This window comes from Urocitellus parryii, chromosome X, assembly GCF_045843805.1.
Source record: "Urocitellus parryii isolate mUroPar1 chromosome X, mUroPar1.hap1, whole genome shotgun sequence".
NCBI lineage: Eukaryota > Metazoa > Chordata > Mammalia > Rodentia > Sciuridae > Urocitellus > Urocitellus parryii.
Genome location: NC_135547.1, coordinates 42129015 through 42417372, shown reverse-complemented (window position 1 = coordinate 42417372; position 288358 = coordinate 42129015). Strand labels below are relative to the sequence as shown.

Genomic DNA, 288358 nt, shown 5'->3' with positions numbered 1-288358 from the left:
ATACCAAGGCACATTATAATGAAAATGCCAAGCAAACAGAATAAGGATAGAATCTTAAAGGCTGCAAGAGAAGGAATCAGATTACATATAGGGGTGAGACCAATTCAAACCTCAGCAACTTTTTAACTGAGACCCTCAAAGCCTGGAGATCCTAGTACAACATATATCAAGCTCTGCAAAAAATAATGCCAATCAAGAATCTTATATTCAGCAAAATTAAGCTTCAGGTTTGATGATGAAATAAAAACCTTTCATGATAAACAAGTTTAAAAAATTTTACTGCAAGAACGCCTGCACTACAGAGCATTTTTAGCAAAATATTCCAGGATGAAGAAATGAAAAAAAATGAAAATCAGCAGAAGGAGGTATTATACTAAAGGAAAAACTAATCAAAGAAGAAACCAAGTTAAAAACCAAAAATAAACCAAAATGTCTGGGAATACAAATCATGTCTCAAAAATAACCCTGAATGTGAATAACCTAAACTCATCAATCAAAAGACATAGACTGGCAGATTGTATTTTAAAAAGGGCGAACAATATGCTGCCTTGAAGAGACTCATCTCATAGAAAAAGACATACACAGACTGAAGGTGAAAGGTTGGGAAAAATCATACCCACTGACGTGGACTATGGAAGCAAGCAGAGGTTTCCATCCCCATATCAAATAAAGTAGACTTCAAGCTAAAGTTAATCAAAAGGGATAAACAAGGACATTTCATACTACGGAAATGAATCATTCACCAACAAGATATAACAATTATAAATATATATGCCACAAACAATGGAGCATCTATGTTCATCAAACAAACTCTTCTCAAGTTCAAGAGTCAAAATGACCACAACACAGTAATTTTGGGTGGTTTTAACACACCTCTTTCACCACTGGATAGATCTTCCAAACAAAAGCTGAACAAAGAAACTATAGACCTCAATAATACAATCAATAACTTAGACTTAACCGACATATAGTATATCACATCCTTAAATGAGTAAGTATACTTTCTTCTCAGCAGCACATGGGTTCTTCTCTAAAATAGACCATATATTATGCCACAAAGCAACTCTTAGCAAATACAAAAATGTCCTGCATTCTATCAGATCATAATGGAATGAAATTAGAAATTAATAATAAAGTAAAAAATAGAAGCTACTCTGACTCCTGGAGACTAAATAATATGCTATTGAATAAACAATGGATTACAGAAAACATTAAAGAAGAGATTAAAAATTCATAGAGATAAATGAGAACACTGATACAACATATCAAAATCTCTGGGACACTATAAAGGCAGTACTAAGAAGAAAGTTCACTGCATGGGCTTCAGTCCTTAAAAGAATAAGAAGTAAACAAATAAATGACCTAACATTACATCTCAATGTCCTAGAGAAAGATGGATAGACCAACACCAAAAGCAGTAGAAGACAGGAAATAATCAAAATTAGAGCTGAAATCAATCAAAATGAAACAAAAGAAACAATTGAAAAAATTCACAAAGCAAAAAGTTGATTCTTTAAAAAACATAAATAAAATTGATGAACCCTTAACTATGCTAATGAACAGAAAGAGAGAGAAAACTCAAATTACTAATATCCATAATGAAAAAGGAAATATCACAATGGACACTATAGAAATACCAAAGATAATTAGAAATTATTTTGAAAACTTGTTCTCCAATAAAATAGAAAATATCAAGGGCATTGACAAATTTCTAGAGTCACATGATTTTACCAAATTGAATCAGGATAATATACACATGTTAAACAGATCAATTTGAAGTAATGAAATAGAAGACATCATCAGAAGCCTACCAACCAAGAAAAGCCCAGGACCAGATTGATACACAGCTGAGTTCTACAAGACCTTCAAAGAAGAACTAATACCAATATTCCTCAAATTATTCCATGAAACAGAAAAAAAGAGTGACCACTTCCAAACTCATTCTATGAGGCCACTATCACCCTGATCCAAAACCAGACAAACAGACATCAAAGAAAGAAAACTTCATACCAATATTTCTAATGAACATAGATGCAAAAATTCTCAATAAAATTATGGAAAATCAAATACAAAAACATAACAAAAAGATAGTGCACCATGATCAAGTGCATTCATCCCAGGGATGCAAGGATGGTTCAACATAAGAAAATCAATAAATGTAATTCATCAAATCAATAGACTTAAAGATAAGAATCATATGATCATCTCAATAGATGCAGAAAATGCATTTGACAAAATACAGCACCCTTTTTCTAGTGTTCAAAACACTAGAAAAACTAGGGATAACAGGAACATATCTTAACATTGTTAAAGTTATCTATGCTAAACTCCAGGCTAACATCATTCTAAATGGAGAAAAATTGAAAGCATTCCCTCTAAAAACTGGAACAAGACAGGGATGCTCTCTTTCACCACTTCTATTTAACAGTTCTTGAAACTCTAGCCAGAGAAATCAGACAGATGAAAGAAATTAAAGGGATATGGATAGGAAAAGAAGAACTGAAACTATCACTATTGGCCAACATGATTCTATACCTAGAGGATCCAAAAAGTCTCATCAAAAAGTCCCAAATAACCCAATCAATAAATGGGCCAAGGAACTAACAGACACTTCTCAGAAGATGATATACAATCAATCAACAAACATATGAAAAAATGTTCAACATCTCTAGCAAACAGAGAAATACAAATCAAAACTAAGATTTTGGGCTGGGGATGTGGCTCAAGCGGTAGCATGCTCGCCTGGCATGCATGCAGCCCGGGTTCGATCCTCAGCCCCACATACAAACAAAGATGTTGTGTCTGCTGAAAACTAAAAAATAAATATTAAAAAATTCTTTCTTTCTCTCTCTCTCTCTCTCTCTCTCTCTCTCCCTCTTTAAAAAAAACTAAGATTTTATCTCACTGCAGTCAGAATGGCAGCTGTTAAGAATACAAACAACAATAAATGTTGGCGAGGATGTGGTGTGGGGGGGACAATTTGCTGTGGAACTTCAAATTGGTGCAACCAACCTGGAAAGTAGTATGGATATTCCTTAGAAAACTGGGAATGGAACTACCATTTGACCTAGCTATCACACTCCTTGATCTATTCCCATAGGAATTAAAAATAGCGTAGTATAGTGACACAGCCACATCAATGTTTATAGCAGCAGAATTCACAATAGCTAAATTGTGGAACCAACCAAGATTCCCTTCAATAGATGAATGGATTAAAAAAACGGTGGTATATATACACAATGGAATATTACTCAGTATTAAAATAGAATAAAATCATGGCATTTGCAGGTAAATGGGTGGAGTTGGAGAATATCATGCTAAGTGAAGTGAGATAATCCCCAAAAAACCAAAGATCAAATTTTTTTCTCTGATATGTGGATGCTGATCCATAATAGGGGTTGGGAGGAGCAAGGGAGGAATGGAGAAAGTTTAGATAGGGCAAAGGGAGGAAGGGGATGGGAGGGAGGATGAGGGTAGGAAAAATGGTGGAGTGAGATAAACATCATTACCCCAAGTACATGTATGAAGACATGAAAAGTGTGACTCTACTTTGTGTACAACCAGAGACATGAAAAATTGTGCTTTATATGTGTACTATGAATTGAAATGCATTCTACTGTCATGTATAACAAATTAGAGTAAATAAAATTTAAGGAAAGAAGAGAATCTTTAAGAAAGAAAATACCAAATGAGAAATTAATAATACTTTGAGATAATATCCCAATACAATTTTATTGTATCATTCCCAAAATACTTTGTAATACCACCTCTCCCTTATGCTGTCCATTTCCTCAGCAAAACTTAAATCTAACTCAGGTCAATGTTTTATCACAGGAATAAATCCAATTTGATTATGGTGTATCTTTTTGGCATGCCACTGAATTTTGTTTGCTAGTATTTTTTTTTCTTTTTAAAATTATCTTGCTTTTATATTTTTATTTTTATTTGTTTTAATTAGTTACACATGACAATACAGTGGTCTTGACATATCATACATTTGAATCAAATGGGGTATATTTTCTCATTTTTTTGATTGTACTGGTGGCAGAATCACATTGGTCGTACAGTCACATATACACATACAGCAATAGTAGTGTCTATTTTATTCTGCTGCCCTTCCTATACCCCCTCCCCTCCCCTCCCCTCAATTCTCTCTACCCAATCTAATGTGTCACACTTCTTTTTTTTCCCCCTTACATCGTCATACATGTAATCTGTATAACGATGAGGGTCTCCTTCCGTCTTCCGTGCAATTCCCATTCTCCCCCCTTTCCTCCTACCTCTCTTTCCTATCTAGAGGTAATCTTCTTCTTGTGCTCTTCCTCCCTACCTCATTTTAAGTCACCCCCTTATATCAGAGAAGACATTCAGCATTTGTTTTTTGGGGATTGGCTAACTTCACTTAGCATAATCTGCTCTAATGCCATCCATTTCCCTGCAAATGCCATGATCTTGTTATTTTTTAGTGCTGAGTAATATTCCATTGTGTATAAATGTCACATTTTTTTATCCATTCATCCATTGAAGGTCATCTAGGTTGGCTCCACAGTCTAGGTATTGTGAATTGTGCTGCTATAAACATTGATGTGGCTGTGTCCCTGTAGTATGCCGTTTTTAGGTCTTTTGAGTATAGTCTGAGAAGAGGAATAGCTGGGTCAAATGGTGGTTCCATTCCCAGTTTTCCAAGGAATCTTCATACTGCTTTCCAAATTGGCTGCACCAATTTGCAGTCCCACCAGCAATGAACAAGAGTGTACCTTTTTTCCCCCCGCATCCTTGCCAGCACTTGTTGTTTGACTTCATAATGGCTGCCATTCTTACTGGAGTGAGATGGTATCTTAGAGTAGTTTTAATTTGCATTTCTCTGATTACTAGAGATGGTGAGCATTTTTTCATGTATTTGTTGATTGATTGTATATCCTCTTCTGAAAAGTGTCTGTTCAGGTCCTTGGCCCATTTGTTGATTGGGTTATTTGTGGGGTTTTTTTTTTGTTTAACTTTTTAGGTTCTTTGTATATCCTAGAGATTAGAGCTCTATCTGATATGTGAGGGGTAAAAATTTGTTCCCAGGATGTAGGCTCCCTATTTACTTCACATATGATTTCTCTTTCTGAGAAAAAACTTTTTAGTTTGAATTCGTCCCATTTGTTGATTCTTGGTTTTAATTCTTGTGCTATAGGCATCTTATTAAGGAACTTGTGATATTGCCTTTTTCATCCCATATGCTAGTAATTTGGGTTCTCTCTTCTTCTCTTCACTAGCATAGCTAAGGGTCTGTTGATCTTATTTATTTTTTCAAAGAACCAACTTTTAGTTTTGTCAATTTTTTCAATTGTTTCTTTTATTTTGATTTCATTGATTTCAGCTCTGATATTAATTATTTCTTGCCTTCTTCTGCATTTGCTGTTGATTTGCTCTTCTTTTTCTAGGGCTTTGAGATGTAGTGTGAGGTCATTTATTTCTTGCCTTTTTTTTTTCTTTTTTTGGAGGAATGAACTCCATGCAATGAATTTTCCTCTTAGTACTGCTTTCATAGTGTCCCATAGATTTCGATGTGTTGTGACTGCATTTTCATTTATCTCTAAGAATTTATAAATTTCCTCTTTGATGTCTTCTGTAACCCATTGTTCACTCAGTAGCATATTATTCATTCTCCAAGTGATGTAGGAATTTTTCTTCCTTATTTTATTGTTGATTTCTGATTTCATTCCATTATCATCATGGTATTATTTCTACTCCTTTATATTTGCTAAGAGTTGCCCTATGGCATAATATATGGTCTATGTTTGAGAAGGATCCATGTGCTGCTGAGAAAAAAGTGTATCCGCTTGATAATGGTTGATATATTCTGTATATGTCAAGTAAGTCTAGGTTATTAATTGTGTTATTGAGTTCTATAGTTTTTTTTATTTAACTTTTGTTTGGAAGATCTGTTCAGTGGTTAGAGAGGTGTGTTAAAGTCACCCATGATTATTGTGTTGTGGTCTATCTGTCTCTTGAACTTGAGAAGAGTTTGTTTGATGAACATAGCTGCACCATTGTTTGGGGCATATATATTGCTGATAGTTATGTCTTGTTGGTGAATGGTTCCCTTTAGCAGTATACAGTCTTTATCCCTTTTGATTAACTTTGGCTTGAAGTCAATTTTATTTGATATGAGTATGGACACCCCTGCTTGCTTCCGAGGTCCATGTGAGTGGTATGATTTTTCCCAACCTTTTACCTTCAGCTTGTGTATGTCTTTTCCTATCAGTTGAGTCTCCTATAGGCAGCATATTGTTGGATCTGTGTTCTTAATCCAGTCTACTAGCCTATGTCTTTTGATTGGTGAGTTTAAGCCATTAACATTTAGGGTTACTATTGAGATATGGTTTGTGCTTCCAGCCATGTTTGTTTATTTTTTTTAATTTAACTTAATTTGTTTTTTTTCTTTGATTAGTTTTTCCCCTTTACTGTGCTACCTCCCATTGTTGATTTTCATTGTTTTTTTCATTTCCTCTTCGTGTAGTGTTTTGCCCAAAATGCTTTGCAGTGCTGGTTTTCTAGCTGCGAGTTCTTTTAACTTTTGTTTATCATGGAAGGTTTTTATTTCATTGTCAAACGTGAAGCTTAATTTTTCTGGATACAAAATTCTTGGTTGGAACCCATTATGTTTTAGCATTTAAAATATGTTGTTCCAGGATCTTCTAGCTTTCAGCGTCTGTGTTGAAAAATCAGCCATTAACATAATTGGTTTACCCCTAAATGTAATCTGCCTCCTTTCTCTTTTTTTTTTAGACAGAGAGAGAGAGAGAGAGAGAGAGAGAGAGAGAGAGAGAATTTTAATATTTATTCTTTAGGTCTTGGGTGACACAACATCGTTGTTTGTATGTGGTGCTGAGGATCAAATCTGGGCCGCACACATGCCAGGTGAATGCGCTACTGCTTGAGCCACATCCCCAGCCCATGCTCCTCCTTTCTCTTGTGGCCTTTAAAATTCTCTCCTTGTTCTGTATAATGGACATTTTCATTATAATGTGTCTTGGTGTGGGTCCCTTGTGGTTTTGTACATTTGGCGTCCTGTAGGCTTCTAGGATTTGGATTTCTGTTTCATTCTTCACGTCTGGAAAGTTTTCTAAAATTATTTCATTGAACAGATTGCTCATTCCTTTGGTTTGGACCTCTATACCTTCCTCTATCCCAATGACTCTTAAGTTTGTTTTTTTTATGTTATCCCAAATCTCTTGGATGTTCTGCTCATGGTTTCTTACCAGTCTTTCTGAGTTGACTAGACTCTTTTCGAGATGATATATTTTGTCTTCATTGTCTGATGTTCTGACTTCTAATTGGTCTACTCTACTGGTGATACTCTCATTTGAATTTTTAATTAGGTTTATAGTTTCTTTCATTTCCAGGATTTCTGTTTGATTTTTCTTTTTTTTTTTTTGTATAACCTCTATCTCCCTGTAGAGTTGCTCTTTTGCTTCTTGGTTTTGTTTATGTAATTCATTGTCAAAGTGATCTTTCATTGTCTGCATTTGCTGTATAAGGTCTTCTTTGAGACTCCATAACATCTGAAGCATGAATATCTTGAGATCTTTATCTGACATTTTCTCTGCTGTGCCTACCAACTCCTCTATTGTTGAGTTGTCCTGCATTGTTTGTGTTCCTTTTTTTCCTTGTTTTTTCATGATGCTCATGTTTCTTTCCAGCTCTGTGTGACTGCTCTGTTGTTATTTTCTCCTATAAATTTGTTTTTGCTTTTGTATACCTCAGAGATCTCTCCTTTGTGATGGGAGACAATGTCCAGAGATGTTGGGTTCAATTGTGATTTAAAGTAAATTCATTAGTTTCATAAAAGGCATACAGATTCTGGTGGCGTACAGAGAACTGAAGGTTGGTCATAGGACTTTATGTTTAGGGGGAAAGATGTGAGGATATGGGGTTTAATATATCTTAGCTACCTAGGAGGGGAGCTCTAATGAAGGAGATTATTAACAGGAGAATAGACAGGAGTATTTGGGGGTAGCTAATTACTTGGAAGGAATATAAAAAGCATAGAAACATTCACCTATTTGCATTTAGTAAATTACATGAAGTAGAAGTAGTAATGCTTGGGAGGTTGGGAGGGGAGGTGAAGGAGGAAAAAAGTACAAAGAAAGAAGAATAAAGAGTGAAAGAAAAAAGAAAAAAAGGAAAAGAAAAAAAATGCACTCTTAGAATTCTGTTTTCTTCTCTTCCTGAAGGTGGCGCTGTGCATTCTAGGTTGAGTCCCTGCCCTTAGGATGTAGGAAGCAATCTGTGTGGGTCTGCTCTCCCTCCCCTGCCAGGTGCCTCTCCAATCCCGGTCACTCTGGGTTGCTCCCAGTCTCTGTCCCCTACACTTCTCCTGCCTGCCAGGCCCCAATTACTGGGACTCTTTTCCCCAGCTCTGGGTTCAGTCTGGGCGTCCCTGCACTCATGATCAACTGAGCACTCTCTTTGTTGAGTAGTCACCCAGTCATCACAGCTTGGGGGTGGAGGAATTGGAAATCAGGCACCTTTTCAGTTTCACCGCACTCTGCTGCTCCACCGCTTGGCCTCTTGCTAGTATTTTATTGAGCATTTTTGCATCTGTGTTCACCAGTGATATTGGCTAGCATTTTACTTTTTATTTGGTATCTTTTTCTCAGTTTTATATTGGAGGGATTCTGGCCTCAAAAATGAGTTTAGAAGACGTTCTTCTATTTTTTTGAAATGTGTGAGGATCAGTATTAATTCTTCTTTAAATGTTTGGTAGAATTTAGCTGTGAAGTCATCTGCTCCTAAACTTTTCTTTATTGGGAGATTTCAAATTGCTATTTCAATCTTTCTATCTATAATATTAATAAATGAAAAGAATAAATAAAACAAAATAAAAATGCTGTTTTCCTTTGTGTATATACCAAAAGGAAATGAAGTCAACATTCTGTTAATATCTTTATTTCTTCTTGATCCAGTCTTGATAGGTTGTATGTTTCCAGGAATTCACTCATTTCCACTAGGTTTTCCAATTTGTTGGCATATGATTGATTTTTTAAAAATTTCTGAGTATTGGGATATTATCTCAAATTATTATTAATTTCTCATTGTAATGTCTCCTCTTTCATTTCTAACTTTGAGTCTTCATTTTTACTTAGTCTATATAAGTGTTTGTTGGTTATATTTTTTCAAAAACATAATTCTATTTTTGTCAATTTTTCCAATTCGCCAAATTTTTCTATTTGATATATATCTGCTTTTTAATTTTTTAGAGCATTATAATTATACATAGAATTTCTGTTCCTTTTGACAAAATAATATCCATTTTGTTGCAAATTATAGGATATCATTCTTTTTGTGGCTGAACAATACTCCATTATTTATATATATATCTCATATTTTATTTATCTATTCACTTATTGATGGCCATCTAGGTTGATTCCACATCTTAGCTCTTTTGAGTAGTGCAGCAACAAACATGGGTATATAGATATCTCTTTGATATTATATCATTTCCTTTGGATGTACATACACAGAGGTGGGATAGCAAAAACAAATGGGATAGCAAAATCATATGGTATTTTTAATTTTCTTGAAGAAACTTCTTACTGTTCTACATAGTGGCTTTACAAATATACATTCATATCAAGAGTACATGACTTTCCTTTTCTTCTTTTTACACTTCCTTTCCAGTATTAACTTTTACCTATTTAAAGTAGACATACTAATAGATGAGATGGTATCTAATTGTAGTTTTGATTTGCCTTTCCCTGGCAACTAATGATGTTATGCATTTTTTATAAATATATTAGCCATTTGAACATCTTTTGAGAATTGTTATATTATCTTGGTGAGTTTACCCTTTTTCATAATGTAATGGCCTTCATTGTCTCTAGAGACTATTTTTTTACTTTAAGACTTCTTTGAATAATATACATATAGCCACTCCTGCTTTCTTTTGTTAATCATGTGAATGTATTCACTTTCAGCCTTTCCTTAAATATAAATTGAGTTAATTATAAACAGCATACATTTGGATCTTTTTAAAATCCATTTGACTTTTCTTTTTTATTGGGGAGTTTAATCCATTTACATTTAAAGTAATTTTTGATAAGGAGGAATTTTTTCTTCCCATTTTGTTAACTCTCTTCTGTTTGTCTTTTAGTTGGCTTTTCTCCTTCTATCCTTCTTTTGTATTTCATATATTTTGTTTTTATTTTTATTATTTGGATGTGTATGTTTTGATTTCTTTCTCTTCTTTTGTGGATCATCTCCTCCTCCTCCTCCTCCTTCTCCTCCTCCTTCATTGAACCCAAGGACACTTTTATTGAGCTACATTCCTAGACCTTTAGACCTTCTAATTTTTTATTTTGAGACAGGGTGTCACTAAGTTGCTTAGGTCTTGCTAAATTGCTGACAATGGCCTCAAATGTGTGATCCTCCTGCTTCAGTCTCCCAAGTTGCTGGAATTGTAGGCATGTGCCACCATACCCAGCTTTTGTATAACTTTATAGGTTTTAAATTATTATTGTTAACAAGGGGCATTGCTATAATTTGGATCTGGAATGTATTCCAAAGTCCTATGTGCAAAAAGCTTGATCCCCAGCTTGATTACTATTGGGAGGTAGTGGAAACTTCAAGAGATGGGGCCTATTGAAAGGATTTTATGTCATTGGGGGTATACCCTTGAAAGGAATAGTGAGACCCCAGTCATACATCTCCCTCTTTTTTATTCTTGACCATAGTTGAGTGGCTTTGCTCCGCCACGCCACATAATCCTGCCATGATGTGCCACCACAAGCCCAAAGCAATGGAGTCAACTGATCATTGGCTGAAACCTCTGAACTATTACCTTATTAAATTCATTATCTCAGGCATTTTGTTATAGTAACAGAAAGCTAACAAAGGCATGCATAAAATATAACAAGCTACTCTAAGCTGATCACTTCCCTAAATGTAAAAACTCTCCCTTTTCCTCTCCTCCCTTCACCTTATATGCTACTGATATTCCAGTTTACATCTATTTACATGTTTTTACATAATTGACTTTTATAGTAGAATTAGAATTGATTTACCTACCATGGTTATACTAATACTGGTTTTGTCTATCTCTTTACTCTGCCAACAAGTTTCAAATTTATTATGTTCTCATGTTGTGTCTAGTGTCTTTTTGTTCTCTGTTTTTTTGTTATGTTCTTGGATAAGTATTGAACACACGGCCTTGCATTTGCTAGCAAGCACTCTACCACCGGGCTATATTCCCAGCCCTGTTCTTTTGTTTTGACTCAAGGAACTCCCTTTATTGTTTCTTAGACTACAGATCTAGAGGTGATAAAGTCCCTCAGCTTTTGTTTGTCAGAGAAAGTCTTTATTTCCCCTTCATTTATGTAAGGAGAGTTTTCTGAGTATAGATTTCTTGGATGGTAGTTTTTAATCTTTTTTAAAAATTTCAACTCTTTGTATATATCAGTTCTCTTCTGCTAACCTGCAAAGCTTCTACTGAAAAATCTGCTAATACTCTTATGGAGGGTTTCTTGAATGCAACAGCTTGCTTTTCTCTTGAGGCTTCCAAAATTATATTTTGTCTTTAACTTTTTAAAAAATATATTTTTTTAGTTTTCAATGGATCTCTTTATTTTATTTATTTACTTGATGCTGAGGATCAAGCCCAGGGCCTCATGCATGCCAGGCAAGCACTCTACCACTGAGCCACAACTCCAGCCCTTGTTTATAATATGTCCTGGAATGTTCAGTTAAGATTAATCTTATTTGGTGTCATTTAGGTTTCCTTATGCATATTTCTATTTCTTTTCATGGGTTTGCAATGTTTTCAGCCACAATTTCTTTGAGTAACTTTTCTGTTTCCCATAGACTCTAATAAGGAATATATTGGTCCAATAGAGGTTTCCAGTAAGTTACTTAAGCTATCTTAACTCTTTCACTATGTTCCCCCCCCCTCTGATTTGATGAATTCTGGTAATCCATTAAAATTTGCTTATACTTCATTCACTTGATCTAGTCTGCCCTCTCTGTTGGATTTTTTTCAGCTCACTTATTTTATTCTTCATTTCTATGATTTCTGTTTGATACTTTTTAATATTTACTAAATAATTTTTGAAATTCTCATTTTGTTTTTATATTGCTCTCCTGACCCCACTGACCATCTTTGATTGTTATTATATATTCTCTATTGTATAAATCACTTGTGCCTATGTCACTAGGGACAGTTTATGGAGATTTAACTTGTTATTTTTGTTTGGAACACATTTCCCTATTGCTTCATTTTCCATGACTCTCTCTGTTGGTTTCTGAATTAGATATGACAATCCTCATCCCAGACTTGACAGGTTAACCTCATGTAAGAGATAAATCTCATCAATCTGCCTTGCCAGAGATTCTAGATGCCTCTAAAATCTTTTGCTTTCTGAGTTGTTATCTTTGTTCTTATTGGCTTCTATTGCAAAGTCCTGTTAGTGCCCTAGGACAGGCAAGATAGAAGCCACGTCCTGGAGAGCAGCTGGAAAAGTTACAAGCCACACCTGGAGAGCAGTTGGAAAACTTAAGGTGTAGGTTTGTGTTCCAGTTTCTTCTGTTCTCAGGAAAAGCTGGGATCTGGAGTCTCTCCCGTTTGTTCCTCATTAAGCCAGGCAAAGCATTTGTGGCAAACTCCCGAACTCACATTCAGACCCTACACTCTTTCAACCCTTTGCATTACCCTCTCATCCCTAGGAATCTAGCAAGTGCTGATATCCATCTGCTCTGAGAAGTTATCTGGGGCAAGTTAGCTGAAAGCTTGGCTTTATTTCTGGAGTGATGCAGCAGATATATGGGAAATAGCACACACTCATTCAGTTTCCCAGAGGACTAAATTGCCCTAGCCTGACAGCAGCCAGATACAGGCTAATTGAAGACCTAACCTATAAGCAGCAGCTCAGAAAGTCAGGATGTTAGGTTTAAAGTCAAGTCCCCTCCAGGGAAAAACCTGTGGTTTTGCCTGTTTTTTTTTTTTTTTTCTGTGCTGAACCATAGAAGTCTCATATGCCTATTTAAAACCACCTCTCTGTTCTTTGTGGTGCAGGGAAACTCAGGAATACAGAGTCCCATCAACTCCCAGAGCTGGGTGATTTAGATGACAGCCCCATAAGTGGGAGCTATAAAGTTACAGCTCTCAGTGTATGGACAAACTCCTTCCAGGAAGAAACTTTGCAAGTAAGTTGGGATGGGAAGACTGTGTGGGAAAATGCCCATGGTGCCCATTCAGGCTCCTGAAAGTCTATTGGTTTTCCTGTCCCATTGAGTTCCCAATGCAGAAGACTGAGAAACTCAATCCTCAGGTACCAATTGAGAAAAATGTTTAATCACACCCATCCTAGGGAGTAACTTGGAGCTGGGTGTGTTTGCTTGCTTGCTTTGCACTGAAATTGGGAACTTTTATTCCTTTATTATTTGCTTCCTTTATCATTTATTTTCCATTTGTCCCTGCTACAGTACTAAAACGTGACACTAAACTCTTTTGTGTCTTCTTAGAAGAGAGAGAAGATATTGAATGCATTTTTATATAACAGGTGTTTGAATGTTACATGGCATGGTATAAATAAAAATTATTAGGTGAAATTGTGATGCTATTAAAACAAGTAAGTTGAATTCCATATATGAATACACACATATAAAAAACACTATGGAATTAGCAATGGATGTGTCAGTGAATAGGGTTATGGATATTTTCACTATTAATTTGTTATTATTTTATGATTTATCTTTAATGATTATGCATTGTGTTGATATTATAAAATAACTTAATATTAAAGTAATAATTTTAAAACCAAGTAGGTTAAACTTTATTTAACGACATGACATGATATCATCTTTTATAATTTTTTAAATTGCAAAAATGCACATATGTAATGAATCTTTTTTTTTTTTAAAGAGAGAGTGAGAGAGGGGAGAGAGACAGAGAGAATTTTTTTTAATATTTATTTTTTAGTTCTCGGCGGACACAACATCTTTGTTGGTATGTGGTGCTGAGGATCGAACCCGGGCCGCACGCATGCCAGGCGAGCGCGCTACCGCTTGAGCCACATCCCCAGCCCCCATGTAATGAATCTTTTGAACAAAAGTCACTACTTTAAAATAACATTATGCCCTAATTAAAGTACATACCCCTTCTTCTCTTGACCTAAGAATAATGAAATTTACTGTACATGCAAGAAGTTTTGCATACAGGCATGGTAGCTGTAGCTGAGTAATGATACAGAATTTAAATTCTTACAAACTAGGAATGCAGGCTAAAGTTATTTATTTCCCTACATGATTGTATATGTATTTTACAGAGAAATTAAGAAGTGGGGCAGGCTTCTTATTGGACACTATGGAGCATGATTATGACTTCCCACCTCTTTTTAAAGAGAGTCAAGATTCCAACTCCATGAGGCAGTGATGACTGGTAGAGAGAGTATAGTTACTTTCTATGGAGGCAGACAAACCCGGGTTTATATTTTGCCTTCACATCTCCCTAGTCATGTATCCCATTTCCTTACACTCCTGCCAATGTTGTGTTCTTTTATTTTTCTTTAAGTCTGCAACTTTGAGCTGGTGAAAAAGATAGAATTTCATCATTGTTTATATTTATTCTTTTTAAAAATATTTTTTTGCTATTGATTGGCCTTTATTTTATTTATTTATATGTTGTGCTGAGAATCAAACCCAGTGCCTCACACATGCTAGACAAGCAGATGCTCTACCACTGAGCCAAAACCCCAGCCCTGTATTTGTCCTTTTATTATTTGTATTATTGTACATTTTATCAGCCACTCTACTAGTCTGGTATGTTGGAGATATGAGTAGGCCCAATAAATACCATCGTACCTCCACAATAGTCATAAAAAAATTTAGATATACCATAATGTATGGCCATTAGCTGCCATATTATTTAGTCCAAATAATAATGCACCAATAGACCATATGAAATTTTGGATCCTCTGAGGTAAGCTTTGATTTCTTTGATTCCATCTCCCATCCTTCCAATGTTTCCATGTTTCTCTTGCTATAAACTTAAAATGATGCCAAACTGACATACCTATAATATTTTTATTTGTTCTAATTAGTTATACATGACAGTAGAATTCACTTTGATGTATCATACATAAATGGAATATAACTTCTCATTCTTCTGGTTGTACAAGATGTAAAACCACACCAGTCATGTATCATATATGCACATAGGGTAATAATGTCTGGCTCATTCTACTATCACTACTAACCCCATAGCCCTCTCCTCCATTCACTTCCCTCTGTCCAATCCAAAGAACATCTGTTCTTCCCTAGCCCCCCTTATTGTGAATTGGCATCTTCATATCAGAGTTAACATTCAGCCTTTATTTTTTTGGGGGGTATTGCATTATTTTGCTTAGAATTATATTCTCCAGTTCCATCCATTTACCTGCAAATGCCATAATTTCATTCTTCTTTAAGGCTGAGTAATATTCCATTGTGTATACATGCCACATTTTCTTTATCCATTCATCAGTTGAAGGGTACCTATATACCTATAATATTTTGATGTATTATAGTGCCTATCTTCTCACTTTAAATTGAGTGCAGTGTGGTCTATTTTCATGTGTTTATTTTTCCACATGAACTACTGTGTGATGTGTGTTTGTTCCTTTTATAACTTATGTGGAAGGCTTTACTACGGTCCCTATTTGCCATGTGAAATTATAACACAGACTACTTAGAAAAGTTCTTATATTTGTACAGTAAGGAAATGGCAGGACTTGGATTCAAAACCAGACATATCTTTCTGAATGTGATCTGACAGAAAGCACAAATAAAAGGATATTCCGTTTTATTTTCTGCATGACATACAAAGGCTAGAAACTTAGGTCTGGAGATATGATACCATAGTCACCACTCCCTAGTAGGAAAAGGATGGAAGTCTTTATTTAGAATGATGACAAGAATGATTTATAGCCACTGGATCCTATGATAATTTTAGGTGGCTTTATTTTCCTTTAGAGTGGTCCAATCAGACCACAGAGTGACTTACTCTGCTTTTTAAACCCTGGATAAACTGTTTCATATTGCATCTGTATTCTCAGACAAATCTTAGTGTACAATGTGGTGATGCTCTTGGGAGGTTCTCCTTATCCTTATTTAAAAATCACTTTCTTAACCTTAACTTTATACTTTCCTAAAAGAGATAATTTCTACCATCCTTTTTGAAGATGTATCAATTTATAATTGTATTTCATATCATTTATATATTTGCCATAAAATGATGCACGAAAATCTCAAAGACCTCAATGTCATTGATTGAGAACCACCTAGAACATGATTTTGCAGGTGAGTGTTTAAGTCTAGTTTAATTGGGCTAATTTCCTGGACGTGGCTGGGTTTATTTGGTTGTATGTGTGCCGTTTGGCTGTTGGCTGATCTGGATATTCCTCCTCCCAGATGCCTCGGGTGACTTTATTATGATCCATTTGTCTTTTGTTCTCCATTGTATTAGTCATGGAATATTCCAATAGTGATATAGTGTGGAAATTGAAGCTGAAAAGCCAAAAGTTCTTCTTCATGCCTCTGATTTTACTACAATCACTAATATTCCTTTATCCAATGAAATTATGTGGACAGACTCAAAATCAGTGGGTAAGAAAAATACAGTCCATCTTCTGATAAGAACTTCTAAGTCAAGAGGCAAAGAGTATATGTAAAATATCTATAGGAGCTGGGGTTGTGGCTCAATAGAGCACTTGCCTAACATGTGTGAGGCACTGGGTTCTCGTGAGATTCAAATGGGATTTGGAAAAAAGCCTCGTGGAGTAGGTGAATGGCGGCAGCAGAACGGGATTTCCCCTGAACGTGTGTGGAGGCCGGTGTGAGTTCGGGAATAAAGAATTGCTGTTTGAATCTACAAAGGTGTGAGTGGCTCGTGGGCTTGTGCCAAGCCCAGACATTGGCACTATGCAACAATATCTCAAAACATTATGCTGAGTGAAAGAAAGCAAACAGAAAGAGTATATACTATAATCAATTCATTTTAATGAAATTTTGGAAAACATAAACTAATCTGTAGTAACAGAAAGCATAATGTTGATTACCTGGGATGAGTGGGGTGGGGTAGAGACTGATTAGGGGAAAAAAGGAACTTTAAGATTGATGGAAATATTCTCTATTTTAAATAGAGATTCAGTGGTAGTTACATGAGATTATATGTTTTCCAGATTCATTGATAATTACATGAGAGTACTTTTCCCATACTCAAAAAGCACTATGCTTTAAATTATGTTTATTTCATATAAATTAAACCTGAAAAACTGAAAAAGATATACCTCTTCCCCCATTTCTATTTTTTTCATTATATCTCCTGAGAAAACAAAAGATATACTGATGAGCATTACCTAATGACTGAAGTTAGATTTGTGACATGAACTACCAGGTGTCAAGGGAAACACAACCTATTCAGTAAGAAAACTAGTCACAATAGGAACATAGGCATCACTCTCCAACTCTTGGAAATTTTCAACCTCATTGAAATATATGACTATGTGAGTTTGATATCATCAAGATGGAGACTAGTATGTCCCTGTTTTGGTACAAACTCACTTCAAACAAGAATGCCTTTATGAAAATCCAGGACTGAAGAGTAAGTTGAAGCCTTCCCTTTGACCACAAAATACAGCAGAAGGGTAAAAGAAACAATTTCTCATTGAACCTGTCACCTCTATCACAAGCCAGCATACCACCACACATCTTGGTAGTAGCACCACTTTCTGACTGGCAAAGAGCTCACTCAGAAGCTATGCTTACCTATACAACTGAGCCACTGGCCCGATCACCTCAGGAAACATAGTCAGCAGTGCTTCCTACCTTAGGTCTCTAACCTAAGTCTGGCCTGGTTGCAAAACCCATCATATGGCCCTGTTTGGGAAGGGAGGCAAGCCAGGCAAACTGCCTAGTTAGGAAGCATCTTCATCCTACCTGACCAAAGATCATGAACAATAACTGTATAGCCTCAAAGCCCAGTGTACAGCCCTACCTGAGCAGACACTCACATTATAGTCAGAACCTAACGAGGGAATGCAGTCTGGAGCCTCTCCTGATCAGAGAGCCTAAACAGTTACTCTAGCTAGCAGTCAAGCCCAGCCTATAGCCCCACACTGGCAGGGAGTGAAGCCAGAAGCCCCAAATAAATGAAGCATAGCTGGCCAGCAGCACCATCCAGCTTCAGAGCCAAGCATACATCACAGCCTGATCAGAGAGCTATAGTCTTATCTCACCATATTGCCCAATCTACAGCCTCCTCTGATTGCTAAATACAGTCTATAGCCATGTCCAAGCAAGAAGCCTAGCCAGTGACCCCACACAATTACAGAGCAAATTTGCATTCATGAACAATAAGGGAGCCCAGACAGCAACCCTGATTTATGATAGAGCCCAGCTTGTAGCCTGGTCTGATTAAAGATCTCAGTCTTCAGTCCCATCCAACTGAAGGGTGCATCTGATAGACTCAAATGACCATGGAACCTGGCTAGCACCCCTAGTGCATCACAGCCACTAAGCCTGTCTGATCACAGAGCCCAGCTTGCAGCCCTTCCCAGCTATGAAGCACAGCCTATCTCCTTATCCATCCTGAATATCTGGTATTAAACCTAAGCAACTGTGGAGTACTGTCAAAAGCTCTACCCAGGTAGGAAACCCAGGAAGGGACTTCACCTGTTAGGAACAGCCTGTAGACCCACCCAATTACAGAGCCCAGCCTGTGGCTCTGCCCAACTGCCAAGCACAGCTTGAGGTTCAACTGATTGATGAGCCTAGCCAGTTGCACCACTGGTCTAAGGAGCAAAGATAGAGCCCCTCCTAAACACCAAAGTTTGTGGATCTCCATCTGTAGCCCTACCTAGTCATGGAGTTCAACTAGCAGTACTACATAAGCCAGACTATGACCCTGACATAGCAGAAACTATTGTAGAGCCCAGCCAATGGTCCTGCCTGATTACAAAGCCTAGCTAAAAGCCCTACCTAGTCTCAGAGATTGGGCAGAAGCTCCACCCAAGTGAGGACCTTCATAGCAAGACCTGCCTACCCACAGACTCTACCAGTAGCCTGTCTGTAACCCTAGACTATACTGATTGGTTGATGTCTTTTCCTGACAAAGAAAACCTTAAAAGACTGGAAGAGGTCACTGCTTCCAATAATGCACAGACACCAACATAAGTATACAAAGATCATGAAGAAGCAGGGAATCATAACCTCATCAAGGGAAACAAATAAAGCTCCAATAACTGCCCTTAAAAATGGAGATCCATGACCTTAATGACAAATAATTTAAAATAATCATTTAAAGAAACTCAATAAACTGCAAGAAAATGCAAGTGGACAATAGGACAAAATTAGGAAAAAAGTACATTTTAAAAAGTTCAAATAAGAAAGACAAATCATTTTTTATAAAAAGACACCCTAGAGCCAAAGAATACAATGACTGAACTGAAATTTTCCTTTTAGAGGTTCAATAGCAGATTAGATCAAGCAAAAGAACCAGTGAACTCTAAGACCGGTCATTTGAATTATTTAATCACAAAAGAAAAATAAAAGAATTTAGAAAGCCTACAGGACTTTTGGGACACCATCAAGTAAGAAAATGCACCTACTATTATAACAAAATGAGAATAGGGGCCTAAAGGAACACAAAGCCTAATGAAATGATTGTTGAAATTTTTCCAAAATGGGGAGATAAATGGACATCCAGACTCACAAGATCTAAAGTTTCCACAATAGGTTGAACCTAGAAAGTTCTATACTAAGACACATTGTAGTCAAAGGTCAAAGATACAGAATTTTGAAGATGGCAAAACAAAAGCAGTTTATCATATACATAAAATAAAAAAATTTCTCTTCAGAAACCTTGCAGGCTAAGACAGAGTGGGATAATATGTTAAGAATGTTGAAAGAATGTGAACTGTTAATGAAGAACACCATACCTGGCAAAGATATCCCTAAGAAATCATGGAGAAAAAGCGAACAAAAAGCAACAAAAGATGAAAGAATTTATTACCATTAACGTTGCCTAATAATAAGTGCTAAATGAAATTCTTCAAGTTTAATTTAAAGGATGTTAATAAATAACATAAAAATATGCATGTATAAAATATGTTAGTAAAGTAAATATAAAGTAAAAATTCTCTAACATGGACTGTGGTACACATATCATTTTCAACTCTGGTATAAAAGTGTATTAAAATAACTAACTATAATAATTTATTATTGTATATGCAATAAAAAAGTAAATTGCCACAGCAATGACCTAAAACATGGGTCAGAGAAAACTAAAAGTATAGAGGTTTTGGATGTGTTATCAGCTTTAAATAGGATAACTATGAAATATTTTTGTAAGCCTCATGATAACCACAAAGTCAAAACCTATAGTGATATGCAAATACTAACAAAAGAAGTCAATGCATACTACCAAAAATTAAGCAAATTACAAAGGAAGATAGCAAGAGTGAAAGAAAGGAACAGGGAATACAAAACAGAAAAAAGTTAACAAAATGGCAATAAATCCATACCTATCAATAATTACCATAAACAAAAATAGATTATGGATGGGTTTATAGCTCAGTAGTAGACTAGCATGCATAAAACCCTGGGTTTAATTCCTAGCACCACAAAAATTGGATTAAATTACATCATCAAAAGAACCTAAGTGTCCACCAACTGATGAATGAATAAAGAAAATGTGGTATATATACACAATGGAATATTCTTCAACTATAAAACAGTAAAATCTTGTCATAACTGACAACATGCATGGAACTGGAAATAATTATATTAAGTGAAATAACTCAGGCTCTGAAATAAGAATATTGCTCATAATAAAATCTACAAAATTGATTTCATTAACATTAAGAGTGAAATGGTGGTTACCAGAGGCCAAGGAAAGTAGGTGGAAGTGAAGGGGTGGGAAAAGATTGATCAATGGATACTAAGTTACAATTAAAGCAAGAAGTTTTGGTGTGCTATTACACAAGAGGGTGACTATAAATAGCAATAATGTATTGTGTATTTTAAAAAGCTGGGAAAGAATTTTGAAAGTTTCACCATAAAGAAATGATAAATATTTGAGTAGATATATATGTATAATATGACTTCTATATGACACAATGTATGCAGGTATTGAAGTATTACATTGTGTCCCATTAATATGTACAGTTTATTTTTTCATGTATCAGTTTTAAAAAGGCAGAGAGGCTGAATGGATAAAATTTAAGATCCAACTATTGGCTATGTACAAGAGACTCACTTTAGCTTAAGGATGCACATGGGCTGAAAATGAGGGGTGAAAAAGTGTCACACCAATGGTAACCAAAAGAGAGCACGTGTGTCACAGAGAGAGAAATAATTGATATAATGATAATGATAAAGAGATCAATTCATCAAGAATATATAACAACTGTAAATATTTGTGCACCCAAATTGGAGTACCCAAATATATAAAACAAAGACTAACATAACTTAAAGAAGAAATAAACATTAATAAGGCAACATTAGAGGGATTTAGTACTCTTCTGTCAATAAGAACAGAATATTCATGCAGGGAATAAACAAACAGCTAATTTGGACAACACTATAGACCAAATGGACTTATCAAATATAAACAGAACATTCCATATAACAATAGCAGAATACACATTCTTCTCATATGTATACTAACATTTGTCAATAGATTACAAATTAGGGCATAAAACTAATCTCATTCAAGAATATTGAAATCATATCACATGTATTCTGAATGAAATGGTATAAAATTATAAATGAGCAACAAAAGGAAAATTCACAAATATATGAAAATTAAACAACACACTTACACTTAAGTGAATTTCAGTAGGTCAATGAATAACTGAAAAGAAAAAAATTTAAAATCTTGGGACAAAAATGGAAACACAACCTAACAAAATACTAAAATGCAGCAAAAGCAGTTCTAGTAGGAAATTTTATAGCTATAAAAGCCTATATTTTAAAAATATAAAGATAGCAAATACATAACTTTATACCTTAAGGAACTAGAAAAAGAACAAACTAAGATCCAAGTTAGAAGAAGGAAGGAAATAATAAAGATTAGAGCAAAAATAAATGAAAAACAATAGAAAGAGCAACAAAAGTAAGATATGGTTCTTTGAAAATATGAATGAATTTGACAAACCTTTAGACTAAGAAAAAGAGGAAAGGCTTAAATGAATTAAATAAGAGATGAAAAATGAAGCATTAGAACTGACAACATAGAAATACAAAGGATCACAGGAGAATATTCTGAATAAGTATATGCCAACAAATTGGATAACCAGAATAAATGTACAAATTCTTTGACACATGCAATCTACCAAATCTGAATTATGGGGAAACAGAAAATCTGAACAGACCAATCACAAGTAAGTGGGCTGAGTCAGCAATATAAAGTTTCCCCTCAAAAAAACACAGGGATAGATGGCTTGTCTGCTGAATTCTGTGAAACATTTAAGGAAGAACTAATATCAATTCGCAAACTCTTCCCAAAAGTTGAAAAGAAATAAGTACTTTTAAACTCATTTTACAAAGCCAGTACTACCCTAATACCAAAATCAGATACGGACACAATGAAAAAAGTAAACAACAGGTCAATATTCCAGATGAACATTGATATAAAAATACTCAACAGAATAATAGCATGTGGAGTTTAAGAGCACATTGAAAAAGATCATTTCCCATGACCAAATGGTATCCATCTTAGGTATACAAAGATGGCTCAACATATGCAAATCTGAAAATGTGATACAACAACACTAAGAGAATGAAGGACTAAAAACATAGGATCATTTAAACGGATGCAGGGAAAGCATTTGACAAAGTTAAACATCCTTTTGTGATAGAAACCCTCAATAAATTATGTATAAAGGAAAGTACCTCAACACAATAAAGGCCATGTTTGACAAGGGCAGAGTTAATATCATACTCAATGGGGAAAATTGAAAGATTTTCCTCTATGATTAGGAACAAAAACAGAGGATACCCATTCTCATCACTTCTAGTCAGAGAAGCTAAGCAAGAAAAACAAATAAAAATCAACTAAATAGGATAGGAAGAAAATGCAGAGATAATAAACAAATTCAGCAAAGATGCAGGACACAAAATCAAAATAAAAAATAAGTAGCCTTTCTACACACTAATAGCAAACTTTTGGAGAGGGAAATCAAGATTTTAAAAATCTCATTTATAGGGGCTGGGGATGTGGCTCAAGCAGTAGCGCACTTGCCTGGCATGCGTGCGGTCCGGGTTCCATCCTCAGCACCACATAAAAACAAAGATGTTGTGTCCGCCAGTAACTAAAAAAATAAAAGAAATATTTTTTTAAAAAATCTCATTTATAGTAACTACAAAAATAAAATATTTAGGAATAAATATAGCCAAGGAGGTGCAATATCTCCACACTGAAAACTATGAAACATTGATGAAAGAATTTGAAAAAGACACAAATAAATGGAAATATAGCCTGTGTAAATGGACTGAAAGAATTAATATTGTAAAAATATCCATATTACCCAAGGTCATCTACAGATTAAATGCAATCTCTATCAAAATTTCAATGACTTCTTATCACAAATAGAAAAAAAAACAATATTTACACAGAACTACAAAAGACTCCAAATTGTTCTAGCAGACATCACAAAGCTGGAGGTAGTACAACACCTTACTTCAAAATATGCTACAAAGCTATAGTAACCAAATCAGTATGGTATTAACATAAATACAGACACATAGACCAGTGGTAGAGAATACAGAAATAAACTCATGATTTTGCAGCCAACAAATGGATGGCAAAGGCACCAAGAACACACAGTAGGGAAACAACATTCTTTTCAATAAATGGTTTTCACTGAATAGCCACCTGCAAAAGAATGAAATTAGACACTTATTTCTCACCACACACACAAAAAATCAACTCAAAGGGAATAAAATACTTAAATGTTTGATCCCAAAGTGAATATACTAAGAGAATACATAAGGAAAAAAGCTCCATGATATTGGTCTGGGGATTTTTAAAAAAATTTTTGAATATGACCTCAAAAAGTGCAGGCAACAAAGGCAAAAACAGACAAATGAAAAAAGAAATGCTCAATAAATTAAATAGACAAGCTTCAGAATAAGAGAATATTTGTGAGCTATGCATCTGATAAGGAGAAAATATATAAACTATATAAGGAAATATAACAACAGCAAGAACACAAACAACCTTGTTTTAAAATGAAGGACCTAAATAGACAGCACTCAAAATAAAGCATAAAAATAGTCAACAGGTATATGGAAAAAAAATACATCACCAATAATTAGGGAAATGCAAATTAAAGCCACACTCATGTTAGAATGATTATTATCATAAAGCAAAATTTATGAAATACTGGTGAAGATGTGGAGAAAAGGGAACACTTGCATGTATACAGTTGATGGTAATATAAAATTGTACAGCCATTATGGAAAACAATTCCTTAAAAAATATAACAATAGAAATGCCATATGATCCAGCATTCCCAATACAGGTTATATATCCAAAGGAATCAATATTAGTGAGTCAAAGAGATATCTGCACTCCCATGTTTTTTGGAGCACTATTTGTTGGGAAAAGTATAAACGGCAGCCACACCCCACAGAAAAACCCCACAGGTGTGAACTCTCCCGCTGGCACCAATTTCAAATCTCACTGGTGGGGAACCTTAGCCCCAATAAGAACTAATTCCTGGGCTCCGGAGCTGATATCTGGAAGAACTTGCCAATAAACGGGTGGCCTGCCATTTATCTAAGCCTTGCCATCTCCCCTTAGATCTATATAAGTACACAGCCTTTTGCAATAAAATTGGAATTCTCCCCTCAAAGTGTCTTTGCCTGGGGAATTCTTTCATTTTTGGTACTGTGACTCAGATACAGGTGAGCTCTTTCTAACAAGAGCCCCATCCCCAGCTCCACTGAGACACTCCGCCCTGGTCCGCTCTTTCAGACGCTGGCTGCCTGCACTCACCACTGATCTGGTCTAGGTAAGTTTCCCCTTCCCGGCTCGCCAACTCCCCTTCAGGCTTATGCAGGGACTGTGACCGTGATCATCTGGCACACTCCTGACACCCGGTAGGGAGAAGGGAACCCACCCCACTAAGACCTTCACTGATTGCAGTGGACCCTCTGGCAATCTGCTTCCCTTTGGGGCATGAGGCTTCAGGGTTTACACGAGAGGCTGTCTTTTTTTTTTTTCCTCCTCCAAGGGAGCTGTGTCCTGCCACAGCTTCTGCATCCTGTGGGAGCCGCGTCCTACCAGAGCCGTGTCCCCTGGAACTGCTTTTCTGCTTGGAGCTGAACTTCCGGCCCAGAGCTGTGTTCTGCCGGAGCTGGAGCTCTGTTTCTTCTTTCGTTGCTGACTCTTTTCACTGCAGTCAAAAACTTTCCTGACCTCAGGTTGCCCGTGGCTCCGACCCTATTGTGTCTCACAGATGGCACTTCACTGGTGACAACCGGGTAGTGCCGTCTGTATTTCCTTGCGATGGCTGGTGATTTTGGGGACACCCACTTTACCCCCGTTCACCCTGAGCTTCCAGGAAGCCATTCCAGCCCGGGTTTTTCCTTTGTCTCTCTTACTCTTATTCTCTCTCTCTCTCTCTCTCTCTCTCTCTCTCTCTCTCTCTTTCTCTCCCCCTCTTTTCCATCTCTTCCTGTGACCATGGGTGCCTCCTCGTCTATACCTGAAACCTTGGCCCTCAAATGTCTAATAAAAAATCTGACCACACTATCTCTCATACCAGATATTAAACCCAAACTTCTGATCAAACTCTGTACCCAAGATTGGCCTACATACCCACTGGATAATGGCAATCATTGGTCTCCAGAAGGCTCATTAGACCAAATCTCCTCTGGGACCTTTTTAACTATTGCCAGCATCTGAAAAAAGTGGAGGGAGATTCACTGTGTTGAAGGCTTTAGCCTTCTCTCACAATACCCTGCTCTGTGTTCCCCCTGTTCTCCCTCTCAAGTCCTCCTTGCTTGCAAACCCCTCCCTTCCCCTACTTCTACTCCTGACTTCGCAGATTCTTCCTCATTTGACCCGGCAGATGAAGCCCCACCTTATCCCCCAGCCCCATCTGCTCCTTGGGTCCCGCTATACCCTCCTCTTCCTCTGCCTGATTCCATGGATCCTCAGCCTTCCATTTCATCCCCCTCCCCTCCACCCTCTTCCGCCCGCTCCACCTCCCCTTCCCCTCCCTCTTCTTCCTGTCCATTGCTGACTGCCTCTTTCAGTCCTCCTGTTACCAGGTCTAAGGGACTCCTTCCCACCCCCATGACAATCGCACCCCTTCGTGAGGTAGCTGGTCCTGAGAGTGTCATCAGAGTCCACGTGCCCTTCTCCATGTCAGACATTACTCAGCTAGAGAGGAAGATAGGCTCATTCACCACTGACAGACCACTTACATTCGGGAGTTTCAATGGGTCCTGCAAGCATATAGCCTCACTCATCATGACATTTACATGCTCCTAGTCAATACACTTCTCCATGAGGAAAGGTGATGGGTCTGGGAACTAGCCCAAGCACATGCTGATGAAAATCATAGAACCAATCCCAACCACCCCACAGGCCCACACACTGCCCCGGAGCAGGATCCTCTATGGGATTACAATACCCCTGGAGGCTTACAGTCTCGTGACCTTTTTGTATCCTGCCTCTTGGCGGGCCTGAAGAAGGCTGCCCGCAAGACCATTAATTTTCAAAAGGTGCAGGAGGTCATTCAGAAGAAGGAGGAAACACCTTCAGAATTCCTGGATAGACTAACCAAGGCCCTCCAACAGTACACAAACCTCAACCCAGAAACCCCTGACGACTGTCCTCCTGCAGGGATTCAGGGATAGCCCCCATCTCTTTGGTCAAGTTCTTGCCCAGGACCTCACATCCTTCCACCCCACCTGTCCTGACTCTACCCTCCTTCAATATGTCGATGACCTTCTTCTATGTAGTCCCTCCTGGAAACACTCTGAATCCCACACCGCCCAGCTTCTCAATTTCCTAGCGGATAAGGGATATAGGGTGTCTCCCCACAAGGCCCAGGTTTCCCAGTCTACTGTTACCTACCTTGGTTTTTGCCTTGCACCGGGAAAAAAGGAAATAACACTGGATAGGAGTCAACTCCTCTCTAATCTTCCGGTGCCTCATATGAAAGCCGAAATACTATCATTCCTAGGACTAGCAGGTTATTTTAGGGCCTGGATCCCAAATTACTCTCTTCTAGCCAAACCCCTGTATGACCTAGCACAGGGACCCCCTGGTGAATCTCTTGCCTCCTCCCCCTGCTACCACTTCCGCAGGCTTCAGCAACTCCTCTTAAAGGCACCCGCCCTTCACCTTCCCGATCTTTCAAGACCATTTCATATATATGTCCATGAAAAAGGGGGGCAAGCACTTGGGGTTTTAGGTCAAAATTATGGGCCTACATTTGCACCTGTGGCATATTTGTCCAAGCAATTAGACCCTACCATCCGTGGGTGGGCCCCTTGCTTAAGAGCTCTGGTTGCTGGACAAATTTTACACAAAGAAGCCTCTAAGCTGACTTTTGGGGCCCCTTTAACTATCCACTCCCCACATCATTTGAAGGATCTTTTAGCTTATAAGGGCCTTCAAACCCTTCCTCCATCCAGAGTCCTGTCGCTCCTCACTTCCTTTCTGGAAAACCCTAAAATAAGTTTCCTCCCCTGCCCTGCAGTGAACTCTGCCTCACTGCTCCCAACGACCCCCACATCTGACACACCAGCTCATAATTGCTTGGAAACCTTGGATGATTTCCTCCCCTGTCGTTCTTCCATTTCTGAGGGACCACTCACCAACCCTGACCTTATCTGGTTCACTGAAGGCAGTTCCTTTAGGCAGAACGGCACTCATTACTGTGGATACGCTGTAGTTTCGGCCACTGAGATTATAGAGGCCAAAGCTCTGCCTTCAGGAACTACCAACCAGCAGGCCAACCTTGTAGCGGCCACTCGTTCCTGTCTTCTAGCACAAGGCAAATCCCTCACCCTTTATACTGACTCAAAATATGTCTTCCATATTCTATTATCCTGTTGAGAGCCACAGCCAAAGGGGCCCCAGCAAACTTCCAGCTGCCAGCAAACTTCCAGCTGCCGGCTGATGATTGGCTCACAGTGGCCCCAGCAACATCTAGCTGATTGGCTCCTCTGCGGTGATGTTCATTGGGCTGTTTCCCTGCCCTTCAAGCTGCCAGCTGGTGATTGGCTCACAGTGGCCCCAGCAACATCTAGCTGATTGGCTCCTCTGCGGTGATGTTCATTGGGCTGTTTCCCTGCCCTTCAAGCTGCCAGCTGATGATTGGCTCACAGTGGCCCCAGCAACATCTAGCTGATTGGCTCCTCTGCGGTCATGTTCATTGTTCTGTTTCCCTGCCCTTCAGACTACGGAACTGCTCATTGGGGGACTTCTTTGGCTCCGCCCACGCGACCTAGCCAATCGGCCTCAAGAGCAGGAGGATGGTGGGAGGTGGTGGTTGGTGTGTGGGAGAGGCTTGTGGAAGCCGGTGGTGGCAGTTGGGCTCTGAGGGTTTTTCCTGAGGAGCTGTTTTGTTTGGCGTTTGTAGTTTTAAAAATAAAGTTTGTTTCTTTTGACGAGTGGCTCCTGAATTGTGCCCAGCCAATTGTGCCCAGCAAATCCCTCACCCTTTATACTGACTCAAAATATGTCTTCCATATTCTATTATCCCATGCTGCAATATGGAAGGAGCGAGGCCTACTTACCACCAAAGGTAATGCAATCACTAATTCGGCTCTTATAACCAATTTGATAGAGGCCTCCCACTTACCCACCCAGTTGGGAGTTGTCCATTGTAGGTCCCATCAGAAGGACGGCTCTCTTATCACTGGGGGCAACGCCAAAGCTGACCAGGCGGCACGGATGGCTGCTACCACTTCCAATTATGACCCCCCTGAGGGACATATAATGGCCACTTTAGACTGCCCATCTGAAGCCCTTACTTCTTCCAGTAAGAACAAGGATCTTTTTGAGTTCCTCCATACTCTATTCCATTTCAATTCTCAGTCTTTGACCCTCTTATTACAGAGCTTCTTCTCCCTCACCCACTCTGACAAAGCCATGCTACAGAATATAGCCTCTAATTGTCAGATCTGTCAGCGGACCAACCCTCATACTCCTTTAAGGCCTAAACCGTTTCCCTCCCACCAAGCCCAAGGACATATTCCTGCTGCTGACTGGCAGGTAGATTTCACTAACATGCCCACAGTATGGCATACTAAATATCTCCTTGTCTTTGTAGACACTTTCTCTGGTTGGGTTGAGGCATTTCACCCTTCCAATAAAAAGGCTTCCACTGTAGCTTCAATCCTACTGACAGACATCATCCCCAGGTTTGGTATGCCCACTTCCCTACAATCTGACAATGGCCCTGAGTTTATTTCTAGGATCACACAAAAGGTCTCTCAAGCCCTCTCCTTCAAGTGGCATTTCCACTGTCCATATCGCCCCCAGGCTTCAGGGAAAGTGGAAAGGGTAAATCGGACTCTGAAGCAAGTCCTTACCAAATTGACAATGGAATTAAACTTAGACTGGGTCAAACTCCTTCCCTTGGCTTTGCTTCGGATCAGATCTCTCCCTAAGAAACCATCTTTACTGTCTCCCTTTGAGATAATGTATGGAAGACCTCTTATACCACCTGGGTTGGTCGTTTCACAAGGACCTCTCACACGAGATTTGTCTTTACCTCTCTTGTTTCATCTCCGCTTGGAACTCTGGAAATATCAGGACTGGCTTCTTCCAGACCCCAGTCTCCTCTCCAAACACTCCTCCCTTAACACCTGGGAGTTTAGTCTATTATAATACCCCAGAGGAGAAAGGGCCTCTTGCCCCCAAATGGGAAGGCCCCTATCCTGTCATTCTCTGTACCCCCACTGCCGCCAAACTCTCCTTACCAGACAACCGTCTCACCCCCTGGATTCACATTTCTAGGTTGAAGCCATATCACCAAGAGGCCTCACCTGCTGACGACAGGACCACCCCAGAGGAACTCCAAGAATCACCTCCTGAACCTCCCCTTTACTCCTGCTCTCCACACCCATCTCACCCCTTTAAGTTGCGGCTCACATGCTGTTCCCCGCAGCCCAATTCCTCTTAAAGAAGGCACAATGAGCTGTCCCAACACCCTAGTCCTCTCACTCTGCTTGTTTTTTGTGCTCTGCTTGTTTTCTGTGCTCTGTAGGGACTGGTCTTTACCCTCCTCTCCTACCATGTACCAATTCACTCTTTGAGAACGATACTCGGAACATGGCATGCAGAACATCCGCATAGTGGATGCAACTACTTGCTGCATCCACAACTGCACCTCTGTTTCCTTAAAATTGTCACCTTCCAGGACCTTCGTTCCCAGTAGCTGGAACTGGCCTTTCATTTGCTTCCTTTTTGATCAAACCAAAGACTATTGCCATTGGTGGCCTGAGATATATAATGGGTGCCCCTATTGGTCATGCAGGCTCCATGATGAATGCGGTAGCTATTCTTACCACTCACTTGGCTATCCTGAAGGGTGGACTTCTAGTTACCTCAAATGGCATAAGGGCTCTTCATCCAATAACAATGGATGGTATACTTTAGATATACCTGACCCCAAGGCCAAACGTTGGGACTATGTTGAGTTTGCTGTCTATGCTCGGACAACCTCAGCCAAACCCAAAGGATGGATGACTGTTGGCCGCTCCCTGATAACGCCACCTAAGGCAACCATCCAGGTAGTCGAACACATCCAGGAGTCAGAATCAAAACTTCGAGATCTTATCCATAGCCCATCCAAAGAGGATTCAGAGTCTTCAACACCCTCAGGTCCCCCCTCCCACATGGCTCAAATTGCTACACCAAACTCTCTGATTATTAAACTCCACCCTTCTTTCTGTGCCTACTTCTCAGTGCTTCCTCTGTGCTTCACTTAGTCGTCCACTTCTAGCAGCAGTCCCATTAGCGGCAGGAAATATTTCAGCAAAAACCTACAATTTCTCTAAGAAAGGACAACCCCTACATGTGGCATGTATCCCACTATGGGAAAGTTATTCCACCAATACTTCATTTCCTTTCATCTGTTTCCACCTGCCAACAAGGAATCCTTTACCCATTTGTTCCTTGAGCTATAGCACCCCATCAAGCCCTGCATTTATGCAACCTGGACATTTCCTCTGGTGTAACGGGTCTTTAAGTACCTCAACGACCAATGTCTCTGGCACCTGTTTCTTGGTTACTGTAGTTCCTCAGCTGTCTTTGTATACTCCCACCGAATTCCGACAGCTGGCCCTACCTTCCCACACCCGAAGGGCAGTCTTTCTGCCGGTTCTGGCAGGCCTCACTTTAACAACCTCAGTGGCGAGTCTCAGACTCTCTGGTGGAGCTCTAGGTCATGCTCTATGGGCATCCAGTGACCTTCAACAAAAACTGCAAGAAGCGCTCGATAGCACTGCTGAGTCTCTGGGCTCCTTGCAGCGGCAGGTTACTTCATTGGCACAAGTGGCTTTACAGAACCGAAGGGCGATTGATCTCCTCACTGCAGAAAAAGGGGGATCATGCCTGTTCCTCAGAGAGGAATGATGCTACTATGTTAATGAGTCTGGGCTAATAGAAAAGAATGTTGTTAAATTGCAGGAATTATCGACCCAATTGCTCAAACCCACCTCCTCTAATCCCATGACAGGGTTCTTCCAATCCTCTCTCACCACGTACTTGCTACCTCTCTTGGGGACCCTTATTGGGATGCTCCTTTTTTGCGCTCTCTTGCCCTGCATAATGAAGTTCCTTCAAACCCAATTGCATAAAATTTCTAATCAAACTTTCAGCCAGCTTCTGCTTAGGCACTACCAGCCTCTGATGACTGATGAACCCCCAACATCTTCAAGAGAACAGCTCACTCAGTGCTGAAGCTCACTACCAGGCACGATGGAATGCAAGGGACATCGGACAGTGGGAGACAACAAGCCCAGAGAACCTCTTAATCTGCCACTCTGGATTCTTGAGCCTTTATGTCCTTTTAAGCCTCCTCATGGCCCTTGGCCTCTTCTCTGTCAGTCCCCCAACATGGAACTTCTGCCAAAAACTGACCTTTGCTTTAATTTTTATCTTCATCCTGTTTTTGTTCGCTCTGATCTTCTTCAGGTGCTGGTGATGCCATGTCGAGGCAACGCTTCCAGTATTTCCTAGAGTCTCTGTTACAGGACCAGTGGCTGATACCAACAATCTCCTCCATCCAGGACTGGTTCGATGCCATGATGACTTGTGGCTTCAGGGAACTTTCATAGACTTCACTCCTACCGAAGTAGCTGTCTATAGCCACTGGGTTTTATTTCTGGCTACCATGATATCCCCAGACCTGCCCCAGGAACATTCCTCCACTTCCCCTTCTAGACCCCACGCCGCCCCCACACAGCAGGAAGCAGTCGGATCTGACCAAGGATGCCCCAATTCCTAAGAAAACAAAAAGGGAGGAATGTTGGGAAAAGTATAATGGCAGCTGCACCCTAGAGTAAAAAAACCCCAACATGGCACCTAAGGACCTTCTCTTCCTACTTTTCCCTTTTCTGCAGTGGTGCGAAAAGTTCCTGCGGGTGTGAACTCTCCCTCCGGCACCAATTTCAAATCTCACTGGCAGGGAACCTTAGCCTCAATAAGAACTAATTCCTGGGTTCCAGAGCTAATATCTGGAAGAACTTGCCAAAAAATGGGTGGCCTGCCATTTATCTAAGCCCTGCCATCTCTCCTTAGATCTATATAAGCACACAGCCTTTTGCAATAAAATTGGAATTCTCCCCGGCGAGTTGTCTTGCGTGGGGAATTTTTTCACTATTCACATTAGCCAATGTATGGAATCAATGCAAGCGTCTATTACAGTTTAAATATGAGGTGTACCCTAAAAGTTCATGTGTGAGACAATGAAAGAAAATTTAGAGGTGAAATTATTGGATTATAAGAGCTTTAACACGATCAGTGCATTAATCCCCTAATGCGGATTAACTGGGTGGTAACCATAGGCAGTTAGGGTATGGCTGGAGGCGTCAGGTCATTGGGAGGGGTGCCTTTGGGGTATGCATTTTGTTTTTGGTGAGTGGCATTCTCTCTCTCAACTTCCTGGGATACTGTGCTGAACTATTTTTCTCTGCCACACACTTCTGCCATTGTGTTCTGCTTCACTTTGGGCCCAGAGCAATGAATGCAAAATAAATTTTCCTTCTCTAAAATTGTTCTTATCAAATCTTTTGGTTGCAGCAGTAAAAAAGCTGACTAAAATAGTGTCTATCAATGGATGCATGGATAAATAAAATGTGGTATATATAGTTATGTGGAGGATATTATGCTAAGTGAAATAAACCAGAAGCAGACAGACACATGCTACATGATCTCACTCATGTGCAATTTAAAAGTGTTGATCTTATAGAATTCAAGTAAAATGGTGGTCATCAGAAGCTAGGAAGGGGCAAGGAAGGGATTGCAGAGATGTTGGTGAATAGATAAAATATTTCACTTAGAAGAAATAAGCAAAAATAAATATTTATTATCAAATATATTTGTACCTAAACTTAAAATCTATAAAGTAAATCTGAGAGAACTATAAAAAATTTCAAATTCAAATTGAGTTCTAGAAATAAAAAGAGGAGTTAATGAAATTAAGAATGTTTTGGAAAAAAATAGTTGCAGATGGACACACTACCTTTATTTATTTATTTATTTTATATGATGCTGAAGATTGAGCCAAGTGCTTTACCCATGCTAGGCAAGTGCTCTACCATTGTGCTACTACCACAACCCCTTAAGAAGTTTTTAATTGAATAATAGTGAATTAAACATAGGAAATATAAAATAACTGAACTGGCAGTTAAGTCAAAGTAGAAGATGTACAGCTAAAGCAAGAAGAGAAAATATGGAAGCAGCAGCATAAATAAATAAATAAATATTCTATGAGTGAAAACAACCATCAGATATGACTTGGGAGTTCCAATAAGAAAAAATGGAATCCAGAACTCTATGAAAAAAAGTCATTTTCCTGCTACTGTTGTGGTACCCCTGGACTGAGGAGATGATGCAGATAACTATTTCTGGAGATCAAAAAAAATCGTAAAGGGGATTATCCTCTGTCCCTACAGAAATTACACAGCCTTGCTAAAGTGAAGGACTTTTATTGGGGTGATATTTTAAAGAACTTCTTTTCTGTTCTGCAGAATTTCTGTGTCACTATTGTACCTATTAGGGAGCTAGCTGATAAAGAAAAATGAGATTGGTAGTGTCTGACCCTCTGCATAGCAGAATGTGAATGTGCAAATGAAGCTTATATATGTATCCCTTACCGACTCCCTCTTTATCCTAAAGCATAGATTGTGATAGGAAAACAATAATAATGCTTTAGATGCTTTGTATTTCTTTTGTTTTATTTTTTCTTCTGCTAACAATCAATATTGTTGAAGCTTTTGTTTACTTATTAATTATTTTAATTTTTATTTTAATTAGCATATACACATTTGTGGGATTCCAGGTGATATATATATATATGCATTTATATAAGTGTGTGTGTATATATACACACACACACACACATTTATATGTATACACACATACTATATATATTTGAGATATGATATACCTTGGCCCATAACATTCCCCCCTTTTCTAGAAAAAATCAAATCTTTGATTTATCTTTTAAATTAGGTAATGGATTGTAATGGCCAAGCATATACATTAATTTGACTGATAAAATATATTGTTTTACTAGCTCAGGCCTTATAACAATGCAAGCAAGAGAAAAAAAAACATGAATAACTTTTTTTTTAGACCCAAAGCCATTTTGCAATTTGACCCTATTACCCTATCTACACTATCTGTCTTTAATTTTCCCCTCAAATTTTAGGGATCTCCTACTGTTGTAAGAAAAAGGATGATGACTGCTCTTTCTGTTTCAAGTTGAGGGGGGCAACATGCAGTGGAGCAAGCAGTTTGGAGTCCTGTTTTAGAAATTGGGTCAGTGGAGGGGTCCATGGTAAAAATTATGGTTCAGGAAGAACAGGTTGTAAAGTCACCTGGGGGTGGGTGCTTTTATGAGAGGGGAAAAAAAGACATGAGCATTGAAATACGATTAATACAATAGCAGTTGAAGCATCTGGAACCTGTCAATGAATATTATGAAGATGATAAAATCAATAATCTCTCACCAAGAGGTGTAAGAACTGAGAATTTGTCCCCATAAAAAGGCCTAACAAAGTCTAAGAAGACTTTATTTGGGGATGTAAATCTTTAACACTGTCAGAGTTATTAGGAATGTAAACACAACATTTAGTTAAGCTACTTAATGTCATCTAATTTTTGTGAAATACCCTTTTATTGGCATGACCTCTGTGTTCAGTAGACATCCCTTTGTTAGTTAGGGCTAGATAATTATACTAGCAAACACTGATTAAATCTACCTGTGTAGGAGGTTAGGAAGATCTGTAGGCCTTAAGCTGACTAAAATCTTCTGGCTCTGACAGTTTCTCTTGATAGTTATCAGGCATTCCTGCCTAAGAATCTCTTTTCTGTTGCCTCCAATCTTACTTATTCTTGGGGGCTAACACAAATGTACATCTTAAGTTACATTAAAATAACTATTTTTTTCTTTTTTTAAATGACCAAGAATGTCTGTGCTTTGTTTTTAACTGTTTTTGCTCTGTGTTTAAGATCAAGCTGGTCAAACTGACCTTGCTGCTATCTATTGTTAAGGTCAGCTGAGTTCCCTTGGAAGACATTCTTGGGGAACTTGTAAGCAGCCTTTTAGCTCTGCTAGTGCCATCTGCACTAGAATGGGTCACGGTCTTGCTGAACATGTGGCTTTCCTTGGAAGCATGAGCGATATTTCCCCTTTCCAATTGACCCTCCTCTTTTGCAGCATGTGCAAGGTTTAGCTTTCCATTCTCCAGTGGTCTCATTAATTTCCCTGATCGGGAGGTTATGTGGCCTTGATTTGCAAAATTTGTCCTTTTTTCCCTGGGTTCAGGCTGACTCATAGGGCAAGAGCCAAATATTAGTTTTCTTGGCCCCTTTATTTTAATCTTAATCTTTTATGTCTTGATCTTAAACATCTTACCAGTAAAAGTACTGGGTTTTAACTTACAAGTATAAGTACTGGGTTTTAATTTTAATGCTCATAACTTTATAGTTAATTTTATCCCCTTTAATTACTATTTGTCTATAGATGATGGCTTAATATCTCAAATTAGCCTAGGTTGTGTGTTCTCGAAGCAGTACCTCTGCAAAACATTAACAGGCAACAGTTATAAAGAAAATACAGAGAAATTACAAGAGTAAAAACTTATTTAGTTTGTATATAGTTTCGTAACTTGGCTAAGTTGTACATTATATCCTCTGTTTGAGATCATAGTAATCTCTACAATAAAATCAATCTTTTGAATACAACTTTAAATGAACTGAAATCTGACCTAATTTGGAAGCATTTTAACACGTAGTAAGATGGGAGGCAGAACCTTATTTCACAAATCTTAGGTAAAGTGTTCTAGTTCTGAAGTTGATCTTTGCCTCCTTTTTTAGATATCATTTTGTAAAGTTTACATATATTGTTTCCTGAGTTTACATGAATGTTAGCTAACATAATGTAACATTATATGTAAAACATGAATCAAACAAAGTCTGAGAGGTTTGTACTTTCCTTTTGTGCAAGAAAGTGGCAGAATATTTTTTATATTTTATATTATTAACTTTTAAATAGATCAAGCTCTCATTATCTTTTAAAAATACCTTTAAATTTTTATATCCCAATTTAAAAGGTAACCCAAGGTTTGGTTGCAAACTATCAAATGAAATAAATAAATAAATCTCCAATAAAATTTGCCATCTTTATAAGTCTAAAATTACAGTTTCAGACAACTTTAGTTTTGGAGAACACCCAGCTTGAAAAAATGCTCCTTTAAACCTTTCACTTTAAAGACTTGTATATCTGAAAGATATGAATACATTTAATATGTAAAGAAGAGTAATAGTACCACAATCACATTGATGTTTTTATATTAACCACGTCTAGCTTTTAAAGAAAAATCTAGACTCTGTAATATAGTACAATACTCTAAAACAACAGTTGCTATTTAACCAGAGTTGTACAAACCTTAATTTAAGACTAGTTGCTCTAGAGAATAAAACTTAACAGATGCAATATAAATAGCAAATTGATGTTTTAAGAAATCCTTATAATTTTAACATATATATCAAACTTTGATTTATGTCAATACATTAATATTTGACTTTAGGAAAAAACCTTTAATAGCTTTAACTGTTTGTGTTACTTATATATAACCAACTTAGTTACACAAACCTTTTAAAATTTACCCTTCATTTACATAGACCTTTTTATTACTTAATTAGTTCCTCTTGTTGTTTACTTAGATGTATTACAATTTTACTTTACTACAAGACCTTTTTTAACCTAGAATTACAAAATATATTTTATAGTTTATTTAATCTGTTGACTTCTCCTTTTGTTTATACTCTGAAATAACTCTTATAATTTTTTAATTTAGATAAATTACTCTATTTTAATAAGATTAAATATTTTATGTTATTTATAGTACTTTAATTGAAATGCAGTTGAATCCTTGGATCCCTTGCATATAGAATTATACATGTTGGGACTTTTAACTCTTTGTAACCTTGTTTTTAGTGATGACACAAAGTAATTTTAATTTTTTTTTTCATTTACCAATTTATGAAAACACCATTTAATGTTTATGTATGTTAACCTATGGAATTTAAGGAGTTAAGAATACTTGGTTTTATATTTAACAATTAGCATTTTAACTTTGTAAACCAATTAGATGTTTCTAGCAAACACATTTATGATTAATCCCATATATGTTAAATCCAATTTACTTATTTTTAAAAACCAAGATATCAGAGAAATGCATTGAACAACATTAATCTTTTTTTTTCTGTTGAAGAAAAATCCTAGAAACAATGGATATTAGATATTTTATAGACATTAATATTTTATCAACAATTGTTTGAACACCTGGAAACAAAACTATGCATTAGTAACTTTAAAGACATTTTTACTTTTTCTTTTTTGTTTCTTTACCCAATTTAAATTGAACTTTTAAATCATGTGAACAAAAGGTATTTGGATCCATTTTTTTAAATTTTAATTTATGAGCTCATATGCCAATTTCAGCATCAAACATGTAGTAACGATAATACATGTAGACTGACAATACACAAAGCAAATAGATCTTGTAGCTTATTTTAAAACCTGTTAAATTGAGAGCTATCCCTTGTAAATTGGCCTCTGAACAAAGAGGAGTGTAAAAAAACCTTTATAGTTGGATAAAATAAGTCTGATCAGAAAAACATATTAACTTAGCATGCCTGATCCAAATCATAATTAAAAAAATATAGAATTTTAAAATCTTTCCTGGCTTCCTTCCTTATGTGGTCCCACTCATCAGTGGTGAAAAGAGTTAAGGGGACACAGATAAAAGCCGGGGCCTTATTCCTCCCTGTAGGAACTTCCCCAAAAGGTAGCTCCATTCTAAACAGGTTTTTCTAGTCTCTTGGATAGCGGCCACCAAAATCTTAGCCTGGAATTTGGAAAGACATTTATCAGCCTGACTGTCATGGTTTAAAAACTTTTGGGTCACCTCCAATAGTTGGAAGTTATTCTGTGAAGCCTTTAAGTTTTTTTTTTGTTGTTTGTTTGTTTGTTTGTTTTTGGTGTGTGTGTGTGTGTGTGTGTGTGTGTGTGTGTGTGTGTGTGAATATCTAGGGCTGAGAGACAAAAGCCAAATTTCCTAGACAAAATTATACTTTTACATATCTTAGAAATGATAATCCTTTAAAACTCTCTAGTTATAATCTTCCCTCTATAGGAACTGACATTGTCTACTCTGGTAGCCACTTGCCCAGTTCCTAAATGAAGGCAATCTCTAGAATGTTTTTATTACCTTTAGCTTTTACTTTTAACATCTGTTGGCAGCCTTTTACATTTCAATGCAAGCTTTAGTAGTCACAGTTAAAAAACTTTTTAACCATTTGTTTCTAGGTAGATAATCAGGTCAGGTTTGATTAGGTTTCCCATGACAAGGCTATCAATTAAAACAATAGGCAGAAATAAAAGGAAGGTGAGAGACAAAAGTCTAACAAGGCATGAGTTCAAAGGTGGTGGGTCTGCCAGTCACTGTCCAGTTTCACTAAGGCAAACAGTTGAAAAAAAATGTTACAAGCAAACTGAAATGGTTATTAACATAAACAAAATGGGAACAAACAATAACAACAAATAGGCCAAGACAAAAACATAAGACAGGCACTCTTTCCTCCACATAATCCTAGCCTCCAGATCATCATCAGAAGCTTTTCTGGGTGGGACTTGACAGAGTCCACAAGGTCACTTGATACACCTTTGGGCTTTACAATCAAGCACCTGAAACACATTGAAAGATTTATAATCAAATGCTTGCTATCCCCCAGAGAAGAGCCCCTGATATTATTCGAAAGCTTTACTATCAGGCACTTAGAACTTCTAAGGCTTTACAATCAAGTCAAACGGAGAGAACAAATGAGATACCTCCCAACACATGCAGTTCCATCCTCCTTCAAAGCCTCTGGATTTACACATGTGCCTCACACCAGAGCTTTCATGGGCAGGCTCAAATTGGTAACCACAGGAAGTCCAGACCCTCGCAAAACGGAGAGTTCCCAAATCTAGAAATGGAGGGCCCCTTTCTCTACTTCAGAGGATCCAGGATTCCTGCGTTCCAGAGCTACAGCCTTGACTACAATGATCATCCCTCTGGGGCATCCAAAATGTTAAGGCAAGATGGCAATAAATCACCAAGTTGGTTTTAAAGCAGGTGACAGAAACTTTATTTACCAGTTGGCTGTCCGGATATACCAGCTGGTAGGCCAAGGGGTAGGCTGCAAGTCTATACCCTTTGATCCCCTCCTGGGGTTTGAATACACCTTTTATATTAAAGCATAAATGGCTGTTGCTATGATTCAAAACCATAAACAAATGTCATGAGATCTAAAATCATAAGCAGAAAAGAGAGTGGGCCAAAATGTCCCTAGTTGAGTACAAGTTTAAAAATGATTACTAACATATAGACAATCAATTATCTCGACAGGGTACATTGTCCAAGAAAAATGGGAACCAAAAAGAGAACTCTTACATTGTGTAAGAATTGCCATTTTTGGTTACCAAACATGCTATATCCTAAGCAACTGTTGATGGGTACAGAGGTGGGGCTTTCTATGGAGAAGCATTTCTTACATGAGGGGAGTCTCAGGGAAAAAGGGAGTCTGTTTAATGGCCCATAACAACATTAAAATTTATGATCTGTATCTAGATTAATTATTATTGCATTTGGGTGTCCCATTCTAGCACCATTTGCTGAAAGACTACCTTTTCTCCACTGAATTGCCTTTGTCCTTTTGTAAAAAATCAGTTGACTTTATTTATGTGAATTGATTTTTCAGCTCTATTCTCTTTGATCTATGTGTCTATTTTTTTCACCAATATCACACAGTCTTGGTTAATGTAGATTTATAGTTAAAAATTGAAGTCAAGTAGTGTCAGTCCTCTAACTTTGTTGCTTCTCCCCCAATCTTGTGTTGACTTTTGGGTGGATGTCAGTTTATCCACACAGTTATTTGCTAAGGTTTTGCTCAGGGTACAGTGTATTATTCATCTCAAATTTGATCATTTTTATTAGAACTCTAGAACTTTAATTTTGATTTTTTTTGAGAGAGAAAGAGAGAGACTTTTTTTAATATTTATTTTTTAGTTCTCGGCGGACACAACATCTTTGTTTGTATGGGGTGCTGAGGATCGAATCCAGGCGAGCGCGCTACGGCTTGAGCCACATCCCCAGCCCTAATTTTGATCTTTTAAAAATTATCTTTCACTTAACTCTCTAATTTTGAACATATGGAATATAGTAACAAAAAAATCTTCTTATGTCACTTCTGAGTCAGTTTTGATAGATTGATCATTCTCATTATGTATATTGTGTTTTCCCACTTCATTGAATGCCTGTCAATCATTAAGTAGATTTATAGTTCAGCTGTGAATTCTCCTTTGTTAGGTGTTGAATATTTTTGTATTTCCATACATATTCTGGATATTTTCTGAAATATATTTAAGTTACTTGAAAATAATTTTACTTGGGTATTACTTTTGTAATTTTGGCAGGTAGGTTTCAAGTTACAGTCTGTCCAAGGTTAATTATTACTTGTTAATGAGACAAATTTCTCATGTATTTAACCAAATGGCAAGTGAATTATGAGTTTTCCAGTCTCCTTGATGGGAACAGGCACTATTGCCTTTCCTACGTGAGTACTAGGCATTGTTCTCTAATAATTTCAAATTTTCCCTTTTTGTTTTCATAAGCCAGAGGTAGTTCCTCATGTGCTTATACTGATTAATATTCTTAATACTCAGTAGGACTCTTTATAGACCTAGGGAGTTATCTCTGTGAAGATTCTTCCTCTTTAGTTTTCTGTCTTATAATATCTAGTTATATTGATTTCCTCAGATGATTACTACATCTTTCCTACTCAGGGAGTCCACTAGGCTCCAACTTAGTTTCTTCTCCCAGGAAACTCTCCATAGCCAATAATTTGGGACAACAAGGACTTACCTTGTTGGTTTCTAACCTCTCCTTTATCACTGTCCTGTGTTACTTTATGCACAGTGTGTTGAAGATCAACCATGGTTACATATTTTTTTCTGATTGTTTTGGTTTTTGCACAGGAAGGTGTGACAAATAGAGTTATAGACCATCTCAAATATCTTCACATCCCAATGCCGAGAATCTATGAATTTATCTTCTTATATCGCAAAAGGCCATTTATTGTTGTGAATAAGTTAAGGATCTTGAATGGGGAGATTACCCTATAATATCAGCATTGGCCCGATATAATTACAAGGGTCCTTGTAAGAAAGAAGGCAAGGTGAAAATAAAAGCAAAAGATTTGAAGATGCTACCTCCTGGATTTGAAGATAGAGGAAGAAGCTGGTCCTGCTGAGACCTTGTGTGTTTTTTACCTAGTGAAACCCATTTCAGAATTTTGACCTCCAGAACTGTAAAATGATTTATGTGTGTTGTTTCAAGCCATAAAATCTGTGGCAATATTTTATAGCAAATATAACACTGAGAGAGAGGGTAAATTTTGTTCTTGTTCTTGTACCATAGGTAGAAACAGAAGGCAATAACATTTATTCTACACAAATTATTAGGAAAAAAGGAGGTTATGATCCCCAACTCATTAAATGAGTCTAGCATTACATTGAAATCGAAAAAGAAAAATTATCACATGAAATGAAAACTACAGCCCAATATGCCTCATTAATTAAAAAATATTTCAGCAGATAAAACTAGCAGTATAATGTGATCAAGTGGAATTCATCCCTAGAATGTGTGGTTGATTTGCTTCCCTTCCTATGGATTCATATAGGGCATGATGTAACATGTGGGGCATGTTGCATCAGAAAGGAGGAAACCTAACTTGCTGGCTGCTACCGGCTTCCAGGTCCTGGGGCCACATGTGGCTAAGATAGCACCTGGCGATCAGCCAGAAGGCATTACCGTGGGTTGTGACAAAAAATTGGACCACCCCGAGGATAGGCTCAGAACCTTTCCACCCTCCTGGACAGCTTGTGTCACCCATTACTGCTTGTAAGATGGGTGTACACGTGAACCCTCCCCACCCTGCTGACCTTTATCCTGATTGACTCTTGTACATTATATTAGCTGTGTGTGTTTTCTCATTAAAGGAGATCCTGCTTTGACTGCTCTCCCTGATATGTCTGATTGTCCTCCAGCGAGGGAGGGCTGGATGCTGGCATTGGCCCTCTCCTTTCTTGGCTCATCCTGGTCGGGGCGGGCTACCACCATCTCTCCCGCAGGTCAGGAGGGAACGAGGGCTAAAAACCTGGACAGATTCATATGTCCCTGAGGCATTCCCCATGAGTGCAGCCTAACAGTTAATCAGGTGACAAAGCAAAAACAGGGTTAGCAGACACCAAGTCTCAATATCACAGAGCATATTCAGGAATGTAAAACTGAGAGATTAAGGTATACCTTATTTATTAACTGATTACTAAAACAGTTTTCCTTCAAAGAATCAATAAGTATAGTCACGTGCCATGACATCACATAATGGACCACATATACAACAGTGGGCCTGTGCAATTGTAATGGAGCTGAAAATTCCTATTACATAGTCAAAGCCATAGTAACATCATAGAACAATGTATTACTTATGTGTTTGTGATGATACTGTTAAAAACTTACCTACCACACTTCGGTTGTAGTAAAGTATAGCATGTACAATTTATGTATAGTGTACAAAACCTGATAATGATTATAAATTACTGCTACTAATCTGCATTTGGGGTAAAATTGGGAGTTCATAACCCACTTCAATCTAATGTATGAAATATGATATGTCATGAGCTTTGTAATGTTGTGAACAACCAATAAAAAAAAAGAAAAAAATAAATTACTGCTACTAGTTTATGTATTCACTACAATATAATTGTATTCACTTAAGTGCACTCCTACTAATTGAAAAAATAGTGTTAAACAGTATGTCATGTTACAGTGGCACATCCTCATTCATGTCATGTTTGCCTCCTCTCTTGATTACTGTATTTTATCTTGTGTTTGATTTAATCTCTTGCTCTTTTTTCATCATGACAAGGAGCAATAGGCTATACTATATGTATATGTGTACAAATACACACACATATACACATATATACACAGATATACATATATTAGTCTAAGTGTATAATAGGCTACACTATCTAGATCTTTATAAGTAGACTTTATGGTGTTCACACAATGACAAAATCCACTAATGATACATTTCCCAGAACATGTCACCATTGTTAGGACATACAAAACTGTACTTTAAAGAATTTGCCTTCTTTTTGAAACCTAAATAGTGAATACGAAAATCACAACCAAAATCAATTACTGAGAACTGAGACTTCATTAAGGATCTTGTACTTTATTCCTGCAGTAACAGGAAGCCATTTACAGCTTTTTATTAGTGATGCAATAAGTAAAAATATTTCCCTTTAGAGCAGCAATTTCTAAAGTGGTGTTCAGATACATAGGAAGTATGCAAATGATCCACAGGTGACCAGAAAAAAAGCATTGGTACTTCTACATTATATTCATTATATCTCACATTTAATTCTCAAAAAACTTCATATATATTTTTATTTTTTCTTTTTAGATATATATGACAATAGGGTGGAAAGACAGTAGAATGAATCTGACATAACTTTCCTATGCTTGTATATGAATACACAACCAGTGTAACTCCACATCATGTTTAACCACAACAATGGGATCCAAATAATAATGGGTTGCACTTCATTTGTTTCAAAATTTGTACATTCATAACATAACTTTCCCCAATTTTCTGTGACATATGTAGATGTATTACAAATGAAGATATATATTTTAGAGGTAGTACAAAATGTTTCTTGGGGAGGTGTGCATAGAGTAAATAGTTTGTGAACTTGTTTTACAAAATCTGAGATCGCAGAGCCTCACATTACAGATGTCATCTGAGGACACAGAAACAAGGAAGCAGACAGACTAAGTGGTGACTCAGCCACTTCAATATCCTCTCAGTAGTGGCTGTCCGCCTCCCCCCACAAGAGGAGTAATCATCCCCTAGATTTGCAAAATATAGTCAATGATTCCCTTAAGCATCACATACATACACATTCACAAGCAAGGTAGACATCCTAATGATCTTATTTTAGTGCAAGTATCACACACTTGCTGCCTGTAAATATACAAGTTAAATGTTTCTCCTCCCAGGGTAAGATGGCATAGTCCAGTTGTCATAGAAACCAGAAGTACATCATGTTATTATGGGTGATGCTGGTTTTCTATGACAACCAGATAGTGCAAATTCATTCTCAGAGGCCAAATTTTAACCCCTACTTCAGAAACTCGAATTCACACCCCCAATTCAATGGATAAATGAATATATATTATAGGAAGTACCAGACACACATGAAGAGATATGCATTAGAGAGAAAGCCTTACTATCTTCCTATACAATGGTTTAAGGAATCACTTTATATAGACATGTCAACAATTTAGAATTTCTTGTCAGACACTCATCTGTGTTCCATTCCCAGTTCAGTATACCTTTTTGAGACTACCATAGCATCTTCTGGGTCTGAAAGAGATCTCAAAGACCACTGAATCCTAGCTGCACTCTCACTTCCACATGATGTATGATGATACCAAATCCCAGGGAAGGGTAAAATGCAGATATATCTGAGACATTGCCATATACTCTGAATAAGTGCCTTAGGTGTGAATCACATGGCAGAATGGGTTAGAATTTCTCTACCTGCATCCAGAATCTCTGCCCACAAATTCACAAAGACATAGGTCACTTGGGACTTCAGTTACCAGAAGCTGACTTTCAGATGTTGATATTAGAGTATGCTTTTACTGAACTCTGCCTCTGGAATATGTGGTCTATCTCAGCCAGCATAGAAAATAGATTTTTCACATAATTCATAAGATTAACTTCTCCTTCCTTTGATACCTTAAAATGATCCATAGATTAGAGCCTGAAACCAGAATCCTGTCATTCAAAAAAAGTCTGTATTCATAAGGAAGCATTTACATATTTTTTATTATTTTAAATTATGTCATGACAAAAAACCCAAAGTCAAAGCTAACAAAAAGGGTAAGAATAACAAAAATAAACAATGTTCTATTCAGAAATTAAATATTCTATATATATTTACAATGAGGCATATGCAAATTTACTGACAGAAAAATAATAAAATAAAATCAAGTTATGAGCTAATCAGTAAAACAGTATGTCATGTAATATAAAACATGCATATTAAAAAGATGTTATATATTTCTTCTTAAGACATAATTACAAGATGATCAAAAAACCCTTAAAAGATATACACAAACCTGTTGAAATAAATAGTTGCATATGGAAATGAGGGAGTAGCATTATGGGAGGTTTGGTGAAGTAAAGTTCTAGAGTTTCTTTAATTTTAAAATGTTTTATGAAGATAAATAATTGATTACTTATTTATTTATTTAGTACTGAGGATTGAACTCAGGGGCACTCAACCACTGAGCCACTTCAGCAGCCCTATTTTGTATTTTATTTAGAGACATGGTCTCATTGAGTTGCTTAGCACCTCACTTTTGCAGAGGCTGGCTTTGAACTTATGATCCTCTTGCCTCAGCCAGCCTGAGCCACTGGGATTATAGGTGTGCACTTACCACACTCTGCCAATAATTGATATGTTAAATTGCCGCAGTCTGGCTGGGCACAAATCACGAGCCACTCAAGCAGGAACAAACTTTACTTCCAAACTCACGCGAACGCCACCCACGCAGCCCTCTCAGGAACACCACACACCAACCAGAACTCCTTCCACCAGCACTTCCCCAACCAATGCGAACTCTTCAGGAATCCCAGCGAGAGCTCAACCGGAACTCAACGGGAACTCCGCGAGAACTCAAAAGTCATCATCTTAATGGCTCGCTGGTGTCACCTCTCAACCACTACTTCTGGCAAAAATGCCATGCGTCATCCCGACTCGGCTGTGGCCCTCAACATTAAATATTGCAACTAGATATTACTTTAAAAATAGTGTACAAAGATGGGAATATATATATATGGCACATGTCAAACAATTATCAAATAAGTGTAGCAATTTTAATAATAAAATAAAATTCAAGGAAAATAGCTTTATAGACACTTAATAGTTTATTTCATAATAATGCTCCAGAAATCAAGGTAATTGGTTGGGGATATAGTGAATAAAAAGAAAAACATACAGGAAGACACAAATTTCCAGTCTCTCTAGTAAACTACTAGTCTCCTCACAACCATTAATGTCAGAGTTAATCAATGAGCCAGCTGGAAAAGCAAAGGTATAGAAACAATAACAAAATAAAGAGACTAGAATATTGAAGCTGCAAGAAAATAGTTTCATAAATAATTCAGACCCACTTTTTACCTGCTAATAATATCACATTATAGTACCCCCTATATACATTTTAACAAACTTTTGAACTTCCATACAACTATAAAATTCAGTTATTACTTTTGGCTAACAAGATAACTGTGTTTCATACAAATAAAATTGTCTCACCCTCTCCCCTAACAAGGACATACAAAGTATCAATAGTAACCTCTTCTAAATGTGGGTGCCAATCATCATACACTTCTTGAACTAATATCAATCACTTCTCAAAAATTCATTTGCTATTTGAGCTGAATATTACAAATATTAAGGTCTGTATTCCAAATTTAACCACAAAAAATGAGATAGAAGAAAGTAGTTAACCTACTTCTTCCCATCATCCTAGATGTGAAACACATATAAAAAACTTATAGTATATAATATATACTATACTTGTATAACAATATAATTATAGAATTACAATAAGAATATCATAATTATTACATAATATTAATATAATAATATGTAAGATCTAGATTATTATTTACGACCTATTTTAGTGAATCTGACAATTTTATTGAAATATTTGCAGAATTGAAAACCTGGTACTTAATATGCACGTAAAAAATACATAATAAGCAAAAGAGAAAAATACATTGCTACTGACTTCCTTATTTCTTTAGTTATACACAAGGCCATAATTAATATTTATATAACTTAATGTTCATATATTAATAAATTCCTTATTGTACACACCATTCCCTATTTCTTTTTTAAATATGTTTTTAAGTTGTAGTTGGACACAATACCTTTGTTTTATTTATTTATTTTTATGTGGTGCTGATGATCGAATGCATGTCCTCAAATGTGCTAGGTGAGCACTCTACCACTGAGCCATAACCCCAGCCCCCCAATTCCCTATTTCCTTTGCTTTCAGACAAGACTCCATCTCATCAATGTTCTTTACCCAGGAGCTAACCCATTCATTCCTGAAGGATTAGAATCCTCATTAAACTTGCCTTATTTTTGTTACACCATCTTTGCATTAATATTTACTACTAGATAAATAATTACTAAACATTATTCCAGACAATCTTGTGGCTTATTTACATAGCCCTTCATGCTACCACCATGAAACTACAGTTTCTCCTTGATAAACAATATCAGTCACACTCAAAAGAGTGACTTCCATTATTTTCCTGTTGATTCAGTAGCATAAAGAACCTTCAATAGCCAGGGGGCCCAGAATCTACTTCATTATAACTAATATAAGCATAAAACAATATTTTCAAAAGAGAGACAGTAAGTCACCAGTAGGACTCAAAAGAAAAAGAATGTGAAATTGAAAACAATGGATTGATCTCTCAAATTTTGATGAAAGAATATTATTGAAAACTTAGAATTTTATACATAGTCCACCATAAGGACATATAAAACCTATAAGCACAAAGAGCGGCACCAGGGTGGGCTTCCAGCAGGATGGAGGCGACTTTGGAGCAGCACTTGGAGGATACAATGAAGAATCCATCCATTGTTGGAGTCCTGTGCACAGACTCAGAAGGATTTAATCTGGGCTGTCGTGAAACCCTGTCAGATGAACATGCTGGGGTTATATCTGTTCTAGCCCAACAAGCAGCTAAACTAACCTCTGACTCCACTGATATTCCTGTGGTGTGCCTAGAATCAGATAATGGGAACATTATGATCCAAAAACATGATGGCATCACTGTGGCAGTGCACAAAATGGCCTCTTAATGTCTCTCATCAGTTCTCCAGCAGCATGTCATAGGGACTCAATCCTACTATGTTAATCATCTTACAAAACTAGTTAATTTGCAGTGATTAAGCCATTCATTGAATATGCATTGGGTACTTTTCTATTTATTTTAGAGTGTATTGCTTTTTAACCAACATATCAAGATATTAATAAGGATCATGTTTTGAAGCAGCATGTCCAGATCACTTTGTCTATAAATTTTGTTAGGTTAAATAAATCTGCTTGGAGGAAAAAAAAGAAATATATATATATATATATATATATATATATATATATATATATATATATACACACGCACACACACACACACAAAGAAATAAATAATAATGACAGTAATATAGAAGACAATCCATAGAAGAAATTAACAAAGACAAAATTAATAAAATATCCATAAAATTTATGAACCCCATGCTAGAATAATCAAGAAAGAGGAAAAACATAAGTAAGTGATATCAGGAATAAAAGGGGACCTATAATTACAGATTATCTAGACATTAAAAATAATGAAGAAGGGAGCTGGGGATGTGGTTCAGTGGTAGAGTGTTTATCTCACATGTATGAGGCACTGGGTTCAATCCTCAGCACCACATGTGAATAAATAAATAAAATAAAGGTCCATCACAAATAAAAATATATTTTAAAAAATAATGAAGGCATATTATGAAAATCATGCCAACAAATTTTTAAATAATTGAAATTGGCAAATTTTATTGCAAAGGACAACTTAATAATATGGCAACAAGAAGAAACAAAGATATGAAGAGCTTGATGTTTAGAGAAGATAGACCCAAATGGTCTTAATATAAATCCTTTCAAATATTGAAGTAGGAAATAATATAAAACTCACACTAAAATTTCTGAAAACAGGGGAGGAAAATATGCTTTCAAATATAATTTTTAAGGCCAGAATAACATTTCTGATATTAACAATGATCAGGATATCTCAAGTAAAGAAATGCAAAGTCAAATAACTTTCATAGTTAAATCTGAAGGTATAAGAATCTTCACTGGGATATTTGCAAATCCACAAAGATACATAAATAATTATGCAATGCAATGAAGTGAGGTTTATCTCAGGAATGGAAGGTTCTTCAACATTCAAAAGTCAATAATTTAAGTCACCACATTTTAGGTTAAAGGGATTTATATATATACATGTATATATTATATATATGATAATTTTAGTAGATGCAGAAGAACAATTTGAGAAAAATTTAACAGTAGGTTGATAATTAAAAAAAAACTCACCCAACAATATATAGAAGGAAACTACCTTAAACTGATAGAGAACATCGATAAGCACTCTACAACTACATCATATTTGATGTTTAAATAGTAAATGTTTTATCCCAAGATTGAAGTCAAGGGAAAGTGCTCAATTTCATCACTTCTATAAGCATTATAGTAGAAATTCTATTATATTAATGCAAGAAATAGTAATTCAAGAATAGCAATTAAAAAGGAGAACATTAATCAGTCATGATTTGCAAATGACACAATAGTTTATATGGAAAATTTTAACTTACAAAAGAAGTAGATTACTAACTGAAATTATCAAAGATATAGGATACAAGGTTAGTATAAAAGTTCTATTTGTTTATTTTTGTGATACCAGGGATTAAACCAAGGGACACTCTACTTATTTTACTATTGAGACAAGATATCACTAATTTTCCCAGGCTGGTTTTGAACTTGTAATCCTCTTGCCTCAGCCTCCTGAGTCTCTAGGATTTTAGAGATTTTATGTGCCCCACCATGCCTAGCTCTTATTTATTTTTAGTTTATTTATTATTTTAATTTGTTTTTAGATATATATGACAATAGAGTGTATTTTGACATATTATACATTCATGGAGCACAATTTATTCTAATTATGATCCCATTCTTGTGGTTGTACATGATATGGAGTTACACTGGTCATGTATTCATATAAGAGCATAGGAAAGTTATGTCTGATTCATTTTACTATCTTTCCTATTCCTTCCTATCCCTGCTCCCTTCCCCATTCCTTTCCTTCATTCCCCTTAGTCTAATCCAATTAAATTCTATTCTACCCCACTCCACCCTCCCTTGCTGTGGAACGTACTTCCTAAATAAGACTCCTAAAGTTCAAGAAATAAAATCAAGAATCAATAAATGGGATGGCATCAAACAAAAAAACATCTGCATAGCAAAGAAAACAATCAAGAACATGAAGAAAGAGCCTACAGAATGGGAGAAATTCTTTAACAACTGCACTTCAAATAGAACATAAATCTCCAAGATATATGAAGAACTCAAAAAACTTAACACCAAAAAAATAACCAAATCAATAATTGGGCAAAGGAAATGAACAGACACTTCACAGAAGAAATATAATAATCACTCAACAAATATATGAAATATATGTTCAACATCACTAGCAATTAGAGAAATACAAATTAAAACTACACTGAGATTTCATTTTACTCCAGTCAGAATGGCAATTATCAAGAAAACAAGTAACAATAAATATTTCAAGGATGTGGGGGAAAAGGTTCACGCATACATTGCTGGTGGACCTGCAAATTGGTGTGACCACTCTGGGAAGCAGCAGTATGGAGATTTCTCAGAATACTTAGAATGGAACAACTGTTTGACCCACTTATCCCACTCCACAAAGGAGTTAAAATCAGCATACTTCAGTGAGGCAGCCACATCAATGTTTATAGAAGCTCAATTCACAATATACAAGCTATGGAACCAACATAGGTGCCCTTCAACAGATGAAGGGATAAAGAAAATGTGGTATGTATACATAATGGAGTATTATTCAGCCATAAAGAACAATGAAATTATGGTATTTGCTGGTAAATGGATGGAACTGGAAAAGACTATAATGCTAAGTGAAATAATCCAATCCCCCAAAATCTAAAGGCTGAATGTTTCTCTAATAGGTGAATACTAATCTTATTTATTTTTAATAGTAGCACCAAATAATTAGAAAAATAAATTTACATAAAGAACACCACATGAAATAGAATCAAAATTATAAAATGCTTAGAAATCAACGAAAGATGGCTAAGACTACTAGAATGAAAACTACAGAACATTGCTGAAAGAAATTTTTAAAGATCTAAATAAGTGGAGATGATAGTTCATGTTTATGAATTGGAAGACTTAATAGTCTTCAGATGTCAATTCTTTCATTGTAATTTCAATTAAAATCACAGAAAAGTTTTTGTAGAAGTTGAAGAGCTGATTCTAAAATGCGTGTGTAAATGCAAACTTTAAATAACAAAAGCAATGACAAAGTTGAAGGACTTATCCAACCTCATATTGTAACTCTTACCATAAAGATGCAGTAATCCATATGATACTATGTTGGCCTAAAGAAAGATGTAGAGATTTTTAAAAAATGCAGAGTGGAGAGTCCAAAAACTGATTTACATATTCATACCAAATTGATTTAGGGAAAAGAGTTAACATAATTCAATTGGAGAAAGTATAGTCTTTTTATCAAATGGTGCCAGTAAAACTAGATATCCATATACAAAGGCTATTTAAAATTATGAATCACATACTTCATAAAAATTAATTGGAAATTAATTATAGACCTAAATGTCAAAGGTAATATGGCCAGAAAACAACATAGGATAAAAATCTGTATAAACCTGGGTGAGATAAAGATTTCAGAAAAATGACACAAAATCACCAATAAAAGATTGATAAAATGGACATTGCTCAAATTAAAATTTTCTTCCATTCAAAAATGTTATTAAAAATAAAATGGAGGGCTGGGTATGTGGCTCAGTGGTCGAGTGCCCCTGAGTTAAAGCCACAGTACCAAAAATAATAATAATAATAAAAGGGAATGCCAGTTCAATGGGAGAAATTGTTCACAATGAATTCATCTGATAATTGACTATACTCCAGAATATATATAGAGCCCTTTCAACTCAAAACAAGAAGAAAACAACCTAATTAAAAAATGGACAAAAGACTGAATAGAAAGCTCACAAGGGAAGCTATATGAATGGCCAGTAAATATATGAAAGTCTGTTTATCAGAATAATATATAATTTTAAACCTCAAAGAGACTATAATAAGTTTTAAAATGAATTTTAAACTAATAATGTTAAGTTCTAGAAATTAGAATATATTTTGTACTGAATGATAAATTACAATATATTAATACTTGTTGGATGTAACTCAAGTGTTCACAGAAGGAAATTCATAGTTTAAAATTTATGTTTTAGAAAAGAAAATTTCAAATTAATATTTTAAGCTTCCATTTGGAGAAACTAGAAAATAAACAGCAGAAATTAAAACCATATAAAATAAAGAAGAAAAGAAATAACAAAGGTAAGGACAGGTATCAGTATAATAGAATACAGTCATTAAAATAGAGCAAATCAAAAAAGACAACAGTCTGTTCTTTGAATATCATAATTAAATTGATAAACTATGAGCAAAACTGATTATAATGAAAAACAAACCACATTAAGAAAGGGAGATATCACAACAGAGCCTATGATCTTTCAAAGGATGATAATAGAATGTTTTGTACAACTACACATTGATAAATTTAATAAATTAAGTGCACATATTTCATGAAAACATGAATTACAAAACTAACCACAGAAACCTAGATAATCTGAATAATCTTATGTTTGTTAAACAAATTGATTCTATAATTTAAAACATTCCCTCAAATAAAACCTCAGATCTGATGGCATCTCTGGTGTATCCTACCAAACATTTGCTGAGGATAAAGTATGTCTCTCAAACTGACAATAAAAATGAAATAGCAATCACAGACTTTCCCATGAGACTAAACCTTGAAGGCAAGTCCTGACAGAGATATTCCAAGAAAATCCAATTACGTAGCAATGTTCTTCATGAAAATAATTATGCAAATATTATAGGAAAAAAGGCTAAATAAGATGATTTGTAAAATTATGCTCATTTGCAATCATCATCAAAGAAATAAAAATATAATAGCAAAGGAATTTTCTTTCTTAATCTTTTCGAATTCACAAACTAGAAAAATAATGCACTTGGGACTGAGGTTGTAGCTCAAGGGTAGAGCACTTTCCTTGAACATGTGAAGCCTGGGTTCAATCGTCCGCACCACATATAAATAAACAAAATAAAAAGGTAGTGTGTCCATCTACAACTAAAGAAAAACATTAAAAAAAGAACACACTATACAATTTGGCAATGGTATGAGAAAATGGGCACCCTAAGGGTTATGTGGCTGGAAAGTGGAAGAGAGCAAATCTGAACCCACTTCTCTCTGCCTTGACAGCAGGTGAATGTGCTTATTCCACTGCTTATCACCCTCTCCAGAATTTGTAATTCTTTTTGAAATAGATTCTAGAACCTAATTTAGTAGGATTACATATTGTATTTTTAAAAATGAAATCACATTTTGTATAATTGTAGATTTGCATGCAGTCACAAGAAATAACACGAGAACCTTCTGTGAACACTTGAGTTACATCCAATAAGAATTAATATATTGTAATTTATCATTCAGTACAAAAAATATTCTAATTTCTAGAACTTAACATTATTAGTTTAAAATTCATTTTAAAACTTATTATAGTCTCTTTGTAGTTTAAAATATATATTATTCTGATGGATAATTATGTTAAACAGACTTTCATATATTTACACTTTATCTTGTTGATATTTGTTTGTGGACATATAGTCCCTAGTCTAAATGTATCAAAGTTTCCTTAACCATTACCCATTGAAAGAGATCTAGGTTGTATAGTAGCAGAGTTTTGTATTCTACAGCAGGTTATTTGATATTAATTCAAAATAGGTTGTTATAAGTTTAAGGAATTAAATGCAATCTCTGGGGTAATTACGAAAAGAAAAACTAAAAAAAAACACACAAATAGAAATGAGAAGGAATGCTATCAAAATTGTACACTATAAAAATAAAAATCCACAAATGAAGGAGATGATAAAGGAATTAGGGAACACATGAGACATAAGATATGTTGAGTAAAATATCTCTCTTATTGTCAAAAAGTCAGTTTAAAGGCAAACAGATTATCTCTCTGGATTACCAGATGGATTTTAAAAACATAATTCAATTGTATTCTGATAGAAGATACACATTTAAGATCCAAAGACAGATACAGGCTAAAGACACTCTGTGCAAATAGTAACCAAAATGAGATCTAGGTAGCAATACTAATATTAGACAAAAAGTACTTTTAAAATCTTAAAAGGGCAAAAAGACATTGACTATTCATTAAACTGTCAATCCATCAGAATAATATATCAATTAGGAAGATATATATATATATATATATATATATATATATATATATATATATATATAAAACATCCCAAAATATATGAAGCAAAAAATGACAGAATTAAAAAGAGAAATAGGCAATTCTACAATAACAGTTGTAGACTTCAATATTTCACTTGAATAATGCAAAGAACAACTACATGGAAGATTAATAAGGCCTTGAACTACACAATAAACCAATTAGGTCTATAGACACATACAGAACACCCCACTCAATGACAACAACAAAATACACTTTATTTTCAGTGGACATGGAACATTGTACAAGATTAACTATATTTTAGGTCACAAACAATTCCCATTATAATTTAAATATTTGAAGTCATAGTAAGTATCTTCTTGACCACAAGGAGAAGAACCTACAAATCAACAGAAGTCAAACAAAAATGCTGAACTACAAATACTCTCAAGTAAACAATTGGTCAAAGAAGAAAGCACAATTTGCATTAGAACATTTTTGAGATAAATACAAATGTAAACAAACATACCAAGATGTATGGGGTACAGCAGTGCTCTGTGGAATATTTATACCTATAAAACCTACATTTAAAAATAAGGAAAATTGCTGGGAGTGGTGGCTCATGCCTGAAATCCCAGCAACTCGGGAAGATGAGGCAGGAGGATCATGAGTTCAAAACCAGACTCAGCAATGGCGAGACACTAAGTAACGCAGTGAGATCCTGTCTCTAAATAAAATACAAAATAGGGCTTGGGATGTGGCTTAATGGTTAAGGACCCCTGAGTTCAATCCCTGGTACAAAAAAGAATAAGAAAAATTGGGCTGATGCTGTAGCTCAGTGGTAGAGTGCTTGCCTAGCATGTGTGAGGCACTAAGTTCAATTCTTAGCACCAAATATAAATAAAATAAATAAAATACATTAACAACAAAAAAAATTAAAAAAGAAAAATTCCAAAATCAGTAAACTAACTGTAGGGCTTAAGGTGCTAGAAAAAAAGAGAAGGTTAAACCCAAAGCTAGTAGAGAGAAGGAAGAAATAAAGATTAGAACAGAGACAAGTGAAATAGAAAATAAAGAAAACAATAAAGAGAATTGTCAAAACCAAAAGTTGGTCCGTGAAAAGTTTGACAAAATTGACAAACCTTTACCTAGAATGATGAAGAAAAAAAGAGAAGATCCAAGTTGCTAAAACCAGAAATGAAAGTGGGGACATGTTAGGGATTGTTTTACCCCAAAATTCACATTTTATTTTTTGTGGTGCTAGGAATTATACTCAGGGCCTCAAATATGTTAGGAAAGTGCTCTATCATTGAGTTACACCATCAGCCTCTCAATTCATATTTTTAAATCCTAAACATAATAACTCTGAACGCGATTGTATTTGGAGATAGGGCTTTTGAAAGGGTGATTAGGTTAAATGAGGTCATTAGTGTCAGTCCTGATCCAGTACATCTTGTTTTCTTATAAGAAGAGGACACAGATGGATATGCATTGAATAAAACCATGCAAAGGCAAAGGAAGATGGCCATTCACAAACTGAAGAAAGATAATGCAGTGGACCAGAACCCTATAGGCAACTCTGGCAACACCTTGAACTTGAACTTCTGTCCTTCAAAACTATGAGGAAGTAATTTGTTGTTTAAACCATTCAGTCTTCAGTACCTTGTTCTGGCAACATTATCAAACTAATATAAGTCATTATTAAAAACATTATAGAAAAATTATTATAATAAAATAGTATCAAAAACTGTATGCCAACAAATCTGAGTATCTAGAATAAATGGGTACATTCCTAGAAACCAAAAAATTACTAAACCTGCTTCAAGAAGATATAGAAAATCTGAACAGATGTATAACAAGAAAATGTTTTCTTTCATATGCAGAAGCTAAAGCAAAATAATGGAGATCCCATGAAAATAGAAGGTAAGTCAGTGGGTCAGTGAGGAGAGGAAGGGAATAGAGGGGGAGGGAGAAGGGACAGGAAAAGGGAATAACTGTGGAATGAAATTGTCCAAATTATGCTATGTACATACATGAATATACAACACTGAATTCACCTCTATGTACATCTATAAAGCACCAATTTTAAAAAGCAATAAATAAATGAAGGAAGACCAGCAGAGTAGAAAAATGAGAATAGGGAGAATGAAGAGGGGAGAGAAAGAGAGGCATGAGGAACTGAAATGGAGTATATTAAATTTCATGAATATATGATGATTATGTCAAAATAAATCTCACTATTAAGTATAACTGTAATGCACTAATAAAATCAATTAAATTTTTTAAAAAGTAAAGAAAAAACCCAGGAACAAATGGCTTCATTGGCAAATTCTAGTAAATGTTTAATGAAAAATTAACACCTATCTTTCTCAAACACTTCCAAGAAATTGAAGGGAAGGGAACACATTCTAACATTCTATGAGGCCAACATTAATTATCCTTATACCAAAGCTGTAATTTACACTGTGACATGTAGATATAGATACTAGTCCTTACTTATGAATACTTTAGAGACTGGAATGAATTTCAAATTTTAATAGCCTCAAATTTGTCCTCACTACATGGGTTGCTCAAATGACCTTAGACTAAAAGGGAGAATAAGGGACTGTTCTGACATTTCTCATGCCCTTCACTGATTAGAGGGTTCTGATTCCCTGCATCCACTCCCCCAAAAACACAAGCATTCCATTCTAAGATTGAGTCACTTAGGATTCCAGATATCAGATCCTGATGTACAGTGGGGTTCTGTCAGAGCTTAACTCTACTCAATATTTTGACCCCAAAGTAAAAACTGCTGCAACTACCGTCAATACATTGTTAGATTGGCATGTTGGTCCTTTCATTAGTGCCCTAAATTATCCTCAGAGATGCAGCCTTACAGCATACTCCAATTATTCACATGTCTCACAATACTAAAACTTAATGCATGGAATACTGAACAAATTGCCACAGAAAACATTAAAATATTGTAATTTCTTGTGGGTTCTGGAAAAAGTTTCCACAAACTTGGTGGCTGAAGCAATAGAAATTTATTCTTTCACTGTTCTATAGGCCAGAAGTCCAAAATCAAGGTGTCGGCAGGGCTATGTTTTCTACAAATAAAGAATCCTTCTTTGTATCTCCCAGCTTCTAGTGGTTGTAGGTATAACTTAGCCTGTGGTTGCATAACTACAACATTTGCGTCCACCTTCACTAGATCTTCCATTCTGTCTCCAATAAGGACACTTATCTTTGGATTTAGGGTTTATCCAGATAATTTTATCTCAAGATCTGTAATTTCATTACATATTCAAATACCCTTTTTCCGAACAAGTTAATATTTGCAAGATTAATTTGCACATAGACACATATTCTGGGGGTCCACCATCCAAAACATTATAGTGCATATAGATATTAATCTAATGAGCAAGTCAAATGAGTACTATGTGGGAAGCAGATTTTCTTATAACCAAATTAAATATAAAAAATTGAGGATATTCTGGTCATAACAGCGTCCAGGTCTGTCATGAAACTGGGTAGGTTTATGCAAGTTGAATGTCCAAGGATTCTTGGTCACTTTGGAATAATATAAGGAGGGGAGGATTTAATAAGATGAGTCTCATAGGATTATAGAAAAGCAAACCAGACACACAGATACTGCCACAGAAAACTTTTCATGTCAACCAGAATGTACAAATTCTATAACAAGGCAGTTAGAAAATAATGCCCCTTCAGTAGGTAGCAGAAGAAAATTCTAACCTTTGTTATTTCCAAATATTTAGACAAATGCATATTGGAATGGTTATAAGAAGGATACAGTTACCTAAAAGAGCAACAACAATCACAGTGCCCTGCATAATAAAGGCCTTAGGAGATAAGAACTGACACATCTTATTGGGAAAATTGAATTCCAGGAGACTTGCTGAACTTAAATTCTACCATTGGATAGTACTGTTTGGAAGTTATGGTAATTTTGTTTTGTACTGGGTATTGAATGCAGAGGAGCTTTACCACTGAGCTACATCCCCAGCCCCTTTTTATTTTATTTTATTATTTTTGTTTTGTTTTGTTTCTCACTAACTTGTCAAGACTGGCCTCAAACTTGTGATCCTCCTGTCTTAGCCTCCCCAGGCTCTGGGATTACAGGTGTGCACCACCACACCCAGGTGGACATAGAAAAAAAATTATTTGTTCTTTTTAAAAGTTATACAAGACAGTAGAATGTAATTTGACATATTATACACACATGGAGTGTAACTTTCCATTCTTGTGGTTTTACATAATGTGGAGTTACACTAGTCATGTATTCATATATGAAAATAGGAAAGTAATGTCTGATTCATTCTATTGTGATTCCTATTCCCATCCCTTCCCTTCATTCCCCTATGTCTAATCCCAAGAACTTCTATTCTTCCCTCCCCACCCTTATTGTGTGTTAGCATCCACATAATAGTCATAACATCGATAACTTTCAGCCTTTGGTATTGGGGACTGGATTATTTGATTTAGCATGATATTCTCCAGTTCCATCCATTTACTAGCAAATGCCATTATTTCATTCTTCTTTATGGCTGAGTAATATTCCATTGTGTATCTATACCATATTTTCTTTATCCATTTATCTTTTGAAGGGCACCTAGGTTGGTACTATAGCTTGGCTATTGTGAATTGTAAAGTCTTTTGTTTACTGTGACAAAAAAGCTGACTAAACCAGAAATTGGAACCAAGAAATGGGGTCCTTGCTGGGATTAACATGATTATGTGGTTCAGAGCCTTTAGAACTGTTTGGAAGGGGAGATTTTGAAAAGTTTACAGATGCAAGGCAGAAATGCTTCAGAATGTTGTAACTAAGCTTAATGGGTAATTCTGGTGGAAGCTCAGAAGACCAGAATGATGATAGGAATGTGGACTGTGCTCCTGAGGTTTCAAATGAAAATGGGGACTCTGTTGGGAATTGAACCAGAGTCCACTTGTTCATAAACTGGCAAAGAAGTTGTTTGCATTTTGCCCATGTTCTGAGATTTTTTTTGAGGCCAAATTTAAAAATGATGGACTGAATAATCTGGCAGAGGAAATTCAAGGCAGCACAGCATTCAGGCAGTGGCATGGATATTGCTGACAGCTTCTAACCAAGTTTACTGTGATAATCAGGAGCAGAAAGATTTGAGAAAAACTTGCAGTTTGGCCAGAAAAGTGCAAAAAAACCTGGAGTGGGACATTATGGTTGTTAAAGACATTGCGGTCACTAAAAGGATGCTAAGTACTTTACGTACAGACAGTAGGAAAAATGGTTTCAGGGTGTCTCAGGAATTGGCAAGACCACACCCATCTCAGGCTCAAATATGTAAAAGTAAAAATTCCTTTGAGAAGAGACCATTGACAAGTTAGTGAGGCAGTGTCTCAAAACAAAACAAAAATAATAAAATAAAAAGGGACTGGGGATATTGCTCAGTGGTAAAGCTCCTCTGTATTCAATACCCAATTCAATACAAAATTACCATAACATCCAAACAGTACAATCCAATGACAGAATTCCTTTGAGAAGAGACCTGCTTGCACAGGGCATCTAGGAAGTTGTTTCACTGTGCTCAGTCATCCAGGTATTCAAAGGCTAATGCAGGAACTTTGGCTGTGCTCAAAATGGTGGAGGACCTTGACATCAACCACATGGTGCTGGTTCTGCAGGAACACAGGATTCTGGAGTTAGGGGATAATTGGAAGCTTCCAATGAGATTTCAAAGGAAAGCCTGGGAGACCAGGCAAAGTCCAGCAGGGTTGGAGACCCTACAGGGGTCTGAGAGGATGATACATGAAGATTTGGGCTGAAACTGCAGTAGAGACTCCCAAGATTAAGAGATGCCAATACTATGGGATGTCTGCCAAGGAAAGGTACAGATATGGAGCAGAAACAAGCCAAAAGAGAGGTCATGTGAGTTGCAATCAGAAAGGCCTTAGGGGTAGAGCTATAGAAGCCCTTTGGAGAGAGAATTGTGATGCCATGTGCCACAGATGCTGGATATGGAGTTACAGGATTTGTTTGCCCGGCTCAATTTCAGTCTTGCTTTGGTTTCATCCCTTCTTTCTATGCCCCTATTTCTTTCTTTTAGAATGGAAATGTTTACTCTGTGCCTTTATATATTGGATGTATATATCTTTTGATTTTTACAGGGTGTTACACTGAGAGTTTGCCTTGAGTCTCAGAGAAGACTTTGGACTTGGACTTTTGGACAAGGCAAAAAATGTTAAGACTATAGGATTCTTGGGAATGGAAGTAAATGTAATTTTTTACGACAACATATTTATTTTCTAGAATATATTAGCATTTCCACTTGTTGGAGTAAATTTATTTTGCATTGTGAAATTGGTATGAGCTTTAGGGGGTCAGGGATGAAATGTGGTGTCCCCCAAAAGATAATGTATGAGACAATGCAAGAATGCTCAGAGATATGATTAGATTATGAAATGTAACCTAGTCAATGGCTTAATCCACTGATATGAATTAATTGGGTGGTAACTCGGCAGGTAAGGTGTAATTGGAAAAGGTAGGCCACTGACAGAGTGCCTGTGGGGTATATGTTTTGTCCTGGTGAGTGGAACTCTCTCTCTGCTTTCTGATTTCCATGTCATGTACTGTTTTCCTCCTCTATACCCTTCTGCCATGATGTGCTGCCTCACCTACTGCCCAGAGCTATGGAGTCAGCCATCTGTGGACTGAGACCATGAGCCAAAGTAAACTTTTCCTCCTTTAAAAAAATGACAGAGCTGGGTTGTGGCTCAGTCAGTGCTAGAGCACTTGCCTAGCATGTATGAGAACCTGGGCTCAATTCTCAGCACCACATATAAATAAATAAAATAAAGGTCCATTGACAACTAAGAAAAATTAAAAAATAAATAAATATTTTTTTAAATGACAGAGTTGTAAACCATGGGATTACTTTTCATAAATGACTTTGTTTCTTTTTTCCAGGAGTGTAATCATTCAGTTCATATTATTCTACAGTTTTCTATTTTCTTACAACTAGACCTCATTATACATAACTTTCAAAAGTTAAAATTTACTTTTATTATTTTAAACAATAACATTAATACTCATTTGTACCTAAGCATTATCATGAATATGATATATTTATTTCCTATCCATATTTTTATGCCTTTACTTCAAATATGTGTCCAAGAATTTAGTATTGTTTTATGTGGTTTTCTTAATGATGTGATATGTCACATTTTGTTTTTTCCTCAAATTGATTTTTATCAGATAACTTTAAAAATATATGCTCATGTTTATACATGCAGCTGTAGTTTATTAATTTTAGTGCTTGAATAATATCCCATCCTGTGAATATGCTATAATTTAGTCATTAATTTCCATATCAATATATATTTTGGTGGTTTTCAGTTTTTCCATTGCTGAACTTCCTGTCACATGTCTCTAAGTACACATGTGCAGGTGTTTACCTAGGGCAGTGGTTCTCAAATTGGACTATACATTCGAATAACTTGGGAAATTTTTAAAGAACACATATGCATTTCTCCTTCCATGTAAATGAAGTAGTTCATGATAAGCCAAATTTTCTATAAATAACAACTAGAAAAGCAAAATAAAGTATTAAGATCTGGTTTAGAAGAGGCTTAAAAGATAGCAGCAGTGAAACATCAAAACATGGAGTCAGACTCTTTAGTATACCACCTGGAGAGGTGCAATTTACCCTTTATATCATAAAAATGAATGTATGTTTTATATAATAGAGATAAACAGAATATTCCTGATAACCCATTAATTTCTATGGGAGTCTCTTTGTACTCCTTCACCCAAATGGAAAGGTGCAATAACCTTAGCCAAAGTTAAATCTTGTAACCACTGACTTCAGATTCATCAGGAATGTCACCAGGTAAACAATAGACACCAGGTGAGGGATAAGGGAATCTTACAATGGACAGTGCAAAAAGGAGATGACTGTTCGCAGTTGTAATCCTGAGACCAGCTACAGCAGCAGAAGCTGTAATTCATTCTACAAATCAAGACCCATCAGAACCCTGGACGAGTTATTTCCCAGACTTTTATAAAGTAGATTTGTTCAGCAAAACAGGTGAACAGTGTTGAACATGAAAGTGCTCCAAACAGATACCCTTTTCAACAAAGTACTTATTGTTCCACATGCTAGGAGTCCTGTCAGCAGACAGTTTTCAGCTTTTAGTTCCTTCAGTGACAACCTCCATTGCAGAGAGACATCCACTCAGATCCAATAACTGATTAAGGTGGGTGTATAAAAGCTAACCATTTTGAACTTACACAGGACAACTATAATTGGCCAATTTTGCTCCAGATTTCCTCATGCAGTCATCCAAGGCTGTTGCTGTTTTGGCCTGCATTTCAGGTTGACTTCTATCCCTGCTTAATTCTGTTTATTTCCTTTCATTTTTATAGGCATCAGTCCCAAAGTCATTCCCACATAAACATCATGTACAATAAATTCTGTTTCAGTCTGCTTCTTGGAAAACTTAATGTACAAAATTTCCACTACTGCTACCAGTTTGTGTATTACTAGGAACATGTTTAGACTGCTCAGTAAATGGACCTAGAAGTAAATCAGATTCTTAAGGGCATAGGTCTCATAGAAGGTTTTACCATGTTTTGAAGTAATCGAACAATTTTGCCAAAAGATTCAGCCACTTCGTAACAGAGACACCGTGTTTTATACCTGCAATTCCAGTTACTTTGATGGAAAATTCAGTGAACGGATCATATGCTGCCCTGCTGAATCTCTGCCATTGAGGTGTCTGTGAGGTTGAACTCCAAGTACTTCAAAGTGTGAGCTTGGGTTTGGAAGCAGATCCCAAAGGAAAACATGTCTAAAACTTCAGAAATGTTCCAGGGGAAAAGATGTTCTGGTCTGGGGTCTCCATAGTGAACCTCCAGTACAGGTTGAATGCAAAGCCAGCATTGATGGATGACATCTTCTAGAGAGTGGCATTTTGTTGAGGCAAATGTCAACTATCTACCAAAAGTTCCTATGTTAATACAGCAATGTTCAGAGGTAAAATGATTAGATTATGAGAGCTATAAACTGATTGGCCCACCCTAATTTGAATGGACTAACTGGGTGGTAACTATAGGTAGGTGGGGTGTGGCTGAAGGAAGTTAGGTCACTGGGAGCATACCCTTGGGGATTCTATCTTGTCCTCCCTCCCCCACCCCACTGCCTGGTTCCCATGAATTAAGCAGCTTTCCTCCACAGCTACCCTTTTGAAATGATGTGCTGCCTTACCTTGAACCCAAAGCAGCAGATTCATCTGACCATGGACTTATCCTCTGAAACCATGAGCCCAAATAGATTTTTCTCCTCTAAGGTGTTATTGTTAGGTCTTTTGGTCATGGTGACAAGTATGACTAACAGAAATCTATAAGAGATGAAGTGGTAAAATCATTAGGGGTATTTAGCTGGGCAAAACACTATCTTAGAGACAAAAAATAATAACTCAGCTTGATTAACAAAACAATAGAAAATGTTTCATGCTGCACTCACCAGGGGCTGGGCGGGGGCCTCTTTCTACTGAAAAGCTGATGATTCATCTAATAGGAGCAGGGCATAAGAGAAATGGCTTGCTGAGGCCATAGAAATAATGTCATGGACTCTCATCTGGATGTAACAGCAACATTATAAAAATGCTGTGAGTAAATTAAATTTATGAAAACTGAATCACTTTTTATTTGAACCAAATCCCTTAGGTAAAACCAGTAAAGTCTCTGCATATATTATTCTTTATAGATTAGAATTTTGGATTGCATTATTCTTTAATTTAGTATTTTAAGATAAAATGCATAAGATATTATATGAGAGAAGATCCATACTTTCTTTGGCTAAACAAAAAATATAGAATAATTTTCAAAATATATGTTTAATTGGAATGGAAAGGTGGTAGTTTACAGACCAATGAGCAAGTTCATGTGCTGAAATCTTTGTGTTTGTGTGATGCAAGGAAGATGAAGAAATATTTCTAAACAACAAAAAGATGAAAATATAATAGCATTTTAGATCACTCTTATCAATATTATCACCTAATCATTTCTTTTTCTTTTTTAAAAAATATTTATTTTTTATTTGTAGTTGGACACAATATCTTCATTTCACCTATCTATTTTTATGTGGTGCCCAGGATCAAACCCAGGGCCCTGCACGCATCAGGTGAACACTCTACCACTAAGCCACAATCCCAGCCCTCACCTAATCATTTCTAATGTATAAGTCACCTTAACAACATTATTCTTTTTAAATTTTTTTTAGTTGTAGATGGACAGAATGCCTTTATTTTATTTGTTTATTTTAATGTGGTGCTGAGGATCAAACCAAGTGCCTCAAGCATGCCAGGCAAGTTCTCTGCCACTGAGCTACAGCCCCAGACCAACAACATTATTCTTATATCCATATGCATCATTTCTAAATTACTAGAAATGAAGCCAGAAAGATATGGAATAAAATGCTCTGAGCCTGTAAGAGTACAAGGAAATGAAAAAAGTGGTTATTTATGGAATAAGCAATAATCATGGACATGATTAATCAGATGGAAGAGACCCAAATCAGGACAGGTCCAGGGCTCCTTCCACAGACCTCCATCCTCTTTCTGGATTATATTATCTATACCCAGAAATCAATACAACCTCACAAAAGAATATATATCTCTGTTCACTCATTGATTGTTGACTGGGCAAAAGGGATGGAGGGTAGAGAGGGTTCATGGGAGCCAGGAAATATGGTGGAATGAGATGGGCATCATGACCCTAGATACATGTATGACTGCACATATGGTGCAACACTACATCTTGTACAACCAGAGAAATGAAAAGTTGTCCTGCAATCATGTACAATGAATCAAAATGCATCTGATGTCATATATACCTAATTAAAATAAATTAATTAAACATTTTTGACAGATTGATGCAAGCATGGAATATATCTTATTCTAACTAAAATAAATAAATAAATATTTAAATTTTTTTAAATGAATATATCTCTAGTATAGATTGTTCTTATGAATTCCTAGCCATTTATTCAGATTCCTATTGGATACATTCACCAGGATGGTCCACACAATTCTAAGTCTAAATTTAGAAACCTCAAGTTTCCAAAATTGAACAAATCATCTTCCCACCTTGCAAGCTTGCTCCTTCATGTTCATTCCACATCTCAGTCTATTGCATGACTGTCTGTAGAGAACCCCATGCCAGAAACCTGGGAGTCATAACAGCATCATTCATTCTCATTCTCCACTTGTAATGAGTCATGATGCCTTATGAATACTACCTGAATACCTCTCACAATTTACTCTTCTACTACCTCGGTACATGACCACAACCACTTTGTCAGCTCCTAGCAGGTAACACTGCCTACTATGTCTTCCGTCCCAATCTCCCTCCTTCCACCACTCTATCCAATCTCCATATTGGCATCAGAGTCCTCTTGTCTGTAAAAAGCTGAGATTCATTAGAAGAACAATTATCAAATGGCAACACTTAAACCTTGGCCCCTGGTTCTAGGAACTTGGAGTTTATGGTTATTTGAAACTTTCATTTGCTAACAGAGATGTTCAGAATTCCCAAAGGGAAAAATTACTTCCAACATATACCCAACAAGCCTCTCACATCTCTCAGAAAGCAACACCTTTATATCATTATAACATTCCCACTATTGCAAAACTAGAGCATGCTTCTTTTTAAAATCCCTGAAATGAACTCTGAAATGATGTATTCAAAGCTGAAGCACAAAACCAAGGCCAAAAGGGAAAAAAAGCTGTAAAAATTATAAGATCTCAATTTGGGGGACTGCTTTGGCTGCTAGATCCTTCGTCTGAAACAAAATAGACAAATGATTGTCAGAACTGGTGGGGTTTAGGTTCATGCAGCAAAGTGTCTCTTAAGCAGACAGAATGATTTTGAAGGGCAGAAGTGACAAAAGTCAGCAAGAAAAAGACAGTTCTCAACATCAAGGCTAAATAGTGCTGGGGCTGGCAGCCTTTTGAGGAAAAGATACCCATAGGAAGAAGCTGAGTGAACCTGTATAATGGGTGCTATAGAAATTATTTGTGCATTGGTGAAGTAAATAATGTCAAAGTTAACTTCTAACCATAGAACTCTGATCCTTCATACTTGTATGTCTACCAAGGGGGAAGCCAGTCTTATCCTCTGATGATTTAAATCCCTTGTACGCTCCCACAGGACATAAAAAGGGGATACAGATTGAGCCAAGGAAGGTGGACTATAAAATTCCACTCTCCAGGATTAACTGTATACCTGTTATGTACAGGTATATGTACAGTGAGAGTAAAGAACACTGGACTCAGTCAGGAAACCATAGTTCATCCTTGCCTCCATCAATATCTAGCTATAGGGGCTGGGGATGTGCCTCAAGGGGTAGCACACTCACCTGGCATGTGTGGGGTGCTGGGTTCGATTCTCAGCACCACATAAATATAAAATAAAGATGTTGTGTCCACCGAAAAAAATAATAAAAAAATTCTCTCTCTCTCTCTCTCTCTCTCTCTCTCTCTCTCTCTCTTTAAAAAAATATCTAGCTATAGTTGTAATAATAACAGTGGGTCCTGTTAATTGAACATGTGCAGGACATGACATGAAGAATCTCATTCCAGACACTGCCAGTTTCAGGACTATGTTAAGATCGTATGTGTTGGGGCTGGGGCTGTAGCTCAGTGTGTGAGGCATTGGGTTCAATCCTCAGCACCACATAAAAATAGATAAATAAAATAACAATATTGTGTCCATCTACAACTAAAAATATTTTTTACAACAAGAACATATGTGTTTAATTCAATTGGGGGAGGAGATCAAGTAATGGGAACTAGTTTGCGCTAAACCTAGATACAATCTATGGTGGGATTTGGAAGACAGAACAAATACAGCAGACTTTATCCTCAGGCAACTGGGAAACCATGGGATGGGACTAGGCAATGATTAGAGAGTGTAATTGTCCTGTGCCATTGTTTCTTCTCAACCAAACATAGACTGAGTTCCTACAGTGTGGAAAGCACCCTACTTAGCACTGGGAGTTTAGAGGTGAATGCTGAATATCAGTCTTGTACCCAAAGGATCTCCCTACTTTATATCCACTGCCCAAACTGAATAGGAGAGGGTAAAAATCACAAGTATTGGGCACTGGTATGTGTGTCCCATAGAAAGGCAAAGGCAAGTACAGGTCTCTCAACCCCTGAAATAATTGAGAAGGAAGTAAATGACAGCTATAAAATAATAAGAAATTCAACATCTCACTATTAATAATGAATACAGGCCTGGGGCTGTGGCTCAGCGGTAGAGCATTAACCTCACACATGTGAGACCCTGGGTCTGATCCTCAGCACGACATAAAAAATAAATAAACAAAATAAAAATATAAAAACAATAATGAATACAACTAATCACAAGATCAACAATGTATTACAGAATATGACCAATACCATAAATGAAATAAAACTAACAGATATATACATAACACTCCACTTAACAGTAGGGTACATATTCTTTCAAATATACATGGAAATTCTCCATATGTTAACATAGACCATATGTTAGGCTAAAATGTCTCAACAGTTGTAAAAATATTGAAATCACACAAAGTATCTTAACTGGCCACCTTGGAGTGAAACTACAAATCTATAACATAAGGAAATTAGATTCATGAATAAGTGGAAATTAAATAACACACTTATAAACAACCAGTGTGTCAAAGGAGAATTCATAAGGGAAATTAGAAAATACTTTGAGTTGAATGAAAATGAAAACACAATATACAAAATTTTACAGGATGCAGTGAAAGCCATGCTAACAATGATGTTTACAGCTATGACTGCTTACATTAAAAAATGAGGATATGAGGGAAAGGAGAGGTAATGGGGAAGGAAATTGACCAAATTTGTTGTTGTGCTTTGTGCATAAATCAATACATAACAATGAATCCCACTATTATGTAAAATTATAATGCACCAATTAATTTTTAAAATTAATTTAACAATTAAATAAAATTTAAAAAATAGAATGAGAATTATCTCAAACTAATAACTTAGAATTGCCCTTTTAGAAACTAGAAAGGAGAGGGGGGAAACTAAACCCAAAGCTAACAAAAATAATTAACTAATAAAGATTGGAGTAGTGATAGATTAAATAAGAAATTTTTAAAAATGGAGAAACTAATGATAAAAAAACAACATTGATTCTTAAAAAAAATTCAACAAACAAAATTGATAAAATGTCAGCCAGACTAAGAGAACAAGACATGAAGCAAATGACTATAACATGAAATGAGAGATCATTTTACCAATCTTACAGAAATAAATGAATTATAAGAGAATATTGGGCGGGTCAGGCCCAGCAACCTGCCAAGTAACAGAGCAGCTACACGCGCCTGCAGGGAACGCGGACCGGACCCACTAGGACAGGTCCGGCGGCCTGCTGAGGGGCAGGCCCGTCCCCTCCCCCAGTGTCTGCAAGGTAGGCGGGACTGTGAACACCGGCAGATCGGGCCAAGCGGCCTGCTGAGGGGCGGAGCCGGCCCCTCCCCCAGTGCCTGCAAGCTAGGGGAACCTGCGACCCATCAGGAGGTTAGGCCCAGCAACCTACGGAGTGACACAGGTGCCCCTGGCGCCTGCTGGGTAGGCGGACCTTTGACCGACCAGCAGAGCAGACCTAGGGCCTGCCAGCATGGTAGACGGATCACACTAATTGGAGGAGGATCACAGCCACTACCTGCCCTGCAAGGGTTATTTTTCAACTATACAAGAGCAATATAAATAAATAGAGGGAAAATTTCAAAGACACAACAATTTCACCAAGCAGAAAGAAACGCCAGCAGTATGAAAAGACAAGGAAAGAAAAGACCACAGGCAATGCAGGTCAACTCAACTTTAGAAGAGGTAATAGCTGCAACAGATGGAATGTCAGATAGAGAGGTCAGGACATACATGCTTCAGATGATCTGGAGTCTCAAGGAAGACATGAGACAGCAAAATCACACAATGAAAGATCACATTGACAAACAAATCCAGGAAGTAAAAGATCAATTTCACAGGGAGATAGAGGTAATAAAAAACAAACAAATAGAAATCCTAGAAATGCAGGAAACAATAAACCAACTTAAAAACTCAATTGAGAATACTACCAGCAGAGTGGATCACTTAGAAGATAGAACATCAGACAATGAAGACAGAGTATTTCAACTTGAAAAGAACATAGACAGCTCAGCAAGTCTACTAAGAAACCATGAGCAGAACATCCAAGAACTATGGGATAATATAAAAAGACCAAACTTAAGAGTCATTGGGATACAGGAAGGCACAGAGCTCCAAACCAAAGGAATAAACAATCTATTCAGTGAAATAATACGAGAAAACTTGCCAGACTTGAAGAATGAGACAGAATCCCAAATCCTAGAAGCCTACAGGACGCCAAATGTGCAAAATCATAAGAGATCCACACCTAGACACATTATAATGAAGATGTCCAACATACAGAATAAGGAGAGAATTTTAAAAGCTACAAGAGAAAGGAAGCAGATTACATTTAGGGGTAAACCAATCAGGATAACAGCTGATTTCTCAACACAGACTCTAAAAGCTAGAAGATCCTGGAATAACATATTTCAAACGCTAAAAGAAAATGGGTTCCAACCAAGAATCGTGTATCCGGCGAAATTAAGCTTCAGGATGGAAGATGAAATTAAAACATTCCACGACAAACAAAAGTTAAAAGAATTTGCAGCTAGAAAACCATCTCTTCAAAAAATCCTTGGCAAAACACTACAGGAAGAGGAAATGGAAAACAACAATGAAAACCAACAGAGGGAGGTAGGACAGTAAAGGGGGGAAAATAATCAAAGAGGAAAACAAATCAGGTTTAATAGCATTAATAAACAAATTATGGCTGGAAGAACAAACCATCTCTCAATAATAACCCTAAATGTTAATGGCTTAAACTCACCAATTAAGAGACACAGGCTAGTTGAATGGACCACAAAACAAGACCCAACAATATGCTGCCTGCAGGAGATGCATTTGATAGGAAAAGATATACATAGACTGAAGGTGAAAGGTTGGGAAAAATCATATCACTCATATGGACTGCGGAAACAAGCAGGAGTGTCCATACTCATATCAAATAAAATAGATTTCAAGCCAAAGTTAATCAAAAGGGATAAAGAGGGACACTACATACTGCTCAAGGAACCATACACCAACAAGACATAACAATCATAAATATATATGCCCCAAACAACGGGGCTGCTATGTTCATCAAGCAAACTCTTCTCAAGTTCAAGAGTCTAATAGACCACCATACAATAATCATGGGAGACTTCAACACACCTCTCTCACCACTGGACAGATCTTCCAAACAAAAGTTGAATAAGGAAACTATAGAACTCAATAATACAATTAACAACCTAGACTTAATTGACATATATAGAATATACCACCCAACATCAAGCAGCTACACTTTTTTCTCATCAGCACATGGATCCTTCTCAAAAATAGATCATATATTATGTCACAGGGCAACTCTTAGACAATATAAAGGAGTAGAGATAATACCATGCATCTTATCTGATCATAATGGAATGAAACTGAAAATCAATGATAAAAGAAGGAAGGAAAAATCATGCATCACTTGGAGAATGAACAATAGGTTACTGAATGATCAATGGGTTTTAGAAGACATCAAGGAGGAAATTAAAAAATTCCTAGAGTTAAATGAAAACACAGACACAACATGTCGGAATCTATGGGACACATTGAAAGCAGTTCTAAGAGGAAAATTCATTGCTTGGAGTTCATTCCTCAAAAAAAGAAAAAACCAACAAATAAATGATCTCATACTTCATCTCAAAATCCTAGAAAAAGAAGAGCAAAACAACAGCAAAAGAAGTAGAAGGCAAGAAATAATTAAAATCAGAGCTGAAATTAATGAAATCGAAACAAAAGAAACAATTGAAAAAATTGACAAAACTAAAAGTTGGTTCTTTGAAAAAATAAATAAAATTGACAGACCCTTTGCCATGCTAATGAAGAGAAGAAGAGAGAGAACTCAAATTACCAGCATACGGGATGAAAGAGGCAATATCACAACAGACACTTCAGAAATACAGAAGATAATCAGAAAGTATTTTGAATCCTTATACTCCAATAAAATAGAAGATAATGAAGGCATCGATAAATTTCTTAAGTCATATAATCTGCCCAGATTGAGTCAGGAGGATATAGACAACCTAAACAGACCAATATCAATTGAGGAAATAGAAGAAACCATCAAAAGATTACCATCTAAGAAAAGCCCAGGACCGGATGGGTATACAGCAGAGTTTTACAAAACCTTTAAAGAGGAACTAATACCAATACTTTTCAAGATATTTCAGAAAATAGAAAAAGAGGGAGAACTACCAAATTCATTCTACGAGGCTAACATCACCCTGATTCCGAAACCAGACAAAGACACTTCAAAGAAAGAAAACTACAGACCAATATCTCTAATGAACCTAGAAGCAAAAATCCTCAATAAAATTCTGGTGAATTGGATACAAAAACATATCAAAAAAATTGTGCACCATGATCAAGTAGGATTCATCCCTGGTATGCAAGGTTGGTTCAATATACGGAAATCAATAAATGTTATTCACCACATCAATAGACTTAAAAATAAGAACCATATGATCATCTCGATAGATGCGGAAAAAGCATTCGACAAAGTACAGCATCCCTTTATGTTCAAAACTCTTGAAAAACTAGGGATAACAGGAACATACCTCAACATTGTAAAAGCAATTTATGCTAAGCCTCAGGCTAGCATCATTCTGAATGGAGAAAAATTGAAGGCATTCCCTCTAAGATCTGGAACAAGACAGGGATGCCCTCTTTCACCACTTCTGTTCAACATAGTTCTCGAAACACTGGCCAGAGCAATTAGACAGATGAAAGAAATTAAAGGCATAAAAATAGGAAAAGAAGAACTTAAATTATCACTATTTGCAGATGACATGATTCTATACCTAGAAGACCCAAAAGGGTCTAAAAAGAAACTATTAGAGATGATAAATGAATTCAGCAAAGTGGCAGGTTATAAAATCAACATGCATAAATCAAAGGCATTCCTGTATATCAGTGACAAATCCTCTGAAATGGAAACGAGGACAACCACTCCGTTCACAATATCCTCAAAAAGAATAAAATACTTGGGAATCAACCTAACAAAAGAGGTGAAAGACTTATACAATGAAAACTACAGAACCCTAAAAAGAGAAATTGAAGAAGACCTTAGAAGATGGAAAAACATACCCTGTTCATGGATAGGCAGAAGTAACATCATCAAAATGGTGATATTACCAAAAGTTCTCTATAGGTTTAATGCAATGCCAATCAAAATCCCAACGGCATTTCTTGTAGAAATGGAGAAAGCAATCATGAAATTCATATGGAAGAATAAAAGACCCAGAATAGCAAAAACAATACTAAGCAGGAAGTGTGAATCAGGTGGTATAGCGATTCCAGATCTCAAACTATACTACAGAGCAATAGTAACAAAAACAGCATGGTACTGGTACCAAAACAGGCGGGTGGACCAATGGTACAGAGTAGAGGACACAGAAACCAACCCACAAAACTACAACTTTCTTATATTTGATAAAGGGGCTAAAAGCATGCAATGGAGGAAGGATAGCATCTTCAACAAATGGTGCTAGGAAAACTGGAAATCCATATGCAACAAAATGAATCTGAATCCCTTTCTCTCGCCAAGCACAAAAGTTAACTCAAAATGGATCAAGGAGCTTGATATTAAATCAGAGACACGGCATCTGATAGAAGAAAAAGTTGGTTATGATCTACATACTGTGGGATCAGGCTCCAAATTCCTCAATAGGACACCCATAGCGCAAGAGTTAACAACTAGAATCAACAAATGGGACTTACTCAAACTAAAAAGTTTTTTCTCAGCAAAAGAAACAATAAGAGAGGTAAATAGGGAGCCTACATCATGGGAACAAATCTTTACTCCTCACACTTCAGATAGAGCCCTAATATCCAGAATATATAAAGAACTCAGAAGATTAGACAATAAGATAACAAATAACCCAATCAACAAATGGGCCAAGGACTTGAATAGACACTTCTCAGAGGAGGACATACAATCAATCAACAAGTACATGAAAAAATGCTCACCATCTCTAGCAGTCAGAGAAATGCAAATCAAAACCACCCTAAGATACCATCTCACTCCAGTAAGATTGGCAGCCATTATGAAGTCAAACAACAATAAGTGCTGGCGAGGTTGTGGGGAAAAGGGTACACTTGTACATTGTTGGTGGGACTGCAAATTGGTGCAGCCAATTTGGAAAGCAGCATGGAGATTTCTTGGAAAGCTGGGAATGGAACCACCATTTGACCCAGCCATTCCCCTTCTCGGTCTATTCCCTAAAGACCTAAAAAGAGCATGCTACAGGGACACTGCTACATCGATGTTCATAGCAGCACAATTCACAATAGCAAGACTGTGGAATCAACCTAGATGCCCTTCAATAGACGAATGGATAAAAAAAATGTGGCATTTATACACAATGGAGTATTACTCTGCAGTAAAAAATGACAAAATCATAGAATTTGGTGGGAAATGGATGGCATTAGAGCAGATTATGCTAAGCGAAGCTAGCCAAGCCCTAAAAAACAAATGCCAAATGTCTTCTTTGATATAAGGAGAGTAACTAAGAACAGACTAGGGAAGAAGAGCACGAGAAGAAGACCAACATTAAACAAGGATGAGAGGTGGGAGGGAAAGGGAGAGAGAAGGGAAATTGCATGGAAATGGAAGGAGACCCTCAGGGTTATACAAAATTACATACAAGAGGAAGTGAGGGGAAAGGGAAAAACAGTACAAGGGGGAGGAATGAATTACAGTAGATGGGGTAGAGAGAGAAGAGGGGAGGGGAGGGGAGGGGAGGGGGGATAGTAGAGGATAGGAAAGGCAGCAGAATACAACAGACATGAGTATATCAATATGTAAAGCAATGAAGTGTAACTGATGTGATTCTGTAAGCTGTATACGGGGTAAAATGGGAGTTCATAACCCGCTTGAATCAAAATGTGAAATATGATATATCAAGAACTATGTAATGTTTTGAACAACCAACAATAAAAAAAGAGAATATTATGAAGTTTTAAGCCAACAAATAATCTATATGAATAGGAAAAAAATCCTAGAAACACTCAAACTACCAATATTGAATAAAGAAAAACTTGAAAGTGTGAAAAAACCTTTAAAAATTAACAAGATTGCAACAGTAATCACAAAACTCCTAACAAAGAAAAGCCCAGGACCACAGGGTTTACTGATGAATTCTATCAAACATTTATAGGAGAATTAACACCAATAATTTTCAACCTCTTCTCAATACACAGGCAGAATGAACCCTTCCTAATCCAGTATATGAAAACAGTATTATGGCAAGAGCAAAGCCAAACACAAACATCACAGAAAACTACAGATGAATATCACTTATGAATATACATTCAAAAATCCTCAGCAAAATACTAAGAAGCCAACCCCCAAAATACTAGAAACCATGACTAGATTGGATTTATGAATGCATATCAATGCAACCACAGTTCTATATAAAAATATAAATATAATAAGCCATATGAATAGAATTATGATGATCAATAACATTGTTATCCATATTGGGGCAGATAAAACATTTGAAAAAATCCAATATCTTTTCATCATAAAATATTCAGAAAATCAGGAATAGAAGGGAATTTCCTCAACATGATTAAGAAAGCTTATGAAAAATCCACAGTTAACATCATACTCAATGATGGAAAACTGAAAGCCCCCTACTAATATCAAGAAAAAAATAGAACCCTGTCTCTCACCCCATATAAAAGTAAAGCCAAAATGGATCAACAACCTGAACATAAGAGCAGAAACTTGCACCCCTTTGAAGAAAAAATAAAAGAAACACTTCACAATGTAGGTACAGGAAAAGACTTCCTGAATAGAACCTTTATAACTCAAGAAATGAGAGAAAAAATCAATAAATGGTATGGCATCAATTTAAAAAGTTCTGTGTAGCAAAGGAAATGACAGAGTAAAATGACTGCCTAGAGAATGGGAGGAAATTTTTGCCAGGTAGACTTTTGACAGAGGATTAGTATAAAGAATATATAAACAGCTCAAAAAACTGAACACCAAAAATTCAAATAACACTTTCAATAAATGGCACTTTCAATAACTGAACAGATGCTTCTCAAAAGAAGAAGTGCAAATAGCCAACAATTATATAAAAAAAGTTTACATCTTTAGCTATTAGGCAAATGAAAATCAAAACTACACTGAGATTTCATCTCACTCCAGTTAGGACAGCATTCATCAAGAGTACAAATAAAAATAAATACTGGGGAATGTGCGAGGGCGCGTGTGCGTACGCGTACATGCATACTATTTAACCATAAGGAAGAATGAATTCATGCCATTTGTAGGAAAATTGATGGAACAGGAGATCATTGTGTTAAGTGAAATAAATCAGGCACAGAAAGACAATTATCAAGTGTTTTCTCTTCTATGTGGAAACTTTAAAAAAGGAATAAAAAATATGACCTGAAAATAGAAGGGGAAGGGGACCAAGGGAAGAAGGGAGACAGGGCAGAGCAAGAGAAGGTAGTAAAGATGGTGGATATGATTAAAGAACGATAGATGCATGTATGGAATTGTCACAATTAAGCCCATTGACTTGTACAATTAATATGAGTTAATATTTATAATATTAATACAATAGTTAAAAAGAAGAAAAATTTAATAAAAGACTCAGAGAGAAAATTATCATATGTTTTCTCTCTTATATGTGGAAATTAGAGGGGAAAAAAGGTGCCATGAAAGTAGAAGGGAGAATATTAGGTAGAGGAAGGGTATCAGGGGCATGAATAGGGATAAGGTGGGTAGGCTTTGGAGAGTGTAATTGATCAATTCATGTTTTTAGGTACACATGAATATTCAACAATGAAAACCATCATTCTGTAAAATTAATATGCTCCAGTACAAACAGGGAAAAAAGATTCCCCACTTTGGTCACTGCTGTTCAGTGCTGTACTAAAAGAAAGAAAAGAAGAAATAAAATTACTCCTATTTCCAAGTGACATGATTATATATATAGAAAATCCTAAAGAATACACACACATGTTCACACATGTACACAATTATTAGGGCAAATAAACATATTTAGAAATGTTACACTGAATATGATCAACATACAGACATTCAGTGATATTACTATACACTAACAATGACAAGGATGAGAGATAAAAACTCCAGGGGAGCTCAAACATTGGGGAGGGGTCACATATTTGTTAGTTTTACCTCCAGACTCTCAATCACATTCTCATGGTTTAGATCACAGAAATAATCTCCTGGTGCCTCTAAAAGGGAATAGGGAAATGAAACTTTTGAAATACACCAGAGCATTCTGTTCTTCTTAACAAGGCTTGCCCTCGGGAGAAACTATTTAATCAGTGTCTAACCTGGAGGCATTTTATCAGAAACTAATTGATCTTGGGAAAGAAAAATATCTATTTCCTGCTTACTTTAGTCATCCTATACCCTAAAGAAGGAGGAAGGAAACTGAAAACCAAATTCATAGTTGCAAGTGAAATTCATAGTGTAGTGGTATAAGTCACCAAAAAACTGAGACCTATGCATAGGACTGTAGAAATTGTCCTCTTGTCCCCATCCTTACCATCATATTACTAAAGGTATTTTCTTTTACAGAGTACATCATGTTCACCTATTAAGAAAAAAAATTAGCAAACATACTAAAAGGACAGAAGTCCCATATTGAGAGAGAGGGAGGGAGGGAGGGAGGGAGGGAGAGAGAGAGAGGGAGAGAGAGAGAGAGAGAGAGAACACACACATCAGCATCAGACTGAGATATAGCAGAAATATTGTAATCATAAGGCTGGAATTTTTTTTAAAATGATGAAGATTCAAATGGTTCTAAATGATAAAGTAAGAATGCAAAAACTCATGACCAATGTAAAAAGAGAGACAGAAATTCTAATAAATAATAAAAAGGAAATGCTAGAGACCAAAACCACTGTAACAGAAATGAAGAATGGTTTTGACAGGCTTATTGGTATACTGGATTCTGATAAAGCCACTAAAGCAAAAATAGTAATGAGTAAAAAGACTAAAAAGAAGAAAGTATTCAAGAAACTGTGGGATAACTACAAAATGTTAAAATATGCATAATGGGAATCCAATAAGAAGAAGAGACAAGAAAGTAATAGGAAAAATATTAGAAAACATAATAACTAAGAATTTCTCTAAATTAATGGTAGACACAAATACAACTCTAGTCATATAATTTTCAAAGAGTAGAAAATCAAAGATAAAGGGAAAATCCTAAAACAAGCCCGAGGGAAAACACCCTAATTATAAAGGAGCAAAGATAAGAATTACATCCAGCTTCTCATGAACCATGCAAGCAGGAAGAGAGTGCAGCAAAATTTTTCTACTGTTGAGATAAAAACAACCAACCAAGAAATGTATTCCATGCAATTATTCTTCAATAATAAAGAAGAAATACTTTGTCAGAAAAACAAAAATTGGGAAAATGGGTTGCCAGTAGACCTGTTGTTTTGCAAGAAATATAAAACTAAATGATTTACAGATAAGGAAAAGTACATAAGTCAGAGTACATAACTCAAATCTACAGAAAAATAGGAAGAGCACTGGAGAAGAAATTAGGTAAATAAAAAAATTATTCTTATTCTAAAAGAAAAGAGTTTGTTCAAAATTGCAATGGCTTATTTATAAGCATATATATGAAAAATATATGACAACAATGTGTAAGTGAAATTAATGATGCCAGTGATACAGGGACAAGAAGGAAAAATTAGAATTATTTTTTGTTACTATAAGGTACTCACATTACCTGTGAAATGGAATAGTGTTATTTGAAAGTAAACTTAGATTAGTTGCAAATATGTATTTGAAACTCTAAGGCAAAACCTGAAATGTTTTAAAAGAAGTATAACTGATATAAAAGACAGAAAAAGAAATCATAGAAAATGTTCAATTAGCCAGGCTCAGTGGTGCACACCTATAATCCCAGCAGCTCAGCAGGCTGAGGCAGGAAGATCACAAGTTCAAAATCAGCCTCAGCAACTTATCAAGGCCCTAAGTCCCTTTCTCAAAATAAAAAAATATATATATAACAGTCTAGGGATGTGGCTCAGTGGTTGAGTGCCCCTGGGTTCAATCCCCAGTACTGGAAAAAATAATTAAAACTGCCACATGTAAAAAACGTGGATGTGTAACCGATGTGATTCTGCAATCTGTATATGGGGTAAAAATGGGAGTTCATAACCCACTTGAATCAAATGTATGAAATATGATATGTCAAGAGCTTTGTAATGTTTTGAACAACCAATAATAAAAAACTGCAAAAGGCATAAAATGAATGGAAGAAAAAACATAGGAATAGGAACAAGGGCAACAAATATAAAACAGGAAGAAATTTGGTAGATATTAATCCAACAATGTCAATAGTCACTTTGAACAATAGTAAAAATGTGACAACTGAAAGGATCAAAAGAATGAATCAACAAGACCTAAATATATGTGCTCTACAAAGAATCTACTTTGAACATAAAAAATGAATATAGATTAAAAACAAACTGATGAAGAAATAAGTGCCATACCAACTCTAATCAAAAGAAAATGGGAGATTCTATGCTAATTGCATATAGAAGACCATACCATACCAACTCTAATCAAAAGAAAATGGGAGATTCTATGCTAATTGCATATAGAAGACCATACCATACCAACTCTAATCAAAAGAAAATGGGAGATTCTATGCTAATTGCATATAGAAAACCAAGCAAAGTCCTCAAGGATTGGGCTAGGGATGGGGCTTAGTGGTAGAGGGCTTGCCTAGAACATGTGAGGAACTGGGCTTGATCCTCAAAACCACATAAAAATAATAAATAAAGATATTGTGTCCATCTACAACTAAGAAAAATGTTTTTAAAAAAGAATAAAGGGATCACTTCTCCAAGACAAAATAAAAATCCTTACTGTTTTTGTACCTTTCAAGAGAACCTCATAGTATTTGAGGCAAAAACTGATAGGACTACAAGGAGAAATGTATTAATTTTTGCTTAGAATTGAAGATGCTCATATCCCTCTGCTATAAATAGACAGATTTGACATAAAGAAAATTAGTAATGATATAGATAACACCACCACCAATCAACTAGATATAATAAATATCTATAGATTACTTCATCTGAAAACAAAAAATGCACAATCTCAAGATCACATAGAATATTCACCAAGATAAAATATGTTCTAGTCTATAAAACATACCTTCACAAATTTAAAATAATAGAAATTATACAATGTCTGCTTTTAGACTACAATGGAATTAAACTAGAAATCAGTAACAGAAAGTTAATTGGAAAATTCCCAAATGTTTGTAGTTTATATAGCACATACCTAATAGCACATACAATAAAAAATATGAAATCACAGGATAAAAACACTTAGAACTAAATGAAAATAAAACACAACTTACCAATATTTGTGAGAAGCAACACTAGCAGTGAGTGCTTGGATGGAAAATTATAGCACTGAATGCATATATCAGAAAAGAAGAAAGACCTAAAATCAATAATCTTAGCTTCCACCTTAGAGAACCAGAAAAAGAAGAGCAAATTAAATTCAAAGAAAGTAGAAGAAAAGAAATAATAAAAATCAGAACATAAATCAGTGAAATTGACAATGGGCTACTAATAGAACAAGTCAGCAATATCAAAAGCTAGTTCTTTGAAAAGATTTATAAAAGCAAATTAACCTCTAGCTGGCATAATTGAAAAATAAAGGATGACAAAAGTATCACTAGTTTAAAATGGAATGTGATGTGGAAATTATAAATAGTTATATAATGGGAGATTATTTCAAGTATAAACCAATTCTTTATTTCAACAGTTATGTAAAAATTAATATTTTTCTTAAAAGCCAATATGATAACTTTTCTATATAGTTCTTGTGGTCCCTGCCTCTATTATATATCACCAACCCTTACTACTCATGATACTCAAATACAATTACTTACACTAATAGATAACTCTATTTTTTGCCTGCTGGCCCACCAAAATGAGGACCCTAAAGTGACCAGTAATTAATTGTAACCTTATGTTTGATAGAACTCTCAAAGTGTCCCCTTGTGGAAGCATCCGCTGTGAGAAGGAGACCCCCAATCTAGCAGAGTCTGTGTATATAGAAACAAGAAGCACAGACTCTTTAACTAGATTATTGAATTGATTCCTGAGCCTGTTATTTGGCTATAAGTTATTAGAATGTGCATATACCTAAGCCAAAGGGATAATATTCCAACTCTGCAAGGTATTGTCCTCTATTTGGTGCTTTAGCTAATCAGATCATTGAATCAATGTATTGGATTATCTGATGCTAGGTTATATGTTATATTATAGGACTAGTATTACCACACCTTCTTCAGTGTAAATGGGTCCTTTCAATGTTATGCAGGATCCCCTGTCACAACTCAGGCATTTCATAAACTTCAAATTATGATGCCAGCAGAAAAAGAGGGCAGGGAAAGACAATAATCCTGTTTCTGGAAAAGTTGTCAATTCTTGTTGAGTACAAATTACTGCATCCTCTACAGTAGACAGGTGTGAGGCAATCAACTTGCCACAATGCTGACTGATCTTAGTGAGTTGTTCATGTTTTTGAGCCCATTCATACTTTGCAGTTTACCATCATGGCCACTTCATGTATGTGTCCATTGGGCAAACAGTGTTAGTTACCAAGGATGGCTAATGTGCACAAGACAAGTCCAACATAAGGATGTGCAAAAATGATTTGGAGCACCAGATATACACCTAGGCTCCAAAGCCATCTCCACTAAATGGAGTTAACCACAGATTAATTGACATTGTAGAGGAAGAAGCCCAAAGACTTAAAAATATAAAGATGGAGGAGTGTATATATAATGTAGAACCAACTCACTTGTCCCCATATCCCCCAAAAGGACCCAGATGATGCTTTCTTCATCAATAATTGGGAAATAAAATGGTAAGGAGAATACTGTTTTTTAAAATTGTTTTAGTTTCCAGTAGACCTTTATTTTATTTATATATATGTGGTGTTGAGAATTCAACCCAGTGCCTCACACATGTGCTAGACAAGCACTCTACCACTGAGCTACAATACCTCCCCCAGGAGAGTACTATGCTCTTCAAACAACACTATAGAGGCTGAACCCTATGAGGCCAGATAGATGCTGCCACAGAAATAAGTTAAAGATGATAGGATGCAATAATTGTAGAGGACAAGTGATAGTACCTTGCTAACAAAGCAAGGTATACAAAATTACTATAATTAGAATCAGAGTCAGAATGTTAGAGTAATTTGACCCATAGAGATTCTTGCATTGGTTAATTGATTATGATGTCTCTAAGACTAGAATAGATGAGCAGCCTGTTAAGGTTCTGCTTGGAATTCACAACAACAAAAATGTCCAGGCAGAGTGGCACACACCTGTAATCCCAGAAGCTCAGAGGTTGAGGCAGGAGGGTCATGTTCAAAAGCCAATCTCAGCAACTTAGTAAGGACCAGTCTTTATATATATATATGGATTGGAGATGTGCCTCAGTGGTAAGCATCCCTGGATTCAATCCCCAGTACTGAGAGAGAGAGAGGGGGGGGGGGAGAGAGAGAGAGAGAGAGAGAGAGAGAGAGAGAGAGAAGAAAGGAAAGCAAGTGTAAACCTGGTGAACAGTAGCATGACTTAGAGAGTTAGGTTAGCACAACAGAAAGTCACAGGTCTGCACACAATTCCCAAACTTGAACCAGTTTATTAAAAAATAATGTTTTTTAGAAAGAGGGAGAGAGAGAGAGAGAATTTTTAATATTTATTTTTTAGTATTTGGCGGACACAACATCTTTTGTCTGTATGTGGTGCTGAGGATCGAACCAGGTGAGCGCACTACCACTTGAGCCACATCCCCAGCCCCTTGAACCAGTTTAAAACCCGGTACCCTTGCATGAAGGGAAAGCCAACTAACCTGGAAGCAGGATTCTATAACACAGTTATAGAACATACTATAAATATTTTTCCTAGTCTAGGCAGTTATAATCATAACTTTGGATAAGTATACACAGGGGAATGGAAACAGCCAAACAGCCAAACTATAAGAGGGTCATGGGACACTGATTCTCAGCTGATGCAAGTCTCTCAAGGCAGATGTCAAAGTAGATGCAGAGGCCACTCTATTTCATAAACAGAAAGAAACTTAAAGTGATTTTTGGTCCTTACAAATTTACCATAGTGATCAGAGAATGGAAATCAGGGTGTTACGCTATATCATTGAATTCAGGGAAAGCTACTACTGTTTCCACCCAACTTCCTGCAATACCCATGAAGCTAATTCTAATTTGTCCTCTAATTGCCTCTGGATACCCACAAAACTATTGACAAGTTTCTGGAATACTAAGTCCAGAAACACCATAACTGTCATTCTTTTATCCATGATTTGCCAGTATCACCACAGCAAGAGGAAGATGTCTTCCACCTCACTTCCACCTTACAAGCATCTTATAAGTCTAAGTGGAAGAACCTAATTGTTATCAGAATGCTAACTGCAATTAGGTAGTTATCTAAGTGGTGATTCAACAAACCAGGTATTGCTATCTCAATTCCACTTCTGCCACTAAAAGTAATAGAATGCACAAAAGCACAGTCCATTACCAAACCCTAGTCACGTGACTCTAATTTTTAAGGAGATTGTAAGTATGATGTTCTATGCCCTAGAAGTAGAGAGAAATGGATATGATGAATGCTAGTAACCAGTACCATACTCCACCAAATATTTGCTTCATTATTCTTCCCACAGTGAAACCACACTCACCTTTTCTGAAAGAAGGACAATGCAAATGTTGCTCAGTCATAATTTAAAAGTCCATAATCTACTCTCTCTATCAGATTAAGTTGTGGCTCCCGTTTGTCAAGAGATGCATAAACTACAAAGACAAGTCATCTCTCCTCCACCCACCCAATATGCAATGTTTAATGAGGATGGAATAACCTCAATAAAAATTCTTAATGACAGAGGCAAATTATAGCAGAAATTGTGGGTATCTCTTACCTAGGAGGTTGGAAATATTCCTTTATTGGGGCTCAATTCATTTCTTTGCATTGATTCTCTTCATTATTGTTCTCTGAGGTTCCATGATTTGCCCTCTACATAGTTCTTCATTTTCCATTATCTTCCTTAGCTGTGTCTAAAGTGAATGTTATAGAATATGTACCCTATGAGGTATATATCTTTCTCAACCACCTTCTTGCCAAAGAATTTTGTTAGCTAAAGGATTGTTTTTCTTACACTTAAATTGAGTCTAGCCCAGATAGTTTCATTCCTAGTGACCAAAGGATTATTTTAAATCTTTTTCATAGGCTTTCTTAGTTTAGGATCATGAATTTTTTCATGGTTCAATTGTCCCCAAAGCTTAGTAAACTTGGTTTCAGTCATCCCCATATGCCAATAACCACACTAAAAAGAATTTTTAAAGGCATGATTCTCATATATATAGACATTTTATCCTTTCTTGTTCCCATTTCTCCCTGTATTTTTTTATATGGATTAACTTTAGGCTGTTAAGTCTTCTGTGAACATACCATATTCTTAAGTTAATATTTGCTCTGAGCAATTTTATTTAATTGAAAACTTTAAATGGTGCCATATTGGTCTAATTTTCCCCAGTACATTTTAATAAGCTGAAATGTTTTAAATGTGTGCTTGTTCCTCAGAAGCTGTCTACATCTTATATTTTATTATAGTTTGGGGTTAAAATCCAGTTGGTTTTCCAAACGTACAAGGACTGAAATTCATGTGAATGATTTGTTTACAAACTCATTCTTTCTATGCTCCTCCCTTTCTTGCCTTATTTTGCCAATCAAATCTGGCAGAAATAAATAAACCCTACTACCACAACTAATAATGCTACTAACATTGGCTTCTCCAGGAACTTTTGGTAGAATACCTCTAAAAGCATTTTTCCCTTATCTCTCTCTCTCTTTTTTTTTTAGAGAGAGAGAGAGAGAGAGAGAGAGAGAATTTTTAAATATTTTTTCAGTGTTCGGTGGACACAACATCTTTATTTTATTTTATGTGGTGCTGAGGATTGAACCCAGCGCCCCGTGCATGCCTTGCAAGCGCATTACTGCTTGAGCCACATCCCCAGCCCCCTTATCTCTTTTTAAAATATTTTTTGTTGTTGATAGACATTTATTTATTTATTTATATGAGGTGCTGAGAATCAAACCCAGTACCTCACATATGCCAGGCAAGTGTGCTACCACTGAGCTATAGCCCTTATCTCTTTTAATGTTGTAAGTTCCCTAATTATATGTGTTCAATCTTCTGCAGGTGACAATTTTACCAAATTTTGCCACTGCAAAATCTAACCACAAAACCACTTCACCAATGTCACATTTCAGATTTTTGTCAAGGTAATATACCTTTCAGGACCATTTTCTATTAATCAGGATATATTAAGGTGGGTAATAACCCTATAATATCAGTGACTTAATACAACAAGAACATGCTACTGACACATATACATTACACTGTGAATTTAGACAATTCTTACATGTATCTTCTCTATATGGGGACTAAGTAATCAGGCTTCTTCAAACTTTAAGTTCCAGCATCTCAACATGAAGCCTCTTCAGTTGCTACAACCAAGAAAAATAGATGTCAAGAGATTTGCACAATAGCTATTAAATGTTTCAACCTGGAAACAAAACATCATTTTTTTTTCGTTCACACACAGATCCTTTGCTAGAACTAGTTAGATGGCCCTGTCTATTTACAAGATGTCTAAAAACTATAGCTTTCTGGTGCCTATAAAATGAAGGAGAACCAGGTATTGCTGAGCTGTAGTAATAAAAACCTCAGATACTATTGGAAGTAGTGTAGCTCATAGGTAAAGACAACACCTGGATTCACAAACTCTAAATTTAAGCCCTAGTTCTCTGACACTTGCTACTTGACAAATGATTTAAACTCTGAGCTTTAGTTTAAAGTGCAAATAATAATACCTGCCTAATTGTATAATTGTTATTTTATTTATGCTTTCACAATGCTTAGCACAGTTTCTGGCACACAAAATGCATTCAATTAATTATTTTATATGATACATAATACCAAAAGACATTGTGATCCACTAAGTTGTGATCACGACCAGTAAAAGCTACAGAGTCTCAGGGACATCATGGCAGCACCACTTGTGACATATGCATTATGACAGTTCTCAGCCATTTACCAGTCTTTAACAGACTGGGAAAATATTGACACTGTTATAGTCCCCACAATAAATTAGAGTGAAGACCATGATGAAAGAAATGTGTTGACAGGAAGAAAATTACTGTGGCAGAGGCTATTTCATTTTTCTAAAATGTCATATATTTTGTGGAACAATGGTCATTTACTATAATTAGTAGATACTGCAAAATTACATGCTGAAATAGAAATTTGAAAAGGAAACCGCATAGCTAGAGCAAGTAAATGACCCTGAAGAACCTCTCAAAAGAGCTATTTGTAACATCCTTTTATTTGGATTCTGCAAATGCTATTACATCTCCTGAGAAGTAATTTTACCCAACCTTTATCTGTCATCAATGAGGATTTTTGAATAAATAAATTTTTATAATTCATATTATTGAATGATGATTTGGCCCTTTTAAGGAAGGAAGTATATATTGAAAATAGAGATTTTTCTGTGAGAGAACTAATAAGTTAAATATATTTTTATGCTTATGACACTAATACTAAGAGTTTATATAATATATTATTTTTCTTCTTTTAGGTAATAAGTTTATTATAAATTTAAAACATAAATGATAATGACACCACATATTCTTTAATTTATATATAAATATTAAATAAAATATTTTCAAATGTGTATACTTTTTCTATCTGTAATTATTTTTCCAGAATTACAAAATTAACTTGTGTTCACTGCAAAAAATGGAATGAAATAGTATAGTGATCTCATAAATAATTAAATTTCACATACACATATACCCTTCCCTCCTTACTTCCAAACTCCAGATAATATACCACTTAGTACACACTTTTCTCACTAATCATTATGTGTGTATGTGTGCATGTCATGTAACAATACGTCACAAATAGCCCTTCTATTTATTAATACAGATATAACTCATTCTTTCTCTAACAGCTGAAGAAAATAGTCTGAGTACAGCACAATTTGTTCAAGCATTCACCCATTGGTGGATATACAATCAGTTTCCGGTATTTTGCCATCATAGATAATGATTCAATAAGCATTCTTATGCTAATAAAGTATATTGGTAAAAACAAATTCACCTCTCATTGGTATAAGAAAAGAAAAAAATAAGAGTTACATTTCTCTTGGTACCAAATCTGAAATGAAAGACATTTAGAATATTTTATACATACATACACACACACACACACACACACACAAACTGTTCATAGAGAATATCTCAGAAAGGGATTTAGCTATAGGGTCACAGGGCAATAAAATCTTAATAGATCTATTATTTGTTTTTTGTCAATATGTACTACCTTTGTAATCAGAAAAGTAAATAAAATATAAACTTTGTAAAACCTATTCCTTCTGCAAGTGATTTACAAAATAATGATATAGATGGTATGAGCATATAAGGATATTAAATATGTAATTGAGTTTCTTAATGTTTTTAATTTTTATTTGCATGTATTAATTGTACATATTATGGGAATCAGTGTAATATTTGAACGCATGTACTCAATGTATCAAATTGAGCCTTGCTTTATCCACTTTCCCTGTACCTTCCCAGCCGCTAGTAATTACTATATATCCAGTTTAATTTATTTTTTTTTAACTTTCACATATGAAAGTGAACATATGATACTTTTTGGGGGGTCTGACTTAATTTCTCTTCACATAGTGTATTTCAGTTATATCTATTTTTCTGCCAACAACAAGAAATTGTTCTACTTTATGGCTGAATAATCCATTTTGTGTATATGCCACATTTTCTTTATCTAATCATCTGTTGATAAGACCCTAGGCCACTCCATATCTTAGATATAATGAATAGTGCTCCAATGAACATGAATGTGCAGGTCTCTTTGGTATACTGCTTTCATTTCTTTGGGCTATGTACCTAGATGTGAGATAGCTGGATCTTATGCTATTTTTAGCTTTTTTTGAGGAACCTCCATATTGTTTTTCATACTTGTTGTAGTAATTTGCATTGCCACCAACCATGTGTGAAAGTTACTTTTTCTCAATATCCTCACCACCATTTTTTGTTGTTGTTTTATAATAGCCATTCTAATTGAGGTGAAAAGAAATATCATTGTAGTCATTTTCCTGATGGCTAATGATATTAAGTAATTTTTTCATATATTCGTTTGTCATTAGTATTTCTTCTTTTGAGAAGTATCTATTCAGATCACTTGCCTATTTTTTTTTCCAGTGGTGGTCTGGGGGATTGAACCCAGTGCCTTGTACATGTGAGGCAAGTACTCTACCAACCTGAGCTATATCCCCAGCCCAGATCATTTGCCTATTTTAATTGGATTACTTGGGTTTTGTTGCTACATTTTTTAAGTTCCTTATATATTCTGGATATTAATCCTTTGCCAGATAGATATGTGGCAAATATTTTCTTCCACTCTGTAGATTGTATCTTCTTTGCTTTTCAGAAGCTTTTTAATTTGATGTAGCTCCACTTGTCCATTTTTGCTTTTGTTTCTTGTGATTTTGAGGTCATATCCAAAAAATTATTGCCTATTCAGATGCTTGAAGTATGTGTACTATGTTTTTCTAGTAGTGTTATAGTCTCAGGCCTTATATTTAGGACTTTGTTCCATTTTGAATTATTTTTCAGGGTGAGAAACAGGTGACAATTTCTAATCTTCTGCATGTATATATCCAGTTCTCCCAGAAACATTTATTGGAAAGGATGTCCTTTCTCCAATGTTTGTTTTTTATGAGTTTGTTAAGAACAAGTTTGCCATAGATACATAGATTTATTTCTATAATCTCAATTTCATTCCATTTGTCTATAAGCCTGGTTTTACACCAGTACCATGCTCCTTAAATATCTTGAAATCTGCTATCATGATGCCTATAGTTTGGTTCTTTTTGTTCAAGATTCCTTTAGCTATTTGGTGTCTTTCATGCTTCCATATGAATTTTAAAAAATGTTTTGGTAACAGGTATTGAACCCAGGGGTGCTTAAAACTTCACCACATCCCCAGCTCTTTATATATATATTTAGGCAGGGTCTCATTGAGGTGCTTAGTGCCTCACTAATTTGCTAAGACTGTCTTTGAACTTTCAATCTTGCCTCAGTCTGGAGCCGCTGGGATTACAGATGTGTGCCATTGCACCCAGCTCCATATAAATTTCATGTATGTTTTTTAAGGAATGATTTTTAAAGAGTTCATTTAAAATAGTGTATTAGCTTCGTAGGATTGTCATATGAAATGATACATATTAGGTGGCTTAAAATAAGAGAAATTTATTATTTCACAGTATAAAACCTAGAAGTCCAAAATCAATGTGTTGACAGGCCCATGTTCTCTCTGAAACTCTAGGGAGAGAATTCTTCCTTGCCTCTTTCTAACTGGGAATTGCTGAAAATTGTTGGTATTCCTTGACTTTTAGTTGTATCACTCTAATCTGTATGTGTGTGTACACAAGCACATGGTAGTAAACTTGTTAATAATAGAAGAAAGTTTGCACAAAACTAAATATTTGATTGCCATTCTTGACAATTAGGTAAATTGTATCTTCGGTGTTTTCTTTTTATTAGTGCATATTAATTATATAGAATGGTGGGTTTAATTGTGGTATGTTCATATATACATAAAATGTAATTTGATCAATTTCCGTCAGTCTTCACATGGCCTTCACTTATTTCAAAGTCTGTGTCTTCCCATGGCACTCTACTCTTTCTCTTTTTCTTTGTCTCTTCTAATATTGAATTAGGACCCACCTCAATCCAGTGTGATCTTATATTAGCTTGATTACATCTGCAAACTCCTGATTTCCACGTAAGATCACATTTATAGGTAACAGGAATGGAGATTTCAGCATATTTGGGGTGGGGAAGTAGGGACACCATTCAACCACATAAATAGAATAAAAATTTGGAAGTTAATTGATCTAAATGTTAACAGCAAAAGGTTCTGGGTGTATTTCCTTCTTTATAAGTTTCAGCATCTTCTTAGATTTTTCAAATAAACATCCACGATATCAGAAACAAATTGAAGCTGAAAATGGCCTATCACGTTTTGTTACACACACACACACACACACACACACACACACACACACACTTACACACACACTTATCTTTAGGTGAGAATGGAATTCTCCATGGGGCTGCAGAGTAGAGTGATGTATGTGTACCTGATGTTAAGAGTTGCCTCGCTGCTCAGAAGTGTGTTTCTTTTGTCATCTTACTCTTCAGGTCACAGTATTATAATCAGGAAAAGGAACTTAAAATGACATATTCCATTTCATTATACACTGTACACTTTCATACACGCAAATATACTCACACATCATTGTCTGAAGAATGGAATTTCCCATAGCTGAAGAGTGTAAAATTCCCATAGCTGAAGAGTGCAATATATATGATATATATATATATATATATATATATATATACACACACACACATAAGTGCGTGTGTGTGTGTGTGTGTGTGTGTGTAGTCTCTCGGTGTCCAAATTTCCTGGTATACATAGATTATAGAGGATGACTAGCTCTGGTGAACTGCTGGTACTTATCAATAGTTCTATGCTTTTCAAGGAAGGAGGTGTTGATACAGACAGACCTGGGTTCTGATTTAGGCTTCCACACATCCCAGCTATGTGGCCCAGACCATGTTCCCAGCAGTGCTTAGTTCTTTGCCCTACTGTCAATATGGTCTTTCTTTTTCTAATTTGTAAGTCTAAATAGGTGTAAAAAGAAATTTCAGTTCTACTTGTTTGAATTAACATTTTTATTGGGTTTTTGTTTTTGGTTTGGGATTGGTTTGTTTGTGGTTTTGGTTGGTTGGTTTACTCAACCACTGATCATATTTTGTTTGTGGAAATGTCAATTTTGCTCAAATCTCATTGACCAAAGATCATTCGTGGCAATAAGTAAGTCCAAGTGAACTGGGAAAAACTATCTATCATATACCTATAGTAGAAACCAATTTTTATTAAGCAAAAAAATATATCAGCTAATACAGATAGAGTCCAGAAGTGGAATTGCTTGATCAATGATAAGAATATTTTACATTTTCAATGTTTAAAAGGGATATAGCAGTCAAATTTCAAAACAATATACGAAGTACCTATTCCCACACATTCTTTCCAGCTCGAGAAAGAGCTGGAAATTTACAAAAAATCACACACTTTTTTTGTAAATTTTTTAACAAACTATACCACATGTACAATAAAGTACACACATCATAAATATACAACTTGATAATTTTCTACAAAACAAACATACCCATAAAACCAATACCTCAATAAAGATATAGTACGTCACCTGTACTCCAGAAGCCTCCCTCATACCACGTTGAGTCATTGACACCACAACATAAGCCACTATTCTCACTTCCATCACCATAGATTAGTTTTGCCTATTTTTGAGCTTCATATAAATAGAATAATACATTCATATTCTTTATATCTAATTTCTTTTGCTTGATATTATTTTGTGAAATATATCCATTTTTAAAATTGTGGTTCACTTGCACTGCTGCTACAAATTCCACTGTATGAATGTAACATAATTTATTCACTCCATTGTGAATGGACATTTTGGTTATTTAATATTTTTGACTACTACAAATAATGTTAAGATGAACATTCTCATATATTTGTTTTGGTGAACATATACAGGCATTTCTATTACGCTCATGTGTCTAACTGGAATTTCTAGGTAATATGATAAACTCTAAGATATTCAGTGCATCAGTTTTCCAAAGTATTTGTACCAACTTACAATCACAAAAGTAATGTATTAGAGTTCCCATATTCGACATCCTTGTTGACACTGTTCTGCTTTTTTTTTTTTAATTTTAACATTCCTGGTGAACACACAGCATTATCCGATGGTGATTTTAATTTGCAGTTACTTGATAACTAACAGAATTCAGCACATTTTTGTGTTTTTATGCAAAAGATTTGTGGAAGATGGATTCTAAGATGTTTGTGCATGTGATTAAGTTGGATATAATCAGCACAGCGAGTTATTTAAGACCCCTGCCAGGTCAAATTTTGTACTGAAAAAGTCTAATAAAACAAAGAAACAACAAGAATTTCTAAAAACTTCGAGATACTTATCAAGATAAATTCTTGTCTCTGTTAGGTTAGGAAACCTAAGTCTTAAAATAATTAGAATTTGTGCCAGTTTTAAAGTTTTTATTAAATTATAACTCCCATAGCTAGTTAGATAAGCAAGAGTTATTTTAGATTATTACAATATAGTTAACACCCTAAATATGTTACTTGAGATATGTATACATCTGAGAGCAAAATGTTTGTCCAAGCTTTGTTATGGAAAAACTGTGTTATGTAAAAGTTTGTAAAATAGAAGCTTCTGTAGGCTTAATACAGGAAAGGTAAACAATAAGTGCTATATTTTATACATCATATCTGGCATAAAAGGGCCACAATGCCATTTTAAAACCTGGTATAAATCTGGTTGCTTTGAGTACATAAAGATTTTATTATCATATAAATGAAATGCATTTGTATATAAAAATTAAGCACATTTTTATTATGTTATTGGCCATTTGGATATCCTAATTTTGATGTGGCCGTTCAAATTTTTGTCATTAAAAATAAATGGGTTGCCTTTTTATTGATTAATAGTCCTGAATGTATTCTGAATACAAGTCATTTTTCAGATGTAATCACTGCAATTATTTTCCCTCACTTTATGGCCTGCTTTAATAATGTCTTTTAATTTTAATGAAGTTAAATGTATTTGTTTATAATATATTTATGTGTATTTTTAATTTTTTTTTATTTAGAGTTAGTGGTTTTGTGTCCTTTTAAAGGAATACTTTATTATATCAAAGTCATTAAGATATTTTCCAATGTTATCTTCAATAACTTTTGTTTTACTCTTCACATTTCATCTGTGATCCACTTGGAATTAAATATTGTATAAGTTTGAAATAGGTACAAAGTTTCATTTGGATCACTTTAGATACTCAGCTAATCAGAAACCACTTATTAAAATTACCATTCTTTCCCCACTGCATTATAATGAATTCTTTGTCATAAATTGAGTATCAATATATGCATGGATCTCTTTTTGATCTTTTCTATACGATGGTTCTGTTATTCTATACTTATAACAAAAGCACATTATTTTGTTTATTACAGGTTCATCTAATAACTTGATTTCTGTAAATCATCATACTTTTTCTTCAGGATTTTCTTTGCCATTCTTGCCATTAATATTTATATTTGAAATTTAGAATCCATTTGTCAATTCTACAAAAAATAAGCCTACTGTAATTATTATTTTGAATCAAGGATCAAATTGGGGAAATTAACCTCTTTAAAGTATAAAGTTGTATGGTCCATTGTCAGTATACAATTTTCTTTTTATTTAAGTATATGTTAATTTTTCTCAATATTTTATAATTTTCTATGTAAAGGTCTTAAACATGTTCAGTATTTGGTGATTTTTTGAAAATAGTATAGTTTCTATTTTTTTCTGCTTGTTACTAATATTATAGAAATATAATTCATTTTCCATCTTAACTTCTATCTTGCAAACTTGCAATGATTACTTATTAATTCTAAGTTATTTGTAAATACTTTTGGAATTTCTAAGCACACAATTCTGTCATATGTGAATAATGAAGCATTTATTTCTTCCTTTCTAATCTTTTCATGATTCATTTATCTTATTTGACTGGCTAGAATAGTCAATACCCTATTGATTAGAATGGTCATACAGAGATTTAGGTCTCATTTCTGGTCTCACATGGGAAGCCTTCAATAATCCACCATTATTATGCTACATAGTGCGCATTTTAAAAGTTCTCTTTATTGAATTAAGAAATTATCTGGACTGGGTTTGTAGTAGAGTGGTTGAGACTTGCTTTGTGATCCAGCAAATGGTCAATTTTGATAAATAGCTCATGCACATATGAAAAGAATGTGCATTCTACACTTATTCCATGCAATGTTCTACTTGTGTTAGGACACATTTGTTAGTCTTCCTATTTATTATTTTATACCCACACTTCTTGTTTTCTTTTTTGTCTGCTTTTCCATCAATTATTGGAGGGTATGGGCTAAAATATCCAACTTTGTAGGTTTATTTATTTATATTTATTTAGTGTTCTGTCAGCTTTCACTTTATGTATTTTGGAACTACTTTATACATACATATTAATTGAGGTTTTTATTTTTATTTTTCTTAGTCCCAGGGATTGAACCCAAGGGCACTTAACCACTGAGCCATATCCCCAGCCATTTAAATTATTTTATTTTGTGACAGTCTCATTAAATTGCTTAGAGCCTCTCTAAGATGATGAGAGTGGCCTCAAACTTGCAATCCTCCTACCTCAGCCACCTGAGTCCCTGGGATTACAGGCATGCACCACCACAGCCAATCAAAGTTTCTTTAAAACCTATTGTTGAATTGACCCTTTAATCATTGTGAAATGTCTACATAATATCTCAAAATGTTTTTTGCTTTAGAGTCTGATTCATCTGTTATTAATATAAATATAGTAGCTTTATTTTCTTTCATTTTTGCATGGTATATCTTTTTCAATATTTTTACTTTCAAACTTTATATATCATAATTAAGGTTTTATCTCTTATAAGCAGAACATAATTGTAATTTGTAATTTATGTTTTTACCCAGTCTGATAATCTTTGTTTTTATTTGGGATACTTAGACATTTCATATTTATTGTGATTACTTGGAAGTTTGGGTTTTAATCTGTTTTATTGTTTGTTTCTTATTTATTCTTTCCTATTCATTCTTTCTTTTGGGGGGGTACTAGGAATTGAACTCAGGGGCACTCGACCACTGAGCCACATCCCCAGCCTGTTTCATATTTTATTTAGAGACAAGGTCTTACTGAGTTGCTTAACACCTCACTTTTTGCTGAGGCTAGCTTTGAACTCAGGATTCTCCTGCCTCAGCCTCCTTAGCTGCTTGGATTACAAACATGCACCACTGCACCCAGCTTCTCCTATTCTTTTTCTTGACTTATTAAAATTTACCTTAAAATAGTGCTTTTACCACTTTTCACACCAAGTAAGAACCTTGAAACACTTCAACTCCATTTATACTCTCCCACCCTTTGTGCTGCAATCATGTATTTTAATTGCACATATATTTTAAACTCACAAAGTTATTATTGTTGTTGTTTTATATAGTCAATATTAGTATAGATTTATCCATATTAAACCTTTTCAGGGTTCTTCATTCCCATTTTTTGGCTGAAGATTGTACCCAGAGTTGCTTAACCCAGTCCTTTTAATTTAATTTTGCAGCAGGGTCTCACTAAATTGTTGATGCTGGATTTGAACTTGATTCCTCCTATCTCAACTTCCAGAATAGCTGGGAATACAGGCATGCATCACCACACCTGACTCATTTTTTTATTTAATTGATGCATCATAATTATACATAATTGTGGGATTAATTATGTCATATTCATACATAAGCACAACATAATTTGATCAATCTCATTCCATAATTCCTTCCCTTTCCACCCTCTCCCTCTCCAGATACACTTGCTGATTTCCATCTATTGTTATTTTAATTAGTGCATTATAATTACACACAAACATACATAAATGACATAGACACTGCATTCATTTCATTCCCTAGTACTTACCCATGCTTTCGGTCCTCCCACCCTCTCTATCCTCTTCCTGTACTCCACTAGTCTCCTGTCTGTTTTCAGAAAATCCCCCCTTTTATTATTCCTCTTTATATCTCTCTAGCCTCTGCATATGTAAACATGCAACCCTTGACTTTCTGAGACTTGCTCATTTCACTTAGCAATAATATTCTCCAGTTTCTTCATTCCTTCTTGAATAAATGAATAAATTCATTTATTTGTTTATATGTGGTGCTTCCATATGGGATTAGTTTCAATTTGCCTAAATAATTCTTTAGTATTTATTTTAGTACATGTCTGAAAAGTTATCTCAATTTTTGTTTATACTAAAGTTTACTTGATTTGTCTTCATTTTGGAAAAAAGAATTCTAGCTTGGCATTTTTTCTGCATTTTGAAAAGCCATACCATTGTTTTTATTCACTGTTTTGTCAAAAAAATCACCTGTTAAGCTTAAATTGATGCTCCTTTAAAAATAATGAGTCTTTATTGCCTATTTCCACTTAAATTGTTCTCTTGTTTCTGGTACCCTTCATTTTACTTGGATGTACCTAAATCTGCTTTTTTTCTTTCTTGCAGTATTACTTTTCTATTGTTGTCATAACAAATTCCTACAAATTTAGCATTTTAAAACAACACAAATTCATTGTTTTACAGTTTTATAGGTCAAAAGTATAATACATGTCTTACTGGGCTAAAATTAAGTTGTCGGTAGGAATGAGTTCCTTTCTGGAGGTTGTAGGGGAAAATCCATTTCCTAGGTCATTGAGGTTGTTGACAGAATTCACTTGTTGCACTTGTAGGACTGAAATTCTAGTTTTCTTGTTGGTGGTAAGCTGATGATTATTTCCAGCTTCCAGAGACCACCTGCATTGTGTGACTCACAGTTCCTTTTCTCCATCTATAAAGCCAGCAGTGATTGTCCTCTTGCCACATTTTTCTCTAACCAATATGGCTACCATCCTCTTCTACACTTAAGAGCCACCTAGATAATTCATGATAATTTACTTATCTTAAAGTTATCTGATTAACAATTATCTGCAAACTTAATTCTCTTATTCCATGTAACATAACATATTCATAGGTTCTGAGGATTAGGGTGTAGGCATCTTCTTCCAGCCACATTCATGCTACTTTGGATGTATACAGCCTTTTGAACATGAAACTTAATGCTTTCCTGAGTTTTTGGAAAATTCTTGGCAAGTATTTCTTTAAATATTGTTTTTCCCCCTGATTTTTCTTTCTTCTCTTCCTCTTGGGTTTCAATTAATTATGTTAGACATGTTGATCATGTTATCAGTGTTTCTTATTCTCTTTTATGTATCCAATCCTTTTTTCCTCTGGGATTAATCTAAATATTGTATATTGGCCTCTTATGAGTTCAATAATCCTATCCTTTGCCTTGTCTTTGTTAATTTATCTATTGAATTCATTTTTTAAAATTTTATTAGTTATTAATGGATCTTTATTCATTTATTTGTTTATATGTGGTGCTGAGAATCAAACGTAGTGCCTCACACATGCTAGGCAAGCACTCTACTACTGAGCCACAACCCCAGCCCCCAATATCTATTGAATTCTTAATTTTAGTTATTCTGTTATTTATTTTTGAATTTTCGTTTGATTCTATTTTATAATTTGCTTCTCTCTGGTAAAATATTTGTCAAGAATTTATAGTTATTGTCAACAATAAAGTTAGTTTAATACTAGGTACTCTATTGCAAAGGAAATTAAAAGCCAAAACTTTTTAAGTCACAAATTTTACATTTTAAAATATTCCTCTGTCTTAGAGGCACCCTCTGATATTACAGGGAAGAAAATATATGTCTTCTGGACTTAACATTGTGTTGAGTTTAGATCTGTCCCATAGTATGAGACAAGAAAAACAATGAAAAGTCTATAAGCAGCCCAACCACATTCTAATGTAGCTCAGTATCCTTGAGACAGATGCTTTCTCTACAGTTCAGTCAACAAAACCTTCTTCCCAAAACTCAGGCCTCACTGGGGTTCAATTCCTTGGAGATGAGATAAAATGGCTGCCACCCAATAACCCATTATCACCCTTCTAAAAACTTTTGGTCATTTTGAAAGTAATTTTAATTGGCATTTCTTTGGCCAATAAAGAAGTTAGACACTATTCATATGTTTATTGGTTATTTAGATTGTATATATGTATTTGTGTATATATACCCACTCAGAGAGACATTAATCAAACTCATTTAATTATTACTATATCTCTAAGCTCATATTATGTACTATACCTTAAATTAGAAAACATCTTTTTATTGAACATAAACCTTTAGAAATTCCTATTTAAGCTCTCCAAATAGTGTTAACTTTCAAATAGGCTATGTCCCACTCCTTCTAGGCACACTATTATTTAGATCCCATAACAGACTTGTGAGGTAGGTACTGTACTACACTGTTAAAAGAAAGATATAGGAGTAGAGATTTGGGGTCAATTAGTTCAGGAACAAACAAATAGTAAGTGGGAGAATAAGAATTATTCTAATTAAAAACTAGTTTTCCAGTTCTAGTAGTGAAACTAGAAGCAAACTATGGATAAAGCACACATATTGTTATCAATGCCTATCTTCTGAGATCCAATGGTGCAATATCCCCAAACAAAAAAACTGAGTTGCAATTTCCCATCATTCATCAGCACATAGGATACATTAATAGATGCAGATGGGGTACATTAGTAGATGAGATTATTTCAAGACCTGAGGGTACCCCCCAAAACTTCCAAAAATATTGTCAGGTCAGAGAAGGAATAGCACATTTTTAAAGCATATGTCAAAGGTTATAAGAACAATGGCACAGACTAATAATATGAATTATTTATAAGATGTTTAAGAGATGAAATCATTGGAACTTCTATTTTACAAAGTTTATCGTTTAACAAAATTGGCAAACAGATATCCAGAGTGTAAGAATCTTACTTATCTCAGAGGTGGCCAGACATTTAGAGGCTGCCATTCAGGCATGGTAACTAACTTTATATATGATATAATAAAATCCAACCACACACTAATGTCAAAAATAATATTACCTAAATTTTTACTGTTTTGTTATAAGCAAATTTTGTCAGCCAACATTATATCTATATACTACACAAAACATATATTTTAAGAAATAATTTCTTGTATAAACAATTAAAAGTATCATTATAAGAACACATTTGGTACAGGTATGAAGACACAAATTGGTGTGAATATACTATGTATATAACCAGAGATATGAAAAATTGTGCTCTATATATGTAATAAGAATTGTAATGCATTCTGCTGCCAAAAAATTTTCTAAAAAGTGAATTTACAAAAAAGAGCACATTTGTTTGGCAGGGTCCTGAGTATAGATCAGGGATCATTTATAAGTCACAGTAATTTTTGAAACTAGTATTTTCTTGGAAGCTACGAAAAATTGTGGTTAAATAAACAATAGATTATTTTGCTCTTACATTTAAAAGCCTCACAAGGGCTGGTGATATAGTTCAGTGGTAAATCACTTGCCTAGAATGGAGGAGGCCCTGGGTTCAATCTCCAGCACCAAAAACAAACAAACAAAAAAAAACTGAAAAATAATTTTCAGGCTCTAACAGTTTCATTAGCAAACACCACCAAATATTCATAGAAAATTTAACACCAATTCTAAAAATCCTTTTCAAGAAAATAAGGGGAGTGAAATAACTCACTTCATTATTACCCTAATACCGAACCTGGACAAGGACAGTTTTATAAAAGAAGAAAACTACAGATCAATAGCTCTCATGAATGTAGATATAAAATATCTCCACAAAATATTCATAAAACATATTAAGAAATGTATAAAAAGAATAATATATCATGTCCAAGTGATATTCATACCAGATATTCAAGATTTGTTGAACATTTTGAAAACATTTACTATTATTCACCATATCAATTAGATAAAGAAGAAAAATCACATGACCATTATCCATTAATGAAAACAGCACATTTTACAAAAGCCAACATCCATCTATCATTATTATTTTGGGGGAGAGTCATAGTGGGTTGAACTCAGGATCTCTTGACCTCTGAGCCATATCCTCATCCCTATTTTGTATTTTATTTAGGGGCAGGGTCTCACTGAGTTGCTTAGCACCTCACTTTTTTCTGAGGCTGGCTTTGAACTCACAATCCTCCTGCCTCAGCCTCCTGAATTGCTGGGATTACAGGCATGTACCACTGTGCCTGGCCCATTCATTATTTTTTAAAAAAAATTCACAACAAATTAAGAATAGAAGGAAACTATCAAAATTTGATAAAGAACATCTTTAAAAACTCTAGATAGGGCAGAGGGTTGGGAGGGAAAGGGAGGGGTCATGGGATAATTAATGATGGTGGAAGGTGATATCATTATTATCCAAAGTACATGTATGAAGACATGAATTGGTGTTCGTATACTATGTATGCAACCAGAGATATGAAAATTGAGCTCTATACGTATAATAAGAATTGTAATGCATTCTACTGTTATATATAAATAAAAATAAATAAATAAATAAATGTTTTTAACATCCTATGATAACATTAAACCTAATGGTAAAAGACTGAAAGTAACCTTTCAAAGATTGGGAACAAAACAATTATATCTCCTCTCATTAATGCTATTAAACATTACACAGGAGATCCTAATCACCACAATAAGAAAAGAGAAGGAGCAAAATACATTAAAGTCAGAAAGGCATAAATAAAATTATCCCTATTTGTAGATGGTCTGTACTACATAAAATATTCCAAGGAATCTACCAACAATTTCTAGAACTAAAACATGAGTTCAGTGGGTTTCTAAGATAAAATTTCAACATACAGAAATCAATTGTATTCCTACATATTGGCAATGAGTATATTAACACTGAAATATAAAACACAGAGCCCATTATGGTTTAGATATGAAGTGTCCCCCAAAAGCTCATGTGTGAGATAATGTAAGAAGGTTCAGAGGTGAAATGTTTAGATTATGAGAGTTATGACCTCATCAGTGGATTAATATAATGATATGGATTAATTATGTTGTAACCATAGGTAGATAGGATGTGACAGAGGAAGTAGGTCATTGGGGGTATGACTTGGGTTTATATTTTGTCCCTAGTGAATGGTGCTGTATCTCTTGCTTGTGGCCATGTTCTGAACTGCTTTCCTATGCCACACCCTTCCACCATGATGTTCTGCCTCACCTGATGCCCACAGCTATGAAATTGGCCAACCACAATTGAACCTCTGAAATCATGAGACACTATTAACTTTTCCTCCTCCAAGTTTTTCTTACCAGGACTTTTGGTCACAGTGACACAAAGCTGATTTAAACAATTGCTCAAAGTTTGAAATAAGCATAAATCTAACTTGCATAGGACTTACATGCTCAAAACTACAAAATACTGATTAAATAAATAAATAATTATTTAAGTAAATGAAGTTCATACATTGGAAGCTTCACTATAGTAAAAATGTCAATCTCCCCAAATATATATATACAGGTTTGTAATGATTACTACCAAAATCCCAGCAAGTTTTTTGTAGATATGGACAAAATGCATCTATAGTTTATATAGAAAAGTGTTAGAATAATTAAATACATTTGAGAAATCAGGTAAAAAGGGAAATGAGTTTTTCTTATGTTAAGCCTTATACAGCTCCAGCAATATAGAATGTGAGTATTGATGGACAGATATACACATGGATCAATTTAACAAATTTGAAAACCTGAAAATATCCTAACACAAGAAATAGAGAAATAGGCCCTGATTTTTTCAAAGTTGCAAAAATAATTCAATGAAGAAAGGTTAGTCTTCTACAAATGGTACTGGGACAATTGGATATCAACAGGCAAGAAAATGATTCATGACCTAACTTATACAAAAATTTACTCAAATTGGATTGTGATGGACTTATATAGAAGATTTTTTTAAAAACAAAGGCTAAGCAAAGAGTTCTCCAACTTGACACTAACAAGAAATAACAATAAATATTTTGCTCTATGAAAGACACTATTGAGAGGACAAAAAGACAAGTTACAGGCTCTAGGAGAATATAATTGCAAACCAAATATCTGACAAAGGACAGTAAAAGAAAACTAATAATTCAACTAGAAAATGGGTAAAAATCATGAAGAGAAATTTCACTGAAGAGACTGTATGGATGACAAATGTCTTGGTCCATTTTGTGCTGTTTTAACAAAATATGTGGGACTGAGTAATTTATAAAGAACAGAAACTTACTGTTTCATGTTTCTAGAGGCTGGGAAGTCTAATATCAAGGGAGTGCCAGCATCTGATGAGGGCCTTGGTGCTGGGTCATTCCATGGTTCAGTGTGAAATGTCAAGAGTATAAGTCAGAAGGGGATCAAACTCTCCCAATCTAATTTCTTTAAATTTATTCATGAAAAGTGATAGAGTGCCAGGGATCCCAGCAGCTTGCAGCAGGGCCCGGAGATCCAGGCCAACTGATTCGCGTGGCCTGCCCTGCGGCTACAGAAGGCGTGGCGCCTCAGTGAAGCCATTAATTGGCAAGCAGGGAGGTTAGGGAAGGCCATTAGGTGGAATCCCACCAGCCAAGCCCACACGGACCCTTGGGCCAAGCACGGGTTCTCAGAAGGGGAAGGAAGCGGTACAGTCCCATCCCCCACAGCGGACACTCCGCCGAGGCAGTCAGCGGCCACCATCCGGGAAAGCTGAAGGATACACCGCCACTCTCCTTCAGAGTGCGACATCAAAACAGGTCGGTGTCATTCAGCTCACCCCCCAGACAGCGGGAATTCGCATAAAATCTCTCCTAGGCTTGCCGGGAGAGGGAGTATCAAGCTGAGCCTCCATACAGGCTAGGGGGAAACCAGAGACACCTGACCTCCAACCCCTCCTCCCAGTAGCAGCCAAAAGGAAACCTGGCTAGCCAGCGCTGGGGGAGGGGCAAGCAGAAAAAATCAAAGTGATAGAGTGCCAGGGATCCCAGCAGCCTGCAGCAGGGCCCGGAGAGCCAGGCCAACTGATTCGCGTGGCCTGCCCTGCGGCTACAGAAGGCGTGGCGCCTCAGTGAAGCCATTAATTGGCAAGCAGGGAGGTTAGGGAAGGCCATTAGGTGGAATCCCACCAGCCAAGCCCACACGGACCCTTGGGCCGAGCACGGGTTCTCAGAAGGGGAAGGAAGCGGTACAGTCCCATCCCCCACAGCGGACACTCCGCCGCGGCCACCATCCGGGAAAGCTGAAGGATACATCGCCACTCTCCTTCAGAGTGCGACATCAAAACAGGTCGGTGTCATTCAGCTCACCCCCCAGACAGTGGGAATTCGCATAAAATCTCTCCTAGGCTTGCCGGGAGAGGGAGTATCAAGCTGAGCCTCCATACAGGCTAGGGGGAAACCAGAGATACCTGACCTCCAACCCCTCCTCCCAGTAGCAGCCAAAAGGAAACCTGGCTAGCCAGCGCTGGGGGAGGGGCAAGCAGAAAAAATCAAAGTGATAGAGTGCCAGGGATCCCAGCAGCCTGCAGCAGGGCCCGGAGATCCAGGCCAACTGATTCGCGTGGCCTGCCCTGCGGCTACAGAAGGCGTGGCGCCTCAGTGAAGCCATTAATTGGCAAGCAGGGAGGTTAGGGAAGGCCATTAGGTGGAATCCCACCAGCCAAGCCCACACGGACCCTTGGGCCGAGCACGGGTTCTCAGAAGGGGAAGGAAGCGGTACAGTCCCATCCCCCACAGCGGACACTCCGCCGAGGCAGTCAGCAGCCACCATCCGGGAAAGCTGAAGGATACACCGCCACTCTCCTTCAGAGTGCGACATCAAAACAGGTCGGTGTCATTCAGCTCACCCCCCAGACAGCGGGAATTCGCATAAAATCTCTCCTAGGCTTGCCGGGAGAGGGAGTATCAAGCTGAGCCTCCATACAGGCTAGGGGGAAACCAGAGACACCTGACCTCCAACCCCTCCTCCCAGTAGCAGCCAAAAGGAAACCTGGCTAGCCAGCGCTGGGGGAGGGGCAAGCAGAAAAAATCAAAGTGATAGAGTGCCAGGGATCCCAGCAGCCTGCAGCAGGGCCCGGAGATCCAGGCCAACTGATTCGCGTGGCCTGCCCTGCGGCTACAGAAGGCGTGGCGCCTCAGTGAAGCCATTAATTGGCAAGCAGGGAGGTTAGGGAAGGCCATTAGGTGGAATCCCACCAGCCAAGCCCACACGGACCCTTGGGCCGAGCACGGGATCTCAGAAGGGGAAGGAAGCGGTACAGTCCCATCCCCCACAGCGGACACTCCACCGAGGCAGTCAGCGGCCACCATCCGGGAAAGCTGAAGGATACACCGCCACTCTCCTTCAGAGTGCAACATCAAAACAGCGGACACTCCATCCAGGCAGTCAGTGGCCACCATCCGGGAAAGCTGAAGAATACACCACCACTCTCCAACAGCTTGCAACATCAAAACAGCCAGCAGCAGGACCCCAGAGATCCAGGCCAACTGATTCGCGCGGCCTGCCCCGCAGCTACAGAAGGCGTGGCGCCTCAGAGAAGCCATTAATTAGCAAGCAGGGAGGTTAGGGACTGCCATTAGGTGGAATCCCACCAGCCAAGCCCACTGCCCACGCCCGGAACAGGCCCAGCGATCTGCCAGCATTGTAGTCACGACACCCCAATTGGAATAGGGACAGAGCAGAGCCGCCTTCCACTCCCAGAACAGGCCCAGAGAGCCGCCAACGTGGTAGACACGTCACCCCAATTGGAGTAGGGGCACAGCCGCCGCCCGCACCTGCAAGGGAGACTTTTCAAGTATACAAGAGCAAAATAAATAAATAGGGGGTAAATTTCAAAACACAACAGTTGCACCAAGCAGAAAGAAACGCGAGCAGTATGAAAAGACAAGGAAAGAAAGGACCACAAGCAATGCAGGTCAACTCAACTTTAGAAGAGGTAATAGCTGCAACAGATGGAATATCAGATAAAGAGTTCAGGATATATATGCTTCAGATGATCTGGAGTCTCAAGGAAGACATGAGACAGCAAAATCAGACAATGAAAGATCACATTGACAAACAAATCCAGGAAGTAAAAGATCAATTTCACAGGGAGATAGAGGTAATAAAAAACAAACAAATAGAAATTCTAGAAATGCAGGAAACAATAAACCAACTTAAAAACTCAATTGAGAATACTACCAGCAGAGTAGATCACTTAGAAGAGAGAACATCAGACAATGAAGACAAAGTATTTCAACTGGAAAAGAACATAGACAGCTCAGCAAGTCTGCTAAGAAACCATGAGCAGAACATCCAAGAATTATGGGACAATATCAAAAGACCAAATTTAAGAGTCATTGGGATACAGGAAGGCACAGAGCTCCATTCCAAAGGAATAAACAGTCTATTCAGTGAAATAATACAAGAAAACTTCCCAGAATTGAAGATTGAGACAGAATCCCAAATCCTAGAAGCCTACAGGACGCCAAATGTGCAAAATCATAAGAGATCCACACCTAGACACATTATAATGAAGATGTCCAACATACAGAATAAGGAGAGAATTTTAAAAGCTGCAAGAGAAAGAAAGCAGATTACATTTAGGGGTAAACCAATCAGGATAACAGCTGATCTCTCAACACAGACTCTGAAAGCTAGAAGATCCTGGAATAACATATTTCAAACACTGAAAGACAATGGGCTCCAACCAAGAATCGTGTATCCGGCGAAATTAAGCTTCAGGTTAGAAGAGGAAATTAAAACCTTCCACAATAAACAAAAGTTAAAAGAATTCGCAGCTAGAAAAGCATCTCTTCAAAAAATCCTTGGCAAAACATTACAGGAAGAGGAAATGGAAAACAACATTGAAAACCAACAATGGGAGGTAGGACAGTAAAGGGGGGAAAGTAGTCAAAGAGGATAACAAATCAGGTTTAGTAACATCAATAAACAAATATGGATAGAAGAACAAACCATATCTCAATAATAACCCTAAATGTTAATGGCTTAAACTCACCAATTAAGAGACACAGGCTAGTAGAATGGATCAAAAAACAAGACCCAACAATATGCTGTCTACAGGAGACGCATTTGATAGGAAAAGATATACATAGACTGAAGGTGAAAGGTTGGGAAAAATCATATCACTCATATGGACCGCGGAAACAAGCAGGAGTGTCCATACTCATATCTAATAAAATAGATTTCAAGCCAAAGCTAATCAAAAGGGATATAGAAGGACACTTCATACTGCTCAAGGGAACCATACACCAACAAGACATAACAATCATAAATATATATGCCCCAAATAATGGTGCAGCTGTGTTCATCAAGCAAACTCTTCTCAAGTTCAAGAGTCTAATAGACCAACATACAATAATCATGGGAGACTTCAACACACCTCTCTCACCACTGGACAGATCTTCCAAACAAAAGTTAAATAAGGAAACTATAGAACTCAATAACACAATTAACAACCTAGACTTAATTGACATATATAGACTATACCACCCAACATCAAGTAGCTACACTTTTTTCTCAGCAGCACATGGAACCTTCTCAAAAATAGACCATATACTATGTCACAGGGCAACTCTTAGACAATACAAAGGGGTAGAGATAATACCATGCATCTTATCTGATCATAATGGAATGAAACTGAAAATCAATGATAAAAGAAGAAAGGAAAAAGCAAGCATCACCTGGAGAATGAACAATAGGTTGCTGAGTGATCAATGGGTTTTAGAAGACATCAAGGAGGAAATTAAAAAATTCCTAGAGTTAAATGAAAACACAGACACAACATATCGGAATCTATGGGACACATTGAAAGCAGTTCTAAGAGGAAAATTCATTGCTTGGAGTTCATTCCTCAAAAAAAGAAAAAACCAACAAATAAATGATCTCATACTTCATCTCAAAATCCTAGAAAAAGAAGAGCAAAACAACAGCAAAAGAAGTAGAAGGCAAGAAATAATTAAAATCAGAGCTGAAATTAATGAAATTGAAACAAAAGAAACAATTGAAAAAATTGACAAAACTAAAAGCTGGTTCTTTGAAAAAATAAATAAAATTGACAGACCCTTAGCCATGCTAAGGAAGAGAAGAAGAGAGAGAACCCAAATTACTAGCATACGGGATGAAAAAGACAATATCACAACAGACACTTCAGAAATACAGAAGATAATCAGAAATTACTTTGAATCCTTATACTCCAATAAAATAGAAGATAGTGAAGGCATAGATAAATTCCTTGAGTCCTATGATCTGCCCAGATTGAGCCAGGAGGATATAGACAACCTAAACAGACCAATAACAATAGAGGAAATAGAAGAAACCATCAAAAGACTACCAACTAAGAAAAGCCCAGGACCGGATGGGTATACAGCAGAGTTTTACAAAACCTTTAAAGAGGAACTAACACCAATACTTTTCAAGCTATTTCAGGAAATAGAAAAAGAGGGAGAACTTCCAAATTCATTCTACGAGGCCAACATCACCCTGATTCCGAAACCAGACAAAGACACATCAAAGAAGGAAAACTACAGACCAATATCTCTAATGAACCTTGACGCAAAAATCCTCAATAAAATTCTGGCGAATCGGATTCAAATACATATCAAAAAAATTATACATCATGATCAAGTAGGATTCATCCCTGGGATGCAAGGCTGGTTTAATATACGGAAATCAATAAATGTTATTCACCACATCAATAGACTTAAAAATAAGAACCATATGATCATCTCAATAGATGCAGAAAAAGCATTCGACAAAGTACAGCATCCCTTTATGTTCAAAACGCTAGAAAAATTAGGGATAACAGGATCATACCTCAACATTGTAAAAGCAATCTATGATAAGCCACAGGCCAGCATCATTCTGAATGGAGAAAAATTGAAGGCATTCCCTCTAAGATCTGGTACAAGACAGGGATGCCCTCTCTCACCACTTCTGTTCAACATAGTCCTCGAAACACTGGCCAGAGCAATTAGACAGTCAAAAGAAATTAAAGGCATAAAAATAGGAAAAGAAGAACTTAAATTATCACTATTTGCAGATGATATGATTCTATACCTAGCAGACCCAAAAGGGTCTACAAAGAAGCTATTAGAGCTAATAAATGAATTCAGCAAAGTGGCAGGATATAAGATCAACACGCATAAATCAAAGGCATTCCTGTATATGAGCGACAAATCCTCTGAAACGGAAATGAGGACAACTACTCCATTCACAATATCCCCCCCAAAAATAAAATACTTGGGAATCAACCTAACAAAAGAGGTGAAAGATTTATACAATGAAAATTACAGAACCCTAAAGAAAGACATAGAAGAAGACCTTAGAAGATGGAAAAACATACCCTGCTCATGGATAGGCAGAACTAACATCATCAAAATGGCGATATTACCAAAAGTTCTCTATAAGTTCAATGCAATGCCAATCAAAATCCCAACAGCATATCTTGTAGAAATAGATAAAAGAATCATGAAATTCATATGGAATAATAAAAGACCCAGAATAGCAAAAACAATACTAAGCAGGAAGTGTGAATCAGGCGGTATAGCGATACCAGACTTCAAACTATACTACAGAGCAATAGTAACAAAAACAGCATGGTACTGGTACCAAAACAGGCGGGTGGACCAATGGTACAGAATAGAGGACACAGTAACCAATTCACAAAACTACAACTATCTTATTTTTGATAAAGGGGCTAAAAGCATGCAATGGAGGAAGGATAGCATCTTCAACAAATGGTGCTGGGGAAACTGGAAATCCATTTGCACCAAAATGAATCTGAATCCCTATCTCTCGCCGTGCACAAAAGTTAACTCAAAATGGATCAAGGAGCTTGATATTAAATCAGAGACACGGCATCTGATAGAAGAAAAAGTTGGTTATGATCTACACGCTGTGGGATCGGGCTCCAAATTCCTCAATAGGACACCCATAGCGCTAGAGTTAACAAATAGAATCAACAAATGGGACTTACTCAAACTAAAAAGTTTTTTCTCAGCAAAAGAAACAATAAGAGAGATAAACAGGGAGCCTACATCCTGGGAACAAATCTTTACTCCACACACTTCAGATAGAGCCCTAATAACCAGAATATACAAAGAACTCAAAAAATTAGACAATAAGATAACAAATAACCCAATCAATAAATGGGCCAAGGACCTGAACAGACACTTCTCAGAGGAGGACATACAATCAATCAACAAGTACATGAAAAAATGCTCACCATCGCTAGCAGTCAGAGAAATGCAAATCAAAACTACCCTAAGATACCATCTCACTCCAGTAAGACTGGCAGCCATTAGGAAGTCAAACAACAATAAGTGCTGGAGAGGATGCGGGGAAAAGGGCACTCTTGTTCATTGCTGGTGGGACTGCAAATTGGTGCAGCCAATTTGGAAAGCAGTATGGAGATTTCTCGGAAAGCTGGGAATGGAACCACCATTTGACCCAGCTATTCCCCTTCTCGGTCTATTCCCTAAAGCCCTAACAAGAGCATGCTACAGGGACACTGCTACATCGATGTTCATAGCAGCTCAATTCACGATAGCAAGACTGTGGAACCAGCCTAGATGCCCTTCAATAGATGAATGGATAAAAAAAATGTGGCATTTATACACTATGGAGTATTACTCTGCATTAAAAAATGACAAAATTATAGAATTTGGAGGGAAATGGATGGCATTAGAGCAGATTATGCTAAGTGAAGCTAGTCAATCTTTAAAAAACAAATACCAAATGACTCCTTTGATATAAGGGGTGTAAACAAGGACAGGGTAGGGACGAAGAGCTTGAGAAGAATATTTACAGTAAACAGGGATGAGAGGTGGGAGGGAAAGGGAGTGAGAAGGGAAATTGCATGGAAATGGAAGGCGATCCTCAGGGTTATACAAAATGTCATATAAGAGGTAAGGAGGGGTAAGTCAAGAGAATACAAATGGAAGACATGATTTACAGTAGAAGGGGTAGAGAGAGAAAAGGGGAGGGGAGGGGAGGGGAGGGGAGGGGGGATAGTAGACAATAGGACAGACAGCAGAATACATCAGACACTAGAAAGGCAATATGTCAATCAATGGAAGGGTAACTGATGTGATACAGCAATTTGTATACGGGGTAAAAGCGGGAGTTCATAATCCACTTGAATCAAACCGTGTAATATGATGTATTAAGAACTATGTAATGTTATGAACGACCAATAAAAAAAAAAGAAAAAAAAATGAACGTCAAAATACAAAAATAAAAATAAAAAAAAATAAATGAAGTTGCTATGTGAAAAAATAAATAAATAAATTTATTCATATGGCAGAATTCTATGGCCTAATCACCTCACCACAGTTCCACCTTTTCACAGCCCCACCCTTTAACACTATTGCATTGGGGAGTAAGTTTCTAATACAAGCTTTCTTGAAGATACATTCAAACCAGAGCAGCATGTAAGCACTTGAAAAGATGGAAAGCACAACTAGGCATTAGGGAAATGAAAGTTAAGGCCACAACGAAATATCACTATTTCTAAAAATAGAGCTAAAATAAAAAATAGTGACAAAATACCCAATATTCATGAGATACTGGAGAAACTGAGTCACTCATATACCACAGATGGGAATATAAACTGGTAGAGCCACTCTGGGAAAATAGTTTGCCAGTTTCCATCCTTTGCAGGATGTTTGTCTGTTGCTATATGCCATAGCAATTGAAACCTAAGACTCTATCTTATGTAAAAATCAGCTCTGGATACATGCTTTTATCCCAATACATACAGTCAGATAAGAGCAAAAAATTAAGGAGACATATTTCAAGTCATCTTAGCTGACAAGTCTCCCTAGTGAGGGGCTCTGTAAAGCTTTGTTTAAATAGCTTTATTCATAGTAGTTCTCTTGCACTGAAGAATAGATGAATAAAATAAAACAAAATCAAAGGCAGGGCATGGTGGCGCATGCCTATAATCCCAGCAGCTTGGGAGGAGGTTCGAGAGTTCAAAGCCAGCCTCAGCAAAAGCAAGATACTAAGCAACTCAGAGAGACTCTGTCTCTAAATAAAATACAAAATACGGTTGGGATGTGGCTCAATGGTTGAGTGCCCTTGAGTTCATTCCCCATTAACCAGGCCCCCCAAAAGAAAGAAATCAAAGGCATACAGAGACATACTTTTTCTCTCCATTAGCTATGTGAAAGGGGAACAGAAAGATAAGATTCCTGAATATTCTAAAGAGAATTGCCATAAGTTCATGATGTGATGTATGTTATGCAGATCAAATAAATATTTATCTATTTATCATTCATTTAATCTTTATTTGCTCTTTCCTTTTCTTTCTTTCTTTTTTTTTTTTCATTGCTGGGGATTGAAGCCAGGGCCTCACACGTGCTAGGGAAGTTCCCTATATTGAGGTATATCCCCAGCCCTTTTTATTTATGCATTTTTTTTTATTTTGAGAAAAAGTTCTCATTAAGTTGCTAAGGCTGGTCTCACATTTGTGATCCACCTGCTTCAACCTTCCAGGTAACTGGAATTACAAGTGTGCACCACCATGCCCAGCTTTTGATCTTTCTTTCAACAAATCTCTGTATATCTATTACTTATCAAACAATATTCCAGATACTGAAGAAAGCAGTGATAAAAGTATTTGCTCTTGTGATGTTTATAGTCTATGGTGGATAGACAATGAATAAATATGCATATGTGTAATAAAGCAAGTAAAGATAAATGTAATGGAAGTAAAAACAGTTTAGGAAAGAAAGCAGTAATAGGAGCAGGGATGTTATCCTATGCAGGGAAATCAAGGTAGGCCTTTCTGATTTTGAGCAAGGAGTTAACGAATACAAAGGAGTAGGTGATACACATATCTGAGAGAGGTTATCTTCTATTTGTAGAAATGTTTTATCAGTTAGTGGTTGTGGTCTGCTGAGAGTTTATATGCCACATATGATTCATAGGAGTAAGCCAGAACTGACACTTGACAAGGAATTGTTCCAACAACCATTCCTCCTCTCAATTATCTAACCTCTTAAGAAATCACTTATCAAATTGCTCTAAAATGCTATTTCCAAACACAGTTGTTTTGTTTCCATAATCCACTATCTCCAAATAGTCAATGTCTGCATTGTGTGGAATCAATTTCCCTGGAAGGAGATAGAAATTCTTGGGTGAATGTTTCATGGTGGAAGTACTCTCCTAAGAAAATCTTATAAGAAAGTATATAAAGCTGGCTACAACTGAGTAAGAAATCAAGTAAATGTCAGGTTTCTACCTAAATCTAACTTTATCCTGATCCAAAGGGAAGCTCCAGTGCATGAATGCACCACAGAATTTTCCCACACTGAGACATACATGCATTTGTGCCTCCTACTGGATTGATTACCCCTTGGCTGTGGATAGGAGAGGGTTAGAACAAGATATAACGTCTCTAGTATTCCTAAGCAAAACCTAGTAAAGGGGATCTGTGGGAGGAATCTACAGAATCTATTACCCCTAACAATACTCTCCAGCCAGTGACAGTATGGTTTGAGCCTGCAGTTACCCTAAGATATCCATATGAGTTGCATGATTGCATAAGTCACTGATATTATCATAATAAACTTTCTTTAAATCAAATATTGGAAACCACTGACTCCATGTAGATAGTTTAGGACTTCAGGAACTTGGGACACAATGCATATTAATGTAAGTAAGTTCATTTAATCCATGTATATTCCACAATTATTGATTATTATAATCTACATTTATTCTTTGGTTTAATCAGCACACATTCTAATTTTTCTGGATTTTACTCATAAACCCTGACCCTAGACATTATGACACTTTGCTACAATGTTATTCCTGTAATCCTAGTGGCTTGGGAGGCTAAAGCAAGAGGATCATGAGTTCAAAGCCAGCCTCAGTAACTTAGTGAGGCTCTAAACAACTTTTGCTGACTGAACAAGTTTTTTATACTATACACAGTTTGAATAGCTTGGAAACAATATTCTTTCAGAAAACTCCAGAAAGGAAAGCCCTATGACATTTTCTAAAAAAATTCTAGGATGGTGGAATGTTATAGACATCATTATCCAAAGTACATGTATGAAGACACGAATTGGTGTCAACATACCTTATACACAACCAGAAATATGAAAAGTTGTGCTGTATATATGTAATAAGAATTGCAATGAATTCCACTGTCATTGATTTTTTTTAAAAAATCAATAACAAATGGTTTAAAGAACTTGAATTTTAAAAGGAAGGAAAAAATAAATAAATAAAAGAATTCTAGGTGATATTGAATTCTTACAGCCAATTTTGAGATTTTTTTAAAGACTTACCTGTCTATGACAGGTAACTTTTAAAGGGAATATCATTTCATCACACATGTATATATTTGACAATAATTTATTGACTGCTTATGTGCACTAAGTACTATGCACTAAGGATTCTATGAGTAAGTAAAACATGGTCTATGAGATCAATTTTGAAGATGCTAAGAAAAGTAACTACTTAGCAATAATATGATATTTAAATATTACCTTTTACCTCAGAGTTGTTTTCATTTTAACACTATTGAAATTATTTGTGAAAAAAATAGAATGTTTTTTCTTCATTGAAACTTAACACAAGAGGAATTTCCTGAATACTAGAGTTAGAACCTCCCAAATCCACTCCTCCACAGAAGCAACAATAACATTGGCAAAAATGTCAAAATTAACATTTTTTGACTCTAAAATTATCCAAAGGCTTACACAATCTAAATGGGGTGGTTACTAGAGAAAAATGGCTGGATTTTAGTAAGAATGGTGATCTATGTGGTATTGTGTTATTTTAACTCTCCAAAACCTATTCCCCTCTATCCAGGTTTATAAAAGTCTGGAAACATCCTCACTAGCAGTAGTATATATGCAAATCAGAGGCATGCTGCACACAGTGATGCATGACTGAAATCCCAGTGTCTGAAGAGGCTGAGGCAGGAGGATCAGAAGTTTGAGACCAGGCTGGGCAACTTAGGGAGACCCTTTTAAAATAAAAAGGGCTAGGAATGTGGTTCTGTGATAAGGCACCCCTGTGTACAATCCCCAGTACCACAAAAGAAAGAAAGAGGAAAGGAAAGAAAGAAGTAAGGAATCATTTAAAAGGAAGAAAAAGAAAACCAGAAACATTGCAGCTACTGGACAGGGCAGAAAGATCCATTGCCCCCTAAATATCTCACCCTCAGAGAATTGTTACTGTTTCATTTTTTTTGACAGCTTTACTACAAAGCTCCATTCTCAAAATGTGTCTTTATTTGAACACATATATTATTCTACATGAACAGCACTACATCCAGGGCATTTGTCAATGTCAACCAGCAGGGATTATTTTATATAGAAACTGCCTATGGCAGTGTTACAGTTTGAGACAAACAAGAAGCTAACAAAATATTAAAAGCAAAAACTGTTAAAAAGATTCGTATGTTCTCATCATACTGAGAAAAAGGAAAAAAATGACCACTTCTATTTGAAACTATACTGGCAATTAAGCCAAAATATTTAGGCAAAAAAATAAAGACTTTCAGATTTGAAAAACAGAAATAAAACTCCTGATTCACAGATTACATGATCTCATATATAGGAAGTACTAATATATAGGAAGTACTATATATAGGAAGTACTAATCAGTCAACCAAAATCTTATTAGAACTAAAATACAAGTATAGCAAGATTTTAAGACAAAGTCAACTCAATTTCTATGTGTAATATCAATTAACAGTGTGAAAATAAAATTATGAAAAATTCTATTTATGATAATATAAAAAAGAATAAACTACTTAGATATATGTTTAATGAAGGAAGTGTCAGATTTGTACACTAAAGACTAAAAATATTCTTGAAAGACATTAAATAAAACCTTAATGAATGGAAAGACATCCATGATCATTTATCAAAAGACTGAATATTGTTAAGTTGGCAACACCCCCCCAAATTGATCTAAAGATTCAAACTCCAGCTTTCACTTTTGCAGAAATTAATAAACTTATCTTAATATTCATATGGAAATGCAAAGGACTTAGAATATAAGTGAAAACAATCTTGAGAAAAAAAGAAGCAAAATGCAGGACTAATATTTTTCAAGTTCAAAACTTACTACAAACCTACAGTTATCAAGTCTGTGGCACTAGAATAAGAATAGATATAAAATCAATGCAATAGAATCAAGAGGCCAGAAATAAATCCTTAAAATTATGGTCAATTGATTATCAGCATGAATAGCAATACAGTTCAGTGAGGGAAAGAAATGTTTTCTACAAATGGTGCGAGGACACCTACATATCTACAGGCCAAACAATGAATTTGAACTTACACCTTACACTATATATAAGAATTAACTCAAAATATAATATAGACCTATATGTAAGAGCTAAAATTATAAAACTCTTATTTCAAAAACATAAGAGTAAATAGTTGTAACATTGGCTTATACAATGACTTCAGATGTGGTACCAAAGGTACAAGCAGGAGAAAACAAATATATAAATTAGACTACATAAAAAATAAACCATTTATTTTTCCAAGAACAATCTGGATGCCCAAGCTGAATAATGAGGTATTAAGGGGAGAATTTGAAAATATCTGATATATTCCTGAAAACTTAGAAGAAAATGTGCAGTGCACAGCTATGTGCATACCAAGGAAAGACTATAATAAAAGACTGAGTGGGCAATAACAAGTGTTATTGACAAGGATGTGGTAAAACTGGAATTCATATCTTGCTAGTGGCAATGTAAAATGGAACAACATTTTAGTAGTTCTTCAAAAAATTAACCATATTGTTGCTTTATGAGCCAGCAATATCCCTCCTAGGTAGTTATACAAGAGATTTGAAAGCATATATTACCCAAAATTAGTATTCATTAATATATCAATTTTTACTATAGTCCAAAATGGAAAGAATGTTCATCAGCTGATTAATTGATAAATATAATGTGGTATATCAATAGAATGAAATATTAGCAGTCAAGGAAAGGAGTGAACAACATGGGTGAATCTTGAAAGAATTGTGCTAACTGAAAGAAGTCAGACACAATGCATATTTCAAGTTACATGAAATATCCAGAGTAGGCAAATCCATAGTGACAGAGAGTAGATTAGTAGTTGCCTGGGGCTGGTGCAGGGAGCTGGAATTGGGAAAGTCTGCTAATGTTTATAGGACTATTTTCATGGTGATAAAATGTTCTAAAATTATGTTGTTTTGATGACTGCACAACTCTGAATGTAGTGAAAACAACTGAATCCTGCACTTAAAACGGGTAAATTGTGTGCTTTATGAATTATACTTCTACAAAGCTATTATTTTAAAAAAAAGTAGCCTAAACATCTTAAGATAAATAGCTTATTGAGAACAAAATCACTGGCCTGGTTCTCATTCACATAAGACAACCCGGTATACACACTGGTGTTCAGATTTCCAAAATGTTATCAAAGTTTAGCTACACATTTTACCAAACATAAATTATTGAAATAATATAAGCATTGAGGCTGTACACATCATACTAGGTTGATAAATAAGGATAATAGTGAAAAGTTAATTTCCAAAATCCCAGAAGTTTACTGGCAGTCCTTCTTTCTCTTCAAGGAAAATGCCAGGAAAAGGAAAGGTCTAATAAGTTGAAAATAAGCAAATGCACTCTAATACCAAGTTCTCTTACAAATCTATAACACTGGGACACAGAAGAAAAGCTAACATACAGAGATTTTTATGAAAAATAGAAGTAGGATTTGAATGGGTAAAAAGAGAAGGAAACGGGAACATCATAAACCATTTATAGTGCATCTAATATGTACTCAGAATAAGCAAAGGCATATGGACAAATATTAGCATTTGTTTTGAGACACGGAGGGGCAAAAGGGGACTAAAACCACTGAAATGGTGGGTCTGTGTTAGAGATTTCTGTTTATGCTCTCCAATAAATAAATCAAACTATATTCCACATCTGAGAGAAAGATAACATAGGAACATCCTTGATTCCAATGAAATAGGTGGTATTAAAAGCTATACAAATCCATCTGTGTATATAGAGGCAATTTAGTTAATAAAATCATCAAGAGCAACCATAAAAGGGAAAGATGTTGGAAAAGGGCAGCGCTGAGCTGGAGGTTGTAGTGCTCTGGTTGCCAGGCAGCCACCCTCAGGCCCTCTCTTGTTACCGTGGTGATGTTTGGAGAGCTTACCTAAACACTCTTTGAGATAGCATCTGAACTCTCCACATCCTTTTAGCACCAACTAGTCATGCCACTTCTTTTTACTCCTCCCCCACAACTCCACCTACACTCTTATAATCTTACAAATTTGATGCACCTACAAGTGTACCTCCAATGTCCAAGGCTAAGGAATGATGCTAATTTGCCTGCCCTGGGATATGAATGAAAGGATAGTTAATGAATAATAGAATAGATCAAAATAAGTTTCTTTAAATTTAATATATATATGGTAAATAATGCAGGATTTATCAGACTTAAGGTCTTGAAAACCCTATTATGGACACAATACCTTTATTTTATTTATTTATTTTTAATGTGGTATTGAGGATTGAACCCAGTGCCTCACCCATGCTAGGCAAGAACTCTACTGCTGAGCTACAACCCCAACCCATTAAAAAGCCTTTTTATTAAGGCTTGGTAACCAAGAATCTTGACTTATAGTTCTGATGCTCTTCTATTTATCACTGTGTGATCTTGTTCATGTTAGTCCCCTTTTCTATACCTGAACTTTTTAATTTGTAATAAAAGGAAGTTGAATTTTAATAGCTACTTTTAAACATTTCTGGCCATAACCTAATCTAAGAAATACATTTTACAGCACAGCCCAGTATACTCATATACATGACAACAAATCTGAAACAAAAATTTTATGAAGCAATTCTGACAATTACTATGTGTGATGCACTTTGATATTTTCTGTGCTATTCTTTTTCATATTTTTAATTGCTGGTTGTGACCCAGTAAATCAATTTCATAACCTCATTAATGCTTCACAATCCACAGTTTGAAGAACACTGAACTAATGAGTATCTAATGACTTCCTATAGTTGTAGTATTCTGATTTTATGTCATGCCTTTAACTTCCTTTTAGAATAATAGCAACAATAGCTAGCATTTATTGAATTTTTAGTATGTTCCATTCATTATTTTAAGTACTTTACCCATATGAAGTAACTTAATTTTCAACAAATGTGACTACTTTTATTAGTACAATTTTAAAGATGAATAAATCGATGTGCACCAAATTTGGTATTCTACCAAAATACATTTTGTGAAATATTTAAAGTGTTTTGAATATCTTACTTAGAACATATCCATTTTATAGCCTTGTCTGTTTTTATAATTTAACCTCTGGAGGGCACTGTAACAAAACTTCCAGATGAGGTAGAAAAACTAACCTAAAGGTTACCCTAAAAGTCACTCTAAAAGTCTCTTCCCTTAATTACTGTTATTGTGTACTATAACTGATCCTAAAACAGGTGTAATAATACCACACCAGGGAGCATTCATACTCCTGTAAGTGTAAAAAATGCTCAAATAGACACCTAAATTCTTAGTGTGGCACACATTATCAGCAGATTGCCAGAGCAATACAAAAGACTCCAAAAGTGTACACTTAGTCATGTACATCTTTATTGTGAATTGTAGTGTAAAAACAGACATGGGTGCTATTTCTTCCCAATTTCAACTACCAAGCACTACAATCAAAATCCATCTTTCATGAATTAGCTGGAGGGACCATAATGTGATGATACAGTATTATTATGCATAAATTCCATAGAGTACATAGTTCAAAAGATGCTGATGAATCAGATTTTAAATACTTCGGTTATGTTCTTTTTAAAGGATAAATAATAGATAGTTGATATTTAATGACTCCTACAGTAAATCTAATAAAAATCCACAATTTCACTTAATCATTTAACAATTACTGTTGAGCATCTACTTTATGCTAGATACTGATTTTACCACTGGAGATTCAGTAGTGAAAGTCACAACGTGCCTACGTTGAGGGAACTTATTTTATGCTTTATAAATAAAAATATTTGTTTATTGCATTTGTGTGCTTATGGGAAGACACACTTGTATATTTCTTTTGGAAGAAAGGTAGTGATAATTGTGTTTTACATTTATTTAAAATAGTCAAATGCCTTTTATGCATAGTAACTGTGAAAGAACTATAGGAAATAAAAAAGGAACAAATCAGGTTTTGCTCTCAAAAAGCTTCTAATCTAGTTACTCCAATGCCACGTAACCAAGAATATTTTGTACCCCATGAAACATTTGGCAATGACTGGGGATATTCTTGATTGTCACAATGGAGTCTGGGGGAGTAGGTAATATAGTCATGTGCTGGGTAGAGTCAATGAATAATTCTTAACATCTTATAGTGCACAAGACAGTCTTACAACAACTAATTTCCTAGCCAAAAATGTAAAGAGTGCCCTAATCAGACAGAATACATAATTTGAAAGGGTTTTTTAAAATGTTTTTTCATTAGTGCAGTATAGTTTTACAATTCATAGGGTTCATTTTGACATAATCACACATGTGTGGAATATAATTTGTTCCACTTCAGTCCCTAGTATTTCCTCTTTTTCTCTCATCCTCTCTCCCTCATTCCCCTTTCTGTACTCTGCTGTTTTTCCTTCAATTTATTTATGGTTTTTAAAATTGGTGCTTTATAGACAAACATAATGTTGAAATTCACTATGGTATATTCATATATGTACATAGCATAATAGTCAATTTCATTCCACCACAGTTCCTCTTTTCTAGTCTCTCCCCTTCTATCCCTTTCTGTCGTTGACTGATCTCCCTTCTATTTTCATGGGATTCTCTCTCACACGCACTTATTTTCCTCATTTTTCTCTAGATTCTGCATATGAGGGAAAACATTCAGCCCTTACTTTCTGATTCTGGCTTATTTCACTTAGCATGATGTTCTCCAGTTTTATCCATTTACCAGCAAATGACAAAATTTCATTCTTCGTTATGGTTGATTAAATCTTCATTGTATATGACATGTTTTTTAACGGAAAGTTATTAGATGACAAATGTTAAATGAATGATATTTACAAAGCAATACTGAGAAGAGAAAGATCATTCTAAATTTAATTGGTTCAGAGAGGTGCTATGAAGGAAATGGAGCTCAAGTTGAAGTGTAATGTCAATCCTCTGCTCAATAAAGGAAAACATTCTGGGCCAGCTACCTATCTGACTTCATCTACCCCTCTTCCTTTCTCTCCTGCACTACAACCCACTTGCTTTTGCATATCCTTGAAAATATCCAACGTATTTTCTGTTTCTTATGGATTCTGCTCTTGCTGTTCTCTCTGATTCAAGTGTTTCCCCAGATATCCGCATAGGTCACCACCTCACTTTCTGCACGTCTCTTCTACTCAATATGTTATTAAAGAAACTTTCCCTAATCAAACTCTAAAATATTAACTCCTGTCCCTCCACTCCTTTTCCCCTTACTATGATTTTTTGTCTCCACAGCCAACTGTACACGGCTCAGAAAAATATATGTAGAATGAGTGAAATAATTAAATAATTAAATATTAAAAATCGCAGAGTTCTTCAGCCCAAGCAGTGAAAAGCTAGACTATGAAACCCTGACCATAGTTATCCCCAGTAGACAAGAACAGTACCTGTTTCATAGTAGGGACTTAATAAACAGTGTATAAAGAATAATAAAATAAAATAGCAAAATGAAATTAATATAAACAAAATTAGCTCATAAAACCTTTCAAATATTCTTAGGACAATTACTACATTATGTGTAATATTAGCACTTCTGGATACATCTAATAAATATCATGATTTTTTTAAAAAAATTAGTTGTAGATGGACCATAGCTTTATTTTGTTTGTTTATGTTTATGTGGTGCTGAGGATCAAACCCACTGCCTCACACTTGCAAGGCAAGCACTCTACCACTGAGCCCTTATATTTTTAATTCTGGCTATTCTAATAAGTTTTTTCACTTCAAAATATTCCTGATATATGCTCTGTACTAATGAAATGCAGGTATTGAAAGTCTGTAGCTTATCTGTATATTAGGCTAGTTATTATATTAAAAATAAGTGCATTTTAAGAGAGCACAATGTAGGCTGGAGTTGAGGCTCAGTGGTAGAGCACTTACCTAGCATGCATGAGGCACTAGGTTCGATCCTCAGCAGCACATAAAAATAAAATCAAGATATTGTGTTCACCTTTAAATAAATAAATAAATAGAAAGAAAGAAAGAAAGAAAGAAAGCACAATCTAAAAGTGATTCTATCAAGTCAATTCTACTATCTTCTGTTTTAATTTGCACTTAATCACTAATTCACCCACCCTGCTCTCAAGAAGCTACTACAGACAATTATGCTAATCATGAAAGCAGTAGCAATTAAGGTTTATTGAGGACTTTTTCTTTTCTTTCTGTGTGTGTGTGTGTGTGTGTGTGTGTGTGTGTGTGCGCGCGCGCGCGCGCGCTAGAGACTGTCCTGAAAGCATACATTATCCGGTTTCATTCATACTACAGGAGACCCATGTTATCGCATTCATGTATATTAATCAAGGATAAATTATTTTCTGTTCTTGGCCCAAGTTCCAAACCCCAAACCGCTGAGTTTTGATTACATGCACCCTACTTCCTTACACTTTCTTTTCCAATTGCCACTTGTACTCTCCTTTTGGTGGGAGCCAGGAGCTCTCTTTCCCCTCCCTCTGGCTAAGCTTGGAGAACCTTGATGACATCGCCTCCACCTCCTACTCCTCGGCCACTCCTCCCCCAGACCACAATCAGGCAGGCACCAGGTCGGAAGACCTGCTACGTAACCCGCTGGTGCTACTGCCTAGTAACAGTGCCTCAGAATTAGAAGCAAGTCGGGCGAGGGGTGGGGCGGGAAAGCTGGAGCGCGCGCAGGCGTAGCGTCTTTGCAGCCTCGCTACGGGGCGGAGACTTGCCAGTTAGCAGGGGCAGAGTAGCGATCGTCGCCAAAGCGCGCGGTTTCTTTTCTCCCAGCTTTGAACCCGGCAAACTAGCTTTTAGGAGTACAGAGAGTTCGAGGTTATATCACAATGTCTGGTGAGTCAGGTCAGCCTCAGGCTGGCCCCTCACACGCTGGGCTAGATTGGCCAAACCTTCAAAGAGATCGGGCTGGGGTCCCAGGAGGAGTGATCAGAAGGGCTGGTGCCCAGGGGCCCAGGTCCTGGATCCAAAAGGTTCTTGAGCAAATAACTGGCTCACCTCGTCAGTGGGTCACCCCCTCCGAGGTGGTGCCTGTCACTGTCCTGGCTGTCCAAAGGTACCTGTTAGAGGATGAGCCACGAGACACGGTGCCCAAGCCTCCCCTTTACTGCTATGATGTGACGATCTCAGACGGAGTGTACCAGGAGAAGTGCTACTTGGACCCCAGCTTGAACTCTCTTGTATATCAGAATATTCTTAAAGTTGGCATAGAAATGAAAATTTCCAGAGTCTCGTGTCTTTACAATGAGAAAAGGGTAGGCCAGGGAATCCTGTGCATAGATAATGTCCACTGTGGGGAGACCCTAGACGCAATTTCTTTAGAAACTCCCTTCAGAAATAGAGCACATGAGGAGAAACCCGAGAGACCCTTAAGGGGAGGGAAGAGTCATTACCTGGCGCTGTGGAATAATGAAGATCCTTATGGAGATATCTGGTTAACGGACAAGCAACCTGAGGAATACAATTTTAACAGTAAGTAATTGGAGGGAACGGCAAAGGGTTTCCGAAAGTTGCTTTGTTTTTTCCAGGAGCTTGCGCTAAAGGCAAAGAAATGAAGGTGCTTTTGTATTGTTGATTACAAGTGAAGGGTAGGAGCAAACAAGTTTTCTTGAAAGAGTGACAGAAGCTTTCTTAATGAAATTTGTGCAGCCCCTCTCTCGGTTTGATTGCAGAGTGGCCATTCTGAAGTGCCTTAACACATCTTAAATTCAGTGTAGCAAAGATACTAATGTGGAACTCAGTATTCCTCTTGCATTAGTTATATATTTGGCTATGGTGAATGAAGCTTAGTTGCATCGCATTTCATTTGTGGAAATAGTATGGTGTATTGGTTGAAGAGCATGTAGATTTGAATTTTGCATGGGAGTTGTAAATATTTGCATGTTTGCAGGTTTTGACCTTCATTCATAAAGGATGTCCCATGATTTATTTCTTAATAGTTTACATTAATCAAAATGCCACTTTTATATCCTTGTAACAGTTATTTAAATATCACTTTTGAGGGCATGCTTTTGTGGAAAGGCTCAGAATTCTCCTTTTCATGTTTCTTATTACTTATTATGAACATTACTGACCTATGAAGTTCAATTTTTCAGTATCAGAAGTGGGAAGTTACCCAGAAAATGCCACCTCCTCATCAGTAACTGCTCTAAAATGCTTTTATTATTCCTATAAGATGGAATTAATGGGAATGATAATACTGTGGGCATGAAAATATATGGGACAAGAATAAAATACAAAATTTAAATAAAAAGTACTAGGAGGAGAAATATAATTTTCTACACTTAATGATTTTCAGTATTTTTTTATGTTTTAATCAAACTGCTGAACCACAGGTCATCTTACTGTGATTTGTAACAGTAACAAATGAGAGCGAAAGGATAACTAATTGAAAAATACGCAGTTATAGTCATATCCAGTTATAAAGCAAAAAGAAAATGGTATAGAAATTTGTAGTCAAGGATGATTTAAATAAGTAAATTTTTAAAAATTATTTCTGGAGTGAAATAATGGACTGACTTTTTAATTTTTAATTTATTTATTTATTCTAAATTTTTAGCACACATATAGAGCACAATATTTCATGTCTCTGGTTGTACACAAAGTAGAGTCACACCATTCGTGTCTTCATACATGTACTTAGGGTAATGATGTAAATAATAGACTGGTTTTATCTTAAGCATAGAATAAAAGAGTAGTGCATTACTATTCTAAACGTTGATAATTTTTATTTTTAGAATTGAATATGTAAAATGAAACATTGGTGTCCTATAAGAGTTAAAAAGAGTTAAAATGTATATATTTCTAGCTTTTAAAATAGTTAAAAATTTGTATATTTGGTTTTTGTTGTTATTATTAAAGTAATATCTATTCATTTATCAAAAACATGTTTTATTACAAAATGCAATGTCCTTATGCTAAAAAAAAACTATACATTTAAAAGTATGTTGTGCTAAGAGTGCAAGATCCAAGTATAGTAAAATGGTGGGGTGGTAAAATCTAGGAAGTGAGTTTATTGTTGTTCTTTGAAAAATCCTTTCAGGTTTGCTATGTTTGAAATTGTTAATCATAAAATTCTGGAGTGCAATGAAAGACCTCTTTAACCTTCCCTTATACCTTCAACTTCTCTCTCAAAATTCCAAACTGTCTATGGTTCTGTGTGCACCTTTGAAGAATAATGAATTATATGGCATTGCATGATTTGCTATTTCCACTTAATTTATCTTAGATATCTTTCATGTATATTTGTATATATAATATTCCATAGAATGGATATGCGGTAATTTCTATAATCATGCCCATGTTAATGGTAATTTGTAACTTTGGCAGTGTTTAGTTTTTCCATATTAGATACAGTGTTGAACATTGTTAGCTATATGCATATTGATTGTATTCAAGCATTTATATTAAATAGATGGATTCCTACAAGTGGAATTCTGGGGTAAAAAATATTCGAATCAATTTAGTGGAAATTGACAAATCATCTGAAAATTTTGTACTAATTTATATTCACTAACATGTATGAGTGCTCATTTTCATATGTCTTGCTATTTTAAAATGATATCTTTTGACTTTTTTATTTATTAGTAAAATTTCTTTGCTAATGGTTATTAATTTTTGTCTACTATATACTCCAAGTTATTTTCTCACACTCTGTCCATTTTTCTCTAAACTTTGTTTATTGTATATTTTTGTGCCTTTGAAACCTCTTATTAAGGTATAACTTTACATGGTAAAATGAAAAAGTCTTAAAAATAAGTTTGATAAATTTCTACTTATATATACACCTGTGTCATTACACTCCCATCAAGACAAAGAATATTGCAAGCACCCCAAAAGATTCTCTCATGCCTTCTCCTAGTCAGTACCGTGACTGAAAGGTAACTCCTATTGTGACCTCAAAGACAGCTTTTTAAAATGGAGGTTAGATCATGCCAATTGCCTGCTTAAATCTCTGCAGTGGCCCATTGCATTTACACAGCAATTCAAACTACCCACTAGGAGCCACAAGGTCCTACAGAAGTGGTTGGCAAATTTTCTGTAAAACGTCAGATGATAAATCTTTTTACCTTTGCAAGACATATGGTCATTTTCAAAACTATTCAGTTTTGCTATCATAAGTTAAAGCAGACCTAGACAATGTGTAAATTAATGGGTCTGTGTTCCAATAGAAGTTCATTTACAAAAATAGGCAGCAGCATGATTTGCCTATGGAACCTGTGTTTGTTGATCCTGCCATACAGAATCCCTTTACTCACCTCTCTAACCTCATCTCTAACCCCTTCTTTTCTTCATTTTGTTCTAGCAATACCAGCCTTTTGATCCCCAAACTTCCAGCCTTTTGCCTGCCTCAGGTACTTTGCACCTGCTTTTTCCCCTTTCAGAATAGCTTTTTCCCATTCCCAGGTTTCAACTCAAATATATAAAACATTCTAGAAAGGTATATCTAAGTAAGTTTTCCCTACCTGTTTATTTTTATTATAGCACCCTGCAAATGCCTTTCATTGAGTCATAACACTCTGAAAATATTTTCTTTTTTTTTTCTCTTCTGAACTGTTCATAAGATTTGTAACTTTTTTCACCATTGTGAGACATAACCCTTATACTTAGAACAATGTTTGGCACACAGTAGGCATTAAGTAAGTGCTTTTTGAATAACGAAATGAATGAAATAAATTGCATTGATGGATTTGCTGATGTTGAGTCACTTTCAAATCCCTACTAGGTTGTGGGTTTTTTTTGACTTTTGCAGGATAATTTTTTTCTTCTAGTACTTTTTTCCTAATCATGAATACTCAACTATTCAAACTTACATGTCCATGTGTGTCTTCATAATTTATGTTACTTTTCAATAGGGTGGTTGGGGATAACATCACTGGGAAAGTGACCTTTAAGTAAACTTGAAGAGGGATGGGAGGAAGACACTTGGATATCTAAGAGGAAGATAGTCCAGATCCAGAGAACAGCAAGTACAAACAAGAAAAGAAGTTTAGGACTCTAATTAGTCCTGGCACATTTGTCCCTTGGCAAGCTGCTACAGTAGATTAGAACGTGATTTAAGATTTTTACCATCACAAATTATTTTGATTAATAATTTTTTCTCTTTTGTACTACTTCTATTGAAAATTTTCAGCATTATTCTAAGTTTATAAATGAATAGGTATAATTAGTATATTTTACTGGGCACTGAAGCAATTTGTGGCTCAGGGACAGAGCTATTCCTTAAAATGTGTTAAAAATCCATGTGAACTTGCTGCCATTTTGAGGCCACTATTTCCTTTTCCACATTTTTCATTTACTTCCATGATTAATGACCTGTTCTGGTTTTCTTCTTTTTACAACAATACCGGTAATTTGTATTTTCTTAGAAGATTACCTATTTCACTTATACTTACAAATTTATTTATATAGAATCATACATAATACTCTTTTAACATTTTTTTCATTGTGTGTAAGTTTTAGCACATTCTGAATATTATATTTTGTATTGTTTTTCATGATTGGAATTGCCAGAAATTTACCTTTTCATTAGTTTTTCCAGATGATTTGATTTATTAGTACAACTGTTTTCTTTTTGTTTATTGTGGCATAGTGTTTTCTAATTCATTATTTTCAGGTTTTATCTTTATTCCTTTCTGCATCCCTTAAATTTATTCTTCTGCAATAATTTTTTTTTCTGCAATAATTTTTAAAGTATCACTACTGGTGTACTCAATACATTTTAAGGGATTTTTGAGGTCAAACTATTTTAATAATAATACTAAGGCTTTACTTACCTTTTTCCACTCTTATTCTCTCACAACTGCACCATGGAGTTTTCTAGAGGCTGCCTGACATGTGACATTGAAGCAGACTGAATGCCAAAGGAGACATGAGAACCTAGATATTTTTTAATAAGCTAGATACTAATGATACTTGCAGAATTGGAAAACAATACTACTCTTCTCACTATACTTATTTTGGAAAATATGGTCATTTTTTAAATTATAATTATATCTTATTTTTAAGTTGATGATTTTTAAAATTTCTTTTTAATTTTTATTTATAACACAATAAATATTGATAGATACAACCCACATAAACAAAATCAATCTCTTGGAGATATTAAATACTTTGTAAGAATGTAAAGTGGTCCCAGGACCAAAAAGTTTTAGAATCACTCTTCCATTGCTTATTTTCTAACTTATTGTATACCTTTTATTTTTATTCTTTCTTTTTTGATAATGTACACACTTATTGCTGTGAATTTGCAGGTATTCCTCATTCTCTGTAAATAGATTGTAGTTCCTTTTTGAATTTGAGAAGCATGTATATTCTGTTAAATTTGTGAGTTAAAAACCCAGACTTGGAAAAATGTTAATTGAGCTGATTGATGTTTGATTGCAGCTAACTGTCTGGACCTAATTATGGCAGAACAGTTTTTTCTTAAAACTCTGTTTTTTTTTTTGCAAAACCATGTAGCTCTTGAATTTATTTCAGTCGATAAAGTAGTCATATCTGCCTTCATTGATCAAGAGTGTTATGTGTATGTTCTAGATAATTCAAAACTGATCCATGATTTGTCTGACCATGTTAAAAAAAAGAAATCACTTAGCTATACTAGATCAAATATTCAGATCTATGATTCTGGACTACTAATGTTTTGGGAAAATCTAGTGAGAAAGTTACACAAGGTATCCTAGTAATATTGGAAAAATCTCTGTGTTTTATGGTATAAGCATAATTATAGCATACCATTAAAACTCTAAGTAAAAATAAATTACAAGTATGATTTTTATGCCAAAACGTTGACTAGGTAATATATTATGTGAAAAAAGATGGAAAAGGAGGATGCCTTAACAAACAGAAAATATTTGAACTCTTGCAAATTCAGACTTTAAAAGTCAGGACTATGGTCTGTGAGAGTAAAATTGGGAGAAAACTGCAGATGGAACCCTTCTTAACCCAAGGGAGGATAAATCAAAAGTATGAGTTAATCCTTTAAGATGATGAATAGCTTTTAAGTAGTTTTTATCCTTAAGCAGGCTTGGAGATTAAAATGTTTCAAATTATATGGCATATGAAAGATAATAAGCTCTCTCTGGGACAGGGTAAAGTAAAGAGGTTACTTTTCAATAGGGTGGTTGGGGATAACATCACTGGGAAAGTGACCTTTAAGTAAACTTGAAGAGGGATGGGAGGAAGACACTTGGATATCTAAGAGGAAGATAGTCCAGATCCAGAGAACAGCAAGTACAAAGGCACTGATACACAACCATATCTGACGTGTTTGGGGAAGATGATACCTCTTTATATGAAACTGAGGTGAGAACACTACAGAAATATATCATTAAAAAAACCCTATATGTTTTTTTCTTCTTTTTTATTGTTGGTTGTTCAAAACATTACATAGTTCTTGACATATCATATTTCACATTTTGATTCAAGTGGGTTATGTACTCCCATTTTTACCCCGTATACAGATTGCAGAATCACATCGGTTACACATCCACGTTTTTACATACTGCCATACTAGTGTATGTTGTATTCTGCTGCCTTTCCTATCCTCTACTATCTTCCCTCCCCTCCCATCTTCTCTCTCTACCCCATCTACTGTATTTCATTTCTCTCTCCTGTTTTTTCCCCTTTCCCCTCACTTCCTCTTGTATGTAATTTTGTATAACCCTGAGGGTCTCCTTCCATTTCCATGCAATTTCCCCTCTCTCTCCCTTTCCCTCCCACCTCTCATCCCTGTTTAATGTTAATCTTTTCCTCATGCTCTTCCTCCCTGTTCTGTTCTTAGTTGCCCTCCTTATATCAAAGAAGACATTTGGCATTTGTTTTTTAGGGATTGGCTAGCTTCACTTGGCATAATCTGCTCTAGTGCCATCCATTTCCCTGCAAATGCCATGAAAAAAAACCTATGTGTTAAACAAGTGCCTCATAATGGGAAAATAATTAAGAGGTAAGGTAAGATCTAAATTTTCCAGGCAGTATTCAAATGATTTGGTAAGGTGGAGGGCAATCTAGATGAAATACTGCATTAGTTTATATAGGTATTCACCTATATTCTTGACATATAATATATATATATATATATATATATATATATATATATATATATATATACACACACACACACACACACACACACACATATATAATATATATGGCATATATATAAAGCATATATATGTATGTACATATATATGCTTTTATTAGGAATGAGGCATAGTTCATGTAGAAGTATATATAAGTATATAGACTGTCTTAGTTGGCAAGAAATTACATTTGGTGTGATTTACTACTATCTTTAAATATTAAAATAGATCTTGAAAGTTACCATGACATATTAAGTAGAAAAAAATTTTCTCTTTTTTATATTCTAGATACCAGAATCATTTCCCTTTCTCATCTTGAAATGACCTGGGCTAACAGAAGGAATTTTCCTGCCTTGCTTGTGAGGATCTTGCATAAATCAAAACTACGATACTATGGAAAACCTGATAAAAAGATGATCGAACCTTACCAGGTACAAGTAATGACAAGATAATATATATGAATCTACATTTATAGATTATAACTTATATAGCTGACTCTAGTAAGATAAAATACTATTTTAAATAATATTCCAAAGTTTCAATTATATATATATATATATATATATATATATATATATATATATATATGCATTGCAGAGTATTTTTCTTTGTAATTTATAGTAAGACAGAAATTCTTGGGGGCTGGGGATATAGCTCAGTAGTACAGCACTTGCCTAACATTTGTGGGGCATGAGTTCAATCCCCAGCGTTATAAAAAATAAAAAAGAAAATAAATTCTTTCTATATTGGTGCTCTTTAGTTCCTTCATACATACAGCTGAGCTCCTTCACATCTTTTTCTTTGTCTCAAAATTTTTCTTCTCTACTGTGTTTTTCATACCACCATATAAACATACCGTAGTATCACGTTTAAAAAATATAAAGAGAAAAAAATCTCCCTTGATCTTATGGCTTCTCTATACCCTCTTTTTTCTTCAAGCAAGGTTCTTAAAGTAGTAGTCTACACTGGGTGTTTTCACTTGCTGGCCTCCCCTTTACTTCTCAACACAATTACATTAGCTAAATCCCAAAAAAACAAAGGTCACATGTTCTTTTTGATGATATGTGGATGCTAACACACAACAAGGGGAGGGAGAGAGGGGAAGAATAGAAGTTCAGTGGATTAGACAAAGGAGAATGAAGGGAAGGGAGGGGGATAGGAATAGAACAACAGTGGAATGAATCGGACATAACTTTCCTATGTACATACATGAATACACCACAGTGAATCTCAATATTGTGTACATCCACAAGACTGGAATCTTAATTAGAATAGGATGTACTCCATGTTTGTATAAATATGTCAGAATTAGCTCTACTGTCAAGTGTAAATAAAAAAAGAACAAATAAAAAATAATAAAGTTACTGTAACTAAAAGTGGTAGCTAGGTAATAGCCTTTCCCTGACAGCTCAATGCATGGGTTACGGTAAAACAATTATATGGTGCCATACAAATCCAGTTTGTCCAAGTATTTAAAATTTCTATTTTGTGATTTAAGATTTTCAATATATTGTTGAATATGTGAGTGGATGGGGTGATATGCCCTGAAGAAGCCAAGGTAATTCTATCAGTAAAGCAATGCTATGTTTAAATAAGAAGAATCTAAACACCCATAAAGTCCCCATTTAGAAAAACATGGGTTGTTGGCAGTTCTGGTGTGTCTCACTGATATCATGTTACTTCTGTATACAGAGATGGTAAGAGTTCTGTGATTCTTTTGTTCCTAATAATTTCACCATGTATTTCTCAAGAGTCCTTGTTTTGCTTGATTGTATTTCTTTTGAATACAATATGGTAACGTATTGTTACCATTGTTATTCCATTAGGATTATGTTAAATGTTTTTGTTTCTTTCTTTTTTTAACCATTTCTTTGCCTCCGTCTGTTGAACATATGTTGCTGTGCTGCTGTCTGGGGCTCTGTTGTACCCAATTTATTCACTCATTGAACTGCTATGGAACCTGAATTGTTTCAAGTTTGTCTTTTCATGGTGTTGACAGTATCATTTTTATTTGTCTCTAAATATAAATGTTTTATAAATATTTTACATATGGTGGGGTAAGTGGATTATATGTAATACGTGAATTCAAATTTATTAGTAAATGTCAATGAAATGTAAAAACAAAACAAAAGAAAACAAATACTTTTTACTATAACAGATTTCTCTATTTTAACTATACTGCCTTTTTCTGCTCCAATAAGTTTTCACATAGTAACTCACAAATAATTCCCATGTAATTTATAGTAAAGCCTCAAATACCAGTCTAAATAAATTAATATAATCAGAACATTGTGTCCAATTAGTGACATGTCTGAAGTTCTATAATATAAATATCAAGGCCCTTTCACAGTTTAAATAATCAAGAATTGTATCAAGATCTTCATTTTAAATTTCCAAGTTTGGGTGGTCTGATTCATTTGCAAAGATATTAGGTGGTTACTACGTTTAAGGCACTGTGTTAAAAATTATGAGAGAACCAAATATAAATAAGATTTAGACTATGCTTCATAGTTCACAATCAAAGAGTGAGTTAATAGCACATCTGTGACTTCCAAGCCTCTTATAGTAATCTCTCCTGTAGATTACCATTATTAGCAGAGTTGGCAACAGAATCATTAATAATAAAGAATTAAAATCTTAATATTATTTTCCATAGGTCTAAGTTTTCACAGACAATATGCTATATATCATCCATATGAATAACAATAAATAAATTATTTATTTATATATATATATATATATACATATGCTTTTGCTTTTTTTTTTTCCTAGACCTTTTTGGAAGTTGCTGACAGTTCAGGCACGGTGTCAGTGATTATGTGGAATGCCCTATGTCCTGAGTGGTATAAAAGTTTGCGTGTTGGTTTAGTTCTTCTACTTCAAGATTATTCTGTTAAAAAGAGCTATCCATTCAGAATGCAGCCTCTCCCTGTGGATCCACAGATCAAACTAATTTCTACAATGGGTTAAGTATTCAATCAGTTTATTGTATTATGGTTATTTTGCTTATAAAAAATTTGCAAAGTATCATATCAGGCAAAGGACCATAAAAACACTGAAGTTGTTAGAATCTAACAAATTTTCAAATTCCTTTATCTATTTGGTTTTTTGTTGTGTTTTCTTTTGGGGGGCAGTACCGGGAATTGAACTCAGGGGCACTCAAACACTGAGCCATATCCCCAGCCCTATTTTGTATTTTATTTAGAGACAGTGTCTCACTGAGTTGTTTAGCACCTCACTCTTGCTGAGACTGGCTTTGAATTTGTGATCCTCCTGCCTCAGCCTCCCAAGTTGCTGGGATTACAGGCGTGCACCACTGTGCCCTTCTCCTTTAGTCTATTAAATTTTGTTTTTGTTATATAATATTAAGTTAATAACTTGAATATATTTAAAAGTTACTACTAGGTGTTATCTTCAAAGGGCTATTGTTAAGTTTTTATTTTGTGATTATTTCAAGTTCAAAGAATAGTATAAAGAACTTATATTCCCTTAACCCACATTAAACAATTGTTAATATTAAGCAATTGTTTACCTTTGCTTTAACATTCTCTCTTTACATTATATATTTCCCTATGAACTATTTGAAAGCCTATCACTAGTATTTCAGTGTATATTTCTGAAGAAAAAGAACACTTTATTAAATAATCACAATACAGTTACAAAAATCAGGAAATTTTAAATTGATACAGTATTTCTAATATTTAGTCAATGTTCAGATTTTGCCAATTGCAATCTTTAAAGGGCTTTTCAAATTAGTATTGATATCAAATTTTTGATATCTAAAAATCTTAAATATTTTAGAAGCATTAGAATTAATGTAATTTTTTTGTACCAGTACTTAAAAATTTAACCACATCCCAGTCCATTTTATGTTTTATTTTGAGACAGGATATCTCTAAGTTGCTTATGGCCTCACTAAGTTGCTGAAACTGGCTTTGAACTTGGAAGTCCTCCTACCTCAGCCTCCTTAGCTACTGGGATTATAGGCTTGTGCCACGCACCCAGCCTCGAATTAATAATTTAAATGATTACTTTTAGATTTGGATGTAATTTTTAGTTTCCTTTTTCAGAATTATAGATAGCATCCCTCAATAAGATTTTTATCTTATAATAGTTTTATTCTGAATCTTTATTTCTGTATAATATCTATTCTTCAGCTAATCCATTAAAATTAATTACCAAGATTATTGCTCAGGTAATTATAGCAATTATTCATTGTTTTCTTAAATGTGTGTTTATTTGGAAAACCTCATATGATTTTATTTCAGGGTACCAGGGATTGAACTCAGGGGCACTTGACCACTGAGCCACATCTCCAGCCCTTTCTTATATATACATATATATTTTTATTTAGAGAAAGGGTCTCACTGAGTTGCTTATTGCCTTGCTGTTGCTGAGGCTGACTTTGATCTCATGATCCTCCTGCCTCAGCCTCCCGAGCTGCTGGGATTACAGGCATGTGCCACCTGATTTTTATTTAAAATTTAAGTATTTTTCAAACATTGGCCTGTCTTACTAAATGAAGAAGTTATTACCTACATAATTTATGCTTAGTCCTTTGACTAATTAGAATTTACTATAGAAAGATAAGAAATTAAATTGATAGAAATATTGTGATTTACTTGAGAAAATATAGTAAAAGTGAGCAAGAGGAAGCTAATTCACAGCATGATTTTTTTTTCTAGTACTAGGGATTGAACCCAGAGGCACTGTACCACTGAGCTACAATCCCAGTCCTTTTATATTTTATTTTGAGACAGGGTCTCACTAAGTAGCTTAGGGTCTCATCAAATTGCTGACAGTAGCCTTGAATTTGTAATCCTCCTGCCTCGACCTCCCAAATCAGTGCTGTAATTCGGAGCTGGCACCACCACACCCAGCTCCAAATACACATTATTATATTACACAACCATGCATATCCAGGTGACAAAATTCCTTTAGTAAGGATTGAGACATTATTCCTATAGTAAGGATTGAGACCTAGGGCATACTCCAGTTACTGCATCCTCCACCCATGCCCCACATGATTAGTTTTAAAACCCAGTTATTCCACTCACATTGTTAATTTATTGAATATATTAATTCACTGATTGGGTTACAGTTTTCATAATTTAAATTTCAGCTCCGAATTACAGCATTAACATATGAGATTGGGGGACATCTTATATTCAAACCAAACAAAATATTTTTAAAACATGCCTTTTAGTGTTTAAAAGAGTTTTACTGCTTATTAATGTTAGTCATTAATTTTCTCCCATATTTTCTTGATAAGTAACAGAGTTCCTTCTCTATCAGGGGTCAACAAACTGTTTCTGTAAAGTTTCAGATAATACATTAAACATTGCAAGCTATATGGTCTCCATTGCAGCTACTCAGCTTTACCTTTGTAGAGTGAAGACAAACATATATGATATATAAGCATATGAACATTACTGTGTTGTAATAAAACCTTATTTACAAAAAAAGCCACCTGTAATCTGTAGTTTACATAGCCTACATATATAAGTAGATCTGAACTTTGGCTATAAGTTTGAATTGCTTGGGGAGCTTTGAAGAACCATTAGCACTCCCAATTGATTTAATTATTCTAAGAAGGAGACTAAGGCTCCTCAGTAACCAGGCACAGTGGTGTACAGTGGTGCCTGTAATCTCAGGTCTTTGGGAAGCCGAGGCAAGAAGATCACAAGTTCAAGGTGAGTCTGGACAATTAGTGTAACCCTGTCTCAAAATAAAAAATAAAAAGGCTGGTGGTGTAGCTCTGTGACAGAGTGCTTGCCTAACATGCATGAGGCCCTGGGTTCAATTCCTAATAACAGAAAAAATTAAAAAATAAAAATATAAATATGAAAAATGAAACCCATAGCTGATTATAATAATACATCTAGGGTTGAGAACTATGAATTTATGATCTTTAAAAATTACCTATCTCAAACTGATGAATGATCTTATAGAGGGGGAAAAAAGGCATTTCTGTAAACCACACTAGGCACAGGAGGTAAAAAGTAATCTGTAGTTCTATCCTTCAAAATTAGTTAATGGGGGACAGTTATGTACAATAAACAAATTAAAGTACAAAGAAACATTAATGACAATAAACAGATAAAGATGTGATAGACAAGAAGAGAAGAAATGAATGAAACGTAATAGAAGAAGGAATGGGCAAATGAGTAGAATAGATTGGGTAGGAGAAACTGTAAGCAAAAGTTAGGAAAAATACATGGTTGTTTAAATGTTATGAGCAATGTGAATGAGAAATAGTATGCAATCAGGGTAGTGTTGGTTAGTAGGGAATAGGGGACTTAGGTACCATCACAATCTTCTAGGTTTTTATATTATAAAACAAACTATTATGGTAATTTATCTTAGCTTATTTTTCATATTTATACATTTAGCACTAAGTTAGAGAAACTATGATGTAATTTTTTATTTTCAGTTGTAAATGGACACAATGCCTTTATTTTATTTATTCTTCTTTTTATATGGTGCTGAGGATTGAACCCAGTGCCTGTAACTTGCTAAACAAGCACTATACCAATGAGCTACAACCCCAGCCCATGGTGTAACTGTTTTAAAAGTTGAAATAAATGAAAACATATAAAAATGAAAATTCTATTGCAAAATAATTTATTTGCTGGTTGTGGCATTGTATTTTTTATACATTATTCTGTCTGTCTTTTATAAAATAATATTCAGATGGCATACCCAATAATAAACTATTTAAGATCTTGGGATTTCCAAACTATATTGAATAATAGATATTGAGATGATAGTATCAAATATTTTTGGTTTGGGGGAGGAGGTTATTTATTTAATTAGGAATCCTAGCATTTTAGAGCTGTGAGGAAACTTGAATGTAATCTAGTAAGAATATGAGTATAAAAAGCAACTTTGTAAAATGCAAACTATTTTCTAGGTACAAGGTGATATTATGTAATACAAGCTTTATTTGCTTCTGTATGAATAGATTGAATATCATAAAGGTAAAATGAATTTTTCTAATCACATGGCTAGAAATAGAAATCAGGTTCTTCATCCTGTTAATTGTTTCCAACATAGCAAATTCTTAGAAAAATGTAATTAGTTGAGATAAATAAGAATTAGAAAGCCCAAATGGCTTTATAACTATTAAATTAATTGAAACATATTAAAAGTCTTCTCACAAGGAAAATATCAGGTACATCATTTCATGGAGACAGTCTACCACATTCAAGGAATATATCCTTCCAAACAATTCCAGAGAATAAACTGAGTTCATACTTTCGAACTCATTCGTTAACACCAATATACCTATAATAATCAAAACTGAACAAGAATAGTGTGAAACCAGAAAATTATAGGCCAGCTTCAGCCATGAACACATATAAAAATATTTTGAATAGAATATTATCAAACTCAATTTGTTTGTTTATAGAAAAATCATGCAATGTGACCAAGTTATATTTTTCCCAACAGTTGATTTTACATATGAAAATCTGTATCACCTATCACATTAACAGATTGAAAATAATTATTATCCTAAGAGATACACAAAAGGCATTTTAAAACCATTCTTCATTTTAAATAGGAAAATAGAGGGCTGGGGTTGTGGCTTAGGTAGAGTGCTTGCCTAGCATGCATGAGGTATTGGGTTTGATCCTCATCACCACATAAAAATAAAAATAAAGATAAAAAATAGAAAATAGAAAGAGAAGGGAACCATTCTTAACCTGACAAAGGGTATTTACAATATCAAAACAAAACAGCAAACACCGTTATAATGGGACAAGTTTACAATACTCCTTTATAAAATAAGAAAATAAAAATTGATGGAAAGGATGTAGAGAAAAAAGAACTCCAATACACTGTTGAAGGGAATGTAAATTAGTTCAGCCATATGGAAAACAGGATGGAGATTATTCATAAAGCTAAAGATTAAACTACCATATGATTCAGCTATACCATTCCTAAGTATATATCTGAAGGAAATGAAGTCTGTCCTCACACGAGATCTCTCACATACATGTTTATCAAGACACTATTCACAATAGCTAAGATATGGAATCAGCCTAGTTGCCCATCAATGGATGAATGAATTACAAAAATTATGGTGTATATATGCAATGGAGTATTATTTCGCCAAAAAATGAAATCTTGTCATTTGTAGGAAAATGGATGGAACTAGAGGACATCATGTTAAGGGAAATAAGCCAGACATAGAAAGACAATTATTGCATATTCTGTCTCATAAGTACAAACTAAAAAGTAGAAGGGGAAGGGGAAGGGGAAGAATGGGAAGAAAAAAGAAAAGAAAAAAAGTCAATCTCCAAGTAGACTAGTGATTACTAGGGACTGGGTAGGGGAAGAAGTGAGGGTGGAAAAGGGTGAATGGTTTGATCAATGCATGCTGTATGCATGTATGGAAATATCACTATGAATCCCTTTAATGTGTAAAATTAATATTTTAATAAAATTTTAATGAAGAGCATATATACTTCCCATTAATGTTTCTATTTAACCAATTAAGTCCCAAATTTTCAATTCTGTGAATATTTTAGCAAAATTGACACAGGTGTGTTAAATAACTTGGAAATAACAATATAAAGCTTATGTATTATAATATTAATATTATACTATAATATAATGTAATTATCATCATTGTATGATTAATTATGTGATATATAATAATCATATAGTATATATAATTATATACCATATACTATATTTAAGTTTTTATAGAGTTCTACACCTGGAATGATGGGACAAAATTGGTTAATGTTGCACTGGCAGTCCTAGCCAGTGTTAGAAGACAAAAATGCATTATAGATACAAAGATTTAGGGACTGGTGTTGTGGCTCAGCAGTAGCACCCTCGTCTAGCATATGCGAAGCACTGGGTTTGATCCTGAGCACCACATAAAAATAAGTAAATAAAATAAAGATATTGTGTACAACTACAACTTAAAATATTTTTTAAAAATATATAAGGATTTAAAAACTACAAAACACTCATTATTTACAAGTTAAAAGTATTTCTGCACAGAAAATCCAAAGTGTTAAAAATAATAATATATTTTCAAGTTTAGCTATAGCATAACTTTACAAGTCAACTAATTTTGTAAATTTCACTACTAAAGAGTTAGAAGTTATAATTTAGAAAGTATTATTTATGGTGTCAACAATTTTATGGTATAAGGTATCTAAAAATAAATCTAGCAGAAGATATGTAAAACCTCTTTGGAGATGATTATTAGAGATTATTGAAAGACATTAAGAAAGCCCTATATAAATGAAGAAGTGTCCCATATTCACAGGTAGGAGGTCATCCTCCATTTCATCAGTATTTAAAGTCCTCCCAAATTGATCTATATAGCTTTAAAGTTATTCCATCAGGGTTTTTTTTCTAGAACTAACAAACTGATTCTAAAATTCATGTAGATGCACATTAACTGCCAAGAATAGTCAAAACACTTCTGAAGAATAGGGGAATAAAGAGAGTGAGGACTTGTCCTATAAATATCAATAATTATAAAGCCATAGTGTTTAAAATAATGTGGTATTGGTAAAAAAAAATATATGGACAAATTGACCAGTGTGTCCAAATATGGAGCCAACATAAAGCCCTATGCATAGAATTTTTATGTAGATGTGTCATATAGAGCATCAAGGAAAGAGGCACTTTTCATCCCATTATATAAATCAATCCAGGTATAGAAAATGCTTAAATGTGAAAGGCTAAACTTTTAAAACTTAACAGGAGAATTTATAGAAAGTAACCTGGAGTTTGATCTTGGGATGAGAAAGGATTTCTTAGAGAAGATATAAGAAGTAGTAACATTAAAAATATTAATAACCATAACTGCATTAAAAGTGTGATATGCAGCCATTAAAAGAATGATATGCAGCCATTAAAAGAATGATATGCAGCCATTAAAAGACACCATAAAAAGAATTAAAAAAAAAACAAGTAACAAAATGGGTGTAAGCTCAAGATCAGCAGAATTAATAACCAATATATAAACAATTACAAACAGAAAAAGGTAATATAACATAAAAAATGACAAAATACACAGCCATTTTAAAAAGAGGATGCATAGGTGAACTGTAAGTATATTAAATATTGTTCAAAATAATTAATATAACGGAAGTGCAGACCAGTATCACAACAAACTGTTACATTACCAGGTTTACAATAAGTAAGAAATTTGGCTCTAACAAAATTTGGAGAGAATGTGTATCAGTAGGAATTTACATATTGCTACTGTAAGTATGTTCATTACTTAAAATAATTTGGGCTTATCCTGTAGAGTTGAATATTTACACATAATACAACTCAGGGATTTCAATTCTAGGGGTACTAACTTAGAATCTCTTGCCTGTGTGCACAGGAAGATATATAAAAGTATGTATAACAACCTTGTTTGTAATAAGAAAAACATGGAAATAATCCAGGTTATCTATCAACACAGTAATGGCTAGATAAATTATAGTATTTTATCACACCAGAACATTATTCAGCCATGGAAATTTTTTAAATCCCAATTACATATAGCTACATGTATAAACTTTAGTGATATAATGTTAAGTGAAATATAACCCCAGAATACTACGTTCAAAAGCAAAGCCAAGCAGTATTTTGTTTAGGCAAAAAGTCATAAGAGAAAACTTTTCTTAACTTAAGGAAATTATCAAAAACAAAGATATGGTTAAGCTTTGGTGGGAAGATAAGTTAATGTTTAATGGAGGTGGAAGAAACCATTAATACTGGTCTACTTTTCTAGTTGTCAGATCAAAAGTGCGTAGTCTATGTTTTTGTTGTGTAATTTATACATATACATATTCTTTAGTATATATTAAATATTAAAGTAATATATTTGCTTTTCAGAAATCTGCCTCAATCTTCGAGATCCTCCAACTAATATAATTATAATTCCAGAAAAGCAGGTGAAACCAGAATGGAGATTGCCAAAATTAAACCACAGATTTATCACAAGGTAAAACAGTTTCTTGTAAAATGTCTTCAATATTAATTTTCGAACATTAGATACTGAAAAGTAATTCAACATAATTTGCTTAAAATCTATCTAGAATTTGCTTTAGCAATTATGAACATATACATTTTCATAGGCATTACTATACGATGTTTTTTTACTATTTAAATATATAATATCTATTTAATAATTTTGATTTTTTTAGATCAGAACTGGATGATATGCCAGAAAATCATATCTGTGATGTTATTGGCATGTTAGCTTTTGTAGGAAGGGTGCAACGGTCAAAAAAGAAAGGTAAGCATTAAATTTGAAAATGATAAAAAGTATTTCAGTCTTGTTTTCAAATGCATAAATCAGCATTTATTTTTAATATTCTATCCATATAGAAAACCGTGAAGACTTTTGGTCATATCGCTGGATTCACATTGCTGATGGAACATCAGAGCAACCGTTTATAGTGGAACTGTTTTCTACATCTCAGCCAGAAATCTTTGAAAATATTTACCCAAGTACTCAATTCTTAATATTTTTATCTTTTTATTTTGGGAAATGAGAGTTTGCTTTTCAAATAGTATAATAAGCTGACATACAGAAGTGACATGATATTGAGTTAGCAATCTCAAGCAGTCCAACAGCATATTTACATCTTTTCTATATTAATATCATATTTAATGTTATACATATTAATTACCTGTTGCTTGTCTATTCAAAATTATATTAGAATTGAAATAAGATTTTCAGAGAATCCAGTGCTCTTGTCCATTTTCATTGTTAGAATTTCACACATAAAAAATATAATTTCTTTTGTATCCATTTGGAAATTGACTAAATAGACCCATTAAAAAATCAAAGACTTGCCAGGCATGTTGTCATACACCTATAATTGCAGTGGCGTTGGGGGCTGAGGCAGGAGGATCATGAGTTCAAAACCAGACTTAGTATAAGCAATGAGCTAAGCAACTCAGTGAGACCTTATCTCTAAATAAAATATAAAATAGGGGTGGGGATGTGGCTTAGTGGCTGAGTATCCCTGAGTTCAATCCCTGGTATACCCCACCCCACCAAAAAAATCAAAGACTTTACCAATGTGACATTAATTGGTAAATGATTTGCAGACTATGTAATTAAATAGTGATAATGACAAGTATGATTCATTTGAGTATTAAATTTATATTAGGTTGGTGGTATTATACCAGCTGGTCAGTATTTTGCTTACTTTGGCATTGACTTTTTCCCAGTGTGTTCATTCAGATGTAAAGGTATCATTCCCCTAGTTTTATTGATTTGAAAATATTTTAGATACATAGGCTATTCTTTATATTTATCATTGTAAAAAGTACATTTAATACTTTTAATCAATTTTAATGAGATTTTTCTTATTTGAATTCAGACTATTTTAGATATTGCATACTGTTTTGTTATTTTTACTTGCCAACACTGAGGAAGTCTCCAATATTTACTGTTTATTATTTTTTAATCCAGTAATGAGATTGAAGTTGTAGATCCCTATGTCACCTACAGACCATATACAGTACTGTTTTGCTGCCCTTTTGTTCTCTATGCAATATAGTATTTCACATCTGCTTCATAAGAGTCTATCCTTGGCTTATGAAATACATTTTTAAATATATTTGAATACAATTGAATCTCACTCTAATTTATCAGGGATGAAACAAAAAGCGAGTTTGGGCCATATCAAGGAAATTGACTTCCATGGTCAGAATTCTATGATCTCTCATGTAACTTCTTTGGAGGGCAAAAATGATTGGCACTGATGACCTCTTGTGATAATTCCATTACCTCATTTTAGGTGGGCTTTATACTCAAGTACTCTCTGTTTGTAGCCACTTTAAGCAAGTAGCTGACATGAGTTTTGGGTAAAGCTCACAGAAAGTTTGTCAAGCAAACATGTTCTATTTTTTAATGATAATGTGAAATACCTCTTTCTAAGAAAGGTATTATAGACCTTGGTGAAATTTATTCTAGTACAACAATTATAATTCATTTTTGCCAATGAACCAAGAATGAAGAGAAAAAAATCATTAAATGAACGGTGTGAGTATTAAGTGTGCTTTAGCTTGTTCAGGGAAGCATGGCCAAGGGTCTTCTGGAAGAATACCAAAATCCTTTGATAGAACTACAGGTTTTTTGTTTTGTTTCACTGTCAGGAAGGTAAAGAACTAAGGGGAGCTAATTATGTGTGTTTATTATGTACTAGATGCTTAAAGCTACTATCTCATTTTTTGTTCCCAGTTACCTTTTAGAATGTTGATTTTATAACAGATTTCAGGTGGGAAAGCAAAGATCCAGAGGGATTAAGTTATTTTCTGGATTTCAAATCACTAGAAATCATTAGATTTTTAATGGCTGTAAGTTAGAATTAGAGACTTCTTTATTTTTTAATGTCAGGTTTTTTTTGTGGAAATAATGCAACCTTAGATCTAGTCTTCTAGCAGATTTTTAGAGGTGTCTTTAGTATGGATATGTTAGCATCTTTTGCCATTAATATTCATATGTTTCTAGTTTTTGAAATAAAGAAAAATTATATAAATTAGTATCATTCTTAGCATTTAAACAGATTTCCTTTTTGTTACAGAATAAAGAACTTATAGAAGAGATATAGCAAATGAAATTATAGTTATGCTATTGAAAATTTTTTATCTTAAAAAGAAACCACTTTGTGTAATAACTCAAACTTACACTTATTTCTTCATTTTCTATTTTGTAAGATAACTCTTTTGACATATGATAAGTTAAATAATGTTGTATTTATGAAATTTTTTAGTCTCAAGGCATGCAAACTCATTCAGGAATTCTTTGTAGCCTATCCAATAGGGTAGAAGAAGAAAAAAAAGACAGGTGATATAAAACCATCATTGAGCCTTGAAGTCTAATTAAGATAAATACATGAGAAATACAAAACGCTCACATAAGCAAATACAAATAATCTATAGCCATATATTGTAAAAGGAGTTGGAGTAATTTGGGGTTTTGTGTTAAATTGAGTTAGTTAATCAGTGAAAGGATCATGGAGAAAATTTTTTCTCTGTAGGAAATAACTATTCATTCTCAGTTGTTTGCCCAATTAGAATGATTCTCACACTCTTCATCTTTGCAACAGGCAAATGACTTTCATTACATGCTGCTCCATGTGTGGTGAGAAGACCATTATCACCAATATCACCTAGGAGCTTATTAGAAATGCAGAATATCAGGTCCCCTTCTAGATCTACCGAATCTGAATTTGTTTTTTCACAATAGTCCTCTGTGATCCCTGTGTTCTTTAAAGTTTGAGAAACTGTATGTGAGCTCCTCATCTTGGTATGTACTCTTTGAAATGCAAAATTAATTTCATAAGTGTTTTCATTTTCTACAGTGACATATTTTGTGTGTACACAGTTGAAAGTTGTCAGAAATGACACTCAAGTACCTAAACTTCTTTACCTCACTACTACAAATGAGAGCCGAGTGTTTATTACTGGTAAGTAAATTCTTTGTATATTCTTTACTAGAAATGTAACATATTTTCTTTACCAGAACCTTTAGTATAGGGTTTTATTTTATTTTGGTTGTAACATTCAACTACAAGTTAGCTTTATTTTAACCTCCATTATCACTATAAACATACTTTAACAAAGACTATTTGGCCTTTGAAGTATATTGCTTCTAGATTACTTCTGATTGAAGAAGTGATTTTGTGACTCATTAGAAATTTGTGTTTTTTGTACTTTGGTTGACTTTAACTTCTGCTTGACATAAAATGTAGATAATCCCAAATTGCTTGCTGTATTGAAGACTGGTAGGCCCAGTACCACAATGTAGATTCAGTTGACATTATTTTTAAATCATACTCAATAAAAAAATGTGTGTCAATTTTTGACCCAAGATCTCACATTTTATTTATATTAAGAAGAATCTCACTGCTTTTGTATAAGTGGGACTTCCAGATCTGTGGGTTTCATACTCAAAATCCAACAAAGCATGAATCAAAAATATTTGAAAAAAAAATTATCTGTACTGAACACGTACAGAGTTTTTTTCTTGTTATTAATCCCTAAGCAATATAGTAATTTACATAGCATTTACACTCTATTAAATATTATAAGTAATCTAGCAATGATTTAAAATATATGAAAGGTTTACATGAGTTACATGCAAATAAATAGATTTTATACAAAAAACTTTAGAATACACAAGTTTGATTATCTGCAGGAGTCTTGGAACCAATTCCCACAGATATTGAGGGACAACTGTACATTCTTTTTCTCAAAAACAAGTAAGATAAAAGTTTCCAAATCAGAGAATAGTGTGGAATGGAATTTTTACCAGAATTCTACAATGTTGGTAATTTATGAATATGTCAAAGAAAAGTTCCAGGAAAGACTTAACATATATTTTAGTCAATACCTTATTTTATAAATACAAACAATATCAGATGCAAATATGCCACTTTTAAGTATGTTTTAAGAACATGAATTTAAATGGTAAACTGTTTTTAATACACGGTTTAGTTTTGGGATGATCTTATACATTCAGATTAATAAGGGATCTAAAAATCAGGTTTTTTCAGAAGATGCCAACCATTTGAATAGTTAGAAAAAGTTTATTATTTTTTCCTTTTCCTGTGGTTTTTAGCATCTTGTAGACAATTGCAGTTCAGTCTATTTAAACTCTAATGTGTCTTATTTTCTTGGGATTTGTTTACTATCTTTGGATAAATGTGCAACATAGTGAATAAGTGAACTTGACTTTTTTCTTGGTGATATGAAACTGTTTTAATATTAAACTTTTATACAAAGAAGTCCATACAGTTTATTACAGTGACCTTTTTATTTCTTGTTGTTTTTTTTTTTATGTTCTACCCTTCTTGCAAAAAGGTCATAGAGGCCAGCCATATACCTACGATACCAAGGTAAAAAACTTTATTCAGTGGATTAAAACAAAGACCGATTCTGGGGAAATGAAGAATACTGTTATTGGTGGATATTACCCCTATCCACCAGTGCCAGAAACATTTTCCAAGTATAGTAATTCTGTCAAAGGTACTAATGTAATTGCCAGTTTCTTCATGATTTGTTTATATGCTATACATATGGTGTATACTATTTCAAGTAGTCATCTTTATTCTTTTATAGGAGTGAATTCAAGGGTAGCAACACACAATGATGATCATGAGGTCTTACTGTAGACCTAAAAATACATGTTGTGTTTCCTAAAGGTTAAAGTTTAATTTTTATTAGACTGGAAGAAAAGAGAAAATGTAAAAGATAACTGGGGGTAATATTTTGATTTAATGTCGTTGAGAACAGATCTGACTTTGGTAGGTCCCAACTACTATGATACTATACAGAAAGACTAAAGATATTTAAAAGAGACTCTGGGAGATTTAATATGTATATAATGACATCTGTATTATGCTACTCTTGTGAAATGATATATTGTGTATAATGTAATTTAGTGCAACCTTTAAATGAAAATGACAACAGAATCAATGAGTAGCTAAATTATAATTGAAGTACTGATGGGAGGCCTGACATTTACATTTTTAATAGAATTATTATATAACAGTTGAAAATTTTAACATGATCTTGTTCATTTTTAAAAGCTATGAGATGATTGAACAGTTTGGGGAAAACATAAACTTTGCAGAGCTAAACTATCACTATTTAAATATTGGCATCCTCTTATTTATCATAATGTTAGCAATGTTTTATATATGGTTGAAAAATTAAAATGTGTTTTTTATGCAGCAATAGACAACACTTTATACTTTGAAATATGATATATAAATTACATTCAGTATGCAAAATTTCTGTTACAAATGAATACTTCAGACTGGAAGCCTGTATCACAATTTAACTGATAAATTAATTTTGCCTATTTTACAAAAATTACATAAGAGGATGACAAATATAAACACAAAGTCTCACATTTAATGTAGCAAGTTTATAATTTTATGTTATGAAATTATATTGCAAATCTAATTTTTATCGTTTCAGTTCTTTAAAACTTACAATTTCTTTGGAATTACTCTTTTGCAGTTGAGTCGCTCTTGACAGCTATAAGTGAAGTGAGGAAGGAGATTGAAGACTTGCAGTATAGGGAACAAAAGCGCATTGCAATTCAGGGGATAATTACTGTTATAAAGTATATCCCCCATGGCTGTGCAACTGAAAGTGCCTCAGCATCAGAAACACTTCTGGTATGGTGCCAGAGAAAGCACTGTGATCATAATTACAGTTGGTACCTTGTACATTATATATTGACTCTTAATGATGTAAACCTCATAGAGAAATCTTACTTGAGCATTTTGTTTGTTTCTTTTTTTCATCATTTATTTTGTGGTAGATGGAGATAATGGTCACAGCCTCTGACATTTCCCAAGGCCCTCAAAACTTGTTTTTTGCTTTCTGCATAATTTGAGCCTATCATGAATATCTTAAACTTCCATTGGTATATATGACTAAATTTGTTTTCTTAATTTTTGTCCAGGCCAAAATTACAAGAAGTCTTCCACAGAAAGTTTTTACCTCTGTATCTGACATGATAGTACTTCCTAGGTTTTATAAGAGATAGCAATAACTTTGGTAAAATAAATGATATAGTAAAAGAGGCCAGTTCTGGAATTTAGGCACAATCAAGACAAAATAATTTTCCCACTGAGTTTGATTTTATCTTTTAAAAAACTGTGTCTATGGTTATTGCTATTTATATATAAATAAGCATTTAGACCAGGCACCGTAGTACACACCTATAATCACAGGGACTTTGGAGGATGAGACAAGAGTATTGCAAGCTTGAGGCCAGCCTCAAGCTTAGCAAGACCCTCAACAATTTAGGAAGACCCTGTCTCAAAATATAAAAAGGACTGAGGATGTAGCTCAGTGTTAAAGCACCTCTGCCCTCAATACCCCCTACCAAAGAAAAATTATTTAGTCAAAATTTTTCAGATATACTACTTAAGAAGACTTTTATCTTCCTCTTTAAAATATTTAATAGCACATAGATTAGATTTCATCATCTTCATAAAAGCAAAATCATAATTATCAAGTTATCATGAATATCAAGTTTTCCCCAACTCTTAAAATGATGAAAACACAGATAAACTAAAATTAAAGTCTTTTAAGAGAGAAATATTTTTTATTAGAGTATTATAGTTTATACATAGTAGTTGGGTTCGTTTTGACAAAATCATATACATGCATCAAATTTGATTTACTTCATTTAGTCCCTGTTCCCCTGCTTTACCTCCCTCTTTTCACCCCCTATTCTCCTGCTCTATTCTGCTGATCTTCATTTTGTTCATTTATTTATTTATATTTGATTGATGCTTTTTACACATACATAAAGATGAAATTTCCTGTGGTATACTTATATATGTACATAATATGATTGTGTAAAATTAATTATTCTGCATTTCTTTCCCCTTCCCATCTCTCCTCCCTCCCTCTCAATCTCCTTCTACTGCACTGACTTTCCCTATATCTTTATGATATCCTACCCATGTCTTTTTTCTCCTTATTTTGCTCTAGCTTCTGCATATGAGAGAAAACATTCAACTCTTGATTTTCTGAGTCTGGCCTATTTTGCTGAGCATAATGTTCTCAAATTTCCATCTATTGACTAGCAAATGCCATAATTTCATTCTTCTTTAGGGTTGAGTTAAACTTTTCTGTGTACATATACCACATTTGCTTAATTAATTCATCTATAGACCAGCACCTGGGCTGATTTGGCTATTGTGAATGGGCACAATTCACATTGATGTAGCCATATCAGTATCATATGATGATTTTAGTTCTTTTGGATAAATATCAAGCATTGAGATAGCTTGGTGATATGGTGGTTCCATTCCTAGTTCTTGAGGAATCTCCCTACTGCTTTCCAGAGTGGTTGTACTAATTTTTAGTCCTACCAACAATGTATATGAATATACATTTTCCCCCCACATTCTTGTCATAATTTTTCATTATTTTTATTCTTAATACTTGCCATTTAGACTGGAGTGAGATGAAATCTCAGTGTAGTTTTTATTTGCATTCCCTTAATTGCTAGAGGTGTTGAACTTCTTTTTTCATATATTTGTTGGACTTTTATGTTTCTTCTTTTGAGAAATATATGTTTAGTTCTTTTGCCCATTTATTGATTGAATAGTTTTTTGGTGTTAAGTTTTTTTTCAGTTCTTTATATATTCTGAATATTAATACCTTGTTGGAGAAGAATCTGGCAAAGATTTTCTGCTATTCTGTAGGCTCTATCTTTACATTCTTAATTATTTCCTTTACTGTGCAATAATATTTTAATCTGATGGCATCCCACTTATTGATTCTTGGTTTTATGTCTTGAGCTTTCAGTCTTGTTAATGAAGTCAGTGCCTTCACCAATATGATAAGAGTGTTGTCCCTGTGTTTTCTTCTAGCATTTGTAAGATTTCTAGTTTAATTCCTAAGTCTTTGATCCACTTTAATTTGACTTTAATACAGGATGACAGGTATAGATCTAGTTTCATCCATCTACATGTAGATATCCAGTTTTTCTAGCACTCACCTTTTGTTAAAAAGGCTCTTTTCTCTGCTGGGGATGTGGCTCAAGCGGTAGCGCGCTCGCCTGGCATGCGTGCAGCCTGGGTTCGATCCTCAGCACCACATACAAACAAAGATGTTGTGTCCACCGAAAACTAAAAAATAAATATTTAAAAATTCTTTCTCTTCTCTTCTCTTCTCTTCTCTCTCTCTCTCTCTCTCTCTTTCTAAAAAAAAAAAGGCTCTTTTCTCCAATGTATGTTTTTGCCACCTTTGTAAAGGATCAGATGAATTATCATGTGAATTTGCCTCTGTGTCTTTTATTCTGTTCCAGTGGTCTTCATATATATATTGATGCCAGTGCCATGCTATTTTTGTTACTATAGCTCTGTAGTATAATTTGAGATCAAGTATTGTGATGCTTCCTGTATCACTTGGTCAGGATTGCTTTGACTATTCTGGTTCTTTTATTCTTCTGAATGAATTTAAGGACTGGTTTTTCTAGTTCTGTGAAGAATAACTTTGGTATTTTGATGGAAATTGTATTGAATCTATATGTTGCTTTTGGTAGTATGGCCATTTTATCAATATTAATTCTGCCTATCCAAGATCATGGGAGGTTTTTCTATCTTCTAAGGTTTGAATCAGTTTCCTTCTTTAGTGTCATATAATTTTCATTGTAGCAGTTCTTAACTCTTTTGTTAGATTGATTCCCAAGTATTTTATTTTGTATCCTGTTAATTTGCTGAATTCATTTGTCAGTCTGGAAGTCTTCTGTTTAAGTTTTATGGGTCTTCTAAATATAGAATCATGTCATCAGCAAACAAAGATAATTTGAATTCTTCTAAAAGATTAATAGTTTTGTGAATTATTTTTAAAATGTTCTCCCTAAATTGTTGGTTTTAGAATGATAACCAACCCTCAACATCTCAAGCAGCTAGAGAAGAAAGTCATAGGCAGGAAAGAGATGGTAAATGGCATCAAGATGACAGGCCTATGAGTCCTCAGTGTTTTCAAAGTACATCTGCAAGTTTGAGTCCCAGCAAGAAAAGAAGAATTCTTCAGGGCCCATATGCTAAACCGTAAGTCACTTGTATCAAGTATGTATATGTAAAGCAAATGATTTTTTGTTTACATATATTCTGTAAAGTAAGCAATTGTGTTAAAAGTCCTATTAACAAAAATACTGCATCTAAGTGGCTTAAACATAGAAATCCTTTGTGTCACTGTTCTGGTGGATAGAATCCAAGATCAAGATCAAAGTGTTGACAGGGTTAAGAATGTATTTTATGCTTTCCTCCAAGCTTCTGCTGGTTTGATGGTAATCTTTGGAATTGTTTAACTTGTATAAATATCACATCAGTCTCTACCTTCATCGTCACATGGTGTTCTCCCTGTGTACATGTCTGTTCAATTTCACCTTTTTATCAGGTCACGAGACATGCTGGATTAGGAGCACACCATCCTCCAGTATAAGTCCATCTTAACTTAACCAGTCACATCTTTAATAATCATACTCCTAAATAAGGTCATGTTTTCAGGTACTGAGGATTAGGAGTTCATCATACAAATTTGGTGGTGGGGGGACACAATTCCATCCTTAACAATCTTTCTGCTTGTTCCCCAAAATTCATGTCCTTCTCTCATGCAAAATATATTCACTCAGTCATAACATCACCCAAATTTTTAACTCATACCAAGATCAATTTTGGTCCAGAATCTTACCTAAATATTATCTAATCTGAGCTCAGTGTTTCATGCCTGTAATCATAGCTATTCAGAAGGCTGAGGCAAGAGAATCACAAGTATAAGTCTATCCCAGACAAGTTTTAGACAAATATCTCAGAATAAAACAAAAAAGCCTTGGGATCTAGCTCAGTGATAGAGTGCTTTCCTGGCATGTGCAAAGTCCTGGATTCAGTCCCCAGCACTGGAAAAATTAATTAATTTATGAAATATATATGTGTGTGATTATATATATTATATGTTATATAATATTATATATAATATTATATATAATATTATATATAATATTAATAAACAGATATTGAGAAATATCTGTTTAGTTCTTTTGCCCATTTATTGATTGAATTGTTTTTTGGTGTTAAGTTTTTTTCAGTTCGTTATATATTCTGGATATTACATATTAAATATATTATGCATATATATTATATATGACATTTAATATATATGCATAATATATGTAATATGTACACATATACATTATATATGTCATTTCTCATTACATATATGTTTATATATTATGCTACATATATATAACTTTTATATGTATAAAAATCTAAATCATATATAGTTGAGACTCAGGGTGATTTATATCCTAGGGCAAAATTCTCCATCTGTAAACCTGGGAAAATGGACAAGTTATCTCTCCAAAATGTAATGATAGGACAGGCATAGGATAGACATTTCCATTCTGAAATGAGAATTTGGAAGGACAAAAGGGATTATGGTTCACAAACAACTCCAAAATTTAGCAGAGAAAATCCCATTATATTTTTATGATTTCAGAATTATCCTCTCTAGTTGGATGCTATGTTCTTTATGCCCACCAAGATAGCCCCATTCCCTCAGCACTGCATGCTGTTCCCCTGGTCTAGAATTAAGGTTATGATTTCACCCTATGGAAATGGAAAGTTAGCCCTGTTCTCTGGAACCTAGGAGTTAGCCCTACCCTCAGGGTCATTCTCCCCTTTTCTTGGAGAATAACACTTATTTGCAGCTAGATATCTCTCTAAGCTCATTTTCTGCCTATAGAATCCCAGAAGTCTGACAGCATTTTTTTCCATCTCATTTCATATATGATCCTTTCAGTGTAGTCTGTCAGCCCTTTCTGCTTTGATGGTTGATTGGATCCATAAGTAACAAACCTAATCTCTTGAACAAATGTTTTTCTGTATGCACCTGTAGTGATGTCTACAGAGCAAGCTTTCTCATTGTTTTCAATATTGATAGTCTGATGATTTTGTAGATCTTCATATTCTGGGTTCTTTTTACTTGGCAATTTCCCTTTCAACTGATTTTTCTCTTCTTATATTTTAATGTACAGTAAGGAAAAACAAGGCCATAACGTCAACACATTGCTTTAAAAAAATCTCCTCAGCTAAATATATAGGTTTATCACTTACAAGTTCAACATTCCATCTAAACCAAATGCGATTTGATTCAGTCCTTTGCCACACAGTATAAGGCTCACCTTTCTAATAATACTTTCCTTATTTATCTCTGAAACATCACCAAAAGCACAGTTTGCATTCATATTTCTAACTGCATTCTGTTTGTGATGAGATATGTATTGTCTAAGATGACAGGAGCTTTCTCTCTGCAGTTCTTTCTGAGTCCTTGCAAAATCCTCCTTTAAAGTTCGTATTTCTATGAATGTCTCTTTAAGGCAGTCTAGGCCTTTTCTATATGCCCTTCAAAGTTCTTTCAGCTTTCACTTGAAATCTAATTTAAAGCTACCTTCACATTTTAAGGTATTCGTTACAACAGCAATTATACTTATCAGTACTAAAATATGTATTCATTTGCTAGGGTTGCTAAAACAGAATACAACAGACTGGATGACTTAAATGGAAGAAATGTATTATCTTACAGTTTGAGAGGCTAAATACCATAGGTCAGGTTTTTAGTAGTGTTGGTTTCTACTGAGGATTGTGAGAAATAATCTGTTCAGGTGATTTTTCTGGCAACTTTTGGTCCTTTCTTTTGGCTTACAGAAGCATCATTTCTGTCTCCACATGGACTTTTCCATGTATGCTTGTCTGTATCCAAATTTCTGCTTTCTATAAGGACATCAGTCATACAGAATTAGGCGTCCACCTACTGCAGTATGTTCTCTTCTTAAATCAACTAAATTACATTTGCAGTAACCCTATATCCAAATAAAATCACATATGGGATATTAGTGGTTAGGAATTCAACATATGAATTGGAGGGAATGAACACAATTTAACTTATAGCAGGTGCCATCTTATATGGCCATGCTCAGCATGGACTAATTTGAAAGAGTTTAAGCAGGTACTAACTTTTAAAAAATATATATGTTTATATTATTTTGAATTTTATTTTAATTTAATATATTATAGCTTACATGTTTTACCAATTTTTCAATCACAGGTCTTACCTATGTAAGGTGCAACTATTATAAATTGTAGATGATCAACATTTTCAGTTTCTTTGAAGTGTCAGGAATACAAAGATAATTATAAAGCAGACTACAGAATCATTTTAGATTTTAAGATTTTTCAACCTCTAGTCTGTGCCAAAAACCAAGTAGCAACCTTGATAGATTGACTTATTATTTCTAAAAGTTTTTAGGATTATTGTGGATTTTCAATGATTTTTTTTATTTTCATGTAATCAGCAAATGATAGTAGTTTATTTCTTCTTTTCTAATAATTTTGCCTTTTATTTCCTTTTCTTGCATTATTGTACTGTTTACAACCTCTAGTACAACATTGAACATAATTGATCAAAGATAAAGAGCATCTTTGTCTTATTTCTGAACTCAAATTTCTCAAGATTTTACCATGTAGGAATTTGGTGAATAAATTTAAAAGATAAAGTAAATTCCCTTTCAATCCTAGAAGCTAAAATTTTCTTATAATTCTAAGATGAATTTTACCAAATGTTTATTCTGATTCTATTTATCTATTAATTTTTACCATTTATTCTTGTCACATAGTTAATTACACTCATTAATTTCTTGAATATTAAATCATTTACACATTTTTATAATTTTACTTGCTTATGATATATTGCCTTTGTTATATATCAGTGGACTTGATTTTTCAATAGTTTGGTTAGCATTTTAGTACCCACGTTTATGATGAAAATGTCTATAAATTTTTTACTCATGATATTTTTGTCAGGGCTATAAATCAAGTTTATGCTGGCCACATTAAAAATAATAGGAAGAAGAATTATTCTCTGGAAGAGAATGTGTAATATTGGTATTATTTCTTCCTCAAATGTTCAGATGGATTCTAGTTAAGCCATTAGGGTCTAAGGTTTTCACTGGGGAAAGAAATTCAATTCCTTTAGTAGATTTTGGAATATTCATATTTTCTATTTCTTTGGCAGTTTTGTTTTTCAAAAGAATTCAATGTTCACATCTAAATTGTAGTACTTGTTGTTATAAAATTGTTCATATAAGTTCAAGGGTTCTGCAGATCTCGGAGATTTGATAATATACTAGGATAATTCACAGAACTCAGGAAATCACTGAACTTAACAATCACTGTTTTATTAATAAAGACTGATCAGGAATAGCCAAATTTTAAAACACATAGGACACAGACTGTGAAGGAATGTAGAGCTTCTGTGCCCTTTCTTTATGTAATACAGGCATGTTGTTCTATTGGCATATCAATGTGTTCACAGATCATAGAGCTCCATCAAGCCTTGTTACCCAGATTTTTGTTTTGTATTGTTTGTATTTAATTATCTAGGCATGATAAATTGATTCATTGACTATGTGAGTGAAGTAAATATCCATCTATCCTCCCTTCCCAGGAGGTCTGAGCTAGCTCTGTGCTCCAACTCACAGATTACTTGCTTGGTCTTTCTGGAGACAAGCCCCAATCCTGAAACTATCCAGGGACACACTAGAGTCAACTCATTAGCATAAAAAGGTACTCCTATCACTTAGAAATTCCAAACATGTTTGAAACTGTGCAAGAAAAAAATACGAAATATAACCTTTACCATGGTTCTATAACCACAGTTCTTAAGTTCAGCTATTCTGATTTTTGTTTCTAAGAAGCCCACTTGCTTCTTTTTCTAAATATTTACTGTTGAGATTCTGTATCTGCTTTGTCCATCTTTTCCTGTTTTCTTGAATGTATTAATCAGACCATTTGAAATCATGACCTGTTAACTCTAATATGTAGATTAACTATTGGTACCATAACAGTATTTAGGAGCTTATATACACCAACAATTTAATTCTAATGATAGATAGTCAACTTAAGGGCTACTGAGTGTTCTATGTTAGATTTTAAAATATAGTAAAAATCCAATAAATTATAATAAGTGGGTCATTGAAACCTCTTTTTTAATTCTATTTAATATATTTACTCTATAAACAGAGAAAGTGAACCATACCAAGGTTAGGTGAACTCTTAAAAATCATTTTCAGCATCTCCTAAGGAAAACACACTGTAGGAAAGATTTTTTTAATGGTTGTTGCCTGGAAGTCATTTGCTAATTTGAATTAAGGATTACTGACTGGGCTGTGGATGTAGCATAGTGGTAAAGTGCTTTTTTAGCATGCATGCAGTCCTGGGTTCAATCCCCAGCACTGAAAAAAAAAAAACCAAGGATTATAACATTTTTGATCATTATAAACTTTCTAATTTGCTTATATTAGCAACTTAACAAAAAAAGACATGTGAAATGTCTTCTGCTTTTTTTTTTTTTAGGAAGAAGATACTGAAAACATTCCTTCAGTTCATTATATAGAGCATTTCAATAGACAATGCAAGATCAGTTACATTACCTCATTTGATCCTCAACTTTCCTGTGAGGGAGAAGCAAGATAATTATCTCAATTGTACAGATTAGGAATTTTAGGATCGTAAAGGATAAAATATAGCATTTATGCATGTTTATATATTAAATACCTTTAATTTCATTGCATTAAAGATCATTTATAAGTTTACAATAATACTAACTATAATTCTGTTAAATAGGATGAGGAAATGGCATACTATAGGATCTAAATTTCTTATCTGAAGTCAATAAATTGATAATAAAGGCAAGATTATAGTGTAATTTAGAGCCCCGACATAATTTTTATAATATTCTGCCACTATGCACCATATACATCTTTATCTTCTCTTCTTTTAGCCCTGTTTACCCTTTTTATACTCAGTTATCCTTTCATTCTTGTTTTCATCTTTTTTCCAGTTTCTTCAGTTGATATACACAGATACCGCTTCTCACATTTAACTGTTTACCAAGTTCTTGGGATGAATGATTATATATTCCAGTGAGAATCTCTTCAACCACTTCTTTAAAATTCCATATAATGGCAACATTAGAATTTGAAAACTTTTTATCCTCATTTATTTCAGATGAAATAAAATCATGTTATAATCACCCTTTTAAAGAAATATGTACATATGCTTAAGGATCTCAAAATACGTGCAATTTAATAATTTATTTTTAATTATTTAGACTTCTCTTAGGGTTTATGTTTTTGTTTACTAATTTCTAGAAATAACCATGTTTTCATTAGCAAAAAAAATTTTTTTATTTATTTTTTACATACAGCTGAAAAAATTTTAAAACTCAACTGTAAAATATATTTTTACTTGCAGACTTTTATAGTTAAATGATTCTTTCTTCCTTCACTAACACTACTTCTTTTTGGTTCATTAATAACTGACTAGCAGAATTAATAATACTATTATAGGAGATAAATCTGTTGATTAATTAAGTTGAGCAATGTGATGTGGTATTTTACAATATGACATTTCTGTTTCACTTTATGCTTTTAATTTTGGAAATGCAACAATTGGAAAAATCTCAGCAATATTGCAAAAAAGCTCATAAGGTAAAATTTTCCTTAGAAAAGCATGATTCTCCTTAGCTTCAAAATAAGATGATTCCCCTTTCATTCACTCATTTCAGTTCAATGAATAGTTAGTGAGGTAGATACAAAAACAAAATAAAGTCTATACTGTTGTAGAAAGCTTGGTCTTATGTAAGGTATAGATTTATAAACCTATAATTTCAATACAGTGTAATGCATGCTATATTAGAAGTCTATTCATTGTACTATAACAGCATGTACAAGGTGCAGTTAGCCATGACTAGAGATCAGAGGAGGCATCTTAAAGCCTGAGCTAAATATTGAAGGATAAATAGGAGTTAACAAGACAAAAGGGGTATAGGATTTTTCCATATGGAAAGAAAAGCACAAAAGTTTGAAGGACCATTAAAAACACAATGAAACAAAGTTTCAGAAACAGGCAAGGTTGTTTTTCAGAATTGTTGAACAAAGCAAACATGAGAATGAAAATATTTTCATCTTTATTTGAAATTTAATAAAGTCAAATGCTCCCTCAAATGGAATACTCCTTAGAAGAAAATTTAAGTTTATTTCAGTATTTAAATGATATTATGTATGGATATTTTCATAATTATATCCACATTCATATTTAATGCATTACTTTAAGAAACAACCTGCATATTTTCTACATTTATTGAATTGAAATAAATTTTGAATAGAACCGCTAAGATTTTTTGTTCCCATTTGTGTCACTTTTTTAAACTATTGTTTATTTTATTTTGATTCTTTGTAGAGTTGCTGTACCTCAGCCAGAGGTTTTGGCACAAACAAAAGGAAATAAGCCTGGCACGTCAAGCTTCTTCCAACGTATGTTGTTATTATTTATTTTTATTATTTATGAAACCTATATGGAACAATTATATGTATCTTACTGTTTGATTTGATTTTGCCTTGTTGTGTCATACTTGCTACTAGGAAAACATAAGTGGTTTATCTTAGCTTAGATCATTGTCAAAAGTACTGATAAATTTTGTGTCATCCCAAAAGTTAAAATAATTATAATAGTATTACTACTGCTGGGAAAGAGGAGTGAAAAACAGAATGGCTAACAGGTACAGGGGGTGCAGTAGAAATGTGGTAGAGATTTTCTCAGAACAAAGGAAAGATAACATGGTGCCATCAGTATCAATGTGAGCCTTCCACAACTCAGTTGTAACATTGTTGGTATAGTATTTCTATACTATAGTATAGAAATAAAATGTCCAACTAGGATGTGCATTACCTTATATGGGAAACAAAGAACTAGTATATAAAAGGAAACTAACAAAAATATATAAAGCTAGGCCTCCTTACACTAAATGCTCAGCCTTTGAATAAGAATGCTCTGAGTCTGTGTAGGCACAGATAAACATTGCTTCCTGCTCAATGCCCTGGTGTCCTGTGTCTCTGTGCAAAAGTCCTGCAACAGGATAAGAGGAATAACTTCTAATAGTCCATGGAACAGTGATGTAAGTATGGTTTACATTTAATTGTATATTTTAAAATAACTAGTAGAGATTTTTAATGACTCAACACAAATGATAAATGTTTGAGGTGATAGATATGCCAATTACCTTGACCTGATTATTACTTATTAAAACACTCCACTGTACCCCATAAATTTGTATAACGATATGTGAATTAAATTCTTAAAATATTTTTTAAAACAAGTGGTTAGGCTATATGAACAGCCACCATGTATTAAAATGATAAAATATGAAAAAAAACATAACCTTAAACAGAAATGCTATTTGAGAGGGACTCCATTAACCTCTAATAGAAAGCAGAAAATATTGACAAAGCAGAGTTGAAAGTTAGGCTAATCCCCTCAGGAAGCAGCACATGTGTGGTAGACAGGAAAGAAATAGTCAAAATCTTATCAGTCTTGCTTGTGACTATGACCATCATATTTTTGGTGTGGATTCATGGTCCTATCCATTTCTGTGAGTTGATCTTGCAAATAAAATAAATATTAATAAATCTACCTATATTCATAGTATACTATATGCCTAAGTGAGTGTCATTCCAAGAAATAGCAACGTTCTGAAAGTAAAAAATTCCTTAAGTAGGCAATTTGGCACATGATTCTGTCTAGTGCCATTGACTTTGGTAGGAAATTAAATGTTATGTTATTTTAATATTGCCCAACAATGTTGGTTAATGTTCTCCAGTACTGGGGTATTTATTATAAGTTAGAGTTCATCAAAAAGCCTGTAAAATATTTTCCTTGTTAACAAAAGAAATCCATTTATATTTAGCAACATGTATCTTATTGTCCATTTGGAGGTGCTCTTGTACACTCTTAGACTGTAACCAGTGTCAATACAAAATGAAAGCAGTTTTTCTACATGTGGAATATACTTTTTCATTTTAAAAGTGACTCTTATTTGTCTTTGTAGTCCATATTCCTTTTAAAAAATTTCCTACTATCAAATATCTATATCAGGTACAAATTATTTGACATAGTAAATTGGTTAATAGTAGTGATGTTTTTAAAAATGAAAGTAAATACAAACAAATATTGGTTTCTTTGGTGGTAGTATAGCCCTGCAAGTATACTTCTTTTAGTTAACCAAAGAATAACTAATTGTGAAGTTTAATTTTTAATTGAGAATAAATATAAATGAATTTTAAAAGTTTTACTTCCTTTCTTTGCTATTGACTTTGGATTTATTTTATTTTTATTATATTTTATTAGTGCATTATAATTTTACATAGTGGTGGGGCTCACTGTGATTATTCAATATGCATATATATCACAATTTGCTCCATTTCATTTCCCAGTACTTTTTCTTTCTCTCCCCTCCTTCTTTCCTCTGATCCCCTTCCTTTACTCTTCTGGTCTCCCATTTATTTATTTTTTTAATTAGTACATTATAATTACACATGAAAGTGGGATTTACTGTGATATAAAAAAATTAAGATTAAAAACAAAAGTGAGATGAGAGTAAAATACTATAAAAATCTAGTCCAGAGAGTTGATCCCTGTATAAGATCTTATTTGAAACAGATCATCTCTCTGGTTTAGATGTTTTAGCATTTTTATGTCCATCCTTCTTTTTGGTATTATTCTTTTTTTTTTTCATTTCCCACCTAAACAGAGGCAACACCTTCATTTTATTCTATACTCTCATTAAATTTGAAGTCTCAATGAACCTTTCCAAAGTATTTCAATAAAGGTGTTTGTTGATTGTTACGTAATAGGAAATTGTGGTACTTTGAACAATTCTATTGTAAAAATTTTTAGTCTTTCTTTTCTTAAATAATAGCCATCTATACTGGCCTTATCTGTTACATTTATATGCATTAGCTAATGACATTTTTTTCTTATTTCATGTGTCATATTTTAGACAGGCTGTTCACTAAATAATGCTTACTATTTAATTTATTTATTCACTAAAACCAACCAAAATTCTAAACATGAGAATTTTGGTTGGTTTTAGTGAATAAATAAATTAAATAACCTCAGAACTCATGGAGAAAAGGCTATTTTTCACAACTAAGCATAACTTGAGATTTAAAAAGAAAATGTTTCTCAGAAAATGGATCTTACCTGGATTCTAAATTCTAAAAATTAAGGAGAAAACCATAATTGATTTTAGTTTTTTGTTTGTTTGTTTCTACATGTCCAAGAAATTGTCTAAATTCCTGTAATTCCGTTTGTCAGCTGATGATCACACTTCATAAAAACTTCTACATTAACATCTCTGAATCATCCCTTCTGTTTTACCTACAGAAAACAACATGGTACTTTACAAATTTATATAATAATAGTACCAGCCATTGATTGAACATTCATGTGCCAGGCTCTATGCTGAGATTTTGTATTTATATTATTTATCTCATAGGCAGTGATTATTGTAAGTTAATTTCATCTTTTCCCTCCTGTTCCATACTTTTTCTGAAAAAAAATAGCCTATAAGTTTACCATTTGTGTGCTAACTGAAATAAAATAATATAAATGATTAAGTTTTAGACTAGAGAAAGAAGAAACTTAAATAATACTCTGTTGGATTGAAAATAAAAGATTGACTTCTAGCTAATTCTGGTAGATCAAAAAGCCACAAAAGGATCTGGGATCTGGCTATCCCCTCCAAAAAAACATGTAAAACAAAGGAGAAAACATCGTAATACAAATATATAACCAAGTCCAAAATAAGAATGGAAAAACATAAAAGCAACACAAATATAATTTAAATCTAGTAATGAATAGGAACCAAAACTAAAACTGCTCATGGGCATTTCAGAACTAAATAAAGTCCTTAATTTTCATGAGCTAAAGTACAATCAATACATGGAAAGGAGATTCCAGACCACAAGCCTCCTTCATGTGAAGAAGAACCAATATAAAATTGGGAAGTTATGGAAGCCAGAGAAATTATGCCTCTTAGTGTAGGGAATTATTGAAGAGCTTCCCATATTCCCTGGGTACTAGGTAGGGGAAAGTCACCAGTGATAAATTAGAATATCAGATCTATACAGCCTGGAAGTGTGGTCATAATTCACATGACTCAACTGGTGAGGACCATTGAGATAAGGAATTATCTTTTGATATCTGGTCCAGAATCAGTGATATTATGATCTTAAGGTATTGACAAGGGTTAAATGTGAAACTTCCTTGAAGGGAGTTCTTATAAGCTAGGGTGCTTGCAACTTCCATGGAAAATAGCTACAGAAAATTAATTGTGGTTAAAAAATTATAAACTTCCCAAGGAAATGTACTACTTTAAAGCAATGTGATCAGATGTAACACATGAAAGAATTTATACTTCAGAAACTGGAAATAGACTGATCAAGGGATTGAGGCCAGGACAGATACCAAAATTTTTGGATGCTCAAGTTTTATATAATAAGTAGTTTTTGCATATAACCTTCACACATCTTCCCATATACTTTAAATCATTTATATATCACTTATGATATCTAAGTGAATAGTTATTATGCAGTATTATATAGAGAACAATATCAAGGAGAAAAGTCTGTACATGTTCAATACAGATGCAGTTGTTTTTCAGATATTTTCAATCCAATGTTGAATGAATCTACTATTATAGAACCTACAAAGAGAGGGAGAGAGCAGCCTGTTTCATTTGTGGTTGCTCTGAGGATTAACTATAACATTCTAAGTTTATAACAATGTAGTTTGAATTTATAGCAACTTAATTCCAATAGCATAGGACTGTGCTCCTCCTGTACAGCTCTCCCTACCCTGCACAGTTTATGTTGTTGTCAGCACAGATTGTATTTACACATTCTATGCCCTATAACATATATTTATAGTTATGTTTTATACATGTTTGTTTTAATATAGAAAATAAAAAGTAGAGTTACAAACTAAAATATGAAAATGTTAATTTTATATTTATTTCATCATTTAACTTCAGTTTACTGCCTAGTATCCTTTATTTCAATCTGAAGGACTCTAACTTTAGCACTTCTTGCAGGATAAGTGGATGGTAACAAATTCCCTCAGCTGCTGTTCATCTTAAAACATCTCAATTTCTTCCTCATTTTTGAAAGGAAGTTTTGCTACATATAGAATCCTTATTTGACTTTTTTTCAGAACTCTGAAAATATCATCTCATTGCCTTTTGGCCCTCTGGTAACTGATGAGAAATCTGCTGTTAAACACATTGAGACTCTTGCACTTGACAAATTGCTTCTCTTTTGCTGTTTCCGTGTTTCTTTGTCTTTTGACAATTACGTTATAATCTGAATCATTTTAGGTCTCCTTGAGTTTATCCTAGTTGGAGTTTTCTGGAAGTGTTGATTCATATGTCTTTTGAAATTTGAGAAGTTTTGAGTCATTATTTGAAGAAATAATGACTTTCTACATCTTTTTCTCTTCTCCTATTTTAACTCCTACAGTGTGAATGTCAGGCAGCTTGATGTTGCCCCACCAGTCCCCTATGCTCTGTTTATTCTTCTTCATTCTTTTTTCTTTCTTCTCAGATTAGATGATTCCAGTTGGACCTTCAGGTTTTCTGTTTCTTCTTTTGCCTGCTCAAAAATACTGTTGAAACCCTCAAATGAATTTTTGTTTTTCAGTTTTTTTTTAATATCGGACTTTTTATTCACTTACTTTTATGTTTTTTTTTTCTTTATTGATATTCGAATTTGTTCATGCATTGTTTTTTTCTGGTTTATTTTAAAACTATGTCTGTTTTCTTTTAGCTCTTTGAACATATTTAAATACCTGTTTTAAAGTTTTTGTCTTGCAATTCCAGTATCTGGGCTTCCTCTATGACTGCTTTTGTTGTTGTTGTTTTTCCTTTGCACTTTACTTTCCTAATTCCTTGTATGCCTTTCATTTCTCATTGAAAACCGGACATTCAAATATTACAATTTGGTAACTATGGAAATCAGATGATTCCCTTTCTCAGGGTTTGCTGGGGGAGGTTATTATTAAAAGCTGTTGTCATCCCATTGTCTAGTAACTTATCCCAAATTTTTGCAGACTATTACTTGTTGTGTGTGGCCACAGAACTCTGTTTCTTAGCTTATTTTCAGCTATTGTTCTTACAGACAGTTCTTTGAACAGTAGAAACTAAAATGAAATACTACCTCTCCCAGTCTTTGCAGATTGGTTCTGTGCCTGGGTCCTCTGTCAAACTTAGCTAGACTTGCACTGACCTAAGGAGCAGCCTGAGTTAATACCTTAATATCTTAGGTCTTTTCTGACTGTGTACCTTGTACTGGGCCTGTCCTTGGATTTTTTAATTCCCCAGGATGGCTTTGAATGCACCAATTTCCCAACAAAAGTTTCTGTTTGGCTTTTCCTCCATGGTCTTAGGCAGTTGATTTTATGTCTAAACCATAATCTTCTGTCCCAGGTGTCTGCAGGTTGTTTGTCCAATTTACAATGTTTTCAAGCCATATCCACTGCTTTCTCAGCTGGATCATTTCCATGTAAGATGAAACAGAGACTAGAGTCTTCAGTCAGTACTTCAGGTACACCCTGGGCAGGTTAGAACATGACTACACAATAATTTTTGAGTCCCATCAGTGAGAACCCGAGTTACCCTCTTCAAGACTGCAGCCATGCCAGGAAATGGGTGGAGCAAGGGCAAATAAAAAATGCCAAAATGTCAAGGCTCTGGATTCAATGATCAGGACAGAGAAAAAATGCCACAAAACTTTTACTATTGTTAAATTCCCTTTTTCCTGATTTAGTGTTCACTTGGTTGCTCTAAACCTTTGACTGTTTTCCAGATTTCTGGCAGTGAGTACTGACATTTTCTGCTTGCTTTTCAATATTTCTGTTAAGTGTCAGAAACTTTGAGATACCTATTCTGCCATTTTGCTAGACTCATAAAGTTTGATTGTTTCTTTATAATGTTATCAACTATTGATGATACATGTTTAGGTCTGTTAATTCATGAATTGTTGCAAAATATTCATATCCTAATTCTATCATTCCTTATTTATTAGCTGAAAAGCTCTTTAAGAAGAAACTTCCTTTCATCTATTATTTGGTTTCCCATTATTTAGTTCTATTTGTAAAGATGAGCTAAATGCTTGATACTTCACTCTATCAGTTTTCAAAGTAATGAGTTGGATCTCTAGCATCTTCCAAAGGTGACCTGTTGTCATTGTTGTTTTGGTGTTTTTAATATTATAAACTCATGGATTTAAACATACTGAGTTTTTTATTTCCTATTGCAGTTACCACCCTCATTGTTGCTCACATTATTCCATCTTTGATGAATTAGGAAACCATTCATTTTTGCTTGAGTGCTTTTTGAGATATTTTTAATTATAGATAGACACAATACCTTTATTTTATTTCTTTATTTTTCTATGTGGTGCTGAGGATCAAACACAGTGCCTCACACATGCTAGGCAAGTGCTCTACCACTGAGTTACAAACACAGCCCTTATGAGTGCTTCTAATATGACCTTAGTAATGTTCCATAGTTGGTTTTCTTTTTTTGTTTGCTTGTTTGCTGTCTTGTTTGACATCATATTTCCAGGCTTATCTTGATTATTTTTTACCCAGAAATGGAATCAGACATTTCTCCACAGAGCTCTCATACTTAAGAGACTAAAGATTGGGCATTATGTGTACTCATTTATACTAGCCTAGTTATTATCTCTAAGCCTTTGCAGTGGACAGAACTAGAAAATATGCTGCTCTGATTGATTGGTTGTTAGTTGGTTGGTCAATTAAGACAAAATGTGTAATGATTTCACATTTGTATTTCATATTCAAATTCACAACTAAATAACTTCCACTTAGGAAATAATAAAATACTTTTTTTCCTACTGTAAGAATCCTGGTTCTTAAAACCCTAGGGATGATAGAATATCAGATAATAACTTATTTGCATTAACCCAACACATATAAAAACAACCTCAGAATACTTATTTTAAGGTTTGTTTTGTTGCAATTCTTTTAAGTTCTATACCCCACTAAAGATGTACAATCAAATTATTATAGCTTAAAAATCACTCATACTCTTCTGTAAGTTTCTACCATCTACTGGATAGACATTTAGGTTCACCTCTTTTATTTTAATGTTTAGATATTGCTTTCCTTAAATAAGTATGTAGTTTTGTTTTATAATTTGATTAATTATTTACATGGTTCCAAAGTCAAATATGCAAAAGAATATATATTTAATGAATTTTATCTTCTATCCTTGTCCCCCACATCTTATCTCTTCACTCCCACCATGGATGACTTTTTAATTAATTGAATCATTCATTTTTTCCATTGTTTGTTTCTATAATATAAGCAAATATTTGTGTATATCAGAGAAAAATAGAGTCATGTCCCTCCGTTTCTTAGATTAATGCACTAATACTAACTACCTTTTAAGAACAATATGGCAATACCTAATTGGTTGAAAAGATGTTGTATATACTTTGTGCCCCAGGATTCCCCCTACATTTTGGCCACATGGGCAGATCTGTTCTAAGATTTTTATTAGACCATTTTTTATAATAGGCAAAATTGAAAGCTAAATGTTAATTAACAGAGGATATATACATAAAATATAGCATATTCATATACTAGAAGATATCTTGAAATTTCAGTGAATTAATTAAATCTCTATATGTGGCCTGGGGACATTGCTTTGCAGTAGAGCACTTGCCTCTCATGTACAAGTTCTTGGGTTTGATCCCTAGAATTTCAAAAAAAGAAAATAAAAGAATAGATCTATATTTGTCAACCTTGTTACCAACATATTCCCAGACATATTTCATGATAGCTTTGGTTTTTTTTCTACGTCTGCAAATTCAAAATTCATTCATGTTATGAATATGTAGTTAATGTGTGCATAGTTTGTTGTGCCAGGTATTTTGAAGTCTATAAAGTTCAATATTTTATCCTTTATATCTAGTAACTTAGATAAGTAGATGTGATATACATTTGAAAAGTTCACAATTAATAAGAATGGTACATCTAACATCACAAGACATTAAAGGATTACAGGTAAACCCTGGCTTATATAATCCTTTAAAAAGTCTATTATATAATTACCTCCAAACGTAGACCTTGTCACTGACTGGAATACCCTGTTCTTCTTTAGCCTTGTAGATCTTGCGCCACATGGGGTGAGTGGAGGTAAAGGGGAAGGAGACAAGGAAAATAGTTCCTCTCCTTCCCCCATGCTTCTATACATCCTTGTCTACTATTATCCTCATAATGAAATGTTCAAAGTAGATATTATGAAGAAAATCACCAGGCCTGTATATATATTTTGTACTGCATCCTTCATTACTTTACAACTTAAATTTAGTCTCCTATTTAAAAATTTCCTCATTAAATCATAAAACTGATCTCACTAGAAATAAGAGTTAAATGAATAACTAAAATAATAAAGTAGTAATTGTAATTATAAAATATAGAAATATAATTTTGCTACATGATTAATTTGTATTTACCTATGTAAAAGTAGGCTTAAAACATGTTCCATACAACAATTTTAACAGCATTTAAGCTAAAACTAAAAGAATTCCAGTTCACAATTTTCCATTCTACATTTAGAAAAACCTGAGCTGTAGATATATTTTGTCTCTTTCCTACATTCCTTTGAAATGCTGCTATTCACAACCAGTAATTTCCAATGTCTCCTGTACTGGTTTCAGACCCATTTATATTAATTAATTAATTAATTATGAATATATAATTGGGGTAGGTAATTATGATGCTAAAATAAAAATTATAAAACATATTATTTAGAGGAATTTTTCCTGTAAGCATTAATATCTTGATGGTCCTCAATATTAACATCCAAATAAAAAAATATAAAAAAAATTCTTATTTCTGGAAGGGTCAAGAATGACTTTTTTCCCAGAAGGTAAATGTAAGTACTTAATATTTTGAAAACTACTGTAGCATACAACTTTTTTTTATAGTAATGCTGGGGATCAAACCCATGGTTTTGGCCATGTTAAAAAAGTACTATACTGCTAAGCTACATCTCCAGCCCCAGCACATACCTTTTTCATGCTGTATTCTAGAACAAATAAGAGAGAGATGTTCTTTATGGTTTCAGTAATTGTAATAGCAACTTAATGATATTCAAATTATGTGCCTTTATTGGTTTGAATAAGGGAGATTTATTTCTAGAAAATGCAAAAGATGAAACTATTTCCCACTCCTCTGTTTCGTCCTATTAACTCTTGAGTATTTCTTTTAGATTTAATTTTATTCCTTTCTTTTCCATGTAGGATTGCTTTCCCGTTTGTTGTCAAGCATTATTATTGGAAGTCAATTAAGTATGTTCATCAACTGAATTTTGTGTTTAAAAAACTCTTTTGTAATATTGCAGTGTTTTAGATTCTTGGTAAGAAATATATGTTCAAATTTCTTAATCTTTCCTTATAACTCAATATAATATTTTACTTTGTACTCCAATTTTGGTAAGTCTTCGTCTAGGCTTAAGAAACCAAGCAAGTAGTCTTGAAATATGCAATAAAATCTGAAAAGCAGAAGTGGTATGTTAACTGTACTGAAATCTTGCCGTTAAAACCACCTTCTGCCTCAATAATGTTTCTTAATACTAGGGTAAGAATCAGTACCAGGACATAGGCAGCCTATAAGGAAGCAACAGAGCAAGCTCGTTTAACTCTGAAAGGGAGTTGCTGTTGGCTTTCCTTAGCTAGTAGAACTAACTAGAGAGTCTTGTTCCACATCCATTTTTCTGATTTTACCATATGTCTTCAGTTCCTAGGGTATATTATTCAATTAGAATATTTTTTGTACAAATTTCTTAACATCATGTCTGACCCATAATAGGTACTCAATAATTATTTTTTGGGCCATGCAAGGTGGCACACACCTATAAATCCCAGTGGCTCAGGAGGATCACAAGTTCAAAGCCAGCCTCAGTAACATAGTGAGGCCCTAAGCAAATCAATGAGAACTTGTCTCTAAATAAAATACAAAAAAGACCTGAGGATGTGGCTCAATGACAAAGCACCCCTAGGTCCAATACCTTGTACAAAACAATTATTATTATTATTATTATTATTATTATTATTATTATTTGTTGAATGAATGTCATAATGTTTAAGGGATAAATTATGTTCTGCCTTTGAAACTAAACATTATAGGTAAGTTGTACATAAGAGTTAAATTGATTTAGAACCATCAAGAATTGAAGAGGAAGCTAGATGCAATGGTATGTGCCCATAATCCCAGCTACTCAGGAGGCTGAGGCAGGAAAATCACAAGTTTCAGTCCAGCCTGGGCCACTTAGAAAAATAATTTTAAAAGGGCTGGAGATGTATCTCACCAATAGAGCACCCTAGGTTCAATCTCCAATATCACAAAAAAAAAAATAAAAATTTAACAAGCAAGAATTAATTTCTTTCATCTCAATTTAGTTCGTTCTTTGTTTTCTATGTTATTTATATATAAAAGGATTGTCATATATAATAAATGATCCTTCTTAAGAGGAGATGTATCTAGAGTAAAGATCATATTTGTTCAGGTCACTTTTAGCAGAGATAAACAAAATTTTATTTTAAGCTCAAATTCTACCAATAATGAGTGACCTCTAAATGGTGCCATTCTGATGAATTTGATTTCACTTGAATTTATGACTGAATATAAAAGGAATGTATGTTTATTTAAGAACACTTGGAAAATACAGGAAAAAATATAAAGAAATTAATTATAATAGCTAGGTGTAGTGGTACATGCCTGTAATCACAGCAGCTCAGGAGGCTGAGGCTGCAAGATCTCAAGTTCAAAGCCAGTCACAGCAACATATCAAGGCCCTAAACAACATATCAAGACCTTTACTGTAAAATATAAAAAGTGCTGGGGATGTGGCTCAGTGGTTGAATGGAACTGGGTTTAATTCCTGGTACCAAAAAATAAAAAGATAATTACAAATATCGATAACTTTGACAATACAGAAAAAAAAATATTGCTTTTAATCTATTGGAATCAGTGAATCTAGTTCTTTCCTTGCTTTGATAAGAGTTATCATTTGGATATTCATTTTGCGTTTTAAGTGACTGATTTTCAAATTTCTCATCTAGTCCTGATTAATCTATACTTTTTTCATAGTGAATGCCTTGTTTTAACTAGCTTATAAGTCAGATGCATTTGTTTCGTTGTGTCTTCAACAGGTCAAGAAAGTACAAGTGCTAGTACATTAGGCAAGGGCAGAAAAACCATAAGCGATAGGTGGGAGAGCCAAATGTGGAGAGAGAAAAGTTTTGGCTTAATAGACCACCTACATTACAGCCATGTGTATCCTGAAAGTATTCCACGGAAATTTATTTTAGAACACAGAAAATTTCTTACTCAGCAGTACAATTCTCAGCCTGCAAAATATGTACCACCAGAAGGAAAACCCCCAAAACTTGATGACTTTATGAGTGCTCGAAGCCTTGGACATTTTGAAGTAACCATCCTAGGTAAGTCACCCATTCTTTTCTTCAATTATTTTTAATGTCATAGTTTAAATATCGATACTATTTTTCTTTAAAAAAATTAAGCCCCCTTCACACATGCTCATGAAAATTAAGCTCACAAGGAGCTTCCATTTGGCTAAAAATAAAGGAATAGAGCACTAATTCTGCAATAAATGAAGCTCTAATTTTGGGCTTTTCAGCATTGACAAATCCTTGGAAAGTATTTGAGAAGAGAAGAATTGAAATTAAAGGAACTTTTCTTCACCCCTAACTATCTGACTACTGTACTTCTAAGACTGGTTCTATTATTTCTTAGCCACTGCTTTGTTGTCTATATACTATGCTTCTTTCTCAGTCCATATGAAGCGTTGAAGGGTAAAGTGTAAGTTAAAGAGAAGTAGTAATAATCAAGGTAAGCCTCTATGAAAATAGGTCTATTTAGTGGGTGGGGTTGTGGCTCAGCAGTAGAGCACTTGGCTAGCATGTGCGAGGCCCTGGGTTCGATCCTCAGCACCACATAAAAATAAAGAAATAAAATAAAGACATTGTATCCAACTACAACTAAAAAATAAATATTAAAAAAATAGGTCTATTTAGCCTCTGGGGGCGGGGAAACAAAATTCTCAAGTAACTCAGGTTGAACAGAAAGAAATTATTGAAAAAACTAACTTTGTCTGATAAGGGGAAATAAACTGATTCCCCATCTTGTTCAAAACTGAGAGATACCTAGCTATAGAACTTAAAACATTTAAAGTGAAAATTTTAAATTTAGATTTACTTGTTTGTTTCTAATAAAAGAAAAATATACACAAAGATAATTCTAAAATAAAACCTTTGCCAAAATGATTCTCGGAGTCAAGGAAAGAATTTTGTGTTTCATAAGATCTTAGCACTAGATCTTGCTGCCTTAAAAGGAAGCAATGAGGAAGAATCATGAGCACATTAATTTAATGCCTGGAAAAAATAAAGTTAATGGATTTTTACATCTGTAGTTCTGGAACGAACTGCCCTGATTTTTATCAAGACAATTTTCCCCTTTATTCTCCCCTATCCCTTCTTCCCTAACTCCTCAAACATAAATATATATATGCACGTGGATAAATATATGTATAATCTATGAAAAGGATGAATTTCCACTGACTTCTACAGATCTAAGGTTCAAATATTCTCCACTAGACTATATTACTTGATCTCTTCAGATAGTTTATCAATCTTAGTTTAATATCTGGGAAGCAAAAACTGTAGCAAGATTTCCCATACATCAAGAAAAGTAACCATGGAAACAGTGAGTTCATCTCAAAACATAGAAATTGAATGATTTCTTCCTCTTAACATGGTACCAATCCATTAAAACAGATTGACTAAGACAGCTCAGCTATCTTACATCTAATTGTAAACTTTTTGTAGCTTTGGCTATGAGTCAGCTGGAAGCAAGAATCAAATATAGAAGACAAGTTTATTCTGCTTGCCAGCTCTAATTCATGTTAGAAGCATTATATATATATATATATATATATATATATATATATATATATATATATATATATATATTCCCTGCCTGTTTCCAAGGATGGTTTGCAGAGTTAAAATAAAGTGAAAAATAATCCATTTATGAATAAAACAATACAGAACATTTTAAAGGAAGCAGAAAAGGAAGGTGTTAGTAGGTCCTTGTAGATAATTAAATTACTACTGTTCAGCAGTAATTTTCCCTGAGCTTTCTTGCAGGAAGGGGGAAAGAGTTTTTTTGTTTGTTTGTTTTGCTTCTGATTACATATTCAATGTTAAAACTTAAAGAAAGTTGGATAATTTCTAGTCTTAATATCTGGCTAGGTTGAAGCCAGATCATGATGAAAAATAGTACTCCTGAAGTATCTAAACATCCTCTGTTGCAGAGAAAACATTCAAATAGAGGAATTCTTTTTTTTTTCTTTCAAACAAAATTCAAGTCTGAATATACTGTATGAAATTATTATATAAATAGCACACAATAACAAATGAGTCGATTTCATCAACTATAGCTTTGTCTTTCAAGGTGTGGAAATGGGGCTGGGGCGGGTGGGTCAGTGGTAGAGCACTCACCTAGCACGTGCAAGACCCTGGGTTATATCCTCAGCACCACATAAAAATAAATAAATAAGTAAAGTAAACATATTGTGTCCAACTAAAACTAAAAAAAAAAGAGAGAAATAAATATTTTTTTGAAACTAAATGATAGTTGATTCCTACATAAAACTTATACAGTCATTACTCATATCATAATAAGGAACTTCTATAATGGTGTTTATTTTCACTTTATTATTATGTAATCATGCACTCTGCTTTCTAATGACATAACTTAATATAAAATATATGCAACTAAGATAAGTAGTACTGGATCTAATGATGCTCATATAATGTTAGTGAAGGAGGTACATTATCAAACTTATCCGTACTCCTTGGAATTCTTAGATATGCTAGAGAAGCACATTCAGTCTTCTCTTCTTGAGGCAGACATTGTCACAGAGAGAAAGCCACTAGCAAGGATGCATCTGATCATCAGGCATGCAGGAGTAGAATAAAGGTTGAAAACCACTATTCTCTGGGCTGGGGATGTGGCTCAAGCGGTAGCACGCTTGCCTGGCATGCGCGAGGCGCTGGGTTTGATCCTCAGCACCACATACAAATAAAATAAAGATGTTGTGACCATCGAAAACTAAAAAATAAATATTAAAAAATTCTCTCTCTCTCTCTTTCTCTCTCTCTCTCTCTCTCTCTCTCTCTCTCTCTCTCTCTCCTCTCTCTCTCTCTCTCTCAAAAAAAAAAGAATAAAAAGAAAACCACTATTCTCTAACTAGTATTTGAAATTTAGACATTCTCTTATACTGGTTAAAATGAGAGCTGATTATCAGATGTAAGAGTGGTAAATTTGTCAGTTTAGGAAAGTATTTCAAGTGTGGAAATAAAAAATGAACACATGAAAAAGGATTAAATCTTTATGAATGGACTGTTTGTTTAAAGATAGAATCCTAAAACTAAAAGATGACTTTAAGTATATCCTGTACAAACTTCTGTAAAGGACAAAGGACAAACAGGTTTGAGGCTTTGCAGGCTATACAATTTCTGTTGCAGTAACTTAGCTGTGCTGTTTTCATGAGAAAGCAGCTATCAATGATATATAAATGACGGGCTGAGGCTGTAGCTCAGTGGTAAAGTGCTTGCCTTGCATGTATGAGGCCCTGGGTTCAATCCTCAGCACCACATAAAAAACAAATAAAAACAAATGATATATAAATGAATGTGTGCATGGCTGTGTTTAAATAAAAGTCTATGCCCACTGCACTTTGAATTTCATATTTTTGTCCATCACAAAATATTGTTCCTTTGTTTTTTTTAAAAAGGGGGGGAGAGAGAGAGAGAGAATGAGAGAATTTTTTAATATTTATATTTTAGTTTTCGGGGGACACAACATCTTTGTATGTGGTGCTGAGGATCGAACCCGGGCTGCATACATGCCAGGCGAGCGCGCTACCGCTTGAGCCACATCCCCAGCCCCCATTCCTTTATTTTTTTTTAACTGTTAAGAATGAAAAAGCCAAACTTTACCTCATGGTGTATACAAAACCAGGCACAGAGTAGACTTGACCCCCAGGTTCTAATTTTCTGACCCCTTTTCCAGGGCTCTGTTCTTGGCTAAGACTGCCATCACCAATCTAGACTTACGGATCTGTACACTTGACATACTCCTAGCACAGAGATTGTGTAACATATATCGACACTATTTCCTACTGGTTTCTTAGTCCTCTGCATTATCTTGCTAATCTCTAGAGGACCCAGCAATTTTGATGACCAAATTCTTGAAACCAGAAATGTTATTTGGATCCCAACTTTGGTCCATTGCTCTGACTGGTAAAGGGTGAATTGTTATAGTAAACTTTGAAAGAACTGTTAATCTCTCCATAGTTTTAATGGCTCTCAACAAGCAGTTGGATACTTTGTCAATATCACAAATGTATCACAGAAGCACTGGTTCTTGTCTTAAAATTCTTGTTTTGCTATCTCTCTCCTCAAATCAATAGACAGTAATCACTAAAACTTTAGCCCATTGTTTACCATTCATGATCACATACTTTAAGGAGAATATATCTAGATGAAGTGTCAAATTAAAACTTTAGTGCTTTTTGGGCTGGGATTGTGGCTCAGTGGTAGTACACCTAGTACATGTGAGGCCCTCGGTTCGATCCTCAGCATCACATTAAATAAATAAATAAATAAATAAATAAAGATTTTTTAAAAAGACTTTAGTGCTTTTTCAGAGATACAAAATTTAGAATCTGTTAGTAATTCTTTTCCAATATTAAGAATTGTTTCTTACCTTAAAGAAGATATCTCTTAAAAGCTTGATTGGACTTACAAATGTTAACATTTGCTCCAATAACACTGATTTAGTTGCCCATGAAATCTTATGAGTCAATCAAAACTTAAGAGTCCTCTCTTCTTAATTCTCCTACCTGTCATGAATGATCAAGGAAGCACTCTCTATGTCTTCATTTATGTGACAAGGCTATTCTCTGGAATATAAAACATTAATTTTATATCAGTAGGGAAAACATTTTTAATTGTTATTTCTAGAAGTGGTGATAGGTTGCACTGAAGTACCTACTTTTTCAACCTATAGCAATTCAGCACATTAAAATCAAACCAGGGGCTAGGGTTGTGGCTCAGAGGTAAAGCACTCGCTTACCATGTATGAGGCATTGGGTTCGATCCTCAGCATCACATAAAAATAAAATAAAGATATTGTCATAAAAAAGATCAAACCAAGATAGGAATAGAAAAGACAGTGGAATGAATTGGACATAACTTTCCTATGTTTATATATAAATTCACCATCATGTACATCATGTAATCAGTAAAACTCCACATCATATACAACCACAAGAATGGGATCCTGATTAGAATAAGTTATACTGCATGTATGTATAATATGTCAAAATACTCTCTACTGTCATGTGTATCTAAAAAGAACAAATACAAAATAAGATTTACAATACAGCAAATTTGGCCTTATTAGCACCGTAAACTAACCCATCAAACTTTTAATAATATGTAATTTTCTCCAACAGGTCTGAACCATGAGATTGCAATTGATGTTGCATTCCTACCCATGTATTGTCCAGAAGATGTCCGAACATCTCAAATAGACACATTGTTGACCTGCATGAATTACAGCTGTGTATATCCTCCAGAAGTCACTGTCAGTGACCGATTTCCAGGCCCCAGAGCACTTGCAAGTAAGAAAATCTGTGTTCCTTTTACTCAGGAAAAAAAATCATAAACAATTCTAACCTTTTCCCATTGACAGTATTTAATTATGTAAGCAACTCTAGACTTAAAACTTGATGTAGTTTAACTAAAGGTTTATTTGGTAAATGTGCCCTAAGACTTATAAAATGAGGTTGTATCTTTTAAATAAATTGAGCAACTTGTTTCTATTCTGGGCAGGCATTAAGAAATGTTCTTATAATTTGATATGTAATTATTTCCTCAGATATAAATGACATACATGTGGAACTGTGCAGTTCTAGTCTTTTTATTTTTTATTTTTTATTAGTTCTCTTTAGTTATACATGACAGTAGAATCCATTCTGATAAAATTATACAAGCATAGATTTTATCTTATTCTAATTAGGACTCCATTCTGTGGAGATACTCTCTTCTTTTAACTCAGGCCAGACAATTTGTCTTTTTACCTTATAATTGTCTGAAATCACAATATCTCCAAGGTATAATATAGTAAAATTTCTCTCTTATAAATGTTTAGTTATTCAAGTGCTAAACAATAAATTCCTTGAGGACGGCTAGGAGTGTATGAGGTCCCAATAGTGAAACTCTTCCACCAAAAATTTGTTTAGGCTACTAAATAATATATCAAACTTTATTTCTTTAAACTTGTTAAATTATCTGTCAAATGGTAATTATCCTGTTTATTGTCTGTTTTCATTTATATTTCCAAAGCATAGAGTGAAATTCTAGCAGTTTTTACTGAGCTTACATTTAAAAGATAATACATTTAAAAGAGCATTTAAGAAAGGCTTTATTTTCCTGGGATTTTGTGGTAGGTCTTTCTAAGATGACAAAGCTCTTGACTGTATGTTGTTTTTGAATGAATCTTTTATGAACTGCACCCAATGAAGTAACTTTTGACAGTAATGGTTATGCAAACTGAACACAAGTGTCTACTTTCATAATAAATGAGGTTTTATATTTTCCCACAGCCCATTTTAGAGATGATATATTGGTTGACTTGCAGTATTTCTTTTTATATTACAGCTCCTTGGGCTCTTTGCAATTCTAGATTTCTTAATTTATGCCCTAACCTGTAGTTTAAATATTTCTGTACTAATTTTTGTTCCTTTCAATATTCATTTCTGTCACATATCTTCTGCTATATGTATATTCCATCAACAATACAAAATATCAGGTCAGAGTTCTCAGTTATATGCTTATTGTTAGTGCCAATATTAATACAGTAGTCACTAATATGGTCACATGAAAAGTCTATCAAAGTAGTTAATATTTGGATATGAAGGACAAGAACCACTAGGGAATAAAATAAAATGGTAACCAAAAGCAAAGGAACTCATCTTGAGTGTAATGCCATGTTTTTCATGCTTTGGCACTAATAATAATAGTGTCCATTTAACTCTGTGGTAATCATTGTGCCTGTACATTTTATACATTTAAATTAATTTTACTAATAACCCTGCAGAGTGCACATTAATATTTCCTATTTATAGAGAACTAGACTGAGAATCAGAGATATTCACCAACATGAGTAACAGTCACAATTTGAACCAAAATCTGTCTGATCCAAACTTTTCCATTCCTTTCATGATTCTAACTAAAAGATAAAAATAGAGTGGTGTGATATAGTGAGACATGGATTCATCCTTTAAACAGTTTTAATAAACTAACATTTTTATTACGAAAGCTACACATGTTAATAATTAAAATTGAAATAGGAACAAAGGAACAAAAATTAGTACAGAAATATTTAAACTACAGGTTAGGGTATAAACTAAGAAATCTGGAATTGCAAAGAGCCCAAATATCAGAAAGGTGTTGAATAAAAGTACAAGTTCCCCTCCTTCCCTTCCCAGATCCAGCACCTTCCACCAACCCACTCACCTATTCTCTAGAGATAACCAGAATTTTTTATTCCTTAAAGAAATTTTTTTTTAAAAAAAAAAAGAAGAAATTATTTTTGTGTAAAGCAATATATATTCTTACTCATCCTCTGTCTCTCAAAATACCCACAAATGGAATTATATAACTGTGTGATTCTGTAACCATCTTTTTTATTTTGACAGTTTACCAGTTTACCTTGGACATTTTTCATGTTAGTATATACAGAGATACCTCATTCTTTTTAATAACTACAAAGTATTTCACTGTGTGGATATACCAAAATTTACTTCCCCAGTTGCCAACTAATGGAGAGTTAGATTGTTTCATGTTTTTTTTTTAGGAAAAAACATTTTTATAACTTTATTTTATTTATTTTTTATGTGGTGCTGAGGATTGAATCTAGTGCCTCACATGTGGTAGGCAAGTGCTCTGCCACTGAGCTACAGCCCCAGCCCCAAGTATTTTATTTTTCTGAGGGGGGCGGGCAATTAGCAAATAGTACTGCAATGGGTATCCTTATGTATTTGTGTGTGTGTGTGTGTGTGTGTGTGTGTGTAATCTTGATATACTACTATATCTGTAAGAAGAATTCTTAGAAGTCACTAACTCAAAATATGTGTTCATTTAAAATTTTGGTAGATGTTTTCAAATGCTTCTCTATAAGAGAACTAATGTATACTAATTTACACTAGAGACAAAGTCAAGAGTTCCACTTTATTCACACCCTTGAAAAAACTAGGTATTATTATTTTTATTAATCTTTGGCAGACTGCTGGAAAACTAATGTATTACTATTTTGATTTGAATTTCTTCATTATTTCTGAACTGGAAAAATCTTCATATGATTTTTAGTCACTTAAATTTTATTGCCAAGGACTTTCTAGAAATTTCAGTGCTAGTCTTATTTTTTCCATTTAGCTATAAGAATGTTCTTTTTCTTATTAATTTTTATCTTTTTATATTAAAATTAACCCTTTTTCATGTGCTAAAAATATATTTACCTAGTTTGACATTTATTCAATAGCAGTTTTCTTAGGTATTTTAAGTAATTTTGTTTCTGTGTACTCAAGTACATCATCTTTTATTTTGTGGCTGCTCCTTTTCATACTCAAAAAGACATCACCCAGCTCAAGACACTTTTTAAAAATTCACTATACTGGGGCTGGGGATGTGGCTCAAGCGGTAGTGCGCTCGCCTGGCATGCATGCGGCCTGGGTTTGATCCTCAGCACCACATACAAAACAAAGATGTTGTGTCCGCCAAAAACTAAAATAATAATAATAATAATAATAAAATAATAAATACTAAAATTTCTCTCTCTCGCTCGCTCTCTCTCTAAAAAAAAATCCACTATACTTTTCCTTAGTACTTTTATAACATTGTTATTTTTGCTTATATATTTTTAATTGTGATCAAATAGACAACACAAAATTTGCCATTTTAGCCATTTTTAAATGTCTTTTCAATTATATTAAGTACATTGACAATGTGGTGCAACCATCAGTAGTATCCATTTCCAGAATTTTTTATCATCCCAAACAGAAATACTGTACCCATTAATTAGTAACATCCCAATCCCCCCTCCTCAGCCCCTGGTAACTACTATTCCACTTTCTCTATGAATTTGTCTATTTTAGTTATTTCATGCAGATTGAATCATGGAATATTGTGTTGTGTCTCACTTATTTTATTTAGTATAGCATCATCAATATTCATTCATATTGTAATATATGTCATTCCTTTATATGGCTAAATAATATTTCTTTGTATTATATTTTACATTTCCTTTATACATTTTTCTGTTAATGTAAATTTGGTTTATTTCTGTATTTTGGCTATTGTGAATAATTCTTCTATGAACATTGATCTACAAGTATCTGAGTCTCTGCTTTCAACTTTTTTTTTTTTTGCTATAAACCCAGGAGTGGAACTGATAGATCATATGGTAATCCTACATTTAACTTTTTGAGGAATAGACAAACTGTTTTTCACAGCATCTTCACTATTTCACTATCCCACCAGCAATCCATGATGATTCCAGATTCTTGGCATCCTCACTCAGCCCTTGTTACTTTCAAGCTGTTATATTTCATTTTGATAACAGCCACCAACATGGGTGTGAGTTGGTATCTCACTGTGGTTATGATTTGCATTTACCTAATTACTATAGATGTTGAGTATCTTTTCATGTGTTTATGGGCCATGTGTATAACTTATTTGGAGAAATTTCTATTCAATTCCTTTGCCCATTTTTACAATTTTTTAGTGGAGGCATTATTATATATGTGACTTCATTTTGACAACTTGAAATTTTAATTAATTTGGAATTTTGTGGAGATGGTGACATAAGGATCCAATTTTATATTTTATTTTTAAAATGGACAGTCATTTATCCCAAGTCACTTTTTGAATATGGCTTGCTGATATGAATTCCTTCTTGGCATCATATTTAATTATGAAGTACAAGAATATGAATGACTTCCACCCCCTTGGAAGCGTTGAGTTGACACATCTATTGATAAACATTTCAGAAGTATAGCACAGGCAGAAGGGTTTTTACACATTCATGAAAACGCTTTTATTCTCTAGCTAATCAGGGTTTCCCATCCTGTTTTTAGCAAAGGAATACCACACTTTATTACAAGATAGGTTGGACTGTGTTGCAGTTAGTTACAAAGCAACTCTAAAGTCTCAGTGATATAACACAATAAAAGTTTCTTTCTTGCTTCAGTGTGATACAGTGAGTCACCAGCTCTCTTCCCAGTACTTATTCACCAATCCAACAGGGAAGCATGTATCACACTGAAGCAAGAAACTTTTTATTGTGTTAACTTCCCTCTTGTTGCTGCCTTAGCAAGAACAGATGACTTCTAAGGTTGTCAAGGCAAAGAAAGAAAGAGATGGATAAACTCACTTATTTTTTGACCTATGTAAGTGACACATCACTCCTACTCATTTTCTAATTTTCCAGAACCCAATTACATGATATCAACCTAGTTTCAAGGGATGCCGGGACACATTGTCTTATCCTGTAACCAATAATAGCAAAAAAGCGAGAATACATAGAGCTTTCTTTGTCTCACTTTATATATGTCTGATGTTACTAAAATGTGTAATTCTTGTTATACTATCAATTTCAAGTAAAATGTACAAAAGTTCATTTTGTAGATAAAATTTGTAGTCATTTGATTAAAATATTTATGTCATATAAATGATATCTTTATTTCACAATAGTTTTGCTTAAGTAAAAATTATTGCTGCAATTATTTGAGTGCTTTCTATGTGGTTAGCCACCATTCTAAAATGCTTCATGGTATTTAACCCTAAAAACACTGCTCTAAAGAAGCAAATTGAGACATAGAGAAGTTGTCTTTTGCTTGAAGTATTACATAATTGGCAAAGTGGGTGGTATGTAAATCATTGTTTATAAAAGTCAATATATTATAGCAATTAGAATTAGTAAGGTTTGGGTTATTGACATTAAAATCAAAGCTGAAGGTCTTGAAATCTTTCCAGTTACCTGGATGAAAGTCCATCCCACTCAAAAAAGAACAAAATTATATAGTACTAGCATTTGTTATAACATTCATGTGTTTTATTTAGCTTATACAATTTTAAATCATTCATTAGATATTTTATATGTCTAAAATGGGTTTACTGTGAAGTTAATGAATCCTGAGCATACATAGATCCCTCTCAAATCCCTCTTTCTTTCTTAATCATTGCCTCTGTTGGTTCTCTGATAGTATTTTTTTTCATAAAAGGGTCCCAAATAGTATTCCCTTTAGAGGTTTTCAGAGTGCACTAGATGCACTCCCAAATTTTAGTGCAAATTTATAGAGATATAGCTCTACTATAAAAGGCTGAAAGCTTATACCTTGAAGCTTTACTATCTGGATTAGAATCATGTGAGTTTGTTACTTAACCTCTAAGTTTTTTGTTTCCTCATATTTAAAAAAGTCTGTCATTTGTAGCCACTAAACTCGTATAATCTATTTGCTTAGTAGTAGTGGACTAATGTTTTGACTGAGTTTCCTTAAACAACAAGGGCCAAGAAAATAAAGAAAAATATATTTTAGTTTTTGTAGATTGACCCTGTGCCACAGCACTTCTTCGACACTTAGCCAAGGCTATTTAGAACTCTGCCTTAGCCTTCACTTCCTGCTTGCTCAGAGCCTGAAGGTCAGCTAGAGGTAAATGATCAGTCTTCTCAGGCCTTTTCTGAGCATGCATCAAGACCTGAGTATGTGTAAAGTCTTCTTGATTCCCCAGTGTTCAAAGGCACTTTTAAAAAATCTATTCTCCCATTTATCTCTTTTCTCAACCTCTATCCTGCCCAGAATTTCACTGTTCAATATTTTTTCTTTGTATGCTTTCAACAAAAGCAGTTGTGGGGAAAGCCACCCCAGGTGAGAGAATGATCCACTCTGGGTAAAATGAAAGCAAGTCCTTGCACCTGGACTTTGAGGGAACTGTCAGATGAGTCAAAACACACAGCTGCATAATTGAGAATAAGTTCTACATTGCTCTCTTTGGTACTAACAACCTCCACCAAGGAGCGTGAGTTGTCATCTTCATGGTCACTAATCATCTGGAGTATGAAATATGATAGCCAGGCTATTTAAAACATCATAGCACAGTCTTACCATAGTGTAGCACTTTCTTTCTTTCTTAATCATTGCCTCTGATGGTTCTAAATTTTTGTCTAGATTAAGAGTTTGCCAAATGTTGATTCTGGAATTTTTCCCAGCTTATAAGATGCTTAATGGAGAGACAGAGCCCTGGATTTCCCTATTCTGCTATTTTCAGTGATATCATTCACCTGATCAATTTTTGGTAAAGCTTGAGAGTATCTAAAGACGCCCTAGTTGATACAAGCCACTTCAAAGGAAATACACTTAAAAGAACCCTAAATTATGTATTCATACACATATATGCATATGCATATGTCATTAGAGTATATGTTAGATATATGTTGTTTTGCTTTATGGCTCATAAATGTTACAAAAACATTGATAATTTAATTGCAAAATAGAAAAACTTAAATTTGCATTTCTTTGAAGTTTAATATAAGCTGTTTATTTGGAACATTATAAATGACCTTGAAAATATGTGCTTTTATGTTGCTTCACCTAAAAAAGAAAGAAAAGAAAATTAAATATGACTTTGGAAAGTCATATCTTGAAATTATTGGTAGTATCTCTTTGATGTGCTCACTTTTATCTGTAGAAGTTAGATTACTATAACAAAAATTTGGTAAATGCATATGATGCATTGGAGGGAGATGGGGGACAGTGTTCATATTGTAAGACAAAAATCATCAGGTAATGTGATTCTAAATGCAAGTAAATATTTAACTATTTTACAATACTTACCATCTGTTTTTTGGTTTTTTTTTTTTTTACTTTTAGGTGATATTATAAGAGCAGCAACTGAACTGGATAGAGTACATATCATTGGTATCTTGGATATCTGTAATTTGGGTAACAACAAAGTGGAAGTCTATTTGCAGAAAATTTATAGTCCAGAGAATACCTCTTAAAAATGCCAAATGAATTATTACAGGTTATAAAGAGGACACTGCTTAAAGATATTCTATTATTTTGTTGATATTTTTAGCAACTGTTTTCAGCAAGAATATTACTTGAGCTCTGAAGTTAAGTGGCTTATGTTTGTCCTGTATTTGGAGCTAATGCACTAATACTAGATTCATTATTGAAAAAGGTTATCAAAACAATTCTTATGTATCAAAAAATTACCTTACTATATGACTATTATCTTGACTTGTCATAATTTATGTTCAGTGTTCCATTTGTGAAGTGTACTTTTATTCTAAAGGTTCAGTATAAGGCATCCAGACTTACAAGAGTAACTTTTCCTAGAGATTTAGCATCCTTCCAATTTTATTCACATGTAATGACAGATTTTGAATTGCCAATTTGAAGATTAAATTCTCATTCTCTTAAAGTGGTCAACTTGCATTCTCACAACCAAAGTAATTTCAATCATTTGCAAAAGCACATGTGGATTGTTACAGTCTTATTGCCCCAGGTCTCAAAAGTTTGGTCAGCTGTAAAATGAATGAGCCAAATTAAATTGTCTTCAAGTTTTTCCATACTATACTGTGATTTTTATATGCTTTGGATTTCTAAATATTTTGGCCAGTGTATGATGTTAAATCCAGAGGCTGCAGTATGTCTATATTCTTGCTGTATTCATTTTTGTAGTTCCAAATATGTAATGTGAGTTTAGATAGTGAAATTTCATTTCATATTAACATCTTAAGTGCTCATGTTAAAAGTAGAAAACAGTAACTAAGGAATTGTTTTCATTCTGGTTGTCTTATACTTCATGTTAAATGTAAATGGCCACTCTGCATTTGCAAGGCCCTGTGGTTGACATCTATATGGTTTGTTAGATGAGCTAAAACAACCATGAAATGAGATTAAAGATTATTCTATATCAAAATGATTCTGAATGTAGTTAAGCTATTAACTTGTAGGATTTTCTTGTAGCCCTATAGTCATTACTTCATATGCTATACATTTTAAATTGTTGGGCAGCCTAAGAACTTAAAGAGATACTGCAGTTTGTTTATAAATGTGTTCACTCTTCTATTCTTCATAACTGTGTTTAAATGTTAAGTAAAATAGTGAATCCTTCTTGTGTTACAATTTTGAGTGTATTATTAAAGAAGATAAAATGCAATGACTTTTTTGGTCTCGTTTCATTTTTAATGAATTTGATGTGTTTTATTCATATTTGGGGGGTTATATGTACTTGCTAAATGAGCCAAGATGATTTTTCCATATGGGTTGTTTATCAAATGGAAACTAGGTTTTCAGTTTAAGCTATTATAACTTTTAAAAGGCAATTCCATTTTAGTGCTACATAAATGTGAGAGAGGGAAAACCTTAAATATTCATTGAAGGAAAACCACAGGCAAAGATTTCAATACTATACATGGGTATAATTTCTCTTTTTATATTGCATGGGAAATAAAATCTATTTTAAAATTTGAGGAGATTCAAATAAAACTTCACCTGGAAATTTAGTTTATGTTCTAGCAATATTTCTGTCCAAATTTGAAGTTCAAAATCTCTGTCCCTATATCAGGTTGTTGCAAAATTGGATAGCTACTATGGCAGTTTCCTAGAAAAATAGCATATTATAATCAGAAAAAATATCTTAAAGAGATGTGTTATTAATTGCAAAGCAACACAAATATACTTCTTTAATTCTATCTTCACATTAACAAGTTGATTAGTAAATTATGAAATACTACATAATCTACCAGAGGACCACAGTAGATCACCAAAGTTTCTAATTTGGGGTACAAATAAGATATACATACACATTTAAATCCTTGAGTAAGCTGATAAAACTCAAAGGAAAATTTGAGTTCATGTTCTCTCAGATGAACATTTTTATTTCTTTGCTGAAACTATACTATTCTCATTCATATTAAAAAGAGGATTTCAGATTTGAAATTCTTATTTTGTAATATTAACAAGATTATTCTATGAAGAATATAAACTATAACCAAATCTTATTTTTCTAAAGCCATTTAGATGATTTATAATTTAGCTTGTTGGTATTTCACCAGTTATCTTTTCAAATACATTTACTTTTTTTTCTTTGTTAAGCATTGCTGCCCAAGAATTTGCATGCAAATTGGTAAGGGCTGAATTGTGTATAATTAGTTCTGTTTATTTCAATAATCAACTATTTTTGATAACATATTGTTAGGGGTAATTGTTGAAAATACATAAAAATTAGATTTGAGGCTTATGTGAAGTTTTTATTTATGTAAGATAATATTTGAGTTTGTGTTAATTCTCCAAAAAAGAATCATTATATATAAACAGATATAAACTTTTCTTTTAAACCAACCATGCACCCCATTCTTGCATCTTGTATTATTATATCAATACCTTTTCTCACCCAAGTTTTTTTCCATTATACTTATGTGTGTAGAAACATACAGATTTAAAGCTAGCCACAGCTCTGTCTAAAACCCTGTAGGATCTTAAGAAAAGCCATTTAAATTGGTTGGCCTCAGTTTACTTATTTGTAAATTTGCAAATAGTCTCATCCAGTTCTATGATTCTTTTGGTCTATTATTATAGTTATTAGAGAGCTGAAAATGCCTTTGAGTTATTTTCATGAAACAAGGTTTTCTATTAAGAACATTTTAAAGTTCTCTTAAAACTTCACTGCAACCAAAAACCAAACACTGAAATTGTTTAATCCTAGTTTTTTAATTGCTAGTGTTTTTTCCTAATTTAATGTGTTATTTTTACATATCCGTGTATATGTATATATGTGTGTATATATTTATACAGCAGAAATCTAAAATATTTCAGCTTTTAAAAGTGTACATTTGCAGTGAAAAATCAAACATTTTTTAAAGAACTTATTTCTGATGTTATTTGAAGGTTACTGTTTTTGACTCCTATTACCTTCAGTTCTAGAAGGTACCTCTAATGAGGTGTTAATATCTATATTGTAGATAGAGATAAGGTTTATACTCTGGAATCTTTTTTCTTTAAACTGTAATTTGAGCACAAAATAAAATGTTTGAATAACAATAAAATCAATATTTTAGGTCATTGTGAGATAAACACAACCCTGAAACTCATAAAAGAATGAGCCGATGTTATGAACATATTTTAAATATGTTTTTTTAGTTATACATTGGCACAATATCTTTATTTTGTTTATTTATTTTTATGTGATGCTGAGGATCAAACCCATTGCCTCACATATTCCAGGCAAGTGCTCTGCCACTGAACCACAACCCCAGCCCTGAACTTTTTTTTGTATATTTGTTGACCATTTGTATTTCTTTTGAGAAGTGTCTGTTTAGTTCTTTTGCCCATTTATTGACTGCTTTATATATTTATTTATTTATTTGGTATTAAGTTTTTAGAGTTCTTTGTATATTCTGGATATGAATGCCTTATTTAAAACTACATTGAGATTTCATCTCACTCCAGTCAGAATGGCAATTATCAAGAATACAGGTAACAATAAATAAATGGAGTGAGGATGTGGGGGATAATATACACTAATACCTTTTTGGTGGGGATGAAAATTAGCATAATCAATCTGTAAATCAGTATATTCCGCAATAAAATTAATACCAAACCACCCTATGACCCAGCTACTGAACTCCTCAGTATTTCCAAAAGATTTATAATCAGCATGCTACAATGATACAGCCACATCAACATTTGTAACAGCACAATTCACAATAGCCAAGCTATGGAACAAACCTAGGTGCCCTTCAACAGATTACTGTATAAAGAAAATGTGTGCCAGGTGTGGTGGTGCACACCTATAATCCCAGTGGCTCAGAAGTCTGAGGCAGGAGGATCACGAATTCAAAGCCAGTCTCAATAACTTAGGGAGGACCTAAGCAACTTAGTAAGACCCACAAGTATTACTTGTGGAAATTTCTGGTTTTCAAGATACTTCATAAATGTTCAGAGTACTATCTAAAGTGCAAATAAACACCAAACCTTTATAGGCTGGAAGTTAAATCACACTGAATAAAATAGACAGCAACTAATCTGTCAAAACCAGATTATATCCAGTTACTATACAATTTGAATGATCTAAAGTTCTTTTTTTTTATTTTTCCTAATTAGTTATACATGATAGTAGAATGTATTTTGACATATTATACACATATGGAGTATAACTTTTCATTCTTCTGGTTGTACATGATGTAGAATTACATTGGTCATGTAATCATATATGCATGTAGGATAGTAATATTCATTGTGCTATCTTTCCTATTCTCATTCCCCCTACCTTACCTTCATTTCCCTTTGTCTAATCCAAAGTACTTCTATTTTCCCACAGCCCCCAATTTATTGTGAATTAGCACCCACGTATCAGAGAAAACATTCAGCCTTTGGTTTTTTTGGGATTCACTTATTTGACTTAGCATGATATTCTCCAGTTCCATCCATTTACCTGCAAATGCCATAATTTCATTATTCTTTATGGCTGAGCCATATTCCATTGTGTGTGTATACCACATTTTCTTTATCCATTCATCTGTTGAAAGCTAGCTAGATTGGTTCCATAGTTTAGCTATTGTGAATTGAACTGCTATAAGCATTGATGTGGCTACATCACTGTAATATGCTGACTTTAAGTCCTTTGGGCATAAACCAAGGAATGGGATAACTGGGTCAAATGGTGGATCTATTCCATGTTTTCTGAGTAATCTCCATACTGCTTTCCATAGTGGTTGCACCAATTTGCAGTCCCACCAACAATGTATGAGTGTACATTTCCCCCCCACACACACACATCCTCACCAACATTTATTGTTACTTGTATTCTTGATAATTGCCATTCTGGCTGGAGTGAAATGAAATCTCAGTGTAGTTTTAATTTGCATTTCTCTAATTGCTAGAGATATTGAACATTTTTTCATGTATTTGTTGACCAATTGTCTGTCTTCTATGAAATGTCTGTTCAGTTCCTTAGACCATTTATTGATTGGGTTATTTGGGTTGATTTTTTTATAGATTTATTTTTTAGTTGTAGTTGGGCACAACACCTTTATTTTATTTATTTATTTTTATGTGGTGCTGAGGATCGAACCCAGGGCCTCCCACCTGCAAGGTACGCACTCTACCACTGAGCCACAACCCCAGCCCTAGGGTTGTTTTCTTGTTTGTGTGTGTGTGTGTGTGTGTTAAGTTTTTTGAGGGTTTTTTTTTTCATTTTTTTTTTTTAGTTGTAGATGAATACAATACATTTATTTTATTTATTTATTTATTTTTACATGGCACTGAGGATAGAACCCAGTGCTTCACACATACTAGACAAGCACTCTACCACTGAGCACAACCCCAGCCCAAGTCTTTTGAGTTCTGTATATATCCTGAAAATGTGCAGGTGGCAACAATTTTCTCTCATTCTGTAGGCTCTCTTTTCACATTGTTGATTGTTTCCTTTGTGTGAAGAAGCTTATTTAGTTTTATTCCATCCCATTAATTGATTCTTGATTTTACTTTTTGCACTTTATGAGTCTTATTAAAGAAGTCAATTCGTACGACGACATGATGTAGATTTGGGCCTATGTTTTCTTCTATTAAGCACAGGTTCTTTGTTCTAATGCTTAAATCTTTGATCCACTCTGAGTTTTGTGCAGGGTGAGAGATCTAAAGTTCTTGAACTGGACAGTGCATAGGAATTACCTAGAGATCTTATTTTAAATGAGAATTCCAAGATTTTCCTTAGATTCTGATTCATGGTGATGGAGAGTGGGAGCCAGGAACCTTCATTTTAATAAGCCTCTAAGGGATTATAATGTAGGTGCTTCAGAGACAAAACTTTAAAAATACTGAATAAGCACTTAGACAACTCACCCTCCAGTAAACTACTTTAAGGTTAAAAAGAAAATTATACTGATGAGTTAGTTTTACTTAATTGCAGTTATTCTAAGGCAATTTGAAAGTATCTTTGGATATAATGACTCTAAACTCTGTAAAAGGAAAACATAACACAAGTACAAGTTATACAATGCTGGCTACCATATGAAGTCAATGCACTTCAACCTCAAGAGTAATTTAACCTAAAATTTCAGTGAAGTTCTCATTAACATTCCAACACTGCCACAGAGTGTTGTGGGAAAGTTTTCATTTTTAAGGTACATAATGATGCAACATTTGCAATAATATAGTGTGAAGATTTGAAACTAGTATTTTAAGATTATTTAACAAAATCTAGCTTTTATTGTATTTAGCTAACTTCTCACTGATCTGTTTTTAAACAGTTTTCATGAATGGTTTTTCCTTTAGGAGCAATGTAATGAATGATTGAAAGGATTATATCAAACTTCTGGGACTTTACTAATTACTTGCATGCTGGATTCTGGTGTTGAATTTATCACAAATGACTAATCATCAGCAATCAAACTAGTGCTTTGACAATAATATTTTCATAATAACATTTGTTTTCAGTCTGATTATGTTTTTCTTTAACACATCAAAATAATAGTGTGATAGCAAAATGAGTCATTGGCAGCTATGATATAATAGAAAAGTTAATATTTGTATTATTCACCTGTTGGAATTTATTCAGCAGGTTCTACAGGTCATTCCTATAACTCCTTTCCTTTCCAAATTGATTGTCAATTCCCACCCTTGATTGTGGTAGTTTTCCTGATTCCAGACTCTTTGCCTTGGACTTTTAACTATCACTGTGTCTGCCTTCCTTTTGACCTGGTGGCTTTCTGCTTCTCTGACAGCCTCATTCTTGTTAGTCTAGATTGCTGACTCTTGACCCAATGAGACTCCTGTTATCTCTGTTTTCTGTTTATCTTCTTGTCTTTTCATCTATTCCTTCAGCAGCCCTTACCGCACATAGCAATCTCCCCATCCCAGAAAATTGCCCAGACAAGATGATCCTCTAGCAATGTAAGTCCAACTGCTGCTAGGATCCAGTATACACCTGACTTAAAATAGAGCTTTAAGTACATAAAGCAATTTTTAAAACCTATTTATGCTTTTGGAAGAATGAAAATTACAAACTCTAAATGTTAAAAGTTAAACCTTGAACAATCCTTTTAGAGTATAACACATGGGGGAAAATTAATGGAATGCAGCAACTCATGTATCAATCAACAAATATTTGAGTGCGTACCATGGGCAAGGCACTGTATGTGAAAAGATCTCTAACCGCTAGATTATGTTTGGTTTCTAACAAACAAGGTAGCAGATCATATTCCTTGGGGAGCCTGCTAAGAAAAAAAATCCACAAAGAAATTAGAGGATAAAAAAGTAGTAAAATCCTTTCTACTAATGCCAGAGCAATTAAAATTATGGATCTTAACTTACTCTGGCTTAACTAGTTGATAACATATTTCAGCAGAGCTTGGAAAACCAGTTTAGTACTGTAGATATTCTGAGAGGTGACTTTCAGCCTTGTCACATGTGATTCCCAAGAGTCCAGTTCCTCATTCCAATCCACTCCGTGTTTATGAAAGTGCATTAGCTGGAACAGTAAGAAGAAAAAAAACACACTGCAGGAAGCCATCCAATTCTGATAAGTTGACATGTAGAATAAAGTTGATGGTGTTATTTAGTACTAAGGTAGTCTGGATAAGGGTTGTATATGTGTGTTGGAGGAGGGACAGGCAAAGGTGAACGTAGATAACTAAAGTGAAAAAAAAGAGCTGATGTATTCAGAGCTTATGTTGCTAGAGGCAAGATCAGTTACCTGCCTGCAACTGAAATTTCAAACTTTTGTTTAGCAGGGAAATGAGTGGACAATGGTGACTGATAGTTGGAAATAACAGCAGACATCTTAAGTTTTATGCTCAAATGAATGAGCAATGAACCAGGAGAATAAGTCCAGTTTTTCCTGGCTCCTGGTAATTTTTACCTTTTTACTTAAAAATACAGCAACTTTTTCACTGAATGCCTATGTGACTGTGACTTATTATAATGAAACCAGCAACTACACTACAACAGAGGCATGTGAATGTGGCGTTTATGGATTAGCCTCACCAGTGGCTAATGCTATGGGGGTGGTAGGCATCCCTAAGAACAATAACTACCAAGCTTGTGACTTCAACACTGAATTTACTAATACTAAGAAGCCCTGGATTGCACTGATAGAAAGAGGTAATTGTTCATTTTCCGAAAAAATTCAAACAGCGGGTAGAAGAAATGCTGATGCTGTTGTGATTTACAATGCTCCAGAGACTGGCAACCAGACAATACAGATGGGAAATTTTGGTAAGTAAGAATTGATTCCCAAATAAAGTTAATCTCTTTGTATATCTTACAGTGGCATTTCCATCTAGAATCACTCTAGGATCTGGCAATGAAGTTATAAAACAATCTTACTTTATACTTACCAGGACATTACTTGGAATTATCTTTAATTAATTTGTCCCAAGAACAATAGCAGTCCATGAAGTAGTTCCTGTTTCCTTTCAATTTTTCTTAGTTCTACAAATTTTTTCAGCCTGCATTGGATAATTACTTTTTAATAAGTCCTATCTTCACCTCTAAACATTGAAATATAATATTTTGATTAATAGCTGTGTTTTCCAGTTTGATTCATTTTCTCCCCCCAAAAAGACTGTATATATTCAAGTATATTAAACTACAAAACTGATTATTATGAATAAAGAATAGCATAATGTAAATGTGTAAAATGTTACAGAAATAAGAATTAGATTATTCTGTATGCATGTAAAACTTAAACATTAGTGGGACTTATATATACAAAACTACTATGCAAGAAATGTTATCCATTTAAAAAAGTATGGAAGAAATAGGGTAGCATTGTAACTCACGTGAAAAATAAAGATTTCCCTTAGAAATGTTTACTGATGACTTCTTAAGTAAACAATCTAATCATCTAATTTATTAACAGTAAAGGAATTTGGTTTTGAAAATTATTATTTTTTATTCTATTTTATTTTGTAGAAAAAAATGTCATTTTCTGGATAAATGTTTTTTTTTAAACCACTGAAGTAAACTTCTGCCCCAAGTTTTCAAGGATGGACATGTATATCTTTTACTTCAGATTTAGCATAAGGTAATATGGTGGAATAATTTCAAACAAGGGCAATAATTTCAAATAAGGGATGATGTAAATGAATATAATATTTTGATAATGATGTCAATACCATCAAATTTGACCTGCAAGAACATTAATGCAAATTAAACACATTTCAGAATTGTGAAAAGAAGAAAATTGAATTTATGTTAACAATAAGAGAGTACTTGGAATATTCCAAGTTATATACATATAATATGACACTTTAGTACTAATGTTTGAAAAACAAGTTTATTGTTTCTCTGAAAAGCCTGGTATGGTCTTTCAGCAGTACAAGCTTATTGTAAATGTACAAAAACTCTACTTGCTAATTTTTGTAACACATTCTGGATGTCACCAGAGCTCAGGTAGTCACATTTTTTTTATTTTCAAGCTAAAAACTTTTCACAAGCATTCCCTGAATGTTCCTGATTTCACAAGTGGCTTTTATATTTGTAGAAAAAATCAATGTAACTTTCTGGTGGCAAATAGAAATTAAATCTATCTTAAAGTAACTACTCCCTTCCTATGCAGAGATACTAAGTGCTCTAGGTTTCTTTTTGCATGCACAATCATATTCTACATAGTTGCTCTCCTGCTATTTTTAAAGTATAAACAGTATCAAACTAATTAGTAGTCCTGTTTTCAAAACTTGACTTGCAACCTGCAGTAAGGGTCAACATCTAGTGGAATGTAGGCACTCCATTGCTGAATTTTAAATATTTACAAAAGATTACTCATGGTAAATGTCTCCAAAAGGTATGTGAACCATCATTTGAATGCATAACCCTGACCACAGTTTTAAGAAGAAGATAGTTAGACTTATCATTCAATGTATACCTCCAATATAATCAAAGGCAGGTAAGCAAAATCATTTTTAAAAAACTATAGCATTGCCCCTGTTTTAAACTAAGCACAGTAGACCAGGTGTGATGGTGCATGCCTTTAATAATCCCAGTGGCTGGGGAGGCTGAGACAGGAAGATCTCAAGTTCAAAGCCAGCCTCATCAACTTTGCAAGGCCTTAAGCAACTCAGAAAGACCCTATCTCAAAATAAAATAAAATAAGAAGGACTGGGGATATGGCTCAGTGGTAAAGCATCCCTGGGTTCAATCCCCAGTACCAAATAAAATAAATAAATAAATAAATAAATAAGCACATTGAGCCAGGTAGGGTGCCACATGCTTAGAATCCAACTACTTTGGTGGCTGATCCAGGAGGATCATGAGTTTGAGACCAGTATAATCAACTGGGTGAAACCCCAGGCTAAAATTACATTAAACACATTGAAATATATAGGATAGAGGGGAGATAGGGATGGAGAAATGTTGATCAATGGGTACTAAATTAAAGTTAGGTCAGAGTACGAAATTCTGGTATGCTATTTCCCAGTGGGGTGACTAGAGATAATAATAAGCTACTATATATATTTTAAAAGGGGTTGAAGAGAAGGGAGAGGGATAGGAATAGGAAAGATAGTAGAATGAATCTGACATAATTTTCATATATATATATATATATATATATATATATATATATATATATATATATATAAATACACCACAGTGAATCACAGCATTGTGTATATCCACAAGACTGGGCCCCTAAACAGAGTGTAATATATTCCATGTTTGTAAAAATATATCAAAAAAGATCCTACTGTCATATATAATTACAAAGAACAAATTTTTAAAATTTAAAAAGTGTATGTTTTCACCTAAATAAATGATAAATATTTGAGGAGATAGATATGTTTACCCTGATTTAAACATTTCAATGTAAACAAGTACCAGAACATCACATTGGTATCCCATTAATATGTATAATGTTTACATTTTTATGTATCAGTTAAAATTTAATTTGAATTAAAGAAAAGAAAGCATAATGATAATGACTATAATAGTTAACATTCATTTGATTTATTATAGATCAGGTACTATTCTAGGGCTTTTGTTTTATTTAATGAATACTGTTCTTTACATTGAATGATCTCATCTCCAAAGAATTGAAGTTTTAACTTTAGAGTTTTGCAGTTCCTAGTACTATCAACTAGTGAATCATTGGATTTATTTCTTCCCAGGGATTTCCTTTATTTAGAACTCTTTTCTGTGATGCAAGTGACAAATATAATGAAGCAAGTGTGGATATGAAAACCATATGATCAGCCTCTAGATCACAAAAGACCGAATCACTATGACACAAGCCAAAATTGTGTTTTCTGTTGCTGTCTTTTCATCAGTGTTTTGTTTTGTTGACACAAAGAATGGGGACAAAAACTCATTCACCTAAAGCTCATGACTTCACCTTCTATCACCTCATCTTTTACATCCTTAAAAAAACACATTGTCAGAAAACCACAGTGTACCCCCCTCAGGCACACACAGTCTTTCACTTTTCCCTTGCTTCCCCTGTGTCTTCATGCCTTCAGTCCCATTATCCTCTGGGTAGGCCTTACTAGCCCTTCCGCATTTTTGTGTGTCTTTACTTCTTACTGGTTTCAATGTCCTCAAAAAAAAGACCATTAGCAATAAGTATGTGATTAGAAAAGGTGGATTTATTACTTGTTTTAGCCAAGGGAGAATGCCAACCTTGGGAAACCACCAGGCATGTCAGTAAGGTTTAGGTGGTTTGAGGGAGGGTTTAAGGAAACAGGCTCTTGACCAACCATCCTACTTTGTTTGAGATTGAGGGGTTTTCTTGGACTAGGGACTTTCATTTCTAAATGAGGAAGTTCCTGGGTAAACTGGCTTTGTTCTGGTTTTGGATGCTGTCAGGAAGTGGGGAAATTATGTGATTGCTCCTAAATAATTTTTATACATGGTTAAGACTAGCCTAAGGCTACAGGTACAGTAAAGAAGCAGAATAGGGAGATATTTGGTCATCTTTGTGGCTTTGAACTGTTTGTGTTCAGACATGATTACAGAGTCTCTTGTTTCTGTCTTGATCCATAATGGTCATAGAATGACCTTCACTAATGCTGATGTTCTGTGACGTGGTTTACATTCAACAAGTAAACACCAAGGTCCAACTGATAGTGCCAGACCAGATTCTGGATATCAGGGCCTACTTGTTTCCTTCTCAATGACAATCCACTTTGCCCTCTCCCTTACTGGTATGCAAATACAATTTCTCCTCCTATACCTTAGTGCATTTCTGTGCTTTCCTGTCCACTCTAGGTTGCTTCTAAAGGCCCTAATAAGCCTAAAGGATGCTTCTGCATATTCCTTTTTCTCATGGTTTCATGATGTACATACAGAAATTCCTTCCTCCTGTACCCACTCCATTTACAGCTTTCTTACAAGCAGCTATTATTTTTCTTAAGGCAATAGCTCCAGTCTGAAGACAGCTGCCCTGAAGAAGAATAGTGTATTATGGTCTAATACTTAGAGGTAAAATTTCAAAGTTTCTCAATCTGCTATGTGTTTTGATTTGGCATTTTGATGTGGTTGGAAATAAAATTATATGCTTCTCATGCCCTTAAATAAGTAAGCAACTTCTTTTTGGTAAATAAAACAATTTATTTTTAATTGAAATTGTTATTGACATCTTGTGGATATTTTTATTTTTAACATTTCATATTTTTATTGGTGCATTATATTTATACATAATATTGGGGTTAATTTTGACATAATTATACAAACATGGAATATAACTTGCTCCACTTCAGTCCCCATACTTCCTCTTTCCCTCCCCTCCTCCCTCTCACTGTTCCCCTTCCTCTACTTTACTGGTCTTCCTTATATTTATTTATAGTACTTTTAATTAATGCTTTAGAGATACACACAATTATGAAATTCACTGTGGTATATTCATATATGTACACAGGATAGTTTGGTCAATTTCATTCCATTGTTCCTCCCTTCTCCCATCCCTCCTCCTTCAATACCCTCAATTCCCTTCCTCTTCTCCACTTATTTCTCTTTCATTTTCATAGGATTCCTTGACCCCCGCCTTTCCCCAACACTTTCTAAACACTGCAAAGAATGTGATCAAATTCTTTCCCAGATGTGCAAGAAAAGTCAGGACTCCTAAGCTATCCAAGCAGAAAATTCAGAACATTTAAGTACTTTCTTGCTGAACAGTTTTTGAAAGTTAAATATGCTATTTACAGGTAAATTGCCTTATGAAATGCTTATATTTGAATGTAGTTTACGTCAGCAAAGTCAATAACTTGGGAAGGATAGAATAGTTCATATTTTTTTTATATTTTGACTGTGTCTAACAAAATGGATTATGGGATGAGGCTTGCAGCATTTCCAAATCCACAACACTCACCAATTCCAGAGCAGCTAAATGCATGGAAAGGAACAGTTTAATCAGAGTGGCAAACTCACATGCTTTATAAAAATGTTCTCCTAGAATCTAAATAAGGAGATACTATAAAAATGAAGTGAAAGGATAATAAAAACACTCTAATAAGACTTGGACTCAGATATATGCATAATAAAACTAATCAATTTCACTTCAAACAAACCTCAAATTTGTCTAGTTCAGTGCATCAAGACATCATGTTCTTTTAGGCCTCTACAATAGCTTTCTAGCTGATCTCCCTTCAAATCTTGTCCTCTTCCAAGCCCAATGCCCACACTGCAGCAAAAGTGACTTTTTTAGAAAAGATAAATTTCACACTATTTAAAATCCTCCTGTGGCTTCCCACAATACTCAAGAGTAATTTCAAATGTCTTTCCATGTCTTTATCCAGCTCAGAATCACCTGATCCCTGCTGATCGCTCTGATCTGATCTCCTCCCAATGTTCCCTCCACCACTCTTGGAGCATGAGCTACACTGTAAATTCTCCCCTGCCCTACAGCCTGAAAGTAATCCTTGATGCCTTCCTTATCTTAACTCCCACATCTCAATAAACATAAATTCCTGTTGATTCCATCTCCAAGCATTTCTTAAGTCCATTTTCTTTTTCCATCTCTGCTGCTTTAATTCAAACCTAGGTCATCCTCATCTCTCTCCTGGACCACTACACACCCTCCCAGCTGCTCTCCCTGCTACTCTCACCCTTCTATAGAGTCTGTCTTCCATAGAGAGCTAGACAGATGCTGTAAAAAATGTAATTCAGCCCCAATTAGAACAAAATCCAGGCTTAGTGCCCTAGCCTAAAGGGCACTACATGATGAGAACTCATCCCATGCCTTTCTCTCCCACATTACCAAGTCTCAGCCACTCTGGTCTTTTTTTTTTTTTTTTTTTTTTTTTTGTACTGGGGATGGAGATTGATCTCAGGGGTACTTTACCACACAGTTACATGCCCAGTCCTCTTTCTTTCTTTCTTTCTTTCCTTTTTTTTTTTTTTTTTTTTTTGGAGACAGGGTTTTTGCTAAGGCTGGCCTGGAACTTGTGATCCTCCTGCCTCAGCCTCCTAAGTCACTGGGATTATAGGTATGTGCCACTATAGCTAGTTTCTTTCTGTTTCTTAACCAAGGGAAATATATTAAAGCTTTTGCACTCTGTATTTCCACTGTCTGAGTTATTTATATTTCCTTTTTTCTTACAATGCTGCCTTCAAAATGTCTGCTACCACTAGTCTAATTCAGGATACTATATCTCTCACATTGATTACTGCATATAGCCTCCAAACTGGATTCCCTCTTTCAATACTCGCTATTCTGTGCACCACAATATATCCTCTGCACCACAGCCAGAGTGATCTTTAAAAACTATGAGTTAGTCACATCACTTATCTTCTCAAAGCCTCCCAGTGACTCTCCATGGTTTTTTCAATAAAATTATGCCTCAAAGAACTTGCCTGACTTACCTCTGCCTACCTCTCCACCCTAGCCATCCACTCTCCCTGACCCTCACAATCCCTCAATCACTCTGACCTAATGATTTCTCCAACACATGAAGCTTTTACTGTATGAGATCTGTTTTGCTTGTTTTTCTCCTTATAACTACCACCACTCCAAATTCCAGTTTAAATGATGTCTCTTTTTCTAAGAGGTCTCCCTCAACCATACCCACATTATTTCCCATCAAAACGTGCTACCTGGGCTGGGGATGTAGCTCAGTGGTAGAGAGCTCACTTAGCATTCTGAGGTCCTGGGTTTAACCTCAAGTACCACACACAAAAAAAAATCTATTGTTCATTTCTCTTTATTAATTAGTTCTTTTGGTTATACATTCCATTAGGGTTCATTTTGACATATTCAAATATGCATGGAATGTAATTTGCTCTAATTCAATCCTCTTTACCTTCCCCTTCTCCCTCCCCCTGTACCCTTCCCTCTAGTCTACTCATCTTTCTGCTGTTTACTTATATTTTTTAATTAGTGCCTCGTGGATATAAATAAAGATGAGATTCACTGTGGTGTGTTCATTTCTATTTAAATGTCTTATAAAATATAATTAATTTGTTGTTTGTTTATTATATGTCACTCCCACTAGATTGTAAGTTCCAGAAGAATAGAGACCATGTCTGTCATACTTGCCATTGTATTCATCTTACAGAGCACACTACATGGTCTTCTCTAGTTGCTCAAAAAACAAAAGTTTAAGAAACTGGAAAGGAATTCCCTTTTATATATGAAAAGATAGACAAGTTAAAGTTGATTAGGTGAATCCATCAAACAGTTGCATTTTGAAATTATTTTTACTTTTAGTGATACAAGTAATAAATGAATACTTTCTCCTGATCAGAATTACTAAAGATACATTTAAAGTCCCTGCTTGACTACCAACCCTAATCCTAGTTCCCTTCCAAGATATAACTATTGTTTTTCATTCATTATTGTAACTTTCAGATTTTCTATTCATTGTTACATGCAAACCTATAGAAAACAATCTTTTTGTGTTTTATATTAACATTAATGAAGTTTTTCTGTACCTCCTTGAGCTACTTACTATAAGAATTGGAGTTTTTTCAATACCAGTAAATTTATGTTACATTATAATTTATTCTTAACTATTGCATGATATTCCATGGTACACCACACACACACATACACACACACACACAATTTACCTAGCCATACCTCTATTAATGAACATTTGGTTTGTTTTCAGTGCTGCTATTTTAAAAACAGTGCTTCAATTAACACAATTATTGCTGACATATGAGAAAACTATTAATATTAATCTTGTATTTCAGCACCTTGTTGAATTCCTATTAATTTTAGTAGTTTGCCATTGATTCTTTCAATTTTTTTAAGATAAACGATCATTTTATCTACAAAGTTTTGCCTCTTCTTTTATACTAATTATATCACTTAATTCTTTCTAAAGAGAAATTCCAGGGCTACAATAGCAGTGATAATATACATCCTTGAGTTTTCCTGGATAAAAAAAAAAGTGCTAGGATTAAATATACTGTTTCATAGAAGTTTCAGTGAGATATTCTTTATCAAGTTTCAGGACTTCAGTAAGACTTTCAAATCTTGTTATTATCAGTAAACTAGAATATGAATATATGCATATATACATGTCAATAAATGTGGATATTAAATATATTCACCATTGTGGGATATGACCCAATGGAAAAATCCAATAGTTAACTGTCAGCTTGGGGAAAAAATAAAATTGTATATAGAAACAACAGATAAAAGGGATACTTTTTTGTTTTTCAAATATCATTTTATTGATGTTCCATATAAATGAACTGAAAATATTTTATTGATTTTCATATCAACTTAAATTAAGTGTCAAGTTGTAAGACATAAACAAAATTTAAAAACATCTTGACAATTAGAAAAAAGTTTTATTAAAAACAAGATTGAGTACCTTAGCGGATAGTAAAAAGTAATAAATGTGGAGACAAATATAAAATAGAAAATCATGGGCAAGAAAACCCACAAGTTTACAAGCAAATTATTTGACAATCGCATTGTACCCACAAGTTAAATAAACCAGAACAATCATTTTAAAAATCTGATGTGACCATGGGATATACTAGCAAGTACCTAACATGTTAGGTATAAGAAATAGCTATACCTGGAATTCATGAATCTCTGTAAACTTCATAAGCCTTTATATAACCTGGCTTACAATAACAAGATTCTAGTACCCTTCTCATACTTTCAGACAAGTGCTGAAGTGCTCCCCACCTCACTTAGGTACAGGCTCATAGAAACATAAATGCATAAAAATGTATGTATTTATCAAGAAATAAAGATACAGACTTCTGGACACTGATTTCCAGAAAAAAAAAAATGAGTAAACTGAATCTGAGTTCCTAAGTATATTTTATCTTCTTTTATTCCACTTTAAAATCAACAAATCAAGAAATATTTTGAAAGAGTCTAATCATGTGGTTTTTGTCCATTAATATATTCTTGCTTAACTCTTGGTCTCTTCATCCTAATTTTTTGTTTGTTTAGTACCAGGGATTGAACTCAGAGCTAAGGTTTGAAAACTAACCACTGAGCCACATCCCCAGGCCTTTTTATTTTTTATTTTGAGAAAGGGTCTCACTAAGTTATTAGGGCCTCAATAAGTTGCTGAGACTGACTTTGAATTTACAATCCTTCTGCCTCAGCCTCCCAAGCAGCTGAGATTACAGGCATGTACCACTTTGCCCAGCTCTCCTAAAATTTTATTGCTTCTTTTGTTATATTATCATTTGCTGCTAGAACATTGATTTCTCCAATAATTACTGATAATTATTAGGAAAGAATGTGTGCATGTATGTGTATGTGTGTGCACGTGTAAATACACACAAAACAAATGCCTGAACAAGATTGTACAAAGTAGGCTAGTTGCTCTTAAGTATTCAATCCCTCTCTTTTCAGTAACTGTTGGTTCCCAAGTGTCCTCACCCCAGATACCCTTCTTTCATCTTTCAACTTTACCTACCCTGGGCAGCAAGGACTTTGCGTAAATATATTATATCCATTTTCATCTAAACTTGCAAATCCTATACCATAACTTCTTAAGATATATAAGTGCTATTGTAATAAAGCAGCCCAGATATAGGTTTGCATTTTAATTGTAGCACCTGGAAAGAATATGCCTTAAAGGAAGAAAACAAATTTTTAAACTGGTGATAATATCAAGACCTTTGACAGATGGTGGAAGAGTATATTTGGGGCAATTATATTTCATAGTATTACTCATTGTATCATATAAACAACAATTTAGTCCACCTGTGCTAAGGACCTAGTTTGAGCACATAAATGTTTAACAATAAAGTGATATTTTTAAAAACTTTTTTTAGTTATAGATGGACACAATACCTTTTTAATTATTTATTTTTATGTAGTGCTGAGGATTGAACCCTCATACGTGCAAGGCAAGCACTCTGCCACTGAGCCACAATCCCAGCCCATCAATAAAGTACTAATGATAACTTTTAAGATTTTTATATGTATGCCATATTTTATCCACATTTTTAATAATATATATTCTCATCATGACCTATCTAATGACATCACTATACAATGATAGTAAAACAATGTGATCCAATAAACTAGTCTCTAGCAATAATCAATACATTGACATCTTGGTAGGAAAAAAAATCATAAGGAAATGAAAAAATCCCTTTAAAATTCACTTGCTTTGCATTTATATTTTTGAAATTTTTTAGCTGTAGATTGACACAAAACCTTTATTTTATTTAATTTTCATATGGTGCTGAGGATCAAACCCAGTGCCTCACACATGCTAGGCAAGTGCTCTCCCACTGAGCCACAACTCCAGCCCTCCATTAATATTTTAAATAACTGTCTTTCAGTATCATTACTCATAATAATTGGAGCTCTTAATTTCTTTCAGTATCACACCAGTGAAAATCTGTTTTTCCTTCCCCCTGGTGAAGGTAATTGTTAATACTGAGTACTATGTGAGCTCTGTGCCAAACATTCTTCTAAATGTAACAATCTCAACAACTGCACGAAATACACAGTATTAATATTCCCATTTTGTATGTAAGGAAATTGAAGCACAGAAAGGTTAGTTAACTTCCTTATGGTTACAGAGCTAGTAAATTTCAAAGCTAAGGTTTGAAAACTAGTATCCTGACTCCAGAGTCTATGCTTCTAATCAGTACACAATACTACCTCTCTAGTGAGCATGTTCTGTGCAAGGCACTATAAAAAAATGGTACAAAAATATTATCTTTGCCCTTAAGAAGGAAAATGTAGTAGGGGAGACTGATATTTACACAACTTCTAGAAGGCAGAATTTGAAAAGGTCTATAATATAGGTGTTAAGATATGGGGAACTAAAGAGATTAAGAAATCGGGAGGTCAGAGTGTTGGAAGGGTTGTGTCCACATGAATGTAAATTACAGTGATAGTAGTGAAGTCAAAGATCAGTCCTGGTGGGCTGGGGCTGTAGCTCAGTGGCAGAGCACCAAATATAGGCATTCTGTCCATATACAACTACAAAAAAAATTTAAAATATTTAAAAAAATAAAAAAGACCAGTCTTGGTGATATGAAAGTGAGATAGATAGGGAATTAGAAAGTGGAATGCTTCGGTTTGGCGTCAACATACCTTATATACAAACAGAGATATGATATATCGTGGTATAAAAGTGTATTAAGAATTGTGATGCAAAAAAAACAGTTTATGTATAATGGCATAATTTGGCGTGAACATACTACATATACAGAGATATGAAAAATTGTGCTGTGAATGGATAATTATGAGTGTAATGCACTCTACTATTGTCATGTATGTAAGAAATTTTTTAAAAAGATTTCAGAGTTTGAGCAACTCAGGATAATGTCCAGGGTATGGCCAAAGCAGTGGGGTGACTCAAATAGAATGGGGCAAAATCCCTGAAGTTGAATCACACTGAGGCCAGAATCTTGGAGGATGGAAGAACTTGAGGTGGGAGAATGGGAGGTTGGTCTATGAATGAACAGGGGGGAAAGCAATAGAGGGTAGGAAAACCAAATGTCACCATGCTCCAAGAAGCAGCGGTTTTATTTGTAAGGGTTGGGTAGAATCACAGAAGAAAGTAATAAGCAGTGTGGAAAAGGGAGTACTTCAGAATAGTAAGCAAATTAGCCTCCATTTGGGGCTGTAACCAAGGATGAAATGAACGTGAGGCCAGATAGCATCAGGATAAAGATTTCTAATGAAATTCTGGAATAAAGTTGTCTCGGGCAAGTGCAAGACTTGGCTTGTCAGTGTAAAAGCCTTGCAGAGTATATAAAACATAAGAGAATTAGTCACAAGAGAGCAGGCACTCTTGAAGGAGCCGAGAAGGGCAGAACCAAACAGGTTAGAGATGAAAATATAAAAGAATTTAAATCAGAAGGGTTATTTCTAGAGCTGTGATCATAGATCATAGGGATGAAGGAGAAGCATGTTAATGTGGGCAAGAGGGAGGGTACAATGGAGGGCAGCATGCGCCGAATGACCTGAATATGAAACTAACCTGCCCCAAGGTTCCAAATGGAACTGCTTTAAAACCTTGATCTAGGTACAAGTCCAGCCTTGACTTGAGTGCTATCTGGCTATGTGGAGGATGTTACATAAGAATAGGAAATCATTACCCTAAGTACCTGTATGAAGACACAAATGGTGTGACTATACGTTGTATAAAACCAGATATATGAAAAATTGTGCTTTATATGTGTACTATGAATTGTAATGCATTCTGCTGTCATATATAACAAATTAGAATAAATAATTTTTAAAAAAAGAATAGGAAATGATTATAAAGAATGAGTGCATGACAAAATTCAAGTGAATTTAATAAATCAAATATTCTGGGAAATGATAGTGTGTGTTATGACTAATGGTAATTACCTATCTCTGCAATGAGGAGAATAGGATTTTAGTAAAAATTGGTAAAAACTTAGTCAAGACTGTAGAATGTCAAAATTGCAATCATTAAATGCCTGGACACCCCGCATACCGGAATTGAATTAAATACAATCTACATTTACTTGTGTGTATTTTTAGCTTTTAAATGGAAATGTAAATTGAGTTCTTCTCAAAGCAGTCTATTCAGCAGAGGAGAAGGAGTATAGAATCAGTCAAATAGAATGTTTAAAATTATTTTAACTCTAGAAATGTCAGCATGAACCAAATAACCATTTTTCAGAGATAAATTTTCAACTGATTTTTAGTCTCATATTGGATGCAGCCAGTATCTAAATGTTCACTAATGTATGTGGATCAACATTAGTTGCAGGTGGAGGCCACAGTGATTAATTCTAAGAAATTCAATACAATTTTAACTATTCAAGCAGGCAAATATTCTTAGTAAATTAGTCCTCAAAAAGCCAGGATATACAAAAAGGCTATATTTACCAGAAAGCCTTGTAAGAACTTTTTGGAACTGAATTCAGGTGGAGAGAGGAACAAATCACACTTTGGTTAAAGGAAGATGTGAGGTTGAACACATTCTTTCTAACCTGAAAGCTGCAATCCATTGATTGCCTCCAGAAGGGCAATATAAAGAAGGTCTAAAGAGGAATCCTAAGGCTCTAACCTGATGCATATTACCACAGATACATATCCCACCTGGGAGACTAAGAAGTGAAGACAAACCCTGGAGGGTAAAGCCCTGGGGTGCCCTTCGTTCTTGTTTACCTATCCATAGACTGGTCCAAGGGTGGCTAGGAGGAATTCTCTTAGGGAGAGCAAGTTCTGGCTCACAATTGAGTTTTCTAATGTGGGAATAGAAGACAAAACTGTATTTTTTTTTAATCTAAAAAGCAAATGTTTGCTTATTCACTCAACAAATATTTAGTGATTTGTCAAATACTGTTTTCCCAAGTTATACATCTCATAGTTCTGTCTCTGAGCTCACTAGCATGCAGCATGGTTTCTACCAGGAGCAGAGGAATATAGTAGTGACTAAGTTTTATAGCTGTGTGGTCTTGGAAAAGTTATTTAACCCCTCTAAATTTCAGTCTTCTAATCTCAGTCATACTGGTTGTACTACTTTATAAGGGTGGTTGTGAAATTTAATCTCTATAAACACTTCATGGGGCTAGGGGTGTAGCTCATGACAGAATATGTGCTTAGCATGGGCAAGGCCCTGGTTTTGATCCCCAGCAGTGAAAAAAGGAGGGGACCCATTCAGGACTCTTCACCAACTAGTATGGAAGTATTTCAATATTGTAATAATCCACACAGCCACACTGGTTTGAGCCATGGAACACAAGCCTATGAGTACAGGTGGAATCAGTCACTCCAGAGCACTCTGACATTGACTGGAAACATTTCTAAAATAGTAAACCACCACTTGAATGATTGAGTCAAAGTCAAATGAATTCTTTGTAAGTTTCTATTCCATGCAGATCATACATTCTGATTACTGCGACTGTTAATATTAATTAAATTATAGAGAATGTTGTCAAAAAAAGAAAAAAAGAAAAAAAGGAGGGGAAAAGTGCTTCACATAATCTATTCAATAGTGTAAACTAAAAATATGGTAGCAGTAAGATGATGCTGATGAAGTCATATACCTTCTTAAATTATTCTTCCTCTGTTATCTATGCCTATCTGTATCTATTTCACCTTTAAAATCTTGGGCAAAATTAATATCCTATGAGAAGTCATCTTTGACTAACCATTTATTCTGGTCCTCTTGTATTTGTCACCTATTCAACGCTTATATACATAGTTTAGGTTATGTTAATTTGCTTTTCTGCCTATTTTTATATATTTTCAGTTATTCATTTACATTGTTCCTGGATTACTAATTATCATAGACTGATAGGTTCATAAAATCCTATGGGTTTTAAAAGCTATGGAGTCTTTTAGTCCCTGTTTAAAAGGAACATGGGGGAAAGATACCTTCCTAACTATACCAATTGATACCACATCAGGGATTAATTCACTGATAGCAATTCAAGTATAAAAACAGATTGGATGAGGAGTGACCTGGAAACCGTATTCCACTGCTGGAGATGCAAAGACCTTGTTTCAGCCATCTCAGTATATCTAGCTCAGTGACTAACTCAGAGTTGGCCCGCACTGATGAATGAATAAATGAGACTTTGCAAATGAACAAATGAGGGGCTGGGGATGTAACTCAGTAAGAGCAGGAGCGCTTGCCTAGCATGTGGGAGGTTCAGAGTTTGATTACCAGCACCAGCAAAACAAACAAACAAAATAAAACAAGAATGAATGAGGGGCAAGAGAGGGAGTGTTTTCCCACCCCAACTCTACCTATCTCACAATTCTATGTGTAGATATTTGAGTGCTGTAACACAAGAAAGTTTGAGGGTTCCTCAATTTAATGATGCTTTCCTGGCTATTAACAGAGTGTTCTTTTTATCTCTATCTGATCTCCCTACAGCTACTTGGTGTCTCATCTTTAGCTGGCAGTTCAGGACATGACTTCTTTGTTTCTTTGTTAGGCTGCTTCTATATAAAGCTCTGGCAATAGGAACTGCCTAGATTACCACCAGTGATTCACACAGCTATGTAGACTGCTTGCACCCACACAGGGTCATGGAATGAAGGAAGCAGATTGCAGTTCAGATCTTGTTTCACTGCATGAAATTGTAGAGTTAATGTTAGCCTTCCACTTATTTAGGTAAGCTATTGCTGATGCAGTGAACTGTATCATACATGAATTTGGGTAGTGTATTACAAAACCTCCTTAATTCTCATCAGTGTTTAAGTTTAAATTGGGAGGTTAGCACTTAAAGGACTGAGGAGATGATTAAGTACCTTCCGTGACAGAAACTTCTTCTAAGCAGTCTATAGAAGCAACTGTTTCCTGCCAACAATCTTTGCTTATTCATTAGAGCAGCTCCAGCAGTGCTTCTCTTTGGCACAGTTTTAGTAGCAACTCATTTGTGTCGTTGTATTACTTGAAAATAAAAATACTGCATTTTGTCTTTTGTTAAAGATCTTAGAGGAAGGCCTATCCAACTGCAGACTTCAGGATTATGGTGGATTTTTAAATATATTTTAAAATATTTTTAATATTTAAATATTAATATATATATAATTTTCAGATACATACAGTAAGGTAACCAAGCTACTGAAATATAGAAATCTGCTTCAAAGAACAATATAAATTATTTGAATTTGATTGTTCAATTGCTATCATGCAAATGAATACATCCTAAAGCACTAGAAAATTTTGTTTTCTTGTACAAGGTAACTGTTCTCAGTGAAGCACTTGCATATAATATAAATTTCATCATGAAATGAGTCCTAGCCTCTCTCCAAAATAATGAAATATTACTATATTCTGTAGTTCCAATTATAGAACTTGCCAACTTCAAGCAACTCTGACTTAGTAAAAATTTTACTCCATTTTAAAAATAATTTCATAGTGAAAGTAGAGCTCTATTTTTTATTTGATATGCTTGGACAATGGAAATAATTAAATCTGAAAGAATATCCCCATTGCTCACTTGTAGAAATAACTCAAATTATTGAATATCCTACAAATGCTTCTCTGAAGAAGCAGATATCCACAGCCCATTAATATTTATTCTGTGAAGTGTAAAATATTGGTACAGTGGTAGATGTTGATAAGACTTGTCTCTGTCAAGCAGTCATACTTTATAAATATGCTACTTAAAGCTTCCACTTAACTGAACTGTGCCCTTAACCTATAATTACATTTTTAAAACATGGTGGTAATATTTTGGTTTGCTTTACAATTCATCTGGGACATTTTCTGCTATAACATATTATGGGAATATTTCTATTTCCTTATAGTAAGATCTTGGAGATAATGTAGTTCTTTAAAAGTCTTCTAAGATCACATATGCTGTTAGTCAGCTTTCCATTACTATAACAAATGTCTGAGAAAATAACTTATAAAGAGAAAAGTTTTATTTTGGCTCATGGTGTCAGAGATTTCAGTCTATGACCACATTGCCTGGAAGCAAAAGAGAGGAACTGGAAGAGTCTAGGGTCCCACAATCCCCTTTGAGGGTATTCCCCCATGACCAAAGACCCTCCCAAATAAGCCCTGCCTCTTTCAGTTTCCACTACTGCACAGTAGCACCAAGAAGGAGACCAAGCCTCTTACACACAGGCCTTTGGTGGACTCTTAAGATCCAAACCATAACATAGCTTATTTGTACTTTAGAGAAATATTACTCAGAATAGAAGGTAACTCAAGCCTTTTTGCCTACTGCCAAATAAAATGGCAAAGAAAAATCCTACTGTCCTAAAATTACTTTCAGATAAATTTAATTACTACAAAAATTGTATCTTGATTTCCAAGAAGCTGAACAGTAAAGTACCATGTTCTATTGAAATATGAAAAAAATAGATAATCCCAATTTCTTTAATATGGCTATTTTCCCTGTTCCTGAGTCAGTTTCATCCAAATCTTTGACTTGCACTAACATTCATATCCAAGGGAAAGCAGCGATGATTAATACACAACAAAAGGCAAATTTCTAGTGTTCTAAATACTGCATTTGCATCTGCTATTATTTATTTAGAGTCAATAAAATGTCATAAGTGATTGAAAATGATGCTTTTGGAAATGAAGAGACCTGATTTGATTGAGGGAATTGGTTCAAATGAGTCCAAAAAATTTGGTAAAATTAAAACTATTGTAACTCTTGGGGGTATAAAAAGCTCATCTGGGTGCCTTTGGGAGAAATTCATAAGAAAATAGCCAACTAAATTTTGACTAATATTATTTTGTGAGTCAGTTGGCACTGGGGAGCATAGAAACAGTAGTCTCTCCAGATTCAGTCTAGCTTCATGAATTGGCTCTTCTGAAGCATTAAACAGGAATATGTGGTCAAGTAAAATGTGGCTGGTGTGAAAATTTCTAAACTGAACTATATAAAATTCCATTTGACTGTGAAGGAAGTTGTTGGAAAGATACTTTTTGGATATTTAATACTTTACCATACAGAATGTTGAAAAATATTTAGATCCATGACAAATATGTAAATTAGTTTTACTAAAAAAAAATGCTTATTCTAATTCCTCATTTTCCTCCATAAGCAAATACCCACTTAATTTAGAGTCAAAATATCTCATATACTGACCCCCAATAAGGGAGGGGCATAGGAATAGAAATACATCTTTGCAACACCTGCAAAAATCTTGAATTAACGTCCACCCATCCACCCCTTCATAGATATCCTCTTACAGATGGCAGAAATATTTAATTGGTTTACATATGAATGGAGTGTTTACCTGACAATAAGATCATCTTGTTTCATAAAACACAGGGAAGTTCCTAAGTGCATAACAAAGTTTTCATTGATTTCAACATAGATGGCATTTTAAATGCTCCTTCTGAAACTAGCTAAGTAAGCCCCACTTAAACGTGCCAGAAAGATTTGTAATTCATGTTTGAGTTTATCCATCAATCATATAGTTATACTGGAATTTCTTTCTCAATCTATGTACAACAGAATGACACAGCACTTTTTTTGTTCCAACCTTATTAAAGAAAGGCCCAGCAGAGGGCATGTTGAGCATTTTTATAGCCAATGCAAATGCCAAACCCCACAGCTTGTCTCAAGCATATTTAAATGGTAACTTGTCAGATTGGCATCTGAAGTGAAATTTCCAATGTCTTCTGACACCATATGGCAAATCCTTCGATTAAGAGAACACCAAGACATTTAGCCAAGGTCAGCCAAAAAGGTTTGAATAAAACAAAAATCAATCTAATTGATTATATTCAAGCCAGGAATCTTGATGCAAATAATTTCCCAGAATAAGTAAGAGCAATGAGTACATAGACTCTCTTTTGAAGTTACATATTTATTGGAGGAAGGTGATATACAGAATATAAATATGCTAACTTATGCCATTGTTTTAAGTATCTGAATGAGGCTGGTCTGGTGGCAATGTTTAAATCTTTGGCTAGCTCTGTGTGGTGGCACTCGCCTGTAATCTCAGCAATTTGGGAGGCTGAGGCCAGAGGATCACAAGTTCAAGCCCTGCCTCAGCAATTTACTGAGACCCTGTTTCAAAATAAAAATTGAAAAGGATATTGGCCAAATTACATTAATATATTGGGTATACATACAAATATGTAACGTATAATGCACCAATAAAATATGGAAAAATAAATAAGAAATTTAAAGGGACTGGGTTTGTGGCTCAACAATAAAGTGCCCCTGAGTTCAATCCCTAGTAGAAAAACAAAAACATCTTAGGCTAACTTTGATCACTCAGCATACTTAAGAGTCACCTTATGGGTCTGAAGAGAATGCCTGCATAGAATCTAAAATGAAAATGTGCTGAAAAATGCATTTCAAAGCCAACTCCAAATGTCTCTTTGATTATCTGCTTTTTGTATAATGTATATCAGTGTTTCCCATCTACTGGTATCTATAATTGAGATCTGACTCAAATTCCTTTTTAAGGGATAAATAAACAGTGACTCAGAGAACTACACCTTGTTTTAGGTAGAAAATAAAATTCAATTCAAAAAAGAAAAAAAAATTGATTTCAAAACTGAAGGAAAAAGCCAAAAAGTCAAAGATATTATTTATGGTTTAAGAAAATGATTCCTCTAACAGAAAGATCATCAGAGCTTAGGTAAATGACTACCACTTTAAGCATGAATGCTTTCCCTTCTTAAACATTTGACAAACTACAGTGAACCAGAAACTGCAATGAACCAGAAAGCTACTTATTGCAAAACATAAGTTCCCTTACATTTTCTCCACCTTTTTTCTGCCCACACATCTAAAATCTTATTCAACTAGGCTATTTATTTTTCCATTGTAGCATTTAAAATCTTGCTCTTCTCCTTCCTTCTATCTTAATTACCCTTTGACACCATTAATATCATACATGTTTTCATAACACTAAAATAAGTAAAAGATACCAATTTAAAAAACAACTGGATGCACCATTTTAAACCAATCATTTATGTGTTATTTAGATAAGCCTGACTCTCAACTATCTCCCCATTTCTATTAAGTATCTAGGTTGTCAAAAAATATGTACTTGAAATAATTCTTCCTATTTGAAAGTGCCCTTGTATTCTTCTGTCATTCTATACTGAAAGTATAAAAATTTGGGATCTGTAGCCTACCTCATTCAAAGAAGATTTAAGTTAATCCCTTGGTTAAACTCAACACAAAATAAGACCATTCATGGTTTAAAATACAGCCATCTGAAGAGAGATTCTTAGGTGTCCTTGGGAAAATGTAGACGGGCCATGTGCAGTCTTTATACAATTAAATTATTATTGAAATTATAAGTACATGGAGTTGATTTTTTTTAAATTAAAAAAATCTTATCCTAAATGTTTTAGAGCAATGCAGTTCGATAGAACACCTTGCAGTGGTAAAATATTTTATTTCTGTGGCTAATATGTAGCTAGAAGCCTCCTGGCTTGAAATGTGGCTAGTGTGACTGGAGAACTGAATTTTTAATTGTATTTAATCTAAATTGCCAAATGTAGTCATTGAGTACCATGGTGAACACTGTAGCAATAGATGAATGTTAACATGGGACCTTTGCATAAGTTCAGGAGGTCCATAGAACTCATTGAAATTGTTCACAAAATTGTGTGTTTATTTAATCTTTACATAGGTTTTATCAAATTTTCACAGTAACTCTGACCTCAGAAAGGTGAGGAACCATTACAGAAACAGAAGTGGTTGCCCATTTGGGCTTTCAGTTTCCTTACAACAAAATTAAAACTAGAAACAGTGAATTTTATTGTCTGTCCTTTTTATGTCATTAACAACATCTACATCCCCAGTCTAAGATAATAAAAATAATTCCCTAAGGTTAAATTCAAATAATACAGTATATCTTTTATAACCAACATGTTTTCCTCTTTTTGTAAGTTTTTATTTTGAGAAAACTATAGATTCACATGTAGTTACAAGAAATAGATCCTTATACACTTCACCCAATTTTGCCCAACGCTCACCTTGCATAAATATAATACAATATCATAACCAGGAAATTGATACTGATACAATCCACCCACCTTACTTGGATTTCACTAATTTTACATGCAGTCATTTGCATGTTCTATGAAATTTTCATCACGTATGTAGGTTCATTGACTACCATCATGTTCCAGATGCAGAACGATTCCATTGCCATAGAGTTCCCTGTTGTTGTATTTTTATAGCCACATTATCCTCCACTCCATAACCAGTTCTTAACTCTGAAAAATACCAATCTTTTATCTATTAGTATAATTTTGTCATTTCAAAATGGTACATACATGCAATATGTATATGAACTTTTGGGATTGGCTTTTACAGTCTCTATGATTCTCTGGAGATTCATCCAGAGTGTCGTATATACTAATAGTTCTTTTCTTTTTATCATTAAATGATATTCTGTGGTGCAGATATTCCACCATTTGTTTTATCATTCACTCATTGAAGGGCATTTGAGTTTTGAGTTTTGGGTAATTATGAATAAATCATCTGTGAAAATTTGTACAGGGTTTTCTTGCAAATGTCATTTTTTTTCATTTATTTGCGAGAAAGGTCCATGACTGAAATTGCTGAGTTGCATGTTAGTTTCATGTTTAGTTTTATAAGAAACTGTCAGGTTGTTTTCCAAATTAGATGTGCCATTTTTACATTCCCACAAAAATGTCTATATGATTTTGTTTTTTCAATCCTCAACATTATTTTGTTTGCCATTCTTTTCTTTTTAAATAGTTTTTTAAGTTGTTAATGGACCTTTATTTATTTATTTTTAGTATTTTCATTTTGTTTTTATGTGGTGCTGAAAATCGAACCCAGTGCCTCATGTATGCTAGGTGAGCGCGCTACCACTTGAGCCACATCCCCAGCCCCCCATTTTTTTTTCTTGTTTTGTTTAATGTTAGCCATTGTGGTAGGTGTGTAGTGGTGTCACATTGTGGTTTTAATTTGCATTTCCCAAATGGCTAATGATTTGCCATCTATATATCCTCCTTGGCAAAATGTCTATTTAAGTCATATAATCTGAAAAAAAAGGCATCCGAAAAAGGAATGAGTTCTTTTACATAGGAATTTGAGTAATATTACTTGGTAATAAGTTTTTTCTTTCAAAAGAAAGGAATGTTGTTTAACTGGGATTTTTACAACAGCTGTCTGCTAAGACAGATATTCTAACATTAACTCTTGCCCCAGTGAAGATGTTTCACAGAAAATTAAGAAGATAGGATCCAGGAAAAATACTTGGCTTACTTGACTGCTGTGATAATTGAGAGAAAGCAAATGAATGGAGAAAAAAGAGAGTCCTTGGCAGGTATTAGATTGAATCATTTCATGAATGCACTTTCTAGCAAGTACCTGTAGTACAGATAGTTTAAGTTCAGTACTCTTTAAGATATATTTAGATGTAGCTTGTTTCCTTGTTTGAAGAGAGACAGTTATATACTGGCTTGGATAGAGAACAGGCTACTTCAGCTCAGAAAGGGCAGTTGAATCACCTGCAGGCAAAACGATTACTGTCCTCACAAAAGAGTTTGAATAAAAACTTCCAAAGGCTTTCTATTGACTAAAGGATCAAGACCAACTCCTAAATATATAATTGAAGGGCGACAAAGTCCAAACTTACATTTCTTCTCCAATCTCCTCCTCCTCCTCCTCCTCGTCCTCCTCCTCCTCCTCCTCGTCCTCCTCCTCCTCCTCCTCCTGTGCTCTAGCCAAAGTGAAATACTGACTAAGCTTTTGTTCCTGCTGTATTCTTTACAAAAACACCTTCCCTTAACTTGTGTGCCTATCAGAACCCCACCTATCCCTTTAGGCCCTGCCCAGATGTTACTTTCTCCATGAAACATCCTTAATTCCTTGAGTCAGAGGCAAACATTCCTGCCTCTATACTCACTCAGGACTGTGTACACCCTCACAGCACTCATCTCTCTGACTACTCTTTTGTTCAAATGCCATGCCAACGCAGTAACATGGACAAATCTCAAATGCATTTTGCTAAGTGAAAGAAGTCAGACACAAAAGGCTACATACTGAATGATTCCATTTATATGACCTTCTGGAAAAAGGCAAAACCATAGGGAAAGAAAACAGATGAGTGGTTGCCAGGATTTAGGAGTGGGAGGGGGTTGGATAATAAAGGCATAGCATAAGTGAGTTTGGGATAATAAAACCATATTAATTGTAGTGGTGGTTATGAGATTGTCTATGTTTGTCATATGTATAGAACTGTACACTAAATATGGTGAATTTTACATCATGTAAATTATTTGTTAACAAAACCAGTGGAGAAAAAACTTCATACCAGTTAGGCAGTAAATTAGACAGCCTGCCCTTGACTTGTTGTCATCCACTAATTTGCCCTTTAAATATATGTTCATGTACTAGGGTAAGACCTGGTTATAAGCAAGGAAGCATTATGGTCCCACTCTTAAGGAACTGTCACTGAATAAAGAGATAGATATATAAGTAAACAAATACAGCATAATACAAAAATTCTACATATATAGCACGAGTATTTGACTCAGTGGTAGAATTTGCCTAGCATGCAAGAAGCCATAGGCTCAATCCCTCACACCACAAAAAAAGAGAAAAGAACATATAGTGCAGATGTAGAAGAGGCAGTGGTCAGAACAACCTAGCAACCTTGGTCCCAGATTGAGGATGTAAATTTCCATGTTAATTTATTTATATCTTATTTAATATATAATAAAAAATGACTATATAATTACAAGTTATGTTTTATTTTGTAGTCACATCTAGGTTTTAGAAGTTGTAATCCTGCTGTAATATAAAGAATGATTTGGAATGGAGGAGAGACTAAAGACAAGGAGATCAATTAGAAGGCTATTGACAAAAATCTACACAAGTTCTCCTTTAGTAGACAATTGACATTAGACTGTGCTTCCAGTGAAAGCACGTATTGTTGTTAATCTAAGATGCATGTAGTCTAAAACAAAGGGAAGGCCCACAAATTTTTTTGATAGAATTTACCCCCTGTAGACTGAGATATTTAATGGGGGGGGTCTTGTTGCATTCGTCTTTTTATCTTCCCCAGTAACTATCAGGGGACTCTGTAGACAGTAGAAGCTTTAAAAATGTTTATTATTCTAATGAAAAGTTAGAGAGTGGGTGAAATTTCTTTTAGATCATTGAAACTCCAAAATAGAAAATTATAATTCCTGTATGGCCAAAGATGATTATTATATTTAATTTTATATCTGAGACATTCCAGAGGTTCAAGGTCGGTAAATATATATATATATATATATATATATATATATATATATATATATATATATATATATATTTCTAAATTTGTAAAATGACTGCAGTGACAGGTGGGATAAGTTTAGCACACTTTTTCCTAGCAATATTTTTTTAATTGAAAGTCTGCTTGTTTTTCACTTATTCCATTGCTATCTAACACAATTTTCAGTGAGTGACAAGGGAAAGATTCTGTTGCAAAGAAAACTGGAAAACAGCAAGCAGTTTAATTCCACTCTCAGGTATACTACTGTGAAGCAACTGACAGTTACTTCTGTCTTGAAACTTGAAAACCTTTGCCTAAAATACCAAATGCGGGGCATGTTGAAAGCAGTTAGCCTGCTTCCTACAATGTCTGTGCTGAAGTTTCATTTTGTCCTGAATATCACCAAATAGAAGGCCTGCACACCAGCCCTGTTGTGCCCTAAACCCTGTGCAGAGCTCAAGCATGTGTTTTCATCAGGTCTGTAAATACTTCAGCCTTCACCTAAGAAAAACTAAGATGTTTAATGAACTGGTGGAATCATTGAAGGTAAACTTGATGAGACTCTTCTTCAAACAAGCAAGTGCTTTGAGTTTTCAATTTCTACCCTCTCTTTTTATCCACCTAAAGCAAACATTGCTGAACCACTTCACTGCCTCTGGTAAAAGGTTTTCTGTGGCTCTAGAGATGACAACACACAGAATATTAAGCAGCCACTGATTTCCATGTCCGAATTAGTTTGCTATAAAGAATATAAAATATTATGATACTATCAGCACCTAAAGTTACAAAGAGAGCTTCAAAAAAATGTATCTACCCCTCTGCTAATTGGAAGATTATCAGGAATGGGAGAAGTGATTTCATAGATACCACAGTGTGCTATGGCTCAATATATCTGGGAATATTTTCCTTTTGATATTCCTGTCAGTATTTTTCCCACAAAAGTTCCTATACTTTGTATCATATAATTTGTGGTGAAATAAAAACTAAAATTATAACTCTAAAATGACTTTTTGTTGAACACCTTTTTCTCCATTGCCTGTTTCCTGCTACCAACATACACATAACATTTATTCAATTCTGGGGTGACAAAACTTAATTACTGTGTGGATAAGAGTGGCAAGCTAGCCAATTTCAGTTGTTTCAACTATGTGCTAGAGCCTAGTCACTTATTGCCAGATACTTGTTTACTCCAAGTTATTGATCAATTTTGAGCCCTGGGCAGCTGCAGCTAATCCTAATGCATATAGTTGGCAGCTGTGAATTTGTGACTTTGCCCCTTGGAATACAAAAGCTGCCTTTGCCCACACTCATGCAGACTTTCCCTTCTAAAGGGCAAATCTTAGCCTCAATAGATGATTGTGATTATGCACTACTATAGGATATTTTATATTTTTATTTGTTTTTGAAGATTTTATTACTCCCCAAATTGGATATCTATTTAAAGTTCAATATTATATTTGACAAATAATAATTATATAGATTTATGGAGTACAATGTGATGTTTCAATACCTGCTTATATTGTGGAATGATCCAATCAGGCTAGTAAACATAAACATCACCTTGAATACTTATCATTTCTTTGTGATAAGAACATTTATAGTCCATTCCTTCACTTATTTTGAAATATACAGTATGTTTAACTGTAATCACCCTGTTGTGTAATAGGTCAGCAGAAACTATTCTTCCTGTCCAACTGAAACTTTGTACCCTTTGACCATCTCCTTCTATCTGCATTTATACTGCCCCACCCTAGCCTCTGAAAATCACCATTCTCCTCTCTATTTCTCTGAGTTTGACTTTCAATATTCCAAATATACATGAGATCATGTGATTTGTCTCTATGCTTAGCTTATTTCACATATCATAATGTCCTTTTGATTCATCTTTTGCAAAAAAAATGACAGAATTGTTTACTTTTTTAAGAAAACTTTTTTATTGGTACTGGGGATTGAACCTAGGGTGCTTAAACACTGAGTCCAACCCCAGGCCCCTTTTTATTTATAGACAGCATCTCAGGAGTTGCTGCAGGCCTCACTAAGCTGATGAGGCTTGGTTTAAACTTGTGATCCTCCTGCCTCAGCCTCTTTATCTGCTGGAATTATAGGTGTGTGCCACCATGCCCAGATGAATTTTTGGCTTTTTAATGACTGACTTGTATTCCATTGGATATATGTACCACATTTTCTTGACCCAAGCATACATTGATGAGCACTTCAGATGTTTTCATATATTGGTTATTGTGAGTAGTACTGCAATGAACAGCCATCTTTTCAACATTTTGATTTCATGTTCTTCAAGTATATGTCTAGTGGGGTAATTGCTGGATCATATAGTAGTTCAGTTATTAATTGTATGACAATCTCATATTGTGTTTTCTATAATGGCTATGTTAATTTACATTCCCATCAACAGTGTAGAAAGGATCCCTTTTCACTACATCTTTATAAATTTACCTGTTTTCTTTTTGAAAATAGCCAATTTAACATATGTTAAGTGATAGCTCATTGTGGTTTTGATTTGCATTTCTCTGATGATTAGAGGTATTGAGCATTTTTTTCATTTATTTCTTGTCTATCTTCTCTTTTTATTACCTTTATTTTACTTATTTATTTTTATTTTGTGCTTAGGAAGAACCCAGGGCCTCACACATGCTAGATGAGCACTCTACCACAGAGCCACAACCCCAGCCTCTATCTAACATCTTTTGAGGAATGACTATTCAGATCCTCTTTCCATTTTAATGGGGTTGTTTGTTTTCTTGATGCTTGAGTTTCTTGCATATTTTGGATATTAGCCCCTTATATGAGGTACTATTTGCAAATATTTTCTTCCACTCTCTGTGTTAGCTCTCCAACTCTGTTGTTTCCTTTGCTGTGCAGAAGCTGTTCAGCTTTATGCAATCCTTAATGTCTATTTTTGCTTTCATTGTCTGTGTTTTTAACATTCTATGCAAGAACATTTTCCCATGCTAATATCATGGAAATTTTTACTATGTTTGCTTCTAGAAGTTTTCAAGGTTCAGCTCTTACATTTAAGTCTTTAATCCAATTTGAGTTGATTCTCTAATAAGTGGTAAGATACACATCCATTTTAATTCTAATGCATGTGAATATCCACTTTTACCAGCATCATTTATAAAAAAAGACTGTCCTTTCCCTGGTGTGTGTTCTCGGCACCTTTTCAAAAATCAATTGGCCATAGTTGTGTAGGTTGGTTTCTGGGCTCTCAATTTTATTCCTTGATCATTGTGTATGTTTCAATGCCAGTATCATGTTGTTTTAATTATAAGAGCATTGTAATGTATTTTAAAATCCATTTATGTGATGTCTTCATCTTTGTTCATTATTTTTCTTTCAAAATTTCTTTGCCAGTTTGGGGCCCTTTATAGTTCATTCCATACAAATTTTAGAATTGTTTTTTTTTTTCTATTTCATTGAAAAATGACGTTAGAATTTTTATAGGGGTTGCATTGAATCTGTAGATCACTTTGAGTATTATGATGGACTTTTTAACAATATTCTTCCTATTCAGGAACACAGAAGAATTTTCCATTTTATTTGTATTGTTTTCAATTTTTTTGTAGCTTTCAGTGTAGGGATATTTCACCTCCATAGCTAAATTTACTCCTATTTAATTTACTTTTTGGTGTTATTGTAAATGAAATGATTGTCTTAATTTCTTTTTCAGATACTATTTTATTAGTGTATAGAAACACTACTGAGCCAGGCGTGTTGGCACACACCTGTAATCCCAGTGGCTCAGGAAGCTCAGGCAGGAGGATTGCGAGTTCAAAGCCAGCCTCAGCAATGGCGAGGTGCTAAGCAACTCAGTGACACCTTGTCTCTAAATAAAATACAAAACAGGGCTGGGGACGTGGCTCAGTGGTTGAGTGCTCCTGAGTTCAATCCCTGGTACCAAAAAAAAAAGAAAGAAAGAAAAGAAATACTATTGATATTAAAGTAGATTTGTATCCTGCAACCCTACTGAATTCATTTATCTATTCCAAAAGATTTTTTTTCTGGATATTTTCTGGATATTGTAGGGTTTTCTATGTATGGGATTATGATGTCAGCAAACTTTCTTTTGTATTGTCATGTTCCCATCTTCTTTTCCTATTTGAATACTTTTTCTTTCTTCTTACATAATTGCTTTGACTAGGACTTCTAGTACTGTCACACATAAGTGGTTATAGTGGGTAGTTTTGTCTTGTTCCTGATCTCAGAAAAAAAGCTTTCAACTTTTCACCACTGATTATGAAATTAGCTGAGGGCTCATCATGTGTGACCTTTATCTTATTGAGGAACATTCCTTCTATAAGTAATTTGAACATTTTTGCAGTACTGGGAATCCAGGGCCTCGCACATGCTAAGCAAGGGTTCTACCACTGAATTACATTCCAGTCCTTTACCTAATTTATTGAGAGTTTTTATTATGAGAGGATGTTGAATTTTGTCAAGTGCTTTTTATGCATCTATTGAGACAACTACAATTTTTTACTTCATTCTTTTAACGTGCTATATCACACTTATTAATAAGTGTAAGTTGAAACATTCTTGTATCCCAGGGATAAATCACACTTGATCATAGGAATGAAGGGATGTTTATGTTTTGTTTGTTTGTTTTTGAAGTATTGGCAACTGAACCCAGAGCCTCATACATGCTAGGTAAGAGCTCTACCATTGAACTATATCCCCAGCCCTGGGTATTTATTCTCAAATTGTTTTCAGAAGCCCAAATCTTACAAGGAATTAATAAATGAGGTTACTATTGAAAAACAATAACATTCCATTTATAGACTAAAAGTATTTATTGCCCATATGCATTTTTAAGAGCTTAACTCCTTCATAATTTACTAAACTAGACCTATCTATGCCCGCCAAGTCAAATCCGTTCAAAGGCTTTCTGTCATTTGTCCTGTTCAGTAGCAAGGTCAAAAATATTTAAATAAACAGTCATGTGCCATATAATGTTTAGGTCAATGATAAATCACCTTTATGATGGTGTTCCCATAAGATTATAGTGGAGCTACAAAATTCCTATCATCTAGTGAACGCCTAGCTGAAGAAGAGGTGAGTTAAAAAGAAACTGAAGAAAAAGAGCCCCACAACAAAAGGGTTACCAGAAATTTTGCAGGCCTCAAAAAGCTCCTTTAAGAGTTTTGAGGGCTGGGGTTGTGAATCAGTGGTAGAGTGATTGCCTAGCATGTGTGAAGTACTGGGTTCAATCCTTAGCACCACATAAAAATATATAGAATAAAGGTATTATATACATCTACAACTAAAAATATTTTTAAAGAATGTTTGAAACATGGACCTTAACACTGAACAGTTCTCATTAAAAGAAAAGAATGTTCATGCTGTAATATTTGTTTACAAGCAAATCTAGGATGAAAAAAAGTAATAAAATGAAACAAACCAAGCAAACTACCATAGATATATTTCTGCAAACAGTGACATCTCTTCAAGAAAAGCCTGAGTTCCTTCAAGAGGAATTCCAGAACAACCCATTGTTATCATCAAAGATGACAGTTCTATACATGTTTTTGCCCCTTAAGCCCTTCCAGTAGGACAAGATGGTGATATTGGTGATCTTGACCCTAGGTAGGCCTAGGTTAATGCATGTGTGTCTTTTTTGTTTTGTTTTTGAGAAAAAAAGATTAAAAACTAAAAAAAAAAAAAAGGCTTAAAAATAGAAATAAAATTTATAGAAAAGGATATAAAGAAAGAATATTTTGTAGAGCTAAACAATGTACTTGTATTTTAACCTCTTATTACACAAAGTCAAAAAGTTTTTAAAAATTAAAGTTTATAAGAAAAATGGTACAATAAGCCAAGGTTAATTTATAATTGAAGAAAATATTTTTATAAACTCAGTGTACCAATGTTTTCAAAGTCTACAGTAATATGTAGGCCTTCACATTCATTCACCAGCCCCCACTGACTGACTCATCCAGAATAACTTCTAGTCCTGCATGTTCCATGGTGAGTTTTTCATACAGATATGCCATTTTTAAACTTTATTTTTACTGTACTTTTTCTGTTTAGATAGGTTTAGATACACAAGGGTTTACCATTTGTTTATAATTTTCTACAGTATTAACTATAGGTTTTTGGTGAATTTAGTACAGGTTTGTAATCTAGGTGCAATAGTTCATACCATATAGCTCAGGTATGGAGTAGTCTTATACCATCTGGGTTTGTGAAAGTACACTCTGTGATGACTACACAATGATAATATCACCGAACAATGTGTTTCTCAGAATATATCACTATAGTCAAGCAACATACGATCCTACTTCCTGATTTGTTAGGCTTTAATCTAATGAAATATTAATGGGTCAGGATATATTTATCCAATTTCTCATTATTAGTATCACTATTTTGTAGCTGAAAAAGAGGAAATGGAGATTTACTTGATGTCATATAAACAATTAACAACAAAGTTAAAATAAAGAGAATGACTGGAGTAAGTTTTTGTGGATCTAAGCTACAGAATAGTTTATTGAAATCTGATGAATGGACCAGCAATAAACCTCAAATACGTGGTCATTTTTGTAGGGCACAATTCATCAAAAACATTTCTTCTCCCATTTTTTCCCAGATAATTGTCCTTTCTTTTTGATAACATATATTCAAATCCTCTAATGGTCACAGATTTAATTCTTATGTAATCTTCACTTTATTGGAAACCTGAAAAAGAAAAATAGGAGACTGCATGAGACCAGATGAGTTTCCCAAGTAGGTTAGCTTGATATCACAGTGGACAGGAAAGACCCCTCATCTCCACAGTTATTCAGCACCTCTTCTGTCCAACTTTCCCTAGAGGCCACCCCTGCCCCCATGCCTTGATCCCTTTCTCACTCTTAATCTCTTTTCTACTATCTGTGATCCTCTTAATCACCTCCATAAATTTAACATAGCTAATCTGATCCCCCAGTGACAATCAAGTAGACACAATGGCTGAAGTTTCCTCTAGTATCGTTCACCAAAACATCCTTTCTGTTCCAGTTTTCATCAGTGGGTGCAAAACATCCTTTCAAAATATGTTCAGGCACTCTTCTCCATAGACTCATGTGAGTGAACATGTACACATGAATATGTAGATATTTATAAATAATTATGAAGACTTGACTAGATGCACTCTTGTAATTATTATTTAAGATTTCCGGGGCTGATAAGCAGGACATCAAGATATTCTGGTCAAATGGTATGCTGAATGTGCTACTAGATACATTCATTCTTTCCATATTATAATGATATTATCTCTATGTTTGTGAAGAGGTATAGTGGAGTGATAATGCATTTAACTGGGAGTCATACATACCCCTGTATGAATTCCAACTAGCACATACTAGCTGTGTAACTGTTAGCAAAATACTTCACCTTTCTGCATTTCATTTCCCTCATTTGAAAAATGAGAATTATAATGGGATATTATCTATTATGAGAACCAAAAGATAAAATTAATTCTTTTTAAGTGTCTGAAACATGATAGGTTTTCAATAAATATAAGAATTTTCCTACCTTTATTTATGAAGGCAGTGTTATATAGGGCAGAAAGTGATATAATAGGAAGAGTGTAGTTTTACACTCACACATGTGGTCAAATTATAAATTTGTCATTTGGTTATCATGAGTGACCTCAACAACTTATTTGACCTGAGTCTGAGATTCTTCTGTAAGACGTAGCATGTAATACTTATAGGTATAACAGGCTTGGCCATAGTAGACTTTCAATTGTAGCTAATAATGATGGATGTAAGTAGACTGTTCTTAGTTTCAGATTTAGCACACCTACTCTCTGCAAGACCTCTGAAATTTTGTGTGCATGAGGCCTCTCTTTAAAAAAAAAAAAAAATCCCACGTTTTCTAATCATTGTATACCAATGTGAGCCAACCGAAGTTTATCTACATTTGCAAGTGATATCATATCATTTGGAAATATGCTGTGGCATCACATTTTGGTGTTTTATTTTGTTTTGTTTGGCTGACTCTCTCCACACCCCTACCGTTTCTTCTTCCTACTCACAGCAGCACCTAGAGTTGAGATTTGTTGCCATCCTTTCTCTATACATTCTATACACCTATGTTGTTAAGCTGTGTAGCCATAGCATCACTGAGATGCCAGGGCACTAGTTGTCCCAGACTGTGCTTTGTCATTTATTTAATGGTGAGAAGCCAGAGGTGATGTCTCATTTTTTGCAGACATATTAAAGGCTGAACATTATCGACCATCTCTACGCCTCTGCAGAAATTCAGTGTGATGGGAAACTTAATCTGCCACAATGGTGCCCTGCTGTTGCTCCTGCAGGATGTTGCTCTGTTTATCAGTTCATCATTAGATAGTGCACTGCTCAGGGCAGCTTTCAGTTTGGTATTGCTGATACGAATATTTGGCAGGGTTAGCCTTTGTGGTAGGATTTGAGGAATTTAAAAAGGCTCCTGGCCCAAATATATCTCCCTCAATGTTCACAGTGCCTGAAATGCACACAAGAAACATTTCACTTGAATTTTCTTTCTTTGATATAAAGCAATGTTAAATTGTGAATGCCACTCTCCAGAGAGAAGACACTGAATCATTATCAGCTATTAATATTTAGAGTCGGAACTACATTGGAATTCTGCTTCTGTTCCTAGCTATGAGCTTAGGCAGGTTGCTAATTCTCCCTGAGCCTGTTTTCTATTCTGCAAAAAAAAATGTAGTTAATAATAGATGGCTGTGAGGAATAAATGAATAAGGATGTAAAGCACATAGTAAATGCTCAATGAACAGCAGCTGGTATTACCCATATGGAGAAGGGCCCTGAGGGAATATATGTGGAACTAGTACATTTGGTTTGTCAAGAACCAAGTGAAGTCTGGTACAGGAGCAGGGCTCAGAGAAAAGGCTTTGGTGGACTGAGGATACAGCTAGAGAGTAGGATGCAAACTCTGATGGTCTGGAGTTGGAAGGAGGAAGAGAATGGTCGGAAGCAAGGTCAAACTACATACACATGAACATTCTGATAGGCAAATTGTAGTCCTCCTATTCAGAGTGTGATGCTTCGTGAGGTAGTGAGCTTTTACACTGGAAGCATTCAAGCAGAGGCTAGATGCTAACTACCTATCAAGAGTAGTCTAGTCTACTCCAAGGATTCTCCAATGTACATGTACATAAAAATCACCTGGGGATCTTGTTAAAATGCAGATTCTGATTCAGTTGGACTGGTTTGGGACCTGTGATTCTGCATTTCTAACCAGTTGCCTGATAATGGTGATGCTCCTGATCAACAACCTCATGCTCAGTAGCAAGGCTACTGTTGTAGTTTGAAAACAACTCACAGTGACTCAGAAGGATATGGTGGGTAAAGCCAGTGAATTACGCAGAGTGGAAAGACTTTGATGCAATCATGATCTACAATCTGGTCCTCAGCTTTGAAATTTGATTGGTAGCATAACCAGAGTCTGGGCTCCTGGGAACTGACTCATAGTTAACCAAATTCACAAGAGACCAACATATGAGCCAGAATGCCAATTGATTAATTTATAATGAGAAGTATAACTTCCAAATGAACCAGATACTAGTGTTTGCTGATCAGTGCATTATCTCCCAGTAGGCATATTTACAAGAGGAGCTAAATGATAATAAGAAGGTTGCCTGGTGAGAATGAACTCAGAGCAGGGGGAGTTCACAGGATGGTTTTAATGGTTTGCATCATCAAGCTAAGATAGTCTGATTCCACAATTGGGCTAGACCTCCAGAATAGATCTGGGGATGCTAGCCTCTCCATTAGTCTCTTTGTCACCAGTCTTGTTCTCATGTAATCTGAATTATCTATATAAACCCAGATTTGATCATAATATTCATTTGCTCTGGTGGCTTCAATAAAAAATTATAATTTCAAACTCATTATTACAAAATTGTGAAATATACAGAAAAGTTGAAAACTAATACAATAAGCATCCATGTATCCACCACCAAGATCCAACAATCAGCCAAGCATGTTGGCGCACATCTGTAATCCCAGCAACTCATGAGGCTGAGGCAGGAGGATCATGAATTCAAAGCCAGCCTCAGCAACTTAGTGAGGTCCTAAGCAACTCATGGAGACCTGTCTCTAAATAAAATATACAAAAGGGCTGGGGATGTGGCTCAATGGTTGAACACCTCTGAGTTCAATTCCCAGTACTAAAAAATGAAAAAATCCAATAGTTAAATTTTGCCATATTTGCTTTAAGTATGTGTGTGCACATGTGACTCAACAGTTTTAATAGTTTCTAAACTCTTTGTGCTCTGGGCCAGCATACTTGAATAGCTTCACTTTTCTTGGTTCCCCTTTGGCAGCTTACATCCCTGCCATACCTCACCACTGAAAGTTAGTTCCCTGAATGTTCTCTGGTATTCTCATATAATATACTATTGCTTATGCCCAAATATCTTTACTCTCTTTGTTTTGATAACCCTTCTTGTTTCTAAAGACTCAGTCACATCTGTGTTGCCATAACATCCTCTGCTTTTCTCAATCATAACATTTATTACTCTGTACTGTTATTGTTTCATTACCTCTGTCTCTCTAAAGTGTGAACTCACTGAGAGCAAATACTGGTTTCTTTGTGTCCCTGCCTCTACAGTGCTTTGCACTTAGTAGGTGTTCAGTAATCAGACTATCCAACTGCCTAACACACAGTTTTACCCAGTCACATCATAGGCACCCTCAGATCAACATGCCTAAAGTAAACTCATGTCTCTTCCTACCCACTTTATACATTTAACCACCCCCAATACCTCAATTGAATGTCATCTAGTCTTCAGAGCTAAAGACCTCAGAGTACTCCCTAATTCTTCCATCTCTTTCTTCCCCCAAACCAACTCCTGTTGACTTTATCTCCAATATTCCACTTTTCTTCATCTCTATTACCTATTTAGTCCAGGCCACCTTCATCTCCCACCTGGAGCATAGCCAACAATCTTCTATCTGGGCTTCCTTCTGCTACTTGTGTCCCCTCCAATCAATTGTCAACAGTAAAGCCATAGTGATTTCTAAATTTCAAATCTGATATTTTTTCATATATATATATATATATATATATATATATATATATATTCATATGTGTATGTGTGTCCCTGATTATATTACATTTTGGTTCAGTATAAAGTACAAATTTCTAGCTTTACCCAAAGGACTGTCCAAAACTGGACCTTATGACCTCTCCAACTTTATCTCTTACTATCCTTCCTCTTGTAGTCTAGGTTCCAACCATTTTACAATTACAAGGCTTATTGTAATTGTACTTTCCCAACATTTTCTGTTTTATATCTCACTGCCTTTCCTTGTGTTGTTCTCTGCCTAGAAAGACTGACCCTTGCAGTACAGATGTAACCTCCTCTGGGATGCTTTCCCTTATTTCCCAGTCTGGGTTAAGTGACTCTTCTCTATTTCCCACTACTGCCCTATGCATACATCTATCATAATGTTTACAGTATATGCATACAATTATCAATTTACTTGTCTTTTTCATCCAAATTAATCTAAGAGCTTTATGAGAGCACTTATTTGATTTTGTATCCCAATGTTTAGCCCCTAGGACATAACAGATATGCAATACATTTTGTTTAAGAAAATAATGAATGGATGCACATTAATAAATATTTTTTTCAAATTTCATTTTATATATTACTTTATAAAATACTTCTTTTCTTTTGAATACATTGTTTCTTCAAAGTACAATGTAGTTGATTGTCATCCAAGTAATATTGCTTGATTTAATTTTCAGTGTTTTTCATCAACAAATTCAGATAATTTCTGGAATTGTACCATTTCTTAGAGATGGTTTATTTTACTAATTTCTTTTCTTCTAGTTCATTTTAATCTCAGATGTTAATGTCATCCATAATTAGGGGTACTCTGCTACCTACCCTCCCTTGACCTCCAAAGTCCCTTTCAACTGTCATGGTTCATGTTTCACAAAATTGCCCATTTATTTATATTCTAGTTGCTGTTTGGTGTATGGTGATACTTTTCCTATAGCTTTCTCCAAAGTCATAAGAATATCAAGTGTAGAATTGTCCCATGCTTAACCTTTGGGAATAATATTAATTAAGTAAAGGCTGGGTCAGGGATTGAGGGAAGTGATTCATTGGGAATTTAACAAATGTCGGGGTAGGTTAAGAATATTATATTTCCTTAAACTAAAAAGTGGCTAAGACTGAATATCCTAAAAATAATTTTCTCTGATTATTGCCTCAATGTAACAACTTTATTTTAGATGTACTGTGTCCCTAAACCTGTTTGATAGTAATAGTTTTTAACATAGCATTTTACATTGTGCTAAGCACTATTCTAAATGCTTTACATGTATGAACTCAATTATTTGAACCACTGTATACATTAGGTCATTATTATTCCCATTTTACAGATGATGAGGAAATTGGGGCACAAAGAACTAAGTTACCCAGAATCAGAAGTTATTCATAGTGGCCAGACACAAGATGTATTAATTCAGCTTTAGTGCATATTATTGATTGCCTAGTAAATGTAATAATTGACACAGTAAATAGAAATTGTACACTTAACTAGGGATAAATCATAATGCAATAATGACATAGGTGAATTGGCCTAGATGGGTCAGACTCCTTTCTGTTAGTGGGAAAAGGAGAAAGGATGATGTAGTTAAGGTCATGAATGGTGCAGGGGTAAACTTGATTTATGGATGGGGAAGAAAAAAGGATTGGTTTTGAGGTATGTGAAAACAGTAATTCTTTTGTGAAGACCAATTTTACTTTTAGAAGAGGTATCTGATGCAGTACATTTAGTCTGGGGTAAGGATAGGAAGGAAGTACATACGTATGACGCCTGTTAGGAGAAGGAAAGGAGAAAGGTGCCATTTGAGGCCAGTAAAATTGGGTAACAAGAACTGGCTCATCCTCTCCAGCACCACCCACCTACCCAAATTCTCTTGACTACAACTCAGACCCATGGGATCTGCTTCTTTTTAGTAGTACTTTCACATTCTGGCTCCGTAATCTCAAAATGCCCTTTAGCAAATGTTTGGAGGGAAAGAGGTATTCCTGCAGTTCAAAACTGACTCGAATCCTATCAGAAAGATTGAATGTTTGCAGATTCTAGAGTCCCTCGCCTGTCCATTTTTCATAAAACGACGCGACACACCTGGCCACACAAGCTCAGAGCCCACTGTAATGCCTTCCTATCCTGTTACCCTTTTAAGAGGCGGATCCCGCAGTGTCCTTTCCTCCCGCCCAGCCACCTCTACCCCCAGTCGGCTGGGCGGAGCTTCATGCAAAAGCCCCAGAGCCCGACGCGGCCACAGCAGTAGCGAGAACTGGAGCTTTCTCGAGCTGCGTCTGCTGCAACCTCTTTACGGACGCTACGTGCCTCTAGGCTCAGACCTAGCTCACGGTGCATCAGTCCCACTTTGCCCGTCCCCCACCTGGATCGCACCTGGTCCAGGCCAGGGTCCTGCCAAGTGCCCAGAGAGTGCGTGCAAGGGGCCCTAGGGAACCGTGAAGCGCGCGCGCGCCATGGGGCCGCCACCCGGGGCCGGGGTCTCCTGCCGTGGTGGCTGCGGCTCTTCCAGATTGCTGGCATGGTGCTTCCTACTGGCTCTGAGTCCGCATGCCCCCGGCTCCCGGGGGGCCGAAGCTGTGTGGACCGCGTACCTCAACGTGTCCTGGCGGGTTCCGCACACAGGAGTGAACCGCACCGTGTGGGAGCTGAGCGAAGAGGGCGTGTACGGCCAGGACTCGCCGCTGGAGCCTGTGGCTGGGGTCCTGGTACCTCCCGACGGGCCCGGGGCGCTCAACGCCTGTAACCCGCACACGAATTTCACGGTGCCCACGGTTTGGGGAAGCACCGTTCAAGTCTCTTGGTTGGCCCTCATCCAACGTGGTGGGGGCTGCACCTTCGCAGACAAGATCCATCTGGCTTATGAGAGAGGGGCGTCTGGAGCTGTCATCTTTAACTTCCCGGGGACCCGCAATGAGGTCATCCCCATGTCTCACCCGGGTGAGTGCAGCTACTAAATTGCACCCCTTCAAACCTTTGCCATGGCCAGTTTCTCCTATTTTCCTCAGTGCCCTCCTTTCCCTATCCCCTTGTTCTGAAGGAAAATGGGTGCCCCCTTTGCCCCCGCTGAGTGGGGCAGGGTCCTCCTCCCCGAGATTCACCAGGCGTGGGGGTTGGGCGGAAAAAAATCCTTTAGAATTTGCCTCTCTGGTGGAAAAGGGTAAGACAAATGAGGTGCGGAGGTAGGCGAATTGAGGACTGTTTGCTCTCTTCGCATCGCCTTTTCCTGGTGTTTCACAAGGCTGCCTTGCCTTGGATTAAGTGGCGGTGGGCACTGGCTTTTAAACTACTATGGAGAAGATCATCTGGAAATCTCTTCCTCACTTTTTGCTGTACGACAGATTTCCTCGCCTCTCTTCTTATTTTTCTCTCCGTGTTTCCTAGGTATCAGGTACAAGAGTGTGTTACTGTGCCCTCTTAACCCCATTGAAATTTTGGTGGAAACTTTGCTTAGCTCTTGGGTTCTCTGCCCCATGGTCTTAGATCCCAAAAAGATTGTTGGTATCAGTGCTTTTATTTGTCTTTGAAAAATCTGATTTCAGTTATTGAGTTCCAAAACAGGTGATTAAAGTTACTGAGAAAGAAAGAGGTTTATTATTCATGAGGATAGCAAGGGCCTAGACTTTGTAAAGTAGTCCAGGTAGTTCTTAAATTTGTAGAGCTGGTGTAGGTTATTGTTTTTCCCCTTCAGTAATCCTTCCAGAAACTTCCCTATTTGTGATTAGGTAATAATACCTAATCACAAATATCCTATATGTATATAGTAATCCTAGACCCCAAAGGACAGATTAAAAAAAGGAGGAGAAAAAGGAAGAGACATGCAATAGTAGTATATGGTGGTGGTTAAAAGCTGGGCCTCAGATCAGACCTTGATTCAAATTTCTGCTCATTGCTTCCTAGTCTTCTAACCTTGGGCAACTTATTTGAAGTCTTTGAGTCTGGATGCACTCAACATTCGAATGGGAATGATTAATAAGGAAAAACTTATCTACAGGTTTGCCTTGAGAATAAAATGAAATAAAACTTGAGTCTAAGACAGTATAACAGATTATTCACTCTCAGTAAAGGTTAGCTGATATGGATTAGCCTTCTAGGAGTCACTGAAGAGATAAATCTGCTTATTTAACAGCTAGAGGATTTGTGTTTTTCTAAAAGCAGTATGATAGGATTTGCCTGGAAAGTTCTTATTGAGTGGCTGGGTGGAAACAGCACTAAACTGGAACTGAGAAGATTGAGTTCCTTTAGCCCCCTCTTTGCCTCTCTCAGCTTCATGACCTTGTACAAGTTACTCACGTGTCAGATGAAAACATAGAGGTGTAAAGGGTGGAGGCCAGTTTGACAGAGTGTGCAGAGATAAAAGTGAATTAAATGAACTCTAAGATCCCTTTTAGCTCTAAAAAGCTGTGATTCTTAGATTTAGCATGTTGATTATAGCAGCAAACTATATTTCTTTGGTTGATAATCCAACAATTAGAATGAAATTACATTTAAATTCCAGTAAAAGTGAATAATAAGTTTTATTAAATTTTAAATGCTTTACATTTCAGTTTTCTGTCTAAAACACAAGGGTTTGACTTTGTCTTCTCCAAATGGGATTCATTTGCATGAATGATTTGTAATTGAAGCGTATTCTTTTATTAGAGAGTTCCCACTTCGACTATTTTTCTTCCACTTCTGTTAAGGACATTTATCTGATAGTTTCAGGAGGCAATAAAATTACCTTTTGTTGAGCTCCTACTATGTGCTAGACATTATATATATATTTTACACTTTATTGAAAGGCAGTATGGTGTAGTAGGAAAAACATAAGCACTGGAAACCTAATTATGCCTATTGTGTTTCAGGATATCATGTATGAATAAAGCCCTAAATACTGATTGCTTAACTCCATTCACAAAGGTATTTTGATACTTTGAAAACTTATTATTATCTAAGATGATGGTGATAGCAAATATTGCCATTAAGCCAACTAACCAAAAAACTGGCAAATTACTTGGGGTTTAGAATCGCATTTCTCCCTTGAACTCCTGGAGAAACTACTTTTCAACATGGGTGGGGGGAAATTACTTTGCATTTCCTCCACTTGTGTTATTGAATATTTGTTTGCAAAGTGCTGTATTATTTATTCACTCCTAAGAGTAAACCTAGGGGTTCCTTTTAATGTCTGGTCAAAAATAATTTGTCTTGGATTGTAGTGGCAGAGAGGTAAGACTGAGGTTTAAGTATTAACTCGAGATATATTGTTGCAAGTTAAATAGGGGTCACCAAATGTGGAGAAGCCATTGCTGTCTTTTTTGTTTACAGAATCAATCTTTACCCACTCTCACAGGGGCCTGCACTTGAATTGTTTGTCCTTTGTTCCAGTTTGTGCTGAGTTTCCACACTCTCACTTATCACAATCCTTTGATCATGAAGATACATTTGTTTGAAGCAATAGAACTAACTGATTTAGAACAGTTGCTCCACATTTTTTGTATAGTAGAGAGAAACTCCACTGTGTAAGGTCAATAAATTTGGAAAACAAGGCTGTTTTTATGTATACCAAAATTTCATAAAAGGTAGTTGTGATGTAGCATCCACCCATGGAATTTCTGTGTTTCATTTTGATGGCAATGTATTCAGCAACTCTTGCTTCATACAGATAATTACAAATGATAGATATTCATTAACAGTTTGCCTTGGAATCTCTGGATATACATACATTTTTTCAGTCAAATGGATTCAGAAACCTGGAAGGAAATTTAGTTTCAAAGTTTAATTATTATTCAAAGTTCTTATCTTAAATATGAAAATCAGATTAAAAAGCAGCCAAAACTTAGAGTAAGCACTAAAGCCATCTAAAATGTAGATTGTCATGATCAGACACATTAAGCATGCTCTTGTTGTTGCGCAACTAACTGTTCTTACTCTGAGCAGATGGGCCTGAGCCTTGCCTGCTGTCTAATTGAGCACAGCCTCGGGGTTGAAGTGGTGTGTGTACTTGCTTGTACAATTTTCCTTGAGTCAACATGTGCAGGCATGAATTTATTGAAAGACCCATGCAAGATACAGCCTTTATAATCCATGACACATTTACAAGAATTTGAAACATATGCAAAGGGGTAGCCAGAGAAGCATTATTCCTAACGGCTGTTTAAAAAAAAAAAAGTGAATGAACAGTGTAATTTAATGATTTGGCGGCCTCCAATGAGATACAGTTTTATATATAAAAGTTACTTATGAAAAAAAAAAGAAAAAGAAAAACCAAACCAAAAAAAAAAAGTTACTTATTTGCATTGTTGAAAGATAGTAGAGCAGATTAGTTAAGGAATTGGGCTAATATATATAATAAGGGTTTAGTATTTTTAAATTTATAGGCCAATGATTTTCCTTCTCAGTTTTCTAATATATAAGATGGGCACAATAATAAAATTGCCTCATAAGGTTGCTAGGATTAAATGAGATAATGTAGATAAAGTGTCAGTGCAGTATCTGTCATATAGGAAGATACTATTTTTAATCACAGTTAAAATAGTTAAATGTATTTCAGAAAAAAATGAAAATTGCATCCTACATCAGAACGTAATTTGAAAATAAATACCTGGAGTACTTAAAGTCCACATTCCTCAAAGTCATAATGTGGACCATTTAGAAACAGGTTGAATAGACTGAATTTTTATAAAGAAAAAATTGGGGGGGGCCCTTCTAGGTTTGTCATTCTTTTCTTATACAACTGCTTTTCCTTAAGTGACCAATCTTCTTTCCACTCACAAAGAACATTACACTTCTTTATCACTATCTGAGTCTCTTCTCAACTCTTACATTTAGCTTTTATTCTAGGACATTGACTTAGAACAGAACGTTTTTTACTATAGTAAGAGGCTCACAAGAGGATCAAAAGGGATTGGGTGGTGATGATTCACTCATGTCAAATAACATTCCCGAATCCATTTCCAGATGTATTCTTCTTGGTATCTCTGCAGTACTGTATTTAAAATTATTGGCCACTCCTTTGAAACTCTCCCAAGCAGTTTCTTCCTTCTGTGGCCTTTCTTTTTTTTTCTTTTTTCATTTCTGGTATTTTATTAAACCATTCATTTAACATTTCTCCTTTGCATTCCATACCCCTATTATTTCCCCCTTAAAAAAGTAGCTAGCTACCACATCCAGTTGATTCTATCACTTTCAATATTCTCACACATGTCCCATTCTCCCTTGCAACTGTTATCACCATACTTTCAGTTCCTTTGTTTTTTCATGGGGGAAAAATTTTTAGACTCCTATTTGGTCTCCTTGCTCCAGTCATTTTCTCCTTGTATACAGTTCTTCCTCCATATTGCCATTCAGAACACAGCTCTGATCACATAGGTACCATTACTCAAAGTTTAGACTACATTGCTCAGCTTATCATACAAGACTCTTAATTATCTGGTCACAAACTTCTCTCTTTATGTACCTCTTCTCTCATATTGTTCCCTAAACATTCTCTATCCTTTCCCATTATTATTACTTTGCTTGTACTTCTGCTGTTGCCTATACATCCCTTCTTTCAGTTGTACTTTTCAAAAATTCACCCATTCTTCAAAGTTCAAAACAAAACTTTCCTTGGCTTTCAAGCCTTTTTTTTTAATTTAAAAATTTTAGTTGTGTTTTATTTTAATTGAAACATAACAATTTACACACATTTATAGGTTGCAATATGAGGTGTTTCTATACAATTCTTTTTTTTCTCTCTTCCCACTACAGCTCACACACAAAACAAAGTGATCTTTTTGATCATAATGGCACTTGATCTCTTAGTGTACTTTATGCATTTTGCTGATAGTTACTTCTTTATTTTCTTCATTTTTAAAAAGAGAGAGAGAGAATTTTTTAATATTTACTTTTTAGTTTTCAGCAGACACAACATCTTTGTTTGTATGTGATGCTGAGGATCGAACCCGGGCTGCATGCATGCCAGGCGAGCGCGCTACCGCTTGAGCCACATCCCCAGCCCAACTTCTTTACTTTCTTACTAGATTATTTTACCTTCTTACTGGATTGTAATCATTTTAATGTTTGGTTAATCTTCAGATTCCCCATAGGGATCTTTGTTTGGATATATTCTAGAAATAGTTGTTGAGTTGCCTTAAAACACCTAAGAATTCTAATGCTAGATGATCATAAGAGTCAATAGAAAAGTATCTAAGGAAAGGGATTAGAATTCAGACCATTGACTATTTATCAAGGATCTACTGACTGCTGTGTATTGTTCTTCCTGTTTGAATAATACAAAATAATGAAGGTAAAGTACCTGCCCTATTTAGGAATGTAGAAAAATCTAGGAGGAGGAAGAAGAAGAACATACAATAAAAGTATACAAATATTTCAAGATTATGGGCTCCCTAATTTCTGTAGTGACCACCATTATTTTATTTTAATCAGCTTTTTCATTGCTAGGACCGAACAACCTGGCAAGAACAATTAGAGGAGGGAAAGTTTATTTGGGGGCTCATGGTTTCAGAGTCTCAGTCCATAGATAGCCAACTTCATTCCTTGGGGGCTGAGGTGAGCCAGAGCATCATGGCAGCAAGTGTGTGGTACAGGGAAGTGGCTTATATTATGATCAAGAAGCAGAGAGAGAGAATCCACACACCAGATACAAAATATATACCCCAAAACATGCCCCCAGTGCCCACCTCCTCCAGCCACACCCTACCTGTCTTCATTTACCACTCAGTTAATCCCTGTCAGGGGACTAATTCACTTATTAGGTTAAGGTTCTCACAACCCAATCATTTTTTCTCTGAACCTTCTTGTATTGTCACACACATGAGCTTTTGGGGGACACCTCACATCCAAACCATAACAATTGTCATGGGCAAGTTATATGGATATTTAATGACAAAATGACCTATATAACAAGGAAATAGTGAAATATGTTTTTAGAGTTTTTAAATTGAGCTCTCACTATGCTTTTTGATGTTTTTAAAACTATTTACAGAGCTGGGCACAGTGGCATACACCTGTAATCCCAGCAGATCAGGAGGCTGAGGCAGGATGACCGTGAGTTCAAATGGCTTTGAACTCACAGTAAAAGCAAGACACTAAGCAACTCAATGACACCATGTCTCAAAGTAAAATACAAAATAGGGCGGGGGATGTGGCTCAGTGGTCAAGTGCCCCGAGTTCAATCCCTAGCATCCCGCCAAAAAAGAAACTATTTACAACAGCCTTCAATTTATGTCTCCAATTAATATACTTCCATTGAACACAGTGATGAGCATTGAACCTCATTAATATAAAAGAGAACACCGTCTTTTTATTTTTAAAAATGGAAAATATAGCTTGATCACCAGATTGTTTTCTAAGTATATAAAGAACTTTCCCCCATTCAGAATACAGAATGCTACATTTAATGTCTGTTTCCAATCAAATGAGTAAAGAGAGGGGAGTAAGGACATTTTCTCAGTTATCTTCTGATTTTTAAAGGTAATTATCCTTGTTATAGGGAACTTGGAAAATATAGAAAAGTATAATTAAAAGTTACCCATAACTCTAAAACACAGAGACAAACATTATTCATATTCCTTCTTAACTTTTTTCCAGGCATAGGTATAGCTTTGTATTTTACTTTTATCATGATGATGAATTTTTCATGAGTACTAATGTAGTATTAAGAAAATACAGAAAAATTAAAAGATGACCTACAAATCTGTAACTATGGCCACTTTTTAGCATTTTATTGTCATCTTTTTCTCTCTCTTTGTGTATGTGTATAATTTAAAGAACTGTATGTACTCTATCTACTGCACTCCATTATCACACCCAGTGCTTTTGATTGTAAGCCTTCCTTGTGTGATTAAAGATAGAAAAATGGTTTTCATGGCCATTGACTGAGGGTTAGGGACTGAACCTCTCTTCCATTAGCTAGCAAAAAAGGAAGTATGACAATCTGATGGGAAGGAGTATGATTTGGGGCATATAAGACAAAAATTTGTTCAACAGAAGTTTATATCAAAATATATTATTTTTTATCCTCCCCCCACCTTATTTGGGATTAGCTTCTGTATATCAGAGAAAACGTTTGACCTTTGTATGTCCAAAAGACACTAGTTAAAACAATATAAATAACAGAGAGATCAATGGAGTGGAGAGAAGAGAAAAGGGGGAGGGAAGAGGGGAGAGGAAGGGGAAATACTGGGGACTGAATTAGAACAAATTATATTCCATGCTTTTATAATTTTGTCAAAATGAATGTTGTGGATAGCTAAAAAGAACCAGTAAAAAGAAAAGAATATATATACTTACTATCCATAAATGTGGTCTGGTCTAATCCCATTTGCATTGCCTTTGTGGCATTGGTCTTTTGAAATATTTGGTTACCAATTGTGCTTTATTTTCTCTTCTCACAATATTCCCATAAGTGATAACTTTTTTTTTCCTGTCTTGATATTTGTAGTTTATTTTATTTTTTTATTGGTTGTTCAAAACATTACAAAGCTCATGACATATCATCTTTCATACATTTGATTCAAGTGGGTTATGAACTCCCATTTTTACCCCAAATACAAGTTGCAGAATCACATGGGTTACACATCCACATTTTTACATAATGCCATATTAGTGACTGTTGTATTCTGCTACCTTTCCTATCCCCTACTATCCCCCCTCCCCTCCCCTCCCCTCCCATCTTCCCTCTCTACCCCATCTGCTGTTATTCAATTCTCTCCCTTGTTTTTTTGTTTTTCCCCTTTCCCCTCACCTGAACAGACACTTCTCAGAAGAGGACATACAATCAATCAATAAGTACATGAAAAAATGCTCACCATCGCTAGCAGTCAGAGAAATGCAAATCAAAACTACCCTAAGATACCATCTCACTCCAGTAAGATTGGCAGCCATTAGGAAGTCAAACAACAATAAGTGCTGGCGAGGTGGGGAAAAGGGTACACTTGTACATTGTTGGTGGGACTGCAAATTGGTGAGGCCAATATGGAAAGCAGTATGGAGATTCCTGGGAAAGCTGGGAATGGAACCACCATTTGACCCAGCTATTTCCCTTCTCGGACTATTCCCTGAGGACCTTGAAAGAGCATACTATAGGGATACTGCCACATTGATGTTCATAGCAGCACAATTCACAATAGCTAGACTCTGGAATCAACCTAGATGCCCTTCAATAGATGAATGGATAAAAAAATGTGGCATTTATACACAATGGAGTATTACGCAGCACTAAAAAACGACAAAATCATGGAATTTGCAGGGAAATGGATGGCATTAGAGTGATAACTTTTTCAGAACTGAGGAATGCCACCAGTTTCCTTGTTGCTTAAGTAGCACCTCATTGACTAAAGTGTCTTTTTAAAAAGTCATGATGGCCACTGAACTGTAAACTATTCTTAGGGTTTTCCCCAAAGTTTATTTGATAGGATACTGCACATTTTCTGAGAATGAATAATTTTTGCATACATGATTTTTTTTGCAGTATTACATGCAGCAAAAAGGTACATAAATCTATAGTTCAGAGCTCAATGGATTTCACAAAGTGAAAACACCTGTATAATGAACACCCAACTCAAGAAATAGAAACTCCCAAGCCCAGAAGATAACCTTGCACCCCAATGTGAAGAATTTTTGATGCAGCACAATTACCAACTTTGTCTCCTGAGGGAATGACCTCTTGTAACATTGTGATAGAAGCCCGTTTGCCCACAGAAACAGTGTACTTCACTGCACTGGGGCTATGTTACAATGGTGATCCACAGCTGCTTGCTGTAGGGAGTTATTATCAAGCACAGAGCACGTGCATTTTTTTGAGGCAGTTACTAAGCCAGTTCAGAGTTGCCACACATGGCTGTACAACACCCACCTTGGAGTTCTACAGGCAAAGCAGTACACAAGGGCTCTTTGTTATTATTCCATTTCCTGTTCTTTTCTTTTCAAGCAGTGTGCATGTCCTTCTATGCATCACGGTGTGTAGCTACTGCTTGAATTTGCCAATAGGCTCACTACAGTATTGAATTCTTACGAAAAGAAAGTTTGGTGATTCATGCTGAATTGTGGGAAACAAGACTTGATGAAGGTTATTAGGTTCAGAATCTGGTTGTGGATTACTTGGTTTTAACACTTGAATGATCAAGTTAGGTACAAATCTGTGACTTTGAGTTAACTGTATTCATTTTGACCTTTTTTGAAGAATTACAGTACTGGGATTTACTCGTTTATGTGTTTTTGATTCTCTCTAGACATTAACTTATCGTTCCAGACAAAATATTGACATGATTTGGTTAAATGCTGCCTGCAACTAATAATGTTTTAGTTTTTTAAAAAGAAAATACACCATAATGTTAACATTGTTGGCAAAATTATGGATGATTATTTTTCTCTTCAGTATTATTTTTCTGAATTTCCTAGAATGTTTTACACTTATGATCAGAAAAATCTATTATTTTTAAAAATCCATAAATACTCAAATAGTGTAGACAAACCTGAAGAAAATGTTAACAATGTGACTGTAGCAACAAGAACAAAGCATATCTGCTAATAGAAATGATTTACAGGCTATTATGAACAGTTAAGAATTGCTTTGACCTTTTGAATATATGCAGCCCATATAATTGTTTAGTGTGATCCTTTCTTGTTAACACTAATTAGTTTCTTCATATGTAAAATGGGCCTTGAACAATAAAGAATTTTAAGGACTGACTCTTCCTATTTTAATATGGAGCACTTCTTTTTTTCTTTACCCATTGAATCATTATTTGTATCTTTTTTCTCCTTCACACACACAGAAATGTACCTCTCCTTTCTTTGTATTTTTGTTTTTTTCTTAGAACAGGCCTATTTAACCTTACTAGAACCCTTAGTATCCATTATATTTTATAATTTTCAGATTAATCCTAAATGTAACAATTTGGTATAAAGAATTCAATATATTGGTGATTTTTTTCTCAAGAGACACTGGATTTGCCTGGTGATGGTAGCTTTGTCATTCTAGGAAAAAAGAAGGAAATTTGGCTAGAATGAGGGCACCAAGAGGATTTCATGATGTTCTTAATTTTACTTTATTAATGATATATTAAACATATAAGCTCATTAAAATTGAATCAATTATTAATTTCCCTTGAAATTAATATGAAACTCCATCAGTCGATTGTTCACATAAGCAACTATCAGATTCAAAGATTGCTTTGGTACCACTTCTTTTTATCTCAAGATGCTTTTTGTGTCCTGCTCTTCTACCCCCTTACTCTGCCTTTCACAACTTGGTAAATTCTACCTTAGGTACTCTTACACGCATGTGTGTATACACACAAATTCTTTCTTTCTCTCTCTCTCTCTCTCTCTCTCTCTCTCTCTCTCTCTCTCTCTCCCCCTCTCTCTGTGTGTGTGTGTGTGTGTGTGTGTGTGTGTGTGTGTGTGTTTCTGTCTTTTTCTCTCTGCCAGAGCCCTTTCTCCATCAAAAATGTTGTGCTCCCTTCGGTGTGATTTCATATCATTTTTTTGATGGTGAGAGATACTGGGGATTGAACCTAGGGGCACTCTACCACTGAGCTACATCCCCAGCCCTTTTTCTTTTTTATTTTGACTCAGGGTCTAGCTAAGTTCCTGAGTCTGGTCTCAAAATTGGTGATCCTCCTGCCTCAGCCTCCCCAAGTTCTGAGATTACAGGCATGCACCACTGTACCTACTTCTTTTTTTTTATAAGATTATTTTATATATTTATTTTTTAGTTTTTTCAGCGGACACAACATCTTTGTTTGTATGTGGTGCTGGGGATCGAACCCGGGCCGCACGCATGCCAGGCGAGCACGCTACCGCTTGAGCCACATCCCCGCCCTGTACCTACTTCTTTTGAAGTGAAATTAAACAATATGACAAACCAATGCTCTCAATATCTAATGACCTTGAATATATCTCTAACTCAGCCACATAATCTCAAAAACCTCCAGTCAACCATGTAATCCTCCTGATTAAATATGCATTTTCTCATATTCCAGTATTCAAGATAAATATTAATTGCTTTTGTTTGTTTGGGATTATAATGATATTGTTTTTTGAAAAGTTATATGACAAATTTGAGTTAAATAATAATTTCTACTTGCTTTGCAATTTCAGTCCTCAACGTATTTTCACATGCAATAATGTGTGGGCTCTTTGGAAACCCAAACAGTTTAGCAACTTTACTATGGCAAAATGTATTGTCTCTAGTTCCAAACTACTAGCTTAAAAATAAATTCCTGAAACACAGCCCATTAGTATTTCCATTCTGGTTACTGTCCATTATGATAGCCCTATGAAGTATAGTTCATTATATTCTTCCCAACCACACTGGTGTAGTTTTCTCTAGTTATTCAATCTTTTTGTCATGTTGACCAGTGTCCCACCTCACATTTTCCATGTATTTCACCTTAAGGACTCTGCATTTTGTTTTCCTAATCTATGATGGTTTCAGAAGACATTATTTATTTTATAACATTTATAATGTTCTTAAAAGTTTTACAAATATATCTTAACTTTGATTTGTAGTTAGTTAGCCATCAGTAAATTTTCAAGTACATCTTTTCTCATTTTAGAGAATTTCAGCAGCCACTTGGATGAAGGCTAGAAGAATATTTGTGTGAAGTTTTCATTCACAGAGCCATGAGCAATCTCTATTTAACTCTGTTGTAAAGAAGTTTTAATAAGGGTGTTTCAGTCAAATTCTTTTTACCTCCACCACCACCACCATTTCATTTTGACAACAGGACAAGCAAGATATGTGAGAGAGATGGAAACTGACCAATGTAAAATCACTCTTGCCCCAACCCCCAAATCCCTCCCTTTGTGCTGTCCCTCTCTAGCTAATGCCTTTTGGTTGAAGTGGCAGACAAGACAAGGGAATTGATTTATCTCAAGTAATATGATTAAAGCCAACAAATTATCATTTGAAATTAAAGAAAGCTACAAGATTGCTCTATTTTCATTTCTGTCTATTGTACCAAAGGCAATTGTGTTCCATTTGCAATTGGTATATGTCATATTACAATGGGAGTATAGTGTCCTTGAGTCACACTGCTTAACTTGAATTCTAGCACTACCAAGTAAATAAATATATGATCTTGGTCAGGTTACTAACCGGTACTTCATTTATCTTGTTCATAAAAAGTGGCATAATAATATCTACTTTCCATGATGTTAGAAATAAAGCATTTGGCCTTTTGTGAGCAATTAGTCAACGTTAGTTCTCTTGAACTTTTTGCCTCTAATAGTTTTGCTACTAAACATAATAATTCCCCTTTGGCTATTATAGCTATTCACCACCACACTTTGAAATATGTAATAGTTTTATATGCAGAAGTAGAAAAGAACTGTGATATCCATATTGCTATTTTTTTCTCAGAAGTTCCTGAGAAATGTAGAGATAAATCACACAATCAAGAAATGGAAACAACTATCTTATCTTTCTTCTCTCCTGTGTATTTCCATTTTAAGCAATGGCAAAGCTTTAAAATTAAGATTTTATACTCCAACAATAGAAATGGCAGATGACCATGACCCTCTTGTTAGCATGGTAGTAGAGAAGTAACATAGAACTCAGATGAAGTTTAATATGAATCCCAACTGCATCATGTAATAGCTTTGTGACCCTTGCCAAATTAATCTCTTTAAAACTCAAGTCTTTTCCCAGATAGAATGGAGAATGATAATTGCATCTGCCTCATGGGGTTATGATGAGAGCTAAAATAGATAATATAGAGAAAGCACTTAGTACACATCCTGGTACATAGATGTTTTAGTCAGTTTTTCATCACTATGACCAAAAGATCTAATAAGAACAACTTATGGGAGGAAAAGTTTATTTTGACTCATTTGACTTATTTCAGAAGTTCAGTCCACAGACAGCCAACTCCATAGCTCTTGCCCAATATGTCAACCAAGAAGCATAGCTTTCCTTACCAGGGACAAAATACAAACTCCAAAGTCATACCCCTGTTACCTACCTCCTCCAGCCATACCCTACCCACCTACACTTACTACCCAGTTAATCCAATCAAGTGGATTAATCCACCAGTTAAGTTACAGCTCTCATAATTTGATCATTTCACCTCTGAATATTCTTGCATTGTTTCATATATGACCTTTTGAGGGATACCACATATTCAAACCATAACAGTAGAGAATAGCTTACCTTCCTCCTACCCTCATCTATAGACCAGTCTTGGCAATGCATATCATTGTAGTACTTCTGGAAGCCTCTAAAATGCTAAAGAAACCAGATATAACTTTATGGAATGCTTTATTTTCTGAACTTATTTATCTATAGAACAATTTTTATCTCCAAACACTTAGCATTTGAAATATAATTTAAGAAGTACTGACTACCATGCACTTGACAATTTCTTCCTTTTATATTTTGTTTTTTGTTTCATTTTGTTGTGTATTTAGGCTGGCCTCATATTTTAATAGTATCAAAGATTTGTCAGTGTCAGGGAGTGACTAAACCAATAGAGTTTCCTCAACTATGATAAGAACAGAATGTTTTCAACTGTGATGACAGACATTTAGTTATATTTCTTTGTACGTTTTATGTCAGGTTAATAAAACTTCAAAGCATAGATCTACAGTTGAGTTTTATTCTCTTTATTGACTTTCAGAGACAATTTAATGAAAAAAAAATAAAAACACAGGTGAGATAAGTTTGTGTTTGCTTTTATTATTAGTGTGTGGGCTGGAGTGCAGAAACTAGCTTTTATATTTCATACAGAAAGAAATGTAATATACTCAAGTAGTAGAATGTTCTTTTTTCCCTGGTACTATAAATTGAACCCAGGGGCCCTCTACCACAGAGCTACATCTCCAGCCCCTTCCTTCCTTCCTTCCTTCCTTCCTTCCTTCCTTCCTTCCTTCCTTCCTTTCTCTCTTTCTTTCTCTTTCTTTCTTTCTTTCTTTCTTTCTTTCTTTCTTTCTTTCTTTCTTTCTTTCTTTCATTTCATTTCATTTCATTTCATTTCATTTTAAAATAGAGTCTCCCAAAATTGCCCAGGCTGGCCTAGAACTTGTGATCTTACTGCCTTAATCTTCCAAGTTACTGGGATTATAGCTGATGCCACCACACCTGGCAATAATAATTCTTTCTTACTTTTTTTTTTTGGTACCTGAATGATACCAAAAGTTGTGAAGAAAGGCACACTAAGTTCTTATTTTCTCTATGGATACCTAATGTAATACTTACTAATTAGATTATGGTAACTTCTGCACCTATGGGCCAGGACAAAATGAATACCTTATCTCTCAACAGAATATTCTTTCTAACTTTAATAGTAAATGGAATTTTCAGTCTAATCTTCCTATTACAAACTATTTCTGAAGAGGATGCATACAAAATGAGATTCCAGAATTAACAAAAAGTTTCAACTCCCATTTATGACTAGTACTCTGCTAGATATTGTTAGGAGGAAAGGACTGAGCAAATAGGTAAAGAAAGATAATATAGTCCTCTCCTTCCAAAGAGCCTGCATTTTCAGTCTCTATTGTATTTTTTATAATAATGGCATTTTAGTGTGTGTTATGATTTGGATCTCAAATGTCCACCAGAAAGACCATCACTCAAGGCTTAGTCACCAGCCTATGTCATTATTCAGAGGTAAGAATGAATAGAAAAAAGTGAGGTCACTTGAAGGGAATTTTGGGACCTCAGCCCCTTCCTGTCTCTCTCTGCTTCATGGCCTACATGAGGTGAGAAGCCTCCCCTCCCACCACTCCCTGCCCTCATATTCTGCCTTGCCCCAGGCCTCAAAACAATGGGGCCAAACAGTCATGGACTAAACCCTCTGGAACCATAAGCCAATATGAATCATTCCTCCTTTTAAGTTTTTTATCACAGGTATTTTGTCACAGTGACACAAAGCACGCTAACACAAGTCTGGCACTCAAATAGCAATTCAGGTAGGATTCTCAAATCTACACAAAAATGGCACTGTATAGAGTTGGACAACATTTAAGGTACAGAGTGCATGTATCTTCTGTGCATTCTTATACTAGTTCTACCTGGGCTAAAAGGTTGAGAATAAAGGGGCAAATGGTGGAGGCCACGTCCCAGTTTCATTATAAGTCTAGATTATGACCTAATTCTGTGCCTGTATGTTTTTACCTTGATAGAGCAACAATTTATTCAGTGGAATTCTTCTTCCCAAGGCTTTACAATATAGGAAAACAGAAACTATGAATACAAGACAAAAACATCACCAAATTCCAAATATTCATTTAAGTTTTCTTTTCCTGAAATCCATAAGTCTTCCATTTACCTTATTTTTACTGCTCAACAAATAATATCTTTTTAATTATTTTAGTCTGTTGTATTTATCTTGTTAGTCAGCAGTTGCTTCATCTTGCACCATCAGATATTATTATCAGATTCTGAAGAGCTCTGGATATTGCAAAATTTATTATCCCAAGGGATTGAATATGTTGATGATGTAGAGTTTACTATCATTCCTTCAGAAAACATTAACAAGTAACAACAGCAAATGATGGATTTAGTTTCTAGGACCCTTACCACCACAAAACAAAACTACAATAGAAAAAATTAGCATAAGAAGGGTGTGGTCACATGCTTGTAACCCCCCAACTCAGGGAGGCTGAAGCAATTGGATCACAAGTTCTAGGCTAGCCTCAGCAACTTAGTGAGACCCCATCTCAAAATAAAAACTAAAACGTGCTGGGGATATAGCTCAATGGTAGAGCACCCCTGGGTTCATTTTTCAGTACTGCTAAAACAAAAGAAAGGTAGAGAATCTTAGCAAAAAAAATTGTAATGTATTTACAGAATATCCTATTATTAATTAAATGACATATATTCTATAACTTTTTACAATGGAGTGTCTTGTTATTTTCTTTTTTTTTTAGTAGCAACACAATTTAAAGTTTTATAGAGACTCAACCTGTTCCAGCTGCTCTTCCCCTAAGTGCCCAAATGCCATCAGTCTCCTAGAGAACCAGAATGACTCTGTTCTAATTTGAACTTAGAACTAAATCAGCATGTGTCCTAGCATCTGAACATAAATCTGAAACTGAGGTGGGTCAATTTAACAGATTCAGCACTGTGGCAGTAAGCATCACACTAAACAAGATCTATAGAGAAGGATGAGTATATAACGTTTTGTCTGTATATATCATATTTCCTTGCTGTAGTAGGACATATCCTGTCCAGATATGCCATCCTTCTATGTAGGGAGGAGGTGCACCTTGGACTCTGTTCATTACAATTATCTTTAAAGTATAAATTTGTTTTTCAGTTTGAATTAATTCAAATTATATGAAATCTAGCATACTATAGGTTTCTCCCCCCATCCTTGATTCTAAGATGTTGCATTTATGCCTTAAACCTCAGATAATATTGAACCCTATATATAGTATGTTTTTTCCTGTATATACATTACCCATGATAAAATTTAACTTATAAATTAGACATAGTAAGATATTAACAGCAATAACTAATAGTAAGAGAAAAATTATCACAATAATTATAATAAAAGTTATTTAAAATTTCTCATTTATTTCTGGGGTTTTCCATGTAATATTTTTGGACTGATGGTAGCTGAAACTGCAGAAAGTGAAACCATGGGTAAGATGGGGCTACTGTACTTAAAATTACATTCATCAAACATTTATTTGACAAATATTTTTATGTTACATTCCACTTACTCTGCTAGATGTTGTGGATACAGTGATGAAAGACACAGTCCTTAACCCGAAGAAGTTCAGAGGTTAGTGAAGACAAATAAACCAGATAACTGCAAGGGAAGCCTGTATTAGACAGTATAAAAGTGGAACAACTAAACCAGATGGGTCAAGAACTTATAAAAGGAGGTTGAATTTTATTCTGTAGATGGAATGGAACTTTTAAAGAGCCTTTAGCACAATAATAATATGAGTATTTTCCCCTCTGAAAAATTTCTCTGATGGCCACAAAGAGAATGAATTAGAGGGCTAAGACTAGTAACTTGGAGCCCAATAGAAGTTCATTAATGGACATTTAGGCAAGAGATATTAATGACAATAGAAATTTATTAGATCAGGAAAAGAATAAGATGTGACTTTCAAACATAGGTATGGCTAATTTTCAAATCTCTCTATGTGAAGTTCATTACTTTTGATAAACCAAAATAATTCTATTGTCAAGAGTTTTTCTATGCATGATAAAGGATTGGCATTGGTCTGGACAAAATAACTGGACAACCATCTTGAAATTCCATGACTATAAAATCAAACTATAATTAAACTTCAGTCCAATATTCCAATATATTTCTTTCTCTCTCTCTCTCTCTCTCTCTCTCTCTCTCTCTCTCTCTCTCTCTCTCTTTGTGGTGTTGGGGATTAAAACCGAGGGACTTGTGCATGCAAGGCAAGCAGTCTACCAACTGAGCAACTGAGCTATATTCCCAGCCCTTTAAAAGTTCTTGTTTTCTTTTGTGGTGCTGAGGATTAGAACCCAGGGCCTTGTGCATGCATCACCCTGATATTTCTCAAAGTATTGTCCACAGGCCACATGTAGCAAAGTAACTCACAGAACCTGTTAACCTATAAATTTCCATGCCCCACCCAAGACATATTGAAACAGAGAATAGATCCCAGGAAGCTCAATATTTTAACAAGTTTTCCAGGAAATTCTCATTCAAATTAAAGTTTGAGGATAATTAACCCAGCCCAAAAGTTCTTAAATTGTGATCTAAGAACTTCTGGGTCTCTGAGATTCTCTCAAGGGTCCATGATATTAAAACTACTTTTGTAATAATATTTGGCCATTATTTACTTTATTCACTATGTTGATATTTACATAGATGATGTAAAAGCAATGGTAACACTGCTGTCATCTTAAAACCAATTAATATGGGACACCAGACTATTAATTATAGTCTCTACCCCCATGCACTTATAGGGAAAAGAAAATGCCACTTTTACATAAGAATGTCCTTGATGAATCAGTAAGAATAGTTAATTTTATTAAATCTCTACCCTTTACAACTTACATATAGGTATATTTTTGTGTGATGAAATGGGAACTAGGCATAATGCACTTCCACAGCACACCAAAGTATGATATTTCTCAAGAAAAAGCACTTGTGTGACACAGTTGTCAGCTGAACTAGCTGCTTTCTTCAAACAACTTCTTTTAACTTGAAGACCTGCTGACAATAGCTATTCAGACTTATGTATTTGGAAGACCTTTTGTAAAAATGAAAAATGAACCTGTCATTTCAAGAAAAACAACTGACTGTGTTTGTTGTTCATTACATCAGTTTTCAAACAAAAATTAGAAAATTTTGAAAACTTTTACCCACCATGTGACTTGATAATTTCCTAATGCTTAGACTTTTCTGATGAGATCAATGGTGATATTAATAACCAATTTATTTTTTGATATCATATAGTCTAGAAATGAGTCACCACTTAGAAGATCTACATTACTCAGTGAACCAATATTTTCCAAATGACCAAGCATAATATTACAAAATTATGGATGAATAAAAGATCCATTCAGCCTACAAGTTAGACCAATAGGTTTTCATTTAACTAAGTAGAAAGAGTTCATTGATATGGCTTCAAATTCTACTTTGAACCTAATGTTTAGAGAAACCATTGAGTTTTAATGTAGTATCAAAGAATATTTACAGCTAATGAAAATTCTTTTAAGACACCACTTAACTTTCCAATTGTATATGTGAATAAAAATTTACTTCATATGCCTCAAATAAAATAACACAGTAGAACTAAAGCAAAGGCAGATATGAACATCCAGCCTTATTTACCTGTCTTCTATTATGTGTGATATTAAAAAGGATTGCCTGGCCACGGGTAGTGGCACATGCCTGTAATCTCAGCACCTTTGGGAGGCTGAGGCAGAAGGACTGCAAGTTCAAAGCCAGCCTCAGTAACTTAGAAAGGCAACTTGTTAGGCAAGGCAACTTAGTGAAATCCTGTCTCAAAATATAAAAAAATAAAAAGGGCTGGGGACGTGGCTCAGTGGTTGAGCACCACTGGGTTCAATCCCCCCATCTGCCCTGTCCCCCCCATAAAAAAACTGTCCAAATGACAATGCCACTCTTCTTTATTGTACTTTTTTGAAAATATATTAATTTTTAATAAAATTATGTTAATTATATTGGTGTGTGTCTATGATATTTTAATGAATTGATTAATATTTTTAAAATTGCACACTGTTAAATTCTAATCTTGTATCAATAGAAATAATCTACATAAGCAAACATTGAGGCCCTCAATAACTTTAAAGAGCATAAAGGGTTCCTGAGACCAGAAAATTGGAGAATTGCTGATCTAGCTCTTGGTTTCTTAATGATATACTAAACATAATCACTAGTGGATGTCAGAATAGTTCAGGTAACACTAGGTATTTTTTTTTTTTTTTTTTTTTTGGAGGTGCTGGGGATTGAACCCAGGGCCTTGTGCACATGAGGCAAGCACTCTACCAACTGAGCTATATCCCCAGCCCACACTAGGTATTTTTTATAAAAATTCTAAAAATTGCTAACCTGTAGCGTGACATGTCATGGACATGGTATTTTTTAAAACAAGGTATTTTTATAACAATTCTAATTTTATTACAATTCTAAAAATTGCTAACCTGTAAGTGTGATATGTCATGGACAAATTATTCATCTGTGACCATTTGAACACTATTTCCCTAGTGTGTTTGATTTTCCTGGGGACTCCATTTGCCAAAGATATTTTGTATATACTATTAGCAAGTCAGTCATCCATTCCCTGATGAAGTTTGTCTTCGAAGCCAGGCAGGGCATTGTGGTGCACACCTTAATCCCAGAGACTGGGAGGCTGAGGCAGGAGGATTGAAAGTTTGAGGACAACTTCAGCAATTTAGCAAGACCATGTTTCAAAATAAAAATAAATAAACAAATGAAAAGGGCTGGGGATGTAGCTCAATGGTAGAGTGCCCTGGGTTTAATCCTTTGTATCAGGGTGGGGGGGCCTACAACTGAAATATTTGGTAGTGCAGAGCAGAAATGCAATTTACTATACCTGATTATATGCTTGCATTTCTTTTATTGGCTTATAAAATGATAATGGTAAAATGTGATTTTGGTCATCTCCTCGCCACCACCCTTCCCCACAAAATACGATTTGTAGAAACACAAAATGTTTAGAACCATTGATTTAAAAAACATCTTACCAGTACTGTCTATTCTAAAACAGACTAGGTTTTAACTTTAAAGGCTAGTTAGAAACATAATGACATCTTAAAGGAGCATACAGTACTGATTTAGTCTTTCCTAGTGAGCCACAGACATACATTTCCAGATATTTTAAGGAAAAAAAAAGAAACCATTTTTATATTTGCTTCCTTGATGATGTATCTATTATTTTAATCAAGAGAACTTCTATGAAGCAGTAAATGTAAGGAACTTAAGTTTGCTTCATCTTGACTGGCAATAATCAAGAGAAAACAACAAAAAAATGCCACAAAACAGGACTTTCAAGAAGGAAAGACCAGTTTGGCTTAAATGTTTAGGTAATCCGTTTTCTGTTTCATAAAAACATCACTAGGGATTCTTGGCCTTTTGCGCTTTGGTATCCCTCTTTGAAATAGTTGGTCTTTCCCAATGTTCCAAAGAATTTGGGCTGTAGAGGGAAAAACAGCTTTTGAAAGCTACTGTGGACAAAAATGAATATTCAGAAGTCCACTTGAATTGGTTCCAGATTTTTCTAATGGAGGAAACATTTGTTATGTTGAAACTCTTCACACTCAGATCTTGTTCATTCTAGATATCAGTGAATTCCAAAGTGTTGACTTCATTATACTATCAGGATGTCTGGGCAAAACTGAATATGAACTTAGTTTTAGAATAACTACTTTGGCCTTCAGTTGCCCTTATTACTTGTAGCACTCATTGTGAATATTCTTTTCTAATATTAAAAGTAAAATATTGGTTGAAAGAGATACTAGCACTGCTTTCCTCATGTCCTTCTCTTTTGTGTGTGAATGTCAAGGGAAGTGTGTAAGTATGCTATTACCATGCTTGGAATATTTTATATCTTGTGAAGATTTTGACATGTTATCATTTAGTATATGGGGGAAAGACTCAGAAGTACAGAATGTACTGTATAGACTGTACTTAATAAATATTTGTCCAATGAATTTGTGCTTAAAATAAATAATTAAGACTAGATCAAAACTATAATATCATTAATGTTTTAGAAGAAATGAAAGGGGTTGACCACCAGCATTATCTTAGGTTAAAATTCTATACATTGTGATTGCTAGCTAGAAAATTCCCCCATAAAGCTTAGGATAGATACTTTTATTAATATTTTAATGGAATGATAGGGAAGATAGGGAAGAGGGGAGGGAGGGGAAGGTAGGGGGCAGGGGATTAGCAAGGATGAAAGTAATTAGCAAGGATGAAAATAAATGCCTATTACTATTTAGTAATAGTAACAATAGTTGCTACAGCCTATTTCATTAACTTTGATCCCAAGGTAGGGACCTATCAAACCTGGTTTTCATTGTTGAACATTTGAAATTGGAGTTTATATTTCTTCTGCTATTTATTTCTTTTTTTATTTAATTGATTTTATTTTTTAAAATACACAACAGCACAATGCATTACAATTCATATTACACATGTATACCACAATTTTTCATATCTTTGTATATAAAGTGTGTTTATGCCAATTTATGTCTTTATGCATGTACTTTGGGGTTTTTTTTGCATTACAATTCTTATTACACATATATACCACAATTTTTCATATCTCTGTTTATATATAAAGCAGGTTGACACACAATTCATGTCTTCATACATGTACTTTGGATAATGATGACCATCACATTCCACCATCCTTGCTAATCCCCTGCCCCCTCCCTTTTCCTCCCTCCCCTCTTCTCTATCTAGAATTCATCTATTCCTCCCATGCTCCCCCTCCCTACCCCACTATGAGTCAGCCTCCTTATATTAGAGAAAACATTCGGCATTTGTTGCTATTTATTTCTAATGTGTTCCTTCTAAAATACTTCAGATAGCCATGTGAACATGTAATAAAACTTAAGCCACCTCTTATTAATGACTTTGAATTAGGAAGCTTAAGGATTCCTTATAGAATTGGAATCTGTAACACTGCATACAAATGTAATCTCAAGAAAGTGTCATTTAAGTCATAATGGACCCACAAATTTATATTTAAGCAATTAGTATCCAGATTAGCTGTTCTTCAAAATTAAATTTTCATACAAAATAGTATAAATACACTGAATTGTAAAAAATAACAGCTTTTTCTGCTGTTCAACTCTGAAAATATATTTATTAGCTATAACACATTAACACTAATAAATAGTTTACTAGTTTATCTCTACAAATCAGAAAGACATTTAACTTATAATTTTTGTAGTGTGTCTTCATGAATTTCCCCAGTGGTACAGGAAATAAAATGGTGTAAATAGTCTCATAATCACCTTTGAAATAAAGTGCATATTTAGAGAGATGAAATCCTGAAATGAGAACTGTTCTATGACCATTGTTGTCCAGTTAGTGGTCAGTTTTCTTCATCAGACACTGTCAACAAATTTAAGATTTTTTATTTTCTTTAGAGATGGGTGCTATTTTTTAGAAAACTAGGATGAAATTAATAGTTGATTTGAAGATTCCATAAAGATAATAAAAATGTAATCGTGTTCTTTTGTCGGATTTGATTTCAGATACTTAGAAACCTAGTACAACCCTACCTCCTTCAGGCAGAAACTGCAGCTCAGTCTTCTGATTCCCTGAGTTCAGTGTTATTTTTGCTACAAATTGCTGCTTCCCTTTTCAGATTGTTAACAAGGTTTTCTTTGTGTATTATTATTATAAATAACATTGGGGTTCATTTTGACATATTTATACATGCTTAGAATATAATTTGCTCCGCTTCAGTCCTCAGTACTCCCTTTTTCTCTCCCCTCTTCTCCCCCCACTGACTCCATTCTCCTTCTTGTATTCTATTAGTCTTTCTTCCATTTATTTATTTTAATTGGTGCTTTATAGATATTCACAATGATGGAATTTCTACATATACGTAGCATAATTTGTTCAATTTCATTCCACAGTTCCCTTCCTTTACCTATCCCTCTGCCCCCTCAATCCTCTTCCTCTACTCCACTGATAACTCATCTATTTTCATGGGATCCGCTCCCCTGTTCTCCTTGTTTTGCTCTAACTTCCACATATGAGAGAAAACTTTTAACTTGTGACTTCTGAGACTGGTTTATTTCACTTAGTATGATGTTCTCCAGTTCCATCCATTTACCAACATCCATTCATCTGTTGATGGATACCTGGTTTTAAGTAAAGAGTATTACCAAGTTGAGGAATATCAGAACAATCATAAAGTAATGTGTTATTTCTACAAATATTGGACATTGAAGGAAAATAATTTTTTATGATGAAGGATATTTAACTAACCTAGTATCAGTTGGGAATGTGATTTGGAAATTATTTTTTTCTAGTACTACCATAATAGTTATGCAAAATTCATTTCACTAAGATCATATTTTTCCTAATGGTGATTGACTAATCTATACAATATATTTGCAAGTGCCTACAGGGCAGGGATTATATTTTATTCCTTTTTGTAGCACCACAGCATAGCAAAGTGCCTAGCATGTATGTTGATACTCTAATACTTTAGGATGTGGCTCAAGTGGTAGCGCGCTCACCTGGCATGTGCAGAGTGCTGGGTTCGATCCTCAGCACCACATACAAATAAAATAAAGATGTTGTGTCCACTGAAAACTAAAAAATAAATATTAAAAAATACTTTAATCAACTGGGTGTGGTGGGGCGTATCTGTAATCCCAGTGACTTGGGAGGCTGAGGCAGGAAGATTGCAAGTTCAAGAACAACATCAGCAAATTAGTGAGGTCCTAAGGACTTAGTGGGATCTTGTCTCAAAATTTAAAAAATAATAAATAAACAGATCTGGGGATGTGGCTCAATGGTTAATAAACAGAGGACCAAAAAAAAAAAACACTTAATGGATGAGGTTAGCATATTGTCTATATTCTGTATAGCTGGTCTGGTCTATAAGAAGGTTAATTGAACCTTAGTATTAATCTTAATCTGATTGGCACTGTTGTAATTTGAATGAGATGTTCCCCCAAAGCGCCTATGTTAATGCAGATGGTGAAATGATAAGATTATGAGAGTTATAACCTCATCAGTGGATTAATTGATGTGATGGAGAAATAATTGAATGGATTACTGAGTGGTAATTCTAGGCAGGTAGGATGTAGCTGAGAAGGTAGGTTACTGGGTACATGCCTTTGCGGGTTGTATTTTGTCCCTAGCTCCTTGGTCCCTCTCTCTGCTTCCTGGCAACCTGAGACAAGCAGTTTTCCTCTTCCAAATCCTTCTAGCATGATACTCTGCCTCACCTCAGGCCCAGATCAATGAATTTGGCCCACAATGGATTGAACCTCTGAAACTGTGATCCCCAAATAAACTTTCTTCCTCTAAGTTGTTCTGGTCACATATTTTGGTCACAATAACAAAAAGTTGACTAACACTGTTTAGTCAGTTGACAAAACTTGATACTTTTCAAAGGAGATAGTTGTTTCAGTGAAATTTTGCACTGAAAAGTAGATAACTTCTGAATTTGTACTAGAGTGTACAAATTAATACATCAGCCTTGATTTTGTGTGTGTGTGTGTGTGTGTGTGTGTGTGTGTTGCTGGGGATTGAACCCAGGGCCTTGTGCGTGTGAGGCAAGCACTCTACCAACTGAGCTATATCCCCAGCCCAGCCTTAATTTTAACAGTTAACTATAAGAATGTTTCGAGGAAGTAGCAATAATTTTATAGTCTGTGATAAAACTATTCATTTAGTATGTGGTTCTACCATGAGTGAGAGAATACAGATATGTAAAATTCTTCAACATAAATGACATAGATTTAATGATATAAGTTTGGTTAATTGGACTTATCTTCTTGAGGGTCTAGACTCCTCTCTTCAAAGAGGATCAGTTTTCATGAACAATGAAGAATTACTTTGATTTTCTTTCTAGGAAAGGAATATCAATATCTCACTCTTTCAAACAGGTAAAAGATTGTATTTTTGATCATCCCTTTGAAAAAAATGCCATTCTTTACATTTTCCAAATTTTGTTTAAAATGAAAAAGATCTTCTAGCCTTTCTGCTCATATTTTAAGTATCCCCCTCACTTTATTTTTCCTTATAATAAATGGCTAATTATCTGTACAGAATGTTTGTAATTCTTTTAAAAGTCACTAATAGGACTCAGGGTAGAGCTCAGTGGTGAAGTGCCTGCCCAGCATGCATGAGGTTCTAGTTCCATTCTTAACACCATGAAAAAAATCACTCCTAAAGTCATTAATTTTAATTCAAACCATTTGAAATAATCACTTGAAATAACAACCTATTTCCAATATTTCGTTGGCATAGAAAAACTTAATAACAAACCTCAGCAAGGCCTTCTTTTAGCAACAGAAACCAAACTATCAGAAAAAGTTTTTTTTTTCCTGTTCTACAAAAAGAAATCTATTCTTCTTTGTAGTTTCATGGCACCTATCTTATTTTGTGATTTTCAACAGTGTAGCAAGTAGAAAAACTTAACTTCAAATTGTACATAGACTGGCTTTAAAAGTAGCTGTGAAAAAAATTAAAAGAATAAGCAAAGTAAATTTGTTACAAGTTAAATTGAATTGTGTACATTATACATAAGTTTTGACTATAATGTCCAATGGTGAGCTGGAGCCAGCTTGCTGTCAGTTGTACTACTTCTTCCCAGCTCCACTTTCATGTGGCCATGGTGGAAGTATTTACACTACAGATTGTGGTGAACACTACAAATCAGGGCTTCCTGTAACCCTGAAAGCCAATTATTAAACTTTTACCACTCTATCCCTGAATGTATCTAATTGATTTTCATTTGGGGGGGCATACCAGGGATTGAACTCAGGAGCACTTGACCACAGAGCTACATCCCCAACCCTTATTTTTATTTTATTAGAGACAGGGTCTCACTGAGTTACTTAGTGCCTCTCCATTGCTGAGGCTGGCTTTGAACTCGCTATTCTCCTGCCTCAGCCTCCTGAGCCATTGAGATTACAGGTGTGTGCCACCACACCTGGCTTGATTTTCATTTTTTAAAATCAAATAATAACTTTAGGTTTCATTAAAAATACAGAACTAATGTAGAATAGAGGTGAAAAGCAGAAATACTAAAGCCAAACTGTTTGGGGTACAAATATCACTCCTGCATTGACTAGCTTGTATTATCCTAAACAATTTAGCCAATTTTATCTTTAATTGGGACAATAGTAATGTCTACCTTGTAGGGTTGATGTGATGATTAAATATGTTAAGGGCCTAGCTTATAGATAAATCTTATCTAACAACCTCAATTCTGCAGAACATAGCCAGGATTCAGGAAGTAAACAAAAATGTCTGAGCAACCAACATAAATGCCAGAGAGTACTTGCATTGGAAGCTCTCCCAAACTCTTTCTGAAAGCCTGGTTTACTTACTCTTTCTGCAGAACCAAGCTTGATTGTCTTTTCTGAGCCAACAGAAGATTAGAAACATAAGATTAGAGAGTAGTGCTGCTGCTAGAAGCAACAAGTTGAGTAAGAATCTTCCTCCTTCAAGAAACATTGATGAATGTGAGAATTTAAGAATAAGTGAGACCAGCGCTGGGGCTTGGGCTCAGTGGTACCACACTTGCCTGGCATGTGTGAGGCACTGGGTTCGATTCTCAGAACCACATCTAAATAAATAAATAAAATAAAAGCTCTATCGATGACTGAAAAAAAAATATATATATATATATATATTTAAAAAAAAGAATAAGTGAGACTGGCACATGCTTGTAACCCCAGTGGCTTGGGAGACTGAGGTAGGAGGATCAGCAGTTCAAAGCCAGCCTCAGCAACAGTGAGGTACTGAGCAACTCAGTGAGACCCTGTCTCCAAATAAAATACAAAATAGGGCTGGGGATGCGGTTCAGTGGTCGAGTGCCCATGAGTTCAATACCCAGTACTCACCCCCTCCAAAAAAAAGAATAAGTGAGACTGGGTGAACTCCAAGGTCCATTCGTGCTCCAAAAATGTATGAATTGGGTAAAAAACATAATAGTTTGGGAAAAAATAATACTACATTAAATAATGGCTCACAAACATGATCCAGTGTCAATAATAAAATGGGACCATATCAGATTACTTTTTAAGACATCTGTTCAAGAACTGGGGCTGGGGCTCTGTGGTAGGGCACTTGCCTGGCATCTGTGAGGCAGTGGGTTTGATCCTCAGCACCACATAAAAATAAATAAGTAAATAAATGTATTATGTCCACCTGTAACTAAAAAGAATTTAAAAAAAGATGTCTGTTCAAAATGGTTAATTATAGAATGTCATAGAATAAAAAACTAATCTATTACAAATGAAGATGAAATATTTCTGGGTACCATAGATGTACTAAACATTAATTTGTTTATCTATATATTTCATAGCAGTCCATTGGAGCTAGTATTCTATGCATTAGATGGATACAAAGGCACAGACCATAATCCCAATGATTTGGGAGGCTGAGGCAAGAAAACTGCAACTTGAGGCCAGTCTCAGCAATTTTTCATAGCCCTCAGCAACTTAGCAAGGTTCTGTTTCAAAATAAGTAAGTAAATAAATAAATAATTAAATAGGGCTGAGACTGTAGCTTAGTAGTATAGTGCCCTTGGATTCAATCCCCAGTACAAAAAAAAAAAAAATACACATTGAAAATCTAATGGATAACAAATTCCACCATTATGTAAAACTATACTATACCAATAAAAACATGGAAAGAAAATAAATAATGTGTCCTTTTGAGGTTGTGGAGCCTGAGGCAGGAGGAACAAGAGTTCAAAGCCAGCCTCAGCAACTTACTGAGGCCCCGAGCAACTCAGTGAGAACCTGTCTCTAAATAAAATATAAAAAATATCTGGGGATGTAGCTCAGTGGTTAAACACCTCTGGGTTCAATACCTGGTACCAAAAACAAAAATACAAAACAAAACAAAAAACAAATGATGGGAACAACAAGGAAACATTACTTTCTCAGTCAGAACTTGGAAAGACTATTTAGGGCAACATTTAAACTGGGATTTGGGTAATACATAGACAAGCAGAAAAGGAGAGAATGTCAGAACAGTCATAGGGCATTTTAGGCTGAGGGAGCAGAAAGAAGAGTTATAAAAATTGAATGAAAATATACACTCCCATGAAGCTGAAGCTGAATATTCATGAGGTGGGGATGTAATAAAAATATATCAAACTGGGGCACAGTGGTGCACACCTGTAATCCCAGTAGCTCTGGAGGCTGAGGCAGGAGGATCTCGAGTTCAAAGCCATACTCAGCAAAAGCAAGACACTAAGCAACTTAGTGAGACCCTGTCTCTAAATAAAATACAAACTAGGGCTGGGGATGGGGCTCAATGGTTGAGTGCCCCTGACTTCAATCCCTGGAACCCTCCTCCTAAAAATATCAAACTGGAAAAGTCAGTTGAGACCAGATCACATAAGGTTTTACATACTATGCCAAGGAGTCAGACTTTAGCCAGTAACAAATAATCACTGAAAACTTCTGAGCAGGAAGGGAAGAGACATAATCCAAACTAACAATGGCAAAAAAAAGGAAGGTAAACTCTGATAAAACTTTAAGAGCAGAGGGATGCTGAATATAGCACAACCAGTTAGGAGGTTACTGAAATAGTTTAGGCAAGGAAATTATGAAGACCTACATAAAGGCAGCAGAAATGAAAAGAAGGATCTGATCATGGGAGACAAAAAGGAAGTTAGTAGGATGTACAGGACTAACTAGGTGAGCAGTACACATTCAAACATGATTCTATGGTTTAAACTAGGTTGCCAGAAAGGTTGAGATGCCATTAGTTATGATTGGAACACTGGAGGGGGAGACATTTTCAGATAACTGTAAGAGTATGGAAAAGAGAAGGTATATCCTAATGCTTAGAAATAAATCTTTTATATGATTAGAAAGTGAATTCAGTAGATTTTTTATTGTTGGATTATATATAGCCTGTATGAATATGGATTGTGAGGACTGAAATACAGCATTGTTCCTGATATGTAGACAATGTACATTTCTTGAGTATCTTTGTTTTTTAATCTCCAACTGACCACAATAGCCAGTATGTTCCTGAGCATCCACCCCTGCCACCCACCTCATATCTTCTAAAAGAATAAAAACTTATTTCTGTTAGTCAAAAAAGCTTTATTAGAAGGCCCAATCAGGAAATCTTTAAAATTATAATACACTCCAAACTCTTATTCTGCAGGTTACAATATCAGAAATAAATGCTAGATTATATAAATAATAAAAAAGTATAACCAGTCATTTTATTGAGACATGGCTTATAGAGAAAAGGTAAATAATGTTTGTGCTTTTAGAGTCCTACTTAGAAATGTAAAGTCCCCAAATAAATGACAAAAAGAGTCACTTACTCGCAAAACTACCAATTCTCCATATACATAAAGAATTTTTTGGTCATATATTCACATTGGAAGATACACCAGAAGGTTTCTACATTTCAGACTCCTCCACTCCCAGTTACTTTTGAAATTTTCTCCCATGTAAGTGAGAATGGAGTGAGTCATTAAACTCTATCAAACTGACTGATCACATATTGGTCAGTAGAATTATTTTTTTAATTTTTATTTGTTTTAATTAGTTACATATGACAGTACAATGACCTTTACATATCATACATTTGAATCAGATGGGATACAATTTCTCATTTTTCTGAGTATACAGGTTGCAGAATCACATTGGTCATACAGTCACGTATATACACACAGCAATAATAATGTCTATTTCATTCTACTGTCCTTCCTTTCCCCCCTTCCCCTCCCCTCCCCTCCCATCACTTCTCTCTACCTAATCTAGGGTAATGCTATTCTTTTTTATATTTTTCTCACATCTTCATACATGTATTTTATATAACGATGAGGGTCTCCTTCCACCATCCATGGTCAGTAGAATTATGAAATGGCTTTCATATACAAAAAAGAATAGTCTTTTGAAAATTTAAGATCTGTAATGAATGATACTCTTTGAATATGTTTTTTTGAATTTAATAACTTCAAACAAGGAGAGGATCCTAGTGTGTAGTGTGAGGTATTTCTGTTTGGCCTGATCTTTTGAAGTCTTTGGCTATTGGACCTATAAATTTAAGGGATTATTTTGGGGGGGGCAGGATTCTAAAATTCACATTGTCTTTTAGGGTTTGTACTCTTAATTTGATCATTGAATGTGTGAATATTATTATAATATTGAAATTATATGTTTAAACTTTTGTCTAAAGATCCTTTTAGATTCTTGTTTTTGTGTGGTTGTTTATTCCAGATTGGAGTTTGATTATTAACCTTAATTAGTGCCTTAAGCTGACATCAGTGGGAGGTTTCACTGGTCGGTAATACCTTAACATTCAAAGAACTCTTCTTTTGCTTAAGATTATTGTTCTAAGATCATATAAACTAGAAGGAATATAAACCTTGAAAAATATTGGAATGGCTGAGCAATCTGACATTCTTGGGATATAGGAAAAAACCACTTGTCTTTTTTCCAGAAAAAAAAAACATATATTTGGGATTAGAAAGGGCATTTTTACAGAAATTATCATTAGTAATAAATTTAATTTAACTTCATATGTCCTTAATTAGCCTGAATAGAAACATTTCCATCAGTTCTATGTGTAATCTTCATTGCTAACCAGATCACGTCAATGTAAAACCTTAAACATCTTGGACAAATTTTATATTGCTGTTGAGGATATAGAAAAATGACACATCATCGACATAAATAGGTTGTACATTTTGGTTTACATACATTATGTGTCTCACATTACTATCCTGACATATATGTACTAGTGAATACATATGATAATCTTTCACCCTGTAAGTTGAGAGATGCATAGCTGAATATTTTTATATTTCCCAAATCTCAAATTCTCTGGGAGAATTTCTATGAGCTAGGGGTCTATTTGTCATTAAAGAAATCTTCATATAAATTGCAAATTGGTCCCAAAAGACAATACTCTTAAATTATGGGTAATTAATCTGAGGAGAGGGGAGCTACCTGCTATATACAATAGCTTCCTTACTAAACTGTGAGGACCTTAGAATCAGTATCCAAGCCTCATGAATGTTTATATCCCCTACAACTTTTATGTATATAGTAGTTGATTGATAAATGTTAATTGAATGAATAAGTAAACTTCTTTTGTCTCATTGTGTCTCATTTTAAATCATTTTAGCAGTTGGATTTTGTATTAAGAGTGTCAAACTAAAACTGAATTTCTTTTCTTTTACTTACAGGTGCAGGAGACATTGTTGCAATCATGATTGGCAATCTGAAAGGAACAAAAATTCTACAGTCTATTCAAAAAGGCATACAAGTAACAATGGTCATTGAAGTAGGAAAAAAACATGGCCCTTGGGTGAATCACTATTCAATTTTCTTTGTTTCTGTGTCCTTTTTTATCATTACCGCAGCAACTGTGGGCTATTTTATCTTTTATTCTGCTCGAAGATTACGGAATGCAAGAGCTCAAAGCAGGAAGCAGGTTTGTAATGCTCCTCTCTTCCCGTTTGCATTTTAATATATTTCCCTTGCTACACAAAGATCTCTATATATATGTTTTATAAAATATAGTAGTTTAAAATTTATGTCAGCCTCCATCTTCATTTATTTTTTTAATTTGTCAAGGAATTTAATCCTGCCTGATTAAGTCTTTAACACCTCATTAAGGAAGCAGCCAGAATTTAATTATAAATGAGTGTAAATACATGTTCTTTTAAATAATTTTTTTATTATAACAGCCTTCATATTCAATAAAGAAAATTTAGACACTTGAAGGTAAAAAGGAAAAATCCTTCCCAAAATCCAACATATCAAAATATCTGTAATCTCTGCCCAAAGATAACCACTGTTATTTTACATATGTGCCTTTGCATGTGACAGTGAGGCTGAAGAAAGACACTAGGCTGGCTTTCATGAGAAGGCAGGTTTAAAGATCTAGTTGTGTTCCAAACCATGACATATTCATAATATCTAGCATAGTGTAACATTATTACATAAAAGGTACAAAATATAGAAACAGTAGAGCCAAAATACCAAAGTATTATGGAACAAGGAAGTGCCCATGATTCTGTGGTTTTGATCCTGGCACCTATAAATTATTTCTTATCCCCCTAATATCCTCATTCTGTGCTTATTCATACAGCCTTATTCAGATGTATGCATGACCACTCCCAAGCATACATCTTCAGTTCCCTTGGCCATACTCTCTGTTACATAGTCTTCTCTTTGGTCTTCATGAGGGATTGGTTCCAGGACCTTCAGATGGATACCAAAATCTGCATATAGGCAATCCATTACGTTATATAAAATGGTGTAGTATTTGTAGAGAACCTGTATATATCCTTCCATTATACTTTAAATCATCTCTAATACAATGTAAGCGCTATGTAAATAGTTGTTGTATTGTATTTTGTAAGAAATAGTGGCAAGAAAACATCTGTACATGTTCATTAGAGACACAATTTTTTATTCTGATTATTTTCAATCCAAGCTTGGTTGATTCAAGCATGCAGAACTCATGGTTATAGAGGGCTGTCTGTACTTGCCAGCAAAATCCAACCCTTCTTAAATCCTACTTGCCACCTACACTGTCTGCACCTTGCATAGCTAAAGTAGCAGAAAAACATTTACAGCTATACTGACTGATCTGACTTCAAATTTATGACCTTTAATGCTGACCATTAATCATATTATATTTTTCTTAACCATTTACTCTCCTACTTTCCTCGGCAAGTAATCTTACTTTTTTCTTTCTCCTTAAGCATCCAACAACTTTATTCTCACTGTTCCATTGATAAAAATTGAAGCAATCAAAAAATAAGTTCCAGGCTGGGGTTGTGGCTCAGCAGTAGAGCACTTGCCTAGCATGTGTGAGGCACTGGGTTTGATCCTTAGCAATACATAAAAATAAATTAATTAAATAAAGGTATTGTGTCCAACTACAACTAAAAATATATATTTTTTAAAAAAGTACTTCCACATCTACCCATCTAAGTGCATTTAAGTCTTTGTCCTATTGCTTTGCTCTATCTTCTGTTACTGTGGATGAATTGTTCCCTTGAAAAGGTCCACTTTCCCTCTGCACAAGATCCTTTTAGTCTTTTGTATACTAAAGAACATTACTCCACCAGTTGTTCTGTGTCACTGTCCTACCACTAACAGAGTTTCCTCTGGATCTTTCCCATCAACACAAAAACATACTATTGTGTTCCTATTTTCAAAAGAATTTTTTCTTGATCCCAGACCAGAAACCTTGGGTTATTTTTACTTCTTTTTTTCTCACTTCCCACATAATCTCCATTGGTTCCACCTCCATTGTATATCCAGAATCCAATTATATCTTACACTTGCTCTGGTCCATACCACCATCATTACTTACTCCTCTTCCCTTCAGATATTCTCAACACAATGGCAGAATGGTATGCTACTTCTCCAGAATGTTTGATGGCCTTTCAGATGCTCTTTCAGTAGATTGAACAGAATACAGTTTTATATGTACTGAGAAGTTTCTCCAAAGGCAGTGAATTTCTGTCCACTTCAAGCACTCTTTCTGAAAAGCAAAGAGCAACCAAGGGTGGGAGGATCAATGAGGATTTCTAATAGGAAGAATGTTGAGTCTAAGAACAGATGAGAAATTGAAAATTAATTTAAAAAAACTTCATAAAGATTAGATATTATATATGGGTTTTTTTAAAGTGATGATTATCTCAGTGTTTAAAGTTATTTGACTTCTGTCCCTCTCAGAGAAGTCACTTATCACATTGGTGGCAGGTTCAGCCTGTTACTAGCTATGGTCAAAAGGATGTTTCAAATTCCTTTGCTAGGCTACTTAATAGCTTCACATTGAGTTAATATTTCACATTTGTATGTTATACTGTTTTTATCTCTGAAGTGGGAAAGAAATTGCTATCCTGTATGACTAACTATTCAACAGTAACAATAACAAGAGGGTTTGGTTTCTCTATGTTTACTGTAGGTTATGTGTTTTGGTACTGTAACTGCTATTATATTGAATCAGTCAGCAAGTAATAAGTTTATAAAAAATCTTTGGTGTTGCACAAGCTTCATTGAACATGTAGCCCTGACCTCATCATTCATTTAAGAAATTTTCATAGTTTGTAATGTATTTATGAAAAATTAACCTCTGTAGGCTTGGTCAAGAATAGCATTGAAACTTCTATTATAGAAGGCTTTTGAAAGGGCATCTTTTACTACTTAATGGACTGTATCAATTTATCATTTGTGGACAAAAGAATTAAATATATGGCTGATTATTCTTTCACTTATAAATATTTGAAAGTTCTACATTATCATTTATATATTTAATTTTCATGACCCCTGATTTATTTTTAAAGACAGAGCTTGATATACATGATGGTTACAACTATCACTTAACATTTAACTCCATTATCTACATTTACTGTTAGAAATGGTGATGAAGTGAGTTATGGAAACTTGCATTAGAATATTAGGAAAAATAACGTATTCAGGAATCTCTTCCTTCTAAATATTATGATACATGATATATAATTTCAGGGAAACTGATAATTGTATAACCATAAGTTTTGATGACTAAGTGCTCAAATAAGTCCCCAGAGGTAATGACTTGACATGTCATAGAAAATGTGTCTCCAGCTAACATGGAACTTAGAAATGACAGAATCATTGCTACTAGTGACAACAGTTGTCCATATTAATATTTGGTATATGAACAAAGGCCAATTATTCTAGGAAGGTTTAATAAACACTTCTCTGATACTTCCTGATTTATTTTGTAGCTAAACCAAACTGTATCATAACTATGCTGTGATATGCTATAATACTGGTATTGATGGTAAGATTCAACTACCTTATATAAATCAATCATGTGGTAATCAAATGGATTAATTAATTGAACTAAAACCTCCTCAGGATGTGATACCAATGGAGAGTGAGTAGCCGAAGGAAGAATTGGAACGACTTAGTTTCTTATATTATTAAATAGCTCTGCACAAGTTTATCACAAATTTCAAGTGGCCATAGATCATGGGAGTAAATGGATAACTAAATTAGTACAACAATATAAAGATATTTGTGATGGTCTTATGGACTGGAGAAATTGTACCTTTGGGAGTTGTTTCTACCACTTGAATGCTTCTACAAGTATTAGGTTTATATAATGTTGTTCAATCTATATACATATATATTATACAAATACCATACTATATAAATATAATACTGTACTATAATAATAGAAGTATAACATGTATATATAAATAGTGTATATGTAAGAAATATTTATATATAAATATATTTATATATAATGTATGTATACTATTGCACATAGAAATGCTAATTATAGTAAATAAATGTTATATAAAATATAGTATTTATATAAATACTATATTGACACTGCACTGATTGCTTTGTAGATTGCGAAAAAAGAGATAACAGCAGAACTATCTGCTTACTCCTTGCATGTCCCCAAGGTAGCCTTGATTGGATCTTAGCCATGGGAATGTGGCCCTCAAAGTGATCCGTATGATAGTGATTGATGATAATGTTATATACACCTGAGGCAGTGGACCATGTTGTACCAGTTTGTCAAGTTTGCTTTGTACAACAATTCATTCTGATGTTATGCACATTTCAGTGTTGGGGACCTGAGTTTCAAGTAACATGGATGGTTGCTAATAAGAAACCCATAGTAACCAGCCCCCAAATCCAAATCTCTCATCCTGATACTCAAACTGTTTGTTTGGGCCACCCATGTCCATATAGTTTGGTATAAGAGAATAACACTGCTATTATTCATCTAGATGAGGATGGACTAGGATACATTCATATCTTGAAAATTATTCTTGAACTTTAAGCATTATTAAAAATTATCTGAAATATTACCAATTACATTTAGTTTTCTCTATTCCAGTAGTACATGAAATTAACTGGGAGATTCATCAGATATCTGCATACTATACTATTCTCAACATATACAAATATGTGGTTGGTGTGTTTGCATGTATGTATCTGTTCCTGCCTAAATTTGAGAATTTTTCAGGGCCTTTTACAAGACCATGAGAATTGTGGCTCTTATACAGAGCAGGTTAAATAAACACTTGTCTAAGTGAGGTCTAGTTTTACAGTCTTTTTTCTGACTTTCTCATCAATCAGAAGGAGACTAAAAATGGGTCCCAATTTTTATAGATTTACTTATTTAATTCTTCATTTTTATATCACTATTACTTTTTTGAGACTTCTTTCTCACTAGGTTACTGTGTTAGTCCTCTTTCTGTCACTGTGAGAAAATACCTCAGATAAATATCTTAAAGGAAGAGAGGTCAATTTTGGCCCATGGTTTCAGAAGTTTCAATATATGGTCATTTGGCCCCTGTCACTTTGGGGCTTGTAGCAAGGTAGAAAGAACATCATGGCATGAAACATGTGGTGAAGCAGAGCTATTCACTCTTGACCAGGAAGCCAAGAAAAAGGGAAGAGGTTGACATCCTAATATTTTCTTCAAGGACACACCCTCAATGATCTAACTTCCTTCACTAGGCTTCACCTCCATAGGCTGGCAACCAAACCTTTACCACATGATTCTTTGAGGGACACTTAAGATTCAAACCAGAACAGTTACCATGGTTGGTCTTAAAGTTCTTGGGTAAAGTGATCCTACTGCCTCAGCCTCCAGAGGGCTGGGTCTACAGGCTCACCCTACCATGCCTGGCTTATATCACTAATTCCCCACCCCACCCCCTGCAGCTTTATTGCAGTATAATTAACAAAGGAAAATTGTATCTTTTCAAGGTATACAAAATGATAATTTGACATACATTATATACTGTGAAGTCATTACCACAATCAAATTGACACATTCATCACCACACAGTTATACATAATTTCGTGTGTGTGTGTGTGTGTGTGTGTGTGTTGTGAGGACACTTAAGATATACTCTTAGCAAATTTCAAGTAAAACATCATATCCCCAGAACTTAATTGTCTTCATAAAATGTTGAATTCATAGAAGCAGAGAACAGAATGGTAGTTTTCAGAGGCTGAGGGTGGGGAAAAAGGGATTGTCAAGGACTAAGTTTGGTCAAAGTGTATCAGCTTGCAATTATATTGGAAATTCTAAAGGTGTTGATTGTCTCTCTTCATAAAAGGCTATAATCTGAGAAATAACCTATTTACTGAGTCAAATTCTCCCTTTCTCCCCAACTTTTCCTCACAGTGCATTTCTGTACACTGCTCATGGTGCTTATCTTTATGGGAATGGTCTATACTCCTATGTATCTCTCTCTGAGGTTCCACAGATTTGTGGGAAGCTGTTTAATAGCCTGCACCTCCTCTTTCCTGTATGAATACTTTTATTCAAGTATTATACATAGGTTTTCTTGTACAGAACAAATTTCTTTAATTTTTCATATAAACCAACTACCACATAGCTTAGACCTCAAGTTTATTCTCAAGAATATATCTGAGGAATTCAGGTGCAGTAGTACACACCTATAATCTCAGTGACTCCCAAAGCTGAGGCAGGAGGATTACAAATTTGAGGGCAACCTCAGCAACTTAGTGAGAACCTAAGCAACTTAGAGAGACCTTGTTTCAATAAATAAAAAAGGATTGGAGATGTAGGTCAGTAGTAGAGTACCCCTGGGTTTCATTTCCAGCACCTTTGGAGGAAAAAAAGAGGAAAAGAATCTTCTTACTATAATTCTTGATTTTAAATAGCTTGCTTTACAAACTCTGAGCCAAATTTATGAAAATGTTTATTTTTAAAATGAGGTGATTTACGTGCAGGAAAATCTAGTTTGCTTGTATTTACCCTCTTTTCTTGCTTTTGCATAGCCTGCCTCTATAAAATAATTAGGTTTGCCTGCATAACTAATGTTATTCATGAGAATTTCAATTAAGCCGAAAGCTAAATGCCCTGTGACCAATCAGGCTGGCAAATCACCAGACTAAAGCATATATTTTACCTAATTGGATATAAATACACAAATGAACTAAGTAGAATACCTTTGCATTTACTACAATTTTAAAATTTAACATTATAATAAAGAATAAGAATTGGTCTCATTTTTCATTTTCAGCCCCACTGAATTTCCACTCATAAGCAAAAGCAAAACAAAATGAAAACAATACACACACACACACACACACACACACACACACAAAATGGGTAGAGCCATCAAAGCTTTTGACTAGTCAGAGTAGTCACATTAAGCTTCTGTTAGGAAAATTGGCCAACAACCAGCTTAGTTTTCAACTCAACTGCCAAATCTTCTGACACCAGGTATTTTTTAAGATTGAGAAGTAGGAGAGAGGCTGTTGGTATAATATACTTATTTTAAAATTTTTCAGAATTATAGTGAGCAGCCAATTTAGAAAGAATTTTAAGATTGGGTAATAGCTAACTTTGAGGGTTTTTTCCCTCCTATTTCTCTCATTTATCTTCTCAAGGAATGTGAAGCCTTTTAAAGGCTTCTTTGCTGTTGCACAATGGAAGCAGTGTGCTATAGTGGAGAGATCATGGGTTTTAAAGCCAGATAGAACCTGTGCTTGAATTGAATCACAGCTCTGCAACTAACCAGCTGCCTGGACTTTATTCAAGCTTCATAAGCTTACTTTTCTTGCCTATAAAATTTGTACATTAAAATACCTATTTACAAGGTTGTTAATAATTACATACAATGACACATGTAAAAATCATAGAGTTGAAACTGACACATTGTAGGAGCCCAATAAATTCCCTCTAAACCCTTCTTTCCAAAATTTAGTGGATTTGAGGATTTAAATGAGCAAAATTGGCCAGGATTGGTGGTGCCTGCCTGTAATCCTAGTAATTTAGGAGGCTGAGACAGGAGGATTACAAGTTTGAGGCCAACCTCAGCAACTTAGCAAAATCCTGTCTCAAAATAAAAAGGGCTGGTGATAGAACAGTGGTGGAGTGTCCCTGAATTCAGTCCCCAGTACCAGAAAAAGAAAAGCAAATAAGTAAAATGGAGAGGAGTCTTGTTTGAACAAAAAGGAAGAACAAGAAAACCCTGAAAATCTGTTTATATTTTCTAAATTTAGAAAATATTATTTGAGCAATTACTATCCACTATGGGAATTGTTTTAAAATACTAAGACCCAGTCCTCTAGCTACTCACAATCTAGGAGGGGGAAAAGACAAATGAAGAATGCAATTATAGAATATGATAAGAGGTGGAAACCATGGGCTACTGAAATGTATAGGGTAGAAGGGAATTCTGATATGTTGGCAAAGCACTGGGTAAGTGTCTAATTTGTATAATAAGGTAGAAAGGTTCTTGAAGTTCTGATTTTTAAGGAATAAGATAAATTACCATTTGCATTGCTAAATATTCTCTTTAAATGTGGAGGAATATTTGGGCACTAAAATGTTAAATGATATTGTGCAGATAATATATCATATTTGATATATAAACTATTTGATCCTAATGTTGTTGTCATATTTTGTTGTTTTAGAGGGAGGATTGTATCTTGGAACTGTTGCTATCGGTGTGAGAGTGAAATATTTTGAGTACCAATGGCAATTTTATGAGTAATCTTCATTGAAGCTTATTTCACCAAAATCACTTGTCTAACATCCATATTTAAAGGAAATGACTTTTCTTTATATAAAATCAACAGAAGATATTGAAAATATCCAAATTTCATTTTTTGAAAATGGGTTTCTTAGAGCATTATAATTATACATAATAATGGGGTTCATTTAAAATATACATAAATGCATAGAACTTAAATTGCTCCATTTTAATCTGTAGTACTTCCTCATTCCCTCCCCTCTTCCTTCTCCCATTCTCCTTCTCTACTCTACTGGTCTTCCTTCTATTTTATTGTTTTTCTAATTGGTATATTATAGTTATGCATAAAAGTAGAATTCATTGTGATATATTCATACATGCATATAGCATAAAGAACTGAAGTTCAGCTTACTACAGTTACATGTGCATACCAATGATTATAGCAGCACAATTCACAATACACAAGTTATGGAACCAGCCTAGATGCCCATCAACAGATGAATGGATAATGAAAATGTAGCATGTATACACAATGAAATATTACTCAGCAATAAAGAAGAATGAAATTATGTCTTTTTCTGGTAAATGAATGGAACTAGAGAACATGCTAAGTGAAATAAGCCAGACTAAGAAAGTCAAGGGTCAAATGTTTTCTCACATATATGGAAGCCATAGAGAAATATGGAATTAGAAATAAGGGGAATCTCATGAAATGAAAGGGAGAACAGTGGAATAGAGGAGGAGGATCAAGGGGGGAAGTAGGAAGGATGGGAAAGGGGAGGAAATACAGAATGAAACTGACCAAATTATGCTGTGTGCATGTATGAATATACTACAATGAATTCCAAAATTTCCTGTGAAAGTTTTATTTAAAGGACACTTCATTAAATATTGTTTTGTGCTATGTTGAAAATTCTCTTGAGATTGTTTTAATGATTAAACAAATCTCTTGTTTAACATCTTCTGGCATCTTGGATTTTGCCCTATAGGTTTTTGGTATTCTCCCTTCCTCCACCACCACCTTTTTTTCAGCACTGGTCTAATTTAAGTTTTACTGTTATTCTGGGAATAGACTCAGACATTTTTGAGTTTGCCTTCGATCCTACACCTCAAATTAATTTGCATTAAAATATTAGGTATAATTAAGTAAGTTATATATTTGACATTCATTCCTAATAAATTGATAAGTGTTAGCACTGGAGACTTGGGCATTTATATTGTGTTGAATTAAATATTTTGGATTGAGAAATCAGACTGCATAGACTTAATCAAGTCAATACCCTGGAGAGGCATCACTTTAATACTAGATGTTTCCCCAATTGGGTTACAGAACTTGTTGCTTAAACCTAAATCTGAAGTGCTTTGAAGACAAAGTGCAAAATGATTATCAGAGACATATTATCGTGTACACTACTGCCTCCCCATAACACACATCCATTTTCTCTTAGTGGCTCTACTTTTTTTTTCTCATTTGCATTTTCTCTTCTCAATGTCTAAATAATTCATGATCTATGTAAAAAGAAAGTAGTGAAGTTTGGAAATCTAGGCCAGGCCAGGACTGGTGGTTCATTGAAAGGATTGTCACAGTTTGACAGACCATAGAATCAAGAAACTGATATCCAGGTACGGTGACATATGCCTGTAATCTCAGCAGTTCCAGAGGCTGAAACAAGAGAATAGTGAATTCAAAGCCAGCCTCAGCAATAGCAAGGCATTAAGCAACTCAGTGATACCCTATCTCTAAATAAAATACAAAATAGGGCTGGGGATGTGGCTCAGTGGTTGAGTGCCCCTGAGTTCAATCCTTGGTACTCCCCCACCAAAACAAAAAACTGGTAAAACATCAACAGATAGCTGAATTTTGGATAGTTAGATTGTAATGGACTCTTAGAATATAAAGATCAGAGTTCCACTACCAGTTATATCATTTAAAGTATGCATGCCCTTTTTAATTATTAGGTTTTTTCTATTATTGGTGCATATTAATTGTACAGAATAGTGGACTTCATTGAGGCATATTTGTAATGGATAAAAACAAATTGAGCTGGGGATAATGTCTTATGCCTATAGACCTAGTAACTTTGGAAGCTGAGGCAAGAGAATTTTAAGATTGATGCCAGCCTCAGCAACTTAGTAAAGCCCTAAGCAACTTAACAAGACCCTGTCTCAAAAAAAAAAAAAAAAAAAAAAGCCAGGTGCAGTGGTGCATGTTTGTAATTCCAGCAGGTCAGCAGGCTGAGGCAGGAGGATTTTGAGTTCAAAGCCAGCTTCAGCAGTTTAGTGAGGCCATAAGCAACTTAGTAAGACCCTGTCTGTAAACAAAATATTTTTTTTAAAAAAAGGGCTGGGATGTGGATCAGCACCCCTGGGTTCAATCCCTGGTAACATAAATAAATAAATAAATAAATAAGGCTGGGGATGTAGCTCATGGTAAAGTACCACTGGGTTCAATCCCAGTACTAGAAAAACAAAACATAATTTGATCAGTTTCACTCCCCAATATCTTTCCTACCCTATTATTCTCCCTCTATCCTACTGTTCTTCCTTTTGATATCTTGGAGTTTCTTTTTGTTCTTGATTTTTTTTTTGTTCTGCTTTTACATATGAGAAAAAAGAGATGATACTTTTCTGAGTCTAACTTACTTAGTTCAAAATTATGGTCTCCAGTTACATGCATTTTCCTCCAACTGTCATAATTTCATTCTTCTTTATGGCTGAATAAAATTCCATTACATATCTATATCTATCTATCTCACATTTTCTTTATGCATTCAGCTGTTGATGGACGGCTTGGCTGATTCAACAATTTGGTCATTGTGAACTGTGCTGCAATAAATGTGGATATGCATGCATCTCTAAAGTATGCTGACATTTCTCTTGGACAAATACCAAAGAATGGTATAGTTTGATCATAGGGTAGATCTATTTTTTTAACTTTTAGAGAAATCTCCATACCAATTTTCATAGTGGTTCTACTAATTTACATTCACTTAAACAGTATATAAGAGTTCCTTTTTTCCTGCATCCTCACCAGCATGTGTTTTTATTTATATTCTTGATGACTGTCATTCTAACAAGAATGAAATGAAATCTCAGTGTAGTTTTTATTTGCATTTCCCTGATTGCTAAGAAAGTCATAGATTTTTCATATAATTGTTGGCTATTTGTATTTCCCCTTTAGAGAACTATCTGTTGAGTTCCTTTTCCCATTTATTGATTGTGTTATTTGCTTTTATAATGTTGAGCTCTTTGATTTCTTTATACATCCTGGTTTTTAATCCTTTGTTGGAAGCTGACAAAGATTTTTTCTCTCTGCTGGATGCATTGGTGCATTTCTGTAATCCCTCTGGCTCAGGAGGCTGAGGCAGGTGGATAGCAAGTTCAAGGCCAGCCTCAGCAACTTAATAAGACCCTGTCTCAAAAGAAAAAATAGAAAGGATTGAGGATATAACTCAGTGGGAAAGTGATCCTGGGTTCATTCCCTAGTACAAAAAAAAAAAAAGTATTTTCTCCCATTCTATCTGTTGTCTCCTCACTGTTAATTGTTTCCTTTGTTATGCAGAAGCTATTTAATTTGATGACCTCTCATTATCTCATTTGTTGATTATTTTATCTCCTGAGCTATAGGAATCTTATTGAGGAAGTGGTTAGCTATGCCTATATGTTGAAGTGTTTATTTTTCTAACAGTTGCAAAGTTTCCAGTTTTGTACTTAGATCTTTGATCCATTTTGAGTTGACTTTTATGCAGAGTGAGAGATAGGGATCTTCTACATGTGGTTTTCAGTTATCCCAGCACCATTTGTTAAAGAGGCTGTCTTTTCTCCAATGTGTTTTTGGCAGCTTTATCAACAATTGGATCATTATAGCTATGGAGATTTGTTTTTGTTCTGTTCTATTGGTCTGTTTGTTTTTGTTTTTGTTTTTTTTTTGTTTGTTTGTTTTTTGCCAGTACCTTGCTCTTTTTTGTTGTTGTTCCTATGGCTCCATACTATATATTTTTTTAAATATTTACTTTTTAATTATAGGTGGACACAATATCTTTATTTTATGTTTATGTGGTGCTGAGGATCTAACCCAGTGCCTCACACATGCTAGGCAAACGCTCTTCCTTTGAGTCACTACCCCAGCCCTGTACTATAATTTGAAATCAGATGCTGTGATTAAGCATTGCTCTTTTAGCTCAGCATTGCTTTTGCTATTCTGCATGTTTAGTTCTTCCACATGAATTTTAAGATTGTTTTTTCTACTTCTGTGTAGAATACCTATATTGGTGGGCATTACATTGACTCTGTAGAACGCTTTTGATAATATGGCAATTTTAACAGTATTAATTCTGCATATCCAAGAGTGTGGGATGTCTTTCAACATTCTAGTGTCTTCTACAATTTCTTTCTTCAGAGTTCTGTAATTTTCATTATAGAGGTCTTTTACCCCATTGGTTAACATCCAAGTATTTCGTTTTTTGAGGTTATTGAGAATGGGATAGTTTTCCTGATTTCTTTCTCAGTAGATTCATTATTGTAGTGTAGGTAAATTATTGATTTTTATATGTTTGTCTTTGTCTTTTTACTTTGCTGAATTTGTTTATCAGCTCTAAAAGTCTTCTGGTGGAGTATTTGGGATATTTTAGATATAGGGTCATGTAATCAGCAAACAAAGATGACTTGTTTTTCTGTTTATATCCCTTTTACTGTCCTTCTCTTGCCTGATTGCTCTGGCTAGTTTCAAGAACTACATTGAATAGGAGTGGTGAGAGTGGACATCCTTTCCTTGATCCTGATTAGAGGAAATGCTTTCAGGTTTTACTTATTCAGTTTGGTGTTGGTTTGGGGTTTGTCATATAAAGACTTTATGATGTTGAGGTAAGTTCCTTCTATTCATATTTTCTTCAGGGTGTTCATCATTAAGGGGTGTTGAATTTTGTTGAGGATCTTTACTACATATATTGAGATGGTCATATGATTTTTGTCCTTGGTTCTATTTATGTGATGTATTACATTTATTGATTTGTGTACTTTGGACCATCCTTACTTTATCACTACATGCCCTTTTGGACAAGTTATTTTACTTTTCCAAGCTTCTAGTTGCTGTGTGTGTGTGTGTGTGTGTGTGTGTGTGTGTGTATGTGTGTGCGCTTGCGCGCGCACCAGGGATTGAACCTAGGGGCACTTAAGCACTGAGCTATATCTGCAGCCCTTTTTATTTTGAAATGGGGTTTCACTTAGTTGCTTAGGGCTCACTAAATTGCTGAGTCTGGCCTTGAACTTGCAGTCCTCCTGCCTCAGCCTCCTGAGCCACTGGGATTACAGGTGTACACCACCACATCCAGCCTAGTTGCTTATCTTTAAATGAGATTCTTACCTCCTTTAGGGGATTGTCATAAGGAATAAATGAAGTAATGGATATAAAAATGATTTTAAAATATTTATCAACTGTATAAATATAAGGAAGTACTAGAAGTAGTAGCTTCCTACACCAAGCCACAGGTGGGTTCCTTTATGTAACTCTCAGCTTCAGTGGGGCTGACAGTAACCAACTCTCATATTTTATTTTATTTTATTAAATATTTATTTAGTTTTTAGTTGTAGTTGCACACAATACCTTTATTTATATGTGGTGCTAAGGATCAAACTCAGGGCCTCACACATGCTAGGTGAGTGCTCTACCACTGAGCCACAATTCCAACCCACCAACTCTGATATTTTAATCAAGACATTTTTCCCCTTTAGGCTTCAGTTTTCTCATCTGTCACAATAAATGTTTCCTAGGTGATCTGAAGATCCTAAGTGTCCTCCATTCACCATTCCTCTATTATTTATTTATAATGCAAGCAACAAAAAAAGAACAGAAGATACTTGTGCCAAAAAAAGACCCATCATAGAAACCCCTTTTAAACTCACAATGAAGTCCCAAAATGGGAGTGAAAGGGCTTTCATTAGCACCTCTTTTCTACTTAGAACCTAGCTCTACTTGCTGATCAGGTAACAATTTAAGAGGTTGCTGCTATTCCTGTGACAGTAAGGAAATAGTTTGGCTAGTAATTTCCTTAGCTTTAAGCCAAATACCTTTCACAAAATGATATATATTATATAGGAGACAGGTTTGGGCATTAAGGAGTTTCCTTATCTACCTGGACTATGGACTATCCCCTTCCAAAATACGATTGCTAAAAATATGTATAGACATATTACAAGTACCCATTAATGCTTACTTATGAATGGTAGCTTATATTTTCATTTAATAAACATTTTATTGAACATCTGCTATATCATAGGCATTATATTAGATACTCTACTTGCATTACCTCTAATTTTCATGTAACCTAGATGTCAGTTGGTGAGCCTGGTAGGGAGGGGGAATTTTTACAGGTGCATCAGGAAGAAGCTTACATTCTTACAATGACCTCTGGTTCTGATCACTTACTTCTTGCTAAATTTCTGTTAAGTTTTTTTTTCTTTTTACAGTTTAAAATAGAAAGATTGCTTATCATCTTGCCATTCTGAACATACTGTTTTTATATTCCACACAGCATCCACCCAGCTGTGAAGCCTAAGCTCTAGTTCAGTTTACACATATATTCACTTGAGGCATTTTTGTATACAGTAGATTTTAGGAAAGGAAGGGAAGGATTTCTTTGCAACAGTACACCATATTAATACTAATTATCTTATATTACCTGGGATATTTTTTTCATTTGGACAGTTTACCCCACATATGACAATCTCTCAATGATTCCTCCCTATTCATAATATTTTCCTCACCTTTTTTATTCTTCCCATACCCCAAATTCACTTCTGATTCAATGATGCATAAGTTTTTAGTGTGAGTTCTCTAAGTGAGCCTTGGACTTGACTTTGAACTTCCAAAGGTTTCTAGATATGTGCCCAGTGAAACAAAGGTGGCTATTCACAGAATCCATCCTCCTTACTAGGCAATAAAGGTTATAAACAGCATTTTCCCCTTAAACCAAATATTTTCAAGTAAATACGCTGAAAGTATTAAGTGAAATGTCTAGAATTACTCATTGAGTAAGTAACAAAATTTTTAATCCAGGTCCATTTGAATTAAATTCCTATGCACTTTCCACCAAATATGTCGCATTTCAAAAAAAGACTTGGAAATAAATTCTGGAGGAGATGTGGAGAAAAAGGAACACTTTTACACTGTCAGTGGGATTGTTAATTAGTACAAATATTATGCAAATCAGTATAGAGTTTCCTGAAAAGACTAGGTATAGAACCACCATATGACCCAGCTATACCACTCCTCAGTACTTATCCTAAAGAATTAAAGTCATCATACTATAGTGACACATGTATAACCATGTTTATAACAGCACAATTCACATTAGCCAAACTATGAACCAGCTGAAGTTGAGTGAATGAATGGAGAGACAAAATGTGGTATATACACAGAGTAGAATTGAGCATGGCAGTGCATGCCTGTAATCCCAGTGACTCAGGAGGCTAAGGCAGGAGGATTGCAAGTTCAAAGCCAGCCTCAGCAACTTAGGCCCTAAGCAACTTAGTGAGACCCTGTCTCAAAAAATAAAAATGGCTGGAGATGTGATTCAGTGGTAAATCACCCCTGGGCTAAATCCCCAGTACTAAAACAAACAAAAAATCCACAATGGAGTTTTATTCAGGCATGAATAAAAATGAAATTATGTCATTTGCAGAAAAATGGCTAGGAATTGAGAACATTATGTTAAGCAAAATAAGCCAAACTCAGAAGGTCAAGGGTTGTATGTTTTCTCTCATATGTGGAAACTACAGAGAAAAAGGAAAAGAAAGGGAGGGCAGGAATCTCATCAAAATCAAAGGGAGATCTGTAGAGGAAAGGGAACAGCAGTGGGAGGTGAGGAGGGAAAGGAGAAATACTAGGGAATGATACTGGCCAAATTGTATTGTGTGCATATAATGTAATATAATGTAACAATGAATCCACTACTATACAATGTACCAATAAAAATGTGGGAAAAAAAAGAAAGGGATCACTTGAGGAACAGAACCTTGACCCACACCTGAGCAGGATCACTGGGATTTGCATGAACATTGTATCTCTGCACCAGCTGTCCTTGATCCACAGATATTGTGTGTATGTAGGAATATGTAACAACAAATCCCACCATTATGTACAACTATAATGTACCAATAAAAATGTGGAGCCAGGCACGGTGGCACACACCTGTAATCCCAGTGGCTCAGGAGGCTTAGGCAGGAGGATTGCCAGTTCAAACCCAGCCTCAGAAAATTAGCAAGGCACTTAGCAACTCAATGAGACCCTGTCTCTAAATAAAATATCAAAAAGGGATGGGGATATGGCTCAGTGGTTGAGCACCCCTGGGTTCAATCCTCGGTACCAAAAGAAAAAAAAAATGAGGGAAAAATTGGAAAATATTTACTTTAAGGTACTCTGCACTTTAAAACACGAAAAATGATTTGGAAATTTATAGCATCTGAATCCATTTGGAATAGGGACATGTAGCTTTATCATCACCATCCCAAAGACACTATTTAATAAAATAGGAAAATGTAATAAGTAAAATAGTTTCAATAATTTGAAAAATGCTGCTTGGTATCAGATAAATGAGGCATTTATTATGGTTAATTAAATTTTATCTTTTAAAATTCATTTGTTCATTGACATTCACCTGATAAATATTAATTAATACACTCTACCTTTTTAAACCATGCATCTTTAAAATTACTTTTTCTAATATCTGATTTTTTTATTACAGAGACAATTAAAGGCAGATGCTAAAAAAGCTATTGGAAGGCTTCAACTACGTACACTGAAACAAGGAGACAAGGTGAATTTATTATTTTAAAATGCTGTTTGTTTTAAAGCAATACTAGCAAACCATTGTTCAAACAAAATGTTCTTCCAATATACTTTTCTTTGCCTTTTATGAACCGTATTGGCTTTTTAAAAAGTTGTTTGATGCTGAATAATGTCCACCAAAGATATCTAAGTCCTAATATCTGGAATGTTACCTTATGTGGCAGATATGATTTTGCAGATATGATTAACTCAAGGAAATAAAGACAGGGAGATTATTTTATATTATATGAAGATGTCCTAAATATTATCACAGTGTCCTTATAAGATAGAGGAAGAAAAGGATTTTATTATAGTACAGTAGAACAAGTGACAGTGGAAGCAAGACACTGGAGAGATGTGAGAAAGAGGCCATAAGTCAAGGAATGCAAGCGGCTATTTTTTTTTTAACCATACTAGATATTTACTGAAAAAGGGGGAGAGAAACCCCTATTTTCACATAAAGTCCTATACACAATTGCTCATAGCAGCTTTTTTTGTAATTGCTAAAAAGAACCTGAATGTCCTTCAAATGATGAATGGATAAACTTGGCATACCTATGTCATGGAATACCATTTTGCAATAAAATGAATGTAAGAACCCTATGGATATATACAGCTACATGGATAATCTCAAAAGTATTATGTGAAGTGAAAGAAACAAGACTCAAAGACTAGATAGTACATGATTCTATTTATATGATATTCTGTAAAAGCCCAAAGTGTAGAAACTGGAAAGTGGTTTCCAGGAGCTAGAGGTGAGAGAAAGTATTAATTACTAAGAGGTATGGAGGAATTTGCTAGAGTAATGGCACTATTTTTACTTTGATTGTGGTGGGGAGTAAGTGACTGTGTATGTTTGTCAAAACTTGCAGAACTGTATACTAAAAGACTGTATGTGAATTACTATACCTTAATTTTAAAAAATGGGAAAACAGCTATAGAACTTATGCAAATGATGTTTTATGAAGTCCAAAATCAGGAAAAAGAGTCTAAATCAATGTATATGATCTTATTTGTTCTGTTCCCCTTTTTTGTTGACTTTATGCTTTTACCTTTTTAAGCCCAAATAAATTTAAATCACCTTTTGAAACTTTACATAGTCACTTAGTGATAAAATGCTTCTACATTTATAAGAAGTTATGCTAGTTAAATATATGGACAGTCCAATCTTACTCCAAAGTTTAACTCATTTTTTCTTATCTACCAGAGTAACAATAACTATTTGTTCATAGGAAATTGGTCCTGATGGAGATAGTTGTGCTGTGTGTATTGAATTATATAAACCAAATGATTTGGTGCGCATCTTAACCTGCAAGTAAGTTTGACGTTCTTTTATAACATGAATAAAAAATTGCTGACTCACAAAATGATTGTGATGGGGAAAACTATTTTGAATGTTTCCTAACTGGTGCAGAGAAAGTGTGTATGTTTAACTTATCTTCAATTAAATATAAAGGAGTTTTTTTAATTAATGACACTCTAATCATACCTACTCAGTGGGAGGATCATAAATTTGAGGCTCATCAGACAATTTAGCAAGACCCTGACTCAAAATACAAAATAAAACAAAGGGATGAGGATGCAATTCAGTGAAAAAGCAATCCTGGGTTCAATTGCCAGTACCACAAAAAAAAATAAATAAAACTGAAATTGGTAGAAGTCAAATTGTATACTTTCCACAATCCAGTACAATTTATTCTGAACTGATTTGATACACAACTGAGAATTAGTCAGCAGAACACACACACATATACACACACACACACTTACACACACATACATGCACACACACAAAGGCAATATACTATATTATTTGGTTTTAAATGCATTATAATAATTCCATTGATAAAAAATAAAATAGATTTATAAGCACCAATTTAGAAGTCTTCACTCAAGGTTTTTGTTTGCTTTTTTTAAATTATCCTTTCCTGAAGATTGCTCTTAAGACTCTTACCACTCTTTCTTTTAGCTGTTGAATAGAAGTGTTCTTGGAACATATTATATTCGTTAAAGCTTCAGTATCATGTTGTACACAGTATTTTGTACTGTGTTGTTGAGAACGACTATACCATTTTACAATTAAAGAATTTATAATTTCAATTGTGTAACGTTTGAAATACTGAACAGTCTTAACTCAGGTTGTTAGGCACTTTCAAGTAATGTGTACTGAAAATCGTTTTTGAAACTAAAATAATATGGTTTATATTTAAAAGTACTATATTAAGAAATTTCAATTTTTATTTCTGTGGCTTGTTCTTTGTATTAATAGTGCATTTTTAAAAGGAAAAAAGCATCCATTCAAAGACTAAGTTGTGCTACAGCCTGCTAATAAATGTTAGGCAAAGTGTTGTTGTGTTACATCTTATAACTAAATTATGCATTTTCTCCCGTATTAGCCATATTTTCCATAAGACATGTGTTGACCCATGGCTGTTAGAACATAGGACTTGCCCGATGTGCAAATGTGACATTCTCAAAGCTTTGGGAATTGAGGTAAACATCACTCTTTACCATTTATATTAAGGAACTTAAGCAGTATGTTATTTATGTGCATGAGCATTCAGGAAAATAACAATATTATTTTTAGACATATAGTTTACACCTAAAACTATACATATTTACATCATAGAGATAGTGAGTGAGGTTGCATCTTTGACCATCTCCATTTTCCTTCTTCCTCCCTCTACTCAAATGGACTTACCATTTGGTCAGAATTTGAAGTGATGATCATATAAACTAACAATTTGTCGTCCTCCTTTCTGCTTCCATTATATTATTGCATAGTGACCAAATTTGTTAAATGAGCATGTGTAATTTGAAAAAAATATGTAATAGATAATAAATTATAATTTCATATTTGTTAAGTGAAAAAAACTTTTTTAAGGTAAAATAAAAATCAAGCTCAATAAAATCTTCATAACTTGTAGAGATATGTGGATAACAGCACTTCTCATTTCTATTAGGGGATAGCATGATACATATATAGATACAGATACATAGGTATTTTTAAGTGCCCATGTGGTATCAGGCATTATGTTATGAGGTGACGGGATCATTCAAATGAACATCAGATGTGCAGCCCCCATTGGTGGACCCAATTACTGCTCTGACTGGGGCCAGCAAGAGGGGGATTTTTCTTATAATTATTTTTTAGTTCGGTGTTTGTTGTTGTTGTTGTTGTTGTTATTGTTGCTGCTGTAACTAAAAGGACCCAACCAGAACAACTGTAAAGGAGGAAAAGTTTATTTGAGGGCTCATGGTTTCAGAGGTCTCAATCCATAGACAGCAGGCTTTGTTCCTCAGGTCTCTAGGCGAGGCAGAACAACATGGTAGAAGAATGTGGCATAGGGAAACAGCTTACATGATGGTCTGGAAGCAGAGAGAGCTCTCCATTATATTATTTGCCAAATACAAATATAAACCCCAAAGTCATGCCCCTAATGCCCCAACTCCTTTAGCCACACCCCACCTGCCTTCAGTTACTAAATTATTCCAATCAGGGATTAGTTTGCTGATAAGGCTCTCACAACCTGATCATTTCTCCTTTAAACCCGCTCGCATTGTCTCACATGTGAGCTTTAGGGGGATGCCTCACACCCAAATCATAACAATTATCAAAAGATATTATAGGTTAAAAGGTTATGAAACATTGTTCTAATGAGTCACTTATGAAGAAATTTTATAATGACGTATGAAGGAAAGTATGTACTCTGATAATCTTAACTTGTTCAAATGCTTTCCAAAGGTGGATGTTGAAGATGGATCAGTTTCCTTACAAGTCCCTGTATCCAATGACGCATCCAATAGTGCCTCTCCCCATGAAGAGGATAATCGTAGTGAGACTGCGTCATCTGGATATGCTTCAGTTCAAGGAACAGATGAACCACCCCTGGAGGAACATGTGCAGTCAGCAAGTAAGCACCATACTGAAAGGCAACAAATGACTCACAGATGATCCACTTTGGATCATATGTTCATCTGAGTGCTCCTACATTTTAACATTTGTTTCATTCACCCATTAACAAATTTCAGGTTTTTTTCTTCTTAAAATGATGCAAGGAAGAATGCACTCCTGCCTTAATTAATGTATATACAAATTCAAAAGCCCCTGAAATAGATGAAATGCATCAGAATTGAGTATTATTCACAAAAAAGGGAAACATCCCTCTGACCCATTGAAATATGTACTTATTAACTACTTACTGAGGCTAAGGAGTTCATTTTAACTTTAAATTTTAGAAGGCATTGTTTGTCAGGCATCCTGGCAACAACTTGGGAGGCTGAGGCAGGAGGCTTACAAGTTGGGAGGCCTGCCTCAGTAACTTAGCAATACTCTAAGCAACTTAGTGACACTCTTGTCTCTAAAATAAAATAAAAAGGGCTGGGGATGTGGCTCAGTAGTTAAGGTTCTGGGGGTTTGATCCCAGGTATCAAAAATAAAACTAGAAGCCATTGCTTATTACAGACAAATCAGAAAGTATGATAAAGGAATCCTGAAATGATAAAATGGAATCTGATTTACTGAAGCTCAATTTATATCCAACTTCTCAGAAACCATCTTTTGTAGATTGTTTAAGATGGTATGTGCTGCCACCTGTTGACTGTGTACCGTGAAATGAATAAACTTAGAAACTAAATTTGATTATTATATTCGGAATTCATGTGAACTGGTATTGTAACTTAGCAGTTTTATATACCAATGGAAAAAATTTAGAGAATTTTGTTACTTTTTCCCCTATAAAGAGAAAAGACACCTATAAAAACTATTTCCCCTTGTTTAAACTCAAACTTTTTCTTGTTTTCTGTTGGTTTGAAAGTTTTTCCAGGGCTGGGGTTGTAGCTCAGTGGTAGTGCACTTGCCTCACATGTGTGAGGCACTGGGTTCAATCCTCAGCACCACATAAAAGAAGTTAATAAAGTAAAAATAGTGTGTCCATCTACAACTAAAAAATATCTTAAAAAAAAAAAAAAACAAGTTTTTCCAGCTAGGCACAGTGACACACACCTGTAATCCCAGCAGCTCAGGAGGCTGAGAAAGGAGGATCGTGAGTTCAAAGCCAGCCTCAGCAATGGTGAGGTGCTAAGCAACTCCATGAGACCCTGTCTCTAAATAAAATACAAAATAGGGCTGGGGATGTGGCTCAGTGGTTGAGTGCCCCTGAGTGCAATCCTTGATACCAAAAAAAAAAAGATTTTCCACAATTATTATTTTGAGATAATCTAATTTTAGCATAAATGTAGAAGAAAAAGATGGCTTGTGAAAATTTCAGCTTCCTCTGACAAAAACCTTTGCCCTCTGTAGGCTTATCAGTGCCATACATATCATTTCTGAAAAAGTCATGAGGGATACTACCATGCAAAAGCAAAGCTTATATTTCTTGTAATCTAGTCTTCAGACATTTCTTTGAGTATAAGTCATGAGAATCTTAATAATCTATTGATTACTCTAGCTATAATAGAGAACTACAGTCTATTTGTCCAGATGATGTTGTGTTCCTATAATTATGTGTAACCGAATTCAGTGAAGATAAAAGAGAGTGAACACGATAATTCCACCTATGCTGAGGTTCAAAAAAATTTCCAAGCTCCTTGTGTGTTCTGTTCTGTTCTTGTGGGGGTGGGATAGGGAATGGGTTAAACTGATTTTGCAGAGAATTTGAAAAGCAAATGAAATAATGATCCATATTCCTCCTATAATCCTTTCCTGAATGAATAATGGTAACAACCATGCAGGTGTCCCAAACAAGAAATTGAGGATACCCTAGATTCTTCCTGCTGTCCATTCCTATTGATTCAGTATCCTTTTTTCTGATTCTTTTCCTGAATTTCCAACCTTAATTCCACAGAGTTTGAGCCATTATCTTTGCCCATCCCTGCTACTCCTCTCCCAATAAATTTGGTTTGTATGCAAGGCCCTCCTATCGTTTCCATAGGATTTCTGTCACTTTATTTATTGTACAGAATTTTATTACAAATGTTTAAAGTTCCTTTGGGTAGGGAGAGTGTCTTATATTCACCATTGTTTGTTCAGCAACTTAAAATACAGCCTGCTAGAATAGTAAACACAGAGATTTGTGTTGAATAAGGGACAACTTTGAATAGATTCAATTCTGTTTATGGTTATATATTACTAGTTTGGGAATCTTACATATTAGCTATTGTTTCTTGTGATAGTTGATTTGCAAAACTTTGTAAGCACATTCATTCCTATCTGTGTGTCAAATCATTTGGCAAAGTTCTATTAAAATAATGAAGTAAGGGGGAGCCAGGCATGGTGGTGTACACCTGTAATCCTAGCAATTTGGGAGGCTGAAGCAGGAGGATCTCAAGTTCAAGGATGGCCTTAGCAACTTAGCAAGACCCTAAGCAACTTAGTGAGACCTTGTTTCAAAATAAAAATTATAAAAGGCTAAGGATGTAGTTCAGTGGTTAAGAATCTCTGGGTTCAATCCCCATTTCCAAACAAACAAATAAAATACTGCTCTTCAAATTTAAGTACTCATCAAGTCACCTGGTGGGCTTGTTAAAAACAGAGAGCCCACCACCAGAATTTCTGACTCAGTGGGCCTGGGATAGTACTTGACAGTGAATTTCTAATAAGTTTCCAAATGATACTGATACTGCTGGTCCGGGGATCACACTTTGGGAATGATGGAGTAAGACTCCTAGTTGTCAACCCTGGCTACACATAGGAATCACTTGGAGATATTTTAAACATTACTGATGCCTAGGCTGTACCTCAGAGCAGTTAAATCAGAATCTATAAAGAATGGGGCCAAAGTACAGGTATTTTTTTATTTTAATTTGAAATAATTTTAGATTAGCTGACAGAAAAAATGTTTGAAACATCATTTGAAGAATACTCATATGCCCAGTTTCCTCACATGTTAACATCTTACATAATTGTATATAGTCATCCAATCCAGAAAGTTAATGGATGAAATATTATTACCTAAAATAAAGACCAACCTTACTCAAATTTCAACAGACCCATAAATGTCCCTTTTCTGTCCCAAAATCCTATATTACATTTAATCTCCTACCTCCTTAATCTCCAGTCTGTAATGGTTCTTTGTTTTTGTCTTTCATGGCATTGACACTTTCAAAAACTACCTATCAGTTTTTTTGCAGAATGTCCATCAATTTAGGCTTATCTGCTATTTTCTGATGATTAAATCCATTGTCCATTTCTGGTAAGAATAATAGTGAAGTTATGTTGTGTGCTTCTCAATGACCCAAATTATAAAGCACATGATATTCTTATTACTAATGATTTTAACTTTGCTTAAAAGTAGTGTCTGCCAAATTTCTCTCTTTAATATTACTATTTTCCCTTCATAATTATTTAATATCTTATGGAGACACACCTGGAAACTATGCAGATATTCTGTTTCTCATGATTCCTTTACCTACTAATTTTAGCAATCATCATTGCTTCTTGCTTGCAATAATTACTACTGAAGTGTTTGCCGAGTAATGATTTTCTATTTTCATCATTTTTCTACATTTATTAATTAACTTTATAATTAGGTCATTATTCTTTCTCTGTTTATTTATTTAATCATTTATTTGTAGTATTATAATGTAGGTATTTTTTCAACCTATATTATTCTCATGATTTGTCTATTGTCCATATCATCCTAGATTTGGTCATTGGGAACTTGTTTAAGTTAGGTTCATTGCTCTTTCTTTTTTATTTATTTTATTTTGGTATTGGGTATTGAACCTAGGGGGGCTTTACCACTGAGCAATACCCTCCAGTCCTGCTTATTTTTTATTTTGAGATAGGGTCTCACTAAGGTGCTTAGAGTTCTACTAAGTTGTCAAGGCTGGCCCCAAAGTTGTGATCATCCTGCCTCAGCCTCCCAAGTTGTTGGAATTACAGGCATGCACCACTTCCCCTGGCTTCATTGATCTTTTTTTAATAATAATTTTTTAGTTTAGGTGGACACAATTTCTTTATTTTATTGTTTTTTTTTAATGTGGTGCTGAGAATTGAACCCAGTGCCTCATGCATACTAAGCAAGCGCTCTACCACTGAGCCACAACCCCAGCTCTTCATGGATCTTTGAACTTCCTTACTGTTTGCTATTTCTGGATGTTCTAGATCTGTTGTGGGCATTGTTTTTTCTGTAAAGGGCTATATAGTAAATATTTTATGCTCTGAAAGCCATAAATCTCTGTTACGTATTCTTTTTTTGTGTGTAATTTCAGGAGAGGGATTGGATTATCTTGAAATCTTTTTTAAAATGTAAAAATCACTCTTAGCTATGCATTTGGCTTTGTGGGCTATAGTTTGCTGATCCATAGGCTAGACTCTTAGTTATTCTTATACACTGTCTGTCCTAGCCCTAGAATTGGCCATTTCTTCAGAGGTCCTTTTATTGGAGACCCACATTGCAAAACCAAGTTCTGGGCACTAAGCATGTTTATTGCTACTATGGTGTTATTTTTATTGTCCCTTTCATTGAATAAGGCTAGGAAATACATGTATTTACTCACACAAATATAAACATACACATATCTATCTATCTATCTATCTATCTATCTATCTATCTATCTATCATCTGTCTGAGAAACAATGAGCTCATCCTGATACATCTGATTCCATTCTAAAACTTCAGGGTTCATCTAGCTTCTCCATTTCTTTATTTGTAATTCCTTCCTCTGACAGTGAAAGAAAGCCTGTCCTAGTTCAAAATATATTTACTTATTTTTTTAGTTCTAGAATACAAATAGTTTCAGCATTGCTTATTTATACCTTTCTGTAAAACAATTCACTGACTTGTATACTGTTCTTTTTGTTTTAAACCTAATAGGATGAAGTCAAAGTACTCTTTTCCAAAGTTTTTTAGGTATAGTTATTTTTTGTCCCACCCACATTAGATGGTTATATATTTCATTTACAATATAATTAGTTCCATTTGTTACTATTTATATTCCACTGTGGGCACCCCCAACTTATTGGTTGAGTTAAAACATCTATATTACTTTATGTATATGAAGACACATTGGTGGCCGGGGGTATAGTTCAGTGGTAAATATCTTACCTAATATGTGTGAGCTCATGGGATTGATTTACACTATCACCACACACACACACACACACAAAAAAAAAAAAGATTCAATAATTTTTAGTAGTCCCTAATTGCTAACAATATGCAATCAGGTTTAAGAACTGTTGTGTTTAGTGTAGAAAAGAAATAAAAGATGTAACTTTTCCTCTTAAGGAGGCTATAATCTAGATATAAATTAAACACAGATACACGAATCAAAATAAATAATTATAAATCAACATAATAATGCTGTATACATGCTTTATGTAGAACATAGCATTAATCAATAATCACTAGAGGAGCAGAGAGAGAGTGTAACAACCAGAGTATAATTGAATTAAATAAGAAAGGCTCCTTGGAAAAGAATGTTTAATTTTGTCTTAATAGAAGGGTGAGGTTGTCCTAAAATATCATTTCTTTTCAAAGATGAAAATCTACAGCTGGTAAACCATGAAGCAAGTTCTGTGGCAGTGGATGTAGTTCCTCATGTTGACAACCCAACCTTTGAAGAAGATGAAACTCCTGATCAAGAAACTGCTGTGCGAGAGATTAAATCATAAAATCTGTGTAAATAGAAAATTTGAACCTTTAGTAATAACAGGACTGCCAATCAGGACTTAGTTTACTATTAATGAACTGGATAAACCTAATAAAGTAAGAATGATATTGAAAGTGCTGAGATGACTAATATTATACTATAGTTAAATGGCTTAAAATATTTAACCTATTAACTTTTTTCCACAAACTCATTATAATGTTTTTCATAGGCAAGTTTCCTCTCACTAAAATAGTGATAGCAACATTTTTAAACATTCAAACCTGTCTTCAAGTAATCATGTTTTTCATTTATAACAATTTTCTTATAAAAATATATTGCTTTTAAAATGTGGAGTAGCTATAATCACTTTATTTTATGATAGCATCTTAATTAAAATAATACTACTTTAGCTTGGGCTATATGTGTCAGGGTTTTTCCTCCAGGTGCTTATATTGATCTGGAATTTTAATGTAAAAAGCAATGCAAATTTAGGCTAGTACTTCATGAAATGTCTATTTAAAATCATTAAGTTGATAGAGCAAAATTAAAGCAAAATATTCATTTTAACTTTTTATTCTTTTTAAAATTAAGCTAAATGTACTTCATGAGAGTATCAAGCATAGTTTATCAGAGAATGTGGATTGAATTTGTTGATTGATCGATTGATATATTGTGACACCAATTGGCACAAGATTATAGAGGTTTCTTACAGAAATATTGCATAACTATTTCTCAAACTTCTAGCATTTTCAAAAGCACAGTATGTAAACCACCATACTATTTGAAAATGTTAATGACAGTAAGTCACACAAAAATTGTTGATTGACTTGTGCATGAATTAGTCTACAGAAAATGTCTGTAAAATTAATCTATAGAAAATGTTTTCCAAACAATGTTAACTTTGACAATTGAGTTTACATTTGGCCTAATGGGCTAAAATTACATTAAACAAAAATTCTGTCCATATAGCTATAATTTTTGTGAATTCTTGGTGTTTGAAAAAGAATTGATGGGGAGGGGGGACTTCCAGGTGCCTTAATACAAAGTTTGAAGCTTCATCCACCAAAGTTAAATAGAGCTATTTAAAAATGCACTTTATTTGTATTCTGTGTGGCTTGTCTTTTCTTTTCGTTTTGTTTCCAGTGCAAATTCCAGCATAATTTAGACAAAAATAGAACAGACATGTATTTTTTTTTGCTGAATGTAGAATGAAAACATTGCATTCTTGTACACTGATTTGAAATGCTGTAAATATATCCCAATTTGTATTGATTCTCTTTAAATATAAAATGTAAATAAAATATTCCAATAAAAGTTTGTGTCTGGTATTTAATTTAGCTATCATATACTAACTTTTCATATATAATATGCATGCGTTTTAGAAGAATTTGTTGGATGTAAATGGCCCAAAACTAAAACTTATAATGTATATTTACATATTTTATTACATAGAATGTATGTGTTGTAATTATAATATCACTGAACTAACAATGAATTTTTAGACATTAGCAAAGTCAATAATGAAGTTAAGCATGAGAAGAAGACTGCCACTAAATAGGGAAGAGAGGTGAGAGGGAAAAAGAGGGAGAAGGGGAGTTGCACAGAAGATGGGAGGAGAACCTCATTGTTATACAGAATACATATATGATGTTGTAATGAGAAAAATTTTAAAAAGTGTGTCACATTAGATTGGATAGACAGAAAGGATGGGAGAGGAGGGGAGGAGTAGGGAGGATAGGAAGGGCAGCAGAATAGAATAGACAATATGATTGATGTATTTACATTCCATGTATGTATTATATATCAAAATGCATTCTACTGTCATGTATGACTAAAAAAATAAATAAAATTTTTTAAAAAGCCAAAACTAAAAAGAATAGTGAAGTTAACAGTAATTTGATGTTAAAAAAGATCTTGATACCAATCCTAATTTATACTACCCGTGACAAGAATTTTTTAGTAACTTAAAATTTTTCCTGCAAACTTTTCTTTGTGTGATCATTAGGATGTTGTTAATGAGTTAAGTGTATCTCTTTCTTTTGTCAAACATGTGAAGAATACTTAAGTGCTTGGAATACCTCAGAACCATGATTATCAAACCAAATGTACACATCTTACATGAAAATATGCCAGAGAGGCGTGTGTGTGCCTAGATACTTAGAGTTCATTTTATTTCAAGTTTCATAAGGGTTCTTTGGGGGGAGCATT

The 288358-nt window shown here is 34.8% G+C and overlaps 2 protein-coding genes, 1 non-coding gene and 1 pseudogene across 5 annotated transcripts; 3 read left to right on the top strand and 1 right to left on the bottom strand.

Annotated features, from left to right (window-relative positions):
* Positions 1 to 48512: 48512 nt before the first annotated feature.
* LOC113192516 (ragulator complex protein LAMTOR5 pseudogene) lies at positions 48513 to 48963 on the top strand (annotated as a pseudogene).
* Positions 48964 to 122070: 73107 nt separating this feature from the next.
* Positions 122071 to 181979, top strand: Radx (RPA1 related single stranded DNA binding protein, X-linked). Of its 2 annotated transcripts, XM_026402663.2 has the most exons (14): positions 122071 to 122713; positions 129610 to 129752; positions 132094 to 132286; positions 140182 to 140290; positions 140493 to 140584; positions 140677 to 140799; positions 143667 to 143771; positions 145168 to 145332; positions 146332 to 146492; positions 149719 to 149894; positions 157143 to 157216; positions 168980 to 169270; positions 174373 to 174540; positions 181849 to 181979. In XM_026402663.2, the coding sequence occupies exons 1-14, from the start codon at positions 122071 to 122073 to the stop codon at positions 181977 to 181979; spliced, it is 2574 nt and encodes an 857-aa protein (XP_026258448.1). The 2 variants fall into 2 exon arrangements, with proteins under 2 accessions (XP_026258448.1, XP_026258449.1); XM_026402664.2 differs by lacking the exon at positions 146332 to 146492 and having other exon boundaries at positions 145168 to 145202.
* A 7818-nt stretch (positions 181980 to 189797) lies between these two features.
* Rnf128 (ring finger protein 128) lies at positions 189798 to 287452 on the top strand. 2 transcript variants are annotated; one of them, XM_026402652.2, is made up of 7 exons: positions 189798 to 190203; positions 259435 to 259682; positions 276474 to 276545; positions 277789 to 277871; positions 278953 to 279049; positions 280302 to 280470; positions 286039 to 287452. In XM_026402652.2, exons 1-7 carry the CDS (start codon positions 189798 to 189800, stop codon positions 286170 to 286172), a joined length of 1209 nt encoding a protein of 402 aa, XP_026258437.1. In that variant the 3' UTR covers positions 286173 to 287452. The 2 variants fall into 2 exon arrangements, with proteins under 2 accessions (XP_026258437.1, XP_026258436.1); XM_026402651.2 differs by lacking the exon at positions 189798 to 190203 and adding an exon at positions 227324 to 228033.
* On the bottom strand, positions 247472 to 247544 carry Trnam-cau (transfer RNA methionine (anticodon CAU)). The gene has a single exon. It is a non-coding gene; the product is annotated as a tRNA-Met (tRNA).
* Positions 287453 to 288358: the final 906 nt, after the last annotated feature.

What these genes read in the sequence shown, in the direction of transcription:
- Radx (XM_026402663.2), top strand. Translation starts at nt 122,071, where the DNA reads ATGTCTGGTGAGTCAGGTCAGCCTCAGGCTGGCCCCTCACACGCTGGG. An exon ending in TGAGGAATACAATTTTAACA is followed by an intron (nt 122,714 to 129,609) that starts GTAAGTAATTGG and finishes TTTATATTCTAG; the next exon opens with ATACCAGAATCATTTCCCTT. An exon ending in CTTTGAAAATATTTACCCAA is followed by an intron (nt 140,800 to 143,666) that starts GTACTCAATTCT and finishes CATTTTCTACAG; the next exon opens with TGACATATTTTGTGTGTACA.
- Rnf128 (XM_026402651.2), top strand. Translation starts at nt 227,550, where the DNA reads ATGGGGCCGCCACCCGGGGCCGGGGTCTCCTGCCGTGGTGGCTGCGGC. An exon ending in CATCCCCATGTCTCACCCGG is followed by an intron (nt 228,034 to 259,434) that starts GTGAGTGCAGCT and finishes TTTTACTTACAG; the next exon opens with GTGCAGGAGACATTGTTGCA. An exon ending in TCAAAGCTTTGGGAATTGAG is followed by an intron (nt 279,050 to 280,301) that starts GTAAACATCACT and finishes TGCTTTCCAAAG; the next exon opens with GTGGATGTTGAAGATGGATC.